The sequence below is a fragment of the Momordica charantia genome (genome assembly GCF_013281855.1).
Source record: "Momordica charantia cultivar OHB3-1 chromosome 1 unlocalized genomic scaffold, Mcharantia_2.0 BLBB01000001.1, whole genome shotgun sequence".
In the NCBI taxonomy this organism is placed as follows: Eukaryota; Viridiplantae; Streptophyta; class Magnoliopsida; order Cucurbitales; family Cucurbitaceae; genus Momordica; species Momordica charantia.
In genome coordinates this window covers 15,023,354-15,281,877 of record NW_028275157.1, presented here as the reverse complement: position 1 = coordinate 15,281,877, position 258,524 = coordinate 15,023,354, and the positions used below count along the sequence as shown (strand labels likewise).

Here is a 258,524-nt window from a genome sequence, read left to right as displayed (position 1 = left end):
AGACAAAATTTCACATACTTTTACATGATCATCAACACAATTATGAGTTTCCTTTGCTTCAAACTTCATACCTTTTCTCTAAGGCCCTACTTTTATCCATCCTCTTTATTTGCTCTTATCTACATCACCAACCCAAAATCCTAAACTAATTGGGCAATGATTTTTTTTCTTTTATCTAAATTAACATATTTGACCAAAATCAATGGGAGTAACCATACACATATATGTAGAAATTATTTATAGGTTCACAAATATGCTAAATTCTCTTATACTAGAACAAAATATAAAAGTGTCAATCTGAACATAGTTCAACCGGTTAAGACATTAAGACGTATGTTCTCTGAAGGTTCAAATTCTCACCCTCTTTGAGAAATAACAATACTAAAATAAAAGCTATACCCACAAAATTTATATAGGCAAAACAAACCTTAATAATTTGGACAATGTTGTTCAAACCTTTCCAAGATGTCCAAAATATGGCTTTCAAAAACCATTTTGTAAAAGCATCTCACATGCTAAAAAACAGCCCCAAACTATTTAAAGAGATTAAAAAGGTCCCATTTCCTCGAAGACTTAAATCTCAAGCTTCCCTTCTTAAAGTTGTCCCTTTTAAGAAGCAAAACCCAAATGTTTTCACTTGTCCATCCCCCACCAAACCAAAAACCCCACCTTTATCATCCTTCACTCTCTGCTATGCTCTGTTTTTCCTGCTTCCTCAAGCAAAATCCCCTCTCTCTTCTCTCCCACCAAACCAATTCAATTCCTTCAAATTACCCTTCTTATAAATTCCCTTCTCCTCTCCCTCCAATGGCTCAAAAACAAAATCAAATCCAATCATGAAGAAGCCCCTCCCCATTTCCTCCTTCTTTCTGGCCTTCCTCTGTTCCTCTGTTTCCGCTCAGTCGACGCAGCCGCCGGGCCCCGCCGGTCCGACCAACATCACGGCCATCCTGGAGAAGGCCGGCCAGTTCACAACCTTCATCAAACTCCTCAAAAGCACACAACAGAGCGACCAAATCAACAATCAGCTCAACAATTCAAACCAGGGGCAGGGCATTACTCTGTTTGCTCCTCCCGACAATGCCTTCGCCAATCTCAAACCTGGGACTCTCAATTCCCTCTCCGATCAGCAAAAAGTTCAGCTGGTTCAGTTCCATGTGCTCCCCAATTTCGTTTCCATGTCCCAATTTCAGACCGTCAGCAACCCTCTTCGAACCCAGGCCGGAAACAGCAACGCCGGCCAGTTTCCCTTGAACGTCACTACTTCTGGGTCTCAGGTCAATTTGACCACCGGCGTCGTCGACGCCGTCGTCGCCAACACCATTTACACCGACGGCCAACTCGCCGTTTACCAGGTCGATAAGGTGCTTATGCCGGTTGATCTTTTTGGGACTGTGGCTGCGCCGGCGCCGGCGCCGGCCAAGCCGGTGAAGGCTGTTTCCGGAGCGGATGCTCCTGCTGCTTCTTCTAAAGATACTTCTACTGATGATTCCGGCGCGGCTGCGGCTCTGAATTACCGTTATGCGGCGATTGTTGGAGCAGTTGCTGGATTTGTGGTAGCGATTGCTCTCCAGCAATGAGGATTTTTTTTTCCCTTTTTGGGAAGTTGGGAACTGAATTTCAAGAATAATTTTCTTTTCTTGCACTCTCTCTATCTCTGTGATTGTATTTTTTTCAGTTTTGTAATGAAACTATGAGATTTATTTTTCCATTTTCAAATATTCGTTCGTTATGCTTATGATTTAATAATCGCCATTCATTTAATATCAAATCATAGTAGACTTTATCAAAAAAAAAAAAAGAAAAAAATTACCACAACCAATTGTCATTTAGAGTTTCATAGTGTTTTTTTAGTACAATAAATTAGAGTACGAGTATTTGAACCTCTAATCTCGAGAAAAAGAGTAGTTGTCAATTGTAGTTAAGTTATGTTCATGTTGACTTAGTTTAAAATAATCGATTGGACACTTCAATAAAAATTCTCTAGGGTATTATCATAGAAACATTTCATATCTATCGCAACTTAAAAAATCTCACTTTACCTATTTCTTCTTTATCTACCTTAATTTAATTTATGTGAGAGTGTAATAAGAAAAACAAAGTATTGATGTGATATCACCTTCTAGAATCAATCTTTACTAAGTATGGTAAGTTTTTTCCTTCTATAGTTGGCAAAGATCAAAAGTAAACTTCTCAATACGTACCGATGAGAATTAGACGTTAGTTATGTGAGAGTATTTATATTATCGTAACGATGTATTAATTTATCATTTATCGTCCTTTTACCTTCTTTACTTTGATCAACCTTATATATGTATTCTATATATATTCTTTAGATGATAATAGGATCATCTAATTCTCTCTAACCTTAGTCTTTAAAATGGTTCCAGAGTTTATTATAAAAAAAAATGGTGAGTTATATGTTCGAACCTTTTTATTGTCATTTACACCGTATTTAATATTGATTTCCACTTGTTTGACTTTGTGCAAATTTCTAAGCCTACCAGTGAGAGAGTGTTAAAGCATCCATAAACTCCTTTTCTCGATAAAGATTATAAACTTCACAAAAAAAGAGTTCTGTTATTATTATAAGTTTGTAAGTGGATACATACTTTCGACACGAAAGAACATAGACATAGTGGTTGTCCAATGAGATACTGCGCATAATAATATACTAACTCATAATAAGATAGTACCTCGGGTTAGTCATCCACATATTACGTGCTTACCACTTGTTTTATTTATTATTATTTTAGTTATTTTAAAAATTGGATTTATGCTTGTTTTATGGAACTCATTTCATATCATGGTTCAAACATTAAAGATGGGGTTTGCTAATTCTTTTTGAAATCCGAATATAAAAAGTTGACATCTATAGATTTGGATCTCCATTACTGAAACTACGATTGTACTTGTTAGAACTACTCACGATCTCTATATTCGTATGATTTTATCAAAATTAGGTCTAATTAACGTGAATATTTTAACTAGATACCAATTATTTGAAGAGAAATGAGACAAGGAGACCATTTACTTCTCTCCCATTTACATCCACAGAAGAAGGAATTACTCTCCATTGCTTTTTCCGTATAGAAATAGCACGAGGAAGTTTAGTGATACCTCACCTACTTTCCACTTATGATAGCTTACAAAAATACAAAGATCAGAAAAGAGATCTCAACAACCTTCGAGACAAAACATCAACTTCGGAAGATGGGCTATTCCCTTCACCTTCAGTAATATGAAGATCAAAGGAAAGCTATACTTCACCAAACTTTTGATTCCCATAGTTGAATAATATCGTGAGCCATATTTGGGCTATCAATTTCAGAGAGGCAGAGAGAGATGAAGAAGAAGATGATGAACTTACCTTCAAAGTAAACTTGTTAAGTGGCAAAAAAGACAATCTAAGCAATGGTAAATGAAAGCTTATACATTAAGGTATTACAACTCTTGCTTTAGCATGGAAAAAACTTGCTCAATGAACATTTTCCTCAACTAAAAGGCCTCTATCTGTAACCTAAGGTATTTCTACTTTTCAGCAATTAAATATTTTGATCCCCATTAAAGCCGATGTTTTGTAATCACCATAAAGATATCAGAGAAAAAGAGGACCCAATGCTGTTGCTGAAATCAGAAATGGAACTCAAACCCACCACCACCACCACCAGGAAAGCCACCACCACCGGGAAAGCCGCCTCCACCAAAACCACCGCCACCAAATCCACCAGGGAATCCGCCCTCAAAAGAAAATGTAAATTGCTGTCCTCCGCCGCCAAAAGGATTGAAACCACCTCCTCCACCCATGCCCATCTCTTCAATGTCTTCCCCTCTATCATATCTTGTACGTTTGTCTTCATTGCCGAGAACCTGCAAGACATAGACTTGTGCCACTCAGCTACATGTTATCGTGTTGGGTTTCGGGTATTTCACTGTCTTAAAGACCAACATTTTGCAGCAAAACAATCCATTTTTGCACGTAAGATATAAAAGCAATTCTAGCAAATGGTACGTAAAAAGGCAAGCCAACAACATTGAGATATTTCAAGTTAAACCTCATATGCAGCAGCAACATCGCGGAACTTGGCTTCAGCTTCTTCTCTATTATCAACATTTTTGTCAGGATGCCATTGCAAAGCAAGCTTCTTATAGGCACGTTTGATCTCAGCAACAGAAGCAGTCTTTGAAACCCCCAAAATTTTGTACCAATCCTTTCTTTTGCTCATTTTTAAAGCCTTTTCAGCCCTCATCAGTGCCTCCCTAATATTCATATCCTGCAAACATCACTAAATACATTAATTGATGATAAGCTGTGACGATGATAAACCAGCATTGAATTTAAATTTTCCCAATTTTAGTTCATCTTACAATGAAATATATATCTTTTAAATATGAATCACTATCAACTAAAGTTATCCTAGTAAACTTATCCCATGTTTTAATCTAATACATAACTTAGTTCCCTCATTAAAAATAAAAACAAAAATAAAACTTTTAAACTTATTACATAAAACAAAATTTTGATTAGACTAATCATTAATAATATAAAAATAGCCTTTTTATGTTACATCAAATATGCCAAACAAATGACATTGATTCTATCTAAATCGGAGTTATTAAAACAAATAAAATTTTTAAAAATAGTTCTATCTGCAACTTACATAAGTAAGAACGCTGCTTGGGTACTGTGAAGTAACTCCCTCACAGTTTAGATGCTTAGATTGATAACAAAACACAGAAACAAGAAACCGTTCGAGAGGGTTGCACTCTCCCGACTAGTATCTCTCACAGAGTACAAAACAAAAGCATGCCCCTAACCTTGGCAGCCCCAAAACATATATTCTCCCTCCCACAACCTAGGAACACACAAAAGACAAAAACTAAGGTCCTTCCCAAGTCAACCTCCTAATTGTCAGAAGAGGGGGAATTACCCCCTTTGCCCCTGCGTACATAAATATTCCTAATAGGAGGTCTAACAGGCACCTAGATATTTAGCATAATATAGGAGTACTTATGTACACAGAGAAGAAAAAAATAAATTTTATTAAAGGTTTTTACGTGGACTTAAAAATGAATGAAATAAGTAACTTATGATATAGTTGTATCTAATGAATATAAGATATATATTTATAAGGAGCCAAGAACCTTTCAGTGTCAACCTTCTACAAAAAAGGGAAAAAAGAATTGAATGATGACTTTACCTGTGGTGAACTTTGAGCTGCTGACTTAAGATCTTCTACAGCACCCTCCCAGTCCTCTGTTAAAAGCTTTGCTTCACCTCTCTGAAAAACACAATTTCCAGCATTAAAGAACTTGAGATCTTAAACATTCTTTAACAAACTTTCGTCACTCTCATTATATAGATTACAGCAACTACCAAGACAGTCACACGCAGATGATTTGAATTGGAGTAAGAATGAGAAAGAGGTTAACTGCTGTTCGGGTTTTCAACGTCTCAGAAACAATAAAGATCTTAGATGCAAGGAAGAAGATGATAATGATAGTCCCAACATAATGGCTCGAGCATACTGAAGTTGAGTCAGAGAAGCATATATACACGCACATTAAGGAAATAAATAGAGGCTAGAAATGGAAAATCAATGATAAGCATAAAGGGAGCAATAGTAGTAAAGTAATTTGCAACAAAATGCACTGGGCATTACAGCATCCAGTGAAGCAGGAGGACGAGAGAGAGAGAGGGAGGGGCGGGGGGGCTTGGGTGGGGTGTGTGTTGGGTTGGCGGAGCAAACCTGGACCAAAGCTTCAATAAGGTCTCCATCAATGTTTAGTGCATCATTGCAACTGGTAACAGCATCCTTTCCACGACCAAGCTTGACCAGCACCTTGCATAAGCCAAGATGAAGATGTACATTATGTGCGAGATGATTGGGGTCTAATGCAAGGGCTGCATTATATTCCTCCACTGCTAACCGCAGCTTACCCTTACTGACATTATCTTCTGCCTGTCAATGAAGTACAAGAACTAAAATGAAGACATGATGAATAACATTATCAATTTCATTTACTTGTACATTTTATCAGACAAGAGAAAGGGGTCTAAAGAAATAACCCCTCCCAACCCAAAATAGAAGATCCAAGAAAATAGGATTTAACATATTTCTTCATGTTGCTTGGGCTTACACTCTTGGTCTTCTTGAGCAGATTCTTCAATCCAAAATACGCTTTCTTCAGTTCACCATGCTCTGGATCTAGGCGAAGACCCTTCTGAAAATGCCTGAAAAAATTGTTCATGCGTAAAAACCTGTCCATGTCATAATAAGTAATGCTTTCAAGAATATGTACTGTCAAATCAACCTTGAGGCAACATCATGATCTGCCAGATAGTAGTAGGCACGCCCACGAAGCAATAATGCTTCCAGATTGCTTTCATCTTCTTTAAGAATATGTACAGTCTCAGAAATGGCAGCAGAATAGTCCTTATTTGCCAAAAACAATTTGACCTTCAGTAATTTGGCCTACATCAAGTTAATTTGCACGATAAGTAGAAATTCTAGAGTACAATTAAAAATAGTAAAAAGTTGAATTAGATAAAAGATGGTATCACCTCAGAGCATGCTGGAGAAAAAACAAGTACAACTTTATCCAAAAATTCCAATGATTTTGTGTAATCTCCCGAATCAAAAAGCTTAAGGGCCGTATCTAAAGCACTCTGAGCCTGAAGCAATTGAGAAAGCTCCTTTTCACCAGCTGAATTTTCAGGTTTTAACTCCAGATACTTCTTGTAGTTCTTCTCTGATTCATCATATCTACATCAGCCAAAAAGTTCCTGAATCATATAATCGTCCAATCAGATGGAAGGTAGAGGGTGAGAGCAAGGTTTTCTACATGTCACGATAGTTTAAATTTCCTTTACAATATTTTCAGTCTCAAATATTATTTTTGTTTGAAGTATGTCAAACCTTCTCTAGGAATGTGTACTATTTGTTTAGTGAGGATATCATGAGCCAAGGTTAACAAAAGAAAAGGATGTCATGAAAACTCTATATTAGCTATTTGGTAGGAAAGTAGAGTTAAATTCTTGATTCATTATTGGTCTGAAAAGTAAGCTCTTTTATTTGTATATTTCCTCAAGAGGAGGCCTCCTTTTCCTCTTTATTATTTATAACATACTTTTATTATAAAGAATATAAGAAAGTTTTTACAACAACCGAGGTTTATAACGAAAAGGGAGAAGAAATGACGGAAAATAATGGATACATTTATCTACCTCAGAAATAGCAGGCAACATCCCCATTCATCAGATATATGTCAAATCAAATCATATTTCTAGTTCAGAACTTCAGAGACGAGCCCAAATTTCTACTTTCTAATCCTAAAAATTCCTAAAGATAGTAACTTGCCGTGTCAAAATTTTACTGTGTCTCTCAACTCGATGCATAATTGCAATGAAATTCAATAAATTAACAAGAGGGGAAAAACCTGCATAACTGCCGAAGAATTGAACCACGATGGAGATATGCTTCTGAAAGTTTTGGGTCTGCCTCGATAGCAGCGTTAAGATCATCAAGTGCCTCACTATAACGTTTCACCTTTACATTTCGTGAAACTTTCTCAAACAACTCAGCAGAGTTACCCAACTTTCCATCTGGAGATATAAGCCGATCCATTACAAGATGAAATTGACGATGCGAACAACAAGTGCAAACCCCAGATGGGCAGCAAAGAAGAGGAGAGGGGAAAAAGATGAAGAAGAAAACAAATAAAAGGGCAAGTTCCAATTTCTTAGAGAGAGCCTTGCGGCTTGTATCAGGTAGCTAATGCAGAAACGAAATGCAGCATCCTATTGGAGCACTTTTACGTTTTTTCAGAAAATTTCACAATTCTCATGCACATGTTGGATCTAATTTACCATATTGTTACAGGTGTAAGCCCTTCCCTCCATTTACAAAAAGAGCAATTCCTAATACTAATTATTAAAGATGAGTTTGGTAATCATGTATAATTAATAATTATTTCTTCTCTTCCATTTAATGGAGCTAAAGGCATTTAGATCATTAAATGAAAGAGAAACATTCACAAGACTAGTAGAGGTAAGACAGATTTTGACTTTATATGCATCAAACGATCCAATTCAGATACCTCAAATAGACCTATATAAGGGAACATCATCTGACGATGCAAGAGGGAGATTCCACAGCCTCATACAACTACAATGTTGATACCAAAGAGGGCTTCTTTCTGAAGCTTGGGTGTTCAGGTTGCTTACAACAATTAATCCTAGGTGATTTCTGCTCTATCATAGAAAACTTATTGAACCCTTAAAGGAAATGATCTCAAGAATTTACATCGGACAAGATTTAAACCTAAGACCTTGTGAGAAGGTACTCCTTCAGATGGCTTTAACCCCTCCAGGTTCAATTTCAGATTTTACACCATGAAGAGTTATGATATTTAAATTTCGTTGCCAATATTTAAGATTCTAGGAAGGAGCTGGAATAAGCGACCAAATTTAAAACAGCAGCATAAAATCACATAGCAGCGGAAGGACAACTGCAAAAATAATACCAAAACTCAACACTGATATCCTAGTTCTAGCCACGAAATGTGGGAACAAAAAATTTGCAGATAACACGAAAGTATAAGGCAAATAGAATTTCCAAAACATTAAAACTGCCTCAATTATCGTAATCAGCATTGGAATTATTAACACGTGAACAAATAAAGAAGTAAAGAACCAAAACAATATATCGCACAATACAGAACTAGATCTAGGTATCTAATCGAAGGTAACAAACCGGACTGCAAAATTAGAAACTCCAGCCAGATTAATTCCAAGCGAAGCTCGGATGGATAGATCAGAGAGTAAACTAACGAACCTGAAGCCGAAACCAAAGGTTGAAGGAGAAGAAGCTGACAGACGAGGACGAAGTTGAGAAGAAACGCGGTGCACGCCAATCCTCGCCAAGCTGAAGCGTCCATGGCGGAAGGCGGAATCGAAAATCTCAGCATTGTTTCTTCAAGTTCCAAGTTTCATGAACAGAACAACAATATGTAAATTCATCAAAATGGAAATGTGGTTTTTTTTCTTATAATTAAACTAATAAAACTAGTCATTCCACGTATTTATGTCCAATGGCTCGGTTACACGTGGAAATTAGTCCAGCATCGACCGAGTAGTAAATTTCATTCTGTGCTTCGTGGGCCGCTGATGGGAATCGAGCCTATCTGCAGTCGCCACGTCACCGAGACATACCCATCGGCATACTTGTTCGAGCCCACTATTTATATTGGGCCGCATTGATTTATATTGGGCTGATGAACGGCCCAATTTGTTTGCTTTTATACCTTACGGCCCAATTTCGAGTTCTTATTTCTCACTTATATTTTAATATTTAAATAACTCAATAAAATTTTGGGGCACCACCACAAGAATATTATACAGCAGCGTTAATTTAAATCTATTTGTGCCGTTCAGTCAAGAAGTTCTGAGTTTGAATTCCCTCTCAAACGTGTTGTAGTAAAAAAATAAATAAATAAAAATAGTTGAATTTTTCAGAAGTTTCAGAGAAGAGGAGTCCAAATAGTCCGTAGAGTTCTGCCATGTCTTCATAATTCCTGGGCCTATTCCTATTCTCCCGCACAATATTTCACAGTAATTAACATGCCAATCTTTATTTCTATATTTCATATAATATCAATAATTTCAATTTTTTCTCTTAAAAAATTTAATAATAATAATAATTTCATTTTTTCTCCAGATATTTATTCACATTTTCCAAATTTTCGAGGAGTGTAGATTTTCAATTTTTCTTCACCCTCTTTTTACACATGATTCCCATTTCTCAATTGAATTTAACATGTTTATGGTAAAAGTAAGTATTTAAATTGAAATTTTCAAATCTGTTTAGGAAAGTGTATTTATTTAATGGAGTAAAAGATAGTATTGTATTTTAAGCTAGCGCAAAATTTAGAATTGTATGATGTAGTTTATAATTAGACAAAAGCAAACAATATCATTATTAGACATGATCAAGGTTGTCGAAGCGAGCAAAACTCAACAATAATTGACATATAAACATTATCATAGTTTTCAAAAAAAGGGAAAAAATAAAGTCTCGAGTCTAAGTTTGGTTAAAACTTAAGAGTGTTTTCAAAATTACTGATACGTAAAGTTTGTTTTTTTCAAATAGAAACTAACAATAAAATTCATTGTCAAGTCAAAATGATGCTAGCTTTTTGTTTTCTTTCTTTTCTTTGGAACAAAACAACCCTAGCTAGTCTAAGACTATGAGTGCTAGGTTTTATGGTAATAGATTAAGGTCCAATGAAGAAAAATAATAATTTAGATGCTTATGGTAAGCACCTATTCTTTTACTTACCATCATAAGAAGGTAAAAACTGAAAGTAGAAAAGAAAAATAGAGATATTTTTCTATTTTTAAAAAAACTAAAAAGCTATCAAAATTTTATTGATGATAGCGTTGGACAAATAAGTACTAAGTATTATTCTTATCCTAATTATATATTCAAGATACAGTATGAGAGTGTTTGGATTTTAAACATTTTTGAAATGGAGAGTAGGATTAGCTAAGCTAATGCAATGTTTAATTTAAGTTGGCCACCTTCCATGGTCAGAAAATTTTAACAAAAAAAAAAAATTAGTACAACAAGGGAAAGTAGAATATTAGAATTCATGATCTTTTGATTACAAGCAAGAAAAAGTAGAAAAAGTGTCCATTATAATAAATTTCAACAAATTAGTTTCCTGCCAAAACTTTATAATTATACAATTAAATTAACAATATGAACACTTTCCCCAGCATAATTTCCGATTAAAATTCTGATATTGATATACACACACAACACAACATATCTAAAATGAAAAAAGTTTTGAATTATCTGGTTCGATCATTGGCAATGAATTGGGTGGACCCGATTGGATCCGAATTCATATTGGAGTTAGCAAACTTGGTGAGGTCCATTAATGGAACCATCTGCGGAACAATTTGTTTGTGATGATCATCGCCAGTACTCCCAAGAAAATCCCTCGTCAATCCGCCATTAATGGAGCCCTCAAACAGCTGCTGCAACTCGCTTCTGCTTTGGTTATTATCATTCTTCGAATTATTATTATTATTATTAGAAGCTGATGATGATGAACTCATCATCACTCCCACGCTGCTCCCTGAGAACGATAATGGGTCGCTTCTTGTGGACCCCAATTGGGCCGCCTTCAGCAGCAGCGCCGTCGCCGACAGGCCCCCGCCGCCGCCGCCGAAGAAGCTGGATGAGAAGTAACCATCTTCCTTCGCCTCTTGATTGTTGGTGTGTCTTTTGGAGCCATTTTTGTTGGTAAAACCCAATATTCGATTTGGGATTTCGAAGAGATTATTGGAGGAGGGAATTTGGGTTGGGAATGGGAAGCCAGATAATGAAGGTGGTTCCGTTGGGAGGAGATTATTGTTATTATTATTGAAGTGGTCAAAATTTTCTGATCCCACGACAAATACTCCTTGCCCAAGTTGGAAACTTGAACCTTGGGAATTGGAATTGGAATTGGGATTGGGATTGGGATTGGGATTGGGATTGGGGAGGCCAAAGTGATGGGAATTGTTCATTGAATTATTCCCACTGAAATTGGGTTTTAAATTTGCTGCTGCAACTGATGAAATCAGCCTCGCACTTTCTTCAGCCAAAGCATCGCAGAATGCTCTATGAGTTATGAAGCTATCTTTCCTGTGAAAAAAAACAGAGATATCATGGTTAAGATCACGAATAAAGACACAATTAAATTACTTTCTTTACACCTTTTTTTGTATTTTAGTGGTAGTATATGGTTGGGGTGAGCAAATACAACCGAAAAACCAAGCCAATTGACCAAAACCGACCTAACAGAAGTAGGGTGGTCGGTATCATAATCAACCGAGTCTCATGTATGAACCTTTGTAATGCCATTTTCTTTCTAATTCAGCGGTAAAGTAATTTAAAATCCTATATTACTATTTTCTTCTCGTTCATATTGATAATTACTCATTTTCTTGTGTACAACAAGCTAAGTGGGATTGGAGAATTTGAACTCATGATTTCTTGATCAAAGATATGTATCGATTACCACTAAACTAAGCTCATATTGGCTTGATAATTACTAGTTAAACTTTGTGATTCATTTTCAAGGGATTTATTACTCACCTTCTAATTATTTGGGTGACCATAAATTTTGAACTCAAGATGAACAATAAATACCTTGGAAAGTAACATATAAAAGAACAAAAATCTAGGCTTGGTATGGAAAACAAACAACAGATGATAAAAGTAAAAAGAGAGAGAGACCTGGAAAAGAGTGTTCCACAGTCACACTTGTACTCTCGAGTTCCACAAGTCTTGGAGTGAGCTTTCCAGTCGGATTGAACAGCATATTTCTTAGAGCACTTGTCACACTTCCACTTCTTTTCCCCGTGCTTCCTGCTGAAGTGCTTCTTTATTCCGGTGAGGTCCCCGAGCGCTCTCGCTGCGTCGTGGTGGACGCACGACTTCTCGGGGCAAATATACACCTTCTTCTTCACCTCTTTGTTGCTTCTCTGCCGGAGCTTCCATGGCAGGTTGTGCCCTCTCCTGTGGAGCTGCAAGTTCTGGTCCCTTTGGAATCCTTTGTTGCATATCTCACAGATGAATCTGTTGGTCGCCATGAGAGTGTTTGGAGACAAAGCAATAACCTCCGCATCTGGATCTGTCAAATATTCATACAACAATCACAATAAAAAAAAAAGATTATATTAAACCCTTTGTTGGATTACAAGTTTAGTTTTAGAAATTTATTTCTGTTTTTTAAATTTGACTAAGAATTCAAATATATTGTTAAAGAGTACGAAAAACATGTAAAACTTGAATTTGTCTCTCAGTCTAAAGATTATGTATATAAAAAGTTATGTGGCAAAACCGACCTGGTTTTCCAGGCAAGTTTCTCTTCTTCTTGGGGAGAGAAGGAAGGAGCTGAGAATCGGAATTAGGGTTAGGGTTAGGGTTCGGATTCGGGTTCGGATTGGGAGGAAGATAAAGCTGAGAGCTTTGTAACTCTCCAACAGAAGAAGGAACAGCACAAAAGTCAATACCAGACATCATCTGCAAATTAGCTTACAAACAAATTAAGACACAAACACAGAGATAATAGAGAAGGTAGCCAGTAGGAAAAAGGCTAAAAGTTAATTAATTAAACCAAAAATATAAATTCAAGAGATCAAAAAGATTATTATTATTTTTTTTTTTTGGGAGATGTGGGGAAAGACAAGAAGAAGGGGTTGGAAAGTGTAAACAAAAAACCCAGAAAAGAAATGCAGAAGAAGGTGAGAATTAAGTGTTTTTGAAAGAGAGAGAGAAAAAAAGGAATGGATATATTTGGCTGTGGCTTGTATCGTTTGGGCTTAAAAAGAAAGCTCCAAAAACCATGATGACTATAGAGAATATTTTAATGTTTTTTTTTTCTTTTTTAACTTTTTTTTTCTCTCTCTTACTGTTGCAGTCGTAGTGTTACGTGTAGTCCCTTTTATCTTGCTCATCAGTACCCTTCAAGATGCCTCTGCCTTGGCCATAGATTTAGGTGCCCCATCTCTCTTCTCCAGAAACTCACTGCCCTTGATCAATATTTTTCCAAACAAAAAAAATCAGAAGAAGACTTCAAATTTCTTGAAGTGGACCTTCTTGATTAGTAGTTTATAACAAGTTTTTGTTCAAGAAAACAAACTATACTTTATATGGAGTTAGGAACACTAAAACATATAGGGAAGTGTGTGTGTTTTTTTTCTATGAGAGAAAATATGAAACTCAAAAGAAAGTTAATTAAATTCTTTTACTAGACAAGTCATATTTGTTGCGTGATAGTTTATAGGAAATAAAAAATCTTGTATCACGGTCTTGTTGAGGTTGCAAGTTATGGAAGTGAAATCTTACACTGGTTAGGGAAGAATATTGATCTATGGTGTATAGATGAGGATAATCATCTTCATTAGTATGAGACCTTTTTGATGAAATCAAAAGCAAAGTCATGAGATTTAAAACATGTTCTGTACTCGAGTGACGAGCAAGACAAGCCATATCAAGTCGGAATAGATGGATATGAAGCCTATCACACAGTCAAGTAAACTGATAGAAATAAATGTGTAGCTTTGTTCAAGAGGAGGAGATCTATTATATTTGGCGTACTAGATAGAAACAAGCTCTCACTGTCAGCTAAGAGTAGATGAGTGCATGACTATTTTATTGTTTATCATATCAACAACATTATTTAAGAATGTCTATCCCGAAACCAATTAGTACCAATTATACCATCTTGTTTTTTCCCATTAGTCTTTCACATGCCATTTTAGGTTCCTAAATCTTCTATATACATGAATCTCCTACTCCTTCGACATCTTTATGTAATTTCCTAATTAATCTCTTTTGTTGAACACACTCATTTATCCACAACCATCACACTAACACTAAGAAGATTTCCTTTTTCTCCCCCTTCAATTATTGTTTCACCAATTTCAAAACGATGAACCACAACATTTGACCATAAAATCGACTAATAGGATCACATCATACACATCTTAAATCAACCCTTGTTGGGATTTGAAATTACATGAAAACAAAAGCAATGGAATCCAATAATTGGTCAAATTTTGCCATTTAAAGTTGTACATTGTACCCCTCCTCTAAAAGCTCGAGTAGAATGGCATGATTTGGAACCAAAATCCAAAAAGGGGAAAAGGAAAAACAAGTTGAACAAGGTAAAAAGGAAGGTGATGGGATTGTTGCACCGACGGCTACGGGTAGCTGATGAGACTGTAGAGAAGGGAGAGAATCTCTGCAAAGTTAGATGCCTTTATGGAATGATTAATTCATAATTAAAGCTATGGCAAAAAAAAACTATATATTATACACCACATTTTTTTTTACAATAAGATTAAAAAAAAAAGTTAGGTTTCTTCTCAATGCAAAAGTGATAGGACAGTCCGTGATTCCTCTGCGACTGTGACACTGAGACTGAGGGAACAACTGTGGGTCCTTAACACTTATACTGTTCATCTCTGCAACTTCCATCATTTCATTTTCCCTTTCCTCTGCCCCTCTGAATCAAATTTCATCTACAATCTCCATTTTTTTTATACATCACATGTGATTATCATCTAGGGATATATTATGTTTAAAGTGAAAGTTTTGGCACATTTGGAAGTGATCTTAGTAAGGTTAGAATCACTTTTACTCATGTTAAGATTACAGTGATTTTAAAATCTATGAACATCTTATACATAGAGTGAAAATTCCAACATGTTTGGAAGTGATTTTAATATGGTGAGAATCACTTTTACTCGTGTCAAAATTACAATAATTTTAAAATCTAGGGATATCTTATGCATAGAGTGAAAGTTCCAGCATGTTTGGAAGTGATCTTATAGTTATAATCACTTTTATTCATGTCAAAATTACAGTGATTTTGAAATGATATGTTTTCCAGTAATTTTCAAGTAATTTTAAAAAATATAAAAATTCACTTTATTCTCAAGTCAATTACTTGATTAGTTTATATGTGATTGGTTGGTCTTTAGGGTTATAGTAAATTTTGAGAGATAATAAATTCAAACTCCACGACCACTTTCTTAATAATTTAGAATTTGGTGATGAATTCTCATAGTTCATACACGTTTTACTTCCCCCACAATTTAATAGAATATAATATAGAACCCTAACCCATCATTTTCCAAAGTAGCTTTAATTTTTTCAATAAAGATGAATCCATTAAACATATTTTCAGAAAATAGAATAATTAGTTTTTCTAAAATAATAGAGAAGATTTGATTTACAAACCCATAATTAATTATGCATTATCTAAATCAAATTATTGGAATTGGGTTATACATCTTAATCCATCTGATCAAATCAACAATTTTTTGGGCCCCCATTAAATTTTTTTTTCAGCTTTAACTGGTTAAGTGTTTAGTCCCTTGTTTGACTGATGCTTTTTTTAGGGTTAGATGATAATTAAAAAAAACATTATATTATTTTCTCTTTATATCAAAACAAATTAGTCGTATTAGCAATAGTTGAATTGATGAAGACCAACTAATATGAACATTCATCCACAGAATCCAAATCTTTGACTCTTGTAAAGAAAAAAACAACGTTTTATTAAAAATATAATTTGAAATATAATGTTGTCACGTCTATCAAATAACCAATTTTAGCTTTTATATTACGCCATCAAATTGAGAACTTGTTCATTAGTGTAAATCATTTATTATCTTTGTGGAAAAAATGATAAGCAAATTGTTTACTTTTAAGATAATCGTCAAAATAATATTAGGCAGAATATTTTTTTTATTATTATTATTATAGAAATTTATAGGATTTCATTTTCAAGGTTGGTAGACTTTCCATGGAAAATATCGTAAGCTTTCCAATTAGTTGGATGGTGCATCACTTCAATTTGCAACCCAAGGTTGTGCTTTCTTTTCTTTTATTATGGAATTTGACAAATAATTTTTTTTCTCATTTTGAGATAGACATATAATATTTTATAATCTAATTAACACTAAAACAGCTGCTTAAACTAGATAGAGAGAATTAAAAAATCAGTTTTAACAAAGAAAATATGTATTTATATATATAGTATTAGGTTTAAAATTTTACAAAAATAACATAAATTGGTAACTTATCTAATTTAGACGAAATTAGGTAATTTAATCGCCAACGTGAACTTAATTCAACAGTAATTGGTACGTGACTCTGATCAAGAGGTCATGAGTTTGAATCATCTCGTCTCACTTCTTATCATACTAAAAGAGTCATATTCGCTACTTATTTGTATCAAAATGAAAAGTAATTATTAAGCACAAATTAATTATATAAATATAATAATGAAAAAGGACAACAACTTTTTTGGCAAGATGCAATTGGGTTTTGCTTGCGTTGGCATCAAATTTCCAATCTTCATCAAACACATACACATGCTATTACAAATATATAAAACAAAGACACCCCTCAAATCCATGCATTATTTGGTTGCATTATTATATATTATAAAGTTTCTTAATTACTTTTTAAAAAAATCCCTACTTTTTTATATGGGGAAGAGATGTTTTTTTTTTTAACAAAGAAAACCCTGATTTTTTATATGGGAAAGAGAATAATTGTATATGCATATTCATATATATGTCCGACCAGAAAAGGACATGCCCTAACACAAATCCATGGAATGTAGATTCCTCATCTTCCTCCACCAATGCAAGTAGAGGGAACATTTTGCTTTTCTTTTCTGCCCTAATATTACTGTTGGATTATCATAAAATGGACTTTAGGGAAAAAAAAAAAAGGTTGAACCATTTATATATATATTTTGAAATCAATGATGGTAAGATTAGTGGAGATCGACCTTTGGGAATATATTAAGATGTCTTATCCACCAGAGATGTGCTCGGAGAATCATTTTTATAATTAAGTGTTGTTGGGGAAGAAATAACAATGCAAGGCTCGAGCATATATAGGACCTCTCACCCTAGTAACATCCTCAACATAAATAAGTCATCACTCAACCCAAAAGCTTAATTAAAAGCTAATAGGGTTGGTTAAATTTAATTCATTTCTCACTGTTTATTTGCTAATTTTACTAAAAAATTCAACTTGAAACATTGATGATACGAGGTAGTCAAACATCTTAGTAGAAATCCCGTCACATTTATTATATTTTCTAGTGTGGCAACTCCGAGTTGAGCGGGTTAGTTAGCTCCTATTTCTATTTTCAATAACATAGCTTTGGTGCATGTATAATAATTCCATTGCAACTAATTAAAAGAAAACTATAATCTCTGATTTGAACATTATTCACGACTCACAAGAGAGTATTGAAATCATTATTTTTAAATAAAAAAAACAAACATAAGGTTGGATTTGGGAAAACGTACAAATTATATTCATTTTTTAAGGAAAAAAAAGAGAGTAGTAAAATTAAATATACTTGAACAAATACTCAAGGGGACACCAAATTGATACTTTGTGACAATAATTTTGGTTAATACCTTGGAAATCTCATTTATATTAATTTATATCTAAAAGTACTATGGAAGTCAAAGGAAACCAAACCCCCCGATAATATATTCATGGAATTTTGCCAATCCTTGGCTTCATTAGGGCATATCATAGCTTTTTTGTCTGCCTTTTCGATCATACATATGAGATTAAAAACTCTTCATACTTTGAGTTTGGTTTTAATTAATGGGTAATTTTTGGCTCTAATTTAATTATATTTTCAATTATATTTGTATTTGGTGTTGTATATTTAAAGGACAAAAGAACTAGGTGGTAATTGTCTCGTATATAATAAAAAATTATAATGTAAAATTTGTCATTCTTTATCAAAGTTTATATGGCGTTAAAATATGTCAACTTGAGCATAGATTGACTGGTTTAGATATCTATTTCCAACCAAAAGAGGTCGTGAGTTCAAATCTTCACCCCTATTTATTATATTAAAAAAATTTAAATCAGTATATTTATATTTTTTAATCAATTTAGAAGTTAGAATTAGTATAAGTTTGATATATTGTTTTAATTTGAGCATTTTTTACTCTTTTTTTTTTAGTAATTATTTCTTTTAAGTGCAAATTATAAGAATGTCAATCGTTACGTATATGATTAAACTTTTTAGATAATCATTTCTAGAGTATTTCTTGGCACTGTAAAACCATCTAATTTTTTAAAAAATGTTTTTTATTTATTATCAAAAACAGTATAATTTTTAAAAAATAAATTAAACATATTAAAAATTAGTAAATTTTTCAAAAATGCTTATAGAAAAAGTAGTCTTATTTAAAGTGAAATGAAATTCAATGGACGAGGGCATAGACAATTATACCCTCTAGCATGAAAAAAAAAACGTTGAGAAAAGTAAATTTAAGTTGATACAATTCAACAAAACTTTTTTTTTAATACAACATATGGGTGGAAGATCGAACTCACAAGCTGTTGGTTGGAGATATATATCAATTGTTGCTCCAGGCTCGCTTGGGCCGATATTTAAGTTATGGTTGGTCAGTTTTCTCAAATGATCAAAATATTTTAAACAAACCTACTTAAGATAGTGATTATAAATAAATTAATTAATTAAAAAAACCTACTTAAGATAGTGGACAACTAGATCAAACTTGTAGCACAATTTAAGAGTAATATGGAACGAATTTAAATTAATAATAAATTAAGTTTGGTTAACCAATACTTTGATTGGCTCGGAAGTTTGACAAATTGGAATAAAAACTCTGAAAATTGAACCCATTCTCGATATGCAACAAAAAACCACGAGCATTGAAAATTTGTCTCCCACCTCCATTTTTAGGGTTTTTATTAAGAAAAACGTGATAAAAAAATTGTCATGGAACGAGATTCTAATCTCCTGCGACATTGTCAGACTAATTTGATAACGTTCTCATTTCTTATTTATTATATTTTTTATTTTGACTTTCTAATTTTCTCCTGCGACATTGTCAGACTAATTTGATAACGTTCTCCTTTCTTATTTATTATATTTTTTATTTTGACTTTTAATTTTTTACAAATATGACTGTTGGGTAATTATTTTTATTTTTCATTATTTCTCATTTTTAAGAAACATTTCTAAAATTATGTATACATTTCAAAAACCAACTATGGAGTTTTTATTTTCTTCTTCATGCTTAATTTTTAGGGTTTTTTTTTACCACACATAGATAAAAGTATTATTTTTTATTTTTAAAAAATAAAAAAATAAAAAAAACAAATATAACATTAAAAAAATTGAATATCTAATATGAAATATGAAATTTTATATAAATCTGTTACTTTTTTTAATTTAAAATTATTAAAAATGTTTATATTTTCTAAAAATAAATAACAAAAAACTAGAAACAGTTATAAAAAAAAAAGTAGTTCTATCGTTTTAAATAGGAAAAATAGGAAATAAGAAATTAGAAACAAGAAACAGATCGTTACTAGGTCGATTGATACCTAACTAAAGTCGAATTCATTTTTTGTGGTTTAAGTGGAAAAAAATAACAGAGAGGAGAAAATTTTACTCTAAAACTCTAAAGTGAAGAAAAAACAAAAATTGATGCCATGGATCATGATCACTCTGAGGACAAGTAAACCCGTTATGTCATTGTTCACCTTTTTTTTTTTTGGAAAAAAAGAAATTATTTTTTGTTTCGTATACAAATAATATAAAGTGAAAACCAATAGGGAAGCTGAATTTTTTTAAAAAAATAATTCTTTTTCTTTTGAGTGCAACGTGTGAGATGAAGGATTGAATTCGCAACTTCGTGGTGGGACTTATTTGTCAATTACCATTGAATTATACCCCATTTGACTTTTGAAAAAATATAATAATTTTTTTAAAACAATAATTAGTTACTATTACTTTCTAAAACTAATGTCTCCCTCTCATCAAAAGTTTCAAACGGAGACATTTTTACAAATTTTTTAGAAAAACTGATCAATAAATGGGCCTTGCGGTGGCCCATCTTTAGCTGTATTTAAGGTCTCAAAAGCCGGTCGCGGCCCATTTTTTTGAAAAAATTGTCAAAGAAATTGAAAAACAATCAAATGGGGCATTCCGAGAATTGAACTCGGGACCTCTCGCACCCTAAGCGAGAATCATACCACTAGACCAAATGCCCACTTTTGTTTACAAGATATAGAAATATAATTAAACTATTTATTATTTTTATAATTTAAAACTTTACTTTGAATTTATTTTTTAGTCATTTCTAAACTAAAATTTTCTTACAAAAAAATTGAAAATAATAAACCCATTATCATACATGGTAAAGAATATATATATAAATATAACAAAATAAGTTTACTTACTTTTTTCTTTTTCAGCGAACAATAAGTATTAGTAAATAAATTAAATCTTTTTGGAAAAGTCGATCTTACACTTCACTCCAAAAGAATTCATTTTTTAAAGACATCATATGTAATATCGATTTGGAATTTTGGAGATGTATGAACCAAGATGAATTTCGAATCGATTGAACTGAGAACCTTGCACGTGCTCGACCACGTACATTTTAAAGCTTAAGACTGAACTTAGTTCAAATTGGTATCGCGCTGAGTTTAGTTAGGTTGCATAAAGATCACGTCCATACAATGGCTCCATCTTTTATAGGGGAGCTTTAGAAAGCGTTTGTACCTCATCACAATCAACAAATTATCTATTGGGGATCGGGATATCATCTATCGGCAACATTCGAGTCCTGAGGTTGTACTCGAATTGGGCTCAGTCTAGGTAGGCAGAAGAGTATAGACTAGCTCTTCCTCATGTTCGGGCTCAAACAGTGTTCCATGGTGAGAGAGTCACAGGTGGCATGCCCTAATTTTACCCCTAACATACAACAAATTAGAACTATATGTTATTTTAAAATTAATTTTATATTTCATCGTATAAATTTCTTATACAACTACCCTCGTTCTGGAAGGTATGCCACTATGGACTACCATTGAGATATACATATTTGCCTCCCCAATAAAGGATATGTGTTTAAAATGGAGGTAAAAATTGTTAAGGATCTAGACAAATCAATTTCGACCACCAATTTTTAAAAAATATATTTGAAAAAGATTAGTAGATCACATGAAGAAAATCCCAACCAATAACTTAGTGAGGGAGAGAGAGATGCAACCACCCAACTCATTTTGAAAGATCATTAACTTGAATATATCATTACCCACCAAAATTAAAGTTTTCAAATTTTGGAAATTTGGAATTCTTGTTGGTTTTTTTTTTTCTTTTTTAAAATTTAAATGGGTTGAAAACTAGGATTGTCAATGTAAATATAATTACCTCCACTATTCATAAGACTTCAATTGCCCCCTCAGCCTCCAAATTTTGGAATGCCACATATAAACTATATAATAATGACAATTATCACAAATGGCTATAGAAAATGGTACTACCACTATGGAAACTAATTAGAAATTTCATTACCAAAAGTCAAAGAAATTGGCTTAGTGGGGATTAGACTTAGTTGACTCAAAATTCTTCACATTACAATATTTCCCCTCCCTCTCAGTTTCACCTACTAATAAATAAAATTGGTTTTTTTTTTCCAAGGATTAAATTTGGATTTTATGAAAATTGTTTTAAAATCAATTTTTGGGCCTATATGGTTAAAACTTTTGATAGAAACCTAAATTGTGATATTCATGTACCTAACATCACTTCAATATGTTACCATAAGTATATATATCTTTACCTATTATTATTGACGAGTATGTGAAAGTATTCCAATTAAACGAAATGAAAGAAATATTATAATTACAAAATAGATGAGATTTGGAGGACTATATGCATTTCCTTTTATTTAGTAATGAACTAATAAATGTGAAGTTTATTTAAAAATTCCATGCAAATGCAAAAAATGGGGATCCAATTTCCACTCTGTGAATAAGAATTAAACTCTCCCACTCTCTCTCAAAAGATTTCTCTCCCAAGATCTCTCCCTCAAATCTCTCTCTCCCCCATTGGAGATCTCTCTCTATATATAGCACGATCTTATCATAAAATCAATGTACCAAACAAACCAGAATTAGATAGCAAAAATAAAAAAATGAGTGTTGGGAGCTCAAGATTTGTGTTAATTCTTCTATTATCATCCTTGCTCCTCCTCTTCAATTTTGGTACTTTGCTCTTTCAGTGCCCTTTTTAGTTTTTATTAATATTGTATAACCAAATTAATAACCAATATAATGCTTTTGCATAGGGAAGAGCCAACAACAGCTTATAGTAAATTACTACAACCAAAGTTGCCCAAATGCTGAAGACATAATCAAGCAACAAGTTTTCAGCTTATACCAGAAACATGGCAACACTGCCATCTCTTGGATCAGAAATCTCTTCCATGATTGCATGGTCAAGGTATGTAATTTATTCAATCCCTTGTACTTTCTGTACATGTAATTTACAATTTTCTTATCTTTTTTTTGTTATTGGGGAAATTTACAGTCGTGCGATGCATCTCTTTTGTTAGAGATGAAGACAAAAGAGGGTAAAATTGTATCAGAGAAGGCATCTCCGAGGAGTTTTGGGATGAGGAATTTCAAATATGTAAACAAAATCAAACAAGTCCTTGAAAATGTATGCCCCAACACTGTTTCATGTGCAGATGTCATGGCTCTGGCTGCAAGAGATGCCATTTTCTTGGTATTTTTTCTTCTTCTTTTTTTTTTTTTTTTTTGAATTATGGTATTTGGGTATGGAATAATATATTTATATATGATGGTGTAATTAAAAGTTAGGGGGAGGAGAGATTGAAATGAAAACAGGGAGAAGAGACAGCAAGGAAAGTTACGAGGCAGTGGTGGAACAGTTTATCCCAAATCACAATGACTCTCTTTCTTTGGTTCTCTCTCGCTTTCAAGACATTGGCATTGATCCTCAGGCTACCGTTGCTCTTTTAGGTTTAATTCCATTTTCTTCCACCTCTTTCTTTTTCTTCCAAATTGTCTGCTTTTCTTTTTTAAGTAAAATACAAATACATTTTTTTTTAATCCAAACTTAGTTTCTATTTCTGAATTATAAAAAAAACATTATTTTTTTTTATAATTGGAGGGGCACCCCATAGACCATGATCAAAAAACAAAAAAAAACAATATTTTTTAATCATTGAGATCTTTCTAACTTTAGTTTCAACTCAGGCCAGGAAGTTAAGTTTAAATTTCCCAACCTTCCTCTTTTCTCCAAAGTGAATCCAACTCATTTGAATTTTTTTGTTGGGTAGACATATAGCATTTAACGGTCATTCAAGGATTCTCTCAAGAATCAAAAGATAAAGTGGTATTAAGGATCCCACATTAATTACCTAATAATGATTTATAATAGACCTACTCATTTTGTCCATGATTTTGAGATGATCATGAATATTAATAAGGTTCCAAATAGGAACAAGTCCAAATTAAGACAAAAAATGTATTAATCATTTTTTTAAATAATTGCTTTTATATATTATTATTATTTTGAGAATTTGGGGAGAAAATATGATAGAAAGGAGGTTTATTGAAATTTTTTTTGGACTCAAACAGATATATAAAAGATTTTTGTAATCACTCTGAATTTAAAGAATAATTAAAAAAATATATACATTTTGTGATATTTTATCTTGATTTAAATTCCATGGATCAGGAGCTCACTCCGTGGGTCGGGTGCACTGCGTAAATATAGTGAACCGGTTGTACCCGACCGTGGACCCGACTCTAGATCCGGAGCATGCGGAGTATCTGAAAAGACGGTGCCCGACCCAAAACCCAGACCCGAAGGCAGTCCAGTACGCGAGGAACGATCTTGAAAGCCCAATGGTTCTGGACAACAACTACTACAAAAACGTATTGGGCCACAAGGCCCTTCTGCTGGTGGACCAGCAATTGGGCTCGAGCCCAATTACTCTCCCTTATGTCCAAAACATGGCGTCCAATAACAGCTACTTCCTCGACCAATTTGCAAGGGCCGTTCTGTTGTTGTCGGAGAATAGCCCTCTTGGTGATGACCAAGGAGAGATTAGAAAAGATTGTCGACATGTTAATTAAAAACAATAACATGTAAAAGAAATTATGAGAGAGAGATGTATACAATAAGATCTCGATATCCCTTTTATATTGTCAAAAACTATGCACTAACCCGAATTTAATTGGTAATAATTGGCATACCTCTATTTGATCAAGAGGTTATGAGTTCGAACTGATCCGCTTCACCTACGCTAAAAACTTCATATATGAGAAAAAAATTTCATGAACTTAATATAATTAGCCTCTCTTACTAGAAGAAGAAGCCTTTATTACTTATTTGAGGCACCATTGAAAATGTTTTTATGTGGTTTTTTTTACTAAATTTTATAACAAACCAACGTTCATATGTGGTGGATCAGCTTTGATTGCTTTTCACCCATTTATGTAATGAATATTTGTTTATAACCCATTGATATTGATAATTGAGGCAGATTGATAGTGCGAGGCCAGATGGATAGTGTGCATGATAGTGAAGAGTTTTCCTTAAGAGGGTCTCTTTCTTCCTCTTCCTATTCAGGTCTTTTCTGTTGCAGTTCAACATTTCAATGATATTACAAAAGAATCGATAAAATACGAAAACTATCAATATTACTAATATATACACAATATTAATATTTATCATTTTTAATTTAAATTTTTATAGAAATATCATATTTTTATGAAATTGAAACTTCCAACCTTTCTATCCATATCGACATTTAAATCATTGCTTAAAAAAATTTTGATTTTTTTTTATTTTATTTATTCAAATAATTGGCCGAAAATGTCAAATTTCTAGAACGGCGTCGTTTGGAACCCCGTGGGCGGAAATGGACTAAATCCACTGTCCATCCCAGCATGTGTTGCTAATATCTCTGCTTCTATTCTATTCCTCTCGAAGTTTCTGTGGTTCATAGCATAGCTACAACTGGAGCCCGTTGCGAAGCGCTTCTGAATTTCAGCCATGGACGACGATTTCGAGTTCGGCGACAAGGTTCCGCCGTCCGTCCATCGCATGGTACTCCACTCTCCGACAACTCCCTTGAAAATATCCCGATGCCATTCATTTCTCTCTCTCTCTCTCTCTCTCTCTCTCTCTCTCTCTCTCTCTCTTCCTTTTTGCCCTGCCTAGTATAAGATCTCTATGAATGCAGCTACCCTTTTCTCTTTTTCCCTTGGGGTTTTGATTTGGAGATCCTTCTTTATGTTTATTCTTTATGGTTTACCTACAATCGTTGAGGATTTTTGTTCCACTTTGATCTCATTTTTTTGAAATTCGTTTAAATCAAATGTAGCAAATAATGCAGTTGAAATTTGGTGGGATCTGCTCCCCGAGTATCCTTATGAGCTGTTTTGGGTTAGTGAAAGTCCCGTTTCTTCTGTAAAGAAACACTTTGCTTGGTAATTCTCTTGTATTGTGGGTTTTTCAATTACCGAGAAAACGTGAAATTTCTTAACCAGAATCGAACTTCTTTTTCATGAAGAAACGCTCTGTTGATGCAATCTTTCAAGGATGAAGAGGATGCATGTAATTAGTGTGTTCTTTGGTGGGATGAAAAGTTTTCAAAAACTGCTTCTCTTTATACATTTTTTTCTTAGAGGATCGAATTTGAAATTACAGGATGCTACATGAATCTGTTAATTTGATCTTGCTTGCATGGCCAAACTTCTAATTTGAGGTTGGAATATTTCTTCTTCTGATCGCTTCGATATTTTCAGAGGATGTGGTATCCTCCGCTTGAAGGACCAGATTAATGAATAGCAGGAGTATGAGAATACAATTCATCTCCTCTTCATGCTTATAATCTGACGCGGGTTCTGATTCTAATTTACACTTACCCTATTCCTAAATAAGGGATATTCTTCGTATTTAAGTGAAAAAGACCTTACTTTGATTCATTCAGAAGTGATACATGAGACTGAGTATACATCTTACATATATTAGTGTTGATGCATAACTCGGGTCGAAAACGTGGAGCGTGAAACTGCAGAATGCAGAAGAAATAAACAGTCTCTGATCTGGGGCTTTACAACGGCTCATCAGTTTCTTTCTTCAACTCTCTCCTTGTTGTGTATGTTCTTATTAATGTGATCAGCAGCAAACATTGGCCTTGGTGCACAGGGGAAGGTGATTAGAGATGCAGACGCTGGAGGATTCAATCCAGGACTTGTCGTGCTGCTCGTCGTCGGGGGGCTGCTCTTGGCTTTTCTCGTAGGGAATTACGCACTGTATGTTTATGCGCAGAAGACCCTCCCTCCCAAAAAGAAGAAACCAGTTTCCAAGAAGAAGATGAAGAGGGAGAGATTGAAACAAGGTATCTCTGCACCTGGAGAGTAGTATAGTGGTAGTAGACAAGTAGTAGTAGTAAACTTTTCTCTTATCCGCTGTGTTCCTTGAACTAACAAGTTCTCCAGAGTTGTTTTACTTTTTGTTCTACGTTCCTGCGGTTGGTTTAGAATCGCGTAGTGATGAGAAAATAAGAAGATAGTTTATGTGGTATATTTTGCTTCAATGCTGCTTTATCTTTCTTGTCTGATACCCATTGGCTAGCCAGGAATGTACACAAATTAGATTAACTGAGTTTTCAACTAAAAGTTCAGAATCTGTTTTGATAGCGAGATCTTGAATATATTTGATGACTTATCTTTTCATTATGTTTTGTCAAAAATCCTGTGTTATTTTAAGCCTAGACAAAGAGACACTCCCAAACAAACATTTTAGAAATGATTTTATGGTGTGAAAAAAAAATATCATTCATAAACAAGTTTGGTTTGATGAAAAAGGTTAACCAAAAAGAGTGAAACATATTCCAATGCAGTTAAAAATACAAATTGAAACATTAATCCTTGTCAATATTCAAATGAAAGGAAACAAATCTGTCCAGGTGGCGACGAAATCTTCAACACCTTCTATGCATAAAAAGAAGGTTACATATATATATATATATATCCACAAATATGGTATCCCATCTCATTTATACAAAACCTCGTCAGTATATTTTTTCCCCGTGAAAATTTAACATCCGGATCTCATCAGCCACAGAATATATTCTCATGCAGATCCCCAGCAGCATGACACCACTGCCATGGAACATAAAGAGAAGCTATATGAGGCAGGCAATTAGGTTTACTTCATGAGGGAATGGGATGCTTAGGCTCCACGCCCCATCGACTGTTCTGCAGGTGGAATCATGACTAACACGGGTCGAGCATTGAACCCAGGATGAGGCACCCGTCGACGGAGTTCACGGCCTTCCTGGCAAAGTGCGCATGTGTGGCAGAAGACATGAGCTGCAAAGTCAAAGACTGATTCACAGTGCTCACGCTGAACCTCATCTTCGACACAGACTCCACAACAGCCACATGACCTATGAAGCGCCTCGCAGTTACCCTGTTTGCCATGGGAAAATATAATGTATATACTCATGTATCAATAGAACTGAAAGCTAAGCAGATGCTTCAACGGTGACCATGACCGACGCCCCCACTATAGGTATTACATGGTAAAGGCAAAAGTCGCCCATTTCGTCAATTTTAATTCATTTCGAGTCAAAAGCCAAACATTTTAGTTAAGGGATGCATTCTTTCATAGTTATGCACTGATGCAGATTGCAAATTAAGAATCAATTTGGATACTAAAGGAGTAAGTTTAACTTGCCTCTAGATTGAACATTCGGCGGATAGCGGTTCGGCTAGGATAAGTAAACCATGGAGCAAGGCAGTTCCAACCAAAGAATGAGGTTCCAATCAAGTAGAGTCCAGAATATGACATGCAGTGATTAGCAAAGGTTCCATTAGAAGACCCAATTCTCTCTGCATTGCTTCCATACAGCACACAAGGAGCCACACTTCCAATAACACCTACAACACAAACGATTGTTAGTTTCTTCACCTTCTTTTCTCTAATCTCGTTTCATTTTCTTCCCATCCTGATCACTTTCAATAAAGAAAAATCTTAAGACTTATAAAGTATTTGAGTCCCTGATTAAATAGTAAACGCCAATGCTGGTCCTTTTTATCAATTATAACCCTAGGAGGAAACATAAATCCCTCCCACACAAGAGTGAACGCCCTTCCCTCAGGAGGGGTGAGTGCGTTAGGAATGTCATCAGGTAGTTAGAAATATTATTAAGGTATAAGGACATATTAGTAATTTGTCACAGAGTTTACAGGAAGGAGATGATTTTAAATAGAGTGAGTGTGGGAGGGGAAGATAGGCAATCGTTCGGTAGTTTAAGCTTGAGTAATAATACTCAGAGAGAGGGAGGATCAAAATACCACGAATTATTTGGTAGTTATATTGACTACTCTGGCTTAGAACGACCCACAATCCTGGCCCATAAATGGCCTGGATTCCTCCAGCCCCCACCATGAAGAGAGATAGAAAGTCATGCCAACTACGAAAATATAACACCGTGCAAGCATTTCTTTTAATTGTAGGATAGGATTGGACATTTAATGGATGATTGAGAATTAGATAGGAAATTTCGTAACCTAATAAAACATTGAAAACTTGTTTGTTTAAACTAGTATTAGATAGACTGCTTTACCACCTATTACAAGCAATAGCATGGTATTGGTATAAGAGAATAAACATTTCTGCACACTTCCAGCTCTTACCTAAAACTTAATTTGGAGACGAGAAATATAGTATTACCCAAATGCTAGCATATCATGATCTATGGGTTCGATATTTAATAAGCTGGAGCAAACCACATTCTACAAGACTGTATCCGTAATGTCTAAAGTCAACATATACAAAGGAGGTATCGTCTCTGTTTCTTCAAATAAAACGATTAACATTTTGACTGGAATAAGCAACAATCATAAGAACAATTTCTATTGTTTCTAAAATTAAGGTAAATCACCAAAGAGTTCAATAAAACATCATGAGGATGAGCTACATACGATTTCATAACTAGAAATAGTAAGCATCTGATAGAGATTAGAGAGAGCAAAATTTAAAAGCCCAGTTTTCATTTCATCATTTGAGATTGAATTCCTCGCCTTAAGCCATTAAGTAAAACTACAAAAACGATGGACATCGTCCGAAGCTATTGACCATGGATAACATCAATCGAAAAATTTTGGCGTTAATTGCTGATCGGATTCAAATTTTTTAGAATCATCACACCGAATAGCCAAGAACAAAGAAATCCCCCTCAGAATTGCAGTAATATCATCGCGATGCCAAACCCCAAAATCAGAGACAAAGAACCACCAAAATCTAAACACAAATCCTTCCGATAACAATTAAGAAACGAATTGACTTACAAACTTCAAGATCGCTGCTGCAGAACTCATCCTGGCGACCAAGACAAGTGAAGAGACCAGTTTCCCATTGGGCCCGACCCATCGGCTCCCCCACCACACTCCCATGTATCGGCAGCCCATCGGCGGTCCACCCATATTCACAGCCACCACCGCCATTCTCCTCCGCCGTATCTTTCCGAACAGGCTGCGGCGGCGGCGGCGGAGGCACCGCATCGCCCATAGCCGCGGTGGAGCTGGGAAGGGTATCCTTCTCATCGGCAGTTTCAGTTTCAAGCACCTGTCCAAGAAGTGGGCTGGATTCCTCATGGTTTTGGCCGTTCGCCATGATTACTCTAACTCGGGAGAAAAACGAAAATTCCCAGATGAGAAAATTGAAAATTGAATGCGAAGAAATGGGAGAGACGTGATTTTTCCAATTTCCTCGCACACGGCAAGAGCCAAGAGGAAGAAAAACCAAGTCTACGCGCTGTATATTTGTATTTTGTGTACACGCAAAGCCGCAGCGGTTTTAATTGGGTGCGGAAACCTCTACCATAGGTTCTGGTTGCGCCGTAGCTGTAATTACGCAAATAGGTTTTGATTTTGAACGTCCGTCTCCACTTCCACGGAAACTTCGAGATTTTTATTTTATTTTTAGGGAGATATCAAAACTAAAACATCCTTAAAATATATATATATATATTTGTTATAAATTAGGAAAATTATTTGATTAATAAATAAGTATTTTATACTTTTTAAATAAAATATAAATCTTTCGTGTTAGTGTTTATTCTTATATTGGTGGTATGGTAATTTTGTTGTCATTCTTTATACTTCGTTGAATTTTTACAATATATTAAAAACATTGAGGTAGAATATAATCCTTCAGTCCATGGAAATATTTTGGAGGTGTAATCGATATGTTTATAAATCTTGTTAAATTCCTTAATCTTTTCGACATTGAATTTTCGACATGGAATCTTTAGCTATTCTACTCATATATTTATAAACCTTGGTTAAGTCATTCGATGTGGGATTCTTAACACCAATCACATGTCTCTACAATTATAGGGTATGAATATTGACAGAAACCTTCTTTTTGTTTTACTCAAAAGATCACACACCAAATCGAGATAATTGCGTTCGCTTATATATCCTGGCTAACATGGGATTTGTTTGCACTCATGATTAATTTGATTCATCACGTCGAAAAAAAAGTTAAGGTGTACACTAAAAAAACACAGAGAAGTAAAATATGTTATACGTTGATGTCTTCTTAACCAATTACAACACAGAACTTATGTTCAAACTCCAAACACACAAAATATTAATGAAATCTTAATTTGTACAAAATTATACTCAAGCGGAAAATTAAGGAAAAAAAAAAAAGAAAAGAAATTGTACATGGGGATTGGTTGTCCATATATTCTATCTCAAGTTCACCGAATTGAATCGGTGCATAAGCTGACTTGGATACTCGTCGATATTAAAAAAAAAACGAAAAGAAAAAAGTTCACCAAGTTTAATTTAATTTCTAAACATCGACACAATGCTTCCAAAACTTCCCATATCATGCACCCACCTTCTTGCAGCTTACCTGCACAAGTAAACACAATAATTGGGAAACTGTACAAAAATGTAATTTTTATTTTGTTTTATGAAGTGTGACAGAAATATTCACTATTTTAAGCAGATATTAAAAAAAAACTACTCATTTATATTAAGACACGTAGTTTAAGAATGATTTTCAAGATTCAACCATGGTAGATTTCTCTTTTTTTTTTTCATTTTTTTTGTTGTGTAAAAATTATAATATATTTTAGTAACAATTTTATTTGTGTAAAAATCAATAGTGTTAATAACAAGATTAGAAGAACCAAATAAATACGCTGTTACTATATTACCAAAAAATAAATTAGTGGTTGAAATTTTCACCTTATGTTTTTCAACTCAAATAACTTACTTAAAAAACTAACTTATATATATATATATATATATATATAGCCTTCCTTTTTTGTTTTATAAAAAATGCTAACTTCTCATGGATTTAATTACTGATGTGACATGAATTTTACCTCTTATAAGAAAATCATTGAAATCGAGACGACTCACTTTTATTTACTGTATTAGATAACTTGGTAAATTTACTCATTTATCTGAATTTAACCAAACTCGACATGGAATCATTTCTTTTTTCTTTAAAAATCCCCTGATGTAAATCGTTACAGCATTAGATCATAAATATTAAAGAAAATACTTTCCTTGAAAAAGTAAAAAACCAATTATCTGAAAAAAAATTAATATTTCTAAAAAAAAAATTATTGAGGGGTAAAATAAGACCTCAATTTTGTCAAAAGATTCAAGTATTTAACAATATGATTGTGTGGATAAAAAAATAAAAAGAAATCATATGTTTGTTGTTTCTCCGCAAAGCTAGTAATTAGCATAAATCTCAAGAGGTTGGATCGGAGGCTATAAATTCAATCCCTACCTCCACATGTTATATAGAAACAAAACGTCTGTTGTTTCTAAATTTTTAAAAGATTTTTTCAAACCTAAATAAAAATATTGTTATTAAATGGATGATGGGCATAATTAAAAAAGAACGAGAAGCGTTTAATTTACCTTGCGTGAGTTTGGAGAAGGGTTGAGAGAGTGTAATTTAGGTTGATGGTGAATAATCCAAGGCCTTCCATGGGAGTGGTGATCAGGTGGAGAAAAATGAGATGAGTGAGTTTCTGGTCCTCTATAGTCTATTTCATAAACCTCTGAAGAAATTTCCATGGCCCCATTTTCAGATCCACCTGCAAAAAAAATAATCAAAATCAAAATTTAATTTTCTGTGACACAAAAAGAATTAATTTAAAGAGGGAGAGAAGAGAGAGATGCCTTTAGAAGAGGAAATGGAAGGAGTGGCAAGGATGAGGAAGAGGAAGAAGAAGGTGATGATGATGGGAGAGGTGATCTCCATGGATGATCAAAATGGAAGCTCAATTTTCTAATTGCAGAGAGAATTGATCGAAAACAACACTAATTTTTCTCAAAACCCTAATTTTTTCAGAAGAAGAAGAAGAAGAAGAGAGGGGGGAATTGGGGAATTGAATAATTTGAAATTGGAATTGCATGTATTTTTCAGCTTTTGGGAATTGAAACCGTCACCATCTTTACAGCAATAACTTGCGAGGTAACTGATGTAGATGTGTTGGGTTGGAACATTTATTTCCATTATAAATAACCCCCCTTTTTTATTTTATATTTATATTCTTTTTCTTTCATTCTATTATAACCATATTCAATTATTAATGCTCTTTTTTACCGATTAAATAGGGGTGTTCAAGCAAGATTTTCAAGAGATTATATTTCAACGGTTGTTCTATGTTCTATATGTTTTCAAAGTGCTAAACAAATATATAATAATATATAATTTTGCTAAGAATGCATGATCGCAGCCCAAAATTTATGGTTTTTACTTTTAATCAATTACCAATTTTGTTTCATTTATTCAATATTCGATTTGATTGAAAATAGAAAAAGTCCGTAAATCAATTATTTTTTAGTATAATAAATATGAGTTGTGTGAAAATTTGAACCTCTTACCTCACGTGAATAGAGTAGTTCGATGCATTAACTGCTAGTTATTTTCATGTTTAACCAACCATAAATCGAATTAAAATTAAAGTATAAACAAAGTAGATAGTATTTTACGATAACTCAAGTATATCTTACAATTAAACACTAACTATTATTTAAAATGTAAAACATATGCAAATTCAACCGTAAATAGTATATACTTATTCTCTTGAGATTGTGGAGTTTCAAATCTTTGATCATACCCACATTTGTTGTACTAAAAAAACTAATACTTAAATAATTTTAAGAAATAATAAAACGAAAAACTAAATCTTCGACATCATAATTTTTTTCTTCTATTTCGAGTTTAATCATTGACCTATTGCTTTAATACCATGTCAAATCACCAACGAATTCAAAGATTTAAACTTGATCGGTACAAATTTAATCATTGATAGATATTTTAATAAACAAGAGTTAAGAGTATCGAGGATTCGAACTTCTACCTTAAGAGATTTATTATATCTTAAACCAACCGAATTATATTTAGGCTTGTCACATCCAAGACATTTATAAAATGACCTTGTGGGTATGTTGCCCAAACTTTTGATGTATTAAACTTAGAGTTACGGAAAGTTCAAATTTACATACCTTGTGTTTTGGACCATTAAAACTTTACGTTATATAATATGTGTTATAATGTTGTAGAAGATATATAAGCTCGAGTTCCTAACTTTTAAGGTAGATGTATACCACAATAATAATAATTGTGAGAGGTGTGGGCAAGTGCATGTGTGCATAAATTGTAATATGTCCTACAATTAAAGACATTATACTCTCTACCTACTTTCTTTTATTCCATTGCTTTCTGCCATCAAACTCCAGAGAAAAGCAAATCCAACCTCTCCATTCGATTTCAAGGCCCCCCATCAATCTGTTCCCTTCAATCCTATCCCAACAAGATACTCAAATACACACCTTTTCAATTTTACTTCTAAATCATATTACAAATGGGAAGGGATTCCAAAATTTTCCATACATTTTTCTCCTTCTCCATGTTTTTGTCCAAAAATTGATTATTGCTCACTAGTCAAATGGTATTGATAACAGGAAGATTAAATAAAATAAAAAAAGTTGGGCCAGATGAGGAGGAGGCTCACCAGATAAGGAAGCTGAAATCTAGCGACCGGACCGACCCATAGTCGACCAAGCCTCGATGCCGAGACCTTCTCGGCCCCCCGACCAAAAACTTCGAGGGTTCTCTCCTGACTTCCGTACGGCTTGATCCGAATTTACTTTGTCTCGACCCTAGATTCGACATTGGGCCAATTACGAAACACATAGGTCCAGAAGTCCAGATCTCCTAGATACATTAGGATTCAACTTTGTTAATTTCTAAAGGGATTATGGTTCGACTGGTAAGCCAAACCCTAGGGTGATGCTCACAATACCCTACATTTTATACTCAACTACTCTGATCCTACTTAAGCATCGGAGCTCGTGTGGCAAGAATCACACCGATCTTAGTGCTATTTTGTTTTGCAGGTCTCATCGATCCCTTTTATTTTAGAGGATTGGTGTGAATTTGACAGAATTCCAAGAGACCAAATTTCTCCATCAACATTATGTTTGATTCGTTTTACCAATGGAAGGTTAAATTTTCTTTTTATTATAGAAAAGACACCTGAAATATAGATGCAATTGATAATGTATGTATGTATTATATATCGACAAAGATGGTAATGATGGGTCCACAAGTGCGGTGGGGTGTGAGGGGAGAAATTTACCACTCTATTCCTTTTTTTTCCATTTATGTATCCTAATTGTCTTCCTGTACCATCTTATACCTATTTTTGTTTCAATACTTATTATGTATATTTTCTAATGGTAAAAAATTGTGGAGGCATAGAATGGAACATTCAATATATAAAAAAAAAAAAAAGATAATCGCTCCCTTATCTAATAAACTATGCTTTCATTAAACTATGTTTTCATTAATTGTTAAGATTATTTATAATTATCTTTGTGTTCCAATTTAGAATATATCTCTAAATTATTTAGAATTATTTATAGTGAAAAAATTTTAATTTTTACCCTCCACAATAAATTTTTATTTTTTATTGTTTTGTTTTTTTTTACGAAACCTCCGCAATAAATCTTTGGAAAGAGAGGTAAACAAAATATAATACAATATGAAATTCTTAAATACGTGGAGGTGGAGGGAACTGAATACAATTTACGAAATGAAATATCAAAATATAATTTTTATTTTGATCTTATAAAAGTATCATTTAAATTTTAGAAAGAAAACAGGAAACTCGCCTCAATATTTGAAGTCTAGACTAGTGGCAAGCAGGACAGGACACGTGGATGGCCAACTCGTGTAGCCAATGAGATGGCGACACGTTCTTACCAGCTGGGCAATATGCTTTTTATTGCCTACATTTAAGCCTGGATCCACCTGCTTCCTCATATTTTGATATATAAATTTAGCAAGATTTTGGGGGATAAAATAAATAAATAAAATTTAGGGAAAAGTGAGGCTTTTGGCTTTGGCTCGAAGATTTCGCCTATAGGTCATTCCGGTGTTTATGCTTTAAAATTGTGCACTTTTCATTCTTAGGTTAGATGTAATTGGTTTAAATTTTCCCTAGCATTGACGCTGTCGTTAGATATCTCACGAAAAAGATGATTGGACTTATGTCACACATATCAAATTTTGAAATATATCATTTATTACGTGGATATTCACCCAATATTATGTTCATCATGTAGTACGATCTGATAAATGAAAATCGCAATCAGAAACTCTAATGCATCCACATGGATTGTAACATTATGCTTACTTTTGTTACATTACATGTTGACATATTAGGGTTTCTAATATCGTTCTCCATGTATTATATCACCTTATATGATTTACACAACGTGAGGTGAATATCTACATAATGAAAGATATATTCCGAACTCGAATATGTCACATCAATCCAATCATCTTTTTCGTGAAACATCTAATATCGACCTCAGTTGAGGGATCGTTTAAACTTATTCTAGAAATTCATGGATCAAAAGTTCACAATCTTGGAATACAAGGACCAACCTGACCTATAAGCAAAAACTCAATGACCAAAATGGTACTTTCTTTACCTTTTAAGAGTTTTTTTTTTTTAAATGAGGTAATTATATATTGAATATCCTACTTCCAACTTTAATAGGTAACATTTTATAAGCTTTAATCTATGTTAACAAATTTTTCTAATAGAATATTCAAGACATAAAAAACTACAACAATTAATTCCAAATAAAAAATGGATTACTAATCATTCTTTCAGCACTTATCTATTTAGGAATAAAAATGAAATATCGCCAACCCTATGAAATCATGAATTTCTCTAACGGATAGTTGTGACCATATCGAAGTAATTTTTAACTATTGTTCCTATTCAATGCCATATTTTTAAAACCGTAATTGTATATATTGGCAAAAAAAAAAAAAAAAAGAATTCAAAAGATTGGATTCCCTCCAATCCTTTTAAATATCATACTTGTATATACAATAGTTTTTTAAAAGCATCACTACCTACGACATATTATAACAAAAAATAAAATTTTACAATAAAATTTGTATATATTTTATATTGATTAGAATTCAAGCACACCTTACTAATAGTCAAATAAATTCAAACAATTGTTACAAAGAGTAAATGGCAAATTTGATCAAAGGTAATGCCAATTACAACTTATAAGGTAATGTGTCGCTGTTACTTGATTAAAAGATAATAATATAATTCTATTGTAGAGGAGACCAATCTAATTTTAAAGTCAAGTTTTTCGTCATGGAAACAACGAGTAGAATTGATAAATCTAAATCTTTTTCTTATGTCGGCAAAGACTAACAATATTGTTCAGAAGTTGGTTAAGTTTCCAATTCATCAATGTTGTGGCTTTCTAATTAAATTTCATCCATAGTCCATGAATATGATCATAGAGCAATTTTTTTTTTTTTTGTGTACGTGTAGAGCTCCGATGACATCTCCTTTCTAATTAATGAATCATTGAGTTAAAAAAAAAAAACAAAATTCCAAACATAAATTAACTCAACTTTGTTAGTTTCAACAAAAAGGTAAAGGTGAAATTAAAAAATCTTACATGTTAAATGGTTATCTCACTCTATTTAATCTAAATTTTTTAAGATAAGGTATATATGAAATTTTGTCGTTTAAAAAAAAGTGTTGCATATCTATTTTCCTAATAATTTAATTACAATTACTAAAATTTAATGCACTTTCATGGAAAAACTATCTTACCAGTTACCACTAAGCAGAGGCTCTCCCTGATCTTCTATTTAGCCACAGAAATTCTCCATTTCCTCACCCGCGAAATGCAGAAGAACAGTTTCAAAATTTACAGAGGAAACACGAAAAATCTGGAAGAGATTCAATCGTTTAATCGCTTGTTGTTAGGCAAGCAAGAATCGTTCGTTACCATACCCGACGAACTTCCTTCTTCCCGGAGATTCAATTCTCCGTAAAGTTTCTCTGCAATTCTACCAGGTTCCGATTTACACCTCTTCAGATTCAACCGCCGCGAAGAGCCGCCTACTTTTTCTTCATCGATTTTGCTTTCTTTGCTATTTACAGAGTTAGAAATTCCTTCTCCGATTGAGTTTTCAGACTCAATTTGGGACGTGGCTCTGTTTCCACCATCGCGCTCTGTTCTCCGCTCTTCTCCAGTACCGTCGCTTCTCGCCGGCGAACTCCGGTATCCATAGCCGGAAACCGACGACCGTTGCGGCGCAGATCTACACCTCGTCAGAATGAGAGCGTTCTTCGGCGGCGATGGAATCGAGGACGCGAACGCCGCATCTCTCGCTCCTTCGCCTCTTTCTTCATCTTCCTCCTTCGAATCTTCCGCTTCATTTCCAACGCGAGATTGAGAGATCGAGATCGATGATTTTCGTCTGCTTTCACGATTTCTTCCGAACATCAGCACCTTCCACCCGTTCCACAAGGTTCGACAATGGCGTCGATTGAAAGCCAATACGGTTCGAATCCAGCGGCATCTGGCGGCGCTTTGGGCGGAAGAGCGTCTGGCTCGGACTTGGCCCATACAGGTAACCTTGGGAGAAGACGGCTCTTGAGTTTCAATGGCGACGACGTTCTTCTTCCTGACGAACATAGGGCTGGAACGCGACCTGCCGCTTCTACTCCGGCTTCCAACATCGGCCTTCAAAAAGTTCATCAATGGCGGCGGGAAGTAATCGGTCCGATTAGGGCTAGAGATCGGTTTCATAGTTTGCTTCATTGTTATGAGTCGTCTCTCTTCCACTCAGAATCTTTGCTGTTGATTGGTCGCTCTGGTTTCATGACACACAGCTATCTGTTTATCCCCTTCGAGTTTGTTTTCTTCCTATTTTGGAGAATTTCCCTCTTTTTAAAAATCATTCATAAATTTTAACCATCACAAATTCCCTCTAATTATGAGGTATTTAGCCCCATTTTTTTTCTTTTTGGCCTCTGATGGATTTACAACTATCAAATTTCATTTTTTTAAATTTCATATCAAATTAAAAAAAAAGGGTGCAAAGGTGCCAGGTAGACTATTTATCCAAGACACAATCTTAGACTACGGTAAATTTAGAATCGGAGATATAGAAAGTACATGTGGTATGGTCTAGTGGGAATGTAACTTTTTTTAACACGATAAATGTGGAGAACGAGAATTTGAACTTACAACCTTTAATGGAAGGGTAAATGTCATTTATTATTAAACTGTACTCAAATTGTATTTTATAATTGTTAACTATGCTATATTTCTAATATGGAAGTCTAAAAGATACTCTTGCCCAATGAATTAATTTTGTTCTATTTAAACTACTTGATTCGACAGAAACCTCATGAAATTCTAGTCTAGGGACTACGATGGCATGATATGGAATGCAAAAGGGCATTATTTGTATTAGTTGTTTGGTATATCAACATAGGAATTGTGTGTATAAATAAAAAAGGACCAAGATTGACTCGTGACAAAAGAAATGAAAAAGAAAATGTCCCACTAAGATGGATTCTCTTCTTGAGCTATTTGCATGAAATGACAATGCACAAACTTTGACTTTGGCAACCACTACATATTGCCTTAAGCAATAATCTTTCTCTCTCTTATGTATATAGTTAAGAGTTGGCTACTTTTTGAAGGATTTGACAAGGGGATTTGGAGGACTTGTTTGGACTCAAATCAATCACCAACAAGCACCTTGCATTTGGTAGCATTCAATTTTTTATAGTTAATTGGCTTTGTGATTTTCTACCTTTTGGGAGGGACAATCAATCACATTGTTTGATCATGAAATCATCGCGAATCTCGGTTTGGACGGGGAGTAACTCGATGGATGAGTTGGAAATGAACTGGATATGTGACTTGCAGAATAGAACACACTCTGATGCTAAAGTCAGTAGTTGGTCGAACTAAACTCGAGAGAGAATTTAGTATTTGCGTATCTTAAAATGGAGCAAATGAGTTTTACTTTTAGGCGAGATCCCCGACCGTATTTCCGACAAAGCCTCAACAGCTCTTTAAGGTTATCGTGAATTACGGCGTGTTATCGTGGAGTCTGTCAGAGAATGGGGTTGAACCGAGGCAAAGCTAATCGGTTCAACTAGCAAATGGGAACGAGCTTTCAAGTAGCCTGGTTGGCTCGGCCTCGTTGGATCGACTTGATCGCAGGAAAAAACTGAGTTGATGAAACTTTGACTTATCATCACAACCCACATGTAACCCTTAATATCTAATGATAAGGTGACACGTGTAAACTAAAAAGTCACTTCCAACCGACCTCATCATCTTGTATCATCTTGTTTGTTAGGAAGGATAGAAATTAAATTTAATAATCAAAACTTTTTTAGCTGGAGATTTGGACTTCTAACTTCAAGAGAATGAATAAGATATTTTGTTGGATAAAGAGTCAAAACTCAACTCATACTTTCAAGTCATGTTGAAAATTATTGGATAGTTGTAAATCAAGCATATTTAGATGCCATAATAAAGCTAGCAAAATTTGGAACAAGTAAATCGATGATTATTATATTAAAATTAAGATTAAATTACAAATTTAGTCTCTAAACTTTAAGTGTTATGTCAAATAGTTCTCTAAACTTAAAAGAAAATGTCAGGTCTTTGAACTTTTAATTTTATGTCAAATAGATCCTACGGTTAACTCTATTAATTTAGTACTTACGTAGTTGATTGTACTATTTAAAGATGACCTGGTTATGACGTGTCAAATAAAACTTACCCCATAGAACAATTTTAATGGGACCTCGGCAAGTTAGATTTGCCGCGGGTTCTAGGATAAATTTTAAGAAATTTTGGGGAATTGGGGTGGGTTTGTTACGTACCTTCATCCACAGCAGTGAGCAGCCAAGGGGTGATAGAAAGAATGTGCTCTATTTTAAATCCACACCCATTTTCCAAACTTTGTAGCATTTTCCTCTGTATTTCCGAAGGTATATCCTAAATTCATCCCCATTCTCTTTCCTCCATTTCCCACTCAAATTCATAAAAGTTTACTATAAACTTCAATGCCAGCAGGAATATAACTTAGAGGTAATTGGTAATATATTCACTACAACAAATCTTGGTTTTAATGTCGGACGGGCATGTCCGTCATTGTTATCCTTCCATGACGGACATGTCCATCATGGAAAAGAAGATTTACATGACGGGCAATGTCCGACATTAAAACTGTCCGTCATTGAAAGGAAACAAGGAAACTCATCTAGATGTCGGTCACTGACCGACATGGTTACTCGTTAATGACGGGCAATGCCCGTCATGAAAAGCCGAATTTGTTGTAGTGATTCTTTCTCTTGAGATAATTGGTAATATAAAAGTTTACATAACTCAGCGGTAGTTGGAAAAAGTCCACGTCTCCCGATCTCCCGATGCATATAGGCTGACAATTTTTCTGAAGAAAATTTTTCGTCCGGAGAAATCATTCCCAACGCTTTTTTTCTTGTAGTGATACTCATACCACTAGTTTATTGTACTCAAGAAGAATTTCTCCGATTTTAAACTTGCCCCAATTTTAGATCCGACTAAATTTATCTCATAGGTAAGTTTTATCATTTGACACATAATGCCACTTAATATTTAAATAGTATAGTAAACGGATTGCATCAGCATCAAACTAATGAAGTTTGACGGAGTCAGCGACAGTGATCTATTTGACACAAACTTGAAAATTCAAGGACCTATTGGACACAAAATTTAAGATATAACTCTAAAAGTTTAGAGACTAATTTGTAATATAATCTAAAATTAATCCGATAAATAATTTGTTGGAGGTGAATCTTATGCTTACACATGGCGTGCAATGGTTGGATCCTCAGTAGTACGTGTCACCTCCTTGCCCGTGTTGTTGCCTCGGTCATGACGTCTCATGCTGAGCCGATCCTTTACACGGCCGACCCGACCAAACACGTTACTTAGACCACTTCGGCTCCGCCCGTTCTCCGACAAACTCCACGACATCACGCCGCTCTTCACGGCAACCTTAAAGAGCCGTTTAGGTCTTGTCGGGAACCTTGTCGGGGACCTCGCCTATAAATAGGACCATTCCACTTCATTTCAAGGTACGCGATCAAACCAATTCTCTCTCGAGTTGACTTGGACGCCTACTGACTTTAGTATCGGAATATCTACTCTGTTTTGCAGATCCTCTCTTTGGCATTCGAAGCTCTCTGTCTAGCTCGTCCCAGCCGATCCGAAGTTTGGAGAATTGGTCATTTCTTGATCAAACATAATTAATGATATATTAGGATTATAGTTAATCAATACATAGATTAACAAATTTTAATAATAATAGTATATTTACAATTATTTTGTTTTGAAATTCTATATTTCTTTGACGAAAAACGATTTTCATGATGGGCTTGAATAATGTACAAGGCTCGGCCCGACCCATTTTGTTCTTGAAGTCGGGAGGTTTGGCCCAATTGTTTTGTACGTTTTTTATATAAAAATAATAATAAATAAATGGAGAGAATTGTTGAACTTCTTTCCTCATTTTAAAAATTTCCAGGACATATATAATCCCTGATTATTCTAACTCTCTTTTCATTCTTAACAAACATACATTTGAAAAACTACCGAAGCTAATATCTAAAGATTTTACTCCTCAAGTAAATTTTTAATTTATGAATTTCTCATCTCACCAATCAATAAAGTAACAGAGGATAATAATCTGCACGTAGTTCAAGCGGCTGTATCTTCTTTATTTTAATGAAAAATTATTCTATTAAAAAACATATATATATTGCATTATTATAATATTTTACGTTAAACTTGCATTCTTACCACATAAAACTATTTTAAAAACAATTTCTAAACATTTCTAAACTAACGGAAACAATAAATTATTGTCATATAATTCATCCAAAGTTATGAGCGATGAATTTACTTTTTACTATCACTATCAGTTTTAAGTCATCAAATCAATTATAATTGGAGATTGTAATCATGCAATCAACTCTTAATGGATCCAATATAATAATTTAAAAAAGAAGACTTCCCCTTCAATTATAACACACGTTTTATTTCCCTTGCAAAAATAAAAATTATAACACTTGTTTTATAGATATATAAATTATTGCAAGGCAAATGAAATACATTAAATTGAATAAAATTATGAGCTATAAGCATAATGACCAATTGAAATATAATTGTTTGTTAATTATTGTCACATATGATGCAACAACAACTCATCAAATTATGTGGTTGGGTCATGGTCAGTATGAATGAATAAAGGCACATATATATATATATATATATATATATATCAAATCAACCTTCCTCTACCTACTATATACTATTGATAAGATTTTGTTACGTTAAGGAATAATGGAATTGGATTCGTTAGATGTATAAGCAGATTATTTTAACGGTCCATTTGATATTTTTTAAAATTGTTAACTTTAAGAAATCGAATCAACTGAACTGATCATTCTTTTTCATCAAATTAAAACCTAACTAAAATTTTGACTAAACCAATCTAAATGGAATGTTAATTCAAATAGAACCAACCAATACTATAGTTAGTCAAATAAACCAAACCAATCAAATCAGTGGAATAGTTGGATGCTTTATTTTCTTTAGAGTTTCATGCCTACGATTAAGAATTTATAAGTTCTCTTTTTTGAAAATAAAATATATATTTAGGTTGGTGGGTTCATCTTTTTGTTTTATGGACTTTTTGTTTAGACTCCTAAAAAACCACTATTTTTAATTTTTAATATTTGATTAGGATATCTAAAATATCTTTTAAAGACTTGTATTAAACAAATTAAAAGAATCTCATTTAGTTGCCAAACCGAACATAGCTCAAATGGTTAAGATACCTATCTATGGCCAGAAGGTCATGAGTTCGAACCCTCACCCCCACAATATTGTACTAAAAAAAAGAATCTCATTATTTAGTTAGAAACACTGAAATTGAAAGTGGTTGATTAATGGGTGGCATGTTTGGTTGGTGACAAATTAATGTCAATATTATAGAGCCAAGGCATCCAATGCCAAGTCTTTAATACCCAATATTTTCTTAAATTATGGGACGAGGTTTTGAATTATTCTACCTATCATAATATAGTATTATTAAATTATTTCAAAAAGTTTATTATAAAAAGCAAAAGCGAGTATAACTCAATTTTTATTGATATATGTCTCAAACCAAGAGGTTGGTAAGTCTATCTTCCACCTCCACATGTTGTAAAAAAAAACTTACCTCTATGTTAATTATGATCCTATCGATCAAATTTAATTGGTTAAATATTTTTACTGTATTTAAATCTCCACTTCTATGTACCTATATATTTTAATATATATACATCTCAAACTATCATTAGTTGACTATTACAAGTCATTAGGGGTAAGGAATTTTTGTATTACTAATTGGTTTTGTGTGCACTTATGCTATTTTTATAGGTACCTTGCCTTTTTTTTTGGGTTATATTTCCCTGTTTTTCTAATTTTTGCTTAAATATTATTTTCGTTTTTTATTCATGAAATATCTTCTATATTATATCCTGGTTTGTGATGTAGTTTTTTTTCTTTCTTTTTATAATATTACATTATAGATAGGGTTTGTATTCAAATCTACGACCTTTTAAATAAAATAGAGATGTCTTAACCATTGAACTACATATGAACACATAACAAACGAAAAAATCATTCATTATAATTTCTCTTTCTCAATCAAAATATTAAGAAATTTATCCCTATTCATTTGACAAAGTCTTCATAGCCATTCCACTGAGAGGCTGAACCATATTGATAGAAATCGACAAAGACATTTTTGTACACATCTTCGAAAGTTGCATTAATGGCAATCGTCACTTGTTTCTCCCTCTATTATTTTTCTCTGGAGAGAGGACAGACACTTGTTCATTTGAGTAGAGGAAGAGTTTGCTATATAGTAATTTGAGGTAGCTCACACTCAAAACTCACGAGACATGAGTCCTAATTTGTTGCATAATGGTCCATTTTCTAACTTCCAACTTGCGTGGTTCATATTCTCATTATTTATCCCATGTGTTATAATATTATATAAATGGAAAATAAATTCATACATCAAAGTTAGTTAAAAGAAAATAAAAGATCGTCCTTGTCTACTTCCATTTCTCTTTCTTTTTTTAAAAGCTTGTTTCATTTCTATTTTAGTTAGTCTTAATAAAAGTCTTTTTACATGAGATCTTGTATGAGTATGATAATAGTTTTTTCTACAGAATTAAGAGAGACAAAAGTTAATAACCATTTCCTATATTTGTGTTTTCATAAATATATTTAACTCCCCTCTTGTGTCTATATATATATATATATATATATATATATATATATGTATTATATCTTTTTTGAAAAATAATACACGGCCTAACTTTATCAAGCATTCAATATAGTGTGATATTAAAAATAAAAAAAAAAAGTTAAAAAAGAACTTTAGTAAACTATGGGAATAAGAATAATTTCTTCTTCTTTTTTCCCCTTTTTGGAAAACAATCTATATTTACCTTGAAGTTGGCATGGTGTACGAATTTTCACAAAATTAAGCTCAGTTAATTCTGTATTAATTATTAAACAAAATCTTTCAAAACTCATAAATTTTCAACTCAAATATGAAGTCTCGTCATCTTTTATAATTCATTAAATGTATATAATAATCTTTTAAATAAAAACCTTTTTTGGTACAGTAAATTAGGTTGAGAGTTCCTCATGACTTTTTAGCTAGAAGCAGATGTCAATCATCGTTGAACTAGATTCATGTTCGTAAAAAATAAATATCTATTGAAAAGTAAATACTATCACACTTATAAAAATTTAAACTTGATATGAAATGAAAAGTTTAAAATAAAAATTAATCTATAGTACTCCCGGAAAATTTATTTAATCGTTATTTTATTTTATTATTATTATTATTATTATTTTGATGCTGAAATGAAGAAAGAAAAAAAACATAAAAATAGAAAATTAAGTTGGCGGCATGTTGGAAAAGCGCGTGGAACGGTGCCGCAATAATTAACGGTCACGAGGCGGCCAGGCGATTGGTTTCCAATTGGGAATTGCCAGCTCTTAAACTTATTCCCACATTTATTTTTCCTCTCTTTTTCCTTTTCTCATGGGCTTCTTCGTCTTTTCACCTTCCCCTTTTCTCCTTTTTACACCCTGTCAAAGTAAAGAATTAGAGAAATTATGGTTGAAATTCAAATATCATACTCCCCTGTGGTTTGAGCGCCAAATGGTGTTTTTCTTTCTCCTAACTTTGAATCCACGAATACCGATAGAAGATCAAGAAATTATCCGACTTCGTACACATGTAATAGTCATAATTGTATCGTTGAAACTTGTTTGAATATGAATAACGTCATTGATTATTCCACGTGTATTTTTACGCGAGCTAATATGTCTCTTTCTACATGAATCCATTATTGATATGGGTTTTGTCATATTTTATCATGTCATAAATTTAACCAAGAGATATATTGATCTATCCATGTCACATGTCAAGACGGATCCTTTATTTATTTTTATTTGTATATTGTGGATGACCCTTAGAGTCTTTTTTTTTCAATAAAGATTATCATTGTCTTTGTTTATACCTCGGATTGGAACAAATTACCATAATTTGTCTCCGCCTACAGATTAGTCGACATTTTCACAGTTTTTCCGAATTATGGATGACCCTTAGCTTATTTTCATATTTGTCGTTCCTTACCTTAATTCTTGAAATTTTCTATTTCGAATTGTATCTTTACAAAAAAAAAGAAGAAGAAGAAGAATATTGCATGTGAAAATACTGCTTAACCTGATCACTCGAATATTTGTTTCGTAGTCTATAAGATTCGTAGTTTATAAATTATCAATTAACCTTATTTTATTCTTTCTTCTCAGTACCTTCCAACTTATCAATTAATGAAAGAGAATTGATATTAGACACCCAACTTTTAAAAAAAAAATAATTCAAATATCATAAAGATTACCATATATAACATAAAATTTATCACACATTCCCTATGGTTGAGCTTCTCGATCTGTCATTATACTCCCCGAGAAGTAGAAAGAATTACAATGCCCATTTCGCATAAAATTCTAGGAATCCACTCATAGTTAGAATAGATTCGTAGATCAGGTTGACTAATCTATTTTAAATTTAAAATAATTTTATATGGTTCTTTTTTAATTCTTCTATGTTATAGGGTTAAAAACCAAAAAATCTTTGTTGCTTCCCATGTTACCTTATGTTTTCAATAAAACCTTATGGTAAAAGTATTTTAATAATATTTTCAGTGATGTTGGTAGATGGTATTAGAACCATTCATTTTCTAGTCATATCATCATTGCAAAAAGAGGTTATTATGTTAGCGATAGTGTGTTTACCTACATGATAAACTAAAATTATTGATTACTTTGAATTTTGATATAATAAACATGTTTTTTTTTATTAAATAGTTATGAACTTTGATATTTATTGCCAGGACAATAATATAATTTTGATGCCTCTAACTTATATCATTACATTTTTTCATACAAAAAATATAATTGCATTTTTAAATGCATAGACTAAATGACTAAAAGGAAAATATATGAATCATGATGATAAAAATATTACAATGGTCAAAGAATACTAACTAGAAATATGTCAAGAGTTCGAAAAATGTAAAATAAAAATGATAGAAAACTATCTTAATTTTTATAGAACATAAAATGGAAAATAAAATCATCATCCAGTGGGTCCACCACAATACTTTAAAATGAATTATTAATGTCAATAATTATGAAAGGAAACAAAGTCTTAAGTGGATAAGCTCTTACTAAATGCTTGATATTTGAAATGACAATAGAGTGGTAAATTACATTAATAGCCTTCCTTTTTTAAAGATCTATATTGTAATAATATTGTTTCTTAAAAATTAAATCACGTTGCTTTGTTTCAGATTTATCCATAATTTTCCACTTTCCAAGTTTATAAGCCCCTTTCAAACCGTTATTCAATGTCATAAAAGTTCTTTATGACTAATTAAAAAGCTTTTTAAATTATTAAAATATTTAATAACACATTGAAACACTAATTAAAATTTTTCAAACACATCTTAAAAAATACTCTAAAACAATATACAATCAAAGATTTCATAACTCATTGAAACATACTCCACTGATGAATTACAAAATAATAATAATAATAATAATAATAATAATATTTTTCCTTAAGTGATAAAGTATTAATATCTCATTTTATGAATTATAAGTTCAAATTTTCTTCATTTTTTATTGATATCTCAAAAGCCAATGACTCCATCTAACACCTACAATTGTTGAAGTAAGAAAAATGAAATCTCTTGAAATATATTTTTCATTTTATTTTAGTACTAACTTTTAGAACATCTATTTTAGATTTTGATTTTCTTAAAAAAAAAAAATCCATAACCATGGTAGTTCAAAGACTTTCAAAATATCTATTATAGTCGGTAACATAATAAACACAACCATTTTTCTCTTTATCCTATTATTTTGCCACATAATATTCACTTATTCAATAATACTCCGACTCCAATTTGACTACATGTTCATATCAATACAATACACCAAACAACATTATAAAATTTGTCTAAACTAAGTTAAAAATATAGCATTAACCATGGTAGAGGTACCAAACTAATTAATTAAGTTAAAAAGTTGTCACCACTTTTCTGATGTAGTCTTTAATGATAATGATATGTTTCTTTTATAAAAAAAATAAACGCAGACATGACAACTAACTTATTAAGATATCTATATTGATTAAAAAGTAGCCAATATCTACTTTACTAAAAAAAAATGGAGACTTAAAAAAGTGCTAATCTCTTATTTAAAAAAAAAAAAGTTATTTAGAAAACGATATGTTTCTTACGTGAGCCGTTAGAGTTGGTAAATGGAGGGAGTGGCGAAGAAGAGAAACATGGAGATTCTGAAATTTTCCCCTCTTTTCAGTAAGCCAGCTCTGTGGTCGTGGTTGTTAAACTAAGTGGGACCCTCCCATTTTTGCTGGGTTTTACCCAAAGCCAGGAAGTGGGGTCGTCTCATTACCACAACCCCAGCTAATTTTTCCCTTCATATTCCCCTCTCTATCATTGAGCGTTTCTTGGCAAGATCTGATTTTCCTTCCCTTCTCCTTTAGAAAAGCCAGACGGAGACAGACAAACTCTCAGCCGGACTCGAATCAGGGGCAATTTGTTCTGCAACTCCAGTCCCTCTCCCCTCCCTTTTCTTTTCTGAGTGAGAAAATCACTGAAAATGGGACCACTGCTTTGAACACTAAAGCAATAGAAGCTCCTTCAGATCTGAAACTTCTCTTCCATTCCAGGTTATTCTCTCTTTTCCATTTTCTCGTAGGCGGTAGTAGGTCTCTGCTGGTTCTGTTTTTGTAATGGGGTTATGGTTTTGTTTGAAATTTCACTTGGGTCTTCTTCTGTTATCTTGTTTCCTTCATGTTTTGAGTTTTTTTGTTCAGTAATCATCTGTTAGTTTGATCTTTTGTAATGGGGTTATGGTTTGGTTTGAAATTTCACTTGGGTCTTCTTCTGTTATCTCGTTTCCTTCATGTTTGGAGTCTTTTCTGTTCAGTAATCGTCTGTTAGTTTGATATTTTGTGATGGGATTGTGATTGTTTTTCATATCGAGCAATTTCACGACCTGAGATTTTGCAATGTTTTTGTTGGGTGTTGATTATTCTTGATGAATTAGATTTTCCCTGTGTTGTGGAGTTTCCTGCTGAAAGTGGGGGGAGAGTAGGAAAGATCTGAAGACTTGGGTTGCTTCATTTCTGACTTAACCTACTCCACCAGGCTTAATCAGTTGACTGGAGTCTTGTATTGTATGCCAAATAACTTTAACCATTTGATACGTGCATATTGTGGAAATTTTTTCATTAGTATTGTAGATTGGTGAGTGTGCTGTCTTTTTCGATATTTCGGTTTGAAACTGATATATTTTGTTTATGTTCTTAGGGGGTGAGGCAGAGGAATGATAAGGAGATGGGAAAGAAAGAAACTTGGTTTACTTCTGTAAAGAAAGCTCTCAGTCCAGATCCCAAAGAGAAGAAAGTTCAGGTATCGAAAATTTCCTCATCAAGGGGTTGCTTCATCCAAATTGAGATTCGATTAGAAATTTGTAATGTCTCTAAGTATATTTATGAGTTCTTACAAGAAATAAAGAATGCTCCTGAGTTTCTGATATTTGGCAACTGTCTTTGTTTGTAGAACTCTAAGAAGTCAAAGAAGAAATGGTTTGGAAAGCAAAAGCATCCCAATCCAGATTCAGCCTCTTTAGAGGCGGTGGCATTGCCGTCACCTCCACAGCCGGAACAGGCGAATATAAACCATTCGGAGAGCGAAGATAACGATGAGCCTAGCTCCATTGAAGTTGCTGCTACAACAGAAGTGACTTCTGCAGCAACTCAGGCTAGTGTTTTTGCCAATGAGGCAAGTGGTTCTACTATTGAGCCAAGTGCTGCTACTCCTTTTGCTGCTACCGAAGTCGTGCATCATGCTACGGAAATTCAATATTTCGGCCCACCTAAGGAGGAAGTGGCTGCAATCAAGATCCAAACCGTGTTCCGTGGATACTTGGTAAGAGTTCCTTAAAATAGTCTTGCCTTCTTTAAATCTCTCCAATATTGTGTGTGAGGAATGGCTGTAAAAAATTCCAGACCCCAAATGTCTAATAGTTTTGTTTTACTTCAGGCAAGAAGGGCGTTACGGGCTCTACGAGGGTTGGTGAGGCTAAAATCACTGATGGAGAGTTCTACAGTGAAACGCCAAGCCTCAAATACCCTTCGTTGCATGCAGACTCTTGCTCGGGTTCAATCTCAGATCCATTTTAGGAGGGTCAGGATGTTGGAGGAGAATCAGGCCCTCCAGAAACAACTCCTTCAAAAGCATGCCAAAGAGCTTGAGAGCTTGCGGGTCTCTTTCATTACCATTCTTCTATTTTTGTTTTTATTCTCACAACAACTAATCCTAAAATGAGAGTTTGTTCTCTCCATATCTCTGAGGACAATATCTCTAAATTCTATATATGTAACTTCAATGTTTCTTATTCTCCTCTGACTCGCAGTTGCGTTTTCGTTATGGTGCTAACTTTAGCCCTTTGTTGACAATTATATTGCAGATTGGAGAGGAATGGGATGACAGTTTACAATCAAAAGAGCAGATTGAAGCTGGCCTACTGAGCAAATATGAGGCTGCAATGAGAAGGGAGAGAGCCCTGGCATATGCCTTCACTCATCAGGTGACATATTCCAAAATCCTGAACCATAGAAAAAAGGCAAACAAAAATATTTAATTTAGACGTTGAAGTTTATATTGACGATTCTCTTCTTTGTTCTTCGTCCATCTAGCTTGTGTAAGGTTTGTGATTTGAATTGTTCTTTCTCATTGCTGAACTGTTCTATTCTTTTCTTTTCCAAATTAAAAGATTTCAAAGAGTTGTTTGTGGAAAGATCAATTCTCTAACCGTCTGATATCATTTTCTTTCCAAACTCTTTGGCATTTAAGAGTTTTGTCCTCCTTCCTTCTCATTCTTCTTCTCGGGTTTTGTTTATTCGAAAGAATATTGAGTTTGAGTCTTGTAATCTTTTTAACAGCAAACTTGGAAGAATTCAGCAAGATCTGTAAACCCTGCATTCATGGATCCAAGTAATCCCACCTGGGGTTGGAGCTGGTCAGAGCGATGGAGCGGAGCTCGGGTGCACGATGCTCCTGACCCGACAGGAAAAGAGACGATTAACAGCCATTCTGGCAAGAAGATGGCAAGCCGTGGCATTGTTGGAGAAATCAGCAAATCATTCGCCCGCTTTCAGTTGAACTCGGAGATGGATTCCCCAACAGGCAGCCAGAAGACAAGTCACTCTGCTTTCCAGCCCTCCTCAACTCCTTCCAAGCCAGCTCCATCTCCTGCAATAAAAAAACTGAAGCCCCCAAGCCCAAGAATCCTCTCAATTCACGATGACGACTCGAAAAGTGTCGTCAGCGTACAGTCTGAAAGATTACGAAGGCATAGCACAGGAGGATCTTCAGTGAGGGATGACGAAAGCGTGACTACCGCTACTGCTGTCCGAAGTTACATGACACCTACTGAATCAGCAAGAGCAAAATCCAGGTTGCAGAGTCCATTGGGGGCAGAGAAGAATGAAACACCAGAGAAAGGATCTTCTTCTTCAGCAATGGCAAAGAAACGACTCTCTTACCCTCCTTCACCGGCCAGGCCGAGACGTCATTCAGGTCCGCCCAAGATTGAAGCCGACCTCGATGCAGGAAAGAGCATCAGCAATGTTGTTGGTGGCTAAAAGTTTACCAAACATGGTTGGAATTTGCAGTAACATGGAACTGCTGGAAGAAGATTTGTTAAATTTGTGTTAACCTTATAATTAAATTTTTTTTTCCACACACAACCTATGATTCGAAGTGATTTCATGAAATGGTATTTATTCATTTTAGAAGTGTTTAAATATGTTGTGGGCAATGTGTTAAATTCTTGAGTTTGATACTGAGAAAACCAGAGGACAGAGCAGGACATGTGGGTCACTGCTATTTTCTTCTTCCATTGTGATTATTTTCTCCACAAACTATTGTATTATTATTATTTATCCATTTCTTCATTACTGAAATCAATCTGTTAATTGCACTTTTTCCCATGAACCACTTTGGATAAGCAACAGATTTGCACACTGAATTTACTTTGATCAGTCCTAATTTTGGTGAGGAAAGTGAGGTGTTTTCCTTTTTCTTTGATTAAAAGAAAAAAAAGAAGGGATATTTACTTGTTTTTCTTATCTTGGGTTCTATGTTTAGGTGTGAGGAAAATACTATAAATTGATTCTATAATTAAATTAACTGAATTTTGCCTTTTATGAGAGAAAAGATTCGAACTCACAAATTTTTATCGGAGATAAGTACCTTTTTAGTTAAACTTAAGTTGATAATTTTATTTTGCCTACTTGAAGCATAAGTTAACTAGTTAAGACAAAAAACATATTATCTAAAAAAGAAAAAAGTTAAGACATATATCATAAACTAGAAGGTCGGAGGATTTGAATCCTCACTCTTACGTGTTGTAAAAAAAAAATAATAATAATAAATAAATAATTTTGAATATTTTGTGGGTTAGATTTGAGATGATTTATTAGTTTTTCTTTGTTAATAAAAACACTTAATTCTAGCCATAAAATTAAACAGTAAAAACTCTCAAACCTAATTATAAAAACATCATCCAATTATAAAAACAAACATTTAATTTCAATCACAAAGAAAATATATATATTTACATTCTTTCTGGCGTTGCTACTCAAAGTAGTAAATTTCTTTTTCAACCTAAAAGAATTGAAATGATAAGTTCCATTCTGCACAATAAAATATTTTATTTATTAATTACATGGGTGAATATTAATAATAGGAATATCCACTCTACTGACACTGAATATATTTATTTGAACTTTTCAAATAAAATTTAACAAATTAAATAATTACAACTATTAAAATTTAAGGTTAAATTTATAATTTAATGTAAAATTTGAGATTAGCTTCTTTTTATTTTCCCCTCTTTTTTAATAAGAGAAATTAGCTTAATTGCAACTTGTCGCCCAAGAAATAGAGTTAATTGTTTTCCAAAAAATATAATTTACAATATAATATAACTGTAAATATATATATAGGATTACTCATTTCTAGCTTATTGGGTCAATCGCAATTACATATCGCGTACGGGTCCTTTCTCGGTTCAAACCAAATTTGCTTTCCAGAAAACCCTAGAAGCCAATTTTGTGGAACCCCTTTGGAGAAAAGGAAAAACCCATAGCCAACGAATGATAGTTGTCCTTCCATCGAGCTTAAGCGTGCTTCATTGATGGTGAGTCTTCGATGTTTCATGGTTTTCTTGTATGCTGTGTCCATGCGGCAGATGGAATTTTCTTTTCATTTTTTCTTTTGTCGATCTCGAGTTGGATGCTTGGATATTTTCCGTTTGGAACTTGAAAATATTGATGCCCTTAGGGGTTTTTGACTATTGTGGAATTTTCAGACGAGGTTTTTGATTATGAATCAGTTCATATTCGGAGTTTGTTTGTTTCCTGAGAAAATTTGAAATATTTGTCCAAAAAAAAAATATTAGCTCGTCTAGAATTATTGTGAACGATCGATTCAAGTGCCGTAGCAAGCAAATTTAGAATTTGGTTGTTATCACTCTGATTTTATGGGGTTTCCCCCCTAACAAAACTAGGGCCTCTGCTGCATGAAGCTTGTGAAGTAGATTCTAGCGTTCCTATTCATTCATCTATCGTTAGGATCATTTTAAACTTCATGTATTACAGAAGTAGTTTTTCAGCCGCAGCACTGTTGGCAATCGGACTCTAATTATTTATTTATTTTTTGTGTGTAAATTCATTGTAGGCTACACCATTGGTTACAGGACTTGCTGTTGCTGCTGCAGCTTACGCAGGCAGATATGGCATTCAGGCTTGGCAGGCATTCAAGGCAAGGCCACCAACGGCTCGACTGCGCAAGTTCTACGAAGGTGGTTTTCAGCCTACAATGACGAGGAGGGAAGCAGCTCTAATTCTAGGAGTTAGGTATTAACTGCATCTCCTAATGGAACAAAAGATACTTGTTGATAATCGGTTCTCAGTTCCATGCCATCCTAAGTTCTAATTGTTACTTTAAACGATCAACCCCTGAATAGCTCCATCAATTTTCCTCATACTTTTGTTTTCATCTTCTTTGCTGTGTTTGAAAAGTAAATAAAAAAAAAAAATCCCTTTGAAGATAGGAGATCATGTTAGCCCGAAGAGTCAGCTCAGTTGGCAAGAGCTTGGTCCTCTTGGTCATACTGGCTCAGAGGTCTCAACCTTCTAGTGAGCTTAATATCAAAATTCTTGATGTCTTTCGGGTCCGGGCATTGGGGTGGGTGCGGGTGCCCCTGGGTATAGGGGGAGCAAATCCGACTCCCAGTTTTTTAAAAATAGATAGAAGATCATGCTTGCCAAGTTTTCATATATGTGTTTGATCTATTATTCATGATGATGATCTAGAGTCTCTTCCTAAATACATCTCCCCTGTTCTTGCTTGTGGCTGAGATTTTACCTTCATTGCATTGTCAGGGAGAGCACTCCAACAGAAAAAGTTAAAGAAGCGCACAGGAAGGTGATGGTTGCAAATCATCCAGATGCAGGCGGGAGCCATTATCTTGCTTCCAAAATCAACGAGGCGAAAGACATCCTGCTTGGGAAAACCAGGGGAAGCAATTCTGCATTCTGATGGTATCAATGACTGCCGCCAGTTATTTGCTCATTTAGCATAGCATGTCTGAACAAAATGCCTAGGATCGCCATTTTTCTAGCTTACCTGGTGTGCCAAAATTTTGACATAATATAAATTTACTTGCGTCTGATTGATTATTGGGGATCTTATTTGTATACTTCATACTTTGGATTTATTGACAACAATGGGAAATCCCGCAAGTTAGGCTGTGATTGATTGCTACTTAGCAATAATAAATTAGTGATACTTTTTTGAAGAAATTCTGGAAACTTTCTGTGATCTTATTACTTACATCAGCAACCCTTTATTGAACCTTCAGCAGAAGATTCCTAGTTTCTGAGGAACTTAAATCCCATTTCCTGCTGCCTATTGGGTTTGAGGACATAAAGAAAGGGGATGAGATTTTTAAAGCTGTTTGTTTAATCTTTTTGAGTCTGTTTAATCTGATATGAATTGGTTTAGTTCACCATTCTCTTCATCTAGTGATTTATTTTCATTTAGAACAATCAATAAAAGTTAAGGCTAACAGATAAGTTATGAATTGTGTTCATGTAAAGATGGGTGATTCAAGTTCAAATTGACAAGAAATGATCTTTAGTCAAGGATGAATATTTTGCTATTGCTCTTTGAAATCGAGTAATTGGTGGGATGTACGATGACATTAGAAGAAAAGATGTCAGGTGGTTGATTTGGAGGTCATCTTACAAATATTTACAATATGTACACCTTCTAGACAGAAGAACATACAACATATCCTAATCTTGGTTGTTGACACCTATACAAATACTTACAAAATATACCACAATTTGATTTCGGTTTCGGGAGCTATAAATGTTTAGTTGGGATCTTTTTCTTTGAATAAAAATTCAAACCCTCGCAAAGCCACGTGCTCTAATCCTCTGCATGCTCTTTCGGAATGATCTTGATATGGAAAAGGCAGTGAAGAGCCTCTGCCCACAACACGAGTCTAGTTTAGGATGTATTTTGAATTCTATTAATAATTAGATGAAACAACTTGATGAATTTACACACGTCCCTAAAAACATAGTACTTTGACTCATTTATTTTTTGTTTTTCAAGCACCTGCTAGTATTCTAAAAAAATTGTTATTATTTAGGATAATATCTTATTCTTGTGACACTGTACAAGGTTTCAATAAACTTTACCAGCAAATTAGATTAAGGTCACACTTCTTTTTAACTATGAATTCAACAAAAATCTAATCGCAAATAGCTCTGTAGAGCTCCATCTTCTCTTGTAAACTAAACAAACCTACCGAACTTTGAAAGAACATTGATTATTTGTGGCCAAACCTTGTCGAGTTGAGTGAAAAATTATTGATCAATCTTCGTCTAAACTTGTAAGAGAACTTTCCAAAAATGGTTGTGTATCTAAATCCCCATTTTACCCTCTGGGTGGGCCCCAAAAGGTCCTAAATTTATTGAGGGATGGCCAAGTGGATAAGCATTTGCCATTGCCCCAACTGTCCTAAAGATGATCCAAATGAGATCCCTTTTCTGTTTGCTCACTTTATCTTGTGTTTATACCAAAAACCACCGCCAATCCATTCACTACAATCAAATAAATCTTCCTAGGTTTTATAATGATCTACTTTTAGTGATTTGTATAGAGATTATGAACATAAAATAGTAAATTATACCGAACATTTGCAATTTTGTATCTAATTTATATGGGTGGGTCAATCATGATTTCTTTGGTGCGGTTGATCGATTTATCTTTTATTGGAAGAATGAGTTGAACGTAACTTTCAACTAATGCTGCGCTTACCATTACATTTTCTATGATTGGTTTCATAAATGGAAATCACATTTATTTTTATTTAGAAATTTAATGTGCAGGTGAAGGTGAAGTTCCTGTTAGAAACGTTACATAGCAATGTTGGATCGCAACAATCTTTATTTAAAGCTTAAAAAAAGAAAAAGAAGGTCTTCCTACTTTTTAAATCAAATTCATAATAAATTAGGATCAATGGCGTGTCTTGTCCTTGGTTTAATTACAAAGTGACTTGTCCCCAACTGATATTGTCAAGTTGCTTTGTTTAGCTTTGCTTTGATGTTCCAAGATAGAGCCATCAATGCAAGCTTACCCTTTTTTAAGTCTACTCCTCTAATTATTACTTCATTGCCTTCCTTCCAAGTAAAGCCACATGAGGGAAGGAAAAAAGAGTCTATTTTTGGATTACTATGCTCACATGACAATTTTAGGTGATAGTATTTATTATCATCCACTAAAAATCACTCATAAAATATCCATCCATCTATAGAATTCATTTATATGCCTAAATTATGCTTATGAAAGAAGTTTTATCCTATAGAATTATACTCTTTAGTAAAATTTTAGACTTGATGGGTTGTGCCTGAGGAATATAAACTTCAGTTAACAGATATAGAATACTCGATCTATCAATTTAACAGAGTAAAAATAATATTACGATGAAAGTCTCCCTCTAAAACATTTCTTTTCGCCATGGACTTTGATTCTAATTATTAATCAACGGGGAAAGATTGTTAGAATTGTGCAAAACAAATGTGTAATTTTTTTTTTCTCAAAGAAAGGTCCAATTTTGGAGGTTGAATTTGACTTTTGATCTTCCTAGCCAAATGGGTTTTTGGTGAGGTAAGAATAAAATACATAATTTTTTAAAGAAACTCAAAAGAATATTTTATTACTCAAGAAAGAAACAGGGCAGATTCTGTTTTTAAGAATTTATTTTTCTCAATCATCAAAAACCAAGACCCAACTGGTCCAATGATGAACTCTCATCAAGGATTGGACTGACTTGAGGGAGTTCGCTGTTTCCACATGACATGAAATGTTTGATAAGAATCGTGAAAGAAAATCCATTTATTTTGTGCTTATACAGGGTGCAGAAAGGAAAATTAGGCATTTCCATGCATAGAAATGGAAATAGCTCTGTGGTCCTTCTGTTCATGGAGAAGGCCAAATGGGCGACCCTAGCGATCACGGGTCTTTTTCTATCACATGGATGCCCACATGATAGTCAAGGCCATTGCTTAGAGCGGTGACCCATAAGCAAATCAAACCCCAAATTTCAATCGCTGCCCAAAGTTGTTGAAATCTGATGGCTGAGTTTTACCTTCCAAGTCAAAAAACAGAGTCGGGATGGGGAGGAAGAAGAAAAACAAGTGCAGAATCACGTTACTTTTTAGCTTCGTCTGTGACTTCTTGCGGCAGATAACAACAAAGTTCTTTTTTTTTTCTCTGGGGAAAAGTTTCAAACACCTGGTGGGCACTGGGCATAGCTCATTTCAGCGAAATTTTCTGCCACCATTGGCCGTTTGGCAGTAGTTGAGAACCCAAAGAGGAAATTGGAGCTGACATTTCAGCTTTATGGCCACGCAGTAGGATTGAAGGAAAGTTCTTCGGCCACGGCCAACAGAATAGCCTTTTATACTACAGGATACTATGACCTACAGAGAGTGTGTGTTTGTCAGAGCTTAATGGCAAACCAGGTTGTCTTTTCTTAAGGAATAAAGAGCCAATCCAGAGCAGTTAGCTCGCTGTGAGCTGCCACTAGCTTTTGGTAAGATCAAAAAACCTGCTAGGAATTTGTAAAGATTGCTGTGGCTTCTGTGTTAGTTTTCATGTATTGAGAATTCCTGCTTCTTTTGAGTTGAAATATATGGTTCTTTGAAATGTTCGAGTCTGGCAAATATTGCTTGTGATTCCTTCTTGTGGGCTGAATTTTAATTTTGGGTGATCATCTGGGTTTTTGGTGTTTTTTTTTTGTTTTCTTTTTCTAAGATCTGTTCTTTTTGTTTTTCTTTATTGCTATAAACTTTTCATATGATTGTTAGCCGCAGTCCCACGACAACAATATCTGATCTTCTGTGTTTCAGTACAAAATTTCCATGATATTCTTTACTCTTTCAAATAAACAAACAAATGGGTTGGCCCAGGGAGAGAGAGAGAGAGTAAAGATTGTGCAACTTTTACATATCGCCATGATTTCTTGGGGCCAAAAGAGCATAGTGAAAGTAATGAAGTGGAGAAAGTTGAGAAAAAAGAGATTCGAGAGAGAGCATTTTCCATATACCTTGTCTTTTGGTTTACGTATTTTTTTTGTTAAAAATCTTACCAAAGTGGGCTTTGGTTGGTAGAAGTGGGGGTGGTTTCTCTGGAGTTTCTTTGAAGGGATTGTTTGTTATTTGGTTGTTACATTTTCTTTCTGTTGATTCTGATTAAGGCTACCATCTAAATTTTGTGAAGTATTTTACTTTGTTGTTGCATTCAGCTTTTGTTTTGTATGTATGATTTTTAATGAAATAATTCTCTGAACTGAAGCAGCTGTTGTGGGTCAGAGAGCTTTGGAGTAGAACAACTATACATTCATCCTGCTTTTATTCTACAGCAGGAACTGCAAAATATGCAGGCCTCAAAGCCTAAGTAAGATCTCCGTTCCTCCTTGTTCTTGTTCTTCTTTTTGCTCCCTACTCGGATCATCTTCAGACTCATATTGGCTTTATTTTCATACCCCTCTCCCCTTTTTCTTTTTCTTGTTCGGGTCATCCATGGTTGGGAGTGTTGATTGTTTTTCTGTTTGTTTAGAAATTTGGAAGCACCGATGAGAAAACCTCGACCCACTCGGCAGCTGAAAGCACCGGGATCAGATTCTGTTTCAGCTTCATCGTCTCTAGTTCCTCCAAGTAAAATGACAAAGGAAAGAATTCCTAAAACTGTTGTTCAGAAATCAGTCCAGAGTTCAGTACTTGAGGTATTTCTCCCCCAAACAATGGTCAGTCTTGTTTGGTAGGTTTCTGTATACAGTTTTCTGTTTTTTGGAACAAAAGTTCAGTGAAAGTATGTTGAGATTACTTCCTTTTTTGGTTTTAAAGTTGTTTTTGCTCATTTCGATTAGTTTGTTCTCATGTCTATTAAAGTTGTTATTCCCTTCAAATCCAACCAAGACTCCCAAACGTTCTTGGAAATATAAACTTCTGTGCAAACTTGCATATGAGAGTTGCTCGTTTCCACCATGTTTATTTTGTTTAAAAGCTTTGAGAACAATTCCATTTTACATGATTTACATTGTTGGTATATCTTTGAACTTCAGAAAAAACGCCCAAATCGAGTTTCTACAATGGAATCACAGATTACTCAACTTCAAGATGAACTGAAAAAGGCGAAGGATCAACTGAACTCCTCTGAGTCGGGGAAGAGGAGAGCAAAAGAGGAAGCTGAAGAGGCTAAGCAGCAGCTTAAAGCCATGTCCTCAGAGCTCGAGGAGTCCAGACAGCAGTTGCTTGAGCTTTCTGCATCTGAAGACGAACGGATTCAAGAACTTCGTAAAATTTCGCAGGATCGAGATAGAGCATGGCAGTCTGAACTCGAGGCCCTCCACAAGCAGCATTTAATGGACTCTGCTGCATTGGCTGTTTCCATGAATGAAAATCAGAAGCTTAAGGTTCAGCTGGAAAGGATAGCTGGTTCGGAGGTGAACCAGAGTAGGCATGCGGAGTCTGCACATGCTGAGATTCAGAGCCTCAGAATAGAACTCAAAGAAACACTCTCACTGGTGGAGGAACTCAAAACCAAGCTTTCTGATTATGAAGATTCTGAAACTCAGGCGCTTGAAGATCTCAAGAAAACACAAATGGAATTGGAAACCGCAAATGCAACGATTGAAATGCTTCGATTGGAGGGAACCAAAGACATGAAAGCGTTCAGCTCCCTATCCTTGGAGTTGGAGGAGTCCAAAGAAAAAGTTACATCATTGGAGGGTCTTGTTTGCAAATACCAGGATGATTTGGCTGAAATTGCCAAGAAAAATTTGGAGGATCTTTCTGAAAGTAAGAACGATGACAAGGATGATGGAGAAAACGAATATACTAATCAGCTTAAAACTGAGCTTAATTGTGTTATATCTGAAATGGATCAATTGAGACTCGCATTAGATGCTGCTGATAGAAGGTACCAGGATGAATATCTTCGGAGCACCTTACAGATCAGAAGTTCTTATGAAGAAGTGGAATCCATTAAATCAGAATCACGCCGAAAAGAGGCTGCATTTGAAGCTGAGCTCACTCAAGCCAAGGCACAAATCGAGCAACTGAGGACGCATCTCATTGATAAGGAAGCTCAACTTCTGAGCATTGCCAAGGAGGATGAAACTTCAAACTCAAATCAGAAAAGCAAAGGTGAAAGTGAATCCAATCTTTCGGAACAGCTGAAGAAGTTAGAGGCCGATGTTGAGGAGTTGAAGGCAAGCCTGCTAGATAAAGAGACAGAGTTGCAAGGAATCATCGAGGAAAACGATACGCTTCGAGTGGACATTAAGAAAATGGAAACAGAATGGAAGATAACCAACGGTGAAACTACTGATATGGAAGAACCAGCAAAATCTGCAAATGAAGAGACTCTGGACAAGCTCGGCAGTGTAACTGAACCGAACTGGAGCAAGAGAAGAGGAATTTTGGAAACCGAGCAACCTGAGACTGTCCAAAGCAAAAACTCAGAAATGGAGGCAGAATTAAGGAGGTTAAGGGTGCAGTTAGACCAATGGAGGAAGGCAGCTGAGGCAGCTGCTGCAATGCTCTCACCAGGGAAAGATGGAAAAGTTGTAGAGCTTTCAGGTCCTATTGACAGCAACTATCCTCTCGGCCCGTTCTACTCCGAAGACCTCGATGATGACTCGCCGAAGAAGAAGAACATCAACATGCTGAAAAAGATTGGTGTTTTATGGAAAAAGAGTCAAAAGTAGATAGAAAATTCCATCAGCATTTTCCCTGAAGTACTATGCAAATTGGGTTGGCTTCTTCTCTTTTATAATTTTGGCTTGGATTAATACTTGATAGGCAAGCAAATATTTTATTTGGAACTGTATAGTTGTTCAAACTGGTAAGTTTTGATTTGTTACAAATTGAATTCCTGATGCTCTTCTGCAAGGCAAAATAAGTTTGTTTTTTTGTTTTTAATTGCAGGTGAAATATATGGAAAAATAATGTATGAATTTCAAGGATTTTTTAGTCATTTCAGAGGACATATATCTTCATATATACATGGGGGCTATTGTTCAGCACTACCTTACAATTATTTCTTCTTTACATCATTCAATTTTGAAATGTGACATTCAACATTAATTTCTGGTTCTTTTTTTCACATAGTCCAAAAATATCTCATTATTGAGTTTCCATTGCTTTTTTTTGACGCTATTTTCAAAGATGATTAAAACTAAAATATCAAGAGTGTTATAAAGTTGTAATTGGCAGAAGAAATGGCGATGATCATAACCAGTTAATTGTCATTACTCTGATGTTGGACTCATAAGCGTATGGCCCATCGGGCCTCTAGCCCAATTATTGATACTATACACAAACAACTTTTGAAAGCATTTATATTTTTCTTAATTCTGTTTGAAATTCAATTAATCATTTATTCATTTAAAACTCGAGTAATAGGTTAAATACTAATGGCTAATAGAGTTAATAAGTTATTTAGAATAAAGAGGTTCGAGCGGACCTAAAAAAGAGGTATATTACACACCAGTTTAGACATTTCGATGCTTAAGTCAGAATGAGTTTAAGCGTAGCAATAGAGTTGGGATTTTGTAGTAGACCTTATCCGTGTTTCTTCTCTCCCTATTTTATTTTTATTTTTTTAATATCCTTAGATCTCAAGATTTCAAATTTGACCCCTTGATTAATCGACGATCGAGGGAATTGTCTAACTTGGGACATCATTGAGCTGCCTAGCTAGACCTTGGCCTGATTGGCTTAAAGTGGACCATGACTATGGTCGACCCATGGGTAGGTTGACCCCATGGTCTGGTCATCCTTGGGAAGGTTGGCCCATGACTGACTAGATCGACTCGTGGGCTTGTCGTTCATGGATTGGCCGATCGTGGTCTTTGGTCATTGACTAGTCCATTCAAGGTGTAGCACTACTATAGGGCTTGATCCACATATATGCATTCCTGGTCTTGATTCGTATGGCTTAATTTCACCTATAATAGGGTGTGAAGATTTGAGCCTCCAATATTGAAGTAGGAAAGGACACGATACTTTATTAGTATTAAAATATTTCTCCAACTTAACGGGACGTGAAGGGATGATTTGAAAAAAAGAAGTTAATGTCTTTCTCCTCAACCTATATACCCAAGTTGGCATAATAAATGGTTTGTTTCCCTCTACTATGTCATGAATGTAAAATTGTCATCTTATATCATACATCTATGGAGATCCAATAAAAATAGACAATAACAAAACTTGTAAAAATCTATAGAAACTGAAACCAAATTGTACAAAATGGTAATTAATCTCTGTTTGGAACTGACAATAGACAGTGGAGATGGAGATAGATGCAACCAGTTTCACTGAAAATCTCCAAACATTTTTTTTTTTTGTATTTTTTTCTGTTGTTGCATGAAATGGGCAAATGAATCCAAAAGTCTGAAGGACAAAGTGAAGTTGGCTTCTGTTAGGTGTCCCTCCCCATTAGGGCCTCATAAAAAAGGGCATCTATTTGTTTGTTTGCTTTTTAAAAAATAAGAACAATTGAAGTAGATTTGAGGGCTTGTTTGTCTTTTAAGTGAGAGTGGAAAGTACTTCCAGGTATGAACATGAAAGAAAATTGCAGGTTTCTGCACTCATCTTCACCTGATAATGACCCATCATTCTTGTGAGATATAATCTATTAACCAAACAATCCCTTAAAAACCCATTTGGTTTTTGGCATTTTGTTTCTAGGGTTTTGGAGAAAGAGAGAGACTTGAATAAATGCCTTCTACCTCTACTCTCCACCAAATATATATGATACCCAATTTAGTTTTCCATTTTAGTTGGATTCTAACTCCATGGTTTGATTTCTATGATTCCCTCTCGCCCTCGAAGCTGACTCATTCGCGACTTGATTAATCTTATGGGTAAATCGTCTGACCCTATACCCGTTTTGGATACTAGTGAATTAACAAAATTTTAGGTTTAGATTCAATTTTTGTTCTATTTTGGTCTCTAGAGTTTTAAAATGTTCATTTGGTCATTACCTTTGCTGTGTACGTGATAGAAGGTAAATTAGAGCGTGACGAAGTATTATACCTTGTCACAATAGACTCCGACATGTAGATCTCCCCTTAGTAGTTGACCAATAACAAGTTAAAGTCCGATGTAATAAATTAAAACTGTTCCAAACTGTTCTGTAAGTACTCCCCACTAGTCAACCATTAATGCTGAATTTACTTCGGGATTCACATGACATGCTAAGTGGCTAACGAGTGAGGATCACTCCAAACATCCATAAATACTATGTTACACTTCTTATGCAGGTACGCAAATCTAATTGCTATAGTAAAACGTTAATAGGATCAAATTATCAATCCAACCTAAAAATAAAACTGATGGGTTAAAATTGAAAGTAAATGATATTAGAAGGGTTCGAACGCAGGAATTCCTATTCTAGTATTATGTTAAATCACTCATGACCTAAACTGTTAGGATAAGTCGTGATTTAACATATCAAACCAAAGACAAATATTAAGTAGGTAGATATTAGGTGATAAAATAATATAATAAAGATCAAAATTGGCCGTGACTTAAATAAAGATTTTAAAATTCAGAAATAATGAAAATATAATTTGGAGACCAAATATTAAATTCAATACTTAAATATGATATAATTTGGAAGAGCCCTAATTTAGTATTGAGATTATTCTTATCTTATGTGATGTGGTGCGAGAGTCTCCAAAAAGACACTGATTTCTTATGTGTGAAAAGACAGAGTCAAAAGGCCAAATTAGAAGCCGACACTGTCACTTCCCATTTCCCACCCTCTACTTATTTGCAGATTGTACAATCACACCAAACCAAATTAATAATTAAGTCTTGGATTATGAAACACTTTTCTATTGTAATTTCTTATTTTTTTATTTTATAAACATAAAAAATATTTAAGTCCCGTTTAGTAATATTTTTGTTTCTTGTTTTTCGTTTTTAACTTTCTTAAGAAACCTCAACATTTTGCGACTAAGTATGTTTTTTTGTTTCTCATCAGTTTGGAACATTCTCAAGATTGTATATAAATTTTGAAAACAACCAAAACATGTTTCTTCTTTCTTATTCCCATTTCTTATTTGTTCCAAAACATAATTAAAATATTGTTCGATCATACTTGAATTTATGGATGTTGGGGTGATGCAATTCATTTTTCTTTATTAAAAGTGAAGAAACAGAAACAAAAAACATGAATGTTACCAAACGGATCCTTATTGCTTCTAAATAAATAGAAAAAAAAGTTCTAAAAATGGGGCAATTTTCAATAACATATTTAGTAACATTCGTTTCTAGTTTATGTTTTTAGTTTTTTTAATAAATAAAAAAAATTATTGCTTGGATAACTGTTTTGTGTTTGTTCTTTTTCTTATTATTATTTACTGAGAAAAGAAACAGAAATATATTTGGTAATCGTTTCTTACTCATTGTTATTAAAAAGTTTAATTTTTTATATTATATTTACGTTTTAATATTTATTATACAGCTTGATTTGTGAGAGAATATGCAATAGACCAGATGCTGCTCATGTCAATGAGTGTAATAAGCGGATTCATGAACCTTGGAAAACCACACTAAGAGGCTGCAAAATGAGTTCTCAGAGCAATGATGATTCTTAATTAACAACATGCATGTTGACTATTTATACACAAGAATTAGGTCACTAATTAGGAATGTAAACATGATTAATTAGTTGGGAGATCAATGTACTTATCGTGCACTCTACTTTGAATCATTTAAGGAATATATATGGGTAAGGGGGTTAATTTCAAAGATGTAATTTGATTCTTTAAGATTAACTATGATATTCAAAGTGCTCTTGTACTTTTGAAGTGCACGTAGAACCGAACAATATTTCATGGATATTTCTTATAATCCTATAGACATATTGATGACAAAGTTTCTTACTAGTGATATATGCGTGATTCGCTAAAATTTGGAATAGGCCGATTGTTTGATCTATGAGATATAGAGTCAAACGTTGAATTTCTTGCTACAACAAGATGGAAAATGCTTCTCAAGAGGGTAAATCGTTAAAAATGTGGCTGACTCATATATTCACGATAGATAGATAACCTATTTCATCATCTCTATACCATAATGGTTATGTTTTGTTAATGTAAGATAGAGTATATTAACTCTGAAAACTTGTACATACTCTCCTACGGTATCATAGACTACACAATCCAACGTAACGTAGACTACACGGTCATCCAAATTGATTGCTGGATTGATTCTTGGTAAATTTTGTAACATACATAAATTTCAGTTTCTACAAGTACTTCTTCAAACTTACTAAATACTCATGCAAATTATTATAGGAGAAATGACACATGGGTGAAAATTTGTAATTGGTAAAAGAGCAAAATAACAGAGCAGTTTGGAGAGAATAATGACACTTTTTGACTTTGAAAAATGGGAAATGACAATCAAATCAATACAAAACTAGGGCTGAACTTAGTTTATTATTTCATGCACAGTGATCTTCAATCAACCTTCACACACACCCCTAAATTCCATTTGCTTTGCCATTTTTTTCTCTCTCTCTCTCAAAACAAAGAAGGCCAATCCATGGCAGAAGCTCAGACACAAAGATGGAGAAATTCCCATTATTCAGGAGTTTTTCAGAGAGTACAGAGAGAAAGAGTAAAGTGAAGTGCCCAATGGAGGAAGCCATGGCATGAAAGATGAAGCTTTTCTTTTCCCCACAAAAGTTGGTGGAAATAAGGAAGACCCCTAATTAATTAAATCAAAAGGACAAACAGTAATCTCAATCTTCAAGAAAAAAAGCATACTCAGAAGATCGAGTTTGGTTCACTTAATTGCAAACTTTTAGAACAAAATTGACCCATCAGCAATACAACAATCATTTCTCCGTTGGTCGCTAAAAATTCGACCGTTCTTTATATATTTTCTCCCTTGACAAAACAAATCTAAAATATATACTTCATTTTCAAAGTTTTAAATATTGATGTGGATGAAAATTTCAAGGTTTCAATTTCATGGAAATATCACTAAAATATCGATGTCGATGGATATTTCTAAAAAAGTTAGAAAAATTAGAAAATAGTAAAAAATATTAAAATTAACAAATAAACATTTTCCTATTTCTAAATTAGTTAAAAAGAATTAATATTAATATTATGTATATATAAGTGATATTTTGTTGATATTTTTCATATTTTGTCGATTTTCTTGTAATATGATGGAAATGTCGATTTACCCCTCATATCAATGTCGAACCTATAAAAACATGGATATGTGGATGGAAATGTTAACATGTCAATAGATATTTAAAACCATATTCCTTCCTGTCAGGTTGAATGATTTAAATTATGATTGACACAAAATTTGAGAGTGAAAATTAAAAGAATACTAATAATAATAAGATAGAAAATAGGTGGAAATTTGAGGAGGAGTAGGTTAGTAGGGAGGTGCAGGCATAGGCAAGTTGGTAAATAAAAAGAGAAAGAGAAGACAGAGAGAGTGCTTAAAAAAAAGGGAGTGTCCAGTAAGAAGTGAAAGCTTTCATCACAGTGTCTGAAACAACACATAACACTTTTTTTAAATTTTTTTAATTATTTTTTTAATGTTGTCGCTTTTGGTGCAGGTGTACAATAATACAGATTTAAAAAAGAAAAAAAAAATCCAAGCATTCCCCAAATTACCACTTCTTACTACATGACAAATCTTGTCTCATCACTCCCCTCTATTTCAAACCCTATTTCACCAAACCAAATTTTGGACAATCATTCTGATACTCAACTGGATTTCACTCATTAATAAGGCTAAATTACACCCTTGAAAAAAAAGAGAAAAAGACAGGTTAATGTTTTGGACGAAAAGTTCGATGGCAGAGCACTTGATTAGGCAACGAAGCAGTGCAAACTCTGAAAAAAGAGAAATATAAAAGAAGATTAGAATAAAATTGACTAGACAATAGAGAAGTGCAAACTCTCTCGACAATGAAGGAGGAAAACTTTTAGGACAAATTGAGATGTTAACGGTAAAATCATTCCACATTCTACAACATCAATTTTTAGTTCAAAATGTTAATGAATGTGTGTTCAAAATGTTAGGTGTATTCTTTTTTTCTTTTTTTTTTTGTAATTTAGCCCATTAATTATATGAAAGATAAATGTTCGATCATAAAAATATCAAGTTAGAATCTGCGAAGCTTGGGCGGATTGAACTGAAGTACTCAAAGGCCTGCAAAACGTAGTTAGCACTCCAACTAGTTAGTACACAGTCCGATCTATATTCGAGAGAAAATATATTTCGCATACCTTATATGAGAGGTGGGACACTCTATCTAGAGAGGTGAGATCCCGATAAGACCTACGACAACCTAGTACCGAATTGTTTTATCAAAAAATATATCAGTCGTCAATGCTCCATCGATTACTCTTTAACCTCAGCTCAAACCTATCATAGGTCGGTCAAGATATGTAGAATATGCAGTAACTCGGATCCAAAACACCGAGTGTCGAGATTCTGACACACGTGACAATAGATAAATGGCTTCCAACAATAACAATTTTAATTTTGTATGATTTGTTATATGATAGAGAGTAGGTATACAAAGACTTCAATACTTGATGATAATATTAGAAACTTTCTCGTTTGGATACTTATAATCCTTTGAGAGGAGACTGAAAAAGTAATGATTTAAAAGTTAAGCAAATTAAAGTGTCTGAATAACTAATGTACTTGTTCTTGAAACCCATGAAATTGACTACAAAATTTGACCCAACACTTCTCCGAATACTTCATAATTCAAATTACATAAAAAATCCAACCGACACTATTTTTTTTTTTCCTTTTTTTTCCTTTCTCAATTTACAGTACAGGGGAAAAGTTTGAGAAAAGAAAAACAACAGTTTGATGATGAACATGACAAAGTACTACTACTGTTCTAAATTTGGCGTTGGATCAGGTACCGCTATAGTACTAGAAATTACGAGAGCGCTACGGTGTTACTGTTGGTAATGGGTGGCAGAAGAACGTCGATGCTGGAAGAAGATGCCGGGCCGACGATGGCTGCGGAAGAACGGCAGAAGAAGAAGAAGAAGGGAATCCTGATGATGCTGCAGTGGAGAAGAAATGCACTGAAGTTGCTCCGCCGTAGGGGCTCGGAATCTGCCATCCCCAGTTCGGTAAGGATTCAATTTCCATTCTCTTCTCCATTGCTCTTTCCTGAGATACAACAACCACAACATAATCTTGCCTTTTAATTCTCACAATCTTCCCATTGTAACAACATTCCTTCAATCCTTTTCAATATTTTTAAAAAGAGTTATCTAATATTTTGTGTATGTCGGAAAAGACGAGAGTCGTAACAGAAGTTTATAATATATATGAACTACACTCTTTCAATTGATTACTAAGAAAAGGTTATATATATATATATATATGAAAATGTAAACCTTTTTCACTTAGTCTATTCATGCCGAATAATAAAACAATAGGAAAAAAATGATGGGACTGAAAAAAACAAAAATAGGGCTTTTTTGATTAGAATTACTACTTATTATAAGTCCATGGTTTTAGAAAGAAAAGCAATTTCAATTATTCTAACTATAGGCAGTTCTCAAAAGAAAGAGAGCAATTTTAAGAAGTATGACCATTTTCTGCTTTTGAAATACTCCCCACATTTGAAAACTTTTTTTTGCCTAAATCATCTTATTTTTTAAGAAGTATGAAATTAAAAGCAAAATCATCATCAATAATCAGTTTCAATAATGAGAGTTAAAGCTTGAAATATATACCTGGTAGGTAGGAAAGAAATTGGCACAACTCAAACAAGGAGGGTGTGGTCTCACAGCCACAGAAGCATGGTTTCCAAGCTGCAACACAGGAAGAACAGCTCCAATAATTCAAATCAGCCATGGATGAAAACAAAAAACATAAATAAACTTCTAAAAGACACATTGAAATATTAATCTTAATCAATCAGAAATAAGAATTAAAAGTGCCAGAAAATGGCCTCACCATCACACCACATCTCCTCTCAGAATCTGAGTTTTTGAATCCAATGAAATTTGGAGCACAGCCATTAAGGTTGTCCTTTTGGTCTTCAGATGAACAAGGTGGGGCAATGCCCAAGTTCAAGTCAATATCACCCATGTCTTTTGTATCAAAAACAAACAAAATCACAAACATATCAGTTTTGGAGAAAGAATGTTTCTTTTTTAAATTTATATTATACCTTTAGTTTTTGTCTAGTTCGACTCGTGTATTTTCAAAACCTTTATTTTAGTCTCTGGCTTTGGTCTTCTTGTGAATATTTTGGTCCTTATTTGCAAAATCTTTAACACAAATTCTATATCAGGTAGAAACTTTTAACACATATAACAGTAATTTTAACAAATTTATCGAGTACAGTGCTGGGTTGAAATTTGTCACGTTTTTAGAAATTCAAAACAATTGGGACCCTGATGAACCAAAAATAGATACAAGGATCGCAATGAGATTTAAATCTTATATTTACGAAACAGTTAACTATTATATTATATGAACAGTTAATTTAGAAAATATGATGATTAAAAAAAAAGTAAAAAGAGTCCGTTTCTGAAAAAAATAAAAAGTTGGCATGGAAAAATGAGGTAGTTGAGGGAGGAACCTTGGTTTTCAGATTCAATAGAAATCTCTCCCTCATAGGAACTCTGATCAAAGTTGGTAACAGCTTCCCTTCCATTGTATTTTATAGCAGCCTTATCATATGCTCTGAATTACACCAAAAGTAACATGTTATCTTATGACACAAAATTTTCCATGGGAAATGAGACACTGATTTATTGAGCTTAAAATATATATAAATTGTCTTTTCTGACCTTGCAGCCTCTATCTCACTGTCAAACAGCCCAAGATACACGTACCTGCAGGAAACCCCCCAGAAAGATCAACATTACACAAAAACCATCACCCAAAGCAACTTTTTCAGAAACTACAATAGTGATCCAATCACTGCTAAAAATTAATCACTACTTTATAAAGGTAAAAGTAAATTTATTTGAGACATTAATGCATATAGAAGAAAAGAGAAAATAAAATAATTAGCTATCAATTTTTTAACGGTGATGAGAAGGAACATACTTATTTACTTATATACAGCTAAGTCTTATTCATAGACAGAAAAATATTAGAAGAAAAAAAATAGTTGTCTATTTAATCAAAACAGCTAGCAATTAAAATAAAATTATTTTTGAGTAGTTCGTAAACATTAATGTTGTTACATACTTTAAGTCATCATTTAAATGCCCTTAATTTTGGAAATTAACTTTAAAAGGACATTAACCAAAACTTGTTTGAACTAAACTTTGTTCTAAAAAGCATAAAGTTATCTTTAAAAAAGGAACAACCAACCACTTCAAACTTTTTCTTTTCCTTTTTCATAATGAAAAAGTAACTCCATGGTTCATCAAACATTGAAGAAATGTTAAAAAGAAAAAAGTGTTCCGATTTTATTTTGGTCTTAATTTTACAGATTATTCTATTTTCATTTCTAAAATTTTAAAAGTATTCATTTTTAGTGTCTAAATTAAGTTTATTCCATTTTAGTTCCTAACTTTCAAAATTTATAAATTAGTCCTGATTTAAAAAAAGATATTTTTATTTATCTTTATTTTTTTCTTTAACAAATTGATAACGGGATTTTAGATATTAAATAAAAGAACATGATTTTGAATGTATACTAAATGCATTTAATATGAGTTTGTATCCCAACCACAAACGGGCTGAATGCAATTAAACTAAAGTAGACATGGAAATACTTCCCTAAATATTTGGCACCTCACTTGTGGGGACCAATCTTATCCCGACGCTTTTTAAATTTTTTAAATGCAAAGTGGGAGACTATTTTTTAAAAAAATAATGAGTTGTCAAACATTTAATGGTTATTCGAATAAAATCGATCCTAACCGACGAGTGAGGAGCCAAATATTTTCCTATTTTAACGGGTTCATTTCTATTGCATTTTTATATACCTAGAACAAGCTAAAATTTTAGAACCAATAAAAATATGTCACATAAAAAAGAAGTAGAACCACATAAAAAAGTAGCTCAATAATATGCAAGCAGGTATTTTTCAATAAGCATTAAATTTAGAGGCTAAAATGATTAAAATAAATATTTTATGAGTTCATAGAACAAAATGGAACGGAGACTTATGTGTAACTTAAAAAAACACTTACTTCCCTATCCGTAACGAGCAATTTACTCCTTATCACCATTAAATTTTTGACAACTCATTATTTTTTCAAGAAATACTTTTCATTTTTGTTAATTATAAGATATTTAATGGTCGTTGGGAAACTTGCTCAACCAAGTATTTTCTAAAAAAAAATATGAAAATACTTAGTTCCCTACCACCTTGTCCTCGTCATATTTGACAATTAAGAGAAAGAAATACATAAACAAATATAAAAAAAAATAAAATGAATTGTCAATTTTTTTCAAAAAAAAATGGTGAAGAGTAATCTTATCCTTGCCGTCATGTTCCACATACAAGATAAAAAAACAAAATAAACATAGAGTTTTTATAAAAATTAATGAGATGTTAATTTATTAGTGAAGACTACGACCAACCAGAGTATTTTCCATCAATGGTCGAGAAGATTTGATCCCCATCCTTGAGTAACTAAGTATTAAAAAAAAAAAAAAAAGGTTGTAGCAGGAAGGCGTGTAAATGCGTATAGAAATTTGACTTACTTCTTCCCCAGAAACTGCCCCATACGAGCTTCCCATCGGCCACACTTGTGCAGAGTAACCCCTCTGTATTTGGAGCTCCCTCTCGAAAACCCAGTGCTCTGCCTTCGAAGAATATGCACAAACTCCTCCTTACTGAAATTACTCATCTGCAAATCCGCCATTGAAACCCCAAATCCACAGCTTCACATTCAAATTTCACAACACACAAACAAAAACACACCATATCAGATGCGCACCTGTTTAATCTCTTCACTGTAGTCGCTGATATTGAAATTTATATCAGCGTGAACCCCTCGAAACTTTATCGCAGCTCGATCGTAAGCCCTGCGATCAAAATTCAAAACCACCGAAATCTTTCTTAGGGTTGCTTCTCTTTAGATTTCGACACAAACATTTCACTGAACTCTGTTTCTTTCTTCTACCTGGCTGCAGAATGGGCCGTATCGAAACCCCCTACAAGAATCGTAAACCAGAAATTATGATCGCAATTTCAGAAAAATAGGGTTTCTAATCGAAATTAACAACAAATTGGAGTTTTCGATTTGTACCCAAGTAGACTTGCTTCCCACTATCCCTGCCACAGAAACATCCGATTGATCAGAAAAAGAAATTGAAAAATCGTTTGCGTGTAAACAGAGCGATTATTGATCGATTTTTTTGACTGATTAAACAAACCAGATATGCGATTCCCATCTCCCTGTTCTTCGATAATACGTAACCCCACGATACTGCGAGCTCCGGGATTTGGGACCGCGCCGCCCCTTCTTCACCGGATGAAACGGTTGCTGAACCACGTCGGAATCCGGCCATTGCCTCTGCAGCCCGCCGGCGACGGGGGGGAACCGGCCGGTCCGGTGGCGGTGGTCGTCGTCAGTCTTGTTGAGGATGCCGAAGGAGTAGGTGAAAGCATAATTGGCGACGGAAGAGGAGTCGTCGTCGGCGTTGACGACGGAGGAAGAGCCGGGACTGTCGATTCCGGTCCCGGAGAAGTTGAACGGATTTCCGGAGACAAAATCGGAAGCTCCGGAGAGAATCGAGAGGTTGAGGTCCAGCATTGAACTCCGGCGAAATGAGGAAGAACGGAAGTTGGATCGCCGGAGAAAACAGAGAAAGGAAAGTGAAAAACAGAGCGGTTGGTCACCGGGGGAAGTTTGTTGTGTAGAAATGGGGAAGCATTGCGAAGAAACGGAACAGAAGGAAACGGAACGGAACAGTTGCTCACCAAATTTCCATGGCGAAGGTACAGAGAGAGAGAAGAAGAAGAGATTATTGAGGCCTCTCTTTGGAATCGTCAGTGCTCATCTTGCTCGCCTTTCATGTCTTCTCTGCGAATCTTTATAATTCTTCCCTCACATTATTTAAATAAACAACAAAAATGATTTTGCTTTTAATGAGTTTATATAAAATTTTAGAAAGTATCAAAAGAAGTTCTATTGTTTAGAAACTATGTTTAATGGCACGTTTTATTTTTTATCTAATTGATTACAATATATGAAAGTGGGAGATCGAACACACAATCTTAAACATGTGTGTTGAACTAAACTCGTTTTAATTTCTATTTTTTAACCTAACTTATTATACAGGTCTTTTTTTGTTTTGATTAGTCTCTATTTTAGATCATAAATTTTTAAAAGATAATTATTTAGATCACTAGAAAAGTGAAAACTAATCATTTTGAGTGTATTATTTTGTCACCTAAGATCGACGTGCTTATGTATATATGGCTAATAAATTTTTTTAGGGGTTTCATTTGAACCTATGACCTCTTAGAAGAGGTAGATATATCTTAATTACTAGTACTTGTAATGTCTTAAGATGTTAAAATTTGATTGTCCACATATACTTTTTTAGTACAACAAATATGGAGATGAATGATTTAAATTTATGACTTCTAGAAAAGAAGCAAGATGCCTTAAGCTGTGCTTGTGTCGGCGAAATGATTTATTTTAGTTGATATACTCGCACAAATATTTTTGAAAGTTTATTGACTAAAATGAAATAAATTTGATAGTCCACATACACTTGTTTTTTAGTACAACAAAATGGCAGGCGAAAGATTCAACCTCTAACCTTTAAAAAATGAGTAAAATGCTTAAAGCTGAGCTACTCATTATTAGGGGACAAAAAAAAATCTTGCCACGTGGAGAACAAAGGAAGGTCGAAAGATTCGTTGTTCCTTGATGACTCGAAGGAATAGCCAATCCTCGTACCTAGTCTTGGGGCCACCTGAGTAGAATCTCATTTGGCTGAAGATCTCGCCCATTTCCAACCTTGTGAACCCAATAGACCGACGTTCAACAATTAACCATCTGACAGTCGAAACCGTCAGTCGGACACCTTGTTAGACACTCAACTTATAAATAGAGTGCCTAAACTCCAGTATTAGGTATCACATTCTAGCTCGATCTTAATATTGAGGTCAAACTTATACTGACTTGAGCATCGAAGTGTTTCTCTCTCTTGTGCAGATTTTTCTTTCCTAACGACGCCCAAAGTCATTTCAGTTGCTTACTTTGACCAATTCCGACCTAGATGAAAAATCTTCATAAACACTCATGCTGCCAAAATTTTTCTTTTTAAAATTGATATACCAAACAAACCTTTTTTAAAGTTTAGTTTATACACTAAAATGAAATAAATTTTAAAAGTTTAAAGGTTAGGTTATAGAAGTATGGACGCCAAAGTTGAAAAAATCTAGAAAATTGAAAGGAAACAAAATAAGGTTTAAACAAAATAATAATTTTTATAATATCATTTTGTTTAAAACTTGTCATTATTGTTCATCATTAATTGATACCTACTCTTTTTCGTAAGTTCTGTCTGTTGAACTTAAAACAAAGTTGTCATTATTTTTCGAGCATTACATTATATATGTGTTTAAGTTGTTTTTGTCAAAGTCAATTTTTAATTTAATGACAATTGATAATTGAACTAACCTATTTATCTTAGAAGTTCAAAATTCGCATCAAACTCGACCTTTTTTAATTTTTCTTTTTCTGTTTTTGAAAAATCAAATTTATCAAAATTGACTAAAAAATCAACCAAATTTAGCTAAAGTACTATTAATTTTTAAAATCCATTAAATTGAATTAATTGTTGCTAATTTAGACAAATTTATGAGGTTCCCATCCTTCAAAGACGACTCTGACTGTAACACGATCATCTATAGACAAAAAGAACACTCTCAAATGATCATCATACAGCTATTGAGAACAAATCAAATAAGATAGATTTTATTTTATCTTATCTTGCTTCTGCAGAACAAATGTTGAAAAGATCGATAAAACTTCATCATTCACCACTATTAATGAAGAATTCCTCTAAAAATTAAAAGATTGATAATCATATTTTTCATATACCTATGTGATGAAGGTAATAAAAAAGAAATTGAAATTCATCTCTTATATTACACATTCATTCTTATAAATTATAAACAATTGGTACATATTAAAGCTACACAAATTTAGACTCTCACTCACCAACTATATTAACCTAGATTTCTCAATTTCAAACAACACACAAGTTTCTCGTACCACTAAATTAAATGTCCTAATAAATTGTTCCAAATCTTGAACTTGAAGTTATCATATGAGATTTGTCCAATTTTGAATGAATCTTATGTAAGTTAAAAGGAAAATTAAATAAAAAAATTAATGATTTGATTTTACATATAGTTAATGCATAAAATTAGTCAAATAGCTAGAGATAGCATTAAGAAAAAGAAAACAATAAAGCTAGTACACAAATTCTCACCCCATAAATTATACTAAAAACAAACTAAAGAATGAATTGACAGACACTTGAATCAATTCATGGCCAAAATTTAAAATTATTTTACTATAAATAAAACAAAGGATTTGGGTCGATATGGAATCATGTTTTAAAAAATTGTTAATGTTCGAGGACAAATTAAAAAATGGGACAGAAAAGATCCTTTGAAACCCACGAAGGAACATCCTAAGTTTTTTGACAATATTTAAATAAATTTGTCCCATTTATAACTTGTCCTTTTATAGATGTATACTTCATATTATTCCATCATTATTTTTACAATTTTTCCTTTAAAAAATTTCTCAATCCTTGAAAACATCCAAATTAAAAACTAAGCTACGAGGATGTAATTCACAACTAAAATAATTTTAAAAAAGTTAAAATTATAATTTGATCTAATATACTTTCTACTTATTTCATTTTATCGAGACACTTTGAAATATTTTATTCTAATCTTTAAAACTTTTGGTAAGGAATAATATTTTATCAACATCATCATTATTGTTGTTAATCATTCAATTAAAAGTGTGGGTTAAATTTACCTCGAAACACTATGCAGAGATATGCTGCATATGGTTTCTACCATTTATCCATCCATTTGAAGATATACATGGATGACAAAAATTTTGGTCACAAGAACTAAAATTATATTTTTTTTAATCCAAAATTTAAGAATTAGAGACCGAAATAAAATGAGCCTCTGCAACGGAATTTGAACCTAAATATCCCTTTTATTTAACTTTGTCTTTTGAGTCCCAAGTTGCAAGCAATGGGGCGTATAGAACATTATGGTTGTGTCCCACTAACTTTGCCAATTTCCTCAAGCATATACAACAATGATATTGTTTGTTTAAGGTTGATTTAATTTCTTTTACATTTAATTAAGAATGGTAAATAGTTGGATCCCATATTCTTTATTTAGTGCATTATGATTCAATTAACCTTAGGACTTAGATCTCATTGGTTTTTTGTTGCTTTGTGGCATTGCATTTGAAATTTAAAAAAAAAAATCAATCTCATTGATTATATTAAGAGGTGCATTGAATGTCTCTCCTTGTTATAAAAAGGCCCCTTTTAGTATGAAAACTATTGCCTTAAGCAACTTTATTATAATTTGACGGGTTCTTGTTTCTATAGTATATCTGGTTGGAAATTAGTTGTTTGAGGTGGTTGTTTTCTCTATTTTTTCTTTTCTATGTCCAATGATTTTTTTTTAAACAGTTCATGTGAGATTCGAATTTATGACATTCTGGTTTGTAATATTTCTCTTAATCAGTTAAACTATGCTAAGATATTTGGCCACGACCCATCCAATACAATTTCAAAGAAAAATAAATTGATGAATAAGAAAAATATCCGCTTTAATTTATGCCCTAATAATAATATCTTTAATGGGGATTAAGTCATTTAAAACGTTATTAAATGTATGGAGATAGTTTTCACAAAACTGCAAATTATGTGATTATTAACTGTATTTGCAAGATCTTATAATTAACTTAATCGAGACACATTACTTTGAATCATTAGATTCAACCAACTCAAACTTCACTGTAGACCTTTTTATTTAACCCGATATAGAAAAGGTAAATAGTAAACTATTCCATGTCAATAAATATTTTCCAAAAGAAAAAGTGAAGTTCATTGTGCAATAAAACAGACTCAAGTTAATTACTAAACTGAACTTAAACCTTGAATTTTTTTAATTTTGAAGAACCAAACAAAAACAAATTGGAAGTATTAGCCAATGAATCAAAATCCAACCCCAAAAGAAAAAAAAAATAAATAAATAATCCAATTGTAGGTTTGATGACAAACCATGAAACTTTTTCACTCATGATTCTATTAGTGGACTTGTATATTTGGAATTTAGTACTTTTCACACCCACAAGCAATTTAGGATTGCCATTTCAATTTGAACTTTGATGACATGTTTCACAAGTTTAGCCCAAATTATTAGCCTTTCTTTTCCCTTTCTTTTTTTTTTCTTTTTATCAAATTACAGATTAAATATTCCTAAACTTTCTATTTTGTGTGATATTTTAATTCAATAACTTTTTAGATATTTTAAGTAAGAGAGACTATACAAAATTAAAAATTAGGGATCTATTAAACACTTTAAAATTAGTTTAGTTAAACATAAAATTGAAAGTTAAGAATCGTGTCAAAATGTTTTTGAATGGAAAGTTGTATAATCCCACTTGCTAGGTTAAAATAAAGCTCAAATTGATCCATTTTGTGCAAAGAAATTGGTTATAGAAGATTTGAGAACTCTTAACCAATCTTTTATATTTATAATGCAATATTTTCACACATACATATATGACTAAAATATATTTTCAAGTTCTACCAAACCAATAATAGATCAAAAATAAGAAATTCATCACAAATTCTAGTGCACAGTTTGACGATAGTACTATAAATTGTCTCACGCTTTTAATTGCTCTTACAAATCTAAAGCTTTAAAGGATATTATCTTACTTTTCGAAAATATATCATTTTACAAAAATCTAAATTACAACAACCTACTCGAAGATACAAACCCTAATTTTCACGAGTCATCTCTAGGATACAAATTTGCCCCTTCCTTAACTTTAAAGGCCCTTTTGCTATCCTTGCCTTTGATATGGATTGTTAGTCATTTCCACTTATGTTATTTCTCTTAAAAGTGATGGTGCAAAATAATTTGTACAAGTGTACTAGTCAACTTTAACCAATAGCCTTTTATTTATTTATTTAATAAAAGGTAGAATGAGCAATAATAAACACCATAGCTAATAAGTGAATCAATGGGCTGTTAATATAATATCAAAAGAGAATTGGGCTCAAAATCCAATATCCAAATTTCCCTGTACCTTTAAAGAAAAAAAATGTAGAAAAAAAAATGTTCCTACAAAGAAATCTAGCTGAGTAAAAAGTTATTCCAAAACTTTCAAGAAACACAAAGCAAGAATAATCTCAGAAGAAATGATATGACATTAGACACCACAGAAACAGGGCATCAAGGAAAATGGTAATTAGGAAACAGAAGAATTTTGCAAATCTTAGTCCATATAACATCACCATTAGGAAACAATATAAAGCTACACTCCTGGGCGTAATTACGATTTTGATAACAGAAGGAAGTTGTCTAGTTAAAAACAGGAGACCAAAAGATCAATGTAAATTATCTATGTTATTTCCCTCATTGTTCTCCCAAATTACTTCCCTTCATGGACGCCAAAAGAAAACAATCAAACCAAGAAAAACAACTCCTTTAACAAAATAGATTAACAAAGTAATAAGGTCTATGAGATTTTGAATAAAGGAAAAACGAAATTACTGAGAGACACCAAGCCATTTTGAGAAGTTCTCGAACTCGGTGTAATCACTGTCTGAGATCATTGTCTGGTACCATGCCTTGCCAGCAGCTCTAATTGCAGTAGCCTCTTCCTGTGAGGTTAACGTACAAAAGGAGAAAAGGAAATCAAAAGCAAGGTTAAGATCTGAACTCAGACTACAAAGTCTGGATCCAGAAAATGCAGATAATATCAATACATGCCGTGCCTCCATATTACACAACTAAGGATTGCGAAGAACCAACAATTATACATAGTAGGATAACAAGACTTCTGTTAAATTTTTAAAAAATCAATCAAAGAAATTTGAATATGACCTAGTTCACAACAAGATCCATGACAGAACAAAGAGTACTTAAGCATTCAGCCAATCTAATCAGTTATGAAGTATAAATGTATGTCACAACTGCAGGAATAACCAACATTTTCATTACTTGCATTGACGTATAGTGAATGGAAAGGTTTACTGTAGCAAGTAGTTTCAAAGTATCAACAATTTGATGTTGAATCCGTCCCTCTTATTTAAAAGGAAAAATAAAATAAAATGAACATAAACCATTGCAAAATAATAATTGGAAGTAGTGAGTCAATGGTTATCCTGAACATGGATATCTATCGTAGTAAAATGAAATTAGAACACGATTAAAAGTATAGACCAATGAGCAACATATATATAAACTCGATAGTAATAAAATTAGCAATGGCATGAGTTAAAGAATGATGAAATCAACCCCACAGCAACCAATAAGGATTTGAAGGCAAACAAGATCACCATTTACAGTCAAATATGAACATCCACACAACTTAATTTCAAAAGGAATGCAAAAAAAAAAAAAAAAAATTGATGAGCATCATGAAAAAGGTCTCAATAAGAACAGGAAAGAAGTACCTTTGTAGTCAAATTCCTCTTCTTGTCGAGTTTCTCCTTCTTAGCCTTAACACGTTGCTCCTCCGACAAAAGGGCCATTCTTCTAGCAGTCTTAGCATACGGGTTAAGCTTAAGCATGGCGTTCAAGTTCTTCAGAGGGTTCTTCTTCAATGAAGGTCTCTTAACATCCCTCTTAATTGGCTTGACGACAGATTGTACTTCATCAGAGTTAATAATCCTTGATAAATCTGCATTCACCATCTTAGACCTGGGAAGGACATAACCCTTTTTCTTCTCCGAAGGCTTCTCAAACGAACCATAGATGGAATCGAGCTTCTCGAAAGCAGACTTGGTCCAGATCACAAACCTTCCAAGGTGTCCACCCGGAGCGAGCTTCAACAAATTAAGCCTCTCAACGTTCGCAATCTCGACGCCCGGAATGTTTCGGAAGGCCTTAACAAGCTTGGCACCCTCAGTTCCATAAACAATCAATGGACCCTTGCGAGAGATATAGCGGCGGTTCCTCATCTTACCCTTACCGGGGCGGATCGAATGGCTATCTTTAGCCTTCTCAGCGTCGGGAAACGCTCCGACCTGTTTGAGAACCTTGATTGCAGCAGAGGTCTTCTCGACGCCTTCGGCCGAGTCGCTGACAACGAGGGGCAATTCAGGGACAGACTCAATTCGATGGCCGCGAGCGAGAACCAACGATGGAATAGCCGAGGCGGCGATTGCAGAAACAACAGCATACCTCTTCTGATTCACGTTGATCTTGCGGTGCCAACGGCGCCAGATCTTAGTCGGCGCGAACATTCGACCACCGCGACACATGTTTCCGAAAGCACCCTGACCGGCACGATGAGTACCGCCGCCGGGCACACGGGGAATACGAGACACAGCACGTCCTGTACCCCACGACTCGGCGGAGGTTTGGTGGCCGGCGCGCTTGCTCACGGCGTAAGGCTGGCGGCTGTTCTTGGAGATATTGGCATGGACAAAGTTAACAATGTCCGGCCGAATCGAAGCTTTCATCACGTCCGGCAGAGAAACAGTTGGCGCCGCGTCGGTGGCCATGTCCCCTTCGAGGGACTGAACGGAAACCAGAGGGCGAGCGGCGGCGGCGGCCATGGGAGAGTTGTGAAGTGAAGGAGAGAGGGGAGAGAGAAGGACGGATTAGGGTTTTGTGAGTTAGTGTTTATATATACGTGTGATAAGGGTTTGGGAAATTGGATATATGACCCTTGCCATTAATTTGTGATGTTTCCCTTCTCGTCTTCGTAAAATTATCACCAACTCAATTCACATAGTTTCTTTTTAATTTGAATCTAATAAAGAAAAAATTCAACATTTTAATTTATGAATCAATTACTAATTGAGAATTAACAGTCCGAAATCTAAAAAAAATCTCCAATAAGTAAATTAAATTCTCTTATAACTAAATTAGAGTGAAAAAAAGATTTACAAATAAATGCATATTCCGGATTTAATTACAAAAAAAAAGAAGATTTCATAAATTTCGAAATTACATGTCCGACATTTAAATGACAACAAATAGGATAAGAAGGGAGAGAAGACAAAAAATAATAATAATATATAAATAAATAATTGAAATTGTGTGGATCCCGGATCGAGCTTGCACAATCCCGAACCGAGTTAGTATTGATACCATCTCGGTCCCGAATTTTGCTATCTCAGTCCGAGATCCATATCATTCCATTTTTTTTCCTTCTCTCCTCTTGGCCCTGTTATTGTCCAGTAAATCTGGAGCATTTAATACAATATTAGTCAGAGATTTATGAAATATTTCGTAATTAAATTGGGACAAATCTTATGTAATCATGTACCTTCAATTTTCCATATTAAACAATTAAATATATAATATTCCATTTTACAACATTTTTTTATATCGATTTTTTCCATATTAAATTTTTAATTAACTATTATTAGTTAGATTTTTTTTGTTCGATTTTTCAAGTTCAAAAATTAGATTTTTAAGTTTGTAATGAATTGAGATTTGTGGAGAGAATAAATATTGAATTTTTTTTTAATAAGGAGGGAGAGATTGTTGATTTTGAAAGGGTACTGTAGTATTTTACCTTTAAAATTTATGAAATAAGTCAAAAAAAAATAAGGGGAGTAGGGTCACAAACTAATTTTTCTCAAACAGTGTTATAAATCCAAAATGAATTATTAAAGATCATAGATCTCAATTTTCATAAGGATTTGTTGGGAGAAAGTTTAAGAATAATGTAATTTAAAAAATAAATTAGAAAAATAATGTATATTTAAAAGTAATAACAAAATAAATGTAGTATAAATAAAAAAATTACAAAATTAAATTATACATTCAAACTATTGACAAAAATAGGTTAAGTGGTAGTCAAATTACACAAAATGGTAACTTAATCGAAATTACCCTTTTGAAGAAAAACAAGTACTCTAAATAAGCAAAAATAATAATAATAATAATAATAATAATAATAATAGTAATAATAATAATAATAATAATACACTATTAGTATTAACCCCAACTTTTCATTCTTTTAATGGTTTGGTAGTAATAATCTAATTATTTACTCACACAAAATAAAAAATCTAATTTGGTTATTTACAGCTCAGTCAACAAAAAAATAATTATTTAGATTGCATTACCTATTTTTATCTTTCTTCCTCAAATTCCATGCAAGGCCCAATCTTGACCCTTTGAAAATTTTGGATTTTATATAATAAATTAAATTTTATAGTATTTAAGTTTGTTTGGGGATGAAAATATCCTGGACACGTGGAGGACCCCTATTGGTGCTCCAAGATGGCCCATGAGTCATGCCCAGCTCGGATAGCCGAGATGGCTGCCACCAACGCCCGCGAAAGCTAAGTATGAGGGCCGAGGTGAACCTGGCCCAGGTCTGACCTACCAGGGAGCTCGGTAGGGGCCGATGTGAGCAACTGTCTGCGGCGTGATTACCGGGTGTAACCGTTGGTCCCGAGATTACCGGGTGTAACCGACGGTCCCGAGATTACCGGGTGTAACCATCGCGAGATTAGCGGGACTACCACCCATAAGTAGAGGACCTCACTCCCCGATCAGGTACGATGATTTCTGGCTTCGAACTAAACTTGGAATCCGACCTATACTGACTTGATCGTCGGAGTGCTCACCTTTTTGTGCAGGTCCGCCCAAAGGTTCAGGTCGGTACGGAGGCTGAGTTCGAGCTACAATCAGGAACACACTGTTGTGCACATCTTTGCATAAACAAAGTTAAATTTCAATTGTCAACTGAACGTAGCTCACTTATCTTAAAAAAAGTTACAAGTTGATATTCATATCAAATGAATTAGCTAAATTATTATTTTAGTCTCTCTAAAGTAAAATTAATTTCAATTTTCTCAATGTATGTTTGAAAATTTAAATCTCTAATCTTCTTTTGGAATTTTTATTTTTTAACTTTTAAAAATGTTGATGCAATTTTTGGTAAGTTGCTCATATCGAGAGTTGGTGAACTGGATCGATCACCAAAGTGATTAAGGAGAGGTTGGGTGTGACTAGAAGAAGTCGAGACCCGATAGGTTGTGAACAAGGGGAGGATGAAATTTTGTTGTTTGGAAGAATGAAAGAGTTGATAGTCTTCACGAGATCTTGACTTTGGAAGTTGAGGATAAGAAACCTGCATAGAGAGAAGGTGGGTGAATGTCGGCGTGATGTCGGTCTACTCTGATGCTTAAGTCAGTATATAAGCTTTAAGGAGAGAGAAGTAAAGTGTGGCTTGAGAGGAAATGGCTTACCTTGAAAGACCAAGGGTTCTTTCTATTTATAGAAGATGTGGCGTCGGTGGCCATGTCCCCTTCGAGGGATTGAAAAGAATTAAGAGGGCGAGTAGCAGCGGCCATTGGGAGAGTGATTGTGTGTGAAGTGAAGAAGAGAAGGGAGAAACGAGGGGAAAGAATTAGAGTTTTGAGGCTCCGTGTTTATATATATGTGTATAAGGGTTTGGGGAAATTAGGATTTTTAACTTCATTATATAATCCATTTGGATTTTTGACCTCTTTCTGAAAGAACCTAATTTGAGACTCCTCCATTTTAATTTGTGACACTTTTTCACTTTTTGTCTTTGTAAAATTACAAAATATCCATAATTTTTTTAAGTAAAATTCTATCAAGATGATTCCTTCCACCGATCTCTCACCTTAAACCTCATAAATTCTTTTAATTTGAATCTAATATGGAAAAAAACATCAACATTTTAATTTGAGGATCAATTACTAATTCAACAAATCTACAAAAATCATCACCACAAATCTTCCCATAAGTAAACAATTATCTCATATATTGCTTGAGAATTCAAGCAAATCTTCTCCACATAAATGCACTGATATTAAAAAAAAAAGTGATTGTGTGAAGTGGAGGGAGGGGAGAAACCAAGGAAGGATTAGGGTTGTTAGGGTTAGTGTTTATATATATGTATAAGGTTTTGGGAAATTGGGATATATGACCCTCCCATAAATTAGGAAGGATTAGGGTCGTTAGGGTTAGTGTTTATATATATATGTATAAGGTTTTGGGAAATTGGAATATATGACCCTCCCATAAATTATTTTGGATTTATGACCCACTTTTGAGAAAACTTCATGTGTGACCCCTTTCATTCTAACCCTTTTTCACTTTTTGTATTTGTAAAATTATATATATATATATACATACGGTTCTTGGAAAGTCAAGAGCGACAGTCAAAGTCAAAACTTCGCGCTATATCCCACCATATAATGGAACAATTGGATGCGAAAAAAAGACAAGTGGGTCCAATGTGCTTAAAATTTGCATCATGGCAAAGCTAGAGCAGCAACACATAGGTTGTGGCTCAAAAAAGGGCCCCGAGATGCATTGGCGGCCCAACAGGCCACACTAAAATCAAGACCCCCATAGCCGTGGTTATTCCTGCACAATGCGCGGCCAGGACGGCACACAAGTTGTGTGCACTGACTTTGGGTAATTAGTTGCTCCATTTTGGCCCCAACTTTCTTTAATTTTATGGGCTTTAGTCTGCTCAATTTTGACCCCTAACAATGGTCCCCACTTTTGAGTTAGGTGAATCAAATCGTCGTTTACATAAAGGTGAAGAGTAGCTCAATCTTCGAAAGTAGCATTTCTGGTTATATCGATCGATACCTAACTATTGTTACGCTTCACCTTTGAGCATTGAGCTTACAGTCGTTGCTTTATGCTTATTAAATCAAGGTGAGGTTGAGGTAGTGCTCGAAGCCAAGATAGTTTTCAAGGTTAAGATAGGTCTCGAGGCTGAGACAGCTCTCAAGGTCAAGATAATGCCCGAGGCTGAGATAACACTTGAGGTCGAGATAGTTTTCGAGGCCGAATTAACACTCGAGGCCAAGATGGTTCTCGAGGCTAAGATAATACTCAAGGACAAGTTAATACTCAAGGCTAAGGTAACACTCACGGTCGAGATAATGCTTGAGACCAAGATTATTCTCGAGGTCGAGATGATGCTTGAGGCCAAGATAGTTCTTAAGGTCTAGGTAACACCTGAGGCCGAGATAGTTCTCGAGTCAGAGATAATGCTCGAGGCCGAGTTAATACTCAAGGCTGAGGTAACACTCAAGGTCGAGATAATGCTTGAGGTCGAGATAGTTCTCGAGGCTGAGTTAACACTCGAGGCTGAGATGTTGGCGTCGCATTGGTGGCTAAATTGAATCCTTCATCACGTCCGACAATGGGATAGTTGACTCTGTATCGGTGGCTATGTCCCCTTCGAGGGACTGAATAGAAACAAGATGGCGGGCAGCGACGGTGCCATCGGAGAGTGATCGTGTGTGAAGTGAATAAGAGAACGGAGAACCGAAGGGAAGAATTAAGGTTTGAGGCTTCGTGTTTATATATATATATACACACACACACTCGAGGCCGAGATGTCGGCGCCGCATCGGTGGTCATGTCCCTTTCGAGGGACTAAATAGAAACAAAATGGCGGGTGACGGCAAGATGGCGGGCAACGACGACGCCATCGAAGAGTGATAGTGTGTGAAGCGAATAAGAGAAGGAAAAACGAAGGGAATAATTATGGTTTTGAGGGTTTGTGTATATATTAGATATATACACATACATATACATGCATGTATATATGTAGATATACATGTACGTATGTAGATTCGTATATGTATATACACATACATGTGTAGATATATAACACACGCGTATGTAGATATATATATACACACACGTACGTAGATATATATATACACACACACACGTACGTAGATATATATATATATATATATATCCATGGATACATATATATATACATAGATACATGCATATATATAAATACACACGTATGTAGATATATATATACATATACACACATGTAACATGCATATATATAATACACACGTATGTAGATATATACACACACGCATTTGTAAATATATACACACACATATAGATATATATATGTGTATAAGGATTTGTTGATTGATTTTTTTTTCTTGTACTAAAAAAATACATACATACATATGCATATACACACACGTATTTGTGTGTGTGTGTGTACACACACACGTATGTAGTTATATATTGGAGGATTGTTTACCTCAGGACTCAGTCGAGGTTTAGTGGTCGGCGCGCTTGCTCACGGCATAGGGTTGGCGACTGTTCTTGGAGATATTGGCATGGACAAAGTTGACAATGTCTGATCGAATTGAAGCCTTCATCACGTCCGATAATGGGACAGTTGGCGCTGCATCAGTGGCCATGTCCTTCAATAGACTGAACAGAAACAAGAGAGTGGTCAGCAGTGACTGCCATTGGAGAATGATCGTGTGTGAAGTGAAGAAGAAAAAGTAGAAACGACAGGAGGGATTAGGATTTTGAGCTAGGGTTCGTGTTTATATATGTTTATAAGGGTTTGTTGATTGATTTTTTTTTCCTTTTGAATTATAGAAAATGGGTCATTAATCGAAATTACCCTACATTCGCAATACACTATTAATCCCAACTTTTCATTTTTTCCGACATTTTGTTCGTTTGGTAATATACCATAATCTAATTACTAACACATAATAAAAAATAATCTAATTATTTACATTTCATTCTCCTTTTATCTTCCTTCCTCAAATTCCATTCAAGGCCCAATCCAACCCATTTAGGCCAATTCAAAAAATTGTCCTGAATTCAAGCCCATTTGCTCGACTCAAGCCTATTTGCTCGAGCCCAAAAAGTATAGTTTACTCAAGCCTGACGTCCATTAAATTTTGTATTTTATATAATAAATTAAATTTTATAGTATTTGAGTTAAATTTCAATGGTCAACTTCAACTACCTCACCAATCTCCAATCAAATGCGGTGAGTTTGAATCCAAACAAAATGAATTAGCTAAATTATTATTTTAGCCTCTCTAATTTAAAATTAATTTCAATAGGTGATTTTAAATATTAAAAACAATATTAAAGTCTTTTATCTTATTTGGAATGATTAAATGAATAATTTGTGTACCAATTATATCAACCAATGATTTCGAAACATTTTACTAGAACTTTCAAGAAGAAATAGGTGCAAATTACCATTGAAATATGCTGGCATTGGCAAAATAAAATACATTTTATTTGAAAGGACTACAAATAATGAAATTTATTTTACGGTTAAACAAAAACACTACAAAACAATCTATGAAATATCAATAATTTGTTTATTTTGCAATTTTTTTTTCCTTTTGTTACAAAATAAATGAACCAACCATAATATCAACTTTCATGATCATGTGTTTTCCCAAAAACAAACATCATTATGATTTTTCTTTTCCTAAAAAATTTGTCATTTTGAAGTATTGTGTTTTATTACCACAAAAAAAAAAAAAAGTAGTTTTAACCTTGATCTGTATTCATTAGGCAATTCAATATTAATGCCTTCACATACATATACTTTTAGTCTATGATCATAAGATGTTCTTCAACCATCTTCAATAATAAGAAAATTCTATGGACACCATAAAATTCATAAATTCCCATCATCCAGCTGCATCGAAACATCAGAATCTGAAGCCTCTTCTCTTCTAATATAGCCAGGCATGTCATGGAAAATACTAGGCAGCATAGCTTTTCAAATAGTTCCTAAATCTTCATCCTCTGCTCACCACACTACTGTTATTCTGAAGAAGAGAAAAAATGTTTGGACAACAGTATTCTTCATATTAATACGTTCTCTTTCACAAGTACCAAGTTACATTCCACAGAATCTCATCAAACTTGTAATACACAACAGTTTGCTCTAAATACCAGCAACATCAAATAATCGATAAATTTCCTTCAAATCACAATATTGAGTCAATAATTGATTCAGCAGCCTATAGAAGCTTATTTACCAATCGCACTACAACACGGTATTACAGTCGGAACACTCTTTAGTCATGTTTAAATGGTATCCTAAGAGAGTTTGTTTCAGCTCGCGTTAAAAACAAAATAAAAGTGTAAGAGAACTAAGTCAGATTTGAAGTGTTTTCCTTTTAGTTGACCTTGTAAATGCATAACACATCATCAGTAACTTGTAAGCTTGAAAGTGCGTAATGTAATGTAACCTTTAACAGATCTCCTAGTCCTGTGCATCATTGCACACACTCTTTCAAGGGTGGCAGCTCCTAAGCAAACTTCTCGACTGTCTCTGCACCTCTTATCATCAAGCGGTCATTAAAGGGTCTTAGTTGGTGATTCAAGCCGTTTCCATTAATCATCATCTTCAGAGCTTCCTTCATCACTAGTGTAATCACTACTATCATCATCTTGATCAAGAATATCCAACTGTACAGGCCTAACTTGTATCGGCTCAGGAGGTTTGTGCAATCCTGGAAGAGCATTAGGCCTCAATTGTTGTGGCTCATCAACTCTAGGAACAGGAAGAGAATCCAATGGGGGTAATGGCACAGGGTCCCCAGGCTTCCATCCAGGAGGGGGCATTGGTAAATCTCTGGGCAATTCCACTGGCATTCCAGGTTTCCAACCAGATGGTACAGTGATATTTGGAGGAAGCAGACCCTGAATAGCAGCCAGATTAGCAAGAGGATTAGCATCCGTTGGCACTGGAGCTGGAGGCTCAATCATTGGCTCAATCGTTTTCTCAGTGCTTTCAACTGCTTTAGGCAAGCCAACATCAAGGTCTGCAAAGTTATACAACTGGGAGGCTCGCATTTGCTCTTCTTGCGGGGCGGGAGGAAGAGCTCCACGTAGCGGAGCTTGTCCAGCGCCGAATTCAGGTGGCGCGAAAGTCGTATAGCTAATTCGATGGGCATACGACAATATATCAGATAATTTCAACTGGGATGCAACCGTAGTCGAACACAAAGAATCATTTTCAACATCATCCTTTGTCTTAACCCGTTGAGGACGTCGATAATCCGCATAATCATCAAACAGAACATCAAGAACCTGCTCAGCATCCTTGAGTTTATTAGCAAAAGCACGAAGAGCAGCATCCTTGGCCCGAATCTCATAGGCAATCTTCTGCTTAGAGTCCTGAAGATCAAGAATCTCCTGAAGCTCGGCAACAGCTTCAAACAACTGGGTCTGCAGAACATTAAACAGGGACAGAATTTCTTTCGAAGTAGATGGAGTAGCATCAAGAGGCGTAGAGGGCGACGACTGCGTTTGGGAATTAAGAAAAGTTGGGAGAGAACCCCGGAACGCAGTGAGCCAAAGGGAGCGATTGGGGGAGACTTCAAAGAGCTTGGAGGCGAGGGTAGCCATTTGCAGGAGAAGAGCTTGAGCTCTGGGGAGCGGAGGAAGGAGAGGGAGAAGGGTCGATGAAGGAGTTGGAGAAGAGAGATTGGGTTGATTTTGGTGGTGGGATTGTTGAGAAGGAGGCAATTTGGGAGGGGTAGGGTTTTGAATTGAGGGAGAATTGGGATTGTTCAAGCCCAACCTAGCAGGGGACTGCGCAATTTGGTGCTGAAGCATATTGATTTGCTCTTCAATGGATCGTATTACGAGTTAAATTCAAACAGAACACAGAAAAATAAGAATCTGAAACCTGAAAGACAAGTACAAGTACAGGAATTGAGAGAACCTGAGATCGAGGAGAAGAAGAAGAAGAAGAAGATCGGCGCGAGAGGGCACGAGCTAGAGGGAAGAGCGGCGCGTGAGAGGAGGTCGCCGGAGAAGCCAATGGGTGGGCGCCATGGCAGTACAGAGTCCGAGCAGCGGCGACGACAGTACAGAATAGGGAGGGAGAGCAGGCGATTTCGTTTTGCAAATTAATGATCGATTTTCCTTTTTTTTTTCCTTTTCTTGAATAAAGTGGGCTGGGAGCTGGGCTGATGGGCTGGAAATGGTGGGATTAGATTGGGCTGGGAGAAATAGAATGGGCCTTGGTATATTCGGTAGCTTTGTATACAAAAATTTGAGAGCAGTTGTCCTTATTTATCCCCTATTTTAAAAAAATAACCAAAATAAAATATTTAGGACCGTTGGATAACTATTTGGTTTTAATTTTCTGTTTTTTAAAGTTTCCACTCAGTTGAACTTAAGACTAATTTATGTGAGCTATTAAAATAATAACTATGTTCGTAATAATCTATCACATTAAGTCCAGAGTTTTTTTTTTCTTTTAACTTTTTTTTAATGATGAAAATAGAAAATAAATTATCTGGTCATTTGATTTTAGAGTAAACAATGGAAACGAAAAGGAATTAAGGAACAAATACGAGAGGAACAATCACCTCTTATAGTTAATGGTCGACTTCCAATAGCCAATCTTCTAACCAAACGCCTGATGCTTCATTCATCATAGTCAAACAAACTAGCAGCAACCCTATTTCTCTCTCTTCTTATAAATCTGAAAGATAGAACCACGCAGTTTTGAGAAAGTCTTCAAATTTTAGATTACATCTCCAAATTCAAAATCATCTTCCAATTGAAACAAAAGCAGCTTGAAAATACGTAATGAATCAACCTCGAGCACAAGCGCATGATACTGATATCAACAACGATACAAACTCTTTTCTTAGAAACGAGACCTTCTGCTAAATTTGAGTGAAAAATAAAATGGAACGGATAGAAGTAAGCATAACTACTCCTTATGATTAGTTTAAGTCTCAATCTAAACTTCATATATTTAAAGGAAAATGTTCAAAATAGTCTCTGTCATTATTTTCCCTTTAACTACGGTAAAAAAAAAGAAAAGAAAAACTAATTTAATATTTCAATACAAATAGCTTAAAAATTTTGTAAATAGTTTGAAATGTTGATGACCTTAACTTTACATTAGGAAAACATTTGGGAATAATTTTTACATAGTTAGAAATATTTCTGTCACATTAAAAATACTATCCAACCCAAAATCATCGCATTTGAACCTAATAATTTATAAGTACATTCCAAATGAAAGTTAAAATATTTTTTTTTTGTGAGAACATTTTTAAGAGTATTTTTTATGCACATTGTTGAACACTTGTTTTTATTATTAATATAACGTTTCTTGTCATCTTTTTGTCGTACATCCGTTTTTTTTTTTTTTCAAATACAACAAGTGGGGATGAAGGAATTCGAGCGGATGGAGGGATTCGAATTTATATCTCTTAATCAGAGTCAATTACCATTAAACTACACTCATGTTAGCATACATACCCTTCAATTTCATGTTTTTCATTTCCTACTTTTTAATAAAGAAAACAAAACTTCATTTGATAAGTATTTTTTATTTATTGTTCTTTCATTTTAACTGAAAAATAAATGGAAACATATTTGATAACCATTTCTTTCTCATTCTTTAAAATTTTAAATTAAAAATATTCTTTATATGATATTTAAAATTTAAAATTAAACATTTATGTTATATTTATTTTTAATATTAATTATGCATTTTCTAAGTAAAAAATATAAAATAATGCTCTTATTTAAACTTTAAAAAAATTAAAATGACAAAAAAAAAACTTAATTTTATTCTTTGAAAATATTTCTTGAAAATAGGAAACATGAAGCAACGATATTAAATGTTTGTATTTTTCAAAAATTACAAACAACCCAAAAAAAAAAAAACTAAAACATGACAAATACTATATAATAACCTTGAACCTAAGACCTCCACTTCTAGATTAAAAAGTCGATGTACAACCATTCCACTAATAATTATGTCTTCTAAAAAAAAGTGGGAAAATTGACAAAATAAGCCTGTAATCGCACTCCTCAAAACACAAGTTTTCTACCTACTTTGTCAAATGACCTCCTATTTTGTCAATTAAAAAACTTAAAACAGGAAAAAAGTGATAATTATATATAATTATTCTACGAGAAAGACATAATTTACAAGCTAGAATTAAAAAAAATAAATAAAATTTTGACGCCAGCAAAGCACCATGAGTGGCAAGACGACCTTCAATTTTCCAAACATTATTCTTAAAAATAGTTGGATGGATGATATATATTTGGAATAAAATATGATTAAAAAAATCCAAAATAGGATAGTATACATTTTCTAAAAATGATATACTTGCTCTTTACCTTCTCCCTCTATCTTCCTTCTGGACAAACTAGAGAGGAAAAAACTGTTAACAGATCTCACATTTCTCACATTTGAAAGAACATAGACCTTACAATAATTTATAATAGACATGAACTACTTATCTCATTGTCAATTAATTTTGAGATGGAACATATGAATAATAATATGGTATAAGAATCCAATAAGTTCAAACGAACATCCTATCCAAACCAAGATCGAAGTCTTATTCAGAAAACAAAACGCAAGAGAGCTTAAACTTAAAAGAAACAGAAAGGACAAAGCTTTAGGCTTAATTTTCGACCGATATGGTTTGGCTGCAAGAAGGGCAGGCTGATAATCCTATCGAACATGCTGTCAACTCTGTCAATTATGTGCATGAATGGTAAGTCCACTGCACTTGGCAGATTATTCCAACGCAAAGTTACCAATATTATGAGTTGGAATTCAATTGTCAAGGCGGCCAAATAGACGCATGTGAGAATCAACATCACAAAAGCATTGCCCTTTTTTTTCACCTTTGTTTAGCTTCTAACGCGCATATTTCCATGTTTATCGCTGTACCATTGTTGAAAAAACAGAGTCCCATCTGGTAATAATGTTCTTCAATCTTCTGCTGTTTTTTTACACATGCTGGAGATGACGTGTGATGAAAAAGAAAAAATATTGGGCCTTTACTTTCTGTTGCTCTGCATCACCAAGAACAAACGAAATTTGCAGACATTTTCATATTAGCTCAAGATCTTAAAGAAAATAAACATTTGTTGTGTTGTTCTAGTTAAGCTATAAGACTAGTTCTTGCAGGCTTGCTGAAAATAACTTGGGAAATGACATTATAGGAGCGCAGGGCAAGTGCTCGACGAAATGCCAAAGAGGGGATGGTGTATGGGAATTGTACGGATGTTGGCTTAAGTTTCAAGGGAATCCATGGCAGCCTCAGATGCTTGACACAGGCATTTGGATGGGGATAACTATGCTCATCTTCTCAGGGTTCAGCTAAAAGGCAATGGCAGAACGGGTTCGGTTCGGGCACTCGACAGCAGATATGGTTTGATCTTTCATCCATTTATGCAAACTAGAATTATCCGCATTCTTCTTCATGTCTAAAAGCATCCTAATCAGCTTGTGTAACTTTATATCTTTTGGCACCACAAAAAGACACCTTTTAGGCCTGTCTGCTGTCCCACCTGCAGAAGCTTTTTAAGTCCTTTTCAAAGGGAACAACATAAAATACTGCTTCTTCATACCCAAGAAGACTGCATCAGCACAACCCAATTTCCCCTTATTTAAGCAAGTCTGCGTCTTTACACAAAGAATTTACATCGACTTACTTTAAGTCTATTGGCCAACCGGTACATATACTTTTCCTTTCAATTAATTGGACTTATGAAGGGGAAAAAAAACAAAAAAACGAAAAAGGACTTCTGGAACAACAAAAAGACAAACCCTATTTCAAAATCATTTTTTACATAGATAGAAGACCTTGCTTATATTCATCACTATATATACAGTTGCTTCTCTATACATACAACTATAAAAAGCTCCAACTATCTTGTCTTTGTTTGTTTGAGGCAAAGAATCTTCTTCATTCTCTAGCTTTGTTTCTTTGTGATTTAATAGCAATGGTGGAAACTACAGGACCAACCGGGCGAAAACTGAAGAAGGGCAGGCTTCCTCCTAAAAGAGGGAGTGTCAAACTAAAAATAATATCCAAGTTCTTTGAGATGGTGGTCGGATTTGTGTCGAAAGTAGGAGGAAGGCAGAACAAAAAGAGGATGGATCAGGCGACAACAGAAGAACCATAGTCTCAACAACCATTCGACCCGAGTTCAATGTAGCCAATGAAGATGATTATGATGTGTGTATGCTGCTAGTTTAAGTCTACTACATATAGTTGTGTGTATAGAACAATTCAGTCTATAAGTCATTCCTGTGTACTGTCTATATGTCCATTTGAACCTGAAGACGGTGTTAGAAAAATGCACTATATTTCTACATTGTTTACAGGCCATGGTTTAACTTACATTTTGCCTCTATCCATCCTTGGTTTCTACTTTTTATTATCCTTGTTCTCTGAAGAATAATTGAGAACTGCCATTATTTCTGCACGAGTGCAACAAAATTAATAGCAGGTTTTCCTGATAACCTAGTTAATTTTTGGAGAACTGACATTGATAATCTATGAGTGAGTTCATATATATAGTTATTAAAAAAGAAGAAAGAAAGAAAAAATAAACTACGACTGATTAGACAATCATTGAGAATAAGCTTATACAAAAACCTACGGATACCATTCTAGTCCAAATGAAGATATTCATGTTATCTACAATATATCTAAATTACAATTATCTATAAATACAACACAATATTTTTCTCTCAAAGAACGTCTATATCTCATCAATATATACATACATCTAAATTACAATTATCTATAAATACAACACAATATTTTTCTCTCCCAAAGATCGTCGAGATTTTGTCAATGATTGATAAGAACATCTAAAATAGTGTGTTGATATTACAATATCCATGAAAATTGGTTACAACATCTAAAATTTTTCATGAATATATAGCGATGTATAGGCATTTAATTTATCAATGCATCAGGGAAGAGAATCTCCAACTCAAAATATAACTTATAAGTTGTTTTTCTCCTCATTATTTGTTAATTAACCCAATTTTATTATTCATATATTTATCCATTTATTTCTAGTCGTCTAGTTATTGGTGCATATTTGACAATTTCATCGTGTGAAACAACTAGCACTACCAAAATGATGCATTTTTAACCTAGCATGGAGGGAAAGTCATGGTCATGGTCATTGTAAACTAACACTTTCAAACTTATAATCATTCTAAGAGCACAAATGAGTAACACACTTATTTTATTGTAAGTGAGATTCAAAGGAACATTCCCCCTGACTAGTAGCAAGTGTTCAAAGAAGACCATATTTGTTTAATTCTATGCTAGTTTCAAGAAAGATTCACTTTATTTAAGATCTCGATCTAAATTTAAATTCAAAACACCGCCTTTCATACGTGTATGTGATAAGGACAATAATGCGAAGTTCATTGAATAAAATGATTCTATTGTTTAAGACACAATTCAAGATAACTTTTCCTCTCTAATAAAATTCTGTCAAGAACATAGAAACATGGACGAAGAGTTAAATGTAGGTAAATTTCATGTAAAGTCTCGAATAAACTATTACTAGTTCTATTATTACTTGGACTTTTTGGCATGGATATCCAAACTTACTACTTTGCGGCTGATTTTTCCATACTCTTTTCCATTTTCTAGGTTCATGAATCACCCCTTCGTCGAATATTCCCATTCTTAGTTTCCATTTTTTTCGATTAATAAGAAATTTTTAGCTTTTGTAGACACCTAAAAGACAAGAAAATTGAAGATTGGGTGGCTCTCCCACGTAGAGTCTCCTTGCTTTCCCCAACCTCTTGGGATATGTTTCCACAAAAGAATTCACATTTAATTTTTATTAGAGTAGCAAATCCTTGAATACAAAAATAAAAATAATAATAATAATAAAAAAGAGGTTCATTTGATAACTTTTTTTTAGCAAGCCTTTTCTTTTAGTTTTTAGTTTTTAAAATTTTGACCAAATTTCGGACTTCAAGAATTAAAAATAAATTTTCGAAAACTATTATTTTAACTATTTAAGATTTTGTTAGAATTTAAAAAATATTTTAAAAGTTGATAACATAATAGAGAAAATTGTTGATAAACTAGTATACTTTTCCAAAAGAAAAAGAAACAAACAACAACAAAATCAAATCATTATCAAATAGGTTTTATAAGCAACGAAACTAAACTACTATTGAACAAGGCCCTGAAATATATTAATTATGCAGGTTTCAGCTATATTGGATTCATGAGATGGTACAAATTGAACAAAACATTGAATTGTCTCTTTAAAATTCATGGTTTTCAACCTACCAAATTTACAATGCTTGAGGAGAATCTATAATGCATAACTTTCTATCCCAATCACCCAAAAGGCCAGTGGCCACGTGCACATCAACCTCAGATATCTCAATATTCATAATAAACTTTTTGGATTCCAAATTTCTAAAAGCATATAACACACATCATCTAATGAAAAAATTATTTCATTTTGAAACACTATTCTCTAATCAATTCATAAACCTGCCCTACTTGACTCTGACTTTAATCGGTTTGAATTTACGAAGTTTATAGTTGGAAAGTCTAGACTTGTCTGTAATCTATATTTGGATGGTTCAAATTACAGACCTAAATTTATGTCACCTATATTCAGCCGATAGATTTAATACAAAAGGAAAGGTAGATTTCATAAGTATATATTTTTTTTATATGCATGAGTGTTTGAACATGTACACCTCGACTAATCTTACGGGACAACCACCTGAGCCTACAATATTTGGTAACAGGAAACACATAGGAATTACTAACTTCTAAGTTAGGTGGTCATCATGGAATTTGAACTCATTTCGTCTTAATTAACTTAGTCCTTTTAGACCAATGAACCACATACGATGACTCGAGCTTCAATAACCTGAGTTTATATAAATTCTACATGAAAGGGAAAAAAAAACATAGATATGTGCACCGTACTATTTAGACTCAATAATAAGCATTTTAGTGCAAGGCCCCCACCCGCCCTCCTCTCTTACAATTTCAACTTTATATATGTGTAGGGCAAAGGCCAGACAACAAATCAGTTCAATGCCCTCTCTTGGTCTCCTCAGTGGGTCTTGTTTTTCCAGATTTGACTTTTTTTTTTCTTTTGTTCTTTTTTCTCTCTATTATTCATCCAACTTGAGAGTTAAAAGTGACCAAGTTAGTCTCAAATTTTCAAGGGTTATCTGAGCATGGATATAGACACAGACACGAATATGACACCATTTGAATATGGTGACACGTTTATTAAAATATACAATTTTTTTTAGTATATATAATTTTTATACAACAAGGAATTTCGAAGGTTAATAAGTTTATATATTTTTATGTTTAAAAAAATGAGTTTGATGTATTTAACTCTCAACCTTCGTTATTTTATTCCAGATCCATACTCACTTTTTTACAAGACACACGACTAGATTATCTGACACGCGTGTCCGTCGAATACGTTATCCAAACTAAAGTGCTCATAGTCCTTAAAGGGCAATTAAAGAAATAGGTTTAGGTTCACGAGGCTAATGCGGTTTAAAAAGAGTAATGAATGAGCTGGATTTTGCCAAAATTAGTCAATTTAGTAATTGAAAGCAATGGGATATAGATTTTAGGAAGGAGAGACAGAAGCGAATTGGTAAGAAGATATGAAGAACTCGTTCGAAGTGTAGAAATTTAAATTTTCTTTTATAGGTAAATGCATGATAGGTCACATGTATGATATTCTGATTATAACTCATTCATCATAGGCTTTTTTGTTTAATGTTTAGATCTTCTTTCGCTCTCTCTTGTCTTTACTAACTTTGTCTTGGTTGTACTCTTTATTTATATTTGTATTCTTTTTTCCTTTCCCATCATTCAGTCCTTTTAGGTTTGTATCTTTGAACAATTTTTGTTACTTTTCATTTATTAATGAAAAGTGGGTTTCTTGTTTAAAAAAATAATAAAATTAAAAAAAAGCCTAATTCATCATAAGTCTCATTTGCACCTAAGACGAGTTCTATTGGTTGCACTTAAGACGAGTTCTATTGGAGATCACCTGTCCAATTCTAAGTCCTCCACTTATTCCACCTCAATCCCAAATTACATACCTAATATTTTGATTGCATAAGTGGAACTAATTCCCAAAATACTAATAATTATTTTATTCTAGTTTGCTATTTTCAAAAATATTTTGGATGCTAATAAATTTCTTCATCTTGTAACCTACTTTTAAAAGTGTGAACCAAAGGCACCACCAAAGCACAGCTTACCTTTAAGCATAGCTCAAATTGTCAAGGTATGAAATTGGTGACCCTTTTTTTAAGTCGAAAATTTGAATCCTCACCATTTATAATGTTATTTAAGGAAAAAAAATTAAATCTATTTTTAAGAATGTTTTTGAAATCTTGGCAATATTTTTTAGAAAAATATATATCTAACATTTAATTTTTGAAACTTATCCCAAATTTCAAAAGTGATTTCAGAAATTGAAATACTAAACAGAGATATTATTAATAAATAAAAAGAAAATTTGCCATTAAACACATACTTAACTATGTGATAATGGTGACAAACTTCTCCACATTACATAAATAATTAGTGAACCAAGGAAAAAGTAGGGCAATAATTTAATCATGATAGAAAGACATGAACACTAAAGTCTAATATAACCCAACCACTGAGAGGACAAGATATAAAATGGAATGAGCCGTTATAATTATGCCACTACCATCTTTGACCATCACTAACAGATATCTAGAGTGAGAGGACAAAGGTAATTTGATAATTTACCCAACAGGAAAAAACATTAACCATGTGAAACCATAATTAAAATTAGTACCTATTCATTTTTTTTCCAATGAGAAAGACTAAACTAAAGAATAAAGAAAGGATTGAAAAAATTGGTTCCGACCAATGAATCTTTGCCCGCAATCATTTCAAGACATGAAGAGAAATGTGAACGCGAATTAAAAACGTTGAAAGCTAGCCTATTAATGGAAATGAGAAGGAAGGAAAGTCATAAAAATCAATCGAGATTAAAAAGTTATATATTTTTTCTTTTTTTGAAAAAAAGAAATTATGATCGTTTTTGTTTACGCTGTTAAAATGAGAATTAATTCAAATTAAGTGAAAAACCTATAATAAACAGTAAAGATAAAAGATTCATAAAAAAAAAAAAAGAAACAGTAGAGATAAAAGAAAAGTACAAAAGGAAGTGACGTGCATAAATTTAAGAATAATAATGACATCGGAATAAATTAGGAATCCTTCTCCATTGAGTGGGACCCACATCAAGAATGATTTCCAACTTGGGAAGATATTTTCTCATTCTTTTTTTAATACAAGCTTGAAGTTTGAACTCACGATCATTTGGTTAGAGATAGATGTCTTAACCACTTGAGCTATGTTCGATTTGACACCTAAATTTGAGTTATTCTCTCATTCTTGTCATTGTTCGATAAACAAAGTCTCGTAAACTAAACTAGTAATTAAACAATGACGACAAAATTTTCTTTCAAAGTATTGTAATTTGTAAGTTGTCCTAGTTATATGAAGCAAAAGCATAGACAACACTTTGTTTGGGTAATGTGTTTGTGTCCTAACACGTGTATATGACACGCTAACACACTTGGCAAGATGGATGTTAAACACTATCTAAATGGAATACAAGTATGATATTTGTTAGGCACATGTCAAGCTCTTTGTTAAATATAATAAATAGGTATAAATAGTAATGTAAGATAAAGAATAATAAATTTTGAGAGTAAAATATATTAAATTTGTTTTTTTAAACATATAAATGCACAAGTTCTTATTGACTTTAAATTTCTCTAAGGTATAAAAATAATATTTATATATATATTTTTAGAATATATGTATTTTACTAAACACGTACTTATCGTTGCTGTATCCTCGATATATAAAAATTAAAGTGTCATTGTGTCCATGCCTCGTGTTGTCTCCATACTTCGTTGAGTAAGGGGTTGATTAGGATATTGAGTTCCACATTGGTTTAAATGCTAATGGACTTGAAAGAGATCTGAATTTGTCATTGGGTCAATCCACAATTACCATGTATGAATTTCTTCCTCAATAGCTAAGGATTCGTTCATTTGGAAGTAATTAGGATGTTCAAGAATTAATCGTATTTCTGAATATTTAAATATCTGAGAATAAATGATACTTATATCTATTTTGCAAGATTTATTCATAGGAATCCTACAAAGATTTTCTGGGGATGTATTTATTTTGTGGGATTTGTGGATGATAATAAAGTTATAAAACATTCCAGTAACATCTCTAAGTTAAATTACGATAGAAATGCCATTAGGATATTATTGAGGTATTAAGAGTATATTGGTAATTAAACAGAAAATTTGTTAGGAAGAGTTGTTAGAAATAGGATGAATAGGAAAGGATTGAACCGTTAGCAAGGAGTAGATTTGTATAGGAATACTCAAGTGAGGGAGGGGTCCAAGTACTTCAAATGACTTATCAAATTATTGTTTGGAAATTTTAGTTTAGGTAGACCAATTTTGTTCACTTATTTAAGTTTGGGAGATTCATTTTTACAATTAACAAATTGTTGATGTTGCTATAGCTTAGAGTGATGGTTTATGCAATCTACCCTCCTAGAGGAACAACTTAGGCCAGGTTCGATGATATCCACCATTTTATATGGGTATACAGAAGCCCATCATTTTGTATTTCTTTTAGATGTTGATGCTACGGCATGCAGGTTTCGATCACATATGCGGTATGCCCAAGGACGGCTCCTAACCTAAGTTTCTACAGTATCAAATGTGAAGCAGAAGAACGTACAAGGCATGATCAGAGAAGACTCGAACTGAAGCAGGCATGTGAATAATAGAAAGCCAAAGAAGAGAGAAAAGCAAGACAACTACATGGAACTTGAGGATTAGGAGACCTACTTTTATGTCTCTGTTATTTGTACATGCCAAAAGCACGCATCAGCCAGCAGCCTTCGGATATATAAACCTTCCATTATTGTCAGAGGCAGACCCTGCATCAAGGACAGTTTTAGGACAAGGGCAAGAATACCACATAAGTTTATAAATAAAAAAATGCTGACATCAGAACTTAATTTCCAAGACCTTCTCTAGTAAATGTTTGTTAGTATGGTGCCAAAAGATGGAGGGGCCATTGCATAAAGCAGAAGGCTCCAAGTGGAGGTTTTGAGTTTGCAAGGATGTAAGCTATCCATTAAAGTAACAGATGTCTGGTCTTCTATTGGATTTCTGTCTTTGATGAGCTTGCTTCCAGCTCAGTTAACTCATCCAATTTCAGGTCATTGTCATCTTCATCGAGAGAGAGCTTCGGCATCATTGGCAGTCATGCAGTAGGGACACCAGGAAGATATAAAATTAAGACTGTTAATGTCAATCACACAGCTTTGTTGGAGAACAGCAAATGAAGAAATCAGCCAAATTCCTTTTTCAGATACTTAGTTCCGTTTAGTCCAAATTTTCTGCTTCTCTATCAAACATTTTTCTATATAGGCAACTGCCACTATCAGTTATTGTTCTTATGATAAAAACTAAAGCCTCATCTTAATGAGAATGGAAATGAGAGAGAGGAAATCAATCCAAAAAGAAAGGTTACGAAATGAATTTTCTAAAATTGAGCTGATCAATTATTCAGTGTCGATCAATAGAAGGCCTAGAGGTAAAACATTAGCAGGCCTAAGACAGGGCTGCCCCCTCTTCTCTTCTCTTTCCCCTTTACAATTATCAGGGACGCCCTTAGTCGTCTTGTTCACCTTTTTCAGGAGAAAAGGATCCTTAGAGGCTTCTTGGTGGGCAACAAGGAAGTTCCTTTAACTCACCTACAATACGTGGATGATACGATCATCTTCAGCCAAGGCTCATGACAATTTGTTTATGTTACAAATTTTTCACCTGTTATTCCAATTGGAGATCTTCACCATCGCTATATGCCAGTCGACAGTGGTCTATTGAGAGGTTTACAGTGTACTACTGTATCCTCGAGAACCACTCACTGAATTTTCTAAAAAACTAAAGTTAAAAACCAATTTTATCCCAACTCTCGCACTTCAAATGAGGTTGGGAGTGATGGTCAGATTAGTAATTTGGAAAAAGAGATTTAAGTATAATTGATTTTTCAAAATGATTTTAAGTTTTCCTCGAATCAATTTTCTAATTTGACGACCAACTAAGAAGGAAGTGATTTTGATAATAGTAAAAGTGATTTTAGCCACGCTCCCAAACACACTTTAAATCCTATATCATTTTGACGAACAGGTACAAGGACGACAAATTTATCATTGAGAAACGCGGGAGAAAATAACTCACAAGTCACAATCTCAGTTGGTTAGTTCAGCTTATACTTTGTTTTTCTTTTCAACAACCTTCTCCAAAGTCTACTGGTCCCAATCTTCCATCGCTTCTTCAAATACAAAAGAAATAAAATCATCAAAATAGATATAGCATATGATACTCGCCGACATGAAAATAAAATTGAGATGTCACGAAGCAAAACTAAAGGCAACAAGAAGGAAATGCTAACTATATGTTGAAAGGTGAACAATCTAATCTGAAGATTAAAAAAAAAAAAGAAAAAGAAAAATCGATAACAATAAAACGGATGAAGGAGCATCTGAGAGATGGTTTATTGAAACCTAGGCGGTAATTTTCGTCTGATCTGGCTTGAGCTGAGCCGATTATTTGAGGCTAGGGACATACTTTGCACTTGTTCTTGTTTTTTGAAGCTGAATGTATAATGCTCAACGATGTCCTGCTCCTTTGCCTGATCGCCTCTTGAAGCTTGATTGTTGCTTCGGCGGGATCTCTTATCGGCACAAAAAACGATTGACCTTTCTTGGGAAACCAAATCAAAATCTATACCATCTGCTTCGAATTTTGATTGACTAATTCGTGTGAAATTGGAAACCTGGCACCGGCGATCTGATCGCATCGATTTTCAGCCGGGACATGGAAACGGATCGGTGGTTCCCCAATGGAGTAATACGTTTTCGAGGAGGCAAACTTCGCGCGGAAATTCCAGACTTTGAACTTCGGCTTCTGCCCTTAAATATTGGAAAGTTACAAATGTACCCCGTAACTCTCCATTTATTTCGAATTTACCCTTCATGCTAAATCCGCGTTCCATAGATCTCGGCATTTTTTGAACGATATGTACATGTATTTATGGGGTTTAAATCAATACGAGGTGAATCAGGGTAAAACTAAAAGAAAGAAACAAAATAAAGAAAATATCAACGTATTATTGAATAATCGTTCTAAATTTATTTAAAGAAAATATCAACATATTATTGATTAATCATTTTAAATTTATTTGTAAAGGGTGAAATATTTATTTGTCCTTTTTCAATATTTGTTACTTCAGTAACATTTTATATTTGTGGACATCAATATTTTATTGATATTTATATCAATATTTTCATAAAATTGAGACTTTAACATTTATTGATCGACATTTAAAATCTTGATCAACAAATAACATCATCTCTATTTTAATTTCACTGTTAATTTTTAATGAGTAAAAAGAGAAATATAAAAAATACATATATTCTATTTTCAAAAAAACTGTAAAAAAAGAAAAGAAAAGAAAAAAGGAAAAATACATTAGGTTTGTCTCCTACGATTTCTTAAACATGTTATTCACTATTATTATTTGAAATTTTAGTCAATTAAAAAAAACAAAAATAAATAGGTTCAAAACTACTTTTTTTTTTAGTTTTCCAAAATTATACAGGAAAAAAAAACCAAAACAGTTATAAATGGGTTGTAAAAATCATCTTATTTGAATTTTGTCGAAAATATTAATATTTTAAGGTTTTTGAATCTTGTCAAGAATATTTTCTATCCCCGAGTTAAAAGTAGTGGATATAAATTTATATTTTCACCCGGTGTTGTATTATATATAGATATATATATATATATATATATATATACACACGCGCGCACACGCACGAAGAAATTTAAGAATTGTAACGAGCTTGAAGCAGAATATTAATATTTTAATAAAATTTAAAAATTGAGCGAGCTTAAAATAGAAATAAATAAAAATGATATTTATGCCACCATCCAAAATATCTGAACAAGAAAAGCAACAAAACGTCATCGTTTCTCATTTGGTATCGGACCAGCAAGCAAGCAAACAAGCCGCTGCCTTTCATATCATATCCAATACATTCCCCAAAATAATAATTCTAAAAAGAAAAGAAAAAAGAAAAATCCCAATGCGAAGAAATGTAAACCCCAACGGCAAAAGTTCAGACTTCGCTCGTTAACCGTTGGCCAAGAATGCGAGTCTTCCTCATCCTCGGGTCCTCCTCCGCCTCCATTGCCGGACCTCGCCACCACCGCCATAGCCACTCCAAGCCTCCCAAATCCTCGCTCTCCAACTTATCCCCCACCGGAAAGCATTCGCCGCTTTCTTCTCGTCCCTCCACTCTCCATTCCCGCCCCCCTCTTCTGTCCTCCGTCCAATGGGACATTGCCGGCGCCTCATCCGGCGGAAGGACTCCCCTCCGCCACTACGCCGACGTCGCATCGAAGCTCGCCGAGCGCGGGAAGCTTGAGGATTTTGCAATGGTCGTGGAGAGTGTGGTCGTTGCTGGTGTCGAGCCCTCGCATTTCACTGCGGTGTTGACTGTTGAGCTTGTGGCCACGGGGATTTCGCGGTGTCTTAGAGAGGGAAAGCTTTGGACTGTTGTGCAGGTCTTGAGGAAAGTCGAGGAGCTTGGAATTTCAGCTGTGGGGCTTTGTGATAAATCTGCTGTAGAGTCGCTGAAAAGAGACTGCCGCCGTCTTGCCAAGTCTGGGGAATTAGAGGAGCTTGTTGAGTTCATGGAGGTTCTTTCCGGTAACTAAAATCATTTTATTTGTGATGTTGTAGAAGTTTTCACGAGTGGACCCATCGATAGTAAAGATTTTAAAAAGAAAGAATGAAGATGCATTCGTATAGTTGGAGCTGATGATTCTAAGATAATGCTTTTTAATGAAATTTTCATGCTTGTTCCTAGTGGAATTCAATGTTGATTTGAGGGAAGGAATGGATTTCAAATTTGGCGCTAAAGCTTTCAAGCACACTTATAGATTCTGAACTAATTTACTTGAATATAGAAATCAATTATTACTAAACAACCCGCTTTGGTTAATGTTCATGGTTTGACTTTCAATATGTATTTCTCTGCATTTTTTGACAACTAGCTACCTTTTTCAGGTTTTGGTTTCTCAATCAAAGAATTGATGAAGCCGTCCGAAGTAATAAAACTGTGTGTTGACTGCCGTAATCCAAAAATGGCAATTAGGTAAAGCTTTATTTTTGTTTACGTATCCACCTTCAAGAGGTTAAATTCATCTAAGTTTGTAATATAAATTTAGGGCTATTTGAAATAGAATGACTTTACGTCATTGGAGAATGGAGGGTGAGGAACCATTAATGGAATTAATGTATATAGTCATTTGGTTTTTTGTTGACTTGGTAGTCTTCTTCACCTGTAATTGGAACCCTCAACAGTAGTTAGTGTTTATCTGTGACTGTGAGCCACTAATTTGTTATTCATGTATTTATACAGGTATGCTAGCATTTTACCACATGCAGATATATTGTTCTGTACAACTATAAATGAATTTGGAAAGAAAAGGGACTTGAAATCTGCTTTCATGGCATATTCAGAATCCAAGGCTAATATGAACGGTCCTAATATGTATATCTACCGCACAATAATTGATGTCTGTGGTCTCTGTGGTGACTTCAAGAAATCTAGGAACATCTATCAGGTATTGTGCTAACTGCAAAGATCATCTTTCATGCTTAATATTTAAGTTTCTTCTTTCCTTTTTCATGATTTTCATTTCCACAAATCTTTTGACTCCTTACAACCGTATGCTTGGGTAATTCTTCTTCAAATATCTATCTAGAACTGGCAGCTGTATTTTACAAGCATTTGAGCTCTTGTAGGTTAGAAAATGTTGTGTGCAACAAATAATTAGACTTATGCAGAGTGTTTTTTTCTTTCTTTCTTTTTTAATAAGAAACATCACTTTCATTATAAAAAGAGAAAGTACAAAGCGGGGAGATGAGATGGGTAGTAGCTTTAGGTTTAGCATGTTAACAAATATTACTTACTTTGTAATTTTGGAAGTGCTGATATCATTTATGTCTCTACAAAAACTATATTCACAGAGATTGTCAATTTCTGTTTGTCAATTTTCTGCAGGATTTGATCAGTCAGAATGTCACCCCAAATATATACGTTTTCAACAGTCTCATGAATGTAAATGCCCATGATTTGAACTACACATTTCAATTATACAAAAATATGCAGGTAAGCCCCCCCCTCTCTCCAGATATCTACACACAAACATTATTGCAAAATAGAAGATTGAAGATACAGAGTTCCTTCATTGTTACCCAACATGTTCAGTGCATGTCCCGTGTTTATTCATGCTTTCCGAAGATTGAAGATACAGAGTTTATTGACAATGCGGTGTATCTAATATGAATATTCATGAATTCAGAATCTTGGTGTACCAGCAGATATGGCCTCGTATAATATCGTTCTCAAAGCCTGTTGTCTAGCAGGAAGAGTTGATTTGGCCCAGGACGTTTACAGGGAAGTAAAGCATTTGGAAACAACAGGTGTGTTGAAGTTGGATGTCTTCACCTACAGCACAATTGTAAAGGTGGAAGACATACTCAGAACATAAAATTCACGTCTTGAGAATCATCAATCAGATTCTATGGTACAGTATCCTCACATTTGAGGATTGATTATTATTTTTCAGGTTTTCGCAGATGCGAAATTGTGGAAAATGGCCCTTAGAGTCAAAGAAGACATGCAATCAGCTGGAGTATCTCCAAATATGGTGACCTGGTCTTCTTTGATCAGTTCATGTGCTAACTCAGGTCTTGTCGAGCTGGCAATCCAATTGTTTGAAGAGATGATTTTGTGTGGCTGTGAACCTAATGCACAGTGTTGTAATATTCTTCTACACGCTTGTGTTGAAGCTCGCCAGTTCGATAGGGCTTTTCGTCTTTTTCGCTCCTGGAGGGCAAAGGAAGTATGGGATGACATGGAAAGAAAAAACAGCACAAATAGTAATTTGAATGCGGATCTAACATCTCAACTTTGTACAACTAACATGACTAATGCCCCATTTCATGCACATCAAATCAACTTTGTTGGGGATTTTGCTTTCAAGCCTACAATTACAACCTATAATATTCTAATGAAGGCTTGTGGGACTGATTACTACCATGCCAAAGCTTTGATGGAGGAGATGAGAAGTGTTGGACTTACCCCCAATCATATTAGCTGGTCAATTTTGATTGATATATGCGGAGGATCTCACGATGTGGAAAGTGCTGTACAGGTGAAAAATGTAGTTTTTTCTTGAAGAAGTTGTTTTCCTCTCATTGTTTCCATTGTCATCATTTCATTGCCCATCTCCCTGAAGCTAAAAACTAACTTCCCTAACAATGCTTGCTTCCTTCAATTTTAGTGGATACACAGAAATGGAAAACCAACCCAGCTGGCTTTGAATTCGATCACTTGGCTAATGTTCTATGCACTTTTTGGGCTTACAAACGTAGCTGCTAAAAGTGTTTTAATTCATTGAAAAAGTATAATCTCTATTAACTCATTGTAATTCGGTGAAGAGATGGATGGGCTGCTTCTACTTTATAGTGTATTAATCATTCTCCAAGTTTGATAAATGGTATCGATTCACTTATAGCAATCTTTATTTTCAGTGCAGATCTTGACAACCATGCGTATGGCTGGAGTTGATCCTGATGTTGTTGCCTACACAACCGCTATCAAGGTTTGAATCTCTACTGCCATACTTTCAAGTCTCTTAACTATTTTCTTCAGACATCTAGAGATTCTTTGTAATGACGTTTACATATCAGCATATATTAGTCGGCTCTTCTCTTGATCCATCCTTGTCATTGGTAATTTAGGTTTGTGTCGAAGGTAAAAACTGGAAGCTGGCATTTTCATTATTTGAAGAAATGAAAAGATTTGAGATACAACCAAATTTAGTAAGTATAAATTCATGCTTTTCTTGCTGTTAACTTATAATGTTATACATCAAATAATGTGGAAGCATGCTTTCAAGATTCTATGTACTTTTTATTTGTTTTGAGTAGATTCAGAGCGATTTGGCTCTCAATCAGAGTCCAACACAATCTCCGGTCACATGTATTTGGTGCAATTTATGTTGGTCTCATATATCTCTCCTCGGCTCCTCGAACATCTGTTTACTCTGACTTTATTTTGTTAGCAACTTAAAATTTTAGTAGTAATACAATTAGACATGCAACAGCTGAGATTCCTAAATTGTGGATGAACCACTGGAAGGAGAAAAGTAGAAGAGAGAGACATCACCCATAATCAAGGTAGCTTTCTTTTTGCAGGTGACCTATAGTACACTTCTGAGAGCTCGCAGTACTTATGGTTCATTACGCGAAGTACAGCAGTGCCTTGCTATATACCAGGACATGAGGAAATCAAGGTAACTTGTTTGAAGTTTACAGATTATATCATACTTCTTTCTATAATAGAATCATGCTAGCTAAACTCAACGGTAATTGGAGCATCTGTCTCTGGCCAAGAAGTCATGAGTTCGAACCTCCCACCCCCACTTATAGTTAAAAAAAAATCATGTTGGGATCCAATTGCCGTGACTGATTTTTAGTATCTTTATCTGTGTTGATTGGTTTATATTTCCCCATAATGAAATAGAATAAAGCAATCTTTCACAATTCTCTCTCTCATGCCAAACCCGTCTTCGTCAAAATCAGTTTAAAGCATAGAATTTCTTTTTGCTTCTTTGTTGAGGATCCACCTACTCTTTCTCTACTGAATACAATGTTGGTGTTTGTTTACTGGATTAGGTAATGTAGAGTTTACTTGATGGAAAACTAAACCAAGTTTTCCTTTCAAAATAAAGGTTTCTTTGCAATTTGCACCATTATTCTAGGAGATGAGTAGAAATTTATTTCTGACTTAAATTTTTTAGGTTCAAATCCAATGATCATTATCTCAAGGAGTTGATTGCAGAGTGGTGTGAAGGAGTTATACAGAATGACAGTCAGCAGCAAGGGGAGATAAATCCTTGCAAGAAAATTGACATTGGGAAACCACGAGGTTTAATTCTTGAAAAAGTTGCAGAGCATCTGCAGAAGAGTTTTACTGAAAGTCTTGCGATTGACCTTCAGGAGCTCACAAAGGTTGAATAATAACAATCAACCTCTGATTCTTACAATTATTCTTTGAGAACCAGCACCAGTTTGTCTTCGAAATATTTGCATAAACTGTCTCAAATTTCAAGTATGTCTGCATGAGACTAAGCACCTACGGCATGTGATCAGGTTGAAGCTCGGATCGTTGTTCTTGCGGTTTTGCGAATGATCAAGGAGAACTATGCTTTAGGTATGGACATATTTCTGAGAAAAAACTTGGATGGTATCATTAATCTATTTCCCCTCCATTCAAGGCGTTGTTTTCTTAAATGCAAGGGAATGAGAATGAACCATGAAAAAGATAGAGAACTTAGGAACTCTAGCTATGTCTATTTAACCCTTTATGGATACTTACATTTTCATCATGGCTGCAGGAGAATCAGTAAAAGATGATATCCTCATCATCTTAGAAGTCAGTAAAGTTGAAACAGATTTGGTTCAACAGAACTTTGAGGTGAGAGATGCAATAACCAAACTCTTGCAAGATGAATTAGGGCTTGAAGTTCTTCCTGCAAGGCCTACTGTTGCTCTTCATAAAGTGACAGATTCAGAAAGCTCTAACATGTCAAATACAAAACTGAAAGGAATTATAGGAAGAAATAAGTACTCCACTAGGAGACCTGCAGATGTACAGAGGCTAAAAGTCACAAGGAAATCATTGCAACACTGGCTGCAAAGAAATAGGTGACAGTAGAAGATTGGTATTTAATACCTCAGAATCATTTTCTTTTTGTTAATGATATAATAAAAATGTCCTATCTTGTAATTACTTTCATTTTCAAAGCTGTACAAGTCATGTTACTGTATGATCTGGTATAAACTCAAATTGAATTACTTGATCATCATTCATTAATGAAAGTATATACCTCTTATTCAATTACCACTCTTGTTTCAATTACAAACAACCAAGATAACATAGACTTAATGATTCAAAAGTTGAAGAGAGCAGGATCGAATGTCAAAATTTGGAAGAAAGTGTTATATCACTTCATCAGTTTCATTTCTAAATGAGATGTCACACTTTCCTCATGTAGAAACCGTCAGTGCAAACTAAAAAGAGTAAGAACTTAAAACCAAGACCAACAAATTTCGAGAGCCCCAACTGATACAATTATGACATTATGTTGCTAATCCCCACGAGTTTGCTGGTACTTGATAAGTTTAAAATACTGCATTTCCCCTCATTGATATCAGGATATGTGGTGTCATTTCTTCTTGAACATTATGTTGCTGCTCTAAAAGGATTGAAATAGAATTATGACAATAAACATCAATTGAATTTGCTACCGTTATCCCTACTGAATGCAGAGTTACCTTTGAGAGCTGGACATGGTTCGGTCAGAAATAACGATATCTGATCATTGCTCAAGTTTCATTATGTTCCAACAGAAATTCAACAATTGATTACAATACACACTACCAAGCCCTTAGTTCACAGCCAATCCTTCTGCTGCAGCTTCAATGGCAAATAAACCTCTGACAGATACTGAAACCCAAACGAGCTCAATGCCTGAATTTCAGCCTTCTGCTTTGTCTTCACCATTAAAGTGAGCTCTTCAACCCAACCAGGATTCTTTTTGACAAAATCCTCCTCTAACAGATCTTTCCCAGTCTTAATATCCTGCTCTGTCATGGGTAACCTGCACTGCTCCGGTATCTTATATTTGTCCAAATCACTGGGCCTTATTCCCAGCCACTTGATATCTGGAGTAGTCAAATTAGCACTATCATACGACATATTCTTCGATCCACAGCCATAGACAGAGAGAATTTTCAACCCATATGGATCACTGTCCACAAGCGCAAGCACTGGAAGCTTCAGCTCCATCTTCATCTTCCTCAAGAACAGTCTCGTGGCCACATCTGGCTGTCCCTTAGCAGTCACAATTATACAAGGAAATCGATTATAAAACCTATCCTCGGCTAACCTAATATACGCGGCATCTTTCTCAACTAAGAGTATAAACAAAGCATCGCTCTGCATGTCTCCAACTCTATCAATATTTGGTGGAATGGCTTTTCCGCCCATTCCCATTTTAGTGCAATCGATCATATCCCCATTGTCACTGAAAATGAGTCTTCCCACTACCACACCTTTCTCCGCAGCAATCACATTGAGACTTGACCGAGTACAGCCGAGAATGCAAGAAACATCATCAAGCACCGAATCCGACTGAGTCTGATCCTGGAAGAGCTTCACATCTGTGTAGAACAGATCTCGCTTGGTTACATGGATGTTTTTCATGCAGAGTTGGTGGACAAGCTGAAGAATGCGAGTAGTAATGGTGGATTTCCGGACGGTGGATATATTGGCGTAGGGGCGCAGGGCAGTCTTATCCTTCAGCACGATCCGATCAAGCTCCGGAACGTATAACTGGTTGGCCGCCGATCGAGAAGGAACGTCGAAGGCAAAACCATTGCCGGAAAGAATGGAGCGAGCAATTTTGAGGATCAGGGATTCAATTGTGGACTGCACGGACGAAAGAGAGAGATCGGTGACCTCGCGGCAGGTGGAGGAGAGGCCGAGGTCTTCGAGGGTTTTAGATGAAGAGGAAGAAGGAGCGGTGGAGCAGTCGCCGAACTCTTTGATAATTTGAAGAATGGCGGAGTCAGGTTTGAGGCGATTCTTGAAGGGAAGTTGAGCTTCATCGTCGGGATTGAGTTCAGATCGCCGGCGCTTCCTCTTGTCAGCCATGGCAGTGGAGGGAGAGATAAGAGCGACGGAGTTGAGGGCTGGGAGAAGCGGGAAAATGACAACTGAGTTCTGGGCTCTTTAGGGCTTCTAATTGGTTTTCAGCCCAATAAATATGAACAAAAAGAAAAATAGAAACAATTTGAAAAAAAAAATACGCGTAAATTAGTGATTGATATATTTTAGCATTAGTCAATAGAATACAGATCAATTTTTTTATAAATGCACTACACGTAAATTAACAATAATTACTCATTTAATTGAACTAAAAAAAAAAAAAATTTGCTATCTCCGATCAAAGACTGAGTTAGAGTATTGTACTAAGAAGGGAGAAGATCGATGCACGATATTTCTAAATAAGAGTCGTTATGATTATTTTTTATATAGTTACTCAAAGTAATTATTATTTGTTAGAACTTACAATCTTTTTTTTTTTTTTTGAAGATATTAGAACTTACAATCTTATTCCTATATTTTTGTATTAATTTAATTTTTGTTATTTGTTTCTAATTTGAAGACCTCGACCATGAAATGTTCCATATTAGCTATTAACTAAATGTTCTATATTAATTATTAATTATATTGTGTTGACATCTACTATTTCTCTGCAGATTTGAGGGAACTAAAAAAGAAAAAATTGACTCGCTGTCTTAGAAATATCCTAGAAATATCCGCATTTTTCCTTACCTAAACGGAAAAAAATTACACAATGATTCAATAATTATTCAAAACATTCTGGCCCGGTATGAATTTACAGAATGAAATTATTTACCCGATTCTATATTTTTATCATCAAAATCTACAAGGGGGACTGTCCCAACTGTTCAGAGTATAAAACTAACCGTTGCCTTAACATAAACTATACTCTTTAGTCTTTACTTTCCTTCAACCTTCATATCAGTGTTGATTTTCAAGTGGGCTATATACTTTCGGGGTTTTTTTGTTCCATAATCACTACCTTCTTGCAAGCAGCCATGGGTGGCACTGGATCAGGGCAACTTCATGAGCAACAAGCTTTAAGAATCTCTTGAATGTCTGGATCATCCCCTGCTTCTTTGTCCTAAAGTCAAGAAAAAGGTTTAAAATTTGTAGCTTCAGAGAGAGAAGGTTTACCACTACCAGAAAACGAAATTCAGAAAGTTTTATCTTAGATTCAATCCTGAAGATTATTGATTAGGATTTGTCGCATAGCATAAGAGGTAGCAGATCAGTACATGTATGGAAAAGGGACATACCTTGTGAATGTAAGAGATGTTGTTTTTACCAGGACCTGCAACTATAATGCCACCTTGCTGCCTGAAAAATGACAAGTATACTTTTCTTGTTAAGCATAGTTCAGAGTTGAAAGAGATTTGATAATGGAATGAATGGTGAATGAATCTAAGATTATTCGTTAAACCAATTTCCAAGTCTTCAGGGTAATGAACTAGGTTATTTAGATGTGCCATGATGATCAGTTTTACACACAAAGTGAGCAGACGAAAGTGAATCAGTGCTACATCAACCTTGAGTCCTCCATTCCTCCATTTTACCCCACGAATCAGGAAGGTACTCAAATTTAAGTTTGGTTATGTGATCACTCAAAGTATATCTTGAGATCTGGGGATCTTGCTATTTGTTCATGTCGACTCAGGAAATTTATTCAATTTCACGTCCATGCTCCGCAATCTGAATTTTCATTTTGATTCTCTAAATAAAGATACGAATGAACACAATGTCGGAAAGGTGGGAGTATGCTTCTTGAGCACAGAAAGAGTTCTATATTTGCCTGTTAAGCTAACAGTGGGAGGTGATTTCATTTCATCAAGTCATCATCCTTTTTCTTCTCTTTTCTTTTCTCACTTAAGAAACGGGAGTCGGGACTTCGCTAATCGCTCCCTATACCCAGAGGCACCCGGATCTAGACCCTAACCCGAGAGACGTCAAGGATTTTTGGTATTAAACTCACCAGAAGATTTGAACTTGAGACCTCTAAGTCAGTATGATCAAGATATCCCAAGCTCTTGCTAACTGGGCTGCCTTTTGAGGCTTTTTCTTTTCCCACTTCTTGTTATTCCCAGATTCCATAACTTCCTAAAAGGTCTAGTGGAGAGAGAGAGAGAGAGAGAATAATTAGAATTTTCATTTACCAGCCCCCTCTTCTCACAGTGTCCTTTTGAAAAGACAGATTCCAATCTTGCCGATAGCCTTCCATGTATAGTTGAATTATCTTGAGACCCGCCTAAAAAGTCATACAAGCAACCAAATTAGCACCTACAAGCTGATATTGCTTCTTAAAATTATTACAAAACTGTGATCCAGACATACTTTGGGAGTAAATGTGGTCGTAACTCCAGAGACAAATTGTAGAGCCTCATATGATGAATGAGCAGGATCAGCATAAACTTCTGAAACAAATATTACACTCCCATCACTTGATCACAATGGTTTACAATTAAATGAACACGGAAAGGGACCAGTTTACATTATAATTAACCCAGAAGCCCAGTTCTTTAAAGATGCTACATCCCAAATTTTAATACATACATTACTGGTTAACATTAACAATGATTCATAAGGAATTCAACAACCCATTACTAATTCAGAACCGCTGTACATTAGTTTCCATTCTTAATCTTAAATACTGCTCCATAATGGAAGAAAGTTACCTCCCTGAAATTTTGTCTGCTCACTGAATGCTTTTGCCTACATCAAATTGCTAACAGTAAATAGGAATCAACCAATTTAAACACAGTTGTTGATGTGAGTAATCCTTAAGATCAATGATGCAGTGATAATCCATCCATGGTCCATAACCATACAGTCAAACTCAAAAGGCAGAAATGGAAATAAAGCAGCTTGACAAATAAAGTGTGTCGTGAACTGGAACAGCATCCTAAATAAATCCCTCCAATATAGCATTCTGCAAAAATGCAGTAAGGGTGTATTTCATACCTGATCGATGCTACCGGGTCCAATCAGCACGAGAGCCACACCAGATGCATCCAATATATCCTGCAACCCTATCAAGTTGTGATATGACTAGATTCAAATAATTCTCACTTTGCAATTAAAAAGCGGTCGGGAAAGAGCTGTAAGTATGTCTTTTCTTCAGATAAGTCCAAAGTCAAACAACAACAGAAAAGCCAATGAACCAGTGGTAATACATTCCATCCTCCAGCAGCCATTGGAGGGGTTGATGCATTCTCCCTCCAATCGGCAGATCTCACAAGGGTGTCAAATTAAAAAGTGTCAACAATACAGATGGAAGCTAACCAATTCCTATACAGGAAAACGTCTAAAGTAATATACAGATCAATAATGAGATGCTAGATATAAAATCGTCATAAACCAACAGTACAAACGGAACAAACTAAAACTACACATATATGATTTAAGATTGAGAAGGCAAAAGGTCATAAAATATAAAATATTTCAGAGCAAACAACATTTGTATCGACTACGCAGGTTTTTTCCCATAAATGCGCCATTAGACCTAAGATATTAGTTACCTTCTTCGAGGCAAGATAGTCGGCACGTTTTCGGCAAAAGACACACCTGATAAAGCAAAGCATAAACATGTACTTATAAAGCGATAAATAGAAATGAAGAACTGTTGTCAGCTGGATAGAATTATCAAAGCAAGTACCCAAAATGACGCGCAAATGCAACAACAGCTTTCCTGTCTTTCCACAGATCGGAAATCGGAATCCCATTTCCGTTCAAATCAAACACCTTCACCGAGTCCAGTAAATCCCTAGCATTCCCGCTTTCGACATACGATTCAATTCCTGAAAGTCACATTTCATCAACCACAATCCGCAAAAATAAAAGGAAAGCCAACACGCACAGAGAATCGAAACAAATAAATAGAAACAGAGCAAATTAACTTACCGGGAGAACCAGATATGGCCGAGACAACGACGTCAGTTCGCTGAGGTGAGAATTTAACAGTATTGCTGCTGTACGAAAAACTGGAATGAAAGCGAAGATTCGGATGAGAAGAATTGGAGAAAACACGCGGCGAACTTTGGCTGGAATTCTTTAGTGGTAGAACAGTATTGGAAATTAGCGAAGTGGATAGAGTCGCCGCCATGAATCTCGCCGGAATTAGCGACTGCCGTCGATCTGTGGCGGTGTTTCTCTTCTCTTTTTTCTTTTCCCTCCACAGACGATACGGTGGCAGTTGGAATTTGGAACTGAGGCTAAAACATGGCGGGTAGACGAACAAGGGTTTTATTCTCTGTGGGCAACGATTCTAGACCATGTATTATGTGGACCAACCATATAGCGCCACGTTATCACTCAGCGAGGAAATTTGGGAAAATTTTATCCACTTGTAGAAGATTTTCATACTATTCCCATTAACTTTACTTCTCTTTGTATTTACTCCTCGATAGCCGACAATGATGTCAAAGATGATCGGCAACGACAATGATGGCGAGACTCGTTGGACATGAGGAAGATGAAATGGAGGAGAGAGAAAGCCAAGAGGTTAAAAGTAAGAAAGTCCAGATCACCCACGAACGTATTATTAAGTTATATATTTTTCTAAATCAGCGAATATAATTAACAACTTAACTGATTATTTATAATTATTTCTCAAATTTTAAAGACAAAAAGATGTTTATTTTGAAATTTTAATGATCAAGTAGACACTTACTCTAAACTTGAATTATCAAGTGTCCATTTTAAAATTTCGAATATTAAATAGATAGGTAGTTCAAATCTTAAGACAAAAGAAATGTATTTTTACTCTAAATTTTAATTATAATGTTTTAAATCGGACAAAACAATTATTTAATTATTTTAAAATAAAGTTACAGATAAAATAACCTAAACAAACAAGTAAAAAATATAATATAATCGTCAACATAGGTTTAATTTGATCTATTTCTAATCGAGATGTTATGGATTCGAATACCCACCCTAGTTGTTGTAAAAAAAATTGTAGTCATTTACATGTTTTTTGTTTTTATTTATTTTGTATAAATATATAAATAAAAAATAAAATTGTCTATACATAAATATCTCGATTTTTTAGAAAGGAAGAGAAAAAAAAAAATCTATATACACATATATATATTCGGTCCAATTTGCATCTGCTAAGCATGTTACTAAATAGAACTTGAGAAATCTCACCAACATAAAGACCTACTAGTAACGTTATCATTTTCTGTTAATTGTTTTATCTTTTATTTTTTATTATATATATATATATTTAGGAATTCTGTTTGTTGTTTTCATTTTTTACTTTTTGAGATCACGAACATGTCACGTAACCCATATGATTTATCATTTCCAAAATTTGAGAAATAGTTTTATAAATTCGATGGAGTAGTTTCGTTGCTCCGTTTTTGTTTATTAATATCTACTTTTTTCGATAAAAGAACAAGAAAAAATAGAAATATAACACGCGCGCGTGGGAAGCACACTGGAAAGTCTTAACTCGTAAGTGACGAACCCTAATTAAAAAGCACATCGCTACATCGTCTCCAACTCTCTTGGACGCTCGGCCACTTTCAGCAGATCAGTCCCCATGGCGGCCCTGATCCGCTCTTCGAAATCCCATGCGGTTTCATCTCTTTCATCCGTCTCTCTCATCAGGAGATGCTTCTCTTCAGCCGTTGCATCTGAATTCAGGTCTCCCGCCGCGCCTTCGCCTTTCGCTCTGAACCACAATCTTCCCCGCAAAGATCCCAAGGATCGGAACGTTCAATGGGTGTTTCTCGGATGTCCAGGCGTCGGCAAGGGGACCTATGCTAGCCGTCTTTGTAACCTTCTCGGTATCCCTCACATCGCCACCGGCGATCTCGTCCGGGAAGAGCTCGCCTCCTCCAGCCCACTTTCTCGGCAGGTGTGCCCCCGTTTCATCCCGTTCTTTCACCTAAAATCTAACATTTCAGCAGCGTTTCTGAGCTTTGAAGTATTAATATCAGATGGATTTTGGCGATTTAGTCAATCTTGTGTTCGTTTTGCCAAATCATAGATTGATTTGGGATGTTAACTTTGAAAAATCGCATGGTGAAGCTCTTACGATTTTTTTTTCCTTTTTGATCTTTGTTTACGTCCTCATTCTGACATTTCTCGATGCAGCTGTCAGAGATTGTAAACCAAGGTAAATTGGTTTCAGATGAGATAATTATCAACTTGTTGTCCAAGAGACTTGAAGCTGGTGAGGCGAAAGGCGAATCTGGATTTATCCTTGATGGTTTCCCTCGGACAATTAGACAGGCAGTGAGTATTCTATGGTAAAGAATGAAGCATGTCATGAAGCTAACACTTATTTGGGTACAATTTCTACAGAAGTGTTCCAGTCATTCACTTAAAGGTCTATTGTAACAACGAAAACAGGGGACCTATTCCGCCGGGTCCATCTTTTAAAATCATTGTCAGAACAGTCCCATAAGTGTTTTGATCATTGTTTTGCATTTTGAGTTATTGCCCATAAGTCTTAAACATTTATGTGAGCTCCCAAATATTTACCCATTGTCAGTTTTTGCCTAAACAGTAATAATTCTGAGAGTATAACTCCCTAGTTTAGCTGCAATTTCATACTCTCGGACCCGTTCTTGAAAAAATTGATAAATCATCATCAATATTCTAATTGCTATAGCATACAGAAAAAGCTCCTTTTTCCCCCCTAATGCTGGTTGTATAAATAATGATGATACAGGAATCTGTTTCCCTAATTTTTCTTTACCATTCAAAATTATAATTCAGTTCTCTTAATGCGTATATCTTTTTACTGATTGATCTTTGAAGGCCGCATCTTATATACTGGTTTCTTTGCTTGCATTTTAGGAAATCTTGGAGGAGGTGATTGATATAGACTTGGTGGTTAATCTGAAGCTTCGAGAGGACGTATTAGTTGACAAGTGCCTTGGGAGAAGAATATGTGGTCAGTGTGGAAAAAATTTCAATCTTGCCTCCATTAGTGTGAAGGGCGAAAATGGGAATCCTGGAATGAGCATGGCTCCACTGCTTCCCCCTTCACATTGTATGTCTAAACTAATTACTCGGGCAGATGATACGGAAGCAGTTGTAAAAGAACGTCTTCGAGTGTATAATGAAAAGGTATCTTGATATTCTCTTGCTTCGTGAATAATAAATATCAATAGGTTAAAATTAATTTTCAAAAGGCTGTCAGCTATACTTAGAAGTTTACTTTTTGCTGGACGTGGTGTTCATCTTTTGATAGTATTGAAGAAGTTGGTGGTTTCCTGTTTCCCATTCATTTATTTGTTGGTTTGTGTGGGTATTAGAGTCAACCTGTTGAGGAGTTCTACCGCAGTCGAGGGAAGTTGTTGGAATTCGACTTACCAGGTGGAATCCCAGAGTCTTGGCCCAAGCTACTACAAGTTCTTAATCTCGATGATTTTGAGGAGAAGCTATCTGCAGCGGCCTAAATTATGGTGCTGCAAATGATTGGTCAGTTGATTATTTTCAGCATATACAACAGGCATAAACATTTTTGCAGGACAATAAAAAACTGATAATTAAACAAACTTGAGGTTTAAATTTTTTCTAAATTGTTAAGTTCTATCTTTTCCCCAATTGGGAAGGAGGGAGGGGAAATACTTCATACATTTGCTGCAAACAGAGATTGGTAACAGCGTTGAGTATCTATCTCTACAGTGTCTTACACGAGGAATAATGATATTGAATTCTTGTAACTTACTATTCATTATTAACAATTGTTCCTTTGATGACTTTTATGATGTTATATCAATATGTGGGGACATAATTTTCTCGTATGACTCCTTAAAGCACTAGCTGGAGGGCCTATTTACCCCCATGGCCCATTTTAACATCCTTTATTCATCCAGGCTCAATATCTGTCGGACAATACTTCTCTGACTGGGCAGTAGGAATCTCCTGCTGTCCACCTCACCATCAAGTTTTTGATAGGTTGGAGAGACTAGAGAGGAATCCATGGAAGGGGAGATTTTTTTTAATATATAATAAATAGCTGTAAACATTTTAGTGGTTCCCGATGCTTAGTCACTAGGGAAGTATTATTCGTATCCGTTCTATTTCTTCTCCCCAGCAGCCAGAAGGGGAAAATGTGACAGGGAAGTAGATCCTTCTCCCTTCCCTAGCAAATTGTGATGTGCGTGGTTGTTTTTTTCCCTTTCTTTTTTCTGGAAGGCAGGGGGGCGATTTTCGTCCCCTTCTTGTAGAGGGGAGACTTTTGGCAGGATGAGTGTGTCGGGTCGAGGCATTGAAGTTATTATTATGGATGTTAGAATTACTTGGACAATGGTAATGTAGTTAGTCTAGAGTCGAAATTCTATTGCAGCTGGCCGAGCTGGTTGGCTCTAGTATTGCCAGACAGTAAGTTTACTCAGCTGCATACATTCAATCTGGGGCACAGCACCAGCTCTTGACTGCAATAGTTTGGTGGTACAAGATAGTCTGTGCTTCACATTTCTCTTCATTTAATCCTTTGTTGCAGGCTTGTCACTCTGCACATCAAACACGCCAATTTTCTTGTGCTCATGCTGTAGAATTTTTGTTGGCACCATTTGTTTCAAGATACTTTTGGATGCTTTGGTGATGAAGTTACTAATTGATGATATTATATTATCAATACTTAACATTTTTTTCTTTTTTTCTTTGTAAATAATTGATACTACACACGTAAATAAGTTTTAAATAGGTCCTCTTTTTTTGTTTATACGTTTCCAATACTTAGTTTGGGGATTATGATTGAGGATATGAGAATGATATATTTTGTAGGAGGGAGAGGGAATTCATCGTTTGATCTGAATGTATCTTATTCTTATGATTAGATGTAAATGTTTGTAGATGTTGATGGATTGTTTTGTGAAATTAGCTTTTTATGGTTTTATTAAATTATAATCAATTTTATTTTAAGAAAAATTATAACCAATTTTCAACATTGTCTTTGAAAATAAATAATGGTGAGAATAAGAACATATATATGTTAGGATTCATTTGGTAACGTTTCTATTTTTTGTTTTCTTGGTTCTTATTTTCTCCTTTTTAATAAATCAAGAAGAAATTGCATTTGATATTTGTCCCTTCTAATTTTAATTTTAAATTATATATTTAAAAGTTGTATATTTCTTTGTTAATATTTATTATGTATTTTGTAAGTCCATAATAATAATTTAATATTTTTATCTATGTTTTTAAAAAAACTAAAAAGAAACTTGTACCATTTTAAAAATAAAAAATGAGAACCAGAAATACAATATTTATTTTTATGTTTTGAAACAATGAGTAAAGGATCACGTTTCTCTCCTCTCTCTCTAACCCAACTTTGTTCTCTGGGTTAGAATATTTTTTTAGGATATAAAATTATAAATTGGCAGTAGAAATTTAACTTTTCAACTTCTAAATTATTAAATTATCCTCGAGTAAGATCTTAATTTAAGTCTAAATGATCCTTTTTATAAAAAAGTATAAATGATTGCACTATACATAGAAAATTTCGAAAGTGTATCTTTAATATCGTTAAATAAATTTTGACCATTTTTTTTTTTTTACTTTTAACAGACTATGTATAGTCTGCATTCACATTCCTTAATGTCCATGGGTGACATCAATAACATGCTAATTTGCAATAATTTATAATTACATTTAACATCAGCCATTATTAGATACGAGAAAGGAGATTTAATCAGAACAAAACGAGAAAATCAGAGAATGGACCATACAAAGAATAATTTATTCATTTACTTGTATTATATCTTTGCCATTCTGCCAACATGAGCTTAGATTAGCGATAATTTTGCTAAATATATCAAATATGTCGTGGTTGGTTCAATCTAAATTCAGTTTATTATTTTTCACATTGACTGAATCAAACGGAATTAATGAATGTGTCTACAACATTTGACAGATTTGTTTTCTAAAGTTTTTGTGGAATTTCGTAATCAAATAAGGTAAATTATGAAAACAATAGTTTTATGTTTCTAGTATTTTCATAATTTGAATTTTAAATTTTAAAATGTAGAACTACATTGAAAATATATAAATTTTTTTTTATAGATATATTATTTTATGTTATAAACTCATTTCTTTTTTGTTAAAATTAAAATATGTTAAATATAATATAAATTATACAACATTGTAAAATAATAATTATACAAAATCTATAACGAAATTGTTAATAAACTAATTACTATTATTTTAAATTAATTAAATATTTAATTTTTTTAGTACGAGGGTGAGGGATCAAACTCAACTTTTTCATTAGAGATATATGTCAATTAACTATGATAGCTTTGACAACTAGATATTTATGTGCTAACTACTATTAATTTATAAATATATTGCTAAAGTTGATATTCAATTAACAAATATGCTACCAAACATATATATGAAAAATAATAAAAAGAAAGGAAACAACTCTATTTTTCATTGAATCAATTATTTTTAAATTTATGTAACCAACCAAATGCACCATAATCTTTTCGTTAATTACCCACACGAATCTTAAATCTGTTTGAATTCTCACATTTACTTTTAATGTTTTGAAATTTATTATTAGGTTTTTCCATGAAAATTATTTATTTTGAAATTTATTAAGAGGACCTACATGGAATACAATATATATTTTGAAAGTAGAAAAGCTGAAATGAATAAAAGGAAAATACAAATGAAAAATTAATCAAACTAAAAACTTAGGGCTAAAATAATAATTTTACCCCTTAAAAAAAAGGTAAAAAGTAATAATGTTTCTTTTTACCACTAGGAAAAAATGTATTTTTCAAAATCATTGGCCAACGGGAACTGACGGTAAACTATTAGTAACACGTTTGTGACGTCCGTGAAAACGACGTTATGTTTTCGTAAATCGGCTCTTAAATGGCGCCACGTGTCCCGACTAAATCTCCCGGATCCATACAATCTCTTCAGCTCCCGGCTTTAGATTTCGTTCCGCTCGTAAGACCCGTGGCCCCAAGTTTTCAGCCACGTTGGAAATATCTTCGTCCTACGTGGCAACTTGGACCATCCCACAGCTTCAATTTGTCCACGTAATCCACCGTATACTCTCTGCAATATCTTCTTCCATTATTTTTGTTTTTTTTAATTTTCTCTTCCCATTTGTTCTGAAGAAAAAACTGAAAATTCGGCCATCCTCTCTTTCTTCAACCTCTGGCCTCCTTGTTTCCGAGGTGGTCAAGCAACTTCGTCACTGCGACTGAGCTCGCGAAGAACAGAGGAAGCGGAATTCAGCAATTTCGGAATTGAAGAGAAAGCTAACCTCTGAGATTTTCCATCCCTTGAGACCTATTTTTTTTTCCTCCCCCAGCCTCCAGATCGATCTATATCTTGAGATTGGTGAAGTTCTGATGGTGATGTTCTTCATGCATGTTTTTGTTTCTAATACCACTGTTGCTTTTAATTTGAAGCTAGCCGTCGTTTGGTGATTTGTGCTTCTTGTTTTATTTACTCTCCTTTCTTTTTTCGGTAATAGTTAATAAAGATTCTGCATCAAGTTTGGATACGTGAAGTTTCTGTTTCATAGACTAGTTCCTTGATCTTATAGGTAATTTGTAGATCGGTTTGTGTGGAAGGCCGGTTTCTTGCTATTAATGTCATGGGGTTCTCGGTTTGCTTCACTTAGGGTTTGATGGATTTTTATCTGCGGGTTCACTTACGTTCTTTCTTCACTTTCTTGCTTATACTGGGAATCGGATTACATTGCTTAACGTCTGCTAACATTTGTTTTGCAGCGTGTGTTCTTGTTTTTTCACATATAATGGTTAGGCTTTTAAGGTGCGGTGATTTTTCCAGGGAGCTAGCTACCATTGGATTTTGAGGCTCCTTGTTGGATTTAGAGTATGCACTGAATCTGTCTCCAATCCCCCACCATAGTCTGTGTGGACTTCGTGTTTCACTTTCACAATACCTCTGGTCGGTTCCTCATGTATAAGTTGAAGGGTCTTGTTGCCTTTGGGTTCTCCAACACTGCATAGAGATATGTGCTATTGTTCCGCTGATTGGAGAGGGATTTTAGATACTGGGAAACTAGACTTTCAGGTGCTCGATCTTTTTTGAATCCGATTGACGACAAGTGTCAACCCTGATGAATGCTAATGCCGACAGGCACCATGAGTTAAAAGAACCAAATCACCACGTACAGGATAGAAATGGAAGTGTAAACGATGGTGTAACTGGCAGGGAACAGAGCCCGCTTGAGGAAAATGAGTTGAAAGACAATGGATTAACTAGAAATGCAGAAGGTGGACGAAAATCTGCAATTCAAGCCCATGACATTCTGCAAATACAACAGCAGCAGCAGCCTCAAGGATCGATGGTCTGCTGGGAGAGATTTCTACATCTTAGATCTCTTAAGGTTTTGCTTGTAGAAAATGATGACTCCACTCGGCATCTAGTCACTGCACTGCTTCGTAACTGCAGTTATGAAGGTCAGTAACTTGGTCTTTCTGGCACCATATTCTCCATGCAGTTGACCAGGTTATTGTGCTTCTAATGTGAGATAATAATTATTTTTTAATAATAATAATAATTATTATTATTATTTATTATTTATTATTTTTTTAAAACAAATTTTGCTCTCAACAGTTTATGGTCTCAAGATGCTTGTTAACGTCTGAGCTTTTCTTGTAATGTATAATTTTCTTAGTTAGGAAATACTAGTTTCCTTAGCTTACTTTGATTCATGTATACCTTTTATGTCACTGGAAGCAAATCCTTTTAGGAAGTACTAGTTTCATTGGCTTACTAATGATTAACAGTACTTGTTTGTCATTGAAATCAGTTCCTTTCCATGATGATTCCTCACTGGTTTATGATATAGCTCCATGTCTACTAACACACAATTCGATTCCTACCTGGTCCCTGCTTCTCAGTTTTTGTAATAGAAATATTACAGCAGGAAGGGAAGTTGATGTGACTAATATGTTGCTTTTGACAGATACCATTATTAGCCGACTCTTTAGGATTGCCTTTAGTTTCAAACTTTTATATCCTCATCTGACAAAAGAAAATGGTTACGGTACGGGTTTTTATTTTTTATTTTTTTTAATATGTTGGTCTATGTTCTTACATATGTGTGTGCATGTTTATTGCTGCATTTCTTCATTCCACACCTTTCTGACTTTTCAGTATTCAAACTTATTTTTCTGCTAGATGAATAAAAGCATAACTTTGGATTGTTCATTCTTCTTGTTAGCAAGTATGGAAAACATAAAGTTGTAGAGGAATGAATTTTTGGTATCCATCACTATGACCTATTCTGTTCTTCTAATGTATCTTGGAAATATACCAATAGTTATCAGGCAAACTTAGAAGTTCCTCGTTGCTCAGGATTGGTTGAATCTTTTGTCTTTACAAACTTTTGAGCTTTAAATATACTTTCATCAGTAAGTGCATAATTGAAACAACTTTCCTGCCTATGATCTGACTTTCAATTGGGTTTTATGTTTTCTTTTGTTTTTTTTCTGATTTACCACCCTTTCTTGTATATGTTGGCATTGTTAGTTATTGCGGCTGCCAATGGACTACACGCATGGAAGTTGCTAGAAGATCTGAAAAATCACATAGATCTCGTATTAACAGAAGTGGTCATGCCTTGCTTATCTGGCATCGGTCTTTTATGCAAGATTATGAGCCATAAAACACGAAAGAATATACCCGTAATCAGTAAGTTTCTTGAAATGTTTAGATTATAGCTTTCAAGTAAGCTTATATTTCTATGCAAGCTTATCAATTGAAATCTGGATTCTGATGGGATATTATGCAGTGATGTCTTCTCATGACTCGATGGGTTTAGTCTTTAAATGTTTGTCAAAGGGTGCTGTTGATTTTTTAGTGAAGCCCATTCGGAAGAATGAGCTTAAGAACCTTTGGCAACATGTTTGGAGAAGATGTCATAGTGTGAGTACTTTCACTTTCGTGTATCCCTTTCTGTTGCATTATATTAATAAGCTGACTTAATGGCTCATTTTAAATTAATAAATATAAAGAGTTAATTACTTCTGAATGTGCTCTTAACTAATTATTTATTATGAATGTTAGTTTCCTTTATGAGACTTGCCCAAATTTATGCCGTGTGTAATCTCATACGCTTATGTCTTTTACATATATATATACTTTTTTTACCGTGATAGGGGTATTTCATTGGACACTTGATATTTTCTTATTTATGATGTTATATTGATATTTAGTTTTTCTCTTAGTCTAGCGGTAGTGGAAGTGAAAGTGGCACACAGACTCAAAAATCTGTGAAGTCGAAAAGTGTTGAAAAAACAAACAACAACTCTGGAAGCAATGATGAAGAAGAAGACAATGAGAGCATTGGTTTCAATATTGGGGATGGAAGTGACGATGGCAGTGGTACACAGGTATTATTATGAGTTTTTGGTAAGAGATAAACAAGATCTACAATTGTTTATATCACATTGAAATGTGTCAGACATATCTGGTCAAGGATTGTAGATTTATCTCAAAGGAAACTAGAGTTGGCTATACAAATTTCTCTCTTTGAAATAGTGACATCATGGTTAAATAGTTGAATAGATCGTAGATGGAGTCTATTAGATGCTCACTAAATTGTCTTGTTTCCCTTTGGTTTCTTCTTAGTTACAATGCCAGTTACTTAATTGGTTGTAAATTATTCAAGAAGTAGATAGATGTTTGGTAACTTGCATTGCCATGCCATTTTTTTATTTTTTATTTTTTGACAAAATAATTTCTTCTAGTTTTCTCTTAATTGCCTCACAATTCTGTTTCCTGTGCATAAAATGATTCGATCGATACCTTGGCCTACTTGGATTTGAGAGATCTAAATGTTTTCCAAACCTTGCTTACCCCTGGTGGGGGAAATTTAAGGATAGTGGGCATGCTTTTTTCATTCTTTGAATTAGCATTAAATGAATTTCCTTAAAATGTTTGAAACTGGAAATTGTGAGAGAAATATCATTTTTGCTTCTCTTATTTGTCAATTGGCTATCAATGAAATATTTGTTTCAAATAATAAAAAATTAAGATTTGTCAATTGGCTATGTGTTGCTGATTTGACATGTTATATTGCCTTCATAATCTCTTGGTTTCATCATGTTGAATTGATCGATTATCAACCTTTTTCAAGGACACATAGTTTTTCAGTAGACTAGAATGACATGTATTAAATGAGTATTAGAGTGACCGATGGTAAGAGTCATAAGACATAATATATATTTAGTTCAACCATTGTTCTATAGCGTGTGTTCTGACAAAACAAAGTAGTTAAAGGAATATTTTACCAGGAAGAGCAAGTTTCATGTTTATTAAACAGGAGCCTGTCCCCATGCCGTAGCAGTAAGAAATACTTGTTTCTTTTCTATTATCTGCATTGGAATCAATATCGATCTCTTAAGATCCTTCTGTTATGTAATCTGATCCATATATATATCATCTATTTCAACATTACAAGATCGTTTAGAAGTAACCGTCATGGGTGACTCATTGGTCCAAAGGGACCAGGGTTAATTAAGAGGAAACGGGTTCAAACCCTATGATGGCCACCTACCTTGAGAATTAGTAATTCCTATGTGTTTCACGACACCAAATGTTGTAGAGTCAAGCGGTTGTCCCATGAGATTAGTCGAGGTGTGCGTAAGCTAGCCCGGACACTCACGGATATAAAAAAACAAAAAACAAAAAAACAAGATCGTTTAGAAGTTAGACGTGACTGAATTTATATCTTAGAAATGGTAGGACTGTGTAATTGCTCCATATCAATGATTAGTGCCCTCTTCACTTTAATTAGATCAAATGCATTTATCCTTTTATCAGTGTTGTGATTGGGGTTTTCTGTAGCATATATCAAAGGGCAGATAAATTGGTTACATTTTATTCCATTTATAAAACTTATTCACCCAGTCGAAATTTGTTCTCTCCCTGCAGAGTTCTTGGACCAAGCAAGCTATAGAAGTTGAAAGCCCTCGACCAGTATCTGCTTCAGCATGGGATCAAAAACGTGAATGTCCTGATAGTACCTGTGCTCAAGTTGTCCACTCAAATGCCGATGCATTTACTAATAATGTGCTTCCTGTTTTGACAGCAGAGTGCCACCTGCAGAAAAAGCAATTTGGTACGCCACTGGATACCCGAACCGTGTCAGAGAATAATGTTAATTATTAAACATATGCCTAATATGATGTATTTCATTTCTGTTCAGAAACTGTTACCATGGGTAAGGTGGAATTAGGCATGCACAGAAATCTGGATTTACAACTTGAACTCTCGACAGAACGTCCAACCAAACATGTTGGAAGAAAACAGAATATTATGCTTGAGATAGGGTCCAGTGGATTTAATGACCAGTTAAATAAGGGACATCTTGATCTCAACTCTGAAAGCCCATCCAGCAAGCTTAATTATGAACAAACAGCTGTTACTGGTCTTGCTACCGATCTCACTGATTCTAAGATGGAAGTCACGGTGTTTGAGGCAGCAAGCAACCATCCCAATATCACAGACATTAAGGATAAAGATGTTACAGATTCAGAAGAGTTTCCATCCCTTGAGCTCGGATTGAAAAGGCTTAGAGGAGTTCAAACGGCAGGAAAAGCAGTCCAAGATGAGCGGAATGTTTTGAGACGCTCAGACTCTTCAGCTTTTTCTAGGTACAAGAGAAAATGGGTTGTCCTTCTAAAATTTGGTTTGTAAATCTTGAGGCAATAGCCTTTTTGACTTGTGAAAGTTTATTTTCCATACAACGATAGGTACAATGCTGCCTCAAATTCTAACAAGGCTCCAACTGGGAATGCTGGAAGTAATTCTCCGCCTGTTAATGGCTTAGAAGTTACAAACCAAGAGAATATGCAAGATATCCGATCTCATTCAAGTAGTAATCCTCCCAATCAGTGCTCAAATGGAGATAGCAATAATATTGACATGGGTTCCACTACTAATAATGCATTTTCAAAATCCTTTGTTACTAATAACAAGTCAGCAATGACATCAACAGTCAACTGTCTGCACCCGTCAGCAGCTTTCCAATCTGTTAAAAATGACACACTATCTGTTCCTCAGCAAGCTGATAATGTCAATAATGTGGCAAATACAACTATGCAAGCCCAGTCAAATTGTGTGCACAGCGAATCTCAAATTCTGCAACTTTGTCACCCGTATGATCCCAATCATCAGCTTGTCCACAATATTCAACAAGTGTCATTTGAGCATAATGATTTTTCATTAAAGAAAATATCAGCAGCTGCCACGCATTGTGGGTCAACCAATGTGTTAAATGGGCCTGTGGAAGGTAATGCAGCAAATTATAGTGTGAATGGGAGCGCCTCGGGCAGTAACCATGGAAGCAATGGCCAAAATGGGAGCAGCACGGCAGTAAATGCTGGAGGGCTAAATATGGAAAGTGATAATGGAATAGGTGGGAAAAGCCGAAGTGGGGATGCCAGTGGAAGCGGCAGTGGAAACAAAATGGACGAAAACAGAGTTTCACAAAGGGAAGCTGCCTTGACAAAGTTTCGCCAGAAAAGGAAGGAACGATGCTTCCGTAAAAAGGTAATTTTACTTAGTCATCTTTAGTCTAATGCTTGTTATGTTTTTAGTTTGCGATCCCTTCTGTCTTGCGCTTTTGATGTGGCAGACTTGTACGTGGTTCATGATTCATATTTGTAGAGGCATTTAGCAACAGGTTCTTTGAGGACGTTAGTTCTCTCTTACTGATATCTAGACTTGTTGAGCTGTCTTTTTATCACGAGTTATAGAGATGCACAGATCTCATGGAGCATGAACGCTACATGGATACAAACACGGCAGCACTTCTAGTGAGGTGATGAAATGTGCAAGTGCAACACTTAAAACGAAGTCGAAGAAATTAATTACATATTTCTAATAATACAATACCTTGTAGTAAAAAAAAAGGTTTGTAGAAAATTCTAAACGTAGCAGTCATTTTTTAAATGATTCAACGTCTTATAAAAAATAAGTTTAAATCAGTCATGTTCATCTACTTGCATGCTCCGAAAGATAAGGATGATATTTTCTATCCTCATAACATATCATCTCTCTTATATTTCTTTTCATGTTCATTGATTTTTTAAACAACTATAAATAAATGACATAACACTGAAGCTCAACTGCCTGACAAATTTTCAATGAATGTCAAAGTGTTAGAGGGATTAACACATTCAATAAGTTTCTGATATTTGTTCTACAAGTGTCAGAGCATTATACATGTTGCGATGTTGAACATTGACATGTTGAGTTTAGATCTATGCTTCATAGCAGTCTCCTTGTGATGGACTGCCATAATTTTGTTACTATTGTTATAATTATTTTGGGACCTCGATGACCAACGCTCTAAATTTTGAGCTTGTGATTAACATTTGAACTTTTTTGTTTATTTTATTGGAATGATATGAGGCGCTACTTTTCTCACTCCTCATTATGTTCTACTCCTACATGTCTATTTGCTGAAGGGGGATTATGGTATTAACTAGCTTGAAGCTTAAAAGATATGATTTGATAGGATTTTTTTTATATCCGTGAGTGTCTAGGCCAGCTTTTGCGCACCTCGACTAATCTCACATGACAACCACCCGACCCTACTGCATTTATTGCCAAGTAAACTCATATGATGTTAAATCTTAGGTAGGTGGTTACTATGGTTAGAGCCCATTCCCTTGAAGCCTTTTACTATTTATGTTGGCCCTCGTTGACTTCTAGGCCCACCCATGATTGTTGATTTGATAGGTAATATTGCACTGTACATTTTTCTATATTGAAAAACATCAAGGTCCTTTTACGTTTGCAGATGGACGAGGAGCTATTCTTGATCTATACTGAAAAAGATCGAGGTCTTTTTGTGTTTTTCAAATGATTGAGGAGCTATTCTTGATTTTGATGTAGTAACATTAGTAGTCTGAGATAAATTGTCCTCGAGAGGTTGCCAAACCACGACCACTTCCTTCAAGCACAATGCATAATTGTGGCCTCATGTGGGGTCGCAATATTGCACATTTACTAGACAGATGTGCAAATAGGAAAACGCGGTAGTAGGGGATTCCACTTGGAAAGAAAGATATTGATGGATTTCCTTGTGTTGATGTACATGTGAGACTTACCAATTCTCGACGCTGTCAATTGTATTGTGCAGAAGTAGAAGTTGGCATTGGAACCTTGAAATGGTTTTTTATCGCGTCTTGTCTATTTGAAGAACTGCATCTATTGTTATGCCTCTCTTCTTTTGTGTCCTTCTGTTGAGTTTCTGGCTAATTCTTTAGGGTAAATAAGAAGCTTATTTACTTGAGTTCTTGTTCGGGTAAACTTTTGTCTTAATAGTTTCCCTTTTTCCTTTCGCAGGTCCGTTACCAAAGCCGAAAAAGATTAGCAGAACAGAGACCCCGTGTCAGGGGACAATTTGTGAGACAAAACACAAGCGAAAACACAAGCAATGGGGGAGATGGCTAAAGTCATTGCATTGTTTTGGTTAAACAAAAGGAAAAAGATAAAAGGATTTGGTTTTCCCCTTAACAAGAAATGTGCATGTGCATGTGCATGTGCATGTGGGAAAAGAGATAAATTAGAGTGTACCATTTTAGACAGGAAAATGATGTTCTTACTTAACAATTATTCTAAATTAGACAGACAATGCTGAACTTGACTCTGTTGCCAGTGGCTACTGGACTTCTAATTCGAGAAGGCCTTCTGCCTTTCTGCATCAGAAAAAACTCTGTTTTAGTTTGCTTGCGTTTGGACACAATGTGAGTGTATTATTCATTGTCATACGTCCCTCCTCTTTCTGTCTCTTCTGTACACTAGTAGTATTTGATGGTAGATAACTTACTTACTTTTAGTGCTTTTTACACATATATATTAGAGAGAGATTAGTTTGATTCAATTTGAATAAGAAATTTGGGTGTACCAAACCAATTTCTTTTCTTTTTTAGTACAACAAACATTTCGAGAGGAGTAAGGTGCCCTAGCTCGTGTTGACAGCTTGACAGTTTGATTTGGTTCCATTTAGATATAAAGGAAGAAAGAAAAAAGATCAAACCGATTTTATTTAGTTTTGTTTACTTTTAAGTTCATTATAAACTTTAGCATTTATTCTTTTCTCACTGATCACCACCACTCCTTTCACCCATTACTTCTGTCGGCGGCCGTCTCTCTTATAAGAATATATTACATATCACAAAAAGTGGGTCTGCAATTCATTTCTATGGCTAGGAATAAATTTACTTTTGTGATCGAAATTCCACTGCCTCGAGAGAGTCCAATACACCATTTTTTTAAGGTTAAATTGCAAAAAAAAAAAAAAAAGACATTTGATTTTCTTTTTCCATTTTAGAAATAATAGCTTCTCCTATATTTTTTCGGGATGTTTACTCAAAAGGCATTTTTTTTAAATGAAAGATCAAGGGTAAAATCAAATTTTTTAAATATTATATATATATATATTTTTTTAAGAAATGGCAAAGTTAAGTGTTTTTTTTTTTTTTGCTTTTTTGTAATTTATCATTCTTTTAATTTGGAACTGGAATATGAATCCTGCTCTAATTTTAGATTTTAACCCTTACTTATTCTCATGTAAAGAAAAAAAAATCTTTTTACCCTTTGTTTGGCGTCAAGAAAGTTGATGAAATGATTTTAAATTTCTTGATTTGAAATCCAAGAAATGATTTTAAGTTCTTTATCTTGTTTGGAACAAGAATGATTTGAAACAAATTAAATTAGATTGCTTTGTTTGGATGTTCACTAGAAATGAAAAGAAAATAAAAATTTTACTGATTTAGGCTTTTAGTCTAAATTTATTAATTAGAAACTAAAATATGACGAGATTAAATAGGTAATTTAATTCGAAAATCTATCAAATCCTACAAAATTAGACCATTTTGATCTAGAAATTTTTTTAAGTAAAAATAAGATTTGAAATCCAATAAAATTTCAAATCATTCAAAATCACATGCTATTAAACAGTGGAATTCACTTGAAATCCGTCATTTTCTTCAAAATCCGAGGTACCAAAACTAGTATGGAAATTATTCCAAATTTGTATTATGAAAATTTTCTGACCTATTATGAATAAAGAGTTTACTCGTCCAGACTCGAATGACTCGGAGATTATTTTAGAAGCATGTCGTCCAGTTATGGACAGTATATTGGACAGTATCTTTCCCTGTTAAAAAAACTTAATCTTATTGTCGTTTAAAGTTAATAAATGTTGTAAATAATCAAAATTACAAGAAAAATCTATTTGAATCAGTTCTACACAAAATGAAAAAGAAAAATAGATACCAAAAAAGTTGAGGAGAATTCAATCAGCAACAGTAACAGTAACTTATGATTAATCTTATTCTTGAATCGGTAAACAGCAATAACAACTATGAAATTGTGGTCACCTCTATATTGCTGTTGGGCAGAAAAGTGTGGTATTTTTTCAAAGCCGTATATAATTATTGACTGGAAAATCAGTAAGACGACAAGATTTCCTCCTAATTTCAAGCAAGAATTATGAGGAGAGAGAGAGAGGAGAGACAGATGGGTTCAATTTGGTAGCAGAAAATTTTGACAATTACTCATCTTTTACTTGAGAAATTCCTACTTTTATCCAAAAGCTAAAAGCTGAGATCTAGAGCTAATAATCATCTATCTACAACAGCAAGTTCTGGAATTTGTTTGAGAGAGAGAGATTTGGAATTATTTGCAAATAGGAGAACAAATTCATCATTTCAGCAAAACAATCAAAGACAGGTAAAAGATGATTCTTCTGACCTCCAGGATTTGTTGACAGCAGAAAGCATCTTCTTTTACCGCGTAAAACCAAGGCTCCAATCACAGTATTGCGAGACAATTTTGACACAAAATTCTGGCAACCATGGAAGTAGTAATCAGAAAGTATGAAAATCTCAACTCTATGCTATACATAATATTTTAGAGTATTCTATTCTTAATAAAGATGTATAAGAACAGTAACAGTAACTTCATATCATCTTTCAGCAGTTCTAGTTTTTTATAAAAGAAAATTGGAGAAATACCCCTCAGGGCACCCTGGTGGTAAAGGCTTTCATATATTTGGGGAGGATCTTGGATTCAAAGTCCAAGGTTTAAAATTTAAGTCCTATTCCATAATCGTTTCGTTTTCTATTTTTTTGTTTTTAAAAATCAAGTCTAAAAATACTACTTCAACTTTGTGTTTCATGGTTTTGTTAATGTTTTCAGGATTTGAGCCATATTTTGAAAACTAAAAGAATTAGCTTTTAAAAACTTGTTTTTGTTTTTGGAATTTAACCAGGGTTCAAATGTGTTCCTAGGAAGATGAAAAACATACCAAAGAAATAATGATAAATTAAATATAATTTTTAAAAACAGAAAACAAAAACCAAAATGATCATCAAGCGGAACCTTAATAACTTAAAACTTTTTGGTATGCGAAGTTACCCCAGAATTAGTAAGGTGTACCATTAGCATAATGCAAGGAGGGGCTCCAACCAAAGCCATAACTTGCTTGCTTCAATTAGAGTAAAATACCTGTACTTCCATTATTATGAATTGATCAATCAGAATTCTTCAGTAGACTCAACAGCACCCCAGTGCCCAGACTTGTTGCAACAAAACCAAGTGATGCCTCAGTAGAGACATGGAATCCTGCAGGAAGAGAGATCTAAGCGTCCTCGAATTTTGAAATGCATATGCATACAAGTGAAAAAATTTGGAATTTCAAGTTGACAGAAGTGCTTACCAAAGAAATCCAGGATCATCTTACTCCCAATAAAGGCCAAAACAACGCCAATAGACGGCTGAAAGGAGATTGAAAATAATTAGAAAATTTCCCTCAATGGACGTTCATGATAGTAAGAACTGACTGATTTGTAAGACATCGTACACACGGAAACAGTGAAACAGCTTTCACGATTACAGGAAGAGGCCATAGTATTTATCCACAAAAATATTAATTACCAGAAAACTATTCAAACGCAATGTCAATTTTAGCATTTCATTTTAATTACCTGAATCCTACTTTACACACACGTACACTCTTTAAGACTTCCACAAAGGGTCCTTTAGCCTTGTGGTGCATCAACACCATCAGCGTAAAGAGAAAAAAGTTAAGGAAGGAAGCAACAACGATAACAACTTGACTCAGCTCTCGATCTGCATAAGTCTAAACATTTACCTGTAAGTATTTCAATTCTGACATACCATCAGCTATAAGAACGAATAGGGATCTCAAACCTACAATACACCGAAATGCCGGTCATTATGCATCTCAGGAAACTTAAATCCCCAAAGCATACGAACCAAAGTTACTTTAGAGCTGATAAAGGAAACAAATGAACAAAAAATAGTATCCTGACACATCTTTCATGATAGACCTTTGATTAAACAACAGCAATTGAACTTTATCCCATTATCCATTAACTGTATTCATTTCTAATACTGAGTCTTTGTGGTCAAACAAATGTTGACACATTATTTAATGATTGAAGATATGTAAAGAAAAGAAGAAAAAATGAACTTCAGAGTTGTTAGGATCCAAATACCAAGAGGTTAATTTCCAGGAACGGCAACAGAATTACCTAGAATGGCAAAAAAATTAGACGTGAACACTATGAAAGGGTCCCTTGTAACACCAAAAACTGCAGGTATTGAGTCAACCTAGCACCAAGTCCAAGAAAAGGAACGGTGAATGAGCGTTGCCATAAACTAGGAAACCGAAGCTAAACACAACCTAATGCATATATAACATGATTGAGGCATGAATAACATACAGCAAATGCTATATCACTGAGCTCAATTACTGCTACGGTGAGAAGTAAAGGTGTTGCCTGTCCAAAATGTTCGAGACCTGTTAGAAATCATGTAAAAATTAAGTTTACATAATAGATTTATAAGCTTCCAATAGAAGAACGTGACATGCTTCACTGTAAGAAAAAGTTCAAACACCCTTATTTTATGCTCACATGAGAAAGCATGATCAATAATATTCTGAAAAGTTACAGCAGAATTCATACAGTTGATCTAGTCCATCAAAACTTACTTTCTTCACACCATCCTGAAGTGTAAAAAAGTGATTCCCATCATAGTTTGCTGCAACAATAGAACAAGGGAAGTGAGATTTAACCGTAAGCAACAAAAGAGGCAAACCACATTTGGGAGTAAGCCAACCAAACTGACTTGAAAAAGTAACAATTTCATATACTGTTCTCCTTATACCATCAAAAAGTGAAAAACAGCCTGCTCGGCATATATCCTATTCTACCTCGTTAAATTTTTGTCCCTCCCCCATCTATTTTTATAAAAATCCTGTCAAAAGCTTCTTCATGTGTTGCCTATCCAAATATGGAATGTAATTTAAGTAATATCAATCATTATATTAATGAGGTCCACAATTTTCTTGCACCACATGTACAAAAAGTGCAAAGCAGTCCAGTCTCTACTTCCTCTGAACAATATGTGTGATATGAAAAATAGTACATATGACCAACTGACCAAAAAATCAACGAGTCACATACTCCAACAGAAGAAACAAAAATGATTTTATTTGCAGAATACCTGTCACAGGGATTAATTTTTGGCACATCTTTACTACAAAGTTGTCTGATAGGTCAGTGTCATCTTCTTCTTCACTGCCAAATAGCTGCAGAAGTCATGATACATTTAAGCTAAAAGGCCTCATAATTGATCGCACGAGGAGAAAAGATAAAAAAATTAAAAATAAAAGCCTACAATAACTAACCTGAAATGATGAGTATAGAAGTATAGCAGCCAGAAGCAGGTTTACTGCCTCAAATCTCTGAAAACAGTACAATAGATACAAGTCTCAGATAGACCATTTGAGCAGAGTGGAATATCACAAGAAGAGAAAATTACCTGCAGGGTGGCTGTTCCCAGAAGTATGATTGTTAGACGAAAGACAATTGCACCAGAAATTCCATAAGTAAGCACCCGATTCTATATTTCCAAACCAACAGATCACCAACATGCATAGAAATAAAAATTATGCTGTAAAGAAAAATAATATTCATAGTTTGCGTGTTAAGTAGCAATTTCATTCTAGCTTTGCTCTAAGTTAGCACCTGATACTCGATTGGCACTTTGAAGTACTTGAAAATCAAAACAAAGACAAAAAGATTGTCAACTGACAAACTTTGCTCCAGAAGATACCTGAAAAATGTCATAAAAATCAGGCATTAGTAATAATAAGCTAGTAAAGTGAAGCGTTGTTATTCATACAAATATGGGCTGAGGCATCTTCCAAATCTCCACAACAAGAATAAATGTAGAAACTAAAATATGGTGCTAAATTATCGCATTTATGCAATTTCCAATTTATCATCGTATCGACAACTCGACATAAGAAAAGGACAGACAACAAAATAAATTGTTTATTTAGATGAAATAGAACTATAAAATGCAACACGCGACAGACCCAGCATAAAACTCTGATGCTTTGCCAGGTCCATCTTTCAAACCCAGCCCGATGCCAAATGCCACTGCAGTAGCAACCTATAACAGAGAATGAACAATAGCAAATGAATTAACTAACAGCCAAACTATTCGATTGTATGCACAAATTAAATATCAGCAAGTGCTTACACATAAAGCAACATTTCTAACAGAAGAAACTTTACTTTCGAACCCCTCAGTCGTTCCTGAAACGGAATAAGTTCTATTATATTCTTTCTCGCCAGATGATTGGGACCTATTGGCTTCTGCAAATTCGTCTCACTGTTACCATATGACGAACAAGTAACCACGAATGGAAAAGGTCTCACTACCATACATGTCTAATTAAAACAAAAGAATACGAAAATCTCCATTAATCTTGAAAAACTGATGAGATGAAACTCTCACTGACCTGCTGTAGATGGATCCCCTTCCTTCTCGATTCGACTGCCGCATCGAATCAGAGAGCGCGGAGCACGATGGCAATTGAGGACAACTAAAAATACGAATTCATACATACTCGATGAGATTAACGCAGATCTTCACTATAGAGAGAGAGAGAGAAAAAAAAGAGAAGGGTTCAACCTGGGGAAAACCGAGGAATGTGATTGTGGACGAATTCAATCCATGTTCGAGGTTGAAAGTGAAGCTGTGATGAAACCTTGGGCCATGGAGAGTCGGGCTTCGAAGAAATTTGAATGGCGTTGTGGATGATTGAAGCCATTTCCACCTCTTCGAGCACCAGAGACTGAGGCCTCACTATATCTTATCCATTGTTTTCGGAGTTCCAATCATTTCCACATGATGCTGAATTATAGAAACCCGTCAACTGGTCCGACATGTCGGATTTCTTCTTTTACAGGATGTGCCCTTCTGTCTTGTCGACACGTCGATTTAATTCATAGGGTACGTCAATTTCTCACTCAATATAATTTTGAGGTAAAATATATTTTTTATTGTCCCGTTGAATTTGAGAATATATTTACTCTTCTTTCTTTTTGTGAGTTAGGGTTAGATGGAGGAAGAAGAAATAGTGATGGTAGATAGGTTAGGATTGATCTCGAAATGGTTGAAGACTGCGATTTGAAGGGGAGAAGAAAAAAAAATACTATTTAAAAAGAATGACAACTCATCAATCTGTTACTTATTTAACCGTAGATCAACAGTAGAGACCAAAAGTGATTAAAATGAACATTTTTAAAATATATGGATCAAAATGAATCCAACTTACCAATACATAGACCAAAGGAGTATTTTAACCAAAAATAAAAAAATAAGGTGAGGTCAAGTATTTAGTCAATTTAACTAAAATTACAGAGGTTAAATTAAAATTACCTTTTAACTATGAAGGTTATTTTTTTTCTTCTTTTTGCTATGTAATAAAAAAATAGAATTATGGGAATCATTTTTTTAATATAATAATATGTGGAAGTATTACAGTAGATTTTTGTTTCTTTAAACATAACATAACATGTGGTGGTCCAAACTATATTAACAAATTAACTAACAAACTAACCAATTGAATTAAGTTAATAAGTTCGAATGGACAATTATTGAAAACATATTAAATTGATGCTAACCAAATTTATAATTTCACACACACGTATATATATATATTATTAGTACAATTTAACATATTTTTTAAATCTATAATGTTCTGAACATTTTAATTTACGGAGAAAAAGTCGGTTGATCGCATGATGTGACGTGGTGAAATTGAGAGATTATAGATCAAACTTTCTTAGGCCAATGAATAGCCAACACGTGGGCATAAGATGGGACATATCCCTCGTTCTAATTCTCATGCGAATTTACATTCTTGACCCCGCCCTACCTCTCGGCGACATGAAATATCTGACCAGACCGAAATCCGAACAGAACTTGTGCCCTATCTTTCACGAGGCAATTCTCCGTAGCGTTCGTGGTTCGTAAGCAGTCTCCGATTAGGTTTCGAGTCTCAAATCTGCTCCTCCAATGGCGACGGTGGCTTCTGCGGGACTCAATGACATTAGTAATAGCAAGAATCCGCTTGGAGAAAACCCTAGTCAAACCCTAGACACAACCATTTCTTCCTCCAACAATCCTCCTACCGCCGTTCAGCCTTCGTCAACCGATGGCGGATCTTCGAAGGAAATGGAGGAATCTAAGGGCTCCGGTAAGGCGTCGCTTGAAGGGGATGGTGCACCGGTTTCTGACACCCAGAGGAAGATGCGCCGTGCCGAGCGTTTTGGGATCTCTGTTCAGTTGTCTGAAGAAGAGAAGCGTAATTCTCGAGCGGAACGGTAACTATCTATGACTGTTCTTGCATCTTTGTGTTGAGTATTTGAATCCATTTCTCTTGGGAGACCATGCCTTTCTTTATTGTTATTTCCCACTGATTACTTCGAAACTGTATATTTCTTCTTTTTACGGACAAACTTAGCGATGAGTCAGTAGTATAAATATTGCGCTACTGTGCACGAGGATGAATAGATTCTATATGTCTAGACAGTACTCACGAAGCAGATGAGCTGCCTGAGTAGCGCATTTTAAGTTTAACAAACTAAAAAATTCATATATCCCCCGTTATAGGTTAGTTCCGATGGTTAGCTTATGCAGTTACGGGTACGATTGTAACTTGGAGATTATGATTTCTGGAGCATATCAACCCTGTATCATTATATATCTATTGTCTCTTATCTAAAAACATGTTGCCCTGTCTAATTGTTCATATTCTGGTAATGGCTTGAGTTTCTACTCGGACTGGTGTAAATTTGAAATTCAAAATGATTGCAGTGGCTTATTGATAGAAATAAAATGTCACTAATTCAATGTTATATTATATTTTTGTAAAAACAATGAGGAAAGTTTCAGCCTCTCTCTCTTGCCTTCTCAAGTGAATTTTGGAAACTTTTGTCATGCTCTTTACATCCGTCTTGGTGCCTCCCTAATTGTGCCTCTCCGTGCCCGGAGCAGTTACACTGTGGCCCTTCTTTAAATTTTAGAGCCTCACGCTCTTGTCTTGTCAATGGTTGTGCGAAAATTGGAAAGAACTGCACAAAATCTTAGAAGATTTGTGAAAAATCGGGATGTTGTGTGGAAGTAGTTCATTTTTTGGGCTTATATTGGCATAACCTTTATTCCATTTTTATAACTATAATATTACCTTTTCCTTTCTTTTTTCCAAGTTCTCTTTGTCTTTTATTTTTCTGCGAAATATCTTTGATGTTTGTTGCTGGGGACAATTTCAGGTTTGGTATGGGTGCCACAACGAATGGATTGGGAGCATCGAACAAGTCAGAAGAGGTGAAGAGGAAGGCTAGAGCTGAGAGGTATTTTCCATGTCTTAATGGATTGATGGCTCCCCCAGTTTAAGAAATTGTATTTATTGACTTTTACTCGGTCATTTTTTCTTTAAACTTTTGCTAATATTTTTGGTTGTTTAGATTTGGGCTTCCTGCATCTGTGACTACTGATTATGAGGCAAAGAAGAAAGCTCGTCTTGCTAGGTTTTCATCAACATCAAAGCCAGACTCCCAGGAGGAAGAAAAGAGGAAAGCAAGGGCAATCAGGTACTGGGCTCAAGCAAGGGCTTAATGCTTCCAGTTCTATCATTTATGGTTCATGGAGATCATGTATGGAGTGTAATAACATTAGAATGCACCTAATTTATTGTTTTTTTTTCACTTTATTTTTGGGTGAAGATTTTCTAATCCAACATCAAACTCTCTCGTACAAGTAGATGGGAAAGGAAGCATCGAGACGGTAATGTTATCCTTATAAGTTTATTTTGCTATCTAGTAGGAAACAGTAGCGTGTGGTTGTCACCAGTGCCCTTGCTCCCATTGACAATTCTCATTGCTTGTAACCAGATTGCAGATGTTACAGGGAAGGGTGGAGGTGACGCCTGAAAAGAACATTCCCTTTTGATGGCAAGATAGCTTTTGCTTGTAAACTTTTTTTGGTGGTTTGTGTTTTTATTAGTCTGATTGGCATTCAGCCTACATAATTTACGTGTTATCCAAATTTATTATGTTTTTTTGTTATACCTGCATTATTCAATCTGATAATTGGTTTCTTTTTATGGCAGGTCCTGTATCCTGGTTAGGTTCCCCGTAATGGCTTCCATACCCATGTGCATTCCCTTTATATGATTATGTAGCATAAAAGTCTTCCATTCTGGGGGCAGATTAAATACTGCGAGCCGCAAGATGCTGTACTAGGTGTCGCTGTGAGACGAGATCCCCTAGATTCAGATGTGTCAGGATATTAATTCTCTGGTTAGGTGTTATAGTAATAGCAAATACCTCCATAGGTCAAGCCTTTCTCAAAGTTTATTAAGAATATCAGAAATTTCTGAAGTTTTTAGCCCTCCAACATTTTGTTTATCATCTTAGGTTTATATCTCCTTTGTGACGACAAGTTGGATGCTCATGATATCATTTGAACGGCAGTGCTAAGTTTTCTATGTGAATTGGTACCATCTGACCACTGACTGGTTAAAATTTACTAATTGGTCAAATTGGCCTTAAGGATTAGGAAGGTTAATGCATCATTCTCTTCTCAAGTTAACATCATTAGGTTTTTTGTTTTCTAACTATAAATTGGGTTTGGATTTTTAGGTTATTGTTCCTTTTTAATGTTAGGTTTTTCATGTGGCTGACTGTCTGTAGTAATGTAGGATTAATGGCCAACTCTCGATCTAAGGAAACTTGCATGTATATCTTTTGCTTTTTCAGAGACAGATCCAGAATTTGAGCACAGCTAGCTATTATCTGATTATTTATGATTGAGGTTTGGTCTCTTTGTATGATGGCAGCTCATCTCATGGCTTCACTTATAATTACTCATCATTGAATTGACTACTACATTGTTTAGACGCCTACTTTTTCTATAACCTGCCAGAATACTTTGATTAGACTGGTCATGTGTTGAATGTTATTTAGAGCTGCCGTTTCAAAATGTCATCATGAGATAATAGCTCCAACTTGTGTGAGAATAAACTGAAGATAAATCTTGGGAGGGAAAGAAAATATTAATCACAACGGTAAGTGGTGGTCGTGTGGGAGAAGCTGAATTCTCTCTTCTAACTTAGGAGTTTCTGATATTCTTCTACGGTAACCTATAGGATAGGCTAACCCTTTGGAGGTATTTTGTTGGCTCTCTAGGTCTCTGCATGTAATGAAGTTTGTAGCTGAGAATGGATTGTACTCCTCTGCAAATAGGTTTTCCTGTGAAGTTTTTGTTGTTTCTTTATTTCCCTTTATCTTTCACTTCATAGTTAGCTAGTTGCTACATGTATTTCTCTTGGATTTTTTGGTCGGATGTAATGGGTATGGAAGGACCGCAACAGTTATATGAGGGAATCGATAATTTGATCAAAGTTTCTTTTGGTGATATCTATTTTTTCTCCTTGCTTGTGCCAATGTATTATTGCGTAGATAATTCGTTGTCTCATGATTACCAGAAGAAGTAACAATTGAAAGAATCTTAAGATAACAAATTGTAGGTCCTTGTAATTGGATGATCTTATTTGCTGCATGTTTAGGAATCATATCTTATGATTGGTTATGTTGTTGGGCACGCTGCTCAAACTTGGCTGAAGGGGAACATCGGTCCTGGTACGTTTGTGTTTGTGAGATCTCCTCTATTTCATATTCTGCTTATTTCTTCATCCTTGATGCTTCCCTCTTTCTTTTCCTTTTGAAGTATCATTATAGCAGAATTTTCTTGCCTCTTGCATTTGTTGGTATGAGTTTTGGCTATATTAGATAGGTCGAAATATGGTTTTGGCTGTCGAACGTACGTTCATTTTCTAGTTTGATTCCTCGGGCTTCATTTAATAATAATTTCTTCTGCAGTTTTCTTTAGTTTTTTGGTGGTTCATTTTCTTCAAGAACACATTTAAATTCTTAGATATAAACAAGTTTTTGGACTTTTTTTTTAAGGTCCAATTTGATAATCTTTTGTTTTTGTAATAGATAACAATTTTGTTTTTTGTTTTTAAAAATTAAGCTTTAAAAATTAAGATTGTACAAAATAAAAAAAAAAAATATATATATATATATATATATATATATATATATATATAAACATTTTCAAATTTTAGGTCAAATTTTTATAACTAGAAAAAATATTTTTCAAAAAGTAGTTTTTGTTTTCAAAATTTGACGAAGAAGTCAAATATGTTTTTAAGAGTAAAGAAAATCTTACTAATGCATTTGTATAAAAATAGGCGTAATTTTGAGAAATATAAAACTAAAAATGAAATGAATGTCTCCTTAATTCTAAACTTTTAACTGGTAGACAAACCACTGAAAGTGTCATTTATAAGCTTGCTTATTTGTCAAAAAGGAAAACCAAAAAAAAAAAAACAAAATGGTTTGAGCATAAACTTTTGAGGACTCTGATCTTAGTCATATTTTATGTCATTATGGTCCAGCTTTTGAAACATTAATTTTAGGCATTAAATTTATGTCAAGTTTCATTTTTAGTGTCTGCTTATCTTGCATGGTATGGTGAATGAATGTTGCATTTTAATAAAACCATAAGACTTGTATTAAGATTTTAAAAGTCGAAGATTTAAACTAAAAATTAGACAAAAGTTTAACTCAAAAGGTAAGGAGGTTTGATGGTACTTATCTCCTTAGAAGGTAGAGATTAATTTGCTAGGAGAAATGTTATTTAATCTTCGTATTAATTATTCAAAAATGGTGTTTTGACATCTAACTTTGACCACAAAACTATAAAGCTCAAGTTTAAATCCTTCTTATCAACCTCTTAAAGTTAGATTTATAAATTATTTTTAAAAACTAAAAAATCAAAATAAAGAAATTTATTAACAATTAGATAAATGGCTGTCACGTCACGGGCTTGCATCTTGTCGATAAGATAAATGGTACATCGGGTTGTTAAATTCACGTGCCATTTTTACTGTGGGAAGTTGGGAACGTCTTTTGTCATCCTTGAAAGGAAAAAAGCAAACAAAAAAAAAGCAGTTTTAAAGGGTTTTCTTTTCCCCATAAAAGCCAGTTTTAGTTCTAGAGTCTCTCTCCTGCCTTGAGAAATTTGATGATACATTATTATTTGGTCTCTAAATTTTAAAAATTGATAGTTCGATATTCAACTTCTAGAAAATAGTTCTAAAACATCTTTGGAATCAAAAGAAAAAATTGTAATGTAAATTAAAATTAATAATTATTATCGTATCATCTAAAAATTGAGACCTCATCAATGTCATGTCGTTATGTTCTCGGTTGTCGATTTTTTTAATCTTTTTGTTATGTTCCATAACTAATTTAACGGGTCAATCTATATAAAGCTCTAGTTAAGGCATATATTCTAAACCAAAAAGTTAGAAGTTGGTTTGAACTCTTTTCTACGTGTTGTTGACCTTAAAAAAATAAAATAATAATTTAACAAAAAAACAACATAAAAATCTATTAATTTTAAAGAAAAATGAGTCATAGCAAATCAATACACAAAATTAGTTCCAGTTTATCAAATAAATATACCAAATTTTCATCAGAGTCTCCATTATTTAAGTCTAAAATGGGAATAAAAAATTAAGTTCGAATGCCAAAACGAATTCTTAATTGGTATATATCGTTAGGACTTGGATTTGGGTCTCTCTCTCCTCTCGCAAATGTTCAAATTATTATATATAAAAAATACCAGAAACTAATTACAAAATCAGAATGTATAAATGTCTTATGTATTTTAAATTAAAAATTGAATAAATTTTACATACTCATTATGGCTTTCATGTGATTTCTTCTCTCGAATGAGCTTTGGACATTTCCTCTGACGTGCTTCACACCATCGTGAACATCTCTCGCTCTTTCTTGGATTATTGCCGTCGGCTTCATCGCTCTGCTCTCTCTACTCGCCGCCGGCACCGCTCCGGGGACCGACGCTACCGGATTATCTATGTAATGCTCCTTCTCTCTCTCCTTTAATTCTACTGAAAAACTTGAAACAATTACGAAACCGTAATCTCAATTAGGCCCGAGCTTAGGTTAATTCTTGTGTAGATGGTAAAGTTCTGCGAGTTTGGGAGGGAATTTTGGTACCTTTGATCTCTGCTCCGGGAGATTTGAGAGTATCGGTGGGGATCGGTGCAGGAATTGTTGGGAGATTCGGTGTTAGGGCTTGAATTGGTTTGATCTGGAGCATTCTGATTAGTTTTATCCTCATCGCGCTGTTTTGGTGCGGCGATATCTGGAACAGCTTTCTCGCTTTGATTTTCTTCTGATCTCGATTCTTGATCTTCTGTTTCTTTTGTGGCTGAAGAGTTTGTGGAAATTTCTGATGAAGTTGAGTTCTCTGAGATCACTGATATTGAAGCAATGTTGAGGGATTCAAGCTTCTTTATCAAGAGTTTAAGCCTCTTCTCAGCTTTGTTCCTTAGCTCTGTCTCCTTTCTAATCTGATTCTCCAACTCTATCATCTTCACAAAAACATAAAAAACTTTGAATAAAAAGGTAGAAGGAAGCGTAACTGCCGAATGTGAACTGTTCTGTGATGAAGAAAATGTCCATGTCCATTTCCATTTCCATGGCACTTTACCTTCTTCCCCATGAACTCTGCCTCCTCTTTGGCTGACCTTGAAGCTTGTCTCTCTGCAAGTAATCTTCCTCTTAAGCAGTCTAAAGTTATCAAACCCTCCCCTCCTTCCATTTTCTTTCCACTGCAAGCAAATCCATTTCAATGTCAATAATTATATCCATCTGAACATTCTGAACCACAAAGAAAGAGTGAGAGAGAGAGAACCCACCTCCAGGGTCTGTCTTCCTTGCAATTACTCATCATCTTCTTTGCCTGTTAGTGCAGAAACTTCAGCAATCTGCTACTTTTACCATCAAATCAGTTTGTGAGCTCAATAGCACAAATAAATGAAATGGAAATCTGGGGAGAGAGAAGGGAATTAGGAAATTTGAATTACTTGTCCTGTTCTTTGAGTGGAGATTCTGTGTTGGTTCAAAGCCAAAGATGCTGTAATCAGTGTCAGAAAAACCCACAGCCTTGGCCTCTGTCTTTATAAGAACTCAAACCCACTGCCTTTGTGACAGTTGTTCATCCTTTCCAATTCCCAAAAATTTAACCCTTTATTTATTATTGTGCACTTTAATGCCCATGCAATTCCTGACCCAACCATAAATTTGCTAAACATGATCATGGAAGGAATTTGTTTGCTTTTTAAAACAAAAGTTTTGGTGGTTGAAGTAAAACATAATTTCTAAAACAATTCTAACTTTACTGTTTGCACTAACTTTTTGGATTTCTTGTGAAGCAAAAACTTAACATAAGCTATGATTATTTAATCAAACCCTTATTATGAAGTTTGTTAGATTGGATATGATTTTATTTTTCTAATTAGCCATATTTTGCTTTGTGTTTGTGTTTTAAGAGTTAACCTGGTTTGCTCATAATTTCTTTATTTTATTTTTCACCTTATTTAAAATACTTTTGAATTCCTGTCAAAATTTAATGAGAATATAAGTTTTTTGTTTTTTCGTTTTTTACATTTGATTGGATTCTAAAAATGCTTTTAGATATGAATTACAAAACCATGAAATTGTGAGTAGACAAATTTTTTTTAATATAGAAATATTAAATGACTATTGAAAATATCATTTAAAATGTTTCAACAAATACATTAAAATAAAATAAAACTTTCATTTTTATTAAAATAACATACCAGATACTACAACAATTATATAAATATTGTTAACTTAAACCTAATTTAATTGGTTAATGCATAAATTTTCAATCAAAGGATCAGGTATTTGAATTCTCGTCGACCTACGAAAAGATAACCATATAAAAATGACTAAAACTATTTGAACCAATGGTTTGAAATTTGAATACAAAACCATTTTGAAAAATATTTTCCCATCTGTCAGTGCAAGATATCTAATATTCAATGAGACCATTTTCAAATTATATTTTGCACAAAAAAGAAAAAAAAATATATTGTGTTAATAAATAAATCACGGAGGTGAATGGTGTTAAAAAATAGCTCTCCCCCTGGCGGTTCACTGTCACGTGAGGTCCCTGAATTTGTCTCCTTCCTTCCCTCACCTCCCATTTATTCCTACGTCTCTTAAATGTCTGTCTTACAAATTCAAATTTCAAATTTAGGGAATATTGCAAATTTTGGAACGATTGCCATGGTCAAAACACATATTTTGTTATAATTTCCACATTCACATATTTAAATTTAAAAGAAGTAAAAAATATTTTTTTTATTCTTGTACTTTTATTTAAGTAATGATTCAATCATGAATTTTAGTTTATAACGATTTCGTCTCTAAATTTTAATATGTAATAATTGAGTCTCTATGCTTTGAAGTTTGTAAAAATTTAGTCTCATAATCTCATTAATTGGATTTAGTATTTATAGTTTATGTAACGATTAAGCGTTGATTTTTATTATGTAACGATTTAATATTTGTAGTATTTATAATTAAGTGTTCATGTTAACCATCTTTCAAAACTTGTTCTATATTATTCTTTGTTTGCTATCACCTATTTTTCAAACGACTCAACTATTCTTCTTTTAAAAATTAAGAACTTGTGAACAAAATTATTGTAACCCTTTCACCCAGAACTTATGGCTATATTTTATGAAAGTTGCATGTTTGGTTCATAATCATTTCTAAGATTTATCTTTGTATTAAAAATGTAAAGAGTTAATTTTTTGTCCATCATTTTAGAAATGTGTACTAAAAAAAATCATCAGAACTAAAAGTGACAGTGGCATGCTTTGAACTTTGAAGTTTGAAGGCATGTCTTTGGTAGGGTATATGTAGTAATTATCATCCCCAATTATGAGAACTTCCAAAAATATTAAAATTAAAAAAAAATGCAACAATTGAACATTATTGTCATTATGTTTTTTACTGTCCCAAAATGGCTTGCATTGCACTCGACGAATCCACTCTCAAAGTCCTTTCTTCAAGAAATGGATTCATATACATGATTTCATTAACAAACAATATAAATTAGTGCTAAATTTTATTTTAATTTTTTAATTTTCATATCAATAAATTTAAAGTCATCTTAAGACAGGTTTCATTTCACCCCACTTTCATGGTCTCATGTCGTTTCCAACAAGGAAACTAGATGGATGAAAGATTTCGAGATTCTCTAAACCACAAAAAAATTTCTACCGGTCTTTAATAAAAATTCTACAAAGAAACGATGACTTCAAAAGAATTAAGTCTTGCTCAAGTGGCTACAGTAGCAAGTTAAGAGGTTCCACCAAATCTTATAGAGTCGAGATTGTATTGAGTCATATATCGTATTTCATGAATAGTTAAGTTCAAGCTTGAATTTAAAAGATTTTATCTTCCACCATAAATATGGTCGGTAGTTTAATCAATAATTTAAATTTAATTTGTCAAAATTGAGCTTAAATACGTTAATGATATATATATATATATATATATATATATATATTTATTGACTTTTTAAATTACTATACCACTAATATAAATAGCAAAAATTCTTACCAGACTTGACCTTAAATATAGGGAAGAATGTTCATTTAAAATAGTGTGGGATGTTGATGAAGGAATAAAATATATAAATATATTGTTTAATTTTTTAAAATATGTTTTAATTTCATTCCTAAAAAAAAAAGTTTTAATTTTGTATTTTGTCAATTTTATAAATTTAAAAATAAGGTGCTTAAGTATGATAAATTATTTTCGTAATTCCGTCTTCATAAAATACGCGAAAAATAAAAAATGCTCCGTAGAAAATCCAGAATTTATGTATAACCGTTCTTTCTTTGCAGAAGACGATGATGAGAAGAGTTCGAGCAACTGGTGATCGTCATTGAACTTTTACAGGTGTGTTTTAGGGAATTCATCTTACGAATTGAGTAATAATTTATACTGAGTCCAGTCTGAATTTTACCAGAGGAATAATTTCACCTGTAAATCGAAATGATGGATTTTTGTATAATTAATCGAGGGTTTTGACCTAGCAAAATACTGATCTGAAATGGAAGAATCTCTCAGCTATGCACATGGAGCTATAGTTTCCATAGTTGGAAAGGGCTTTCTTTGCCCCCATATTGCTTGCGAAAGGTGCTTTAGAGGCATTTAATACTGGTTTTGTTTGGTTTGGGTCTGTGATTGTTTCATAGGAGTTGAAGTGAAAGAAAGATGAAAATAAATAGGAAATTTGCGGCTTAATTGTATGTTTTTAAGCATCTTTCCGCCGGTTTCTCTCGCTTACTGCCAAAATACTCTTTGTTTGTTTCGTGTTTCAAATGTCACAAGCTTTTGAATTCTGATTCTGCCTCTGAAACTTGAGAAGAAGGCACACGGCATACTTCTTTGGGCATACGGTGACCGGCTGATATTTGGTGACTTTTGAACCAAATGGACTGTGGGACTATGTATAATTCTTATTTGAATTTATTCTGGATGTAGAGAAAGCTTATGAGCACAATTCTTCATCCATCTAATTTGATTGACAAGTTTTGCTTTTTGTGTAGAGAACCTAATTTGTTAAGTTCAGTGTTATTTCCATCTTTGAGCTACTATAAAGCAATGTATATAGTAAAAGAAGCAGAAATTTCTTATGCATCCCTGACATGTGTGTGTGTATATATGTTGGATTCAGGGATTTATACATAGTATGTATGTAGGCATTTATAACCCAGAAGTGGAAAATGAAAGGCTGGTCTTGAAGGAGATAAAACTTCGAGTGAATTTTGATCTTCTAGTGTTCTATTTTTTCCCTGTAACCTTTGGTTTTTGTTCATTACTTCCTGTATAATGTATTAATTTCTTTTACTTCTCTTGCAAAAGACTTGGGTAGGAGCTCACACTGACCTATTGATGTGTAATGTTATCTTTGGATTTGAAGTACTAATTGAGCTAAAGTGGGATTCACATATTTATAGAACATAGTATAATTAGCAAATGCTCTTAACAAACAAACTAACAAAAGCACATTTCTCAGGAGTCGTGGTTTTTCATTCTCTTGTGCTAGTGATTTATTTCTGTATGAAAATAGAGGGAATCCCAATTGACAATGGACTATCTGCTCTCTTTTTCTGCCCCATGTTATTTTGCTTGATTCACTTTCACTGTTTGCTCGAGTTCTGACATTCTAACAATCGGATCAACAAAATACCAATTTTGGTTATATACCCTTTTTAGTAACCAGAAACTGTTATTTTTTCATATGACAGTGCGTTTGCTGCAAGCTTGAAATAAAGGCTCTGTTTAAATGGAGATCCCCAAAAAAGAAGAGGATTCTGAGCCTTCATTTTCCAATGTCTACGAACTACCTGGAGAGCCTGCTATAGTAATTAATGGGGTGCCTGATATACCTGCTTGTGACACTGCTCTTACTCTTTGTAATTCTCTGAATGATGAAAAATTACTTGGAAGCACTGGTTTTGGTGAGTGGTTAGAAGGGAGGGTTATAAACAAAATGTTTGGTGATCGGTATTACTATGGCGTCATAACTGAGTTCGACAAAGGCACAGGATGGTACAGAGTGGAGTATGAAGATGGAGATTTTGAAGATCTCGATTGGCGTTCCCTGGAACAGGTGCTTTTGCCCATGGATGTTACAGTTCCACTGAAAGCATTGGCACTGAAGACTCTTAAGAGAAGTAGGAAGGCTCATAAATCTAGGAAAAACAAGACTGGGAACAGAGGACGCAATCCCAAAGAAATTGAAGGCAGGAGGAAAAAGAGTTTGCCAAATGAAGTGGTATTACCAACAGAGCCTGCAGCCTGAAGGAATGTGGGATCAAGGAAACCCCAGGTTCTCTGTTTTTCTTCTTTTCCTTTTCATTGACACATAAGCAAATGGCCAAGGAAAATTAGTTTCTATCATTGATTGGGACTATGAAGAAATTCAGTCCTATTTTGTTTAGTAAAAGGGTGGAAGTGGAGCTAACTGTTTTAGTACTCCTTGTTCATGGATGGCTTTGAGCACAGTTATAATGGGTAATCTTGTTCATAGTTTTAGTTGGTACTGTTTCTTAAGATTTTAAATGAAATCTAATTTTGTATAAAATGTAAAATCCCACCCAAGTATAGCGATCTTTTGAATAAAAAGGTCGTGGGCAGGTACTACTTAAACGGTGAGGTCCTCTATATATGCCAAAGCTCCTCCTTTACGGATACAAAACTTTGAACAATTACTTGCTTAATCAATCTCTTTAATGCTAGATCACACTAGATTGACGGGACAAGTAATCGAACAATGACATGGTTGTTCTCTTAAATTCGTTCAATTTGTTGTTAAATTATTTAGTAAAAATTGAATGTCATCACTACCTTATCGAAATGAAACGTACTGTTGATCATTGAGTTAAGCTCGGATTTGGTTACGCTTGTTAAATGATGTTATCAGTAATAGAGAAAGACTTAATTTTAATTGAAAGACTGAAAATTAATTGACATAATACTCATGTTTCCTATGATATTTCATAGCAGCGCCTAGAACTAGAAGCTTTCCCTCGCCCCTCCTTTTATGTGTGATATTTATGCGCTCGATTCGTCTTCTTCACAGGCTCTTTGCAAAACTTGGATATTCTAATTTTTGCAATTACATGAATGACATGTATTTACAAATTTCAAAAATTAAATATCGCTTAGGGTCTTAACCAATTGAGCATTTATCTTCATTAAATAATTTTTTTCTAAGGTCAACGATTGTAGGAGCAGGAGACATACCATGGATTGATTTATAACCAAGAAGTTAGTGAGTTCAAATCTCCTTCCCAAACGATGATTAAAGGAGGTTATCAGTGAGGAGGAAAGACTTAATTTAATTGAAAATTTTAAAATTAATTGACATAATAGTCACGTTTCCTATGATATTTGATATTGCCAATATCAATAGCCTCAAAATTAATGCCAACAGCCTTATGGGCTGTTACATGTAATGACAGTTCGTCTTCTTCATATGCTCTTCGCAGAGCCTCAAAATTCTGCACTTCTTCATGGACATGGCTTCCACATAGTAGCCTCCATTAGGCTCCTCTCATACTACAAACCCAAGACCCATCCAACCAAGAACTTACCCAAACCTCCGAAACTTTTGGAGCTCATTTCTCCGAAGGGAAATGTCGCCTCTAAAAGTCGCCAAACCCATCTTCGGCTCATACAGGACTTTTTACGAACAGATACGGATAAATGTCGACCCCAAACCCTCTCCCACGGTTTCGTTGCTCCTCCATTCGTTTCATCTAAGGATTCCTCCTGTGTTTTTGATCAAGAACTTGAATCGAGTCATTGGGATCTTCATTTGCGCGCTGGAAGATTTAAATTCGATGCGAACGATATATCCAGCGTTGTGAGTTCGTGCAGTTCTCAGCGTAATCTCCGCGGTGGAATTCAATACCATTCTGTGGCGATACGGACTGGGTTTATCCCCAATGTGTATATAGGAAGTTCACTGATAAGTTTGTATGGGAAGTGCGGGGAGTTGAATAACGCATATAAGGTGTTTGAAGAAATGCCTGTGAGAAATATTGTGTCATGGACAGCCATTATTGCTGGGTTTGCTCAAGAATGGCAGATTGGTATGTGCTTGGAGCTCTTCCAACAGATGAGAAGAATGGAATTGCGACCCAATGAGTTTACTTTTGCCACCATATTGAGCGCTTACCCTGGCAGTGGAGCTCTTGGAGTAGGGAGAAGTTTTCATTGCCAAACAATCAAAATGGGCTTTGATTCTCATGTCCATATTGCAAATGCTCTGATCTCAATGTATTGTAAATCTGGAGCTCTTAACTTTGCATTATACATATTTGAAGCCATGGAAGTGAAAGACACTGTTTCCTGGAACTCCATGATTGCAGGTTATGCCCAGCATGGACTCTCTCTGCAAGCCATTGATCTTTTCAAAGCAATGGGGAAGCAGCAGCAAGTCAAAGCCGATGCGATCACTTTCCTCGGTGTCCTGTCCTCTTGTAGGCATGCTGGGCTTGTGGAAGAGGGCAGATGTTACTTCAATCTAATGCTCGAGCTCGGTTTTAAACCAGACTTGGATCATTATTCGTGTGTTATTGATCTGTTTGGTCGAGCGGGGCTGCTGACAGAGGCTCAGAACTTCATTGAGAACATGCCCATATCTCCGAATTCAATCATTTGGGGATCGCTTCTCTCTGCTTGCAGGCTTCATGGGAATGTCTGGATAGGAATCCAGGCTGCAGAGAGTAGATTGTTGCTGCAACCCGACTGCGCGTCGACGCACTTGCAGTTGGCTAATCTGTATGCAAGAGCAGGGCAGTTGGATGATGCTGCAAGATTGAGGAAGATGATGAAAGAGAGAGGGCTGAAGACTGCTCCTGGTTATAGCTGGATTGAGATTCAGAATAGAGTTTATAGATTTAAAGCAGAAGATAAGTCAAACCCTCTAATGGTTGAAATTTTTGGTCTTATGGATGGCATAGTGAAACACATGAGATGTGTAGGCTGTCCTCCTGAAGAGGACGACTTTGATGTTTTACATGAAACATTTTGATACAACATTTCTTTTTCCTAGTAAAGAATTTATTGGTCCATAATTTTATTGAATAACTTTAGTTTGTAACAAGTTAGTACCTTATTTTTAAATTGGTAACAATTTAACCTCTAATCTTTAATAGGTAATAATTTAGTTCTTATAGTTTAAAGTTTTTTTATAATTTAATTTCTATCGTGAAAAATCTCATTAGAATTAAGTGTCGATTTTTATCATATAACATTTAGTCTTTGTAGTTTTTATTATTTTTTTTAGTACAACATTGTTGGAATTAGAACTCATGACCTAAACTCTATCATTGAACTAAATTCATGTCGGTATTTAGTTTTTGTAATTTATAAACACATTTTGTTCCTTTATAAGTCTAACAAAATTTTTCACCATAGGAACTATGGACTAAATTGTTACAGCTAAATTGTTATCAATTTGAAAGTACAATAACTAAATCAACTAAATTATTACTTTAATTAAATTGAACTGACATGGATTTAAGTTTTTTTTTTCCTACCAAATTTAAACCTCCACTCCACATTTACATCATGTTCTAAAAGGACTACAAATTATAGTTCTAAAGAAAGTAGACAATCGCAGAGAACCTATTATCCTAAAGAGTATTGACTCACTTTTTATAGTTTTGATTAGAATCCAAAATTTTCTCTCTTTTTCCCACCTCTGGAATCCCTCTTCTGAACAATGAATGTTTAAACAAACAGAAGCTCCATGCTCAGGCATTTGGATGTGATCAAATCCTAAGGACTGCATGGAAAAATTTAAGTTGCTACAGTAGTAGCTATTCTCTAAACACATCATCAATTAATATTTTATCTTCTTTTATGATTCCCACGTCATTCTTAAATGTTACTGATATCGCAGATGATGAATGGAACTATACAAAATTTTCCATAGTACTCGAAAATTTCCCAGATTCTGTTGGCTGAAGGGACAGTCCCACAACAAAACAGGAGTTTTGAGACACGAAAATCAACCTAGTAAAAAACAAAATACTTCAACAACCTTATTTTCATAAAAATTCAAGATCCAAATATCCTTCCTTACAAATGCAGTTCTTTAGCCCAAGCAAACTGCTAACTTTGTGAAAAAGAAAGATTTCAGGTCACTTTAAATCAATGTGACTGCTACCTGGAGGCTTAAGATATGGAGATGCAAGTCAAAAGGCTACCACAAAATGCCCAGCCATTGAGCCAACATAAAATATGAGCGGAATACAGTCGATAACGGTTACTAATTATTGGAGAACCCGCATCAAAATTTGGTTGTTCAGACAAAAGCCTCTGTTCTTTGTAAGGAATGCATGCATTGCTTGTGTTGGTGAAGGGAATAGCACTGTTGCCATTCTCATGGGTTCTGGAACTGATGCCCTGCAATGGAGTATATAAATGATGCATGACACAGAATTTGAACAAGTAATACATTCAATTCTAAACTTGGTAAAAAATAATTGATCTTTACCTGAAAAACATATTGATTGAGGTTGCATCGTAGTTACAGCCAGATAGGAAGCGTTCTACATCTTCTTGCATTGCATTTCGAGGAAGTCCTTGCAGAAGGACCTACAAATGCACAAGTTCTTAATATTATCAGTTTCTCTCCATCTAGAGCACTGAGCACAATATATTACAAAGAAGATTGAATCTCGCAGAAAAAAATTAGAGGCTTATATTTAATAGAGCCACCCATTGACTACACGATAAGTTGCATATGGTTTCATAAATAGCAAAACTAAGGCCAGGAAAGTAGCCAATCCTCAGTCTTCAGGTCTTGAAGTCTCAAGTTCCAACGGATAGTACATGCTTCTTTCGTTGGTAAGAACTATGAACTTTTTACAAGTGATCTTAAGCAAAGTTGAAACAGCTATTTCAGTTTCACGGTATGTGGAAGCTACTAAAACGAGATCCCTACAACATGAGCCTTATCTAACTCTCTTTACTCCCTTCTGAATAATTTAACATGACAAAGTAGTTCTCTATTAACAGTTTTAAATTTGGAGCACATTAGGAATAAGTTGCTATTAATCATTACGCAGAAGTAGAACAGAGAACATAATGATATGTATGCTTGATCCTTGAAAAACATGTCATTCAATCACATGATATTAGATAAACAAAGCTAAAATAAAATGTGTTGCATCAAAGATGCCAAGGGCAAAACAAAAATATGATTGAAAAAAGAGATTCTCAATGGATGATAAGTTCATAATAATAATTAAAAAGATCAGCATTACAGTTTTTCCATTGTAAGGTGAAAGAAGGTCCCACTGTGAACGATCAGCCTGAAATTCAGAAATATAAGTTATAGATTTCCAAAACATAAAGAACAAATTAAAGCAGAAATCTGTTATTAGCACATGTATCAATCAAAACATCACCCGCTCCAATCTGTACAAGCGACCTTTTCTCCCAATCACTCGAATAGCATTATCATAAGCCTGTCGGGAGGGGAACTGCATCATCCTGTTTACAACATCCATGAAAATTAAATGAAAACCAACCTCAAACATCAGTGTTACTCAAATACATGTTCCTGACTTTTATTAAATAAATAAGAATACTCGATCGAGTTGCTCCGAAGCAATACAACCCTTACAGATTACAAGTACAACGTGAACACATTCAATACATTAACACATAAGCTAATTAACCCAGGGTTAGGGACTACATTAATATTTAAATGTTCAGAGGCTCAGAAGGGCCATTAGATATTCTTTGATCATTTTAGTTTCCACGATGCAGTAGGGATTGAACCATAATTACAATAGTAGAACATAATACTGAACGCATCTATGTCTAAAATATGCCAAAAGGAAGAATATTACATAGAGGTGGGTGTGAAACTCCGATTGTAATCAACTTTGACATCATCCAAACCCAAATTACATCCTTCAAGCAAATTGACAATGTCCGTCTTTAGTGTATTCCTTGTAATTCCATACAATTTTCCATAAACCAAACCTGAGAAGAGTATAACAAAAAACTCATAACGCATTGCACCACATAAAAGCAGACGATAAATCACTTACCTAATGATACTAAGAATAGCAGAAAGTACACCAAAAGGATTTTACAATGACTAGTGCATTCACCAAAACCCAAATTATTCAAATTTATAGAATCAAACATACAGAAACTAACTCGTTTAATACTTTCAGCCAAGACTTATTACCAGAAACTCAAATACTCGAGAAAGAAAAGTGTTCCCAAAATTCTAAACCACCACCCTGTATAAACCCTAAACCTCTGCCGATATCACACTCGAGGACATGGCCGGGACTCAGGACGAGGAGAATAGAACGAGATTCATGCCTGTTTTCGATGTATCAAGGAAAGAATCGGCGGGCGGTTCCGAAGGTGGTTGTTCCGCTTCCGTCGAGAACAATCTAATTGTAGGAGATTCCCGGAAGAAGACAGGGAAGCCATGGCTTGTCCTTGGCGCACGAGAAAGGAAGTGGGATCCAAATTCCTTCCGGAGGAGACTCAGATTCGACATTTCGGCGAAGAAGGCGAGGTCTGTGAAAGATTGAAGACGAGAGTGGAGCTGAGTTTATGGCTCGATCACTGACCACAGCTGCGGGTTCACCGTGCCAAGCCAACGCGGGTTTTCAGGTTTTTATTTTATTATTATTATTATTATTTCTTTGAGAAATGGGTTTTAATCGTTAAATTAGACATGGTTAATTTACAATTTGTGATTCGTACGTATCTTTTTTTTTTCTTTTCTACAAAAACTTAGATATATAATAACAGATTCAATATCTCTATACGGTTCAAGTAGATAACACATACCAATTTGATAGTTCAATGAATTATAGCACTTATATCTAATTAAAATGTCAGTAGATTCGAATCTCTTCCTCTCATATGTTCAGGTGGGTCTCACCCCACATATTATTAAATTATATATATGTGTATATATTATCTACTCGATATAACATTTGGCTTTAATGGTTAAGGGTTGGTAAAAGTAAAATTATGAGCTAAAAAGCATGAAATTAAGACCCCGTTTACTTACCCGCAATTGTAATCAATGAATCATAATGAAAATTTTGATTTCCTTTAATGATGTTTATCAAATGGAAGGAATGTACTCAAATAGCGGGACCCACCTTTGTAATCCCGTTCATAAAAATTGAAAAAGAAAATTTGGATAATCATTTGATATCTTCAACATTTTAGATCATGAAAAGTCATCTCAATATTATATAGTTGACAATCATTTACTTTTTATCGAAATAAATACAGATTTTTCGAGAAATTTATGAGTAACTTGAGAATAATTATAAATTTTTTAAAAATAAATTTATTGCGAGAGTACTTTCATTTAATGCTACACTCGTAATTCGTTCTTTTTCTAATGGTTGTGCTATCGGAAACTTTGAGGAAGTTGGAATAGGAGAGCACTCATCTAGAGAACAAGATGCACTCTCTAAATCTACAACTATTTTGAAGTCAGAACTAGGTTTGAATTATATCACCCCTGTCTAGAATTTTAGTTAAGATTTCAAAAAAAAAAAAGAAAAAAATAACTGATGGTAAAGCATTTGATTACAGAAGAACAAAATCATAAATAATAATTTAGTAAATGATAATTTTAGTTACAGTGTTATCTGTTCAGGTACGAACGTCACGAAGCAAAATTTCTATTAAACCATTTGCAAAAGGAAGAAAAAAAATCTACTAGACCTCTCTTGGGAAAAAAGAGAAGGCAAAATCGATTTGAATAAAAACTAAGATACCTTTTTCTATCCACATCTCAGGAGTCCGGCATTAAGATCGAATCTCTAATCATTTTGATTTCGTGAAGGTAATTAGGGAAATGTTCCGGTGAGTTTTCGCGCCGTGGTCGCCGCAGGCACCGGCGGCGGTACTGTATTTCCCGGATTTGTAGGAGAGGCGGGAGCGGAGGCGGGGGCGGAGGCGGAGGTGGGGGCGGACGCGCGGGCGGAGGCTCCGCCGGCGAAGGTGTCGAACGGGCTTTCATTGACATAATTTCCAGGCGGATCGTACTCACAAATTATGAGCAGGCCTCCGGATTGGCACTGGACGCGCGCGCATCCAATTTTGGCAGAATCTTTCCAAATGATCTGCGTGTAATGGCCGCACATTTGGCCTTCGGAACACGCGTTATTTTGGGCGTCGTAAAACTGGACCTCGCTCGCCCACGATTCCACCACTTCCGTCGGCGTCCAGTGGTCGAGCGCTCCCCAAAACAGATTCTCGCCGTACGGACCGTACGAGTGAATCATCTTGCAATCGCCACAGCGCTTCATCCCCCAGCGCCGGGCGTATCGAGCCAATTTCTTGTCCCATCCGAACGGCGGATGTGTCACTTTCGTCCTCACCTTGTTGTGCGCTACAAGAAATTCGCGAGCATAGACACCGCGTCGCGGCGCCGTGTGGTTTTGGTTGCCTGAGGCCGTTGCGTTTGCTCCAGCATCGCCATTGGAGGGTTGAGATTGTTGCTGATGTGAGGCGATCGGGAGGAGAAGAGAGATACAGAGTAGAAGAGAAGGAAGAATTGAAAGCGGCGGCGGCGACATTTGGGATTACCGGCGGCGGCAACGGCAGCGATGGCGGTGAGAGAATGATTAGGGCTTGTGGTGGTGGTGAAGCTGCTGCCCTGAGTTTAGAGCAGCGGAGCGAAAGGGAAGGAATTGAAGGAGAGGAGAAGCGCTTTTGTCTAATTTTGTCAATAAATTTCCACTTTGTTCGCTAATTATTTCCCTTTTTTTTTCAATTTAGTAAACTTCTTTCCTATTAATGTCATAATTCATTTTTCTCCCCTAAAAAAATCATTTTATTATTTTTATTTTTTTTTTGTCATTAAAATTTTTTTTATTCTTTTAAATAATTATTGTTGTTCTCATTTATTATTTTACTTTTATTAATTTTATTATCTGGTTTTAAGCATGTGTTTTAATGTGTTATCACAGGTATGGAAAGATGCCTAGGTTGGAGTAGTATATATTGAATAAATGTATATTAAGAGGCAAAAAAAAAAAGAGATTTAAACTTAATTTTTTAAATTACTACTTGACATGATAGTTTCTATAATTCTATTCAATTTTTCTATGCTGGAGAATAATGGAGTTTGATGAAATTAAAAAAGATGCACGAAACTATATGGTTCATTGTGTGACATCGAGAGAAATATATGAGTATGACACTCCTATGAGACAAGTTAATTTGGATAAAAAGATTTTTTTCATCTTTTCGTTAATTTGGATAAAAAGATTTTTTTTCATCTTTCTTTTTTAATTAATATTACAATTAAAGATGCTTATTTTCTCTCAATGGGATGGTGAATCTTCATTTACAATCCTTATGGGGTTGGAATGAAAGAGTTTTGTCCCTGTAATCTAAATGATCCTTGTTTTCTTCTCCACTTTGATCCTCACAAAACTCCGTGGGAAATCAAATAAAGGGCGGGAATAGAGATGGGAAAGCCTTCCTCATCCCGCCTTGTCATGCGAACACCCATAGTTATAATTCAATTATGGGATGAAGACTTGTACCATCGATTTTTTAAGCATAGTTATAAATATCGTTACTAGTTTAATTATAGTCAATTGCTACAAAAATGATGTGTAATTGGCATTCAATAGGTTTATGTTAGATCCAAATAATCAGTGATGAAATGTGCAATAAAAGTGAGAGATGTGAACTTATACAGCTTACATAACTCAAATATATCGAACTCTCTCCTTTGAACTAGGTACAAATCTCTACGCCGCACATTTATTATACTAAATAAAATTCTCCTTGAATTCTTTATTCCTCTCTTTAAATTTGTCATAATGCTACGACTCTTTATGAAAATGAATAAAATTGATTTGATTTTCTTTCGTTCAGTCAGAGTTTGATAAGTTATTTGGATGATTGTGAGGTCCATTTGTGAGTTTTAATTAATAGCACACTTCAAAAATAACATTTGTTTTGTTTTTTTTTTTATTTTATATATTTAAAATAAACATGCATTATATCAATATTTTTTAGTTCAATGAAAATGGAAATCAGAACTTCCAACTGACATATGTCTTAACTAGTTGAACTATGTTTAAATTGACAATACATCTTAAATCAATTTAAATATAACATATATCGGTAGGCAAGTCGAGACAAAAAATTCGAAGACACTAATCGAATGCTTTGATATAATTCACATTATTATTATTTTTTTCCAATAGAATAAACGTGGAGCGGGGAGATTTCTAGTTCATGTGACCGTGAAATTCACATTTGTTAATATAAAAATGTCAACCTAAGATATCAATAAAAATAAAAAGAGAGAGAGAGGAAAAAATTAAGTCAAATATATACATCGTTCAAATGGGAAAGAATCCTATAAGGCGGTTCCATACTACGTTCGTCGATCAATGGCAGATCGCCTCCGATTGCCGCAGCCTTACAGATTACGCTACGCAACCACCACCATCCGATGATGTGAGCTTCACATTACGTGGCAGAAATCCGGCGCAGTAACAGGTGCACGTTGGTGTATGCGTGTCACAGACGCAAATTCCCCAGTCCCTCCAACGTTACCCACAAATCCATGAACCGGTCAGCCAAAGCTCCCAACTCCTAGTTATTTTCGCTCCCACGCAAAGCACCCCGAAACCGCCATAGCCTTGAAGCTTCCGTTTAATCGAATCGGAGTTCCAGCTCCGCCGTCTACCACCGCTCTCTCTCTCCGATCCCGGCGTTTTGACCTCCCTCCGATTTTTCTTATCTGGAATTTCTGGAATTGATTTAGGCGAGCTGAGGGCGGAGTTTCCAAATTTTAATTAATTCGCGATATGCCGATTCGGTGTACTCTGAATTTCAGAGTTTCGTCGATCTTTCTTATTGTTTCGGCATTCCTGAACTGCGTTGCAGGTAAAATTTAGCCGACGAGATGGAAATTTTTGGTTTCTATGTTGCTGTTTGGGCTTTGATTTGTTTTCTATGTTTATTGTTGTTTGCAATTTTATGAAGTCGGGGATTAAATATTGGAAATGTTTTCAGGGGGCGCAGAATCGGCGGTTGTTACGCTTGATTCCGTAATGATATACAAGACACACGAGTGGTTGGCCTCCAAACCCACTGTTTATTTTCAATGTCAAGGGGGAAACAAAACGAAATTGCCTGATGTACAGAAAGAGCATGTTTTATACAGCTTCAATGGTGAAGAATCTTGGCAGGTTTGTGGTTTATCGTCAAGTTGTTTTGAGCTCTGTTGAAGCTTTTCCACCTTTTTTTTTCCTTCTTTTCATGTCCACTTTATTGGGTGTCGTAATTTCACTTGAATGGCTGAGAGATCAGATTTTACCCACCAAAAATATCACTCGGTGGAACCCAAGTGCTTAAAATGTGTTTTGATTGAAGTTCTTCCCAAAATTTGGAAAATAACTTAGCAATAGGACAATAGGATATGTGCCCGACCACGCCAAGAGTTGGGGTCTCTTGGCCCTATTGACTTAGAGGTGGTCTCAAGTGTTCGAACGATCTGCGAGCTCAATACCAAAAATCTTGATGTCTCCTAAATTCGGGTTTTGGGGCCGGCACAGGCTCTCCTCAGTAGTGGAGAGTGGAGAGTAAAGTTCCGACTCCCCGCGATATAAAAAATAAAAAAAAAAAAGAAAAGAAAAAATATGACATTAGGATATGACAATTTGAACTTTTGTATCTAGGACATTAGGGTATGACCATTTGAACTTTTGTATCTGTCTCACTCAAAACAAATACCTTTAGAAATCTTTATTGCATAGAAACATAGTGAAAGTAATGAGGGTGGTTATGTCTCACTTTTGTATCTGCATATCTTCTTCTCGTTGATCTCTACTGAGGAAGGGGGAATTGACATACACAGTAACAAAAATGGCACTGTTCATTGTTGTTAAATTGGTTCCAATGTTGAAATACTATCCTTGTTTGTGCTTTCAGCCATTGACTGAATTTGAAAGCAAAAAGTGTAAGCGATGTGGGTTCTACGAGGAGGACAGCATAAAATCTGATGATGTATTCGAGGAGTGGGAGTTTTGTCCATCTGATTTTACAGCTCCCGCTGGGAAATATGTACGATTCAACGAAAAAGAGTTCAATGCCACTTTTATGTGCTTGCAGTGCACAGCTTATTCCAATGGTGAGTGGCAATATACTATAGTTTATGACTCTGCCTTCTAAACGTGAATAATTATATTGCCTTCACATATTTCAAGTTTCAATATTTTGAACTGCACGTGTAGAAAATGAAATCGCCTTACTCAGTCCATTTTGGACATTTTGGTTGTTTATCATGGGAACTTTTGAGTTTGAAGAAACAGGATTTGTGAACATAAATATAAGCTTTGTTGTTCTTAGAATCCTTGAAGTTTTGTATCATCATTTTCCTTTCACTTTTGCCTCTTCTAGTTAGATGAGTGTAACTATATAAACCTTAATCCACCTATTGAGGGAACTTCTAGTGAATTCCCAATCCTTAAGTAAGGATGCTAAATGAGGTATTTCCATTAGCTATATAATTGCTGCAATAAAGAACCTTGAGAGTTTTAAGAACATATGCATAATCTAATCTATGAACTTGCTCTCATGCTCCCTGTTTCTTAATCATGTCGAACAAATCTACGACTGTGACTCTGTTAACCTGGTCGCGTGCCCGAGAAGTGTTACAAACTGCATTTAAGATTTCTTCTTAAATTGATACTTGCAGTTTCCAGAGAAGTGTTACAAACGGCATTTAAGATTTCTTCTTAAATTGATACTTGCAGTTTCCAGTTCAAGTGCGCCTACGCATAACAGCGAACAGGGAATGCATGTTGCTGCAATCATAGTTATAAGTGCTCTGGTTTCAACTGTGCTAATTATCGGTATCGTGGTTGGTTACAAGTATTGGCAAAAGAAGAGAAGGGAGCAAGATCAGGCTAGATTTCTGAAGCTGTTTGAAGATGGGGATGACATTGAAGATGAGTTGGGCCTTGGCGATGTAATATGAGGACAGTTTGTGTAATTCAAGAGAGAGAAAATTAATGTACAGTGATACATGTTGCACAATCTTTTTCCTTTTTCTGTCATTATTAGAATAGATATAGTTTTAAATTTTGGCTTCATTCATTGATCACAGGGAGAACTTCCTCTTAAATGCTAAGAGATAGAGAGATAGAAGACAGACCATTGAGATGTCTGAATGATTTTTTTTGTTTATTTCTTTGGTGTATTAAACTGGGGGAAATTTATTATTAGTTCTGGTCCAAACATTTGAAGAGAAAACAAATAGCTCCGAGTACATTTCATCCAACCAATTGCCGTCTGACAAAAAAGTAAAGGAGTGATTAGTCTAACTTCATATATGAAAAAAAATTTCTAGTACTCAATGGATACTTGTAATTTCGTGTTTAAACAATACTGGTTTAGTACTAGAAGGGAATTCTTTTCGATTAGTACCCTAAGATGGAAACAATGAGTGCCATAGCCTCGGAATTGCAGTCATGTTCAGGTTTCAGCTCGTCCATTCCAGTGATAGCTGAACTCATCTTCTCCAAGTCGAAACCAAGACTGAAAGCAATCCCAAGCAGATTCATAGCCCAAATTTCTAGAATCTCCATTATAATCCTCATTGTGGAGGAGAATGTCATCTGTATTCTCCATTGTGCAGCCATTTTGATAGCCATATGGGTCTTGGTCTTGGAAATTGAAGAAGAGATCTCTGCAAAATTCAGTGTAAGAAGTGGAATAACCAAAACAACTGTGGTAAGACTGCTCACCCTCAGAACTGTCTCCTATTGGGTCTCCATCAGACTGGTGTCTGATTGGGAAACCGATCTCTGTTGTCCAAAATGGAGGAGAATACTGCTCTGGAGGGTAGTCGTAGCTGTTTCCATTTGGCATGATAAGGCCAATGGAGTCAGAACCACTGTAACTCATAGCAGATATTCAAGCTCCAACTCTCTTGTTTACAATATATTTGTTTATAAGGGAATCACAGGCCACAAGGTATCCTAGATTTTGAAACTGGGCCTTGGGGGAATGGAAGTGTTGATATGACCTGTTATATAAACTTGGAAAGGAGAAAGAAAACACCATATTTGTAGTGGATTCCATTCTAATCTAAAAACATACTCTTTTTGAAATCACAGGACAGGTACAACTAACTTTTCAAGACAACGAAAATAGGTACTTATTGCGGTGAACTCGGGACCAATTCCTACATTTTAATGTGGAGGCATTGTTCATTTCCACCCAATAAAAGCATTCACCCAATCAAGAGAATGAAATCTCTTTATAAAGGTTGAATTCCTACTGCTACATCACATGCTTCATCCACATAATATGTTAAGTTAACAATGTTCTAATTCTAACGTTTTCCTCACTTTTTAGCTTGCAAAAGGCAATATTCGAAGCAGCTTTTTTTGGGGGATGAAAAGCAGCAAAAAGGGAAAGGCATTTCCATATTAGTTGCCAAAGCATCTTATCTCATTTCTTTCACCGAGATTGAACAAGAAGAAAGTAGCTGCCTCCAACTGCTGGCTAAGAATCCCTTTTCTTCTTTGCTTTCTGGCAGAGACATGCCTTGCACAGACCGTCTCCATAGTGGCCAACATGTGCTATACACCATTTCTCTTATCTTCTGGAATACATGTTATTGAAGGCTCCTTCAGACCCTAAACACGACAATGCACTAAATATATTAGTGCATCATTCCATGGCTTCAATCTCAACAATATTTAATCTTTGATGGAGAATCAGAAATTGGGAACATAAGTGTTGGCACCGCGATTTGCTTGGTTTGGGGTTCTATAAATAACCCGGGTTCAGGGTCTGAGGCTAAACAAGAGAAGAGTTCTCTCTCTTTGCATCTATAATTCTTGCTCCAATGTTTGTATAAATGAACAGGCTGTTTAGAAGTTGTATGGAATGAATCGTAAAAGCTATTGAAATTACTATCTACAAATATGTGATTTTAGAAAGCATAGCAACTTTATTTTCTTAAAAAAAAATTCATGAAAACACATAAAAGAACAAGAAAAACTCTCTTGGGAAAAGTTATCTACTTCTACAGATTTTTTATTTACAAAAAAATGTTTTCAGAACAGTTTCCAAACAACCCTATGCATAGCTAGAAGGAAGGATTTGATCACAAGAAGACTGCAGAGAATCATATATGTTTCTCGTCAACATGTCAGCATGGTACAACACAACAAATACTTGATCATCCATAAGAAATATATATGACCTTTGTATTTTATACAGACTCAGCTCTGAACTGCCTTGTTGAAGTTTTCCAATTCCTTGGATGGGAAACCATAGACTGCTTTTATAGTGTCCCTACAGCTACTGCAGGAAAGATGAACAATCAGCCCAACCACAAGAATTTGATATTCCTAAAAAACATCAAGGTGGATATGTTACTGGAATTCCTCCCATCCTATTCATCTGCCAAACTCTCTCTGGGTTTTCTCTCGTTCACAAGCTTTAACTAGTTGGTTCATTTCTATACTCTATGTTTGTTCTCAGCCCTAGCCCAGTTCTTCTGTTTCTTATTTTCAGTGTTCGGTAACATTTCTGTTTATGGTTTATCATTTTCTCCTATCATTCGTTCTAATTGTCCAATTTGTGTCCATTAGCTATATCACATCATCATTTAGTTAAGGATATTAATTACATGGACTATATAGGACTAAAATTTGAAATTCAAAGGCATAACGAAGCTTATAAAAGTTTAGGTACTAAATAGATACAAGCATAAATATTCACGAAAAGGAATAAGTTTGAAATACTTTTAGAATTGTGCATTGTTTTTAGTATATTAAAAATACTTTTTAAAATTTTGATACAATTTTTTGTTATATAGTCAAAAGCAATTTTAAAAAATTTTAAAATATTAAAAACACCTAAAACAATGCACCAAACGCTTAATTAGGATTTCGTTCTCCAAAAATGCTAGTTCTGCTGACCTTTTAATTACTAATGAAATTCCATGGACGCGGTAGGACTAGGGTCTAAACCAAAACATAGAAAAGAAGATCCTGAGGTTTATGAGAAGACCTGCAAGCGGTCTTGTTGAACTTATTTTCTTTGATTCCATATAACTTCTCAAATACAGGAGACTCTACGCGGCAAAAGTATGGACGATCTGCGAAAGGAAATGGGGAACAAATTTCATGTTTCGAACTCGAGCGTTACAATTCAAAGTTTGAAGCAGCGGCGGCATGAGGGCTGGAATCTTACCGGCGTAAATGGAGCATTTACGTGTGCTCTTCTCGTAGTGAATGCACCATCCATCTGCGCCAATCAAGCTTTTATAGAGCTGAAATTTACAGAACAAAACCATCGATTGGTACTGCAAATCACAGCACTGAAGAAGAAGCAAATGCCAGAGGAGTTCGAGCTTAAACTTATTAAATTACCGACTACGAAACGAATTGACGAACCTCGATATCGGAAGAATTCTCGAAGATTTCCTCCGGCGTGGCGAAGGAGGGCCCCATGGCGAGCTTGCAGCAGGCGCCGCATCCCTCGACGCACTGCCATAATTGCTCCTTTCGTTTTCCCCCGAACCCTACGTTGATGCTCCGGCCTTTTGCGGTCTTATTGTCCTTCGTCGCAATCTGCTGCGGCCGGCGCGCGGCGGTTACAGTGACTCGCGGTGGAGCCACTGCCTGCTGCATTCTTGGGAGTTTGGATAAGGCGTGTAGCTGTAGACCATGGATAAAATGGCCTCCTATTATCATGGAGTCGAGAACTTCGAAATTTTGACGGATTACATGTCACGCATGAAATTTTCTTTTTATTTTTTTTCAAATTAAAATAGCCCAAGTTTTAGCCCATTAGAGTATAGCACAGCGTCTTTAAGACACTGTATCCAACCATTAGGTTGCCACTTTTTTACTTTGGTTGCTGTATACCATTGGTAGTTGCAACTTCACCTCAAATCTTGATACTCACTCCATGAACGTTCTAAATCTAAACAAGAAATGAATGTTCCTCGTCAATCTAGAATGAGGAACACATTGTTTCTCTTTAGATCTAGAACGTCATTCCAGAACGAGGATCCGATTCTCGAGTTTCAAATCCGCATGGAACATCTTTGGCGATGGCTAGTGTAGGAGTGCAAAGCCACAGTGAAGTTCACGGAGAGAGGAAGGAAAAAGGAAGTTTAGAGAACATTAGTGTAATATATATTTTTTTTTTTTGGGCCAAATCACAGCAAGAAATTTAACACCCCCTAACTTTTTGTTAGTCAGGAGTAATGGTCAAATGAGCTCAGTAACCTAGAAGTATATTCTAAATTTTAGGAACTAAAAATATCTCTTTCGAAACTTTAGACCAAAAATCTATTTTATTCTAAAATTTTTATTTAAAAAATTACTTTATACAACAACAAAATGGTTAAATATAATGTTGATGGACTAGGTTTGTGTGGAATCAGACATCCAGTCACAGTCAAAGTTTCTCTATTATTCGTTGGCACTTGGAGTGAGTAGATAAAGTGTTTACCAAGTTCTTTGAAGAAATCTGACATAAACTAAAGTATAGTTGGTCGATGTTTGGCTTTTAATGCAATTTACTCATCAAGAAGTTTTTTAATTTATGAACGTACATACCTAATTAGTGTCATCATAAAAGATACTTGATTTGCATGTAGCACAAGTGGTTCTTTCTCTCTTATTTTAATAAAAGTGGGGGAAAACTCAATTTCAAAATTCAAACTTGCTTAGTTGTACCCCTTGTAATTTTGTAGCTATATATACCATTTAGTTACACAATATATATATATTTTTTTAATTTTGTCACTCTCAGTTCCAAATTTATTCGACATTACAAATATGACAATCAATTTTACCATCCATTCAAATTTCTCTTTCCCTTTTTTTTCTTCTTTCTTCAATCAAGTTCTTATCCAATAACAGTTGAGTTGAATAATAGAATGAGGAATGTACCGATCATAACCTTTATCTTGTGTCCTTACCCGTCTAAAAAATTATAGTCTCATGCCTGCCCGCAGGCAGAAACTTGATCGTAAAGCATTAATAGAACTTCAAGGCAGACTTTCCATGGTAAAGGGCACTTGTGAGAATGCTTAACTTGTAAGATTCAAAAGAAAAAGAATTGTTGACTATTCAGATTCATTATAAGAAGAGAGATTGATTAGAGCAAAAGGTATTTCAACGACTTGGTCCTATTTTATTCAAAAACCATGATCCAAGGATCAACATGATTCTTTTTTCCCCTAGAAAATATTGAAAAAGCCAATATGATCTCTCACGTGGGTGAACCATAGCTTGTCTTAGCGACGAAGCACACTAGAGCTATGTCATAACTCATAGGACAATATTTTCAAATATTAAAAAAAAATTCTTTAATATTCGTGAGTGTTTGAGTCATTTCAAGTAGGATGGTGATAGATGGACCAATTCAATGGGGTAATCTAACTCTCCACATTTCTTTAAGAAAAGACACAAAATACAGAACAACAAAAGCCAACATAACAACCTAAGGGACTTCTTATAACTTCCCCAACATAATGTTTACAAAGAAACTAATTAAAACGGTTTTCAAAACCCTTCCGTAAATAAACCTTCTCTATTGGAGGTCTAACAGATGATCATCATGATTTGAACCCATTTAGAAAAATATTACTGATCAAACATTGTTTGCCTTCAGTTCTATTGATAACTTCAGCATTACTCTTTTTTTGTAAGAGCACAACAAATATGGGGACGAGGGATTGAACCTCCAACTTAGTTCTATTGATAACTTCAGCATTACTCTTTTTTTTTAAGAGCACAACAAATATGGGAACAAGGAATTGAACCTCCAACTTCTATGAAAAGAGCAAGATGCCTTAACTATTAAGCTATGCTCATGTTGGCAACATTAAACATCTCTTCTTTATGATTTAGCCCTATGCTTCATCAGTAGCATTTTCCCTTGAAGTTGCCAAGAAATTCATCTCAAAATGACCCTAAGGAAGAAAGGGTACAGAACAGAAAATGAACGTACAAATCAGAAATCATCTATGTGAAGATATGATGACAGAACTGTTAAGAGACCTTTTTTTTCTTGTATCAAAACTGTTAAGAAACCCTCTTAAGATTGTTAAGAAGTCCCAAATGGTGCAAAACTGGAATGGGAATTAGTATTAGGGTCGAAAAATCCAAAGGATCTCTTTTCCAAGAAAAGGGAAGTTGTCTCAAACCTCCATACATTAAATCTGAATTGAATTTATGACCCATCCAAGGAAGTTCTGTGTCTATTGAATATTGATCTTTAAAAATTTTAAATTTTAGGTTATGTTCCGTCCTTAACACCATTACCAGTATTAGACATTACATGTTAGACCCACTAGGCAATTTATCAAGGGTCACAACAGCATGCATCATATCATCCTTTCCTAATAAATTCTTGCTTGCTCCTAACCTTTATTTGGTTGTACTAAATAATTCTCTCACAGCAAAAATGGCCTCAAATATATATAGACAAAAAAGGTTCTCAGAAGCAAACATGATTCAGAAATTATTCTAGCTACCAACCTCATAGTCCCACCAACAATCTTCTGAAGAACCAAGAACAATTTTCAGCTCGAAACTGAATAATCAATCAAACTCTGCAATATGGGGAAAAACTCTTTGAATAAACAGTCAAAATACTCTCCACAACAAATATGAATGACAGCCAGATTACTAAATAGCACCACCAAGAATCTGCACCAGAAACAGACGTAAAAAGGAAAAAGGAAAAGGGAGAAAAGAAGAAAATCTAAGCAAGGAATATATCAAGCAATGATACACACATACACACATATAAATTGTAAATGAAGACAAAGCTACAGAAACGAATCAAGTATTATTATGGATACCACTTTCTACAGTTAGCGACACAAAGGTTGTTTGGTTAGATAACTCCCCCTGCAAACTAACATACTATAAAGATCATTCGACTGGTCTTTCAGGCAGGAAATTTGTGCAGCGAAATGGCATCTCTATCAGTGACCCGAAAGTTAATCAAATTTCTGAGCGGCACATGTTCTCCAACAATCAGAAGGATCAGAAGAGCAAGATAATAGAGGAACAGAATAAAGAGGCTTTCACATTTCATGTTTGAGCGAACTCTATATGCGGAAGTCACTATTTAGCATTATGACATGAAACATAAACATGGATAACAAAAAACAGAGAACAATTTTCAAGTTTCTACACGAGTTGAAAGGAGGGCAAAACAAAAAACATCAGCAAAATGAGCAGCAGACCCGACTTCAACAATTTCTATTTGTAAATCAGCTATATCACTTGCATTTGTATGGCAGAAGAAAAAGATGGCAATAAGAACTAGAAAGTACTCTTCAATGCCCATTTCAGAGCTCAAATTCTTCGTCTCTGAGAGCCAACTCCGCAGCCTCTTCTTCTTCCTCGTCGAGAACAAAGTACTCATTTCTCTCCACAGGCCTAAACATGTAGAACATCACCATATAAAAGGCCAGGCTTGCAATTTCCTCAGCTGCATTACTCACCCACTGATACTTGTATGCGGCAATGGTCTTGAGCGCAAAAACGACGATCCGTGTAAAGTACAAATAGCCGATCACAACAATGTAGAACTGCCTAAAAAGAGTGAGCTTTGCCAAATTCCTCGCAGCCTTCCCGTCGGTCTTCGATGTCTCTCTCAAAGATCGGATCGACCAAACAATGGGGAAAATTATGGCACAGCAACATATGATATCCACCAACAAGAAAACCTGATTCCAAGTGACCCAGTCTTTGATGAAAGGCCCGGTCTCGCCGATCACAACCGAAGCCACGTTAGCCAAGACTTGAAGTGGGATCACAATCATCAACACCTTCTTCTCCTTTTCTTGCAAGAATGGCTTCAAAAAGGACCACCCAGTTCCGATCAAAACGATCACCGTGAAAAGCAAAACAACCCGGATAAACTGGAAAATGTAAAACAACACATCCCAACCGTGAGGCGTCCCGGTGCTTTTAACATAATGCTTGTCCTCAGCAGCGCAAATGAGATTCAACGCCTTCATCAACAGCAATCCGCCCATCAACAAGTGGATCCTGTGAACGGTGCGCTTATTCGTGAGGCAAGCGTAGATCCAAAGCCCTAAGAAGCCAAGGTACGCAAGGGAAAAGACGAAATAGAGAGAAGGAAGCTGAGTAAGGCCAGCGGAGAGATAGTCCTTGGAGCCATCGCGGTCGAGATTGTACACCTCCGTCCGCACCTGCATATTAACCGAGGATTCGGGAGCGCAATTGGCGAAGAAAAGGCTGTACTCATTGGGGGCAGTAACGGGATAGGAACGGCTGAAGGAGCTTTGAGGCGGCGGCGAGAGGTCCCGAAAGGTAAAGAGACGATTGATGTAGCGAGAATCGAGGACGCAAAACTGAGGGTTTTGCTGGATCTCGAGGAGGACTTGAAGGAGAGATTCTTCAGACAACAGGAAGAATCCAAGCCGAGAAGGGTCGATTTCAGCGAGCGACGAAGCGACGGAGACGGATTGGACAGATATGGCGACCTGACCGGTGTGCGTGAAGCCAAATTTCTCGAAGAGAATCATCGGCCGGTTGTCGGAGGAGATCTTGAGGGATTTGATCTCGGCGGTGGTGGAGACGGCGAGGAGGCCGAGGAGGAGGAGGAGGAGGAGAGGGAGGCGGAAGGGCGATTTCGTCATTTTGAAAGAATTCGCGGCCGCCGGAGATCGTCCCGAGCGAAGAGTTACAGTGGCGAGCTTCGGGAGGAACGAGAACGGACTTAAGGAGAAGGGGGCGGGTGGAGAATGTGACGCTGGCGTGAATTAGACGGTTAAGGGTCAATTATGACAAAAATGCCCTCGCGCCAGATCTAGCCGGCGTGGAAATCAGACGAACCAAACGACGCCGTATAGGGAAGTAGTTGACCCAAGATTGTCGGTTCGGATTTTGGGATGGTCTAGTTCTCCAAAGCACAGGCAGGCCAATCAAATTTCCCAATCCAAAGCCCGAGCTTATGAAATTTAATTACACATGTATTATTTGTTTTTTAGTTAAATTATGTTTTTGTTCTTAATTTTTTAATTTTCATTTCTCGGATTGACAATAACTTAGTACTAAAGAGTTTAGACATTTGTGGAGATGGTAAATTTTAAACTCATAAATTTTAGTACAACATATGGGGTGGGAGATCGAACTCACAACTTCTTTGTTGGATATATATTTCAATTATCACTGAGCTATGCTCGTTTTAGCCAAACTCGTAAATTTATTTGATAATATTAATGAGGCTAAAATATCAAAAGGTCCTTAATCTTTTTAGATTTCTTTTTTTCAATTTGACTATTTATGTTTTAAAATATTTAAATTTATCATTAAAGTATAAAAATGTACGAAAAAAAACCTTCCATACAAAATATGTTAAAGATTTGTTAAAAGAATGTTGGTGTATTGTCTAATTTGGAAAGAATTAGATTTTAGTGAACAACGGATTAAGTTTTGTCTATAAATAAGTTGGGTTTAACGTGTGCATATATGAGTGGAGCATATTGATGTGTCCAAATATGTTAGCAATATATATATATATATTAATATTATTGGAATATAGATTCAAACACATGGTATTTTGGTCGGAAATAAGTACTTTAGATAGTGATTTAATATTGAGTGATTTAATATTGTATCAACTTTTAGTTTCACAAATTATAACAATTTTCTAGAGAATTAGTTAACTAATTTTTTGCCAATCTGAACTTAGTTCAATGATAATTGACACATATATCTGTCATAGTTCGAACTTATTGTACTAAAGAAAGAAAGTTGGAGGTTTCAATCTCTCCTCTTACATTGTTGAACTAAAAACCGATCAATGACTAAATTAATAATTATCTAAAACAAATTAGAAACCATTCATTTAAATTAATAACAATATTAGGTTCTTTGTACATTAAAATAAAAAAAAGTATTATTGTTGTAATTTAATCAAAACTTAAAACTTGTTGAGAGGCTTTGACGAGAAGTGGACTGATTTTTTTCCTTTTTTTTGTTTTAATTGAATTTGAAAAGAAAGTGATGAAATTTACAAATTGAAGTTCGATTTTTTTTCCCAACCAATGATATTTTTTCTTTCGGACTCACAACCTTCTAGTTAGGTACTTGATTCGTTGATACTCAAGTTAGTAATAATGTTACCTTATCCGACCTAAATTTATATTTTTTCTTTTTGATATATTTTTATACAATTCAATTATGTGATACATCCCACCCATATTTGCTGTATTGAAAAATATATATATATACTAAAATTTAATGACTAAACCAGTACGTAGATAAATTATTATAAATGAGGAGGAAATAATATTGTAGGGATTTGAAAACATAACCTCTTACTCTGATATCATGACTGGATAAATTTAATTCATTTATGAGTATCCTAACGGAATGAGTCATTGTTGAACATAAGAAGCTCGGTAATCACTTTTCACGTTGTACACCTCTTTTTGTCGTAGTGCCAAATCCAAATGCCATCTGCCCTTTTTATGGATAAGGATTTGAGCGATTTCAACACAGTTTTCCTGGTTTACTGATGCCCCAATTAAAAAGATGAGACGAAAAATATTGTTTGACTTTTATTTTGGTTGCCATTAAAATAATTTTTTTTATTATTTTTACGGATATAAAGTCTCATATTAAAGAGCCTATTTATTACCTTCATAAATACTGTATCGTGTTTGTGTTTCAATGTCTGGTCTGGTCGGTGTCCATAAAATGATTTATACAGCAATAATTGTTTTCTATTTTCAACTAAAATTCTATATCTTTCATTGATAATCTAAAATGGAACAAAAAAAAAACAAAAAAAAAATTCCCGACAAATATCAATTTTATTGAACTCGAGAAAAAATCATAAACTAAAATGAAATGTTTAAACATTAAATGTAAAAACTAAAGTCAATCCAAGTTCTATGATTCAATATTCACACTATATAATTGTTAAATGTAAAACAAGACAAAATAATAATTAGGAACGCTATTTGGAATTTAAATTTTGGGTAATTTTTATTGTACACATATATAGTTTTATTATTTAATTATATTATCAAATTGATCCTAAATTTAAAAGTTGCTTTTGATAACTATTTTATTTTTCAGATTTTGGTTTTTGAAAATTAAACTTATTTGTTCACAATTTCTAATATGTCAAATTTTCACATTTTTTAAATATATATGTGAATTCTTAACAAATTAAAAAAAAAATTTGAAAAAATTTTTTTTTTTTTTTTTTTTTTTTCAGTTTTCAAATTTTGACTTATATTTTGAAAACCGTTTTAAAAAGATGTAACAGAACAAAGAAACACATGAATAAAACTATTGTTTACACCCTTAAAATAAAAAAACAGAATGATTATCAAATACAATCAATGAAATTAATACACATTCAAAATCGTACACATACAAACCAACCAATATAAAATAAAGTTGTAAAAATGTCAAAACCCATAAAATCAGATTAACACTCTAAAACTTACCATGAAAAGTATAAACCAAGCTAGAAAGTGCATTAAAAACAGCTGGCCAAAAATCATTTAATACAATCAAAAGAATTAACATCCACGAAAATAATATCGCTATAATAATATTTGTTAAGTGTATCAAAAATCGACAATTCAATTTAGATTCATAAAAATATTCAACTTTAAAAAATAAATAATAACATTCGTGACTAAAGACATCAATGATAAAAGATATAAAACGATCAGTAATTTTATTAAGTAATATTATTAAAATAAGAAATCGATTCTTAAATTTTAATAGTCAAATAATTTATCTATATTCTCAATTATTTGAATGTGCAACTGTAACCCAAAGTGATTTTATTGTTTCTTAAATAAAGTTCTTTGTTGCCTCAAAAGGAAAAATAGTAAAAAAATTTATTTTATTTTATTTTATATTTCCAAAGGAATAGTCAAACAATTATCAATGAATTTTGAAGCACGGAAGATGAATACGTGGCTGCTGTTGACCTCGATTCCTTGACAATCCCGGTCGAAAAAGCCAGAAGCCGGAAAATAAATAGCAGAGCGGCCAAACGACTAAATAGTAAATACCCGAAACACCCTTCAAAGTGCACCACAATTACACGGCTACCTTAAGGGCAATCTCGTAATATTGACAAAAACCCAGCACCAGTTTCGTACTAAGATTCCAGCATTAACTATTTATTCGTCTACGGCTCTTCTACTTGAAAATTTCCTGTGGCTTCTATTATAGCCAGACGTTAATTCGATAAGTCCAAACTCTGAAGAAGCCGCCACAAGGGGGAAGAAAAAAGGAAAATGAACTCGTGCGCATTCGATTGGGAGAGCAATCACAGAAAAACAAGCTTCAATTCGAGCTCTCGGCTCGCTCATTCTTCCATTTCTTTGATCATTGGCGAATTTTGAGCGCATTTTTCGGATTTTCTTCTTCGGGTCAGTCCCCAAGTTTCGTTTAGTTTCATAAAATTTTCTGGGTATTGGGGCAAATTTCTGTCTTATTCGTTTTCTTGTTCATAATTTGGCTGTTCAAGAATCGAAGTTTCTGCGTTTTCCAGTATCTGCTCACATGCATGCCTTGTGGGTCTAAATTGGCGGCGGAATGTTCTTGAAATGAGATGCTTCTCTGTTTTTCTTTAACTAGCTCTGTTTGATTTATGTTGGGATTGAAGTAGAAGACAAGAGAAGTTGAAATTTGGAGTAACTTATGATAAATTTTTTATTTGAAAGAAAGTGTGGGGGAAAAGAAAGTTTATTTTTCGATTTCTTATTGGGGTTTCTGTAAATTTTGATCTGAGTTCTTGGAGTTGGATATGATGAATGTGGTGGGAAGATTCGGGAATTTGATCACTCAAGGTGTTTTAGCATTTGCTATCCCTTTCCATCCCTTTGGAGGAGCCATTGATGTGATTGTTGTTCAGCATGAGGATGGGACTTTTCGGAGTACGCCATGGCACGTCCAATTTGGTAAGTTTCAGGGCGTGCTGAAGGGTGCAGAGAAGGTTCGCGTAACCGTCAATGGTGTCGAGGCTGGTTTTCATATGTATCTTGATAGTTCGGGCGAGGCGTATTTTGTAAGGGAAGTTGATCCGACCAAGGGAAGTGGTGGTGTTGAAGCTATGGGTGATTTGATTATTGATGATAGGACAGATTTTGATGGCAGGAAAGATGGAAATCAGGATGTTCTTGACTCTTGTGTTCAAGAGAATGGTGTTTTTGATGCTAGTGTGCAAATGCAGGAGGAATCAAGTCCATTATACTCTGAAAGAAATGAGACAGCAGAATCTGATGGCAAGGGGAGATCTTTCCAAGATGAGGAATCTTGTATGGACAGTTCAGTTGAGATGTTAGATGATAGGTCGAATCAATATACGGATGTGGAAGTTGTAAAATCACACGATGAGAAGTCAGAAATAGTATTAGGGAGTGTGAATGGTTATGAGCCAACTGATCCTATCTCGGCATCAAAAAAGAGTATGGAGAAAGTGCGATTGACTCCAACTCAAAATTGTCGGGGTTGTGGTGATGGGATGGATTTTGGTGAAGGTAATGAGAAGTCCAATTCTGGGGAAGATCCTCAGCCTCGTAATTGTAATCATCTTAATGGATCCAAAAGTGGTGTTGATTTGTATTACATTTGCAGTGCCAACAGTGACACTGATGTTTTTGAGTACCAGCTGGAAGTCTGTGAAGGAGATGAACATGTTTTTCATTCACAAAACCATGTGGATATTACTTCGGGAGGCGATACAGGTTGTGTTTCTAACTCCCTTTTGGAGCGACCACAACATGGTCAATTAGATTCGGAAGATGTCAGTCCCTTGTTGGTGACTGATAATTCAGAAGCTGAAGGCATTGAAAATCCTCCAAGAGTTGATGAAACTGTAGAAGAGAGTGTTGGTAAATTCATCAAGAAAGAGTCATCCCTACCAAGTGGTCATGATTTCTCTGGCACCTGTACATCTCCCGATTTACCCGTTATGGATAATCTGGATCAAAATGACCAATCAGTTTACTTTGATAGTCATAATACACAGTTGAAGAATGATCAAGTGAATGAGGCAGTTGATCATGAAGATGGAGGTTTAGAAAGATCTGTGTCTAACGATAAATGCAGTGAAAGCGAGTTTTCGGGATTTCGTGTACAAAGTTCGAACGAAAGGATTGACAGTCAGCAAACCACAAGTAAGCTCCTTTTTGCTGGATCCAATAATGATTAGAAATTCATCTGTTGATCATTCATACACAGTGCGTTTATGTAATCCCTTTCCCTATGCCAATAATATACAGACTTCAAAATTTCACTTTGCGGAAGTAAACTTCATCCCGGTATGGGATTGAGTGCTGCTGCTGAAGTGTTTGATGCTCATCGCATATCTGCTTGGGCATTTGGAAGCTCTGCCACGTCAATTACAAGGAATGAGAATCTAATAATTAGTTTTCGAGGGAGGTACTGGCATTGGGATAAAGTGGCTCCAGTAGTGCTTGGAATGGCAGCATTTGGATTGGATTTGCCGATGGATCCCAATGATGCGATTCCCGTGGAACAAGATGACTTTACCAGGCCCGAAGATGAGGAAGCTGATAACGTTTCTACTCCGTCTGGAAGTAGGTGGAGGCTTTGGTCCATTCCATTTCGAAGGGTCAAAACATTTGAGCTCAATGGCGATAGCACATCTAACGAGGATGTGTTTCTCGACACCCTATCTGAGTTACCGAGTCCAACTCTGACATCCCAACACTACAACGATTCTCCTCGCAACCGTATTATAAGGACAAACATTCCTACTACGGAGCAGATAGCGGCTTTGAATTTAAAAGAAGGTCAAAATAGGATCAAGTTCACCTTTTCTACAAAGGTTCTCGGAGTACAAAAGGTTTGTCGACTATTACTCATACTTTATGATCAAGATATATCAACATGAAAGTTGGATCTTCCTAGTTGGTGCTAAACTGCAGATGCATTAACAGGTTGATGCTCATATTTACCTGTGGAAATGGAACGCTCGAATCGTAATTTCAGATGTGGACGGGACAATAACCAAGTAAGGCTGAATTATATAGCTATAAAATCACTCTGCAACTTCCTTGATTGTTATTCTGGGATTTTGCTTTTTCTTGGGAGATTTTTGTGTAATCTCGTCTATAACTTCGTATCAGATGAAAATTTTACAATTAGTTGTAACGAATGGCTGCATATTCTTTGTGTCTTCGGCAGCGTTGCAACTAATCAGATATCGAATATAACTTGTGTGTTGCCTATATATTTTTTTCAGGTCTGATGTGTTAGGCCAATTCATGCCTTTGGTTGGCATGGACTGGACACAATCTGGGGTGGCTAGACTTTTCTCTGCAATTAAGGCGTGTACTCTATTCACAGTTAATCATTCAAGATAACCAACTTTTGAGTATTCACAGCGAATTTTGTTTTTACTACAGGAAAATGGATATCAGTTACTATTTTTGAGCGCCCGAGCAATTGTTCAAGCGTATTTAACCCGGAGTTTCTTGCTCAACCTAAAACAGGTATCGGCTAACATATTAATGAGATTAACCTTGTTAACGTTTAATTTTGACCATCTTGGATATTTAAGAGCCCGTTTCATAACATTCCCATTTTTAGTTTTTTTGCATTTCTAGTTTTTGAGAAACATTAGTGTTTGATAAGGGTTTATGTTTCTCAGTTCTCATTTTCAATAAACGTTACAATTTTGGAAACAACAAAATCAACAATGACATAGATTATTCTTCTTCCATTGTAGGATGGAGAAGCTTTACCCGATGGCCCTGTCGTCATATCTCCAGATGGACTATTTCCTTCGCTGTACCGAGAAGGTAAAATATTTTCGTCTGTGGGAGTGGCACGTTGCATTGAACTTCATCATGTTATTCCAAACATAGAATAAACTTCTCATCGCTCATATGTAAACTTATATAAGAAGTGATCAACATTTGTCCCATTCAAGTAATTTCAAGCATCGACATTTTCATCAACATTTCTGAAAATCTGAAACCTTGACATTATCACAGAAGTTCATTTTCTATTGTTATTATGTTTGAATCTATCAGTTGCACTTATTTTGTCTCTTATGATGATGATGACAGTAATAAGAAGAGCACCTCATGAATTTAAGATTGCCTGTTTAGAGGTAAATGGGGGAATGGAAAAATGTTGCAATTTTTAAGTTACATTCAAACAGTTTCTTAGGTGCTAGTTCTTACACACTGCATTTCTGTGCTGTGAAATCTGCAGGAGATTAGAAGACTTTTCCCTTCCGATCATAACCCGTTCTACGCTGGCTTCGGTAACCGAGACACCGATGAGCTCAGTTACATGAAAATGGGGATCCCAAAGGGCAAAATATTTATAATCAACCCAAAGGTATTTAGCTGGTTCAAGACTATGATTTTATACCTGCTCAGTTCTCTCAGTTTGATCCTGCAAATTTGTGTCATCTTGTAGGGAGAGGTGGTGAATAGTCATTGCCACAATGTTAAATCTTACGAGTCGTTGGCCGAACTCGTTAACGTAATATTTCCACCAACTTCGTCTGTCCAACCGGTAAGAGTAGGGATATGTTTGAGAATGATTTTAGAACTAGTGATTTTCACATTAAATTGATTTTTATAGTATAATTGTTTTAATGTCCGGTTAAAATTGGTTTTCATATAATTAAAAGTGATTTAAATTAAAAAACTAATAACATATATTTGAAAAATTACTTGACACCATAAAAAAAATCACCATTTATTAAGTAATTATGATAAAAAAACATGATATATATAATTAAATAATCTATATCAATAATTAAAAAATCTTAGAGAGATATTATAAAAAAAAAATTATAGAGAGAAATTTTAGAATGAAAAAAAAATCAGGGTGGAAATAAGGTGAAATAAAAAGAAAATTTTGAAATTTAAAACAATTAACTATTTTGAAAATTAATTTTCTATTAATTCTTTTTTTTTTAATACCAAAAATCAGGTGGAGAATCACTTCTCAAGTGGAGATGGATTGGATATCAAAGTGATTTTCAAAATTATTTATGAATCATTGTCAAAACATGTCTATTTTAAAATGGTTGTATTTTTGAAACTAGTGAAAGTGATTCTACTTGTTGGAAAGTGCTTTTAAGTTTTAACTGTGACAAAATACCTATAATTTTCTTTTAAATAATTAGAAGTGCTTTAAAATTTCTCTTATGTATACATTCTCTCTTTGATATTTTCTATTTTTGTCGACCCTTTTTCATTTTAATATTCATTTGCATTTTCTTTCTCTCGCTAATTTTTTATTTTTATTTTTTAATCTCTTATAGGAAGACTTCAACTCGTGGAACTATTGGAAAATGCCATTACCAGAGGTTGATTAAAATCAGCATCAGCCATATTAGTTAGGAAAATTTGAGATACAAATTTCTTTAAACATAAGGAAATTTTGTTAATACAACATTTGGGTAAATTTATGATTAGTCAATAAAAATCATATACATTTTATAGCTTAAATCCGCCTTTTGTTTCTGTGTATATATTCCAGTAAATATTGACTTGCTGTAATATGGAAACATTTATAAATGTAGTCATTTATTTTTAAATATAGTAAGGAATTCATTTTCATTTTTAATTCAAATCAAATTAACTATAATGTTTTCAGAAAATAAGATTTTGCTCGTTTAATCCCCATTTATATGATGTCGAATAATGTTTTTATTTGTAATAAAATGTGAGTTGTAGAATTCAAACTAATATTGTAATTATTCTGATTTTTTAAAGTATCTAAATATTACAACTAACTAGAATTTTTCGGTTCAAATAATTGGTTCATCCTACGTTTGAAGTCCTCTACTGCCAAAATATGAGTAATATGATGGGGAAAGGGTCTGTTTTCACAAATATAACATTTTTATAAATTAATATTTAATAACAAATAGCTACAACGAGTAGTTCAACATATATCTTCAACGAAGTGGTCGTCAGTTTGACCTCTTAGTATTTTAACCTCTTTTAAAAATAATGCTAATTCGAAATTTATGTATGAAACGAAAAGACGAGGAGTCAACGTATACCTTTATAAAACAATAACGATCCTTTGGTAGAGTAACTGCATGTTTCAATATTATTTTTGGAATAAAGTTTGAATTAACATTATTTTTAAAATAAAAATAATTTTAAATATTACTGATATTAAAAAAAAAGCTGACTTTTCCGTTGAAACGTCCCAGTAGGGCTTATTTCCGGTAATGGGCTCAGATTAGGCCCAATACAGAGGCAGGCCCAATTAATGGAGGTGGCGTTATTTGTAAGGGGGGACACCATTCTGGTAATCGTTATAAAATTTGGAGCGAAATTACAGGCAGAGGAATCGAGCCACTGCGACAAGAGAAGAATAGCGTTGAACTGGCACAACGTTCCTCTTGACTTCGTCTTCCTCTCTCCTTTCTCCTCCATTTTCCGATCCATCCCTTCCAAAAGTTTAGATTTCCATCTCTTTTCCTCTGCATTTCCCAAATCGTCGCCGGTGAAGGCATTTCGCACTATTCCTTTGGCTTCAACAACCTCTCTCGGACAAATCAGACACCGCCATTTGCGGAATAGTTTCTGTTATTGTTGAAAAATTTGTTCAAACATTGATTCTACGTTTTGTTGGATCTCGTTTTTTGTTATTAGAACGAGAGAGGGGGGCCTGGGAGGGATAGGGGGGCGATGTCGTGGCTTAGAGCAGCGGTGATCAAGGCGGTGGAAGCGGGTGCCGGGGGGAAGGATAACCTCACCCGCACTGTCCGTAGCTACGCCGGCACCGTCGTCTACCATGCGGGAAATGCCGTTGTGGAGGGCGCCAAAATCATCCAAGACCGCATTGTAATTTCATTCTCACTTTTGCTCTACATTCTCTCTGGTTATAGTGGAGTTTGGTTCGGTTGGAATAATTGTGAATGCTTCAATGTTGGGTCTCTGTCTAGTGTGTGGATTTGTTCGTTTAGTAATATTATGTCTGTGGCTTTGTGTCCGTGTGTATTACTTGTTACAATTTCTGTCTCTCAGACGAATTAAGTTTTGGGTTTGATTTGTGAGGCAGGGGCCAAGGAATATGCAGGGCTTTAAACAGACAGTAAAAAGGCTGGAAGAAATATCTGTTTCTTCTAGAGGCATGGAAAGAGTTCAGCTATTGAGAAGGTGGCTGGTTGCGCTCAAAGAGGTGGATAGATTTTCACTAGGTTCTATCGAGGGTAATAAAAACAGTCCGACAGATCAGCTTAACGATGAAAATAAAGATTCTCCAAAGAAACCTACTTTGGTGTGTATCATTTAATGTGTTGTGTTTCCTTGACATTTTTGCATGTCCTGTTGGATTGAAGGATTTATAGTCATTTTAATGTTCGTTTTCTTTCCCAACACTGAACACAATGTCATGAAACGTTAGTTTGATACTTTGTGCAGGTCTATTATGTGGACCCTGATATGGGAGGCGAGCTGAGAACTTTTCGTGATGTATTTCTTACAAGCCAAGCTCTAGAAGGCATTACGTTGTCTATGGTGAGTTCAATGCCTATCAATGCCTTTTTGTTTGCAAAACATTGGTATACGAAAATATGCTAGTTAGTTCCAAATGTATTAAGTGCTGGAAATAATTCATCTGCTTCTCGTTCTGTTGGAATGATGTAAAAATTTGATATGCGTAAAAGGCCTAAAACTTTAACTTGTCTCCATTCTGTATGTAGATATTAGCATTCTTTCCCCCTCGTCCGGGAATGGAGGGATTTATTCTTCTCAACTACTTTTGTGGGTTTTTTTTGGCTGATCATGCAGTTTAACCGCAGGTTAACCCTTTTCTATGACTCAGATTCTTGAAGAACCGAATGATGAAGAAGAATCACTACTTCTAGAAATATATGGGTGAATATTATTTTTCAGTTACACCATATATGTTCATTATGCCCTGCAGCTGATCTCAGAAAGTCTTCTCACATTACTTGTGCAGACGAGAAGAAACAATATTAGAAATTACTTTGCATCATAATCATGTTCACATTCATATCATTGGACTTTAAATTCCCTTTATCGTGGCTATATTCAGGCTCTGTCTTTCAGGAGGGAAGGAAATACGTCAAGCAGTAATGACGAGTGTGCATAATTTGGCAAAAGCATTTTCAGAGTACCAAGATGAAGTACTGGTAATGTCATGAAGGCATGAATTACTTTCAGCATAAAATTAGTTTGGGCAGAGCAATCACTTCCCTTTTTCACTCCCATTTTTAGGTAAAACGAGAAGAATTGCTCCAATATGTCCAAGATGCAATTTCAGGGCTGAAAATAAATGCTGATTTTGATAGGTGGTCAATAAGCATATCTTTCATATTCCATTCATTGGCCTTCATCAATTGGATATTGTATGCGTGGATTTTCTTGATAGAAATACAATTGAACTAAATTGAAACCTATGCAAGGGTGAGTAGGAGCTAGCTCTAAGGAGAGGATATGGGATTATAAAAGAGACTCTCAAGTATCCATGATAATGAAGGGAGTGATCATGAATGAAGTTAGAGTTAAGCGTCCAAAGAGAGCATAAAGTCAAACTTTATCACAAACATCATCCCTATCCCTCTTAGTGTCATTGAAGTTAAAGGAAATTATAATGGGTGGCAAATCTGGTTGCCATGTTGCAAATTTGTCACATAGAAAAATAATTTGAAAATATGGAAATTTTTTCTCTCCTATATCATTGATATACCATTTTTATGTAGTTGATAAGATATATTGCTATATACCTAATATAAAGGGACTGATATACTATATTTTTTTTCTAATAGAAAAATGATATACTATTTATGTGATAAAGTATATCACTCATATCCCATTTTTGTATATTTGATAAAATTTATCATTGATATATCAATATAAAGTATATCACTAATATACCATACCATTTTTGTATCATTGATAAAGTATCACCGATCTACCAAATATGAAGTATATCACTTATATAGGAGTTCTTACATTTGCGCCATTTTTGCAAAATATTTTATCATGTGACGAATTTGCAATTATTTAGGCCAAATATGCTATTATTGCAAAAGCCCGTTAAATTTATATTTGTTTTCCTCAGTGTAAAAGTTATATTTGTTTCCAAATCTATGACAGGACAGAATAAAATCACTCCATTCATCCCTTGAGCTTATCATTAACCAGTGAAGAAAGTGGGATTTGTTATAAAAAATCCACCATAAGATCAAGGATCAGCTTACTTTGAATTAAAGGATTACAAAAAGCTTCAATACACTGATAGTTGTGTTATGTTGATGATTGCTTCTGATTGCTAATTTCACATCACTGATGCTTTTAATGTTTTGGTCTTGTTAGCTCTAATTTATATGATACATGCCGTTTTACTTCTTTGTTAGATATACTCCATGTATCTTAACTTCTAATTATTTACTCTTATTCTTATTCTTACTTGTTATTATTATTGTTATTATGTCTTGGAGATACGTCTTAAGCGTTCTATTCTTTAGTTGTAAATGGAGATACGTGCCATCCCCAAAAATTAAATCTCAAAGACTAGGCACTTTTTTCAAGAGAAGGAAAAAATTCTATTATGTAAGGGGAAGTAATGAAAAGAGTGAAGATAAGTTGTCCTCCTGAAAGCTAATGAATTTTAATGAAAGAACTTCATTTCTTCCAAATCTTAACAGGTGTATAATTACAACATATAGAAAGAGTATACCACAGAGAAGCTGAAATTCTGTTAAGAATACTATTAGGTACAGGTTAGAAATATTGTTAGGATACTGAGGTATACTAGTCATTAGAAAAGGAATTTGTTAGTAGGAGTTAGTTGAAAATATAGGGAGCAAGGGGATGAAGGTAGGCAATGGTTTGTGGGTGTAAGTTTGAGTTTTCTTTGAGGTTCGAAGTTCGTTGAATAACTGGGAATATTTTTATGTATTTCCTTGCTATATCTTTGATTGTTATCAAAACCTTACACTGAATAGTATTTGTTGGCTTACTAACTGATATAAAAATTCCTCGTTATTTTCCATCTAATTCTCCCAAAATAAAGCTTTTTTCCATCTAATGCTCCCAAAATAAAGCTTCGATGGTGTTAATCCACAAAGTTTTGGGCTCCCATCTAAAAGGTTCACAAGACAAATGTTGTTCCACCATTTCGAACACTTCTTGGAGAATACGCTGAGAACCATAGGCACCAATGTAGAGGACTCAAATATTGTAAGAGAAGGTCATTGGAGGAACAGATGATTGGTTTTTTCATTCTTATTTTTGCATTATATGCACCAGCTAATAGATACCAAGCAATCGGTAAAAAAGTCAGAGCTTTAGATCTCCCTAGGCTAGCCCTATGAAATATACCACTGGAATGCATGGTATCAGAAGGTTATGTTTACTAATACTTCTATATGATAACTTACTGAAAATCATATGAGAAACAGTGTGAAGACGGAATGAACAAGGAGATAAAGATGGAAGCTGATGTGAAATGGGAACAAAATCTCTTTCGATCTAGTTCTTCTATAGATCATTTATCCTTAAAGATTAGTGTGAATGAATTGCAGGCTTTATATACCTGAAAATTAGTTGTTTGTCATAAGTTAGTGATATTTGAGGTTATTCGACTTCTTTTCTCATCAAATTGTATAGGGGCACAGATTTACTGGCTAGAAGAGGCGTCTGTGGGGCTTTAAGAATGGCTACACAATTCCAAATTCTTCAAGTAAGATTTGCAGATGGAACATTTTGGTTATTGAAGAGAACTATTGCAATTATAGGCTTCCTATTGAATTGAAGATTACAAAAGAGTTTGGTTACTTAATGCGGTTGGATTCTCTTTTTAAATTTTAGTTTAAAGAGTTTTTTGGTGGTACCCTGTTGCCTAAACAGCTATATCATGCTTTCTGGAAATCAAAGAGTCGGAGAAGAGTGAACATTTTTGCATGGTTAGTCTATTTTTAAGGGTTAAGCATGGTCGACAAAATTAAAAAAGATGTCCTTTTGTAATCCAAGTTGGTGCTGTTTATGCAAAAATTTGAAGAAAATCCAAGTCGTATTTACTGTTGTTATGCCCCCTACAGCAGCATGTAGGAACTTATATTTAGGAACTTTTGTTGATTGAATAAGGAAAGAGAAGACGACTACTTTGTTTTGTGCTTTACTAGATAAGGTATACCAAGAGAAAAGCCTATTTGACAATGTTGACAGTGAAAGTTACCAAAGATCTTCGTTTCTCAAACTCTAGCTTGTCCACAAATAAAATACAGTAAGTCGTTCCTAGAACCATGTGATTTACTAGTGCATTCGATTTGCATTGGGTTATGGTGGAGTTTTTAACCGGTTTCATCAAGGTTTTGGTGCTCTGGGGGTTTTTACAACGATGTTAAAATTGCACCTATGTAATGTCGTCAAAACAACTTTACATGGTTTATGGACAAAAAAAATCTTAGTGTTTTTACAATAAACATCTAAGTTGTGAGAAAAGGACGGGGGTTATCTACAAACTGCACCTGTATTATTTCTCTATTTTGTTTTTACCTACTAATATAGTGCTACAAATAGAAACAAAGATGGAGATGGATAATGAAGGTAATATGAAATTTGTCTTCAATGGCTTTGGAAAGTGGAGGATTGGGGATTGGAAATCTAAAGAGAAGGAAATCTAAAGTAAAGTGGAGGCACGAGAGGAAAGTACTTGCTTGTGGGAAGTTTTTGTAAGAACAAATTTGAAAGATGAGGTGGTGGGACAACTGTTGTGAACTTTTACAATTAATTGAAGGCTTCTCATTGAGTAGAAGAGTAAACAAAAGAGTTTGGTTACTTGATGCTTTGTCTGTAGTGTTGGTTGGTTGTACTGTATTACCTTAACGACTATATCATACTTTCTGGTAACCAAAGTCTGAGAAAATTAAACATTATGGCATGGTTAGTATATTGGGAAAAATTAAACATGTTGATAAAATAAAAAAATATGTCCTGTATTAGTCATCCAAGTTGGTCCTGTTTATGTGAGAAGAAAGAAGAAGAAAGAAAATCCAAGTCGTTTACTGTTTTTATTCCGTGAGAAGCAAGTTTGGACAGGTGGTGTTTTGTGATCTTGGAGCTCCTCCTAGGTTTTCTATAAAGATGGTAAAATTCATGCCATTTCATTGTTTTTATGGTGATGGGTTGGAATAAGTGTTCTAAAATATTATGGAACAATGTGATCAAAGAAACTTTACAAGGTTTATGGACATAAAGAAATCTTAGGATTGTATATGGAAAAGATCAAAGATCTTCAAATACTTTGTGGTCCCTTGGTGTATCATTAGATTGTATTCAGTTAATGCTATCACTTCTAGTTTGGGGTGCTTTTTTGTAATTTTCTATTCAGAGTTTCTTAACGGGTAAGCTATTGTGTACTTCTCCTAAAAGGAGGATATTAATTTTATTATAACTTTTCAATTCAATGAAAAGCTTTCTTCTTTGTTAAAAAGAAAAAAAGGATCAGGGAGAGTGCTGACAAAGCAGTTTGGTCGCTCGAGTCTTCGGGCCTCTTTACTGCAAAGTCGGCTTTTCAAACCTTTTTTGAGGACGCCCCACAGCTGAAATCGCCATTGATTTCTCTAATTTGGAAGTACTCGATCCACAAGAAAGTCAAAGTCTTCCTTTGGTCTTTAGCCTATAGGGCAGTAAACATGAATGAAAGGTTACAAACGAAGTGCCCAAATTGGGCTCTGTCCCCTTCAATTTGTGTTTTCTGTCACAAGGATGAGGAGTGTATGGACCACATCTTTCTTCACTACCAATTTGCAACGATGGGGTGGTCCTTTTTGTTTCAAGTATTTGGGTACTAAGGTTGTTTGTCCAAGTACATTGATGGATGGTTGGATGAAGCTCAACAAGGTTGGCACCTTAGTGGAAAGGCAAAACCTTTGGAACTGTGCGGCTAGAGCCTTCCTTTGGAATATTTGGTTGGAGAGAAACTATAGAATTTTTGAAGATAAGTCTTTCTCTTTTGATATTTTTTGTAATACTGTTAGCTACACTCTTTGTAGTGGTGTCAGAGACATAGAAAATTCTTTTGTAATTATAGCCTCTCATTGATAATGCAAGATTAGAAAACTATTCTTCAGTAGTCTTTGGAAGGGGATATCTCTTCCCCCTGCGCTTAGGTTGTTTTCGTTTTTTTTTTTTATATCCGTGTGTCTGGACCAGTTTGCGTACACCTCGACTAATCACGGGCCAACCGTCTGACCCTACTACATTTGGTTGACAAGGTAACTTGTAGGATATTAAATCCTAGATAGGTAGCCACCATGGTTTGAATCCATTCCCTCTAAGCCATTTGCTATTTACATGAGCCTTTATTGACCACTAGGCAATCCCATGATGGTTGTTTTCGTTCCTACCAAAAAAAAAAAAAAAGCAAATGGGTAGCGCCTTTGAACTGTCTTGAATGTTAATACTCCCTAGGATCAATGACCATAGGAAGACACTGATTTTCTAGGGGCGTCTCACTTCTGTACGTGTACCTCCTTATAAACTTTGGAATCGACTAAAGGGGGAGTATTAGCTTTTTTCTTTCTTTTTTTATTATTATTTATTTATTAATAAATTTATTATTATTTTTTAATGATTTTTATTGATAGATACTTTCATGTTACTTCCTAAAGGCTCTTAATGGCCAAACCCTCCTGTCTTTATTGATTAGGAACATATATAACACATATGAGAGTCCACTCCGCCTCTCCACTTCACAATCATTAAGATTTGCTTTCAAACTCAAAAGCTAACTTGTGTGCCTTACTAAAAACTCAGTGGTGGTTTTATTTTTTGAGTTGGCCACCATATACGTTCTTGGGAACATAACATTCAGAAGCATATGATTAAAGCAGGCGTATTCCTGAAATGGATACTAGGCATTTGAATTTAATCTCAATTTATGAACTTGTTCTGTACTCTTTCTGATCTTTTTATTATCGTAATTTTTGATGATATGATCTGGTAATGATGATGCTTGGTGAATCGGTGGGAATGGGTAGAGGAGTTTGTGGCTGAACCTATAGTGTCTAGGGCAACAAAAATTCTTTAAATACATTATGTCTTTTGATGACAAGATCATTGTGTGGGTTTGCAGAACTCTCAATTGAAGTTTTTCATTGAACACATTCACATTGTAATTTATCTAATCCTCTTCCAAACAAATTTACTTATTCTTCTCATCTTCTGTCAATTTCTTGCTCTCAGAATAGATGCTAAAGCGTGTAGTTTGAAAGAAACACTTGATGAAAAGAAAGAAGAACTGACACCTTCACGTGGAGACCATGATGACTCATTGAATGATGAAACTACAACTTCTAAGGTGGATTAGAAGTTAATTTATATCTACACACATTAATACGAACCATGTATGTTATTGTGGTCGTTTTTATTGAATGCTCATGACATTTTAGAAGATAAGCTGATGATTGTTTTAGAGCCCTAACAATTATCTAGTTACAATGTTTAAGTGATTGTCATAGTCCGTTTGTTGAGAGAGAAAGTGAGCTCGTAGTAGAGCCATTACAATTTTTCTAGTTAACCATCTTTGGTAATTTTCTTAAATTTTTAATCTGTTGATAAGTACTTCTTCTACATCGTTGCTATCATTTCTTATCTTTTTAAAGAGTTTTAGGAATGTATTATATTACCTTAGATCGCATTATGTTAATTACAGATTCTGAAAGAAAAAATGTATTATATTACCTTAGATCGCATTATGTTAATTACAGATTCTGAAAGAAATACTTTCACAAGTTCAATTATGCTCCAAGTTGGAGGAGCTCCTACGAAAGAAAAAGCTTTTTAACGAGGGGGATTCTCCGCAGCTTCATGCTGAAAAGGTCCGTTCCTATTTTCCTGGCTTTGTGTTAACAAAATGGTATGAGGGAACTAACTAACCTGATTCTTTTGGTCGGGCGATGGAGTTAGATGGCTTATAATAAACTTCAGTGCATGTTATGCCCATCTTACATTTTTAATGCTTATAATAACTTTAATGCAATTTACTTATTGGGCAATTTTCTTACTTGAGGTATAGAAAATCTAATTTTTAGATACTTATTTGACTCTGATAATCTATTAATAAACTTGAAATACTCGTGGCTTTCTGTATTAGATTTAGTATATTCTCGCATTTTTCAAATCTAGAGTTTTACATGTTCTGCAGTATCTATTTTTCCTTCCCCCACCTCACGTACTGTAGAGAGAAAAAAACGTTGGTGCTATAAAGTATGCTTGTTTTTAGTATTTTTATCAGCTTATTTATTCACAGAAGAAAGTATAGAAAGGTTACCTGGAGAAATTCTGAGATAAGAAGCATGTTCCTCAATCGATGTAAGAACCTTTGGTCCCAATGGTTTAGATTAATAGTATGCACCATCATTGTGATGTCTCCAAAAATTATATGATGCCCATGCTGTTCTTCAAGTTGGTATAAGTTGTTTAATGAACTACTTTCTGTTTCTTTTATCTATTGATTGTTCGATTCAGTTACTGTTGATACTTTTACCACCGAATAATGGCATTCAATTTATATTGTAGGTCGAGAAACTTAGAGTTTTGTCCGAATCTTTGGCTAATTCTACCTTGAAAGCTGAAAAGCGAATTGTAGACCACAGGTTTAACATATTACTAATGCAATTTTTTGGCTTGCATATTGCATGTATTTCTTTATTGTTGCTTTCATGTTTGTTACCCTTTTGAGGTGTCCCTTATGTCTGCAATATGTCCTATTTGTGACATTCTTTTTAGATATGACACAAACTCTCATTTCTCATGAAAGAATATAAAAGGTGAGGACAGATCCTCTTGAAAGGCGAAGGAGTTAATAATTCACTCTGATTGGCAAAGATTATATAAGACAATTATTACAAAATTATTTACAAGTAGAGCACTAAAGAGAGGCTGAGGCTCTCAATTATATCCTGAAACATCATCTTTCCTATAGGAATTTTGGGAAGTTCTGGTTCCTTCCAAGGAAAGTTTCCAACCTAAAGCCTTACATTGATTCAAAGGACTTTTTTTCCCTTTTGAGAGAGTAACCCCTACTTGCTCTCTTTCTCTTTGCATTTTAATAGGCAAAACAATAGGAGATTCTTAGTATCAAACACCACCACTTGCAGGAGAATGGTCAATAGAAGTAGAACTATGTTTCATTTAACTGTACGAAGAAAAAAAAAAAACTATTTCAATTGTAATAAGTTGTCATAAAAAATAGACAGCTCAAGTAGTTTCAATTGTAAAGGTACAAAGAACAATTACGATGATTATAAAGCTGGTACATTGTACATGTACAGTGACAGCATCATAAGTATATATTGGTACTTATTATTATTATTTTTTTTTGGGTGGGGGTGTGCAAAGTTGGTAGGGGTGTCCTGAGTGGAGATTCATCTCTGACTCTATTGTTGAATGCATTTCTTATCTTTCATGCATGTCATTAGCAGAGAGCAAAAAGAAGAGGCACTCAACTTTCGGGTAGCTAAATCCAAGGAAATGGTCCAAGCTGAGAAGGTAATCTTCCTTCTAAAAGAGATAATTATCCCTTGTAGGAGTTGATAATCCCAACAGAAAATATCAGAATGCAATTGGTAAGACTTTCGTTTTTGGGCTATAATTTCGTTTGTATGGTTTTGTTTTGATATCTCGCTATCAAATTTCTGGTCTTGTAAATTTCTTGATGCTTCTGCCTTTGCTAATTTTCCATTTGTTTTCTCTCCCTTCCATTAAAGTTCTTGTGACGGTGGTTTAGTTTGATGAGATGTTTGTAGAATACTGCTTCACTCTTAGATGTTATCTTTGTGAATCACTATTTGTAACTTCATGTCAAACTCTCTTTCTCTCTCTCCCTCTCTTTGAAAGTTCCATTAACTGAGAGAGGGAAGTTAAGAGTTGGTCGAGGTGGGTGGCCAATCCCTTTCTCATAATCCTTGGATTGTACTCATGCAGATTTTTCTTGTTGATTTTTTTTTTTTGGATAGTAAACAATTTCATTGATGGTATGAAATTTACAAAAGGATTAAACCCTATACAATGAAGTTACAAAAAACTTCTCCAATTGGATATAATAGAATTAAACTATAGTTGATAAGAGTGATATTTTTTACACCATGATAGTGCCAAAAAAGAAATAGATTCTATCACATGTTGAGAAGAGCTGTCTTTGTCATTGAAGAGCCTAGCATTTCTCTCTTTCCAAATTGACCAAATGAAGGCTCAGTTGTGTGTAGCCACAGGGTTGCCTTTTCTTGCTTGAAGGGGTGATTAAGGAGAATCAAAGCCATCCAATCTTGCAGATTGTTTGGTAGAACCACTGTTCATAAAAAATGGATAAAATCTGTTTTCAAATCACAGATGAGAAGGGGCAATCCAATCTCAGCAGATTTTTCTTCTTGATTTGAAAGAAAATCTTTTAAAGTTTCATTTATTGAAGAGAGAGGGAAGTTAAGAGTTAGGTTGGATGAGGTGGGTAGCTATCTCCCCCCTTCTCATTATCCAGCAATTGATACTCGTGCTGTTTGGTTGAGAGATGTATGTTTGAGAATATCTTTGTAATCCTCTGTCGGTCAAATTCCTCCAACAAAAAGGAGAGAATTGCCAGGTCGTTTAGGTGGAAAAACTTTCAATGAAAAGAGGATCTGTATAGAAGTTATGAAGCTTGAACCCGTGAGACAAGGAAGTATTAAGACCCCCGGCTGGAAAGAAACTTGAAGTTCTAAACCCTAAGCTTGGTGCGTTTTTTCTGAATTGCTGACTTTGCCTTCATTAAGAGTCTCCAAACCAACTGGCCCCCAAGGTTTATGGAGGAGAGAGATGCTGAACAAGGGAAGATGGTTAAGAGTTCTGCTCTTTAGGAACTTCCTTCCGTGGCTTGAGTCAAGGAAGCGTACTTTGATCAAGAGAAAGTTATTTTGGTGCAAAGAAGATGCTTTCATCATGATTGGTTTAAATTGCTTCCAGCTCACAGGATACTATTGACCTGTTGTGAACTTTCAATCATTTTCAGCCCGAAAAAGCTTTGTTAAGGTTGTGCCAACTAGGATCAGGCAAGGTTTCTGTGTTTCATAGAAGAATGGATAATAACAAAGAAATTTTAAACCACTCAAGAAAAGTTTGTTTCTTGTAAAAAAAAAAAAACTAAGGACTTTTATATGAAGATAGTTAAGAGCGCTGTTCTTAAGATGATGAAACTAGATTGTATGAAACTTGATAGTTAAGAGCCCTCTTGATTTCTCCACTTCTATGATTTAGGCAATTGGATAGGATGTTTTGTAATTTCTTACCTGAATTCTTGCATGTTTTTGTATATTTTATATTATTAATGAATGAAATTTGTTTCTTTGCAATAGAAATCCATCTGTGCTGTGCAGAAGAACTCAGTTGCATGTTTGGATTTAAAGTTCTTCTTATCATCATTGTGCTTGTATAGTTATCCGTTTCATTACTCATTGTAGTCAAACTTTATATTATGGTATTATTCAGGAATTTACAGATGAGATTGGAGAACTTGAGAAGCAAAAGGATCAACTGGAAGCTGAATTGAAAAAGGTTGTGTTTATTTTTCTGCCATGTAGAACAGGCTTGTTCTTGTGACTGCTGTATGAAATTAGTTCTCTCATGCAATCCTCTCTTTTATCTGTTGTCTCCCACCTTTCATCTCTCACTAATCTAGTTTCCTTACTCCAATGCTGTATTGTGCTCTTACTTTTTCCTATATCTTTTTCCAATGGGAAGTTGGAAGTATACGCTTCATGGAACTTATCCATGTGGAGAGTAAATACTTTAGTGTCTTTGATGAGAATCGTTGATGTCTCTAGAATAATTATTCTGTAGCTTCTCCTTCCTTAAGATAGAATGACACAAACTCCTGTTTATGAGCTATCGGCACTTCACATAGTTGAGAGAAATCTTGTAAAAACCAAGACTGTTGTGGTATATAGAACTTCTTCTTTCTGCGTTTAAAGCTCTCCTTTTGTTTCTGTCTTATGGAAATATTTCTTTTTTTCATACAATCTATTAGTGGTGACGATGGAGCTAAAACCACTAACACACTTTTTATAAAAAGTGGCAAGACCCAGAAAAGCTGAGCCCTTGCTTCATGGTTTGAAACTCTTTCGCCTGTAATATAGAATTTTACTATGATCCTATTCCTTACTTAAACAGGATCTGTTCTGTAGGTTCTACTACTGTGTCCTTGAGTTTTTAAAAATTAATTACTGCAACGCTCTTGCCACTATGTTCAATAATGAATGTCTCATAGAGGCAATGCTTAGGTAGGTATGTCCCTTAATTTGTCAACTAACCGCTTCATTTACAAAGGCTAGCAGCACTGAGAATGTTGCAGTATTACCTATATCCTTCTTCTTCACCCTTGTAACACTATCATCACTTTTTATTCGAAGGAACACTATCTTTTTACCCAACAAAAATTCGCAGGTTCATTTCACATCCTTTATGTAAAGCTTGCACGTCACATTTTCACAAACAAACAAGTAGAATATGGGAAGCATCCATGTCTAGTATGTCTCAATGACTGATTCCGGTTATTTGTGAAGGACAGAGACAAGTTTTGTGATCATAGATCACCCCACATTCGTAAGTATACCTGTTGATCACTCCTAAAGCATTTTACAACATTTGGCCTTGTTTTTTTTTGTTCTTTTTTTTTTCAATTTTTTGCTCTACACTCCGTGGTGTTCTGCATTTTGAGTTCTGGAAGTAGATTTCACGTTCCCATTGTTTTTGTCTTCTTATGCCATCCATATATGATCCTCCTTTTGCTCCTTTGATATTTTAGTCAAACCTTCTTAAAGGCCTCAAATCTTGGTATTGCTTTGTTGTCCCTCGTCTTTTGGGGTATAACTACCAGCCAACAGCTTTCACTGATTATCTAATTGGTCGGAGATCACCCTTTTATTTGATGTCTAAGCAGCAAGCACAAGTTTGAAATATAACGAGCTATCTGGTACTCCATTCAGCGAAATTGTTTTGTGGATTTTGTAGAACTTGTCCATATTCAATCCCGTGCATAATCTCTACTTTTAGGTTTGATATTTCTCATAGCTAATGGGTAAAAATCATTCCTTGACTATTTTTTTACGGCCATGGACTCAGTCTCCTTCAAACTACGGAGAGAAAAGTAGTGTAAGTTCTCTAGTTTACTTTCCTTTGAACTTAGTAGGAAGAAGGAAAACCTACAGAATCTAGCACCTTGTAGCTACGTAGGTCATACGTCTTCACATAATTAGTAATGTAGAATCCCAGGTCTCCCTTAAAAACTTGACCAAATTTGCTTCGGATGATAAATTGAATATTACTCCCTCAATCTGGACAACTTATGTAGAATAGTTAACCAATCTCCATTTGAAAATCAAAGAACAAAGTCCCTTGAATTACTTGAGAGTTTTCTGATGTATTTTTTTTATCTTTTAATATTATTTCCAAGTCTTATTATTTGATCTCTAATAATTTGGTATTAGAGTGTTCATTCTCGGGAATGAAAAGTTCTTCTAGGAAAAAAAATGTAGCGGGAAAAATTGATGCTGGAAATGCGTACTCTAGCACAGGATATGAAGCCTGAATTGGCATCGTGAAGGAGGATGACGACAGAGGTGGTAGCAAGGATGGCAAACCTGGACGCATCAAAATTAAGTGCTGAATCTGATGGAAAGTAGCTGAAAACAACTAGAGGGAGACAATATTAGTCAAAGATCGACATTGGAGGGAGGGAATAAACATGTGGATTTGTGCTGGGAACATTATATACAACCCTTTTAAGGTTGATGAAATCACAGAGGAAACGAATGAAGCAGAAAGAAGGAATCCAAAATGGACAGAGGTTGGAAATTGCAGCCATTGAGTAAGCTCAAGAGAGAGGGTCAAAATGTCTCGAATTACTTGGAAGATTCTTGCTATATATTTTTTTGTTATCTTTTTTTTATCTTTCAATATAGTTTCCAAGTCATATTATCCCGTTCCTAACAGCTTCTTGACACTTAACTTTCTCGTGTGAAGATGAGTGTTTTGAGTTGAGTCCTTTCTGTTTTCTTTTCCTGCATCTCTTTTCTTCTTTTCCTCAAACTTTCAACAAGTTACTTAAACTTTGATCTTCAACATAATCCGAGGACACTTAACAACTCTATCAAACCTACTACACGATCCTATTAAGTTATGAAAGATGCCAACAACAACCAGAGAAATTCACTCAAGTTCTCAAGATTACAATTTCTGGAACTACACTCTTATTCATAGCCTTTCCTAGATTGTTCAACTTGCCTGATAGCAGAACGAAGCTATTGTGTGGGATTAAAAGAAACAAGTTGGATTCTCAATTTCAAGATATATGAAAGAGATTCGTTAACTGGACTCTTCTTTATGTGCACATTGGCAATTTTCACACCTCACTTAATCTTGATACTTGGTCTTGTCCTCCTATACAAGTGCCCCTTTTGGTCGGTGAAAAGATTATATATGTTTCTCCTTTTGCAAGGGGATCTAAAGTTTAAGGTGCCCAAGAACTGCAAATTATTCTTATGTTCCCTTTATCTTGATGGTATTAGGAAAATGACAAAATCCGGATAAGAAATCCAATGAGACGACTTTTGCCAAATGGGTTTCTTTTGTATAGAAGTAATAGTGAAGATTTGGATTATCTCTTCCTCCTATGTCTTTTTGCTAGGAAATTGTGGTGGAAGCTTTCTGAAGCCTTCAATTTTCACCTGGTTATTTTGAGAAGCATCCAGAACTTTATTATCAGCTTCTCTGCAGCCATACATTAAAAAGATTAAGAGTAGGGGGATTGTAGCTTTTCAACTTAGTTGAATTTTAGTTCCAAAAACATGGTGATTGTGAATTGTTTACAAATCTTTGTTTATCGTGTAGGTTATATTGTAGGTTTCGAATTAAAATGTAGAATTGAATTTTTAGTGTCAGTTTATCCAACATTCACTACACAATTTTGAACCTTGTGTCTTCGTTTCACCTTCTTTGGGTTCCTATGTTCATGCAACTTGAACCTTGTGTCTTCTTATCAGCTCCGGGGATTGATATGGCTCTATGTTTTGTTCAGGTCAACACTTTGTTGTCTTCTGCTCGTATGCGCCTTCATAATGCAAGGGAAGAAAGAGAGCATTTTGATGAAGCAAGTAATCAGATACTTGTGCATTTGAAGACAAAGGTATTCGAGCTGTTAGTTGTGCACTTGTTTGAATTAATATCCTGTTGCAATGAAGTTTCAAAGTGAAGGGTCTTATGATTTCCCACTCGTTAGTTCTTTAATTTCTGTATTGTTCTTTGGCTTTAGGAAGACGAGCTGTTCAAATCTGTTGCTTCATATAAAGTAGAAGCAGGTGCTGTAAATTCATGTATACACTTTTTAGAGCATACATGGAACCTTCAGATATCCCAAAGACAACTGAAGGAGAAGAATGTCGAGTATGTTACTTATATTTTGCCCAAATTACTTGAGTTATGTTGCATGTTGTGGAATCAGCTACTATGTCTTTCCCTTTAAGCTTTATTCTAGTCAGGGAGCTGCTTGATTTTTTGTTTGTTTGTTTTTCCTTTTCTTTTCAAGTGGCGAACTGGAAAAATATGGAGATTATTTTATGAAGTTGGTCATCAGCCTTCTCTCTTCTTACAAGGTACCAGTTACACTATCTAGTTCAACGCTTTTATATTCATCAGTTGCCATCTACTGCTTCCATTGGATATGATTTACCGTTTTCTGACTGTCATGCACATTGGACCATCTACTCTCATCAGGAAAAGTTGGAGCCCTCACTTTCTTGTATCAGGAAACTTGAGGAGAACTTGTGTTCGATGAAAGAGTATGGTTCTTTTAAAAACAATATGATTCATTCTAAAAGTAATGTGATATAACTAACCAGACTACTGAAAACAAACTTTCCTCAGGTCAGATGCCTCACCCAATATAGATGATGGAAGTTTAAATGTTGATAAACAACGGAGGAAGCTTGAGGAGGAATATTTGGATATTGAATCCAAGGTAACACTGTTGGTGGTATTAAGAATGATTAAAACTCCCTTTTCATTCATAGGGCGTTGATTTGGACCGTTGTCCTCCAAAACTATGTTGCACTTGCCACTCACAATTTCTAATTGGGAGCTAGTGGTTAGTTTTTAGTCTTTCAACTGTGCACTATGTTGCTTATATCTAATTTATTTTCTGGTTTGTCTATTTCCTCGCTTTCTTTACTGGCCAGTTTGTTTCCACCTTAAGCACTGTGGATACAGTAAGAATGCAGTTCTATGAAACAAAAGGAGGAGTTGTCAGGTACTAAAATAGTGTTGACTGGGCAAGGGAAATAGGATGCATTCGTTGTCCATGTTTTCTACTTTGTCAGCTGGACACTAATTCTATGCACTTTTGGATATATACTGATCTCTTGATCCAGGAATCTCGACCACCAGAAGGTACAAGAGATATTTGATGCACTTGAAAAAGTAAAACAAGAATTTGAATCTATCAAGAGACCGAGATTGTTGATTGAAACAGTAAGGCAAAGATCAGAGTTGCCAGTGAATGAAAAGCCACAGAGACATTTAAGTACATCTTCCACATCAAAACGGATGACGGGGGCTCGAGGATTCAAGAACTTTAACATGGAAGCAGAATTAGCAAAGCTAGAGTCGGATGATGGGGCGGAGGATATAATTGACCCAACTGACGAGATAAATGACTGGGAATTTGATGAACTTGGAAGGGACTTCGATTCAGCATCCAACCACCTAAGAAGATGAAACTTCACCCGGTATGTGTTTGTTCTATATTCAATTCTTTATACTGAAAGAAAATGTAACAGCATGCATTAAATTATTGTAACGCCTGATGATGAGTCCCCCCATCCCCATAGCCTGTGATAGAAGAAAAAAAAAGGATATTTATCTGGAAGATTCCTGAAGCAATAATACAAGTGTAAATTCTCTACATGGATGAAATTAAATTGTATATACATTATAGCTTGAAACAAATATATAGCTTTAATTGTTTTTTTTTTCTTTTTTTCTTTGCGGGTGGGTAGTAGCCATCGAGAATGTCCTGTGTACTGTACATTATGTACTGTCTTTATGCTGAAGTCGAACAATCATTTATGGTGGGCAACGTGGTCCAGTTCTGCTTTACTATTTGCAGAGTGCAGTATTTTAGTCTCACACCACACACAAAGAGGGGATATTTGCCAGCAGTAGCCCCCCTTTTTCTTTTCCCTTTTATCTGCACTGAATCATCATGTATTACATGTGGAGGCTGATCACTGCATAAGAAGGAGCTGTGGGCAAATGTGCTAAGAGAGACCCACAGCATATTTGGTTTCCACGTGACACCACCCTCTTTGAATTATGCATTCATTTCCTTCCTTTTCCCTCCCTTTTTTTTGTCGGGAAGGGAAAAGGAAAACTAAGGTGTTCTTTTAGGTGTATATTTTGTGCTATAGAATTTTTTTTTTTTTGGTAAGATTTTTCATAGAACCATGTTTGAGGAGGAAGTTATACCTTGTTCATGAGTCACCCCTTTGCCTTTTTTGGATGTGTGAAATGAAAGTCAGTAGATGTCATTTATCATTGTGTCATGCTCATTTACTTGCTTATTTCTTATTCTTATTATGAATTTATCTATCCTACTGTCTATATAAACTTAGCCTCTTGAAATCCACATCGTTTAGACTACACCTTATAAATCACCTACCTACCATAAACATTGTAAACTAAGAGGGAATGACTTCAACCCTTGATGGTCACCTACTTTAACATGTTTCTATGTATTTTTCGATACCAAATGTTGTAGTGTCAAACAGTTAGTTGCCCCGTGAGATTAGTTGAGGTGTGTGCAAGCTGGCCAGGACATTCACAAATATAAAAAAAAAAAGAGTTTATGTACCTATTCCTCTGCATAATCTAACCAAAGACGATATATGCTTAAGTTTTCGATTTGAATAGATTCAAGCACTGTTAAAGCATCGAACTCATGTTTTATGATGTTTCATCTTGGTCGTTGCCTTTCGGTATTGACGGTGAAGTTCGTCGTGATTATTAAATTGATTGAAAAGGTCATTTCAGATAAATTTCAATACCATTCTGCTCTTGAAAATTCAACCAAATTGTTGCACTAAAACTTTGTAACTACCGAAAACTAACCAATCTCATTTGTTATTCAAGTCAAGGGGACAGTGCGTATTGTAATTTGCAAAGTGGATGAGAGTGAATGTGAGAGTTTTGAAATTCACCCTCTCTTCATTCAATATTAAGGCTTTGCATTATAATATTACTATTATAATAATTAAATAAGTGAATAATTAATTAATTAAAAACCATTGAAAGATTTGATATTCCGACACGTTGACCAGGTCAAAACGAGGAGGCCCATATGCCTTGCCATGGATTGATAAGGCCTATGCAAATATTATTAAAATCTGAGATTTTCTCTTTTTTTTTTTTACTTTATTTTATTAACTTTTCTGATATTCAGAATATGGGAAGCAGGCAATAAATAACTATATTGTCTAGAAATTTTGTTGCAATATTCATATTCGTAATATACAGAAGTTGATGCCCCATCAAAGATTTCTACTTCACCAAAATATCATATTCCCAAATTTATGAGAAATATCATAAATCATAAAAATATAAAAGGTAAAAATGTAGTGCGAGTTCTGAATTATCGAGGACTTTGTGTCGTGTATCTATATTTACGATGATATATTGTAGTTCATTTGTGACAAGTGCTAACATCGTATATTTGCCTATATATTTGTTAAGAAATCTTTTGATTTCATCATTCTTAAATAACTCAATTTTTAAACAAATAAAATATGGAATAGGCATAAGTAATTAGAAAAAAGCTGATTTTAACGAAAAAAAAAGTAATTAAATTGCCCAATCAATTATAACAAAATATAATCCTCTAGGAATTATGGAGCTATATTTCAAATGTTGGCATTTTTTTATACACTAATGAATCTGTTGTTTATTTATTTATTTATTTTTCCCCATTGGGCCTCTAAGTTAGCATGAGATTTATACACATGGCTGAATTTCTGCTAAGAATAAATAAAAGAAAAAGTTTGTTGTCTCTTTCACTAACATTTTAGTCCTTGGAAGTATTCAATGCATGTAAAAAAGAAAAAAGAAAGTTACATTTCCCTGAAATTGCAAAGAAATTTAAATTCTTTATATATATTATGATGTTTGCCTTTTCTCGAAAAAGGGAAAAAAAAATAAATCTTCTAGACAACCTAAAATGATTATTTCATGAAAAAGGTAAATGTAAAGTATCTTTATAGGCTCTATAGTTCTAAAGAATACTTATAAACAGTTGTTTATTTTTTCGAAATCTTAAATGGTTATTAAAGTCAATATGTCATCAATTGTTTGAAAGAAAAATATTACGTGATAAATTTGAATAATCATATCAACTAACTTGTTATATCATACTTTCTTACGATAAAATGATTTGATGGATAATTTAGACATTTTTAAATCTAGTTTAAATGGTTGCATTTTATACTTTACCACTAAAAAGTTTTAAAATTATTATTATTTGTTGTTAGTGAAAGCTTGTGAGTTAATTTAGAACGATACTTTACCATTTTTTTTTTTGAAAAATTAATGATAAATTGACTACCGAGATAATTTAGAACGATTATTCTAAGAATTTTGAGGATTAAATGGAGAAGCTTTGTATTTTTTGGGACTTAATAGACCACTTCTTAAACTTTGAAAACAAAAAAGAAAATAAATTCTAAAATTTATTAAAATTTTAAATAAAGAAAATATTGATACGTCTAAATCATATATATGATAGAAAAAAGTTATACCAACAACGATGAAAAAGTTGACGAGAAAGATGGATGTGGATTGAAGAATATTATTGGATAAAAGAAACTTCAGTTTTCTTCCCAATATTATCATTATTATTAAAAAATAAATAAAAGGTATATATTCCCTCTGAATTGCAAATAAAGTTTTAGATGGATACTAATTTTTGTTTTAAAAAATGTTTTTACATACTGTGATATAACGGGGGAGCTATAATATATATATAATATATATTTATTTATTTATTATTTTTTTTTTATGGAGAGGACGAAATAGAGGAGAACTACTAAAATTACTGGCACCTATCCAAATTAATAGTTTGATTTTGACAGTAATCGTCCATTTATAAAAGATGAGAATTTTTATGTTTATTTCATTTTTTTCTTTAAATATTTAAAATTTTTTTATTATTTTTTTAGGAAGATTTAAAATTTTATTTTAATCTTTGGAATTTATAAATAAATAAGAAATTTATTTTAATCTTTGAAACATGGAATGATTTTATTTTTTTTTGGTATGGAGATGACAAATTAAAGGAAACTACAAAAATTACTAACATTTATCCAAATAAATAGTTTGATTTTGACAATATTCTTTCGTTTATAAAGATTTAAGAATCTTTATGTATATTTTGCTTTTTCCTTAAATATTAAAATTTTTATTTTAATCTCTGAAATTTTGCATATTTTATTATTTTAAAAGGATTTAACATATGCCTAACATAGGTAAGTCTTTTATTAATTTATTTGATGGCCTCTACTTTGTGAAATGTTATTTTTTCTTTTTGTAATTTTTCTTTTTTGAGGAATACTCAGTGAAATGTTTTAAACTATATCTAGTGGGTCAATTATTGAAATCCAAAAAGAATTCAAATATCCATAATAATTTATGTTCTGGAATTTCAAAATTAAAACAAAATTAGTTCACATCATTAATTTGAGATCAATTTAATTATTTGTTAGGGAGAACAAAAACGATCCGAAACGAGACAAGGAGTTGAAGTCTGAGATCATTGATTGGGGGAGATCGGCCCGTGACGTAACGGGCCAGCCCAAAGAACGACCTATTACCGGGGCAAAGAGCGAGGAAAGCGACTGGCGGAGAACTAACCGGGCCGAGAGGGCTCGGTCCCGACCCGGGGCTCGGTCCCGACCCGGGGCTCGGTCTCGACCTGGAGCTCGGTCCCAACCCGGGGCTTGGTCCCGACCCGGGGCTCGGCCCACGGCCCAGCCAACGATCCCCTATATTCGATCGACGATTCCACCCAGGCCCTGCAACGGTGAATTAGGGTTAGCTATGGAAAGTTCTGGAACAACTCCACGCTATAAGTAGCGATCCGGCCTTAGAGGTAAGGTGGGGCGAAGAAGTGACTACATTTACCTTGTTCTCTTACTAGCTTAAGCATCGGAGCCCGTGTGACTAGAGTCACACCGGTTTAGCTCGATTTGGTTTTGCAGGTACTAGTCCCGGATCAATAAGTTTGGTGGGTGCGAAGAGGAGAACCGGAGGATCGAAATCCACGCATCAACAATTGGCGCCGTCTGTGGGGACGATTTAAAGCATCCAGTTGAGCAAAATGACACCAGAAAGGAGTCCACGACGCTCTGATGATAATTGCTCTGCCAAGAGGAGGCTGAACTTGGACGACCCCCAGGTTGGAGGACCCGAGGATGGGACCAGCCAGCCAAGCCTAGAACGTCAGGAAGGGTTGCCCGAAGCGCATGCACTAACGACCCCTGATCCGCTCCAAAAGCAGTTCGCGGTCTTGGAAGACAAGGTAGAGGGCATGCTTCAATTCACGATCCAAGTCCTTCGACAATTCGAGCGACAAGAGTCTGATGAAGTGCACCTTGTCAGAGACCCGAGAAAAGGGAAGGGCCCAGCGCAAAGCGAGATTGAGGAGTCAACGAACAGTGCAGGAAGTAAGTTGCGGATATGTGGAAATACCAGGCGACGAACCCGGATTTTCCGACTCCCAAAAGATGAAAAAGCAACATAAACCCCCGACACCAAATGGGGGCAAGAGCGACCATGATGACAGAAACTTTGAGCCGACAAGTCTCGACAAAGGCAAACCGGCAGATCGACTGGAGTCCTCGGAGAAACGACATAACCAAAAAAAGAAAGGATTCGACATCGAAGAACTACTGGATCAAACCGACTCACCATTCACGGAGGAGATCATGAGAGAGAATGTCCCTCCAAAATTCAAGTTACCCACGGTGAAACAATTCGACGGGACGACCGACCCAGTGGACCATCTAGATGCTTATCGGGAATGGATGGATATCTACGGAGTGTCGGAAGCGGTCAGGTGCCAGGTATTCTCGACTACTTTAAACGGGTCGGCCAGAATATGGTTTCGACAATTAAAACGAGGGTCAATCTCGAGTTTCAAGAGCTTGGCCAGAGTATTCGTGACCCAATTTGTAGGGGGACGGTGTCGGAGCCGACCTGTGGCTTATCTTTTAACTATTAAACAGAGGACGGCAAAGAGTCTACACGACTATGTAGCTCGGTTCAACGAGGAGAAGCTGCAGGTAGAAGGCCTTATAGACGCTGTATCTCTGTTGGCCTTCATGTCCGGCGTCAAGGATGAGCATTTATCATTTTCGTTCGGAAAGAAAACACCGAGTACCTTCTCGGAGGCGCTGAGCCGAGCTCAGAGGTACATGAGCGCTGGTGAGTTCTTTTACTCAAAAAGGGAGCCAGACGGAAAGCGAACCGACCAAAAGAGGGAGAGATTAAAGGAGAACAACGAGTATTGCGGAAATGCTACTATACCTCAATGAAGGGCAACGACAGGACTTCTACTAAGGGGGGCTGTTGACCATTCCTTTCTTCCTTCAAATGTGGTTGTTTTTGTTTCTCTACTTTTAGCAAGATTTCTAATTATTATTTCTTTTATTCAATAAAGTGTCCACTTGTTTGGTTCTCTGTCAACTATATCTCTTAAATCCAAAATGAGATACCGATGACTTTGATAAAACACTTTGCCTCGTCTACAAGCGTACTCTCAAAAGATATCAACAATACACTTGAGAGTAGGGGGCAATAGGTACCGACCACGGCTACTCAACGACGTAAGCTTGGTAAATCCAAATCTACACGGCGACGGTAAAACCAGCTATAGCCGAGCAGGCCGACGCCCGGGTCCGACCACTGTTCGGCGTCGACCAAGTGCGAACGGGCACAAATCTACATTAATCGGCGGTTTTATGAGATAACCTATTTTGGTCAATAGGTCTTATTTTCGACTAAGCACGGCTCGGGTCCGACCACCACTCGACGTCAATCATGTGCGACGAGGCATAGATCTACTTTAATCGACGCGTTTGGAAAGAACAATTAAACAATCTCAACACGGCCAAACCAGAAGCGGGTTGATTGACCTAGCACGGTTAAAACATGAGATGGAGTAAAAGGCCAAAAACAACAGCGGGTGTAAAACCTTCGGCTATGACCAACGAGTTAAAAACCAACGTCGGGCCTGAATAAAGCGACAGACCTCTCGGGAAAGGCAAGACCAAACCCTGGTTATCGACTTAATCCGACCACCCTTGATAGGGGAGAACCAGTGACGGGCCTCAATAAAGCGACAAACTTCTCGGGAGAGGCAAGGCCGAGCCCTGGTCATCGACTTAATTCGCCCAACCTTGACAGGGGAGAACCGGCTGAGGAGGTAGAATATGTCCCTCTAATAACCGAAGAATGACGGGTCAACATCGGAACCAAGTTACGGAATGAGGAAAGAGAAAGTCTTATAAACTTCCTCAGAAACAACGCCGATGTGTTCGCATGGTCACCGGAGGACATGCCGGGAATCGATTGAGGAGTTATGGTACATCGACGCAATGTCGACAAGAGCTGTAAGCCAGTGAAACAGAAGCGTCGTACGTTCAACCAAGAAAGGAACGAGATTGTAGCTGAACAGGTGAATGAGCTACTGAAAACAGGCTTCATTCGGGAAGTACATTATCCCTAGTGGATATCCAACGTAATGCTGGTAAGGAAGCCAAAAGGCAAATGGAGAATGTGCATCGACTTCACGGACCTAAATAAGGCATGTCCAAAGGATTCTTTTCCTTTGCCTCGAATAAATCAACTGGTTGATGCTACTGCGGGACATGAAAGATTGAGTTTCATGGATGCCTACTCTGGATATAATCAAATCAAGATGCATGTACCGGATCAGGAGAAAACCTCTTTTGTCACGAGTCGAGGCTTGTATTGTTACACCGTGATGCCGTTCGGATTGAAGAATGCAGGTGCAACCTACCAACGAATGGTGAATCGGATGTTTGCAGCCTTAATCGACAAAAATATGAATACCTACATATCTACGACTGGAATATCTACATATCTACGACCAATCAAGAGACTCAAAATTGGGACGAACCTAGAAGCAGGCCGATAAGCTAAAACCCAATCAGTGAAACCAGGGAAAAGAATCCCGAGGTGCTGAAAAAGGCATGCGTACAGGCCCAGCAAGGTTAAAACAGAAAACAGGCAAGCCTAACCGATCAACGAAACCCACAGGTAGAAAATCATATGGCAAAAGCCAAAATAGGTTAAAAACCCAAAGGTGTTGATTTAACTTGGGGTAAAAAACCGGTAGAAGCCAAATATGTTAGAAACCTAAGAGTGTCGACTAAACTCAGGGTATAAAAGCCATTGGCAAAAGCCAAGTGGGTTAGAAACCCGAGAGTAAACCCTGAGGTATAAAACATGGGCAGAAGCCAAATAGGTTAGAAATCCAAAGGTATCGACATTAGTTCTGTTAAAGTTAGATCCCAAGGCCAAAAGTAAATGGTTTAAACTCAGATGAGAATAAAACCAGGCTCAGGAGACTTGATTATGGTCAACGAAAATTGGAAAAAACTTCCAAATCATGAATAGTATCGACAAGTTCAAGGCACAAAACCAGTGGCAGGAACCAAGCACTAAAATCCAGAATTAGATCAAAAGCTTTTGGTAGAAGCCCTGTGCGTTAGCAACCTTCTCATTTTTAGCCATTGATATACAACGGTCTTGTGATAACGACAAGCGACAAGTACTCTCAAAACAAAGATCTTTACATAATTATTTGTCTTTTGTTTTGAGAGTGGGGGCCATTGTTATGGAGAACAAAAATGACCTGAAACGAGATAAGGAGTTAAAGTCTGAGATCATTGATTGGGGGAGATCGGCCCGTGACGTAACGGGCTAGCCCAAAGAACGACCTATTACCGGGGCAAAGAGCGAGGAAAGCGACTGGCGAAGAACTAACCGGGCCGAGAGGGCTCGGTCCCGACCCGGGGCTCGGTCCCGACCCGGGGCTCGGTCCCGACCCGGGGCTCGGTCCCGACCTTGGGCTCGGTCTCGACCCTGGGCTCGGTCCCGACCCTGGGCTCGGTCCCGACCTGGGCTCGGTCCCGACCCTGGGCTCGGTCCCGACCCGGTGCTCGGCCCCGACCCGGGCCTCGGTCCAGACCCGGGGCTCGGCCCACGGTCCAGCCAACGATCCCCCATCTTCGATCGACGATTCCACTCAGGCCCTACAATGGTGAATTAGGATTAGCTATGGAAAGTTCTGGAACAACTCCACGCTATAAGTAGCGATCCGGCCTTAGAGGTAAGGTGGGGCGAAGAAGTGACTACATTTACCTTGTTCTCTTACTATTTAAGCATCGGAGCCCGTGTGACTAGAGTCACACCGGTTTTGCTCGATTTGGTTTTGCAGGTACTAGTCCTGGATCAACAAGTTTAGTGGGTGCGAGGAGGAGAACTAGAGGATCGAAATCCACGCATCAACATTATTAAACATCGAACAAAAAAATTACTCATATAGTTTGGACAGTTTCAAATTGATCTTTATTATTTGTGTTTAATTTTTATAATTTAGTTAAATCTCATAAAAGATGAGGATAGTTAGAATAAGGTAATCATATTAATTTAATTTTATATGGCAAAAAAAAGGGCATATTTAATATTTTTTAAGTAACCTCAAACCAAAATGTCTATTGGGGAGGCTATAGGGGCTAATTTTTTTAGTAACCTCAAACTAGTGTCTAGTCTAGTGACTATTTAAAAAGATTTATTAAAAGGAAAAAAAAACAATAAAATTATATCTCTGTAAACAATAGAATAGAACAACCGCATAACTTTAATCTACTTTTTTTTTTATCGTTACAAGATATTACTATGTTAAATATTAGCTAATTGAATTAAGATTTTAAATTAAACGAACAAAAATAGTGAATATAATGAAGTTTTAACAAAACTGTAGAAACTGTCAAAATACCCAAGAGCGTGAGAAACTTCTTAAACTACAATGTAGGTTAAATTAAAACTACAATGTAGGTTAAATTGAAACTAAGTCCAAATTTAAGAGACGATATTAAAAATTTTAAAACTATAAAACTATTTTAAATTTTATTTTATGTTTGTTCTTTGGGAAGGAAAAAAAATTGTATTCCTCTTTTTTTTTTTAAATAAAAATTATATTCCTCTGAACCCGCAGAAAAGAAAATTTGAATTTACTGATAAAAACCGGTCATCTCTCTCCAGTGCTCTGCCTCTCCCCCTCTCTCTCTCTTCTCTCTCTCCGCCGTAGACACACCCACCACCAGACTCTCCGGCGGCGGCGCACCGGAAATGGCCACCGCCAAAGCCTCACTCGCCGCCCCTCCCCCGGAAGAAGACTACATTGACATGGAACTCACCTCTTCATCTTCTTCTTCCTCCAATTTATTCTGCTATTCCATCGAATCCCCACCGCAGTCCAGAGATTTCGAGTTCCAATTCCAGATGACGTCATTTTCCGGCCAAACAGAGCCGGCAACTTCGCCGGCCGACGAGCTCTTCTACAAGGGAAAATTGCTCCCCCTCCACCTCCCTCCCCGTTTACAAATGGTCCAAAAGCTCCTCCACAGCCCCTCCTCCCAAAACCCATCAATAAAAGAACAATCTTTTTCAGAAAATTTCCCAATTCCTTTAATTTCCATTGCAGCACCTCTCGAGTCGGGCAGTTTCTCACCCACTGAGTCGTGCAGAGCGAGTTGCGAGCTGAACCCAGACGAGTATTTGGTGGGATGGAGAGGGGAAGAAATCAAGGGCTTTTTGGGGGACCCTCCAAGAAAATCATGGTCTAAAAAAATGAAGCAATTGAAGAATTCTTCACAGGCTTATTTCAAGGCCATGTTTGGGAAATCTGGCTGTTCAAACAAGTCCTCTGCTAAATCTGTTTTCAATGAAGAAACAGCAGAGGGCGTTTTGGGAAGTTCAGGGCAGTGTGATAAAGTTGTGAAGAAGAACCCATTTGGGAAAATCGATTATAACAAATGGAAGATGCCAAACAGTGGCTTAGAGAAGGAGAAAATTGAGGAATTTTATGGTGGGATTTTGAATAACCATAGAAGGTCATTTTCAGGGGCGATTCAGAGGAATTCTTCTGCAACTAACAATAAATCTTCTTCTTCTTCTTCTTCTTCTTCTTCTTCTTCAGCTTCATCCTCTGGTTCTTCTTCTTTTTCTTTCAGTTCAAATGGGTTTTCTGATCTGCAGTTGTTTAAGAGAAGTATCAGTGAAAATTCAGAGATTGAGAGCTCAATTGAAGGGGCAATTGCCCACTGTAAAGAGTCTCAGAAGCTGTTTGGAAGTTCAAAGAAAAATGAAAGGGAATCTCAAGCAGAAACTTGTTCTCTATCTGCTTCAAAGATTTTCTTGCCTTGTGGGGATCAGAAAAGTTCAGGACTTTGCTCCATTTGATGGTAAAAATGCTCTCATGGATACTCTGTTTTTTGTTTCCCCTGTTTTTAATGGAGGGTCTGCTGAGAAAGTTGAAGAGAGATGTTCAACAATGGAGGATTCCGTTTCAGGATGAACAAGAACAAGAACAAGATAGTTTTAAGATAGTTTATTGTTGGAGCAAGTTTGTCTAAATCATTGAATATGGCCTTTTTCTTTTATCTTTCTGTTCTTTCATTTCTGTACAAAATTGTATAGTTGTTTGAGTTCAATCAAACAGCTCTTGGGTTTGAATACTTTTGAGTCTTTTCCTCTCGCACACTCGTAAACTTTTGAATTGATCGGTGATTTAACGTGATATCAAAACATCACTCCATTCATTTTGAGTAACTCTATGGTAAGTCGTCTCAAGTTTAATACAAAGTTGAATCTAAGATTTGGTGGCCCATATTTGTAAATTTATGCCTATAGTTAACCCATGAACAAATTCCTTCCTAAAGTTTTTAAAACCTAAAAGGGAGGGATGATTCTATAGCATCAAACTGACTAGAGAACTGAAGAATTGAAGGGCAAATGTAGGTTCATTTTTGACAAAATGGGTTCTCAAAGGGGAGACTTACCCAAATTTGAAGGGTCCCCTCTCCTACAAACTACTTTAGGATACCCTAAAATTTCCCTTCCTTCCGTTGTTTATGAAGTACTTCTCCTCGAGGTTTTATACGTCGATGTAGATGGAAATATCGATAAAATGTCGACGTTGATAGATATTTCTAGAATAGTTATAAAAAAAATACGTAAAAAGAATTTAAATTAACAAATAAGTATTTAATCCTTTCTAAATAAGTTTAAAACAATTGATATTAATATCATGTTTATATTAGTGAGATTTTGTTGATATTTTTCATATTTTGTCGATTTTTTATAATAGTATAGAAATGTCAATTTACCTTTCGTGTCGATGTCGAACCTACGAATATACAGGAATGTCGATATGTCGACATACATCTAACAGCATCCTTCTCCTCTCCCTCCTCTCCCACTCAATGATAGACAGCTAAAAAGAAAGGCAGAAGTAAACCTGTCTATCATTGCGAGCTGAGTGTATATAAAAGAAGAAAAATAAAGTTCAAAATAAAAAATACAAAATAAAACAAAAAAAAGAGAAAAAAGAAAAAACTTTTTAACCTCTCTCTCCTCTCTCTCTTCTCTTGAGTTGTTGCATAGATTCCAAATGACTGTCTGAAACTGTGAGGCAGCTTTATACAGCCTTTACACTCTCTCAAAGAATCAACCATAGAAGATCCCAAGTGCATAAAAGTGTGGAAACACCTCATTTTTTTGCTTATCTTCTTTCTCTCTTTGGTGGAAGGGGAAAGAAAAAAGTGGAGAAGAGAAAGGTTTAATATTGGTTTGATTGATTTTTATACTTTGTGCTATCCCTCTCACATGCTATATGGATCCTCCAAATATTACCACATATTATAATGATAAGTAATATAAGTCTTTTATCGATAGTTGTATTTAAAGTATAGAAGGTTTGATGATTGATTTTGTTAATGCGGGTTTTTGAGCTAGGTGACACGTAAGCTGCACCTTATGTGGCTCTGATTACCGATGTGGATTTTGACTGACTATATATTTTGATATTTATGATCTTTTGGTCAGAGATAGATGTCGTAACCAATTGAACTATACTCTGGTTGGTCGAGCTGGATTTGATTTCAAGAGATTAGATTCTGCCTTTTATGAGAGGGGAGTGTAGGAAATTGGAGATTATGCAGTTGTGGCTGTTGAAAGATTTTTCATCGACGATGAGAAGATATTTTGTTAGTAGATTCGTCCTTCCATCAAATGTCAGTGAACTTGTTTCGTGTTGGTCAAAATCTTTCTCAAGCAGGAGTTCAGACATACCATACACATGTCCAAACGGAATGGGCCACGTGTTATGTCAAATTATGCCTCATAATAGGTTTTTTAGCATTGTGATTGTGACTGTCGTATTGGGTAATTCATGAAGCCTACGACAATAGTAATTAATTCTAGAAATGTTACTTCTTTTTTTTCTTTGCAATCGTTTGATAAATTTTTTAAAACAATATTCTTTAGTAATATACGAGTGATTGTATGTTTGCTTTACTCTAATTTCTTTTCCCTTTTGATGTGTGACAAATGATTTGTAATTCCAATTATCCTTTATTTTTGTAATTTCTCTAACACAATAACTCTTGTATGAAATGGGATATAATTTGAACATTTTATTTTGCATTCGTTAATTATTGATATTTTCATCATTAATTGAAGTACTTGATGTGATACACATGTGACATTATATAATTTAAAATTATTTGATAGACTAAAGTCATCTCTACAAAAAGAAGATTTGTTTTAGCATTGAGTATAAAAAACAACCATACTTCTAAAAGTACTTGCTAAAAGAGCCAAATAATCATTATCCTTTTTAAAAATAATTTCCTTTTCGTTTCAGAGTAAGCATCCGTTAATATTTTGAACGAATAGTTGAAATGATAGAATCTATAACTACGTGACAACAAATTTGAAATTTAACGTGATCAATCATGGGTCTGTCATTGTTTCTACTTGTGATTTTTTTTAACCATCATTAAAGGTCAAATTTACTGCAGTACAAGCAAATCGTCCTCAGCAAGCTTCCATTCGTTATCACTTTGTTCTAGATTTTCTACTTTCCATTCAAAATATTAATGAATATTTGTTTAGAATGTATTTCTAGTTCACGAAAGGTTGATGATAGTATTGAAACTTTTGAGAAGAGAAATAGAGATATTTTTTTAAATAAAGAGCAAAGTTTCCGAGTATTTTTTTGTAATTTAGTCAAAATTATTTTAAAGGTAAAAAAATCTAGATTGTTTGGTAATTGGTAATTATTTTCAAATCTATTTTAGAACAATTTAACACTTGTAAAAGTAAAAAATTTTGCATGCTTGAATATACTATTCATGATTGATTTTGAAAGGAAGAACAACTTTCATCATGAAGGGCAGGGTAGGTCAGTCATATAAACAAATCATAGAAGAATTCCAAAAAATAAAAATATAATTATCTAAATGTTTTTTTGGAACCCTTTTGGTTGAGGGAATTATTTAGCCAAAGATTTAGAAGAGAAAGTTAACTATTTTATTCTATTTATTTATTGTATAAGAAGAGAAAGTGAAGTTGGTAATTTGGAACAACACTTTCTTTAAAAATAATAATAATAATAATAAATAAATAAATAAATAAATAAAAAGGATTATTTCATGTTGAAAACTAGCATGATTGCAAGTGGAAGTGGTCAACTGCAAAAATTAGCTCACATTATCTATGTGAAAAATGGTCAAGATTTTTAGTACATTTTATGTACTATCTTTGATTATTTTTATTCAATCCCACTTTGCTTTTTTTAGAAAAAGAAAAAATTATTCATTTAAGACATGCGGAACATTATTCATATATATATTTTAAAATATAACTTAATAGTTTAACTATTAGAATTTTAATGATAGTTTTTTACCTAAAATTTAGATTTTGATCATTTAATCTTTTATTGAAATTCATACTTAGTCTAAAAGTGGGTATGATAGGTAGATACAGTAAATAGTATTACAAGAATTTTAAATCTCATTAAACAATTACTATTACAGTAAATAGGGTTTAGATCTTTCCCCTACCCTTAATCTCATTAAACAAAAAGGAAAAAAAAATCAACATATTTTTTGACAACTAAGTTTACTAACACTTTTTTTTTTAATCAATCTTTTAAAAAAAAATTTCCCTTCTAATTGTAGCTAAAAATGTCAAGAAATTGCGATTAAACGAACATAAATTTTTTTTAAGTAAAATAAAAAATTACTATCAAACGAGATCTAAGTTCGCAGAATTCTTTAGTGCTAATTTCTTATTTTGTCTTTTTATCATCAAGTACTTGAATTGTCCTTCGTTTATGTGCCCATTTGCACAAAGACAAGAAAAGCATTTAAATCAAAAAGATATTGCAAACTTTGTTTTATTTCAATCCAATCAAATAATATTTGTATATTTGTTTGCTTCAGTTCAAGTCACTCATCAATATAAAAAAAGAAAAATAAAAAATAAAAAATGATATATCTTCTAGTGATAAGCTGATAAATATACCATTTTTTCTTTTTCACCAAACAGAAGAACAAAGAAGAAAAAACAAATATTTTGCCTTTTAATAAAATAGAAATTTGGTTGATTCTGAGCATCCATAAGATTTTGTTCTCTAAAATGATCTCAATCCTCTCTTCTGGACTTCAAGGAAAGGTAAGCTTATTAACGACCTATAAATAATCTTTTTATAAAATTAAACTGAGAGAAAATGATTGTGATTTTAGTAAAAGAGATTTAATGAAAAGTGGTTTTGTGAAAATGATTTTTATATAACTATTTTGATGTTTGGTTACACATTTTGTCAAGTGATTTTTATAAAATTAAGAATGATTTTGAATGACGAACTTGTAGCTCAATTGGTTAAGACACATACATCTCCGACCAAAAGATCACGTGTTAAAACCCTCATCCTCTTAGGTTCTTATCTCAAAAAACAGAAACAAGGTTAGGGAGATAAAAAATTTTAGAAAGGATTTTTTTTCTTCGAAATTGCCAAATCACTTAAAAATTATTCACAAACATGTCCATTTTTTAAAAGAAAAGTAATTTTAGCATTAGTGAAAAATGATTCTAACCGTGTCAGTAGTTACTAAACTTCACTAAAAATTATTAATTTTGATTTAATCACCAGAGTTGATATTACTTTGTACATTGGAACTGCTATTTACCAAACTCAAATTTTTAAAAAGGAAAAAAAAGTCATATTATAAATGGCTTGCATGTCAAAAGAAAAGAAAACCAATAACTTTACTTCTAAATAATACACAATCGAATTGAAAAACGTACGATTTCCAAACAAAATCGAATATATCCTTAACTTTATTTACACTTTATAGAGTTTAGTGATCTATTCAACACAACACTAAAAGTTCGTAAATTAAAAAGTTAGAAACTCATCAAACACCTTTCAAATTCTAAACAACTATTAGACACATTAAAAGTTGATAACAAAAACTAAAAACAAAATCTTTATCAAAACAGGGCTTAGATCTTGAGAAGTACTTTTGATTGAACAAAGAAATTACATGTTTGGGACATTTGAATGTGATAGATTTTGGGGGAAAGAAAGAAGTTTTGGTAGTGTTAAGAGAAGAGGAAGAGATGTGTTTGTGGATGAAATTATTATTGTGAGCAGAAGGGCATGTGGAGAGTGTCAGAGAAAAGAAAAGGGTTCAAAGCATCAACATTATTATTATTTTCTTGCAGATATATGTTTTTTTGGAGTTTTTTTCTTCCTCTGCAACTAACTTGTCATCTTCTTTCCCTTTTTCTTCTGAATCCAATGTTCCTAGCTCTCGCTGATAATCTCTATCCACCCAATAGAAAAAGAAAAAAAAAAGTTTCTTGTTCTCGTTTCCACATGTGACTCCTCCGTTTGTTTTCGTCGTGTTTAATGAAATATGTGAGAACAAGAATATGGTGTGTTACTGGATGTTTGTTTTGGTGGTTATGTTCTAACTTGAAGTGGGTTATAGTGACATGTGGGATAATGAAAATGATATTGTTATACTAATGCCATTCGCTCTATGAAAATATTCGTTAATAATGCGACCAAAGTTTTATATTGGATAAATAACGCGAAGATCATAGTATATATAAAAGTGAGGGACTACATCTTCACTAGTATGAAGTATTTTTGGTGAAAAAAAAAAAGTTTATACTCAAAATGAACAATATTATAACACTATAGGATACTTGGAGTTTTGTTACCCCTGACAAGTGATATTAGAGTTATGTCCCTGATTTAGTTACGTTGGTAGGAAGTGGTGAGTCTTCCATTCATTTCCTGTCACACCTGTATTCATAAAAAAATGATGTAGGTCTATCAATGTTAAAAAATAATTTATAAAATTTATAAAAGTAAAAGTGGAACGTACATGAAATGAATATGATACTCCCGTAGTACTAAAATTTTTACGTGAGATTCAAATTTCTCTCTCCTTTTTGAAGTCTATTCCATCCAGACATCTCAAACCCCGAGAAGACCCAGTTGAATGGGAGAGTTGAATTACCCCGAGAAGACCCAGTTGAATGGGAGAGTTGAATTTGTGTTGGGTTACTTTTTCAGTATTTTAAATACTTCCATTTTTACTTCATGGTCAGATGGTACAGTACAAAGGTTCATTCACTCAACATTTATGAAAAAGTGTAAAAAGTTTTTTCAGAGTTGGAAAACAAAAGAGTGACTGTTTTAGATTACATGGAAATTTGGTTTGAATTTTGCAGACTCATGTGCAAAAGTTTCTCTTATGACTCTTCAAAAACAGCTTTCTGCTTTCCCACTTCATCCTTTTTCATGTCCTTGAATCTCACAACATCCTCTCATCCAAAAAAAATTAAAAATATAAACAAAGTCAAATTAAGTTAGATGAGGAAGAAATCAATTAAACCATACCACTTTAATTTAGTAATCTCAATAATCAATAATCTCTCTTATCGATGAGTGGTGAATAAAAGTTTGCAATCATTCATAGAAAATAATAATTTATACTAAATTTGAATGTCATCGTTGTTTCTTCGTAGGAACGTCTCTGGATCTAATGAGAGTAATAAATGCAAGAAAGGGAATGGAAGATAATACAAAATATTTTAAATGAATTTTATTATGATCAAAATTGACTCTCCTCAAGAACTTCCTTCTTCATAGAAAGTAAGAGCAAAACAAAGGTACAAAATTTCACTTTACAAGCAAGCAATTTCTCTTGACTATTTTTTTTTTTTTTTAGTTTTCTTTAGATATAAGTAAAAGATTCTCTATGTAATTAATTACATTAGCAAATATATAAGCATTAACCATTGTGGATATTTGGAGCTGGCTTGGACGATTCAATACAACAGAGCCTCCAAAATCGTACGCTTCACACGCCTAAGACATCCAAAAAAATCTTAACCCATTTGGCTTTTGGATCAGATGTTTCATCATCTGTGCAAAAACATGTCTCCATCAACGGGGAATGATGGTCTAGAAATGGAACCGGGGGAGTAGTAATACGTCCCCCGGCACAGCACGCGTACCTTGGTGCTGAACTGCAACAAGGCGGGTGATGTCGCGAGATAACTGTGTTCGAAGTCTAGGATGGCATCAAATGGCATAGATTGGATTTACTTCTGAATCAGTCGACTCTGAGTGACGCCATGAATTGTTTGCACTCCTCATGAGCTTCATCCTTTTACGCACCCTTCGGATGCGTTTCGACTTGATCACATAGTATGTCATCCCGCCTAGAATTCCAGCCATCGTCACGCCACCGATGACGGAAATGAGAACCGCTGCCCACCTGTTACGCCGACCAACAACTATGTAAGATGAAGAAACAAATGCTATTGTAGTGCAGACGGATGCCAGCCACATCAACTTATTGATCACTTCCACAACCCGTCTCTCTGATTTCGTCTCTCCTCTAACAACTGTTATTTGTACCACAACGACTGCCAAGGATGTGAACAGAGCGATGGCATTGAAAATGAAGAACACTTGGAATGATGGACTGCCAACCATCACAGCCATTCCAGTATCATCATCACCACCCGGAACCGTGAAAATTGCTGCGAACGCAACTGTTGCAAAGAGCACGGCAACCACTGTGATCGAGTTGGTCGCATTGTTTATTCCAGCCCTATGGAGCTTCCGGAGCTCCTTTGCAATCCCATTCATGTTCCTATTCGTCTTGCGAGCTTGTTCAAGTTGAATGTGGACATCTTTCTTTATCTCTGTCACTGTTTGTCTTAGTTCATCTCGGGGTTGATTGAGATCACTTGCGCTTACTGCACCATACCGTGCCAAGCATTCTTTAATCTCTGAGGTTTCTTCAGATAGCGGAAGTCCTTCGGCTATGTCGTATGCTGTTTTATGGTCTCTAGACAATGTATTCACATTCGTTTCCCGAAGCAGTACTAACTCACTGACAATCTGCAAGAGATTATAAGGATCCATGAGCGGGATTTCATAACAGATCTTAATAGTATTATTTAATCTAAGATAACTTGACTCCCAAAAAGGTTCTGAAAAAGGAAAAAGAAAAATAAATAAATAAACTTAAGAAAATGTCCTTGGAAATTTCTTTCTGCGTGCTGTACTGGCTGGTTTTGGTATATCCTACATTTTCCAATTCTTCAACATTTGCAAACAATCAAACTAGTAAACAAATCAAACCACCAGATTTCTTAGAAAAATGAAGTTAGGCAAATACAATTTTGAACAAGAACCTAGTCTCTTTCTAACACCTAAAAATCACCAATCCAATCATCAGAAACTGGGAGCACGGTGTAACCTAGAACATTTGGTGATATTTTAGTAAGTTAGCTCTGTCTAAGCCATTTCTTAACCTGTATTATAGGTTTGAATCGAAAGGCTTTTACCATTATACCAACCTTGGGGTTATAGGTATCCATTTCTGCAGTAAATTTTGTCAAAAGCTATTGCTAATAATTTGTAATGTTCAGGAAGGCTTAGGCTAATAGGGCAAACTAGATCCATGACGTCAGCTGCCTAAAAATTAGTGAAATAGATCGAGTACCTTAAACTACCTGATACGACTCAGTTATGGAGGGACTAGACTCTTGGCAAGGCTTGGCATTTGGGTAGGAAAACTTGGCTAGCTGAGCTGTTACTGTTTGTAGCTAGGACAAGACAAGGTTTTTGCGGAGATTTGGAAAATCTTGTGGGGGAGATCTAAACTTCCGGAAGCTTAGAGACCTTTGTATCTCTTCTTTCAATTTCAATTCAATAAAACTCCAAAACATCCCCAATCCTCCACGTCTAGACACCAATTCTTGTACCATTGTGTTTTTTATTTCAATATTCTAATATCCAACCATGTGTCCCTCAAACTCAAGTGAAAAACTAAAAACCGAAAACAAGAAAGTAAAACAAGAAGAATATCCAACTCATGACCATGGCGAAATATGGAAAATACATGACAGTAATATAATTATGTTTTGCAATACCAATTGATACCTCTGCCCTTCTTTTCCTGGTTGCAACATGTAATGCAGTATTGCCGAACCTGTCGGGAAGCATGACAAGAGCTGGATCTGCTTTAAGAAGCAGCTTCACCACTTCACAGCTGGTTCCTTTTACAGCCATATGCAGTGCTGTCTGCCCTTTCTTATCATTCCTCCGTGCCAGTTGTGGATCCTTGTTGAGCAAAGCTTTCACAATTTCAACGTGCCCTTGTCGAGCAGCTAAATGCAGTGCGTTTTTTCCGTTGGATCTAGATATCTCTAGCATGCTACAATCTCTTGAAAGCAACAGTTTGACTATTCCAATATGGCCTCTCGTAGCAGCAGAAATAATAGGAGTTGCATTTGATTGTCCAACTGTTTTACTCAGTGCTGGATCATGATCTAACAATACCTGGACGATGGCTGCAAAAGATAATTACTAACTGAGTCGAACTGAAACTACGTCATGCAGATTTCTCAAGAAGCTACAACATCTCTTCAGGAACCATGTGCATTTACAATAGTAGAAGCACGTAATTCTATGTTATTAAAAGCTACAAAAGTATAATCCAATTCATGCTTCGTTCAAAATCTTTTGGGGTCACTTGTTTCTTAAAAGAGTTTTCATTTCTACTGAGATAAACCAATTATTGATTAGGGATCAGTCAAATGAAAATGTGACACGATATTTCATTGATTTAATGCCTATACTGTCCTCCAGTCCATCTATAGACGGATCAACAGAACATAAAATTGAACACAAGAATGAAGCAAGACATTAGTGGATTCAATCATGTCCAGCCCCACTACAGAAATTGGTCAATCAGGACTGTTGTAATAATACAGACAATCAGAACTTCACGGATTAGCATTTTCCCAATAACGTTATGTCATGAAATTTCTATGCGACAAACAAATAAACAGCAAAAGCAGTCATCAAGGACAACCTCGGAGCAAGAAAAAAGGAAAAGAAGTTTATGTTGGAACAGTAAGATACCTTCGTGACCCTGACTTGCAGCAATATGGAAAGGATCAAAGCCACACCTATTCTTCATGGTCATGCCCTCATTTGTGGAATACTGCAACAGCTCCGTTACAATATCCAAATGCCCCTTTTCAGCTGCAGTAAACAATGCCGTCTCTCCCAACTCATTCACCTCATTCACAATAGCAGACCTTATCTCTGCAACCTCTGCATCAAAATCTGCTCCACTCAGAGTTCCAACCATCTGAGCATCAATTTCACCCAAAATCTGTCTAACAGCTGTCAAATTACCCCGCTGCGCCGCCAAGTGCAGCTCAGTGTCATTGTGTCTGCCCGTCACCTGCTTTACATACTTCTTCTTATCGAACCTCTTGCCAGAATTGGATAAAACCAGAGACTTACTGGAATTTGATACGAGCAAAGTCTTGCCTGAATTGGACAGCACCAAAGTCGGTGTTGTCGGAGAAAGCGGAGGCTGCAGGTCAGACAGACAGCTGGTGCTGGCCGAGAGACGCAGCCCTGTCTCCAGGTCCCTGATGCCTAGTACCAAAAACACAAGAAGACGCAATCAAAATTATTCAATATCCTACCACCAAAACCACAAAAATCCGCGATGGCAATGCGGTAATCTACTCCAAAAGGGTTTGATTCCCTAAACAACAAAATGAATGCAGTTTCTTGCTATTCACCCATTTCATCAAACATTAGGCAAACAAGAAAAGAAACGAAATTAAAATTCTAGGCATATCAACAATGCAAGAGACAAACAAAACAATCACATAACATCCAAGCCACATTCATTTCCCTCAAAATTCCTAGACATCCACAATCAAATCCTCGCTAATCCTTCTCTCGTCAACCAATCGGCGCATCATCATTTCACCACCGAAAAAAGAAGGGGAAAAAAAAAAGCAAAACAAAAGAGCAAGATCATGGAATATTGAGAAACAATACGTACCCGGTTTAAACCCCATGGGTAAAATTCAAGGAAAGCCAACCCTACAAAGTCACCATTATGAACAAAAACTTGTATTTACATTTCGACGCAGAGGCAAAAAAAATTCACGGGCATTTCTGCGAGAGAGAGAAGATCGGGGAGTGGAGGCTCCACCGATGAGAGAGAGAGAAACTGGGCGCGAGGTTTCGCTCTTGAAATAGAAGAAGGCGGGCTCGCTGCTGGGGCCCGGCCCATATTCGGATCCGCCACGTCACCCATTCATTTTTCCCGCGGGAAGGGACCTGACTCTGAAACTACCTTCAAACTGTCGCATTACCTTCATCTGCGTTTGTTTTTCCTATTAATAAATAATAATATTAATTTGTATCAAAGATCATCAATTAATTATATATTTTAAGGAATAACAAAAACAATATTAAAATTTTGTCCAGAAAAAATAGACCTTGACATTTTTAGGTTAAATATATCGCATGCTCCTTGATCTCTTTGAATTTTCTCAAGTTTGGTCATGAATTTTTTTAAATTTTCAAATTAATCCTTAACGTATCAAACATTCTCAATTAAGTTCTATAATTCTTTTTTTCAAAATCTAGACACATTAACATAACATGTCCCTTGGGAAAAATATATTTTGTGGATGACACATCAAATTTTACTAAGGGGTGTGTTTTTTTGTGAGGTGACATCTAAATGACATGTCTACGTGTTCAGTCATGTTAACAAAACAATAATTTAATAATATATCAATTTTTTGTTAATAAATTTCGACAACTGTCAAAGTGAGTATAATTCATCGATAATTGGTATATATCTCAAACCAAGAAGTCGTGAGTTCGATTTCTCAACCCCACGTGAAAAATATATAAATCTTAACAATTTTATGGGAGCACTTAATTAAACAATTTTAATACATTTAGATAGATTTTAAGAGTTTAAAAGGATTAAGTGGCAATTTAAGAATGGTATAAAAAATTAGAAACTATTTAATATAGCCACATTTTTACATGTTGGGTCTAGAAAATTAACCAAGTACTTTTTCTAAACACATAAAGTGTGGTATGAAATTTAATTAATATACATACACATACACATATAGAGCATGGAAAAATAAAATGTAGGATGAATTGAACAAGAGAGAGGGAAATGGTAAAGAAAAAGGTATCTTGATCAAAAGTACAACTTTTAGTTTAGGGTTATGTGAGTACAATTTATTCTAAAAAACTAAAATATTTTGTTTACAAAATATTATACGTAAATAAAGAGAGGAATTTATGATCTAATCTAGAATTCAAACTGTCAAGGATCTATACCTTGTTATGTCTATTTACTCAGTTTATCATTAATACTATTACTAAAAAATTGACATGATTAACAAGTTTTGAGTGAATTTTTTTTATTCAAGATTTAACTATAACAACATTTACCATTGAGGTATATTTTGTGTATTTTTTTAAAAGTTGTAAATAATATCATAACATAATTTGATGGTTAAAATATTTCTATTTTATTAAAAGAAAATTTCTGATATATATTTTCAGTATGTTAGAGAGGGGATTTGAACTCTCAACCTCTTGATTGGGGTTATATACCAATTACTGTTATGCTATACTCCTTTAACTAATACAATAAATATTGAAACATGGAGATTTAAACATTTGACTTTTATTTATACTTTTGACTCAATTTTCCATGTTATATATTGTATTATAGGTTATATTTTTTCTCCTATCCCTAATTTCCTATACAAATATTTGTGATATAATATTTTAAATTTAGAAGAAGAAAATAAAATAATCCTTGTGATAAAAGAGGCTACAGTTTGCCATATTTTTCCTTCCCAATAGTTGATAGGGTGTCAACATAAGTTTAATTCAGCTGTAATTGACAGTCCTAAAGTCACGAATTTCTTATTAATAGTTAATTTCATTAAAAAAGAAAAGGAAGGTATTGGAAAAGAAAAAGAATGGGGTTCTTCCACTTCATTCCCAAATCCCACGCAAGGTAGAAGAAGACGACAATGGCGTTTTCCCACAGAGAATTAGACATGCATAACCGAAATTCGGCTTTCACTGTTACAAATTCTACAGGGAGATTAAAGCAGCGGAGAAATCGATAGCTATCCATTTCGGTTTCGCCATACCAACCCAATTTAAAGCTCCAAACGCCTTCTGTTTATGGGGAACGCCCATGGCCACCGCAAACATTGTAACCATGGCGTAATTACCTCTCCACCCACTAACGCTCACTCTCCTTTCCATAAATATCCCCAATCCGCCCGCGATTCTCAAACTTCGAGCTCCACGCCCAATATGGAGTCCTTGCCCTACGCCCACGTTGATGCCACCCTCCGCGCCCTCGCGGCTCAGGCCGAAGGATTTGGCCGCTCTGCCATTGGTGGTCTCCATGGTTCTGTTTATTGCGTCACTAACTTAGCAGGTCACATTTTATTTGATGAAATTCAATTTTTTTTTTTTTTTTTTTTTTTTTTGTAAAGTTTTGGTGTTGGGGAGTGTTTGGGAGGCAGGAATTGTGATGTTGACCATTTGGGAAATGCATTTTTTTCTTTGCTTTTTTCTTTTTCTTGCTGTGGAGAACTTGGGAAACTGATGGAAACAAGAGCTTTCCCTTTATATTCATCCCCTTTTTATGCATATCAATTGATTGTTTGAAGTTGGGATCAGAGTTCAATTAGTAGTTTAGCTGTAGTAAAAGGAGGCCCTCTTACATCAGGTACAAGAATTACCTCAAAGTTCTCTCTTGCTTTGTCTTTGTTTTTGTGTCCTTCCCCCCTTCTTGTTTGGGGTGGGGGGAGAAACTGAAGTTGTTTTGAGGAACTTGACAATCATAAGGGTAGGGAGTTGGCTTTAGAATTATATATTTGCTACCTTATTGGGTTATATATAAGGTGTTTGACAATGCTTACAAAAATCTCTCTACATTGTACGTAACACTTCTATTGGTTCTGCCTTTCAGTTCATTGGGGAGTCCTTGAATCTGTATTTTGTGTTTATTGTAGATGATGGTCCAGGATCGCTCAGGTTCGGGTGTCGTAAGAAAGAGCCCCTTTGGATTATCTTTGAAGTTTCGGGCACAATTCACTTGTCTACATATCTGAGTGTGTCATCTTATAAGACCATAGATGGCCGGGGCCAAAGGATAAAACTTACGGGGAAGGGGTTGAGGTTGAAGGAGTGTGAGCATGTGATTGTTTGCAATTTGGAGTTTGAAGGTGGTAGAGGTCATGATGTGGACGGAATTCAAATTAAACCTAATTCAAAGCACATATGGATAGACCGTTGCAGCCTCCGAGACTATGATGATGGGTTGATCGATATCACCCGGGGAAGCACAGATATCACTATTTCTAGGTGAGAGGAAACTTCGTATAATAGTTTGCTTAATGCCTAAATAATCTGATATTGTGCGTGATTTTGTTGTCCATTGTCTGGCACTCTGGCTGTGTAGGTGTTACTTCGCACAGCATGACAAGACAATGCTCATAGGCGCAGATCCCTCTCATGTTGGCGACCGATGTATCCGTGTCACCATTCACCACTGTTTTTTTGACGGTACACGACAACGGCATCCACGAGTTAGATTTGCTCAAGTACATCTATACAATAACTACACCAGAAACTGGGGAATCTATGCTGTCTGTGCTAGTGTAGAATCACAGGTCTTGACACACCTCATTTCTTCAAAATATATTTTAGTTCAAGTTTTTCCGAAAATTTATCCTCTTTTTCCATCAGTCACTGTGATTGTAAGTTGTTGCTTACATTTTGAATCAGATATTCTCTCAGTTCAACATATACGAAGCAGGACAGAAAAAGTTGGCGTTTAAATATCTAACTGAAAAGGTAAATTTATTCTTTTCCATTTTTATGATTACAAATTTAGTTAATCGATTGTTGCATGATAAGATTAGAGAATTTGAGAGGTAAAGTATCTCACAGTTTGTGGAATCTTATACTTATATGTTTATAAGCACATAGCTTCTAAAGTTATATTCCTTGTTATCCATGATGAATTTTACCCATGTGATTGCCCTATGTTTTCGTAGTTTCTGAACATCCTCAAGGTAATGATGTTACTACAAACACACTGCACTTTGGTATTAAGAACTCAAAATTTGCCGTACGATGGACGAAGGTTTGAGATGATTTCGGTCTTGATTTTATGACACACAGGATGGTCGTGTGCCCATTAGAGTTTCTCTGTCCCACGATAAAGATAGTTGTCTCATCCATCTTCTCAGTTCCAATTGATCTCCTTGCATGCGATCTTTGCATTCACAAATGTACCATCCGGAATAAGATCATATCATTCATGAAAAGTTTCTTCACATATTGAAGTAAAATGTTAACCAAAATGCCTATTTAACCATTGCCTATCCTTCAAAGTTCATCTAATCTTTCCATGTTTAAAGGCCTGCATTCTGTGCTCACGTTTGTGTTATAACTCAATATAACCAAGGGAGATCTCGAGATCTCCTGTCTGTCCTACTTCCAGCCCTAAGCAACATAGCCCAAAAGATGACCCTCTGTAGCAGGCTAAGTACATTACTTCATAATTCATAACTTACTACTAGAGCCCACCGCATGTGCATGCTTCTTTTCGGGACAAGACAGTATTTGGTTAGTGTGGTAACTGTTGATTTCTTAATCCATCAAACTGCAATCCTATCCTACAGTCTCCATTCTCTGCTTAGCTAAGCAGATTCAAAAATTCAAATTCCTTTAAGAAAACGCTCTCAAAACCCGAATGCCAATAATTTTCTGTCAAACAACAACTTTTGCGAGTCAGAAAAAACCGAGGAAACCAACTATAGTGAAGCGGAACCATTGTTTATATGTCTGATATTATGTGTTTCAGGCAGCAGACAAGGAAGAGCCCTCAAGTGGATGCATATGGTCTGATGGAGACTTGTTTGTAAGTGGCACTCAAAGTGGGCTGTTGGCTGCAACTGCTGCCCACAGCTTGTTCCATCCCTCACAACATTACACTGCTTGGACTGTGGAACCTCCCTCAGATTCTCTGAAACAGATTCTCCAACACTGTACTGGATGCCAAAACATCCCAAGGCCGGCAGATCAGCCACTGGTACCTTAGAACATTGTCGAATTCGTTTAAATATAGTGGTTTTGGTCCCCGAACTTTTATCGATTTTTTGCATTTTTGGTCCCGGAGCTACAGTTTGATTTTGGTTGGTCCTTTGAAGTTTGAAGATCTCAATTTTAGTCCCGAACTTTTGTTGAAAAATATTTGGTTTCTTATCGGTAAGGATAAAATCTTGTCCTCACCACCATTAAAAAATTGACAACTCGTTATTTAAAAAAAAAAAAAAATTTGCTTTTGTTTTTCTTGGCGGTGAGGACAAGATTGCTTCTTACCGTTAAGGAGCAAGTATTTTTTACTTTTGTTTTTATTTCAAAACCTGCATTTTTAGTCCGTGTAAAAGTGTCATGTTTGATTATTTTTATTGAAGATGTGAGGTAAAGAGTAACTGTTATGAGTGTTATAGCTTTTGTGTTAGGGACTAAATGTGGAAATCTAGTAAAAGTTGAGGGGTGAATTGAGATTTTAATTGTACAAGGGCTAAAATAAAAAGTGGATAATAGTTCAATGACCAAAATTTAAAGTCTAAAAGTTCGGGGATCAAAATGAAAAATAGATGAAAGTTTGCGGATCAAAACCACCTGATAGTATGTATAAAGTATGTATAGTAATAATAAGGGTGTTTTAACAGCCAATGTTGTATTGTAAGTTTACAAACTTGTCATATGTCAATGTGTCATTTTTTTATTTTTGAGTTTACATCAGTCGAAGATATATGTTGTAATTTTCTATAACCAATTGATCTATGTTTAGGTTAGTGTCAATATGTTATGATATATTTAAGTATTTCTTTTATCTCTTTTTTTTTTCTTACGGCATGATGGTAAAATCTAGATTTTAGAATTTTTTGAACAAAGCATCAGTTGATTGGATTATAATTTTAACTCTAATACTATTAATAGAAAAGTTTAGCCTATTTATAAGGCGTGCAAGTACTTTTCCTTTTTTTTAAAAAAAAATAATTTAAACACTTTTTCATGTAAAGCTTCTAGGAACATGAATATCAATTAGCATCAATATTTTCATAACATTGAGATATTACATTTCAATTGACATTGGTTTTTAAAACGACTAATAAATGGCCAACATGAGCAAGCATAGTTAAGGTACGTACTCCTCTTGAGGTTGGAGGGTCAAATCCTCGTACTCGTATGATGTTATACTATTGTAACATTCTGGTCTTTTGGTCGATGATATATGTTGAGTTATGTTCAGGTTAGGTTATATTGTTTCACTTTTGTACATAAACTTAAATAAAACTCAAATGGCCAATATTAAAATCTCTCCTTAGGTCAAGAACTTAAATAAAACTCAAATGGCCAATATTAAAATCTCTCCTTAGGTCAAGAATTGTAAGAGAACATTAGTGGTTTATTTCTCATATATAAATTTTCACCCCTATGAACTTAGGACTATCCTTTGTATATTATAAACAACATTTTGGTATCTAAATTGAAAGATGAAAATTTTAAATAGTGAGTAAGTTATAGCCATATATTAGCGGAAAGGATTTTGTTGGTTGGGCAATGAATTTGATTCTTCCCGTGGAAAAAATAGGTAAGATAAGTAATTTTCTACATCCTCAGGGGTTAATCTAGTAATTACCTCTTGCCCAACCGGAACTCTGTGCGCCTGGTAAAATTCCCGGTACGCCGGCAACCAGGTTCTTGCTATCGCGAAGATTTCGACTCGGAGCTCCGGGTCCGGTACGGTACCCGATCTCTGTTTCCGGTAGGCTTCCTTAAAACTGGAATTGAAGTTTTCGTAAACCTCCGCTACTTCCGCCGTGGAAAGAGCGGCCGTTGGATTTTCCGGTAGCGATGAGATTACCTTCCCCCATGCCAAGCGCCTGTAATTTTCAATGTACTGATTTACTTTGGCTTTGTGCTTCGCGATCCATTCCTCTCTGAGAAGATGATGGAGCTCAGAACTGTGGACTTTCCAGATGATGAATCGGACATTGTTGGCTAAGAAAAGGTATGAAAGTGAAATGTCCTCATATTGCCTTGCTTTGCAATCGATCTTGCAGAGAAGGATGAAGATTAGCCGCGCGATGTGTGACGAAATGGTTGAAACTGGAGAGTCGTCTGAATTTGGAGTATCGGAACTAGAATCGCCTGGAAATGACGAGTTTCCAGGCGGCGGCCACCGGTCAAAAATTATACGGAGAATCTCTCGGTACTCGGCAAGGAGAGTGAGGTAGTCCATCGATTCGAGAGCTAAGGCGTCAATTCCGCCGTCAGTGGAAGGCGATTTCGACGATTCATTTGGAATGAACGATTTGTAATCTAACAGCATTGTGGAGATCGATTCGGCGAGAATGTCGAGCGAGGCGATGGCTTGCGATCGAACTACTTCAGTGGATTCAATTGAGAAGATCGATTCGATTCTCGGCCAATTCTCGAATATGGCAGTGAACATATCAAGCATGTAGAACAGGTTCTTTGGCGATTTCTTGCTCTTCACGATAACTTGGGGAAATGCAAAGAGAATCATAGCACTGTCTTCGCATGTTCTGGTGAAACAAGATTCCCTAACGGATTCAGAAGTTCCAAATACGTGATCGCATACAACTCGTTCGGCATTGAAAAGTGTCGAAATCGCAATACTTACAGCTTCCAACCACTTCTTGACTCTGAAATCGACTGCCTCGACATCCATCTTACGGATCTGTGACGAAAGTTTCACGACGCCAAGACGGTAAATCCCTTCGTCGACAACGGATTTGCGCAAAGTACTGTAAATTTCAACACATTCTTTAGTGTAACCACAGGAGATCATGCACTCCGCTATGGTCCTCAGATCCGCCACAGCGCCGGAGGAAATTATTTTCACTGAATTAGGATCATAATCACCTGCCGTAATGCTAGATTCTGCCTCGAATAGTTCGCGTTTTACGGAAAGAATCCGATAAAATTCAACCTGAAGCCTTTTCATCGCAATCTGCATCAGACTATGACAGAAAACGAGTTTCGTCTGAGAGGCCAAGAGATACATAACCTTCTGAAGATCGTTCACACATTGGATGAACCGCAAGGCTTCCTCGTTGCTCTCGTGAAACATGGACGTCACTTCAGCGTAGGCCAGAGACTCCGTGCTCCATTTCCCGATCATTTCTGCAGCGGACTCCAAACTCTGATCAATCATCGATTCCGAAAACCTTCGACGAGGAACGACAACGACTTGATCTGAACTTGAAGATGAGGAATTAGAGTAAGGAGAAACCAAAGGCGACAGAATCCTGGAACAAATTCCAAAAATCTTCTTTCCATTTTTCGGCATTGAACTCTTCACGAATCGCCTCTATCTGTTTCCCGGGAAAATTTGGTGAGTTCCCGTTGCGGTGCCTGAGAAAAAAGCACGCAGCTCAAATAACGGGATTTGCCCGCCACATACTGACCTACCAAACGAAACGACACCGTTAATGAGGAAGATAAAGTCGGGGGTGGCAGGCTTTGTCAGTGATGCAAAACGACGCCGTTGGTATGAGAATTGGTCAGGAACCTTAAACGACGTCGTTGCTGTGAAAGTGACGGTATCACGTTGAATTGTTCGGTCTTGGGACAGAACGAGTCAATTAAAACGACAATTTTCAAGGTAACAGTTTCAAATACTTAAAATAATAAAAGCAAAAAATAAAAGGAAGACTCAAGAGATAAATAAATGATATCATTAATACCAACCACTTAAAATTGATAGATGTCTGCATGTTTTTTTTTTAATTATTAAAATTTAAATTTAAATACTATTTCGATACTTACTTTTTTGGCTCTTGTCTACTTTTCTCATTGTATTTTTAATTTTTATTTCGTTTTAATTTCTATACTTTTAATGTTTGTTTTGGTTTTTATACTTTTGAAAATAACTATTTTAGTATCTATTTGTAAAATTTTAATACAAATTTTATATACAACTAAAATCTTTTATATAAACTTATGGTACATTTTGATAAATTCATTGAGTAAAGTGTCATGTAAAATTGTAATTGAAAAAATAAAGGGACTAAAATGATCACTTTTAAAAAGTATAGGAACCAATGTGGATGTTTCGAAAGGGATTAACATGGACAAAACCTAAAAATTGGGATTTAAGTCCTTTTAGGGAGGTGACTTTGGTCTTTGGCCAGAAAACAAATGAAAAAAGATGCACCCTAAAGATTCCATAAACTCCAATTCACATGGATGATGGATCCTAGTCCTAAAGGTTTCCCTTTCATCTCCCTTTTTTGAAAATACATCACTCCTCTTAGTCAAATTATAACTTTTAACTTAAATTACATGTTATTTCTTTCTGTACTTCAAAAGTTTTTCTTTATTTACGTGGTAGCCGTCTAGCTCTATAACATTTGGTGCTGAAAAACATATAAAAATTAATTCTTAAAGTAGATGACTATCATGAGATTTGAACCCATTTCTTCTCCATTTACATTAGCCTTTTAGACCAATGCGCCTGTGATGGTTAAAAGACCTAAAATGTTCCTTTTATTTATATTAATGTTGTCAAAGTATAAATCATTCACCTACTATACGATCGCAATCTAGACAGTAGGTAAAATTTTAAAAATTTTGTAAGTAGATAAAACGTTTTGATAATCTAAACTTTAGTGTGAATTAGCAGTCTAATAGTTTCCTTTAACCGATTGATTTCAATCGATAAAACCTCTAACAAATTTTTGCAAGTGATAAATTTTTTTTTTAATGAAAAAAAATAAATAGGTTCCTTTTTTCTTGGCTATGCAAACGTAACATATAAATATAAAGAAATTGTTATTATTAAACATCAAGGTCTCGTGGTGTAGTTGGTTATCACGTCAGTCTAACACACTGAAGGTCTCCGGTTCGAATCCGGGCGAAGCCATTGTTTTTATCTTTTGTCAAACAGTTTTATTTATCCAAAATTTTAGCTAATTCTACTCTTTTTAACATTTGGTAAACTTTTCTTGAGCTTAGTTTCTTTTATCTTTTGTTAAACAATTTTATTTATCCAAAATTTTAGCTAATTCTACTCTTTTTAACATTTGGTAAACTTTTCAAGTTTAGTTTCTTTTATCTTTTGTTAAACAATTTTATTTATCCAAAATTTTAGCTAATTCTACTCTTTTTAACATTTGGTAAACTTTTCTTGAGCTTAGTTTCTTTGTTTAAATACTATTACGCGGATTTAATTTATTTTAGTTCATATACTTTTAAAATGTCTATTTTAGTCCATGTGTCAAATAATAAACTTGTCTTCAAATTTACTTGAGGAAACAAGCCAAAAGACCCCAATAAATACTAGGTCCTCAAGCCAACTAAGAGACGAAATCACACCCACACCCTTTCAAATACTAGAATGGACGTTACTCTTTCGTTTCCTATCCGTCCTTACTTAAGCATCGATGCTAGCATTAGCTTACTCTTCTTTTATGCAGGTCGTATTCGATCCAGCCACTCAGGAATCTGTCTTTCCCCTCTCCACAACCCAATTGGTCGAAATGGGACCTGGTTCGATCGACCTTGCCATTTTACACTTTAACAGTTAATATATTTAATAGTATATATGTCTAATATATCTCTAACATATTCAACATTTCTTAAAATTCACGAACTTATTAAATAAAAATTGGTATTTTGTAAATATATGACCTTCAACTTTTAATTTTGTACTGATATGTCAATGAATTTTAAAAAGTGTTCAATCGGGTTGAGATTGCATAGATACACAATTGAATGTTCAGAAATTTAACAGATACTTATAAAATTTAGGACTTTATTAGATATTTTCTAAAAGTTAAAGATCTAATAGACACAATTTTGAAAATTGACGAATTAAACTTGTATTTTAACTTTGAAAAATCTATTCCTAACAAATTCTAGATTTTTTATTTTGGGTAATAACAAATTATAGGTGGTTAATCACTGTGATAATTGTACTCGAAATTTACTAAAAATACAAAAAAAACAATAATAATGAAAAAAGCAATTCAAAGAAAAAAAAAGGAAATAATTAATAAAATCGGTGTATAATTTTTAAATTATTGATTTCATACTTTTCAAATTAGCACAAAATCATTTTGATACAAAAATTATTTATTTAACTTGTAAATTGAAGTCAAATAAGATATTTAATTTATTATTTTATTTCATATGATTTAAATAGTTATTGAATGTTGTATTTATGAAAGTTAAAACTAGGGCTATTCATATAATTATAACATTAAATTCTAGTACTTCGAAATGAATTAGTTCTTCTCTCATTTTAAATTACTGTCGTTCGGCTGCTCGAGGAGCATTGAAAATGTAGGCTGCCATTTAAAACTACATGTCGTTCGGATGTTATCCAAAATTTTCTAAAAAAAAAAAAAAAAACACTAATTTAATAATAATAATAAATTACTATACTCCACATATATATTTTTTTAATCGAAAATTTTATCTTCGTGCAGTTTTTTTTTTTTTTTTTGACATCTGAATAATTTTGTGTTTATTTCAAGACTAAGTATTAACATTTATTAGCATACTCGGAAACTTATCCAATTAAAAAAGCTACTTACTATTAAATTAACACCCTTGTTGATGCAAGATTGCGAGGTGCGGGATCATGTACCCTCCGAAACTAAAGTTAGTTCAATTAGATGATGTTAAGTTGAGCTTAATAAGGACGTATAGAACTGTGTACTTTTTGTAATGAATACACCCCACTTTTTATAAAAGAGCTTTAGAAAATTTGTCCATCATTTAATCCCTTCGTACTTGAGACTCATACGTGTTTTCAAACTTGAGAGACACATGGCAAGCTTTGATTCAATCTTTAACAACTCCCTATAGTCATATAGCACATTTGTAATATGATATTCAAGTTGAATGCTACAATTTAGAGGAGGGATTCATTTAAAACAAAACACTGGAACGCCTGACTAGAATTAGTTGATACCACATCCGAATGAGAGGGATCCTAAAATCATAGGAGTATGGTTAAGAAAGCTTAAAAGAAATGATAGTTACTACTTATACTAACAATGTGCACCTTCCTTTTCGGTAACTCGATCGTAAGAACTCCAAAGTTAAGCGTGTTTGACCTTAGAAAGCATGTGCAGGGAGATGCTGGGACAAAGAGGTGCGAAATCCGACCCCCTTCCTGACTCGTGCTTTCTTCTCGGGTTCCTTTTGGCCTCCCGTCGCTTGGTCTCTTCTCTTTTTATCTTCCCATAATATACGTGATATTCTTAATCACAACAATCAAGAAAATCATCTTCAATCAACCAACCTAATCCAAGTTTTGAGAATTTTCACATCCTAATAATCATCAACACAGTCCTATAAATTTCACTCCTCTAGAAGTGAATTCATAGTAATTTTGACACATCTCATCAAAGAAATCATCATTTCCCTTGAGAGATTCTTTTATTGAAATTTGATGGTTGGGTGTAAATTTTGGAAAGATAGTAAATAATAAAAGAAAGAAAAAGAATGGTGCTATGTGCTGACTATTTGTATTTTAATTCACAACCGTTGGTGGGACTGACCGACTCCCAAATTGAATTTCTGACGCAGGTTGGCCCCACTGCCTTTTAATGTTCACATTTTATTTTCATAAATTCACTAACCCCACTCCTCACCTGCCCTTTTTATCATTCTCTATATAAAATTATATTGGATAGAGATAAAATATTAATTATCTTTTCACAATAACGAAGATTTAAATTTTCATCTCATATTTATTAAATTCAAAAGATTAAGATATAAAACATAAAATAATTTGAAACAGTGCGTTTTGTTTCGATATTGTTATAGGAAGAAAATAAAGATCGAACTAAACAACCGAAAAAGAGGAAATGGAGCCGAAGAAGAAGTAGACCCGAAGAGGGGTAAGTGGATCGAAGCCCAGCAACCCGCACCGGCCATAGCCGACCAAACCTAGGTCTCCAAGGAGGCCGAGAACTTCACTGATTTGTCCCGACCCCACGCAGCCCGATCCGAGTGGACTTGGTCTAAGTCCTGAATGCATCATGAGGCCCACTCCGTCTAGATCTCGTGCATTAGGATTCAACTTATGTAAATTCCTCAACGGATGTAAATCCTGAAGGATTAGGATTCGACCTACGAGAGTAAGCTAAACCCTAAATGTATGTTCATAACACCATTCACTTTATACTCAACTACTCCGATTCTGACTTAAGCATTAGAGCGTGTATAGCAAGAGCCACACCGGTCTTTAGTGCTATTTTGTTTTGCAGGTCTTATTGATCCCTTTTATTCTAGAAGATCTGTATGAATTTGGCGAAATCCTAAGAGAAAATTTATGCATCAACATATACCACATATACCACATAAATCACTGCTAAATTATTTTTTTTGAATTTATAAGTTAAAGTATATTCAATCATCGAATGAACTTTCTTAACAAAAATGTAATTATGTAAGTGTAACTCAATTGATCAAGCTACGATCTAATGACTTAAAATATATATTTTTCTATTTTTAAGATCAGAGGTCTGCCTCACCCTCTTAAAAAAGAGAGAGAAAAAGAAAAACTTGAATTGTGATACTCTAAAAAAACCAATACACAAATTTAATTGTAACTTGCAAAGTATCAAAAGAATTTTCTATTGAGGTCAAAATTTTTTTTTTTTTTGGAAGAATCTTTACATATAATAATATTATTTTAGTGCTGTGATTTTATTTTGTAGAAATTTAAAATATATATTGGTAATGGCAAAGGAGGCACGAAAATCCAAGTCAAAGACCAAAAAACCGAGGTGGACAGAGGGGTGTTTGGGAAAGTGGACACGTAGGAATTGATTTTAAAATAATTATTATTTTAAAATAAATAAATAAGATTAATTGTATATTAATTATAAATTTGGGGGTTCTGAATTTTATTTATTAGGCTGCACTCGATACTGTACTGTCGTGCAGACCAGACTCGTGATACTAACTTGCCTTCAGAAATATTTGGGAAATGAAAAGATGCCATTTTTGTAATTTCAAGAAATCGGTTTCTATTTTTTTTTACTTTCCCTCCCTTATTATTTTAAATAAATTTATAAAAGCTTTTCAATTTGCCTATTTATCAATCATAAGGTTTTTTAAAAAATATTTTCTCAAGCATATTTTGGGACAATCGTAATTCTTAAAATTTCATAATCTGTGTGAGGGAGTTTGGTGTTGGTAAAGAAAGGGAATAATGGACTCCAAAAATACATGTTAATATTAGACATTTCCATCCTAAATTTACAAAAGAAAAATAAATAAATAAACTAAAATAACTAACATAAGAATCCACTTGGTAATTTAATTAATTATTAATTAATTTGTGTCTATATATATATTACTTTTAGATTTGGTATAAAATAATTTAAGTTAGACTACAAGTTGAACCTAAACTTTCATTTTTGTTTTAATATATACTTCCGAACTTAAAAGAAATGTCCGGTGGACTTTTAAATTTTCAACGTTAACCTTTTTTAATTTTAAAATTTATTAGATATAATATTGAAATTTATGAACTTATTAAATACTTTCTAAAATTCAAAGATAGATTAAAAGATGGATTAAACTTATATTTACTCCTTTCATTAACCTATTATAAAAAAAAAACTTTAATATATAATTTTGTAATGCTACTAGCCTAACGCTTTATCAGTTAATAGATTTATAAATTTAGTCAGTAGAATGACTTGATTAACCAGAATCGATTGAACCTACAAAACAAATATCAGAACGTATACCAATGTGGGATTAGCCACGCACAAACTCTAATGCTTAAGTCATAACTAGGTTGTGTTAAATGTAGCGAGAATTAGAGTTTTTTTTTTTTTAATCTCACCTCGATTATGAGACTTTCCTCTTTTTTATAGAGGGAAAATCTTAGCTCTTTTGGATTTATCTTCTTTTGAATTTTCAAAATTTGAGAGATTTGAGTTTGATGGTTCAGAATTGAGAGAATAGGCCAGTCTAAGGATTTGTCTCATAGACATGCCTCGACTTTTAGAAGGTTGATCGGCCTATTGGGTCCAACCCTTAGGGCTCGGCCCAAGAGATTAGGTATGCATCCACGAACTTGATTCATGACATTCTATCACTATTGATGGGGTTTAACCTTAAAACCAATTAGCATTGAGAGGGATAGCTTACTAATATTATAAAACCCTTGTGACCCAATAACATTATAAATCTTTATTACTCACTTATATTATAAACCATTATTAAGTCTCGTATCTTTTTCAATTTGCAATCCTCAACATACCTTTTTAAGATAGTGTCTTTTTTGGGTTCACTGATCTTGGCCAAATCTCATCCATGCTCGTTTGAGTTATTTATTTATCTTACTCAGATATGATGTCAATATTCATGGAGTTCTATTTCAAAACCAATTAAAATAAAATAGTAGCTCATTTATATTATAAACTCTGGTTAAGTCCATCCCAGAGCCGTACCACTATGTTTACGTCCTACAACTTGGCCTTTTGTATAAATTTTAATTTCAAATAGTTTGCTTTGATCCAGCTAGGCTGGCTTAGCATATCTAATTAGTTCATAATTAATAAATTGGAACTTCATTTCACCCATAATAGCTCGTAATTTTCGCCTTCAATTTTTACCTCAACCTTAAAATCTCTCTTCCTCTCTCTATAAAGCAAGGCAAGAAAAACAACATTCATCAAAATCTCTCTCTCTCTCTTCCCCCACAAAAGCAAAAAACTGTGAACCACACACACTCAAAAAAAGCTTCAGAGCTTTGAAGTTAGAGAGAGAGAGAGAGAGAGAGAGCAGAATTATCATTATCCAAAAACACAAAAATGAAAGGCGTAGATATGTTGTGCGCCTCCCAAGCCTCCACCGCCGTCTGCCTTCCACTCCCCACCACGGCGGCGGCGGCGGATCAACCTTCCTCCTCCCCTCTCCAACCCGGCGCCGGCGCCGCCATCGACCGCCACAACCCCATCATCTCCGGCGGAAGAAGAATCACTTCCAGAATAGCTACTACTTTCCCCAATCCTCCGTGCTCTTCCCAGTACTCCCCCATCAACCCCCTCCCCTACCACCACCTCCACGCCTCCCCCGCCGCCGCCGCCGCCGCAACTCAAGACCCTCTCAACAAGATCAAGAAGAAGAAGAAGACCTCCATTATTACCACTGATTTAGTAAGGTTAATTCTCTTTCTCTTTCATTTTCACTTTCATTTATTGTTATTTTTTTAATGCGATATGTAGGATGAAAAATTGGAACACATGGACCCGCCTTTGATTGGAGATAGATGAATGTGTTATTTATTTATTATTGGGGTTTAGAATTTACTAATTGACTGTAAATGTTACTGTTTTTTTTTTCTACTCATTTGGTTTTGTCACTCACATTTTAACATTTTGTAAATCTTTAAAATATCTGATAAAATTTAGGAAAAAAATTGGATCAAGCCACCTAAAACATAAAAAGTTAATGGTGATTATCACCTACGAATTAATTTTTATGTGTTTATTGATATCAAATGTCGTAGAGTCGTAAAAAAACAAGCATAGTTCAATGAAGATTGTCATATATCTCAAACCAAGAAATTGCGAATAAAAAAAAAGTATTGTAGAATAAGACAGTAAATTTAGAGAAGAAATTAGAAACTTTTGAAAAATATTAAAAGGCAAGAAATTAAATTTGATATAATAGAGAGATTAAATAAAAAAAAACCCTAACATTAAATATTAAAAGGGAGTAAATTACGATTAAATTTGAGAGTTTGGTAGGAAATTTAATTATTGGCTTGTAAATTGAAATTGAAAGTATATATTTTTTTTGAAATTTATATTTTGTTTTTACCATTTAGGTGGAGTTGTGCCAAGCCCAGTGATTTGGCAACACCTCCTGGCTCGATGCGGTACCTACTGAACGATAAGTCGTTTCGTGATGGTTCGATGGATCGGCTTTCCAAATCAATTCTTCAAAGTGAGAGTCACCTAAAGGTTACTTCAAGTATAGAAAACAACCGAGACGAATCCAAGTCGACGATAGAGATTTCAGAGGCCAAAACACCTTCACCATCCAACCAGGTTAACAAATTTTAAAAAAATCACACTAAATAGAAGAAATAGATTTCACATCATTTTTAATACTTTTTAGAAGAGAGTATGGTACTCTCGTAGAAATTTTCTGGTAGATTCAGACTCTAAAAAAAACAAATGGGAAAAAAAGAAAATAAATTGAAATATTTATTATTTTTATTATTTACTTTTATTTTATTGTATGTTTGATTATGATCTCAGGTTGTGGTTTTGAGGGTATCATTACATTGCAGAGGCTGTGAAGGAAAACTGAGGAAACATCTTTCTAAAATGGAAGGTAAGTTGGAAAAAGAGTTTAGAAAAATATAAAAGCCTAATTTTTTCTTTTTGGTATATTTATTCTTGACTTCATTATTATTATTATTATTGTTATTTGAATTAGGTAGTTAAAATAATGTATGTTACCCAAATATTTCGACTAAGAAAATAAAGTCACATCTTCAAAAAAGTTAACACAATCAAATTAAAAAAAAAAAAAAGGACTATGAGTCAAATTTTGATGAAATTCTTATCTCATAAAATTTAATTTAATATAGTGTTGGTTTGAAAATGCAGGGGTAAACTCATTCAACATAGACTTTGCAGCAAAAATGGTGACAATAATGGGAAATATTACACCACAAGGTGTGTTGGAAAGTGTTTCAAAGGTGAAAAATGCCCAATTTTGGCCAACTTCAGATCCCCTTCAAAATCTCAATCTTAATCCACACCAAAAAAATATGTTGAAAAACTTCTGATAACCATTTTATTTTTAGTTTTTCTATTTTTTAAATTGAGTTTGTTTATTAATATTTTCTTCGTTTTGAAATCTATGCTTTAAAATATTTTAGATGAAAACAAAAAAATTATAAAAATAAAAGTATTGATAAACAAGCTTACGTTTTTAAAATAGAAAATTAAAAGTAAAATCCTTATAAAAAGGAGGCTAATATTGTAAATTTGGATTGAAGTGTTGGGGATTTATTAAGGGCAAATTGGGTATAGGGATCATTTTAAGAGAGTTGTTGGGTCAGCCAAGATTTGGTAATTTTGTTGTGTTCTAAAGCTTTGTTTGGAAATTGCTGAATTATGGGGGAAAAAATAAAAGAAAAAAAAAACTATTTCCTTATTGTTTAATAGGAAGACATGGGTAGCCCTTTCATTGGGATTTGCTTTCCTTGTTTTGTTGCAATTCTATGGAATAAAAATTTTCTCTTTGCCTTCTCAACTTTAGTAATTTTTCCCTTTTTTTTTTTTCTAGGGTGTTTGTCTCACCCTTTATAGGATGGAGATATCAATTCAATAATTATATAAAATATATATGTTTATTTATGTTTCTCAAAGTTTGAAAGAAAAAAATCATAAGCTGTCTTGAAAAGAAAATATATCGTATAATCACACACTATTTTGTTCAACTATTTTTTTTTTGACTATTTGTCTCCTACGTCATACTAAATAAGTCAATGTTAATTCAACCTACATATTATATCATTAATTAGTTGACAATAGAAATTACATTAAATAACGATTCAAAGTTGATGATTAAATAAATAACTACTAAAATTAATGACTATATTTATTATTTAACCTATCCAATGAACTTTGTGGCTAAGACATATCTACTCTTTCTTTTGAGATATAAATTCAAATATCTACCTATGAATTTGTCAGGTAATATCCTAAGAAAATTTATTTAGAAAAATTATATTATATTAAAGATTGCACGTCGAAAAAATTAAGAAACATAACAAAATTTATAAGACATATAGGTTATTCCTCACGTTATTAATTAGTTTTGTGAATATTAATATGAAGTCAAAGTTTAACCAACTCAAACGTTCATGAAATAAAAAATTGATATTTAATTATGACTTAGGAGTCGAAAAGAAGCCCATATTGGATGGCTATATACTTGATAGGTTTATAATGAATTAAATGACGACAAAAGCACCGTTGGAATTGATGGCGACGTAATCGGGAGTCCACGTGGAGTGACATAAGCCGTCCAAATATGGAAGCTTGGGAAACAAAAAAGGAATTTGGGGCCCACCTTCGTTATCATGCCTTGCTTGCTCTCAAAAAGCCATCAACCTTGAAACAAAGAATTTTTACTATTCTTTTTTTTTTTAACCTATATCTATGTTTTGACCAAAAATCAATCCGACCCAAAATTCATTACACTTTTAATAAAAATAACATGTGGGAGAAGGAATCCTATTAATTTTTTTTATTAAAAAACACTTTTAGTCCCTGTACTTTTACTAAGCTAATAATTTAGTCTCTAAATTTTAGTTTGTAATAATTTAATCTCTGTAGTTTCAAATTTGTAACAATTTAATCATTGAACTTTAATATGTAACAATTTAGTCCTTGTAACTTAAAGTTGGTAACGATTTAGTCTTTATCGTTAAATTTTTTTTTTGTTAATTTTCTTATATGTATAGATTGATAAACTAAAGAAGAACCAAATATGCTTATGAATTAAAAAGATTAAATTGTTACATGATAAAATTTGACACTTAAAATTGTTGCAAATTTTAAACTATATGGACTAAATCTTTACAAGTTAAAGTCTAGGGACTAAATTGTTACTTTAGGAAAAGTACATGGACTAAATCGTTACAAACTGAGGTTCAGTAACTAAATTGTTACTTTGTACAGGGATCAAATATTTTATTTAACCTAGATTTTTGTTTGTCTCGTGTACTCATTTTAGTTATTTATTCTAAAGTGAAACTTCATTTAATTTATTTAGATATTTAAAAAATGTATGTGATACGAGGGTGTTTGCTGATTTTAAATATTTTATTGTCGATTCATAATTAAGCAAGCTAATTCGAATATAATCAATCTAAGCATAGTTCAACTTATTAAAACATGTATCCTCATTTTTATATTAAACTAAAAAATAATAATAAAACTCAATCAAATCATTAATAACTTATTTATAGGTGACAAAAATTGTAATGTTTGAATTATGGAATTAAAAAGTTTTGGGACCACAGGGAAATATTGATTTAAAGTTTACATTTCAGTTCAAATCTTTGAACCACTGTAAATATATAAAATCAGGGCAGTTTATTTAATTAGTTTTTCCAACAATTATTTAATTTGTTCTAAAAAATGAAACATACAAATTATTTAAGAATAAAATGCACACCTCACATTCTTATTAAAACAAGAAAATGACCCCCAGTTCTCTTCAACACTTATCTTGGAGTTGAGGCATTCTCCTCCTTCCCTTCAAAATTAGGCATTTGATGAAAGTAATTATTGGTTAATTGAAAGAATAGGTAGAAAGTCTGAAGGAGATAAATAATTTTTGTTTTGATATTTTCTTAAAATAAGGTAAAAAAAATTTATGAGTCTGACGTATAGAAGCCTCAGCACTCATGAACGGTGGTAGAAAAAAACTTTAAAATTGGATGCTCTCTCCCCGGTCTGTTCTCTCTATCTTAGGAACGAGGAGAAAATTGATCATTTGTGCCTTCCGTTTACTTTCACCTCAACACTCATTTGCTCTCTTTCCTGTTTGGTGAATGATTGGCTTCTTGAAATTGTCCGGGGCAGTACTCTAAAAAGAAAAGTCAAGGTCCTTTGGAGCTAGATATTTTTATCCCCTTTTATAACTTTTTAGGAAAATGTACAAATTACCACGGCCTCCTCAGGGTGCCTTACTCATCGGAGATTTAGCTTTACTTTTTCATGATTGGCAAGCTGTAATACAGTAACTTTCTAGGAGGGGGCCTCCTCGGTCCTTGCCCGTAGGGTGTTTTGCCCTTTTGGTTTAATATATTGTTTAAAAAAAAAAAAAGCTTCTAGAGACTGTTTGTATGATTTCATGACCATCTTTTCTTGCTAAAACCCTGAGAGAGAGAGAGGCAAGGTCACTGATTCATTTATTTGAATCTTCTTACGAAATGAGTGGTTAACTCAACATTTCATTTACACATTTTCATGACCTAAGAAAAAAAACACAACTCCTCTATATCACATGGTGACTACTTCAGCTAAAAGCTCATCTATCATCAACCTTTCAATTTCGTTACCTATCACATCAATTTCATCCCCTAAATCCTGCCACTCTGACTCCTCTACTACATCATATCTAACTAATTGGGTGTCGAGAAACTTACAGAGTCTGTTTTGTAGCTCATTTTTCTTCATCCACTTGGTCGCAGCAATCTGTGTTTTTACAGGCCTCACCCACGGGTGCGGGTCGCTCAACTGCCGGCTCATCGCCAGGAGTCCCGAGTTTATGCGGTCAAACAGCAGCCTCCGGTCGGACCGTGTTGTGGAGGAAGGGCAGCGCCAGCTCTGGTTTTTTTCAAGCTGCTCGAAAATCTTTGGATTGATAGGGCAGTCGGATGAGAACAGTGTTGCTATTAGCGTCCCTGGATTGGCATCATTAAGGCCCGAATTGGTCAAGATGTCGAGTAAATAAGAGAATTCCCAGCTATCTATTGCTCTGCAAAGACCATTCTTTTTCTCATCGCAGAGCCCAGCAGATGCTTCTGCTGCGTCTTCGTCGCTGGATATGAGCATGGGTCCGTCGGTGAATGCTTCGGATTCGAACTTGAGTCGGTGAAGCTGCATTCGAAGGCCTGCAACCAAGACCGAGGGAAAAATTATGTTAGAAGAAAGGATTCAAAGGAATTGTTGCAGAGAAATGAAGATTATTGGTGAAATCAAATTTCTCAGGATCAGGATATTTGCGGTTCTGGGTGATGATAACCAGCAACGAAAATCCCCAGAATATCATCATATTGTAAAATTCAAGATGAATGATTTAACTCGCTTACCCAACTGGATCAAATTTTAATGCAATAATATATTTGTAAAATGGACCAATTATTACAATGTACATAGCTAGCAACTACCTTGGAGGTCAGCGCTGACGCTCTCAAAACATTCAGAACATGATGAAATATCATCTCCAAAAGCAGGTTCCAGAACTGAAACTGGGCTTGGCTGATCAGCCTCCTTCGAGCTAGCTGGAGATTCAAGCGCAGCCACAGATTTGTGCGACGGCGCTGGACTTTCTACAGATGGTCCTTCCTGAAAAATCGCCATTTACTTAGAATTTAACGTTTTATCAAATGAAAAAAGAGACTAGAGAAATAAAGCATCAAAGATCAGCTGCAGAAATAAAGACGAACCTCGTGTACTGTATTGTCTCGGTCATCAATACAGGAATTTCCAATTGCTGACATGCAATCTGCTGACTCCAACTGCAACTCATCAGGTGTTTCAGGAAATGTTATTGTGTAGGAGGCATGTCTAACATCCTCAACACTTCGAGAAATTCGACTTCTGTCATCGACATTAGAACATGATGCCTCAAACTCCGTAGAAGTCATTTTAGATGAGCGATCGTCAAGGGAGTGCGTGTTCAAGCTATCCGGGTTTACTTGGATTTGTAGTAACATGTCATTACTTTGCCTGGATGAAGGCAGCGAACACTCTTGTGCTATCTTACTGGATTTTGATTTCTGGCATGGTAGACATTCCCTCTGATCAAAATTATTTTTTACAGCCTTATTATTTTCCCGTTTACTCTCTTTGGAGATTAGATGCTTGTTGGTACCCTTAGATAGATGCACAGTTTTAGAACTTCCAAAGCCATTTGATGAAGAAGGAAGAGATCTTGGCCTGGTTAAGTGGCTACAGTCATCCTTCCAGCCATCATTGCTGCTTATACCTAAAGGTTCAACTTCCCTACCAGGTTGTTCATCATTAGAGAATTTATCTGTGAATCCTTCCTCTGTAACTCGTGCATCCAAATGTGCAGCAAGCATGTCAGCCAGACTGCTGCCTCTACTAACAACTCCCTTATCCTCGGAGTTTCGAGAGGATCTCCACCTAGCAGTAAGCCTCTTCTTTGCCTCCCTACTGATAGATGACTCTTTATGACGAGAAGATGATCGCGGATATCCCACATTCAAGCTGGAGGAACCTTTTAAATCAACAGTCCTCACCATTGGTTCTTCTGCAGATTCATTTCCGGACAAGCTGCAAGAACTCTCATCCCCTGCATATCCTTGAAAACCAGAGCATGTTAAATTCATGGGAGGCGTACTAAATCCATGTCTAATCTGCCTGGTTTGTTCATCAGTGGATTCTTTGTAAATCTGCCTTGAAAACAGTACTTTATCTAGAGATTCTTTCTTTCCCCTCAATTCCTTTTTGGCTCTCCTTTCAACAGTTCTGAATTCTCCAGTATCTGAACATTCTGGAAAAGAATGCGATGGGTAGATAATATTTCTAGCATTTTGCACTTTCCCAATATTTGGTTTGAGAACAACAATTCTCGTGGGGAGATGTTCTAGTTCGTTTTTTCTTTCTAAAATTGGTGAAGACTTTGAAGAATGACCGGAAAAAGAACTGTCAGAGTGGCTGGAAGGACCACCCCGGCGGTTGTAATTCGATTTACTACTATTCTTTTTAGGAGTTCCCCTTTCTGAATTGCCCCGAAACACAGGGTAATCACACTTCCTATTGTCCAATGACTCCAGAGAAGTTAAGCAATCTCGACCGGAATAGGAGCCATCATCTTGCAAATCATTCAGATGCCTAGCAAACAATGAACCTGGTTGATGTAGAAATTTCAGGAGAAGATCTCGGTTTGACTCTAACGCATTAAGTGCATCATGAAATTCCCTTGAATCATGTAACTTCTCATCAGATGATAAGCGCTTAGCATCCATGAACTTCTGCCGAATGAATGCCATTTCTGATCCAGTCACCTCAAATTTTGGAGTTCCTTGATCTGAGTTTCTACTTTGCTGTGTTTTTGACGTTTCCAAGACCTCAAAGACGTCCTTAAATTCTTGTTGCTCCTTTGAGCTTCTCCTAGTCATCTGAACATCACAATATGAGCCCTTCCTTTCCACCTTCTCCTTTGATATATACCTCTGTGAATGGTCCTCTGATGGACATTTCTGTTGATTATAAGCAGTCCTTGGAGGTGGCATGCCATCAAGACCCATCAATTTGGCGATTACGTTAGGCGACCTCTTTTTTATTTCAGTCTCTTTGGACATTTCATCTGCTAATAGTTTCTTCACTGGAGCTCCAAAAGAGTCTTTAGAAGACCTCCACCCCAGCTCGAGAGTGAACTGCAATGACAATTTCATTTTAGCACCATAATTATTTACATCTCCTTGATATTTTCAAAAATGGAAAAAAAATCATAATGAGCTAGAAAAGAGAGGTAAATCATAGATGAACATAACTTATATGAAATAAATATACGCTCAATGACATGAATAGAACTTGCATACCGAGTCTTCTTCTGTAGCACCACTGCTGCACGAGCTTGAATCAGAGGCCAGCGTTGGTAAATTTCTCTGTTTCTCATTCTTTCTATTTCCTGAAAGTTAATCCTAAAACTTTAGGGTACGAATTCTGTAGCAGACGTTGCGAAGTTCAAACTTGAACAAAAATTTTCAATAACAGAAACAACCAGGACCTACTGCCCAGTTGGCTGTTAAAAACAACTATTGTGATTTAAGCGGAAGTTAAGAGTAGAAATTAAATTTTATTTGGAAAAATTGTATTTATATAACAAAAACATACAGGCGTGTCGAACTAGCCAACAGAAGAAAGAAAGAAAAAGAAAAAGAGGACTCGCGTTCTTGAAAGATACAAGACATAATTGGAAAACGCCAAACCGAAAGAAACTGAAATCATTATGAAGAGCACAGATCATACACATACCATTATTGAAAGCCATAAAGCAACTGCAAATTTTTCTTTAACGGAACTACGGCGGTAACCTAGATCAGGACCAAGAAATTGCATCATATTTACTCCACAACAACGAAAAAGTGAGTTTCCGTCATATTCCGGTTCTTCATTCATGGAACGATTTGATGATATCATACTTCACTTAGTTCACAACTATAAATCTTGAAGACTAAAGAAGAAAAACAAACCGAGCCAAATTTAACAACTAAAGCTCATTTGTACCATCAAGTTTGAATCTAATTTGTTCATTTCTGCTCTCTTTCTTGGCAACCAAACAGAAGGATACTCACCACTTAGCAGGTAAACAGAACACAGTACCGCTAACAAAGTAAAGATAAATTTCTAGCCCTCATTGACCACGTAAAGTATTCCAAAAAAAAAGAAAACAGAAACACGCAAATTCTTCTCTCCTATTTCCCAAAGTTTGTCGAGCAGCCAAACAGGAAGCAGCACAAATCCAGAAGCTAAAAGAAAAGAAAAGAAACTGACCTGATCGTATAGCTCGCTTAACCGGAGAAAACCTTTCACCGGAGCTCCGATCAACAATACTGGCGATCTTGTACCTCTTGTGGCGAATCTTCTCCATGGCTGCTCAGGAACAGCAGAGTGAAGCTGGAGATGGAAAATGCAGGGAAAAAGAAAGCATCCGGCGGAGAAAACGGCGAAAAGAGCAGAAAATCACGGACAAGAAGCTAAGTAGCCCCTAGATTCAAATTTTTGTAGCTTTCACTGAGTAACTGGAATATAATAAAAAAGTAAAATATCAGAACAAGATGAAGATGGTGCAGAGAGATGAGAGAGAATCTTTTTGGTTTTTGGCTCAGAGAGAGAGAGAGAAGGGCGGGGGCATTGAATACGGATCCGTTGCAACTGCCGAAGGAGTGGGAGCGGTGAAAATGGTGTGAGTAGTAGAGAGAGAAACAGGCCGCGTGAGGAGAGAGAAAGAGGAGGCGGAATTTATATTTTGAACTTTCAAAAGGACCCATATACCAACCAGGTCACCCATCTTCGCGGGCAACTCGTACATCGTATATTCCACGTGTCAAAAACTTTACAAATTACAAGCGATTTTTTTATAATTTATTTAAATTTCTAACTTTCATTTATTTAATTTCTTATTTATCTTATTTTTTCAAATACAATAAATATGGAGGTGGATAATTTGAAGCTCAAACTTCCACTTAAATAATTTTATATTTTTATTTATTCTTTTATTAATTCTTTTTTAGTAGATTACGTAGATGCACTCACAATATTTTAACTGGAGATGTATGTCAATTACTGTTGAGTTTTTTTTTTATTAATCCAATATAAATAGAGGGTTTGAATCTTAAATGGATAAGACTTTATTATTTTGATCTCTACGAAATGTGTATATATATATATATATATATATATTTTAGGTCTTCTTTCTTGGACTATGTGATCAACCTAGCTAGACAAAAAAATGGTGTGTGTATTATTGTTTGTATTGGAGGGCTTGTTTGGACTTTTGCATTTAAATAGTAATAGAATCTTATATTAAAAATTGGAGTGGAAGAGGACAATGAAGTATTTGAATTTGGATGCATTTTGCTACTTGGGGAGGGAGGGCTCATCTTAAGGATAGCCATGTTCTTATTTTGTCTCTTAGCTTCACTCATTTTTATTTTTATTCTTTTATTTAAATACTAGTTTATTAACTTTCAACTTTGATTAAGTTTCGTCAATATACTTTTAAAATGTCTGTTTTGATCATTCCTATATTTTCAATTTTTATTCACTTTAGTCTCTATACTTTCAAAACGTCCGTTTTCATCTTTGTACGTTTTCAAAATAACCATTTTGATCTCTATTTGAAAATGTTTAACATAAATTTTGTAAACCATTGAAACTATTTAATACAATTTTATGAATATATTTGAAGAAATTTTGTGAGTGAACCGTCATGTTTAAAAATTGTGATTGGAATACATGAGATAAAAATGAAAATGAAGGAAACAAAATGGTCACTTAAAAGTACGGGAACCAAAATGAACATTTTAAAAACATAGAAACCAAAATGAATCAAAGTGAAAAATAGAGATAGGAAAGTAATATTTAAATATTTATTATTTTAACTTTTGTTGAGGGAAAAAATTATTATTTTTATATTTTAAAATGTATTATTTTTTTTTACCTATTCAAATCTTAGGTAAGTTTTTGAAACTCAACGTAGCTCAAATACTAATAATATTTTTTGAAATCAGTTTATTGTACTAAAAAATATCTTAGATAAATTTATACTAATAATAGTTTTATATTTACCTGAGAAATTGTGAGAAAAATAAAAGAAAAATCAAAATGGAAGAGAGAGAGAACTCACATCCTCCATTGAAGGATAAAGCCATCAATTATGGCTAATTGTAATTGGAGCAGCACTTGATTGAGTAGGTTCATGTTTGCAAATTAAGCAAAGATATCTAACAACAATAATTAGTTTAAATCCCACTTGTTTTTTTTTTTTTTTTGGGTTAATCATGGCTATAAGCATATAATAACTTATGATATTAGGGGAATTGGATCTTGTCAAATTCAAGATTGTTGATCTTTGCCTAATTAAACAATGTAGAACTAAGTTTTTTAGGTCAAATTTAGATAGTCCAAAATGGCATCATTTTTATTTCATCCAACCAAAATCCATAATTAGGTTGTTTAAGAGATTATTTCAAATGAAACCCTTGCAATTCTGTCTATTTTTTTGAATCATGCTTATGTTTTAAGCATCGTGTGAACTCTTAAACAGTTAATAGATCGGTAAATTATATCATTCTATAACTTGTGATTCGATAATAAACTTTATATATTCTTAATTTTGTTAGAAGGTAAAATAATGATGTTTAACAGAATGATATAGTTTATAGATTTTACAAATCCACACGAGAGTCATGATCACTTATCTAATAGACAATGAAAATTTCTAAATATTCTTTGCTACATAAGACTCCAACTTTTTATAGAATCAAATTTGGGTTATCTTCAATAATATAAGTCAATTTGAATGAAAACTTTAGAAAATTTTACAAAACTGTTAGAAAATCATAATCAGCAATATAATGTCACTAAACTTCCATCGCCACTACAATACTATATACAATCTTACCCGTCTATTGCACAGCCTAAAAAATGTGTATAATTAAAGAAAAAATATATTATTTTGACGAGAGACAAGAAAAAAACAAAATCTAGGCCAAAACCATAGGAAAATTAATTAATGTTAGAATAAAATATTGTCAATTTGATATGATTAAATATACATGTTGAGACTTGAGAGAGAGAGAGAGGCACTAGTTTTTATACCAATGTTTGCTTGCTTTGGAAGAATGAAAATGGCATGAAATTAGCAACCACCTCTCCATCACAAAGAATATTAAGATTCTTTTTTAATTATTTTTATTTTCATTTCCGCATGAAACAAGTTATTGTTGTCCAAAAATTAAAGCGAGTCTAGCTCAACCGTAATTGACATATACCTCCAATCATGAGGTTGTGAGTCCGACATCCCACATATTGTACTAAAAAAATTTTTATTACTGTAAAAAAAAAAAAAAGAAAAAAACCTAACATAACTTCACCTCACCACCCATTAAAGAGTCAGTAAAAGCTATATGTTGACTCATCTATCATTATTACCTTTCAATTATTACCACCTTTCAATAAGTGGAGAAAAATTCAAACTTAACAAATGTACAATAAATGTCTAAATTATACATTCAAATTAATTCATCTATTAAAACACAATTTTTGGTTGACGGAAACATAATTCAAGTAGGCTAATATTATCGTCTTTTTATCAAAAGTATGGTTTTAGCTTTCTTTTCTTTGTCAACCAAAACATTCAACGACAAACGTTAAAAGATTCGAATTTCTCATCTCACATTATAATGTTGTATTCTTTATTTGTAACGTGACTCTAAAAATACACATTATGTAGGTATATTTTAGCTAGTTTTCCAGTTTACTTCCGTAATTGATGCCATAAGAATACATATAAGACTATTTAAGAAGGTTTTTTTCATTCTCAAATTCTTTATGGCTCAAATTTGAGTTATGTAATGGTATAAAAGTTAAATCATGTTTTTTTAGATTTAATTAAATATTAGTAAGATCCAACATTAAAACATCCCGCTTGATTAACAAAGTTTCTTCCTACAAGCAACCTATTTACAAGTTTACTTCTTTTTTTTTTTTAAATTAAAGGTTTAAAAATGGTTTTGGAGATTTACTAATATTATTTATAATTATTTTAGGCTAAACGATTAAATTCTTACAAGATGTTTTTCTTTAACCTTTATTTCAATTTCATTGTTATGAATTTTTTTTCCTTTGTTAAAAGCTTACAAAATGTTTCTATCGTTAAGGGGAACAACATACTAAATTCTACTATTAAGGAAAAATAACATATAATATTTTTTATTTTCGCCTTTCGACCAAAATAATGTCTTAAAATATAAATCTATGGATAATTTGTCTAACTTCCACATCGTAGAATAAAATATCATATTATATTATTATGTAGCTCATCTACCATATCTATAAATAATTTGTTGCATCTAATTTATATTAGCAATTCAATAAAATAGTGACGACAATAAGCTTTCTTTAAAGGATAACAACTATAATAAAAAAAAATTTTGTGTAGTTACGAAATTGACATAATAGTTGAAGTAAAAGAACTGAAAATGTACATTGACTGTGATGGTCAAGCACATACAGATAATGGAAATTTTGATCAAATGATTAAAGATAGGATGGTGGCAAATCCAAAAAAAAAAAAAAAAAAAAAAAGGTTTACCTTTTTAAAGTGCTCCTTTATTATTGTATTAGGAAACTTTATCTTCTAATCCAAAAATTACTTAGAGAACTATTGAAATGTCTAAGGGCAAAATGGACACATCATATCATATAATTTATGATCTAGTACATTCCAATTTTTATTTCTTTTTTTTTATTAAAAAAAAAGGAAAATCAATCTCAACCAACTAACAATTGTATAAACCCACGTATCTAAGATTATAATTTTTTTTCTAATCTGATACTAAAAAAAGACTATGGAATAAAATAAATTATAATATTCCTTTTATAAATTTATAGTTTTAAAATATCTACTTTATAAACTTGGATGTGATGGAAAATCGTTGTGAGTAAACCATTCTCCATCGGAGCCTAAGAATGTAAGAATAAATTAATCTTTATTTTATCTTACAAAATTATAAGTAAAAACTCCTTATTTTTTAGGACTTTTTTCTATATTATAAAAAAATATAATTTTTTAAATATAATTTTTCTATTTTAAAAAATATTATACTTTAAATAGGTTGTCTCTCCACCAATCTTTTTTAGAACCCTGTCGCCCCTTGCCCGTCCATCTGTTTACACGTGCAAGGTCGTTGCCCCATTTTTTTTTTAACAAAACTAAACCTAACTCTATTAGAAAGATTTGCTTTCAAATTATATAGAGCCATACGTGTCTTAAGATTATTATATATTATATATAATAAAAAACTTCTAGTCTCGAAGTGAATAATATCATACCATTGTAAATATACTCGATATACCTGGAGTACCATTGTCCTTAACGAGTGATATCAGAGTCATGACCTAAACTTAACTATATCGTTGAAATCCTCGAGTGCCAAACAAAGAAGTGGTGAGTCTAAAAAATGTAGTCATGGTATAATCCGTTAGTGTGCTCTATCAAGAAGCATTGGATAAGAACAAGCTCTCGTTGTGCCCAAAAGTAAGACGGATGAGTGACTATTTGAGGGGAGGCTCGATGATACTTTGTTCGAGGGGAGGATTGTTAGGTTTGTAAGATGAACCTGAATGTAACTCAACTAATTAAGACACTTATCTCCGACCAAACGGTCATGAGTCCAAATCACCACCCTGATACGTTGTTAAAAAATAAAAATAAATAAATAAATAAGCTTCTAGAATTAAAATCCATAACATCCCTACAAGGGTCTAAAGATTATTATATAATTAAAAAGCTTCTAGAAATTTAAAATCCATATCTAGAGGATCAAATGGACTTCTCTCTTCATGGAAACTTACCTAACCTACCTCCCTACCCTAACTAAGAATGAACCATCAATCCTCAATTATAATAGAAATATGATGGGAAACAACAAATATTATCTTAACATATCTTAATCTTACCTTCTTCATTGAACAAAGAAAATTAAGATTAAGCAAGATCATTTACGATAGCTATGAACTTTATTCTCATACATCCAAATTCTTAAACATCCTTAATTCCCAAGCATCAAAATTCCCTAACAACAAATATTCACTTGGATATGTTGTTCTTCCCATTTTACTCTCTTCCCTAATCAACCAAGCTCCTATCATTAGACCTCCAACCAGTCTTCCATCTACGCTTATAGAGTAATCACCACTTAGACTTCATTCATTGTTCAACTTCTACCTCAGTTCAATCTTTTTAGCAGTCATTTATGACAATCCCACTTGGTTATGAACCATGAACCTTAAAGAGAGAATCTGAATGTTAGACATAAAAATCCAAAAATAATGCATAGTAATACAGATTTCTCCAAGGGGCCAGGCCTGATATGAAACAATCTCAAACACAAAAATACATGAAAAGCATTAATCAACAAAATGGTACTCATGGAACAGGTTTTATTCCATCCTAATAATAATTTTGGACTGGGTGGAATATGGACGTGCACAAAAAACATGGGCCAGTTTAAACTCTTTGTAGGTCACACAAGAGATGAAATATTTATTAACAGAAGAACAAAAGAACACCCTAGGTGCAGGGGATGAGCCCCCAACAAAAGAACTAATGAATCAGAGCTTTCCAATCTTGAAGAATCATGTATAAACCGTAATTACAAAATAACTTTTTAAGTACTACAAGGAAGTAGTAGGCTGCACCTCAAGTCTTAAAGAATTAAAAAACAAAAAAAAAAAACAAAACTTCAATGCCCTCAAAAACTCTGATTTATTTCCCTCCATATATGAGGTCACACCATCCTTTGAAGCAAGGTATTTGATCATATTTTTTAGAATTCCCCACCATTATAAAGTAGATATCATATATATATACGCATATCTATAGAAGCACACTCAAAGACCTCAATTAATCCCATAAACAACTACCTAATACTGCAAATTTCAAAGATCACTAAACTTTCTATTGTATGCATATACCATATAGTGAGCATTTTTGGGCAGGATAACCAACAACTGCTTGATCCTACAATACTTAGGATAAAAACTCGTTAGATACTTATTATCGTAAATGAGAATGTCACCATCGATTTGAATTCAGAACCTTTGAGACATTCAGACTGACAACATGCTCTCTTTGACCTAACAAATAGACCAACTCATGGTTGGTTAAAACAAAAGACATGGTTATGTATCAGAAAGTTTACAAATTTTAGGGATAGGATGCCATAAAAAAGAATGATATTCGTGATATCAGCCATCAGTCACCACCCACTACTCTATGGAGAGACTTCACGGGCTCAATGCTAGCTCCAGGAGACCTCAAATATTTTCACTTATTAAACTTTCCATCGAAGTTTGAACTTGAACCCTAAGACCTTGGAGAACTCCCCCAAATATCCCAAGGGCTATCCCAGGGGCGGAAGCCATCAAAATTTGAGAAGCCATCGAAAACCTATGACCATGTTTCTATTTGATGTGTGTTTAGAGAAAGAATATTTGCATGAAGAAATGAAAGAAACACAGTTTCTCTGAGACTTTCAGGAATGCTGAACATAAGTATAATCAGTATTCTCCACATGAGACTCAATTGAAAGATTCAGACAATCATTAATAAAAATTCAGACAAAATTTAGATATATAACACCAACCTAGTGAATGCCAAACCACTAATAACTAACAAAATGAATCTATTCAAAACAGCAGAGAAGAGTGAGAAGATAACTCATACAGAAGCAGCAGGTAAGCACTCTTCTCAGCTCTTCAAGCCAGCTCCCTCCTCTAATTTCTGAGAAAAAACCTTTGTTGCAAACATGTTTTGATCAAAGTACTCCTTGTAAGGGTGGTTCTTTGGAACAAGTCTCCTAAATTTATCAAATTGTTTCTCAGCCTCATCATTCTTCCGTAGCAGAGTATATATAATTCCCTGACACAGATATGGCCTAAAATCCCTCGGCTCCTCCCTCACAAGTTCTTGATAAGCTTTCAATGCATCATAATAACTTCCCTCCATTACCTTAATTTGCGCAACCAAAAGCTTGAAATCCCTGATATCTGACTTGCTGTCCTGCTTCTTGCATTTCTCTATTGCCTCTTCGATTCTTTTGGAAACTTCCTTCAATGAATTGTCGTTCAATTGCTCCGACACCATTGCAAGCCCATGGTAGGCCTCAACACGCAATGGGTCTTCCGCTAAAATCTCCTCGAATTCATTTTTCGCCAATTCAAGCTCCCCCATACAGCTATGTAAATTGGCTCTCAGCACCGGCAACTCACGGTCATTGGGCTCAAGTTCGATCAGACGATTTAGGGCATCAACTGCTTCGGGGAGTTTACCGGACTTCACATTCGCCTCAACGAGGGATCGAAGGGCTTCAACATCATTGGAATCATCCTTGGGTTGCTCTTCCACAACGCTCTCATTTTCTTCATATGCAATTGATTCCTCGGTAGACTCCGTCGTCTCCGGAGCCACTGGGACAGCAACTGCGTGCCGATGGTCGAACCGGAGGAAGAAGAATGCAGCAGCGGCAATGGAGATGCAAGCGGTTCTCAGAAAACCGGCATTCCAGGTCTCGGAAACTGAAGATTTAGCGTTCCGAGGGGTTTGGTGAAACGCGTCGGAGGTCGACGGGGAGAATGAGGCTGTAACAGACAACGACCTGAAAGACGAGGGAGAACGTAGCGGAGACGGCGGCGGAGTACGGAAGGAGAGGGAAGAAATGGGGTTGGAGAACGACGGAAGGCGGTGGCTGAAGGAAAGAAATGGAGAAGCATGAAGGCGGTGGTGAAGCGACTCCATCGTCGAGAATCAACCAGCGATTCAGGTCATCTCTAGCCCGGAGGTTTACAAGGTTTTAACTCTGCCAAACGGCCCAAATATCAAGCCTACACCTCTATTTGGGCCTACAGCCCATACCAAAATTTTATTTGGGCTTTGGGCCCATTTCATATAAGATTCACTTTTTTTTTTTAATATTTGGGGGTGGTCGCCACCTTTTGGTCAAAGATGTGTGTCTTAATCAATTAAACTATGTTCAGTTTAATTCAATATTTTTAATGATTTCATAAACTTTTATTTTATTTCTAAATTAGTTTCAATGTTAGCACCAAATATTGAATTAGCTTGGTATCAACTAGTTGTGTAATCTTTAAATGATAAACATGGTGACACATGTTAAATGTTAAACTTTGGCGTTATTAATTATAACCTATTGAATACAAAATTAAAGGGAATGATATATCTGAATTTTTTTCTTTTTTTATACAAAGACCAAGTAGATACAATATACGGTTTTGAAACTTGTTAGATTTTTTTTTTTAAGTAACATGACTTAATGGATTCAATCCATAAAGTTTAGAGATCAAACTTATAATAAATTAATAATGTGCTTATTAAAAAATAATTATAAATTTAGTTAGAGTATTAGAACACTACTATGATTATGGTTAGTTTAGGTATTAAAAGATTGATATCAGAGTTCATTTTTCGCCCACATAAATATAATCTACTCTTTTCTTAAAGTTGGAGATCCAAATCTAGTGTCAAATTTATTTATATTTAACTTAAAAGTATATAATTCCAATCATATTTTTATGACTTATCTTCTACACTCAATATCTTATATCAACCCTAACTAAACAATATGATGAAATATTTTTTAATTGTAAACTAAATAACAATTAAAATAAGAATATTTGGTTTAGTATATGTTTTGAAATTATTTTACCTTTCATTTTTTTTAATTCTAACCTGTGAGGGTTGACATACATGCAAATACAATTATTGAGTCAAGGAGTGCATCATTCTTTGAAAATGTGTTTCCTTATAATATGAAAAATGAGTCGAATATAAGGAAAATGACACGTGAATCATCGTCTAATCGATAAACTTTGGATAAGGTTCAACAGCCGAGACGTAGTAAGATAACAAGAGTTGAAAAAACTTTTGGGCCAGATTTTCTAACATATTTGTTGGAAAATGGACCTCAAACATTTGTTGAAGCAATTTCTTCTCTAGAAGCACCATATTGGAAAGAGGCTATACAAAGTGAAATTGATTCCATTATGCAAAACCATACATAGGAATTGGTTGATCTTCCTCCTAGTTCTAAACCATTGGGTTGTAAACGAATTTTTAAAAGGAAGATGAAAGCAGATGGAACAATTGATAAGTATAAAGCTCGTCTTGTAGCCAAAGACTATAAACAAAAAAGAAGGGTTGGATTATTTTGATACATATTCACCCGTCACTAGAATTACTTCTATTCGCATATTAATAGCCTTATCAGCTTTATACAACCTTGAAATACATCAAATGGATGTAAAAACGACTTTCTTAAATGGTGAATTAGAGGAAGAAATATATATGGAACAACCAGATGGTTTTGTTGTTCCTAGACAAGAGAAGAAAGTATGCAAACTGGTCAAATCTCTTTATGATTTGAAATAGGTGCCCAAGGAATGGCCTGAAAAGTTTGACCATGTTATGATAACAAATGGCTTCAAAATCAAGGAATGTGACAAATGTGTCTATGTTAAAGGAACTCAAACAGAGTTCGTAATTGTATGTTGATGATATGTTAATAATTGGTAGCAATAAAGAAATTATATTTGCTACAAGACAAATATTGACTAGAAAGTTAGAGATGAAAGACATGGGTATCGCAGATGTTATCTTGGGAATCAAGATGCATAGAACATCTGATGGATTGCACTTTCTCAATCACATTATATAGAAAAAATTCTTGAAAAATTCAAGAAATATGATATAAAAGTTGTAGAGACACCTTTGGATGCTAGCCATCAATGTTCTTCAAATACGAGTGATAGTATATCTCAATTGGAGTACTCTCGTATAATAGGAAGTTTAATGTATGTTATGAATTGTACAAGACCAGATATAGCATATGCGGAAAGCATGTTGAGTCGATATACAAATAATCCAAGTTCAGATCATTGGAAATCTCTTTTAAGAGTTTTGGGATAT

The 258,524-nt window shown here is 34.7% G+C and overlaps 37 protein-coding genes, 2 long non-coding RNA genes, 2 other non-coding genes and 1 pseudogene across 77 annotated transcripts; 20 read left to right on the top strand and 22 right to left on the bottom strand.

Annotated features, from left to right (window-relative positions):
* Positions 1-701: 701 nt before the first annotated feature.
* Positions 702-1,711, top strand: FLA11 (FASCICLIN-like arabinogalactan-protein 11). Its single transcript, XM_088118534.1, has one exon. The coding sequence runs from the start codon at positions 837-839 to the stop codon at positions 1,578-1,580; it is 744 nt and encodes a 247-aa protein (XP_087974660.1). The 5' UTR covers positions 702-836; the 3' UTR covers positions 1,581-1,711.
* Positions 1,712-3,346: 1,635 nt separating this feature from the next.
* Positions 3,347-9,031, bottom strand: P58IPK (DnaJ P58IPK-like protein). The gene is made up of 9 exons (XM_022288096.2): positions 8,838-9,031; positions 7,441-7,606; positions 6,566-6,767; positions 6,316-6,476; positions 6,142-6,235; positions 5,751-5,963; positions 5,202-5,282; positions 4,056-4,274; positions 3,347-3,870 (listed from the first exon to the last, which is right to left on the bottom strand). Exons 1-9 carry the CDS (start codon positions 8,968-8,970, stop codon positions 3,634-3,636), a joined length of 1,506 nt encoding a protein of 501 aa, XP_022143788.1. The 5' UTR covers positions 8,971-9,031; the 3' UTR covers positions 3,347-3,633.
* Positions 9,032-10,697: 1,666 nt separating this feature from the next.
* On the bottom strand, positions 10,698-13,346 carry LOC111013576 (zinc finger protein JACKDAW). Its single transcript, XM_022288040.2, has 3 exons — positions 12,902-13,346; positions 12,291-12,687; positions 10,698-11,696 (listed from the first exon to the last, which is right to left on the bottom strand). Exons 1-3 carry the CDS (start codon positions 13,077-13,079, stop codon positions 10,856-10,858), a joined length of 1,416 nt encoding a protein of 471 aa, XP_022143732.1. The 5' UTR covers positions 13,080-13,346; the 3' UTR covers positions 10,698-10,855.
* Positions 13,347-20,566: 7,220 nt separating this feature from the next.
* Positions 20,567-20,638, bottom strand: TRNAP-AGG (transfer RNA proline (anticodon AGG)). The gene has a single exon. It is a non-coding gene; the product is annotated as a tRNA-Pro (tRNA).
* Positions 20,639-22,484: 1,846 nt separating this feature from the next.
* LOC111013679 (peroxidase 21) lies at positions 22,485-24,609 on the top strand. Its single transcript, XM_022288178.2, has 5 exons — positions 22,485-22,640; positions 22,724-22,878; positions 22,966-23,163; positions 23,255-23,420; positions 24,142-24,609. The coding sequence occupies exons 1-5, from the start codon at positions 22,571-22,573 to the stop codon at positions 24,540-24,542; spliced, it is 990 nt and encodes a 329-aa protein (XP_022143870.1). The 5' UTR covers positions 22,485-22,570; the 3' UTR covers positions 24,543-24,609.
* Positions 24,610-25,357: 748 nt separating this feature from the next.
* LOC111013587 (DNA-binding protein S1FA) lies at positions 25,358-27,000 on the top strand. The gene is made up of 2 exons (XM_022288053.2): positions 25,358-25,518; positions 26,623-27,000. Exons 1-2 carry the CDS (start codon positions 25,465-25,467, stop codon positions 26,836-26,838), a joined length of 270 nt encoding a protein of 89 aa, XP_022143745.1. The 5' UTR covers positions 25,358-25,464; the 3' UTR covers positions 26,839-27,000.
* Positions 27,001-27,332: 332 nt separating this feature from the next.
* LOC111013586 (PLAC8 family protein) lies at positions 27,333-30,235 on the bottom strand. Its single transcript, XM_022288052.2, has 3 exons — positions 29,775-30,235; positions 28,159-28,361; positions 27,333-27,891 (listed from the first exon to the last, which is right to left on the bottom strand). Exons 1-3 carry the CDS (start codon positions 30,097-30,099, stop codon positions 27,652-27,654), a joined length of 768 nt encoding a protein of 255 aa, XP_022143744.1. The 5' UTR covers positions 30,100-30,235; the 3' UTR covers positions 27,333-27,651.
* A 755-nt stretch (positions 30,236-30,990) lies between these two features.
* On the bottom strand, positions 30,991-32,928 carry LOC111013652 (uncharacterized). Of its 2 annotated transcripts, XM_088124839.1 has the most exons (4): positions 32,807-32,928; positions 32,643-32,773; positions 32,379-32,557; positions 30,991-31,350 (listed from the first exon to the last, which is right to left on the bottom strand). In XM_088124839.1, the coding sequence occupies exons 2-4, from the start codon at positions 32,722-32,724 to the stop codon at positions 31,324-31,326; spliced, it is 288 nt and encodes a 95-aa protein (XP_087980965.1). In that variant the 5' UTR covers positions 32,725-32,773; positions 32,807-32,928; the 3' UTR covers positions 30,991-31,323. The 2 variants fall into 2 exon arrangements, with proteins under 2 accessions (XP_087980965.1, XP_022143835.1); XM_022288143.2 differs by having other exon boundaries at positions 32,643-32,891.
* A 4,525-nt stretch (positions 32,929-37,453) lies between these two features.
* On the bottom strand, positions 37,454-39,144 carry LOC111013748 (uncharacterized). The gene has a single exon (XM_022288271.2). It carries the CDS (start codon positions 38,625-38,627, stop codon positions 37,761-37,763), a length of 867 nt encoding a protein of 288 aa, XP_022143963.1. The 5' UTR covers positions 38,628-39,144; the 3' UTR covers positions 37,454-37,760.
* Positions 39,145-48,949: 9,805 nt separating this feature from the next.
* LOC111013646 (protein IQ-DOMAIN 2) lies at positions 48,950-52,512 on the top strand. The gene is made up of 6 exons (XM_022288138.2): positions 48,950-49,209; positions 49,853-49,954; positions 50,105-50,473; positions 50,588-50,809; positions 51,015-51,134; positions 51,490-52,512. Exons 2-6 carry the CDS (start codon positions 49,880-49,882, stop codon positions 52,189-52,191), a joined length of 1,488 nt encoding a protein of 495 aa, XP_022143830.1. The 5' UTR covers positions 48,950-49,209; positions 49,853-49,879; the 3' UTR covers positions 52,192-52,512.
* A 1,056-nt stretch (positions 52,513-53,568) lies between these two features.
* On the top strand, positions 53,569-55,416 carry LOC111013554 (mitochondrial import inner membrane translocase subunit TIM14-1). Its single transcript, XM_022288020.2, has 3 exons — positions 53,569-53,750; positions 54,290-54,468; positions 54,997-55,416. Exons 1-3 carry the CDS (start codon positions 53,748-53,750, stop codon positions 55,151-55,153), a joined length of 339 nt encoding a protein of 112 aa, XP_022143712.1. The 5' UTR covers positions 53,569-53,747; the 3' UTR covers positions 55,154-55,416.
* A 2,544-nt stretch (positions 55,417-57,960) lies between these two features.
* LOC111013664 (interactor of constitutive active ROPs 3) lies at positions 57,961-62,213 on the top strand. 3 transcript variants are annotated; one of them, XM_022288157.2, is made up of 4 exons: positions 57,961-58,721; positions 59,483-59,584; positions 59,747-59,912; positions 60,252-62,213. In XM_022288157.2, exons 2-4 carry the CDS (start codon positions 59,565-59,567, stop codon positions 61,896-61,898), a joined length of 1,833 nt encoding a protein of 610 aa, XP_022143849.1. In that variant the 5' UTR covers positions 57,961-58,721; positions 59,483-59,564; the 3' UTR covers positions 61,899-62,213. The 3 variants fall into 3 exon arrangements, with proteins under 3 accessions (XP_022143849.1, XP_022143846.1, XP_022143848.1); XM_022288154.2 differs by having other exon boundaries at positions 57,962-58,721; positions 59,486-59,584; XM_022288156.2 differs by lacking the exon at positions 57,961-58,721 and adding an exon at positions 58,745-59,349 and having other exon boundaries at positions 59,486-59,584.
* A 6,630-nt stretch (positions 62,214-68,843) lies between these two features.
* Positions 68,844-74,267, bottom strand: LOC111013551 (AP2-like ethylene-responsive transcription factor TOE3). The gene is made up of 10 exons (XM_088121751.1): positions 73,564-74,267; positions 73,437-73,462; positions 73,311-73,341; positions 73,125-73,212; positions 72,889-73,034; positions 71,013-71,057; positions 70,802-70,905; positions 70,171-70,307; positions 69,948-70,025; positions 68,844-69,375 (listed from the first exon to the last, which is right to left on the bottom strand). The coding sequence occupies exons 1-10, from the start codon at positions 73,941-73,943 to the stop codon at positions 69,148-69,150; spliced, it is 1,263 nt and encodes a 420-aa protein (XP_087977877.1). The 5' UTR covers positions 73,944-74,267; the 3' UTR covers positions 68,844-69,147.
* Positions 74,268-79,812: 5,545 nt separating this feature from the next.
* Positions 79,813-82,063, bottom strand: LOC148213330 (large ribosomal subunit protein uL4-like). The gene is made up of 2 exons (XM_088126194.1): positions 80,884-82,063; positions 79,813-80,088 (listed from the first exon to the last, which is right to left on the bottom strand). The coding sequence occupies exons 1-2, from the start codon at positions 81,988-81,990 to the stop codon at positions 79,975-79,977; spliced, it is 1,221 nt and encodes a 406-aa protein (XP_087982320.1). The 5' UTR covers positions 81,991-82,063; the 3' UTR covers positions 79,813-79,974.
* A 7,069-nt stretch (positions 82,064-89,132) lies between these two features.
* Positions 89,133-91,115, bottom strand: LOC111013711 (hydroxyproline-rich glycoprotein family protein). The gene is made up of 2 exons (XM_022288218.2): positions 90,927-91,115; positions 89,133-90,828 (listed from the first exon to the last, which is right to left on the bottom strand). The coding sequence occupies exon 2, from the start codon at positions 90,815-90,817 to the stop codon at positions 89,591-89,593; it is 1,227 nt and encodes a 408-aa protein (XP_022143910.1). The 5' UTR covers positions 90,818-90,828; positions 90,927-91,115; the 3' UTR covers positions 89,133-89,590.
* A 2,403-nt stretch (positions 91,116-93,518) lies between these two features.
* LOC111013571 (uncharacterized) lies at positions 93,519-95,416 on the top strand. Its single transcript, XR_002601708.2, has 2 exons — positions 93,519-94,404; positions 94,995-95,416. It is a non-coding gene; the product is annotated as an uncharacterized LOC111013571 (long non-coding RNA).
* Positions 95,417-101,845: 6,429 nt separating this feature from the next.
* On the bottom strand, positions 101,846-102,984 carry LOC111013574 (uncharacterized). Its single transcript, XR_015791799.1, has 2 exons — positions 102,123-102,984; positions 101,846-102,031 (listed from the first exon to the last, which is right to left on the bottom strand). It is a non-coding gene; the product is annotated as an uncharacterized LOC111013574 (long non-coding RNA).
* A 2,233-nt stretch (positions 102,985-105,217) lies between these two features.
* LOC111013583 (Tetratricopeptide repeat (TPR)-like superfamily protein) lies at positions 105,218-111,142 on the top strand. Its single transcript, XM_022288048.2, has 12 exons — positions 105,218-105,876; positions 106,237-106,324; positions 106,592-106,796; positions 107,237-107,344; positions 107,538-107,702; positions 107,805-108,392; positions 108,777-108,842; positions 108,982-109,062; positions 109,438-109,535; positions 110,043-110,253; positions 110,395-110,455; positions 110,640-111,142. Exons 1-12 carry the CDS (start codon positions 105,315-105,317, stop codon positions 110,951-110,953), a joined length of 2,547 nt encoding a protein of 848 aa, XP_022143740.1. The 5' UTR covers positions 105,218-105,314; the 3' UTR covers positions 110,954-111,142.
* Positions 111,143-111,598: 456 nt separating this feature from the next.
* Positions 111,599-113,066, bottom strand: RHL2 (Spo11/DNA topoisomerase VI, subunit A protein). The gene has a single exon (XM_022288049.2). It carries the CDS (start codon positions 112,958-112,960, stop codon positions 111,698-111,700), a length of 1,263 nt encoding a protein of 420 aa, XP_022143741.1. The 5' UTR covers positions 112,961-113,066; the 3' UTR covers positions 111,599-111,697.
* Positions 113,067-113,587: 521 nt separating this feature from the next.
* On the bottom strand, positions 113,588-117,154 carry LOC111013552 (thioredoxin-like protein AAED1, chloroplastic). The gene is made up of 9 exons (XM_022288018.2): positions 116,831-117,154; positions 116,586-116,727; positions 116,449-116,494; positions 115,892-115,951; positions 115,606-115,642; positions 115,265-115,344; positions 115,087-115,178; positions 114,193-114,253; positions 113,588-114,017 (listed from the first exon to the last, which is right to left on the bottom strand). The coding sequence occupies exons 1-9, from the start codon at positions 117,030-117,032 to the stop codon at positions 113,958-113,960; spliced, it is 780 nt and encodes a 259-aa protein (XP_022143710.1). The 5' UTR covers positions 117,033-117,154; the 3' UTR covers positions 113,588-113,957.
* Positions 117,155-118,405: 1,251 nt separating this feature from the next.
* Positions 118,406-120,693, top strand: ADK (adenosine kinase). Its single transcript, XM_022288243.2, has 4 exons — positions 118,406-118,793; positions 119,033-119,173; positions 119,741-120,013; positions 120,202-120,693. Exons 1-4 carry the CDS (start codon positions 118,476-118,478, stop codon positions 120,343-120,345), a joined length of 876 nt encoding a protein of 291 aa, XP_022143935.1. The 5' UTR covers positions 118,406-118,475; the 3' UTR covers positions 120,346-120,693.
* Positions 120,694-123,996: 3,303 nt separating this feature from the next.
* PRR7 (pseudo-response regulator 7) lies at positions 123,997-132,672 on the top strand. Of its 9 annotated transcripts, none has more exons than XM_022288237.2 (10): positions 123,998-124,266; positions 124,389-124,460; positions 124,709-125,343; positions 126,419-126,580; positions 126,681-126,814; positions 127,117-127,281; positions 128,825-129,011; positions 129,099-129,546; positions 129,646-130,444; positions 132,248-132,672. In XM_022288237.2, the coding sequence occupies exons 3-10, from the start codon at positions 125,001-125,003 to the stop codon at positions 132,353-132,355; spliced, it is 2,346 nt and encodes a 781-aa protein (XP_022143929.1). In that variant the 5' UTR covers positions 123,998-124,266; positions 124,389-124,460; positions 124,709-125,000; the 3' UTR covers positions 132,356-132,672. The 9 variants fall into 9 exon arrangements, 8 of the variants coding, with proteins under 8 accessions (XP_022143929.1, XP_022143926.1, XP_022143928.1 ...); XM_022288234.2 differs by having other exon boundaries at positions 124,648-125,343; XR_015788825.1 differs by adding an exon at positions 130,530-130,715 and having other exon boundaries at positions 123,997-125,343.
* Positions 132,673-134,426: 1,754 nt separating this feature from the next.
* On the bottom strand, positions 134,427-139,131 carry PDE149 (integral membrane TerC family protein). 8 transcript variants are annotated; one of them, XR_015791681.1, is made up of 15 exons: positions 138,920-139,131; positions 138,747-138,830; positions 138,485-138,600; positions 138,318-138,394; positions 137,965-138,052; positions 137,759-137,839; positions 137,625-137,681; positions 137,441-137,525; positions 136,926-136,975; positions 136,657-136,713; positions 136,465-136,543; positions 136,062-136,120; positions 135,627-135,684; positions 135,326-135,532; positions 134,427-134,753 (listed from the first exon to the last, which is right to left on the bottom strand). XR_015791681.1 is itself a non-coding variant. In XM_022288247.2 (15 exons), exons 1-14 carry the CDS (start codon positions 139,056-139,058, stop codon positions 135,441-135,443), a joined length of 1,122 nt encoding a protein of 373 aa, XP_022143939.1. In that variant the 5' UTR covers positions 139,059-139,130; the 3' UTR covers positions 134,427-134,753; positions 135,416-135,440. The 8 variants fall into 8 exon arrangements, 5 of the variants coding, with proteins under 5 accessions (XP_022143939.1, XP_022143941.1, XP_022143942.1 ...); XR_015791679.1 differs by having other exon boundaries at positions 135,347-135,532; XM_022288247.2 differs by having other exon boundaries at positions 135,416-135,532; positions 138,920-139,130.
* A 1,065-nt stretch (positions 139,132-140,196) lies between these two features.
* Positions 140,197-143,712, top strand: LOC111013634 (uncharacterized). 3 transcript variants are annotated; one of them, XR_002601738.2, is made up of 6 exons: positions 140,197-140,616; positions 141,565-141,645; positions 141,760-141,885; positions 142,018-142,078; positions 142,186-142,280; positions 142,404-143,712. XR_002601738.2 is itself a non-coding variant. In XM_022288122.2 (6 exons), exons 1-5 carry the CDS (start codon positions 140,309-140,311, stop codon positions 142,222-142,224), a joined length of 615 nt encoding a protein of 204 aa, XP_022143814.1. In that variant the 5' UTR covers positions 140,197-140,308; the 3' UTR covers positions 142,225-142,263; positions 142,404-143,712. The 3 variants fall into 3 exon arrangements, 2 of the variants coding, with proteins under 2 accessions (XP_022143814.1, XP_022143813.1); XM_022288122.2 differs by having other exon boundaries at positions 142,186-142,263; XM_022288121.2 differs by having other exon boundaries at positions 140,200-140,616; positions 142,186-142,245.
* Positions 143,713-145,950: 2,238 nt separating this feature from the next.
* Positions 145,951-147,773, bottom strand: LOC111013694 (uncharacterized). 3 transcript variants are annotated; one of them, XM_022288200.2, is made up of 5 exons: positions 147,258-147,773; positions 147,090-147,161; positions 146,882-147,002; positions 146,386-146,762; positions 145,951-146,284 (listed from the first exon to the last, which is right to left on the bottom strand). In XM_022288200.2, the coding sequence occupies exons 2-5, from the start codon at positions 147,122-147,124 to the stop codon at positions 146,056-146,058; spliced, it is 762 nt and encodes a 253-aa protein (XP_022143892.1). In that variant the 5' UTR covers positions 147,125-147,161; positions 147,258-147,773; the 3' UTR covers positions 145,951-146,055. The 3 variants fall into 3 exon arrangements, with proteins under 3 accessions (XP_022143892.1, XP_022143890.1, XP_022143891.1); XM_022288198.2 differs by having other exon boundaries at positions 147,090-147,164; positions 147,258-147,772; XM_022288199.2 differs by having other exon boundaries at positions 147,090-147,158; positions 147,258-147,772.
* On the top strand, positions 146,074-152,316 carry LOC111013695 (dirigent protein 17). Of its 4 annotated transcripts, XM_088122563.1 has the most exons (4): positions 146,074-146,244; positions 150,117-150,171; positions 150,607-150,725; positions 151,527-152,316. In XM_088122563.1, the coding sequence occupies exon 4, from the start codon at positions 151,565-151,567 to the stop codon at positions 152,081-152,083; it is 519 nt and encodes a 172-aa protein (XP_087978689.1). In that variant the 5' UTR covers positions 146,074-146,244; positions 150,117-150,171; positions 150,607-150,725; positions 151,527-151,564; the 3' UTR covers positions 152,084-152,316. The 4 variants fall into 4 exon arrangements, 3 of the variants coding, with proteins under 3 accessions (XP_087978689.1, XP_022143894.1, XP_087978684.1); XR_015790230.1 differs by lacking the exon at positions 151,527-152,316 and having other exon boundaries at positions 150,607-151,047; XM_022288202.2 differs by lacking the exon at positions 150,607-150,725.
* Positions 152,317-153,086: 770 nt separating this feature from the next.
* On the top strand, positions 153,087-154,865 carry LOC111013570 (Tetratricopeptide repeat (TPR)-like superfamily protein). Its single transcript, XM_022288038.2, has one exon. It carries the CDS (start codon positions 153,239-153,241, stop codon positions 154,820-154,822), a length of 1,584 nt encoding a protein of 527 aa, XP_022143730.1. The 5' UTR covers positions 153,087-153,238; the 3' UTR covers positions 154,823-154,865.
* Positions 154,866-155,824: 959 nt separating this feature from the next.
* LOC111013764 (Ribosomal protein S24e family protein) lies at positions 155,825-158,444 on the bottom strand. The gene is made up of 6 exons (XM_022288287.2): positions 158,143-158,444; positions 157,656-157,791; positions 157,209-157,293; positions 157,065-157,112; positions 156,293-156,393; positions 155,825-156,201 (listed from the first exon to the last, which is right to left on the bottom strand). The coding sequence occupies exons 1-6, from the start codon at positions 158,324-158,326 to the stop codon at positions 156,069-156,071; spliced, it is 687 nt and encodes a 228-aa protein (XP_022143979.1). The 5' UTR covers positions 158,327-158,444; the 3' UTR covers positions 155,825-156,068.
* A 937-nt stretch (positions 158,445-159,381) lies between these two features.
* Positions 159,382-160,376, bottom strand: LOC111013685 (pathogenesis-related protein 1C). Its single transcript, XM_022288187.2, has one exon. It carries the CDS (start codon positions 160,374-160,376, stop codon positions 159,645-159,647), a length of 732 nt encoding a protein of 243 aa, XP_022143879.1. The 3' UTR covers positions 159,382-159,644.
* A 2,003-nt stretch (positions 160,377-162,379) lies between these two features.
* On the top strand, positions 162,380-164,921 carry LOC111013628 (valine-tRNA ligase). The gene is made up of 4 exons (XM_022288110.2): positions 162,380-162,711; positions 162,841-163,016; positions 163,759-163,957; positions 164,583-164,921. The coding sequence occupies exons 1-4, from the start codon at positions 162,633-162,635 to the stop codon at positions 164,804-164,806; spliced, it is 678 nt and encodes a 225-aa protein (XP_022143802.1). The 5' UTR covers positions 162,380-162,632; the 3' UTR covers positions 164,807-164,921.
* A 50-nt stretch (positions 164,922-164,971) lies between these two features.
* LOC111013629 (zinc/iron-chelating domain protein) lies at positions 164,972-168,589 on the bottom strand. 10 transcript variants are annotated; one of them, XR_015788918.1, is made up of 6 exons: positions 168,243-168,579; positions 168,040-168,118; positions 167,766-167,944; positions 167,045-167,145; positions 165,256-166,472; positions 164,972-165,120 (listed from the first exon to the last, which is right to left on the bottom strand). XR_015788918.1 is itself a non-coding variant. In XM_088119901.1 (5 exons), the coding sequence occupies exons 1-4, from the start codon at positions 168,540-168,542 to the stop codon at positions 165,304-165,306; spliced, it is 681 nt and encodes a 226-aa protein (XP_087976027.1). In that variant the 5' UTR covers positions 168,543-168,588; the 3' UTR covers positions 164,972-165,120; positions 165,256-165,303. The 10 variants fall into 10 exon arrangements, 6 of the variants coding, with proteins under 6 accessions (XP_087976027.1, XP_087976030.1, XP_087976031.1 ...); XR_015788916.1 differs by having other exon boundaries at positions 167,857-167,944; positions 168,243-168,576; XR_015788919.1 differs by lacking the exon at positions 167,045-167,145 and having other exon boundaries at positions 168,243-168,580.
* Positions 168,590-171,874: 3,285 nt separating this feature from the next.
* On the bottom strand, positions 171,875-173,603 carry LOC111013624 (protein CANDIDATE G PROTEIN-COUPLED RECEPTOR 7). Its single transcript, XM_022288104.2, has one exon. The coding sequence runs from the start codon at positions 173,483-173,485 to the stop codon at positions 172,166-172,168; it is 1,320 nt and encodes a 439-aa protein (XP_022143796.1). The 5' UTR covers positions 173,486-173,603; the 3' UTR covers positions 171,875-172,165.
* A 3,433-nt stretch (positions 173,604-177,036) lies between these two features.
* On the top strand, positions 177,037-182,414 carry LOC111013635 (phosphatidate phosphatase PAH1). The gene is made up of 10 exons (XM_022288123.2): positions 177,037-179,002; positions 179,108-179,694; positions 179,789-179,862; positions 180,094-180,178; positions 180,257-180,343; positions 180,580-180,652; positions 180,923-180,966; positions 181,071-181,199; positions 181,281-181,379; positions 182,137-182,414. The coding sequence occupies exons 1-10, from the start codon at positions 177,631-177,633 to the stop codon at positions 182,188-182,190; spliced, it is 2,604 nt and encodes an 867-aa protein (XP_022143815.1). The 5' UTR covers positions 177,037-177,630; the 3' UTR covers positions 182,191-182,414.
* Positions 182,415-183,089: 675 nt separating this feature from the next.
* On the top strand, positions 183,090-200,863 carry LOC111013735 (uncharacterized). Of its 3 annotated transcripts, none has more exons than XM_022288254.2 (18): positions 183,090-183,676; positions 183,894-184,112; positions 184,256-184,351; positions 184,659-184,711; positions 184,893-184,989; positions 185,075-185,148; positions 191,051-191,165; positions 191,575-191,685; positions 192,386-192,462; positions 193,291-193,357; positions 195,326-195,391; positions 198,912-199,019; positions 199,146-199,276; positions 199,419-199,485; positions 199,607-199,671; positions 199,757-199,850; positions 200,068-200,138; positions 200,260-200,863. In XM_022288254.2, exons 1-18 carry the CDS (start codon positions 183,521-183,523, stop codon positions 200,603-200,605), a joined length of 2,013 nt encoding a protein of 670 aa, XP_022143946.1. In that variant the 5' UTR covers positions 183,090-183,520; the 3' UTR covers positions 200,606-200,863. The 3 variants fall into 3 exon arrangements, with proteins under 3 accessions (XP_022143946.1, XP_022143944.1, XP_022143947.1); XM_022288252.2 differs by having other exon boundaries at positions 193,288-193,357; XM_022288255.2 differs by lacking the exon at positions 183,090-183,676 and having other exon boundaries at positions 183,977-184,112; positions 184,239-184,351; positions 193,288-193,357.
* A 9,325-nt stretch (positions 200,864-210,188) lies between these two features.
* Positions 210,189-211,810, top strand: LOC111013657 (putative membrane-associated kinase regulator 3). Its single transcript, XM_022288146.2, has one exon. The coding sequence runs from the start codon at positions 210,314-210,316 to the stop codon at positions 211,424-211,426; it is 1,113 nt and encodes a 370-aa protein (XP_022143838.2). The 5' UTR covers positions 210,189-210,313; the 3' UTR covers positions 211,427-211,810.
* A 6,343-nt stretch (positions 211,811-218,153) lies between these two features.
* LOC111013761 (ankyrin repeat-containing protein ITN1) lies at positions 218,154-222,618 on the bottom strand. Its single transcript, XM_022288283.2, has 4 exons — positions 222,439-222,618; positions 221,493-222,020; positions 220,509-220,918; positions 218,154-219,461 (listed from the first exon to the last, which is right to left on the bottom strand). Exons 1-4 carry the CDS (start codon positions 222,452-222,454, stop codon positions 218,634-218,636), a joined length of 1,782 nt encoding a protein of 593 aa, XP_022143975.1. The 5' UTR covers positions 222,455-222,618; the 3' UTR covers positions 218,154-218,633.
* Positions 222,619-224,377: 1,759 nt separating this feature from the next.
* On the top strand, positions 224,378-228,354 carry LOC111013705 (putative pectate lyase 4). The gene is made up of 5 exons (XM_088127030.1): positions 224,378-224,874; positions 225,455-225,806; positions 225,904-226,114; positions 226,230-226,298; positions 227,314-228,354. Exons 1-5 carry the CDS (start codon positions 224,613-224,615, stop codon positions 227,548-227,550), a joined length of 1,131 nt encoding a protein of 376 aa, XP_087983156.1. The 5' UTR covers positions 224,378-224,612; the 3' UTR covers positions 227,551-228,354.
* A 552-nt stretch (positions 228,355-228,906) lies between these two features.
* On the bottom strand, positions 228,907-231,245 carry LOC111013746 (exocyst complex component EXO70H1 pseudogene; annotated as a pseudogene).
* Positions 231,246-232,339: 1,094 nt separating this feature from the next.
* TRNAV-AAC (transfer RNA valine (anticodon AAC)) lies at positions 232,340-232,413 on the top strand. Its single transcript has one exon. It is a non-coding gene; the product is annotated as a tRNA-Val (tRNA).
* Positions 232,414-238,199: 5,786 nt separating this feature from the next.
* LOC111013647 (protein SODIUM POTASSIUM ROOT DEFECTIVE 2) lies at positions 238,200-240,797 on the top strand. Its single transcript, XM_022288139.2, has 4 exons — positions 238,200-238,686; positions 239,356-239,578; positions 239,792-239,867; positions 240,146-240,797. Exons 1-4 carry the CDS (start codon positions 238,337-238,339, stop codon positions 240,325-240,327), a joined length of 831 nt encoding a protein of 276 aa, XP_022143831.1. The 5' UTR covers positions 238,200-238,336; the 3' UTR covers positions 240,328-240,797.
* Positions 240,798-243,443: 2,646 nt separating this feature from the next.
* Positions 243,444-248,270, bottom strand: TRM19 (afadin). Its single transcript, XM_022288246.2, has 5 exons — positions 247,808-248,270; positions 246,853-246,941; positions 244,729-246,687; positions 244,450-244,627; positions 243,444-244,173 (listed from the first exon to the last, which is right to left on the bottom strand). The coding sequence occupies exons 1-5, from the start codon at positions 247,902-247,904 to the stop codon at positions 243,560-243,562; spliced, it is 2,937 nt and encodes a 978-aa protein (XP_022143938.1). The 5' UTR covers positions 247,905-248,270; the 3' UTR covers positions 243,444-243,559.
* Positions 248,271-253,473: 5,203 nt separating this feature from the next.
* LOC111013737 (protein SLOW GREEN 1, chloroplastic) lies at positions 253,474-256,383 on the bottom strand. The gene is made up of 2 exons (XM_022288259.2): positions 255,267-256,383; positions 253,474-253,826 (listed from the first exon to the last, which is right to left on the bottom strand). Exon 1 carries the CDS (start codon positions 256,335-256,337, stop codon positions 255,291-255,293), a length of 1,047 nt encoding a protein of 348 aa, XP_022143951.1. The 5' UTR covers positions 256,338-256,383; the 3' UTR covers positions 253,474-253,826; positions 255,267-255,290.
* Positions 256,384-258,524: the final 2,141 nt, after the last annotated feature.

Excerpts from the sequence above, each read along its gene's own strand:
- LOC111013576 (XM_022288040.2), bottom strand. The coding sequence starts at position 13,079 with ATGATGTCTGGTATTGACTTTTGTGCTGTTCCTTCTTCTGTTGGAGAG. Across the intron at positions 12,688-12,901 it reads AAACTTGCCTGGAAAACCAG|ATCCAGATGCGGAGGTTATT; the intron begins GTCGGTTTTGCC and ends AATATTTGACAG. Across the intron at positions 11,697-12,290 it reads TGTGGAACACTCTTTTCCAG|GAAAGATAGCTTCATAACTC; the intron begins GTCTCTCTCTCT and ends TTTTTTTCACAG.
- LOC111013634 (XM_022288122.2), top strand. The coding sequence starts at position 140,309 with ATGGCGACGGTGGCTTCTGCGGGACTCAATGACATTAGTAATAGCAAG. Across the intron at positions 141,646-141,759 it reads AGGAAGGCTAGAGCTGAGAG|ATTTGGGCTTCCTGCATCTG; the intron begins GTATTTTCCATG and ends TTGGTTGTTTAG. Across the intron at positions 142,079-142,185 it reads GGAAAGGAAGCATCGAGACG|ATTGCAGATGTTACAGGGAA; the intron begins GTAATGTTATCC and ends GCTTGTAACCAG.
- RHL2 (XM_022288049.2), bottom strand. The coding sequence starts at position 112,960 with ATGGCTGACAAGAGGAAGCGCCGGCGATCTGAACTCAATCCCGACGAT.
- LOC111013635 (XM_022288123.2), top strand. The coding sequence starts at position 177,631 with ATGATGAATGTGGTGGGAAGATTCGGGAATTTGATCACTCAAGGTGTT. Across the intron at positions 180,344-180,579 it reads TCTTGCTCAACCTAAAACAG|GATGGAGAAGCTTTACCCGA; the intron begins GTATCGGCTAAC and ends CTTCCATTGTAG. Across the intron at positions 180,653-180,922 it reads TCCTTCGCTGTACCGAGAAG|TAATAAGAAGAGCACCTCAT; the intron begins GTAAAATATTTT and ends TGATGATGACAG.
- LOC111013764 (XM_022288287.2), bottom strand. The coding sequence starts at position 158,326 with ATGTCGAATCTGAGTCTCCTCCGGAAGGAATTTGGATCCCACTTCCTT. Across the intron at positions 157,792-158,142 it reads CCTTGATACATCGAAAACAG|GTTTGGTTTATGGAAAATTG; the intron begins GCATGAATCTCG and ends TACTCTTCTCAG. Across the intron at positions 157,113-157,208 it reads GCTTGTACAGATTGGAGCGG|GCTGATCGTTCACAGTGGGA; the intron begins GTGATGTTTTGA and ends TCTGAATTTCAG.
- PRR7 (XM_022288236.2), top strand. The coding sequence starts at position 125,001 with ATGAATGCTAATGCCGACAGGCACCATGAGTTAAAAGAACCAAATCAC. Across the intron at positions 126,581-126,680 it reads AAAGAATATACCCGTAATCA|TGATGTCTTCTCATGACTCG; the intron begins GTAAGTTTCTTG and ends GATATTATGCAG. Across the intron at positions 129,012-129,098 it reads CCTGCAGAAAAAGCAATTTG|AAACTGTTACCATGGGTAAG; the intron begins GTACGCCACTGG and ends ATTTCTGTTCAG.
- LOC111013685 (XM_022288187.2), bottom strand. The coding sequence starts at position 160,376 with ATGTCGCCGCCGCCGCTTTCAATTCTTCCTTCTCTTCTACTCTGTATC.
- LOC111013570 (XM_022288038.2), top strand. The coding sequence starts at position 153,239 with ATGACAGTTCGTCTTCTTCATATGCTCTTCGCAGAGCCTCAAAATTCT.
- LOC111013647 (XM_022288139.2), top strand. The coding sequence starts at position 238,337 with ATGAAAGGCGTAGATATGTTGTGCGCCTCCCAAGCCTCCACCGCCGTC. Across the intron at positions 239,579-239,791 it reads CACCTTCACCATCCAACCAG|GTTGTGGTTTTGAGGGTATC; the intron begins GTTAACAAATTT and ends TTATGATCTCAG. Across the intron at positions 239,868-240,145 it reads ACATCTTTCTAAAATGGAAG|GGGTAAACTCATTCAACATA; the intron begins GTAAGTTGGAAA and ends TTGAAAATGCAG.
- LOC111013629 (XM_088119904.1), bottom strand. The coding sequence starts at position 168,542 with ATGATAATAGGAGGCCATTTTATCCATGGTCTACAGCTACACGCCTTA. Across the intron at positions 168,119-168,242 it reads AGAATTCTTCCGATATCGAG|CTCTATAAAAGCTTGATTGG; the intron begins GTTCGTCAATTC and ends TGTAAATTTCAG. Across the intron at positions 167,945-168,039 it reads TAAATGCTCCATTTACGCCG|ATCGTCCATACTTTTGCCGC; the intron begins GTAAGATTCCAG and ends TTCCTTTCGCAG.
- LOC111013552 (XM_022288018.2), bottom strand. The coding sequence starts at position 117,032 with ATGGCGGCGACTCTATCCACTTCGCTAATTTCCAATACTGTTCTACCA. Across the intron at positions 115,952-116,448 it reads ACTATCTTGCCTCGAAGAAG|GATATATTGGATGCATCTGG; the intron begins GTAACTAATATC and ends ATAGGGTTGCAG. Across the intron at positions 115,345-115,605 it reads GCAGACAAAATTTCAGGGAG|AAGTTTATGCTGATCCTGCT; the intron begins GTAACTTTCTTC and ends TATTTGTTTCAG.
- LOC111013748 (XM_022288271.2), bottom strand. The coding sequence starts at position 38,627 with ATGAAGCAAACTATGAAACCGATCTCTAGCCCTAATCGGACCGATTAC.
- LOC111013705 (XM_088127030.1), top strand. The coding sequence starts at position 224,613 with ATGGGGAACGCCCATGGCCACCGCAAACATTGTAACCATGGCGTAATT. Across the intron at positions 225,807-225,903 it reads ACAGATATCACTATTTCTAG|GTGTTACTTCGCACAGCATG; the intron begins GTGAGAGGAAAC and ends CTGGCTGTGTAG. Across the intron at positions 226,299-227,313 it reads TTAAATATCTAACTGAAAAG|GCAGCAGACAAGGAAGAGCC; the intron begins GTAAATTTATTC and ends TATGTGTTTCAG.
- ADK (XM_022288243.2), top strand. The coding sequence starts at position 118,476 with ATGGCGGCCCTGATCCGCTCTTCGAAATCCCATGCGGTTTCATCTCTT. Across the intron at positions 118,794-119,032 it reads CCAGCCCACTTTCTCGGCAG|CTGTCAGAGATTGTAAACCA; the intron begins GTGTGCCCCCGT and ends TTCTCGATGCAG. Across the intron at positions 120,014-120,201 it reads TTCGAGTGTATAATGAAAAG|AGTCAACCTGTTGAGGAGTT; the intron begins GTATCTTGATAT and ends TGTGGGTATTAG.
- PDE149 (XM_022288247.2), bottom strand. The coding sequence starts at position 139,058 with ATGGCTTCAATCATCCACAACGCCATTCAAATTTCTTCGAAGCCCGAC. Across the intron at positions 138,601-138,746 it reads AGGGGATCCATCTACAGCAG|AAGCCAATAGGTCCCAATCA; the intron begins GTCAGTGAGAGT and ends ACGAATTTGCAG. Across the intron at positions 136,976-137,440 it reads AAAATTAATCCCTGTGACAG|CAAACTATGATGGGAATCAC; the intron begins GTATTCTGCAAA and ends CTATTGTTGCAG.
- LOC111013711 (XM_022288218.2), bottom strand. The coding sequence starts at position 90,817 with ATGCTTCAGCACCAAATTGCGCAGTCCCCTGCTAGGTTGGGCTTGAAC.
- LOC111013554 (XM_022288020.2), top strand. Across the intron at positions 54,469-54,996 it reads GCTCTAATTCTAGGAGTTAG|GGAGAGCACTCCAACAGAAA; the intron begins GTATTAACTGCA and ends TTGCATTGTCAG.
- LOC111013652 (XM_088124839.1), bottom strand. The coding sequence starts at position 32,724 with ATGGAGATCACCTCTCCCATCATCATCACCTTCTTCTTCCTCTTCCTC. Across the intron at positions 32,558-32,642 it reads TTCCATTTCCTCTTCTAAAG|GTGGATCTGAAAATGGGGCC; the intron begins GCATCTCTCTCT and ends TTTTTTTTGCAG. Across the intron at positions 31,351-32,378 it reads CTTCTCCAAACTCACGCAAG|GTAAGCTGCAAGAAGGTGGG; the intron begins GTAAATTAAACG and ends TTACTTGTGCAG.
- FLA11 (XM_088118534.1), top strand. The coding sequence starts at position 837 with ATGAAGAAGCCCCTCCCCATTTCCTCCTTCTTTCTGGCCTTCCTCTGT.
- LOC111013583 (XM_022288048.2), top strand. The coding sequence starts at position 105,315 with ATGCGAGTCTTCCTCATCCTCGGGTCCTCCTCCGCCTCCATTGCCGGA. Across the intron at positions 105,877-106,236 it reads GTTCATGGAGGTTCTTTCCG|GTTTTGGTTTCTCAATCAAA; the intron begins GTAACTAAAATC and ends TACCTTTTTCAG. Across the intron at positions 108,393-108,776 it reads ATGTGGAAAGTGCTGTACAG|ATCTTGACAACCATGCGTAT; the intron begins GTGAAAAATGTA and ends TTTTCAGTGCAG.
- LOC111013664 (XM_022288157.2), top strand. The coding sequence starts at position 59,565 with ATGCAGGCCTCAAAGCCTAA. Across the intron at positions 59,585-59,746 it reads ATGCAGGCCTCAAAGCCTAA|AAATTTGGAAGCACCGATGA; the intron begins GTAAGATCTCCG and ends CTGTTTGTTTAG. Across the intron at positions 59,913-60,251 it reads TCCAGAGTTCAGTACTTGAG|AAAAAACGCCCAAATCGAGT; the intron begins GTATTTCTCCCC and ends TTTGAACTTCAG.
- LOC111013624 (XM_022288104.2), bottom strand. The coding sequence starts at position 173,485 with ATGACGAAATCGCCCTTCCGCCTCCCTCTCCTCCTCCTCCTCCTCCTC.
- TRM19 (XM_022288246.2), bottom strand. The coding sequence starts at position 247,904 with ATGGAGAAGATTCGCCACAAGAGGTACAAGATCGCCAGTATTGTTGAT. Across the intron at positions 246,688-246,852 it reads GTGCTACAGAAGAAGACTCG|TTCACTCTCGAGCTGGGGTG; the intron begins GTATGCAAGTTC and ends TTGTCATTGCAG. Across the intron at positions 244,628-244,728 it reads GAGACAATACAGTACACGAG|GAAGGACCATCTGTAGAAAG; the intron begins GTTCGTCTTTAT and ends GCGATTTTTCAG.
- LOC111013737 (XM_022288259.2), bottom strand. The coding sequence starts at position 256,337 with ATGGAGTCGCTTCACCACCGCCTTCATGCTTCTCCATTTCTTTCCTTC.
- LOC111013679 (XM_022288178.2), top strand. The coding sequence starts at position 22,571 with ATGAGTGTTGGGAGCTCAAGATTTGTGTTAATTCTTCTATTATCATCC. Across the intron at positions 22,879-22,965 it reads TCCATGATTGCATGGTCAAG|TCGTGCGATGCATCTCTTTT; the intron begins GTATGTAATTTA and ends GGAAATTTACAG. Across the intron at positions 23,164-23,254 it reads CAAGAGATGCCATTTTCTTG|TTAGGGGGAGGAGAGATTGA; the intron begins GTATTTTTTCTT and ends TGTAATTAAAAG.
- LOC111013735 (XM_022288252.2), top strand. The coding sequence starts at position 183,521 with ATGTCGTGGCTTAGAGCAGCGGTGATCAAGGCGGTGGAAGCGGGTGCC. Across the intron at positions 191,166-191,574 it reads ATGAAACTACAACTTCTAAG|ATTCTGAAAGAAATACTTTC; the intron begins GTGGATTAGAAG and ends TGTTAATTACAG. Across the intron at positions 199,672-199,756 it reads AACTTGTGTTCGATGAAAGA|GTCAGATGCCTCACCCAATA; the intron begins GTATGGTTCTTT and ends AACTTTCCTCAG.
- LOC111013694 (XM_022288200.2), bottom strand. The coding sequence starts at position 147,124 with ATGATGAGTAATTGCAAGGAAGACAGACCCTGGAG. Across the intron at positions 147,003-147,089 it reads AAGGAAGACAGACCCTGGAG|TGGAAAGAAAATGGAAGGAG; the intron begins GTGGGTTCTCTC and ends ATTTGCTTGCAG. Across the intron at positions 146,285-146,385 it reads TCCCGGAGCAGAGATCAAAG|TTTTTCAGTAGAATTAAAGG; the intron begins GTACCAAAATTC and ends AATTGTTTCAAG.
- P58IPK (XM_022288096.2), bottom strand. The coding sequence starts at position 8,970 with ATGCTGAGATTTTCGATTCCGCCTTCCGCCATGGACGCTTCAGCTTGG. Across the intron at positions 7,607-8,837 it reads ACCTTTGGTTTCGGCTTCAG|ATGGAAAGTTGGGTAACTCT; the intron begins GTTCGTTAGTTT and ends TTATATCTCCAG. Across the intron at positions 5,283-5,750 it reads TTATTGAAGCTTTGGTCCAG|AGAGGTGAAGCAAAGCTTTT; the intron begins GTTTGCTCCGCC and ends TGTGTTTTTCAG.
- LOC111013646 (XM_022288138.2), top strand. The coding sequence starts at position 49,880 with ATGGGAAAGAAAGAAACTTGGTTTACTTCTGTAAAGAAAGCTCTCAGT. Across the intron at positions 49,955-50,104 it reads CCAAAGAGAAGAAAGTTCAG|AACTCTAAGAAGTCAAAGAA; the intron begins GTATCGAAAATT and ends CTTTGTTTGTAG. Across the intron at positions 50,474-50,587 it reads CCGTGTTCCGTGGATACTTG|GCAAGAAGGGCGTTACGGGC; the intron begins GTAAGAGTTCCT and ends GTTTTACTTCAG.
- LOC111013586 (XM_022288052.2), bottom strand. The coding sequence starts at position 30,099 with ATGGCGAACGGCCAAAACCATGAGGAATCCAGCCCACTTCTTGGACAG. Across the intron at positions 28,362-29,774 it reads CAGCAGCGATCTTGAAGTTT|GTGTTATTGGAAGTGTGGCT; the intron begins GTAAGTCAATTC and ends TTTGTGTTGTAG. Across the intron at positions 27,892-28,158 it reads GCCGAATGTTCAATCTAGAG|GGTAACTGCGAGGCGCTTCA; the intron begins GCAAGTTAAACT and ends CATGGCAAACAG.
- LOC111013551 (XM_088121751.1), bottom strand. The coding sequence starts at position 73,943 with ATGCTGGACCTCAACCTCTCGATTCTCTCCGGAGCTTCCGATTTTGTC. Across the intron at positions 70,026-70,170 it reads AGAGGAGATGTGGTGTGATG|CTTGGAAACCATGCTTCTGT; the intron begins GTGAGGCCATTT and ends CCTGTGTTGCAG. Across the intron at positions 69,376-69,947 it reads ATTTCTTTCCTACCTACCAG|GAAAGAGCAATGGAGAAGAG; the intron begins GTATATATTTCA and ends GTTGTATCTCAG.
- LOC111013695 (XM_022288202.2), top strand. The coding sequence starts at position 151,565 with ATGGAGATCCCCAAAAAAGAAGAGGATTCTGAGCCTTCATTTTCCAAT.
- LOC148213330 (XM_088126194.1), bottom strand. The coding sequence starts at position 81,990 with ATGGCCGCCGCCGCCGCTCGCCCTCTGGTTTCCGTTCAGTCCCTCGAA. Across the intron at positions 80,089-80,883 it reads AGAGGAATTTGACTACAAAG|GAAGAGGCTACTGCAATTAG; the intron begins GTACTTCTTTCC and ends TTAACCTCACAG.
- LOC111013657 (XM_022288146.2), top strand. The coding sequence starts at position 210,314 with ATGGCCACCGCCAAAGCCTCACTCGCCGCCCCTCCCCCGGAAGAAGAC.
- LOC111013628 (XM_022288110.2), top strand. The coding sequence starts at position 162,633 with ATGCCGATTCGGTGTACTCTGAATTTCAGAGTTTCGTCGATCTTTCTT. Across the intron at positions 162,712-162,840 it reads ATTCCTGAACTGCGTTGCAG|GGGGCGCAGAATCGGCGGTT; the intron begins GTAAAATTTAGC and ends AAATGTTTTCAG. Across the intron at positions 163,958-164,582 it reads GTGCACAGCTTATTCCAATG|TTTCCAGTTCAAGTGCGCCT; the intron begins GTGAGTGGCAAT and ends TGATACTTGCAG.
- LOC111013761 (XM_022288283.2), bottom strand. Across the intron at positions 220,919-221,492 it reads TGCAAGTCAGGGTCACGAAG|CCATCGTCCAGGTATTGTTA; the intron begins GTATCTTACTGT and ends TATCTTTTGCAG. Across the intron at positions 219,462-220,508 it reads CCAGGAAAAGAAGGGCAGAG|ATTGTCAGTGAGTTAGTACT; the intron begins GTATCAATTGGT and ends AATCTCTTGCAG.
- LOC111013587 (XM_022288053.2), top strand. The coding sequence starts at position 25,465 with ATGGACGACGATTTCGAGTTCGGCGACAAGGTTCCGCCGTCCGTCCAT. Across the intron at positions 25,519-26,622 it reads CGCCGTCCGTCCATCGCATG|GGGAAGGTGATTAGAGATGC; the intron begins GTACTCCACTCT and ends CTTGGTGCACAG.